Below are 248,455 nucleotides of genomic sequence, written 5' to 3' on the forward strand. Positions count from 1 at the left end.
AAAAAAAAACAATGTTTTCATTTAAGTCCCGGGCAGGCGCCCCTGCTGCCATGGTGCCCTGTGCGGCCGCACAGGTCGCACACCCCTAAGGCCGGCCCTGTGCATGCATCTATTAAAGAGCAAGTGTGAATACAAGAGGGTCCACCAAGCAATCCACCACCTGGTCATGGCACTCGAAAAGCCGATACTTTGTAACCCAACGATCACATCTTGTTTCTTCTTATTTTGAAACAAGGGCACGACGCGTCCTCACTGAAGTCGCTAGAATCTTCCAGAACAACGCATTTATTCAGGCCGGGAAAGGCTCTCTATGAAAACCCAAAGTTCTTGATAACTTGGCAAAATCTTTTCATTACGTCCTGCGCAGAGTTCGGAGATGCAAATGGAAGCAGTGATAAAAGAAACCATATTGTGACTTTTAAGCACAGTGCGATGTAACCTCGTCGCGCACCGCTCTGCATCGCTTGCAAAGAAAAACACAGATTCAGCAAAATCACTTCTGATAAATTTAATGTTAAAGAATATTCACTGATACAGCAAGATTTAACCCTATGGGGCCTATTCCTCAAAGGCTTCTCACGACAGCTGCCTTCACTGCAAATGAGCTGACGGTGCCATGAATGATTGACATCCTACACGGGACCTTTTAGCTATGACATCATATTCAGACAACCCGCTCGGTGCAGAGGAAAGAAGGATCGAGCGGCAGAACCATAGCTAGTCCGCCTAAATATACCACTGCCCCCCAACATTTTAAATGAGAGCGTTCACCATTTCTTTACTTCTAATATCAGATTAAAAATATGCTTTAAAAGATATTGTGTTGTTTCCTTTGCTAATACAGTTGTAGTTTTTGTCCTATAGTTTCATGTTTTCAGGCAGCTGCATATTAGCCGTTTGTATGATTCTCGCTCTGTTATCTGATCCCCGATCTACTAAACACCCCGACTCCTGGGGGTTATATTACTGTATACAGCACTGGGGGTTATATTACTGTATACAGCACTGGGGGTTATATTACTGTATACTGCACTGGGGGTTATATTACTGTATACAGCACTGGGGGTTATATTACTGTATACAGCGCTGGGGGGTTATATTACTGTATACAGCGCTGGGGGTTATATTACTGTATACAGCGCTGGGGGTTATATTACTGTATACAGCGCTGGGGGTTATATTACTGTATACAGCGCTGGGGGGTATATTACTGTATACAGCGCTGGGGGGTTATATTACTGTATACAGCGCTGGGGGTTATATTACTGTATACAGCGCTGGGGGTTATATTACTGTATACAGTGCTGGGGGTTATATTACTGTATACAGTGCTGGGGGTTATATTACTGTATACAGCGCTGGGGGGGTTATTACTGTATACAGCGCTGGGGGTTATATTACTGTATACAGCGCTGGGGGGGTTATATTACTGTATACAGCGCTGGGGGTTATATTACTGTATACAGCGCTGGGGGGTTATATTACTGTATACAGCGCTGGGGGTTATATTACTGTATACAGTGCTGGGGGTTATATTACTGTATGCAGCGCTGGGGGTTATTACTGTATACAGCGCTGGGGGGTTATATTACTGTATACAGCGCTGGGGGTTATATTACTGTATACAGCGCTGGGGGTTATATTACTGTATACAGCGCTGGGGGTTATATTACTGTATGCAGCGCTGGGGGTTATTACTGTATACAGCGCTGGGGGTTATTACTGTACACAGCGCTGGGGGGTATATTACTGTATACAGCGCTGGGGGTTATTACTGTACACAGCGCTGGGGGGTTATATTACTGTATACAGTGCTGGGGGGTTATATTACTGTATACAGTGCTGGGGGGTATATTACTGTATACAGCGCTGGGGGGTTATATTACTGTATACAGCGCTGGGGGTTATTACTGTATACAGCGCTGGGGGGTATATTACTGTATACAGCGCAGGGGGTTATTACTGTACACAGCGCTGGGGGGTATATTACTGTATACAGCGCTGGGGGTTATTACTGTATACAGCGCTGGGGGTATATTACTGTATACAGCGCTGGGGGTTATATTACTGTATACAGTGCTGGGGGGTTATATTACTGTATACAGCGCTGGGGGTTATTACTGTATACAGCGCTGGGGGGTATATTACTGTATACAGCGCTGGGGGTTATTACTGTATGCAGCGCTGGGGGTTATACTGAAAGAGAACATTCTTTTTTTCCGTGAGATGTATCTGCAGAAATGGATGGTATAAGTTTTAGAAATAGTCTAAATGTCCAAAGTACAGAAAGGCGACATTAAAAGAACCTGACAGTATATCTATAATCTTTGCTGACCCTGAAAAAGGCTGCCGAGGCATTTTGAGTTGGTAAGGATGTTATTTAAATATTCCCAATACGGATCGTTATGCCTGTAATGATCTCTCCATAATCAGCTTCCCTGTCAGCGAGCGCAGGCTGCACATCGGCTAAGCGTTTAGCTAAAAATCAAATCGAGATTATAGCATACATTTAAAATATATTTTATAAATTTAATGAGATGTAAAAAAAAAACCATTATTACTAATAACATTTATTTAATAACTTAAAGAGAAATATAATTTATTAAATAAATAACATTATTTAATAAATTAATGAGAACTAAAATTCCCCTCCGTTACGGTATTGATAAACGAGTGCACATAATGTTAAAAGATTTTATTTTTATATATATATTTATATTTTATTTATTGATATATATATATATATATATATATATATATATATATATATATATATATATATATAAATATATATATATAAGCTATAAGTCTGGCTAAAAGTAGAAGTTCTCCCCATCAGAGATAGAGGAATATTAAATAATTTTTGCCTTTTCTTTCTTTCTTAATAATTGAAAAAGACTGGAATCTATAAAAAAAAACCTTCCCACAATAATATAGGAGACATGGATTTAGCCACGTTAGCCGAAGAGAAAAGCCAATACAATTTATTCGGCCGACACAGAAAAATATGCAGTTACAGAAGATTCTGGCACCTCGGCTGTCTCTTCTGTTTAGTTTCCATTTGAAGAAGAGACCTCTGAGGTCCCAAAAGCTTAAGTAAGTGTATATATTTTTGTATGTTGGCCCAAAAAAGCGCTATTGGTAACTAAACTAAGGACTCCACGATAATATATAGAACAATGCTGATTGTGTTTGAAGGATACATGTATATTAGACATGTGCAAATGGGCCAAAAATAAGACACATTTTTCGGGTTGTTTTTGGACCATTTGTTTTCGGGCATCAAATCCCTGCCCATTCGTTTTGGTCGAAAATTCGGGTGCATTTTTAATTTGAGAATTAAATTTGTTGCCCGGTGCCCACATTCACTCTCCCTCATTCTCTCACACTTTTACTCATTCTCATTCATCACCTTCTCTCTTTTATCTTCTCTCTTCAATCTGCTATCTTCATCTGAATCTCTGCGGACGTAACCCGGTAGGAGCTTCTGCCAAACTGACGGCACGTCCAGTGACGTCCTCTCCCCAATCCTCCAATCGTGAGAAGGGACGTCAGCGGCAAACCCTAACATTTTCCAATCACGATTTGTTATCTTAACATAAGCAACATTGGAAAACACTCCACCTGTTTGTGTCTACAGTCCCCAGACGTCTAAAGTGTAAATTATGTCATCTAAAAGAGCTATTACACGGTGGAAAGACCTTCTGGCATCAATAGGCGTTCTGGGCAGGAAAAACCCCAAACCATTTTCATTAACCAAAAAGTGAATCAAAAACCCCAAAAAGTGAATCAAAAACCCAAAAAGTGAATCAAAAACCCCAAAAAAGTGAATCAAAAACCCAAAAAGTATGAGCTAAAGTTTTATTGAATTTGATTACAGTGAAAGTTTTTTAGGTTCTCCTTTCAGGAGTGGAGATCTAGGGTGGGACGTCGTGTATAATTATCTGCTATAAGACTCGCATTATTGGATTAATAATCAAGAGGTATTATTACTAACGTTATTTTTTTTCCCCGTCTGCTGCATCTACGACTCTTAATCCCTGTAATTATGGATTTTTGCACTACTATTACCTAGCCCAATCCTCTTCAACAAAACACATCGAAATAAAGAGAACTTTAACCCCTTAAGGACAATGGGCGGTCCCTAAACCCATTGAAAACAATGCATTTTGAGCCCGTACATGTACGGGCTTTGTCATTAAGGGGTTAATTTAGAAACGTATGCAGAATGATGACTTTATAAATAAGGAGGGCTTCCAATGTACAAATAATAAAATGATTACTTTTCAAAATTGCTTTCTGTAGTCATTTCTAACAAAGTTTTTCTGGCATATAAAATGAGCGACAAGATATGGAGTCAATAATTCAATATGAATATTGAGCAGGGTAATCTGAGGACAACTTTCACGCAATCGCCGGAATTTATTTAATGAAATAAGCATTTTCTCCGATTGACGTAGCATAAAACCGTTGAAACAATAACGAGAGTTATATAGAACGCCTCAAGCTGTTGGGTACGCCAATCCGTCAATTTTTTTTTATTATTTTTCTTATTTTTGCATTATCGGGATCGCACATTATGCTAATTTCCAACAACTGGAAATGAAATAGCGATGATCCACGTTTCACTTAATAATAATACGATAGAACCATAGGATGAGTTATAATAGGGAAAAAAAAACAATGGTGATCATCCAGTTCGGGTCTATGAATATCAGCAGGAGGTATATGATTAGGTTTTCCAAACAAAAACTTAATTTAAATTTATATGTATTTTTTTTCATGACCTTTTACATTTAATATTTATATATATATTTTTTATTTATTATTTTTTTTTTATTTATTTATTTTTAAATTTCGTAATGACCTTTTACATTTAATTCATATACCGGTATATGCGTATACAGTTTTATATATATATATATATATATATATATATATATATATATATAAATATATATATATATATTGTATACACACTTATCTTCCTATACTCAAGCATTTTTAATAAAGGCAACTCTGTTACATCAATAGTTTTATGTTTTTTTTTATATATTTTTTTTTCCGCTTTTATATATTGGTGGAGCCAATATTCTGCATTCACCCACTCATTTAAATCTTTCACTTTATATAAACTGTTAGAGTTAAATGTGTGTAATTTATCAAACATTTCAAAGGAGTTTAATATCAGACGAGCAGTATCCGTACAACGTTTTATTTTGAAGTACCGGTAATTTCACAGACTAATTTCCACATTCTAAACATCTCAGTTTGCCGATAATATCCTACAAAATTATTCTTAAGATTTGACGTTAAACCTTTTTAACTTTTCAACCAAACTGTAGATACTTTTCACGATCAGACAAAAGCCTTTAAAGCTGCAGCCCAATGAGCATGTTAAATGCAATACATTTTATTGTATGCAGAGAGTTCTCTCAGTTAGCTCCTCCCCCAGCTGCTTCTACAGAAAGCAGGAAGCATTCGTCAGTACACTTTTTTGCACATGCTCAGTAGCACCCTGTTTGAGACCAGTAATGACGAGGTGGCTCTTGCACTTTAAGGCCAGTGGTCACCTGATTATGTAAGTGCAGCCGACAGCTGGACATGCGCGGCCACACGTCATCTAGCATGCAGCCCGGCACATCCAGCCACCTGATGGAGCTGAAGTAGCAGATCGGGGGTATATGGGGACACTGATGGCCAGCAGCCAACCCGGGATTTGCCTGATGTGCCAGATTGCAGTCCGGGCCTGATAATGTGTACTGATATTTACCTGGGGGTACAGGGGGCCAGTTGGGCCACTTGACTTTGCCTGCCCCCGAGTCAGTTGGTGGCAAGCGTCCGTATGGACATAAATATATTCGATTTTGAAAGAAAAGCCACGACAGCAACACGACGTGCCGTTCTTTGATTTATATAATAAAGCATTTTCTTTTTTCAAAATGGGAACAAAAAAAAAATAACCCCACGATCTTGACTCTTATTTATTAAATGAAACATTTTCAACTACGCAGAAGAGAGATAAAACATCAAGATTCCGTCTATTGAAATATTCCTTAACCTCTCGTTAGGTTTGGCATTTTCTTTTGAGCGCAAATTGATGCATGTTTTATGTCCCATGGACCAGATAATAGACGCGGAATATAATTTACCAGCGATGTGAATATGTATATGAATGATGTGCGTTCAGCTGGAAATTATAAGATACAAAGAGTTTAACGCAGCCAATGGACTCAACAATAGTCAAGGGGAAGACCTTACGACGAAATAAAAAAAAAAGATACATTTTAGTCTTTGTGAATTTTGTACTAAAAATAGTAGCCTCTCCCCTGGCTTCCTCCGTCTCAACATTTTTAACATGCGGAGCAAGAACGTCGCGTCGAAAGACTCATTCATTTTTATGCGCTCGGCAGTAACAAATGATACAATGCAAAGGTGGGTTCGGTTCTTTGTTTTTCTTGCAAAGTGTTCTTTGTTATTTCTGTAGGAAGGGAGGCGTTGCTGGGCGAACAAGGATATTATTTCCAAAAACGCTCATATAGATTATTTCCAAATATATTTTGTAAAAGGAGACGTTAGAAGACCCGTTTATGGAAACAAAGTTATGGGTATTAGATCCAGTGGAGATTGTCCGCCCGATCAGAACAGCCTGGTGAATGGGTTCCTTCCTAGGGCGAGCTGTGCACATGGGTCACCAGTGAGCGTGAGGGTGACCTACACAACGCCAAGTGATCTCCAGAAAGGGAGGCCCGCTACGTTTCTTTGTGAAATAAGGAGAGTCTTGGTGAAGAACTTCTTGGCTGCACAGTGCTGGGTCCTGCATGCCATGAAGGTTGTGCCAAGTAGGCACAGTCATCGATGGGTTGAATGGGCTGGTTGAGGTGATCAGAGATCTTCCTTGTAACCGGCCAATAGAGCACAAGCTTCTGTGGCAGAAGGGCCACTGCTCCAAAGTTTTTGGACCCTAAACCCAGAGAGCCCTTATCTTCTACGGGAATGCCTTGTCCTTGGGGCACAGCTAGTTCTAGTTAGCCTTTAGCGGAAGGGAACTAGGGAGAACCTCAGTGAGGGGTAGGCAGAAATTGGATAGGGAGTGGGCACCAAACGCCACTACCCTGCATGGAGACTGAGAATTATGGCTACCTGCATACATGCGCAACAGCAGCTGCTAGGGGCCCCATATCCAAGAGGAGATGCTAAGCAGTTACTTAGTCTGCTTATTTTTTTTATTTTGTATCCCTATTGTTTTTTTCCATTATAACTCATTATATGGTTATATTGTATTCATTTTGCTTCTTTGGAAAGCACATGCCGTTCCCTCTGACCTCCCGCCCTTCGCGAAGGGGACCTATGATACAATACACCCCCTTATTTATTACTTGAATATAATTGTTTTGAAGATGGTAATAGAACGGACTATGACTGTTATGACCCAGAATAGAGAAAAGGCAGTGAATAACAATGTTAAATAAGGCAGTATTACATGGCTAATCGGGGTGGAAGGAAGGCATCCCCAAGAGCTCACTCAACAGTAGGGCCTTTTTACTTGATAATTGTTCTCGGGGGTGGGTGGGGGGCAATAAAATGAGCCTCTTCTTTGGAAGGGAGAGGGGATTGTAAGGACTACAAAGGATCAGCACATGGGGCTCAGAGAAAACGACTTTTTGGGACCAGTATACAGTTCTACTTGCTCTGCTGAATTTACAGAACTGGATAATCCCAAAGACCATTCCTAATGCTCTCAAATGGCCAAACCAGTCCTAGAGGTAACTTTTCAATCCGGCAAAATGTTGTCTTCATTTTGTTGTTCTTCCTTTTGCCCGTGGACACCAATTTATCACGTAATAAAAAATCACATACTTTAAAAAAAAAAACCTTCTGTGCTGTTTTTATGTGATTAAACCTCCAGAAGAAAGAAGAGAACCACAGGTATCCTTTATTGGCAACATATTAGCGAGCGCAATGGAACAGCATCTTTAATTAATTATCTTCAAACTATCTCGCCGTTTTTCCAAATCCACCAATTTTATGGATAACCCACGGAAGCGAAGTCTATGAAGTCTGCGCCGCGCTGTGCCATGTACTTTCTTCAAACGCCTGAAGCAAGTTCCACAAATAGATTGGATCTCGGGAGAAATCTCCGCGTATTTTTGTATTATTATAGCGTTTCTGAGTGATTTAATAGTTAAGAGAAATAACGAGGCGCCAGAACACTGCGCGTGGATGAATCCGTTCAGACTTTGACACGTTTTATTCGACATGATTCTCAGGGAAGAGCTTGTTAGAGCTGTTATGCGGGGGGAACGAGGCATTGTGATCCCCGAGGATCCCGGCTCGCTATCCCGCGAATGAGATCAGAGCAGATTTCACCGGCTGGCTGTTTGAAGAATCGCTTCTCTTCTATTAACCGAGACAACCTTCATAATTGCTGCATTATTGTCAGGAGCCGGCCGTCGGGACAAAAAAAGGAAACAAAGGGAGTTTTTAGAAATTGATTTATGGGATGGGAATTCGCCGTTTTTTTTTTTTTTTTCTTCTTTTCAATTTGTTTTGCTGAAATGCTTTTCAAAGTCTTAGCGCCATACTGACCAACTAAAACAAGACGGATTTACCAAATATTTGCCTGTTTCTGCTAATTATTAGAGTTGTCATTCCTTTAATGAAAATGACCTGTTTTGTGTGTTCGTAGGAACCAATGAAAGCAAGGGCGATCCCCGCCGAAACAAATTACAAAAGTGGGGAACATTCGCCGTGATTGGTCCATTCGTCGTCACCTTTTGGGACCCTCTGGAGCTGACAGACGGGGGTAATGGGTCTACCTGGCATGTGCAGCGGCAAGCAGGAGATATGCTCAGTCCGCACATCTCCCGCTAGGCACGCTCCAGCATGTGGGGGTTCTGTTGAATCCCCCCCAAGCATTTGCAAGGTTGGTAAATGATGACATAAAGGGGTCTTCAGCTATCATATGCATCATGAGAGGTGGCTTTGTCACTTTAACTCAATCATTAAATACAGTCTTACAGCTCCTCCTGTCTATATGCCCTCAAATCATCCCTGTTTCTGAATGCTGCTAACAGCATATAGTATAATATTCTAGACGTGACTATTTTCCACCAACAAAACCATTTACTTCATAAAGTTACTTTAGAGAGACCAGAAGAAGTGAGAATTTATTAAATGCTAAGGTGGGCGGATTATTACAGGGAAATCTGTACATTTTGTAATGCTTTATTTATGTTTCCAACCAGTTAATACTAACACCTTACACTAACATACACACATTGACACTAACACCTACACACATGCTAACACTGAATATTAACACACACTCATATACTGACACACAATCAAACTAACACCATAGGCTGAAACACGCATGTAAACTCCGTGCAGTAACACAAGCACTCTTCCACTATATACTTAAGCATACACACAGTCTCTAACACCATACAGTAACACACACTAACATTTTACCCATGCATACATAAATACACACATCACTCTCACTCTCTCCCATCATCAGTACAGCTTGCACAGCTCTCCCCTTCTTTGCTGATGTGAGCTGCCACGCTGCTGCCATGGGGTCACATAATGCGTAAAAAGGGCCATTGGAACACAGGAGTGATGGGAGTGATAAAGGGCCATTGGAACACAGGAGTGATGGGAGTGATAAAGGGCCATTGGAACACAGGAGTGATGGGAGTGATAAAGGGCCATTGGAAGACAGGAGTGATGGGAGTGATAAAGGGCCATTGGAACACAGGAGTGATGGGAGTGATAAAGGGCCATTGGAACCCAGGAGTGATGGGAGTGATAAAGGGCCATTGGAACCCAGGAGTGATGGGAGTGATAAAGGGCCATTGAAACACAGGAGTGATGGGAGTGATAAAGGGCCGTTGAAACACAGGAGTGATGGGAGTGATAAAGGGCCACTGGAACACAGGAGTGATGGGAGTGATAAAGGGCCATAGGAACACAGGAGTGATGGGAGTGATAAAGGGCCATTGGAACACAGGAGTGATGGGAGTGATAAAGGCCTCTGTACACCTATGAAGAGATTCCATTAAAAATCAGCCGTTTCCAGCTAGAAGACATTTACAAAATTATAACATTTCATGTTACTTTAATGGATAAAATGTGTTTTTCCTTCAAAAACAAAAACTAAGTGACCCCAAACTTTTGAGCAGTAGTGTATCTGCATGAAATACTTCTTCTGTGTCCAGTAAGTCAATGACATCACTCTCAGCCAATATTTCCTGTAGCCTAATGCCAGCGAGCCATGTGATGTAATGAGAAGCGACAGGCTGAGACAGAACACTGTATTATTTAGCAAAATAGCTTCATATTGCCGAGCTGCGATAGTGTAACATACGCGAAATGTAAAGATGTGATAGTATTTTGCTGCTCGGATAGACATCCTATTTATATTCTCGCATGCAAAAAAAAAAAATTATACATTTCATATTGACAAACTATTGGGCGCTTTTAGGAATATTCAATTACATACAATATCACAAGGGCAAATTATGATTTGGAATGTGACCAATTAACGTTGGGCATGTGGACCCCAACTCCTATCATGTTCTGGGGGGGGGGAAAGGCCATAGTTAAAGGGAATATATTTTAAAGCCGGCATATAGTATGGATCATAATTCCAATTACCCTCAGGTCGATGGAATAAGAAATGAATATGTTAGTGGATTGGGGTCTCGGGAACTTAACGTGTTACACTGAATACTTATGAACCCATGGGGCGAAGGAGAACAAGTTTACAATATGTGGGGCACAGCCACATCATAAAAGCGCGTTAAAGTCTATGGTGGCCAAAGTGTCCCATATTTGATATTTTAAAGAAAGTATCAAGTGCAGCTTAACAAATTCTCAAAACCAGTTTAACATTCCAACCAATTAATAAGATTGTTGTGTTCTACAATTTTATGGACTATGGTAGTATCCCAAATACACAAACTGTGCTCCAAGCTCATATGGACTCCTCCGACCAAGTCACCCCAAATCCCACCCCATGTGGTGCAGAAATTTTGGTGTAAAATCCTGCAAATATATATATTGTGTGTGTGTGTGTGCGATAATGATAATGTGTCTGTGTCTTGGATCCCTTTGTTATTCTGCGGTTGCCATGGTTTCAGCAAATGCTTTGTCTGGAGTTTGTCTTTAGCTCACGACTCATTGCATTCTACAAGAATTCAGGAACCAAAAATAAATGACACAAACATTTTCTAATATTTTGCTTCTTCAAGTCCAGATTTTCTTAAACCTGAGTTGGATGCACAAGCAAATATGCAAAAAAAAAAAATTAAATAAAATAATGGATGTACAAAAATCCCTCTAAAATAGAGAATTGATACACAAAGGATCACGTTGGACTAAAAATGAATGAAAGAGAAAAAAAATTATAGATCTTATAATTGTTCTTTCCAAATACCAAATCAATGTACTCCATGTATCAATGTTTTACCCCTTTGATCCCCTTGGGATGAACCAGTACTTCCTTAAAAGCTGTGCGAAGATACCCATTAAGAGATCTATTGGTACGTCCTGACGTCTATTGACAGGCTGGACTCTCCTCTATCAGCAGAATCCAGCAACATTGGCTTCCGGACGATCTACTGTGTGTAACGGCGCTCAGTGCAAGCACCTATACACCGTTATACAAGGAATGCCTGATCACGCGATCAGGCATTCCCTTTCCGGTAGGTGGCACTGCTGACACCCACAGATTCACTCCAGGACATGAGACTCCTATGGGGTGATCAGTGTGATCAGCACAGACAGATCAGGAGAGGGAAAACAATGTATGAGAGGTCCCCAAACGTATCTACCACCCTCTCTACCGCAGTTTATACTTATTGACAAATAAAAAGTCATGATATAAGCAGCATTTAAGGGTTATGCTAAAAATTCTAGCCACTCCGTTCAGCTGCTCTAATGTACAACAGTCCCTTAAAATTAACCAAAAATCTCCAAAATAATTAAATGGGTATTTTTAATAAATAGATTTAATGAGTCTAATCAGCAAAATACATTATATAAGAGGTTTTTGTTTTCAAAGCAAGATGAACAGTAAAGTGTTATTTCCCTGCCCACCTCTAAGGACCATCTGGTTATTACGTATACAGATTGAGGTTTGGAGAGAAGTTCCAGTAAAGGGGGAAAAAAAAAACCCACTGTTTTTCTAAAGGACTGGGGCAGCAGTAATTATACGAAACAGAACGTAGGCAGCACAGATTGCGTTACTTAATAAAGAGCAGCCAGGGAAACAATTTATATTGGGAACTTTTTCATAACAAATTAACAGCGACCCAAGCGGAAAGTATTGCCAGAGGACCTGCCAGCGTTTAAGCAATATTTCCACTGAAACGTGAGATTTCCCTTTTATTAAAATAAATAAATAAATAAAAAATGAATACAATTTAAAAAATGTAAAACGTTCTTGGCACTTTAAGGGTTAAGACAGCCTAATTTATATAATTAGAAACCCACTTTCCCCCTAATACGTTATCCCTCACTTAAGTTGCTGATTATTTTTGATGGGTGCAGGTAGCCCTTTGTAGGGGTGGAGTGGGCAGAATTTCAATAAAGGTAAATTGAGGACTATTTAGAAGTCAGATGGTCGGTATAGCCCAGGCCTACAAGTCAGAAAAATAAAAAAATTGACAGCAATTGCAATAAAAAAACTGACACAACGGGGGGGGGGTCCCTGATAATCCCCTTGGCAGTATAGCGCATGTCTGATGGAGGTAATAAAGGAGCCCACCCATGTGCCTTTACCTCCTATCACATGCCCAGTAGGATGAGGGTACCATATTATAAATAAACCTATGGTATATGATAGATGGTTTAAATAAATAATAATTAAATACCCCCAGGGCATAGAAACCACCTGTGTCCTCCAGTACCGGTCCACGGGGAAGGGGAGGATTAAATATAATCGGAACGTACAGAATATATACTCCCATACTTTGCCGTCCGTGGGTGGTAACGAGAACATTGCCGATAAAGTAAATTGTTGACTGTTTAGCGGCATTTAAATATTCCTATGCTTTTTTTTTTCTTTTCTCAGACTTCAGCTCCACTAACACGGAAATAAAAAATAAATAAAAATGATCACCCGCAGGCGGTACTTTTAGGCTTGTTTTGGTTTTTTTTTCTCATTTTGCCTGCATGTATTTTAGTACGACCTTGGGCTGCTGGAGGTCGTGTTGGGACACGGATACAATGTTTCACTTGTATTTGACCAGCCTTTAGTTAAATAACTTTTCGAGCACTGTTGTCTTATCGGTAATAGATTTGATTCTCCGTTCCTCTCGAGGCGTCCTGCTCCCTAACGGATCTGTCTGATACAGTTACTCGCTGTCAAGGGAAACTCACGTGCCTTCTACCGAAAAAAAACGATTATCCAATTATCAAAGAAACCACTGAGATCCCGCAGTCCCGGAAACGGGGGAAACGTCTGACGCTCTTTACGGCAAGGTCTGGCGCCTCCGTGAAATCTTTATTGCGTATTAGTCAAACCAAACCTATAACGCTCCTCCATCTCCATCTCACTCCTCTCAGAGCTCATTGCGCAATTATTGTGATGTTCTTCGCATGTACTTATAGATACGGCTACCAGTAACCGCAGTGTTACCCATTGGTTTCCCGATCTCTGATTCCGGCCATCATGCTTTGTCACCTGCCGTTAGGATCGCAGTTCACTTTCTATAAGGTTTCCTTTATATACTTTGACGCTCGGGCTCTGATATACACAGCGGCAGGTAAACACGCAGCCCCTCATATCCAGTCGTTGGCCGCACTTACGTAATTTGGCATCCGCCGGCCCCCAATGGACCGAGGCTGCCTCGTAATCCTTAGTCCGCTCTTGTGGATGTAAATACATTTTGTCCGATGCAGAGAATCACTACACCTACATACCTGCCAACAGTCCTGAATTTCCCGGGACAGTCCCGTCAAATTCAGGTCTGTCTCGGCATAAAAACATTACATCACACTGAGTACAGGCAGCATTGTGTTTTAACTGTCTAAGACACACACTTGGCCTAAACACTTTTAAATGAGCTTCAAACTACCCAGTACAGATACTAGAGCTCAATGTGGCAGAGTCGCACCGAGCGGATTTGCTATAAAAACCCCCCAAAACAGCCAATCACTGTCAAAAAAGTACCCCTATTTAAACCAATCAGATCACTTTATGAGCGGCGCATAGACGTTCTCTTTAGGCCCTTCGGAAATCTCAGCGCTGATGAGAGTATCCGTTAATGTACGCTGTTGAGAATACGATGTTCTGGAATGGACTATTCCTTAAATTATATTGGTTTTCTATGTGGCAACGTATACAAAGTGAACTGTATGTCCCAACATCCCTGATGTTATGGACAATGCCTGGCATGTTTACTGCCGACCAGGACTAAAAGAAATGAGGCGGACATTAAGAATAGATTTGGCTAGAAACTGTGCCGGCCAGGGCTCTGCATATCCAACGTGAGGCTGCGTATGGTGGAGTAATCCTGCTCGGTGATGGAGACGATCATTCCGCTTCCATCATTATTGTTATATTTTATTTATATGGCGCCGACAATTCCGACAGAGCTTCTTACAGTCCATACATTCAAAGGGTCCGACAGAACTAGAACTAAGAAGAACCGATAGTAAAGAGGACCTCGCACTCAACCTCAAGTCCATGGGGGAAAGAAGGATGGAGATTCATGCTCACATACATTTATATAGATAGACATTAATGCTCACATACATACATGCATACACACATACTCCCTCCCTGTAGAGTGGACGTATATAAAACACAGAATAACTGATAAATTAGTAAAAACACCTACATAAAATACGAGGCGCTGGCCCAAAATGATACAATTACCATAAAACCACTATATAAATTGATAAATTATTCGCAAATTAATAGCAGAAAAAACACGATTGCAAGAAAACCCAATAAATATGTGGAATAAATTATGGTTGATACATAACCTAAAACAGAAATAGTTCTGGACTCGGGTTCATCACTAGTTGGATCCATGAACAATAAATAAATATGGACAGAAATAATTATATGAAAAAATGAGTAGATATATCAATAATAAATATTATAGAAAAATTATAGAGCATAAATAATGGTGAAATTAAGAAAGAAGTTAAAAAAGGTGATAAGCGGATAAACACTCCTCCTGTAATGTTAGATGATAAATAGCTATACATTTTTGCTAATTTATCACCTATTTGGTGTTTTATTTGGATTTTATGAGTGAGAGTAGACTACACTCATAATTGTGAGTGCAGCGGCCAGTTTGTTTAGGTTCTTTCCCCCTTTTTCTCTTTCCTGTGTTCATTTGGAGCCCTAGGGGTTAACCCATTTACCTGTAGGGTACTCCACCTGGACTAATTTCATTACAGCGGGTGATCATTTTACTAGCGGATAGAACAGCGGAGAAGGTCCATAAACCATCCCACCCACCAGTCCATAAGAGGGGCTCGCCGACGGCGCGTCTCGCAGACCCCTAAGCACGCAGTCTACAGCTATGAGAAATGACCGCAATAGCAGAAGCTGAAATCTCAGCGCACGGTGCGGCTGGGTAATAAACGAAATAATAGCAGTCCGATGCGGCCACAAGATAAATGGAGAAGAAAGAAAAGAACAGATATAACGGGATTATGTGAACGGGACTTCTGCGGAGCAAAAAAAAAGATTTAATAAATTATGCATTTTAATTTAAATAAAAAAGATAAATATCTATCACGTAAAAGGTACAAAACGTATTTGAGCAAAATGAAATATCATGAAAAAAATGTATTTTTATTATTTTTGTTTAATATGTCTTTTCTGTAAAATGAATTCAGGTGCAGGAGCGGATGGTAGTTGGGTGAACAAAGCATTCATTGTTCAACCCTCGGGCTTTCACAAGGTTTAATAACATTAAAAGTTTTGTATTTTCTGTCCATTATTATTATTATTATTATTATTTTTATATATTTTTATATTTTTCTACTTATCTACCATCTAATCCTTTGACCCTCTAGTTTTGGATTATGACCTCTGGTTCCCTATCATGTTAAAATATTGATACTGGGTTCAGAGTAGAGCCCTGCGCGGGACTACTTTTTTAATCCCGCTCCCGTGGTTTTTAATCCCGCTCCCGCCACATTTGTGGCCAATCCCGCCCGCTCCCGCCACATTTGTGGTCAATCACGCCCGCCTCCTTACCTGATTTCCCGCGCAGTCCCGCGCGGCTGCCCTCGAGTTGTTCCCTCACGGCGTCTCTTCTCTTGCTCCGCCCAGGAACAAGGCGGAGTCACAGGAAGTGACGTCACATCACGTGACTCCGTTTTGTTCCTGGGCGGAGCAAGCTAGGAGACACTGTAAGGGAGCAGCAAGAAGGCAGCCTTGCGGGACAGCGCGGGATTACCGGGACCCGCAGGTACAGTGCCTGACCGCCCGCTCCCACCCGCAACCCCAGCAAGACCGCCCGCGCCCGCAAGTTTTTTGGCGGGTCCCACGGGACCCACGGGACCCGCCTCCCAGTGCAGTCCTCTAGTTCAGAGCACCCAAAGTGCCCTTTATTGCCCTTTATTGTATATGATCGAGATTCTTCTGTTTATAAGGGGCACCCAAAGACCGGATTGGGGAACCATTAACAAATTAGAAAAAAACAACAAAAATAGCAGTTTTATAAATGCCCCATAACAAACTATTGAATAAAATATGATTTCCGCTTTATATTATGATTTATGTGCATATTTTAAAGAAGAACAAATATTGGTGTATTTTTACCAGCATTTAAAAGTCTTTTGTTTTTCTGTCTCCCGCAGCCATTAACCTTTTTTTCTCCGCAGACTACCTGATATCCTAAAATAGTTCGGACTCTTAAAAGTGCTGATGAGACACCTAAAAAAAAGTGCTGTAAATTTATTTTTAAAAAAATATTAGCTATGAAAAAATAAAATGTTTTGTGTTCTGTGCCACTGGCATTTATTATTTTGGAACGCAAGCAGATGAAATATTCCAGCAGAAAATAGAGCTTTCAATGCAGATTACATGGCTAATTACATAATTAATTCATGAGGTCGTACTATTGATACGATCATGTGACTGCTACATCTGGCACGGCAAAGTAATAATATATCACTCAATTTCCATGCCGCGTCATGCATCGCGGAAATTTGCATGTATATGGGAATTTTATAAATCCGGACGCGGAACAAGCTGAAATCCTCGAAATTTAAAGAAAAAAGAAAATAAACTCTATTCCTGGGAGAGGACGGGATCACTGGCATATAGATGGCAAAAGTATTTCATTTTTTAGATTTGACTTTTTAATTATATAAAGAAAGGGGTAGGCAAGCAGGAGTGGGGAGGGGGCAACATCTGGAAATTTAATTATCCATGTTCCTTCTTCTGGATGAGCTTGGAGGAACCAAATACGTTCGGGGAGTGAGCACTTTGGCCACCTTTGCTTAAATGTGAAAGGTCAAGGAAGGTGTTTTTTTTTTATGAATTTTTGTAGAAAATAGGGATAGCCATATTGGTCCAAGAGAAGTCATCTAAGTTCATACCGTTTATGGGTTAAATAGATAAAAGATGTAGACTGTAGACTCACCTAAGCAATCGGGAGCTCAGAGGATTCTGCTTCACATAATCTTTCAGAACCTCAGAGGTATCTTCTTTTTTTGTGTTGGTCCAATAAAAATATCGTCTTGGACTACAGACGCCATCTTGGGATTTATGGAGAATTGGGAAGGAGGTGGTTAGTTTTGAGGGAAAAAAAATCTACTTCTTTAATATGTCGATAATTCTGCATGGGGACACAATGCTACAAGTATAAGGTTGGTTAAAATGTAACCATATAGTTACAATCAATAAGTGCAGAAATGCTTTAAGAAAAGTCCAGGACAGGAACCTAAATAAGCAGGGCTGGCAACAATCGGAGGATATGTCCAGACATGTGACCCCAAAAATAATATACCCCAAAACACGTTTAGTGGATAAGGTGCTAAATATTCACTATCCGGCCACGTTCAATGCAAAGAAAGGATCCACTCATCATGTAAATGCTGCCTAAAGCTTTTTGCAGTTTAGGCACCCTAGTGGCTACGTGTGGAACTGCAAGCGATAGAAAAGCTTCAGGTAGTGATCCCAAATTGGAAAATTCAGAACAGCCCAACAGCCCCCCTATGCCGTGCCAGACCTCTGCTTTAAAGCGAATGACCTACAGATACCCCGAGTAGCATTTTTGTTCTTAACCTAAATCCTCAGCATATGAAATTCCATAAGGGAAGAGCTGAGCTTTAGCTGTCTCCACATTAAACACAAAGCTTTCCTCTTTCACGGAAGTCGAATGTTTTGGAAAGGGGACTCTAGAGTGCCATGGTGGTCCAAGAGTTAAACCAAAAAATTGTTTTTTAAGATAAGTTTTTCAATATTTCTAAATCTGTCTTTTTAGCCATTTACCATCCTTTGTTGTTTTATTTAGCTGCTTGTTTCACAACTAAACTAATTTATTTAGTTTGTTTAGTTTATTATATTCTCCCCCCTTGCATATGCATGGAGGGATTATGTGTAATACCCCCCTCCCCTTCTTTTCCATGCCCCCACGTATTTCGCTTGCAGGAGATGTGTTCTGCCGAACATGATATTCTAACCTTTAAGCAGCCAATCAGTGGTGCCAAAATGGGACCGCAGAGGGGGCATTGCACTGCAGCTCTGAAGCTGAAGCTTCTCCTAAAGTCACTTAAATATGCATTCTTTGCTGATGAGGTTGCCTCCAGACTGTACCTTTAAGTATATAAATGTAATAGTGTTACACGGATCATGTACATTTGTATAAATTGTCTGAATGCACATTTTTAAATGGGAAAGATTCTGGATGAATATTCTAATTATATCTGCATCTGCATCTAGAAACCATCAGGCTTTGATGAGATCCTCGAAAGCGTAAGGATACTTCATCTTCATCTCCAAATATTTAACACCTGCTTCTTGGTGAATTCCGGGCTCATTAATAGTGCGACTGGAGAAAGGCGCATCTGTCAGAATGAGCGTTAGCTGCTTAGACAAGGGGCGCCCTCGGAAAGATACAGGACCGGAGCACAAGAGAAAGAAAACGCTTGAATAGGAGATTAAGGGGAAAGGCATGAGGAGAATGATCAAAAGAAAAAAAAGTGAGGAATGAGAGGGTGATAGAATGAGAGAGAAGAGGAAGAGAGAGTAAATGAGAATGTAATACTACGGGAAAAGAGGGGAGGGAAAGAGAGAGAAAAGTACAAGAGCAGCAGACTTATAACATACATAATATGCTGGCAGATCGGCCCCATTCGGCCCCCGTCTAGTTGCCCGTTTCTCCTGCTGTAAAGACTCAAACCTTAATCAGTCGTTGTTCTCGTATTAGATTCAGGAGCCGTATGTTTATCCGATGCATGTTTAAATTTCCTGTATTAACCTCTGACACTCCTGCTGGGAGGCTGTTCCCCCTATCCACCACCCTCTCAGTAAAGTAAAACTTCATTACTCTACACGGGCTAAGGAATAAAAGAATGAAAAAAGGAAAGGTGGAGGCAAAGTGAAAAGGAGGGAGGATGAGATGCATGGAAGGAAAAAACAGAAGTAAAGAAGGTAAACATCATGAACAGGGAAAGAAAAAAATCACTGAGAGAGAAAAGGCTAATGAATGAGAAAGGGGAGAGAATGAAAGTGTGAAGATCATGAGTGTAAAGTGTAAAATAACCACATGGATACTCCGGAGTGAAATCATGTATCCTCGACCAATTGCGTCGATCGCCTTGGATGTTTACATCACAAGACCCCCCACTCATGATGTCAGAGTGAGTGCAAAGTTACGGAAAGCGTCATGCGTGTCACGGCATTCCCGATGTGAAAACTGACTCTTGCTTCCTACAATTACACCAATCTTTACTCCTTAGGGGGGTTACAACAGAGGGGCAAATTCTGGAATGGGGGTCTCAGCTCCGAAGCGGCAAGTGAACCTCGAGAACTTTGACTCTCTAAATATTTCTCAGAATTTTACGATATGAACGTTCTTCTCCGGGGTATTCTTAGAATTCGCTCCTCACCACACAACGAGCAGCCGCTGACACTTCAAGAGACTCTGATCTCCTTTAAATCAGGTTCGGTGTCTGTAAGATAATTGCTTGAGATATTGGAAGAAGCCTCTAACGATCCCTTTCCGGGGGAATCCAACCGTTGTCTTCGGATTCCGTTCTCCATTCATCTTTAGCACAATTTGGTGATTCTCTTCTCGCTGTTTGGGAGAAATCGTACCGGACCTGAGAAAACGCATTAAAATTACTTACGGATTCCTTAAAGGACATTAAGAGCCAACATCAAAACATCAAAAGGCGAAGTGGTGACATCACGGATTATTTATTGTAATGGATGTAATAGCTGGGGAAGAAGTCTAAGTAATGGGGCGATTTCTAACTTTGAACTTATTGTTCTGCGCATCTGCTCCCGGCGTGTAAAGCGGTGAGAATGAGTTTTATGTTTGGGAATGGAACGGCAGAAGCGCAGCCCTTTTGTTCTTTCATTCGCCGAGCGGGGAGTTGCTGCGCGACTGCATTATTTAAGACGTTTCTTGCAGGATTAATGGGGATCTGTCACCTTAACAGCTTTGGGCATAACTACATTTACCCGCAGTATGTATGCAAAACACACGAGACGGGCCATAATGTTCTTTGTTATGTGTTTAATTCTGTCGAGACCGTCACACATACATAGATACATACATATATACGCACATATACACACACACATATATATATATACACACACACACACACACACACACATATATATACACATACATATACACACACACACACATACATATATACACATATATACACACACACACACGCAAACACAACACACACACATATATATATATATATATATACACACACACACACATATATATATATGCACACATACACATATACACACATACATATACACACACACACACACACACACATACATATATACACATATATACACACACACACACGCAAACACAACACACACACACACATATATACATACACACACATACATATACATATATATATATATATATAGTTTATGATGAATATAACATGTAATGTGAAATACGTGACTCCCAGTATGCCGTATGATTCTCCTAACACAGATAAGAGCTATTTGGTCCGTCTAGTCGTCTGTAAGATCTTCTATCTCACTTGGTATTTGGTCTTCTCTCACATTCAGGGTAGCTCTGAAATGACCTCTTTAGATTAACCTCTACCACTTCTGCTAGAAAGCTGTTCCACGTAACTACCACTTTCACTAGTCCATCACGTCCAAAAGCCAGGGACGTGAGGGTTTCTATTAAATATGAAGACATCAATTTTTTATTTGCTTCTACGTTTGCATGCCCTGGGCATACCTCCCCAATGTCCCTAAATAGTTTGACCAGTCCCCTCTTGTAAGACCCCCATCCAATAGCCCAAAAGGTCGTATTTATAAACCAATTGTCGGAATAGTAATTCTATACTGTAAACATCAACCAGGTCACAAAATGATGTGAATAGTCTGCTCCCCCTCCCTTCGAAATGTTGGGGCGTATATTCCTTGGTGGGGTGACCCCTAAAGGGGTAAAATTTACTAAGAAACCGTTCACTCGTCATGCTTCAATATCCGAGCTATCAAATACCGAGCAAGACGGAACAAATCTCTGGCGTCCAGGAGGAGCTACAATGACTCCATCGCTAGAATAAATGATGTACGGTAACCGAGCTCCCCGTTCCGTATCTGTCCCATCATCCGATAGATGGCGTCATCAGAAATGGGGGCATTAGATACGCCGTCCACATAAACCGTAGGATGCAGCTTCCATCAACCAGAAGAAATTACGCACAAGCCGGTTCTACAACCCCCCAAAAGGTAAGCTGGACTGGTGCTCTCCTACCTTAAAGAATACATTTGGGGTCAAGAGAGAGAGAGATGTGGAAGTTCGTACGGCTCGTGGGTTCATCTGGCTTTCAAAACCCTGTTGGCGTTCCCATCCATTTTAATGACTCTTAGGGGAAAACTCAGGAGAGTTAGCTGGAGAAGCTCCAATGGACTTAGTTTTGAGTTCGGCAAGATCTGACGTGCTGAGAATCCTTACTAAAATTTAAACTCAACGGGGCAGATCATTCCCAACGCAAGATGCAACCAAAGCTCTTGTCCATGGCCTTCGTTCTCAACCCGTCTGGACTACTGTAACTCTGTCTCAGTTGGTCTCCTTGATGCCCATCTATCCCCATTGCAATCCATTATAAACGCTCCTGACGGGCCTATCTTCTTCATCCCTCTCTCTAACACCTCTCTCCCCTCAGTCTCTTCACCGGTTCCCCATAATCCCCATAGGATTGAATTTAAAATCCTCTGTCTTACTTTCAAAGCTCTCCATAGCAGTTCCCCTATTTATTTAAGCGTAATCGTAAGCTCTTTTGAGCCGGGCCCTCCTTACCTTTTCTTTCTGTATGTGAAAAATGTAGAGTTATGTCCTGTTTACTCATTGTACGGCGCTGCGGAATATGATGGCGCCATATAAACCAATAAATAAATAACTAGCCGCAAATTGGGCCACCTAACATTTTAGTGAATTACCTCTTGACCGCGAAAATAGAAATGCAGACTCCGTTCTGACGGCTTCCTGAGACATTTCAAACATTTTAGTTTATAGGACTGAGAAAAATCTAGCTGAAGGCGTTATAACAACTGATCCATTAACGAGTATAATGAATCAACTCGCAGCATTATTTTGCAAGACAAAGACTCATTGCCACTATTACGATACTCAACGAAACAGCAACGTGCCAAGTATAGATTTCATCATCCCAGAGAAAGAACAGCGCGTTATACGCGAGGACGGACAGTATAATTTTCTCACTTGGCATATTCCATTAATCAGCGTAAGCAGGAAAGCACAACGCGGGTCCAAGGCGTCCGATACGCCATACATCAGTCACAAGTGACATTTTTCGCTATTTCCACCCAAATTTCACGGGTAGAGGGGAAGGATAATGTGTTACATGTTAGCAATGGCTCTCATCGATGTACTAGTATAGGTCCCAGGAGCCACTCCAACCCACCAAAAGGTCACTCCATAGAAGCTGCAATCTGTCAGTTTTAACCCTTAACCCTTACAAACCCTGCCTAAAGCAACTGATTAAATATATATGAGGTCCATAAAGACACGGCAGCATGAGTTTGGGGTGGAAGAACTTGGCCGGCCGCACAGAGCCCCGACCTCAACCCCATCCAACGCCTTTGGGATGAACTGGAACGGAGATTGTGAGCCGGGCGTCTCGTCCGACATCAGTGTCTGACCTCACAAACGCTCTACTGGATGAACGGGCAAAAATTCCACAGAAACCTCCAAAATCTTGTGGAAATCCTTCCCAGAAGAGCGGAAGCCGTTATATCTGCAAAGGGGGGGCCAACTTTATATTCATGTCCATATAATGTGTGTGTGTATATATATATATATATATATATATTGTATAAATCTATCACTTCGATCTGTCAACACCAATAAATAGTACGTTCCTATAAATGAACCTATTTGGAAACAAATTGACTTTAAGATTCCGAGGCAGTAAAGCATGCGGTGTTTCTCGGGATCCATATATCTGCATCGTTGAAGAAAACTTTGTATTTCGGAATTGATTTGCTGGAGATTGATGGAGCCGTAGATCAGCTTAATTAGTCACAAAATCAAAAAAACCACGTGAATGATTTACCCCCCCTGCCGCTGCAGCCGGTTACCGGTTTACTAAATGAAAACGATTCTGCTGTCACTTTGCGAATAACTACGCTCTGTAATGTAACTTTTCCACAGAGATAGAACTATTTCAAGAAAATAATAATGGTTTGGGTTTTGACTTGGATTCCAACGCTGGAACTTCTATGTATCGTTAGCCCTTCTAATGTCAAAAATTAACCGAAACTGAGATTGGCTGCCATCGGCAGGTTTGCTGGATTTACTGTCCAAAGATGTCACACAATATCAACGCATTCACCCGACTTGACAACCATTGACTGTTATCTGGACATGGGTCTTCTGAGGTTCAAGGATTGGGTGGCTCATGGAGTACGGGCTCTATCCCTTTCGATATGATATTGGATCCCAAACATCCCTGGCTTCTGTATGGATCCTGTTGACCCTAACATACATGAGTGAATTCTCAATATGTAACAATGTTTGTCAAGTGTATTTGATTTGTTGATTCTAAGTATGATCATCAAAACATCAGTAGATGGAGGAGCCTTCAGGATACTGTGATGACCCAAAGTTGGATTATCTTGTAGCCTTAGACAGTCAACCCTTACTCCAGCCCTTCTGCTGCTTTGAGGACTTCTGAGTGGAACGTGCCAATTACATTTATTTGGTAACAATTTAGAACTTTACATATTGGCTCCAATCTCTTAGAGGTTCTCCATAACCAAAACACAGCCGCCTGATGCTTATGTACAATGCTCCCTCCGAGTTCTCCTCTACCTGCTTTTATACAGTAGAAAAGTGGCAGGGAGCACTACTCTACCTCTGAGAGATGAAATAGTGACCCAAAGAGCTTGCCATCATCTTTTTCCCAAAGCCTTCATTTCTTGCTTAATCCGATTTTTAACTTAAAAATGAAACATTCAGCATCTGAGCATTCAAACCTCTGCATGCGTTGTGCTTACTAAAGGCTTTAAAACAAATGGTTAATTTATTTCACCCACGCTGCTGTGGATACATTGGACGTTTATTTAATTGTATTTCTCGTTACCTGTGCAAGTTGTAACAAACATAAAAAAAATAAAAAAATAGAAGCCATCAGCCAGTTAGCAAGGGAGGTCAAGTGCATGCTGGGAAAAAATGTGCAGGAGACAAGAATTATCTTTAAAACTGCTGACCCATTATAACGGAGTGTATACACATCCTCCTGCGCTTTGGAGATTAATGTAGACTGCTTTTCATGCGACAGGCATGCTTTATCATTACCCTGTCCTTGGTCCTGAATTTTGGCTTCCGCAAAGTCCTGTGTTGTCAGTATTGTCACATATCATGGAGAAAGGCTGTTTTTTTTCCCATTAACCCCTTAATGACAAAGCCCGTACATGTACGGGCTCAAAATGCATTGTTTTCAATGGGTTTAGGGGCCGCCCATTGCCCTTAAGGGGTTAAAAAAAAGACAAAACATTGCATTACAGTCTGTGCAGTTCACGTTCATACCCACTAGGGGGCACCATTATTCACATAGGCTATGCAGACCTTATTTAAGATAAAACACTCGCCAATTTTCTTTAAAATTTCCAAAAAAAAACACCTGCCCTTTTTTGCCAGACAACCTCTTTCAATATTTTATACTTTGTATAAAGTGCCAGAACCCACTGGATTTCCATGAGGCAACGACGCGAAGTCAACGGCATAACCACGCGCTTTTTTTCTTGCAGTTCGCGGGATTGGGTTTACTTGGTTTTCAAAAGGTTTGGAGAACATTTCTTCAGGTTCTTTTTGCCCTGATCAAAATATTGCTGAGTATACTGGCAGCGTCGAGGGAACAACCCTTGAAAGCAACCATTAAATATTAGTGTTACATTTCGGCATTCCGCCCCGGGACTTGGGCCTACCAAGCGTACTTTTGCTTAATTATAGATGAGTGCTCAAAGTTGCCTTCAGTCTTTAGTGTAGAGTCTGTAACCTCTGAATAGAATCTCACCTTTCATAAAGAATATTGAGGATTCATGGAGGTTCCTTCTCAACAATGGACAACCACGTAACTCTGAGGTCTATGAATGTTTTATGATTCAGCAAGTCTTTTTCATCCATCCTTCTGTGGACCGGCGAGACGTTTCATACAGAACCTCAAGGCACTTGCTTCCACTACAGACTTCATAAATGTTTGCCCATCGTAGTCCGGTCTGGTGTCCTGTAGAGCCAGCTCAGATCCATACAGCAACGGAATTCACGCAAGTGCAAATGTCAAACAATATATCGACCAAAATACATTATTTTGTATGATATATTTATATATAAGTTTTATTAAGTGTTATCGCCTTCTCAGTTCATATTATGGTCCGTCTTTGTCTTGGCTCGGCTCATCTTTGGCAATTAGTGACTTGCTCAACTCTAGTCACCACTCGCTTATTTTTTAAACGGGAAGCTGGAAGAACGGAGTCAAAGAAAATGAAAGCTTTTTTATTTAGTTGAGAATCGTTTGGGAGTGGGTATCTATTTAGTGGACTTTCTTCTTCATGCGGATAGTTAGTTAGTTACCGTTATTCTGCTATAGCCGGTTATGCGACCAAATACAATCGCTTGGAAAAGTTTACGTAGTTTACGTCCTCCAATGGACGACGGAGCGAAGTAAGCACCGGCGAGATTCCACCAGCCAGGGCTAATCAATAGCCGTCCTGTTTGGAACCCCAGAGCAATTTTCATGCAAAGTTCTAAGTGTGGAACGGTCAGCACGAAGATTCCATTTGTTGCGGTGACTTCTCATTATTAAAAACCTTGCATGAAAATCGCTCTTTATAGATCGGCTCCTAGACCCTAAAACAGATATTGGATCCTCAGCAGGTTTTATCGAGGAAGCCACCGGCCAGTTAACGCCATGAAGATAGAGCGTGTTACTCAAGGCCTGAATCAATTACACTGCCCTATGACGTAACAAGTTAGTGGTTTCCTATAACACAATTCTCTGTGTGAATACAAAGACGTCTGACATATTAAGAAGATTTAATTAGGCTTTTAACGGTGAAACCTTAATTACTTAACCCATCTTTAAATCAGTAGAGGTCTACCAAATATTACCATGTAATCTGTATCAATGAATTTTAAAGGTTATAAGCATGATTATTCTAGAAAATCCATCTGGTGCACCCACAGCTCATGTTTTATAAGGTTTTAGTCATTAATTTGGGGTGCGTTTGCTGATACAATGTCTGATCGCTGTATGTAAGCAGGGATCATACAGTTGTTCCTGTCTGCTCACAAGTGGAAACAATAATTGCCATAGCGGTTATCATATTCACTAATCTACCAGCTTCATGCGCTGATCCCTGCTCATAGGTAGGGTCAAACACTTCGAATTCAGATAGGGGTTTTTGTTCTTTGCAAAGTACAGGCAAGCAAAAGTGTGATAAACTTTAGACAGGGCCATCTTTAGGGTAAATCAATGTTTATTAAGCATTTTTTCGGAGAAATCCAACAAAGGAAGGGGGGGTACAGAAATAAGAAGAAGGGGGGGGCACGGATAAGGGTACAATCCAAATCCATCACAACATATGCAGTAAGAAGAAATATGCAGCATGGTGGGTATACATTCGGGAATAACACATCTGGGTCAGCAGAATGACAATGGAAGCATGATGGACCAATCAAAATGGTTTACCAGATAAGTTACACCGTCACGGCCCGTGACACAACAGGATGTAGTACACAGGGCCATCTTTAAACATAATGGGGATCATAGCAAGCTCCCTCTGACATATTCTCAGTGGAGGTTTGTGTAGACCTCATCACCGATGCTTCCTTCACGGTGTGTATGATGTCATGTTCCTGTTGCTGAGGACAGGGATATGACATCATACCCTTGCGCTCTCCCACAGCAAGTGATGCACGGGGTGAGTGGGAGGAAATATTAGGAGAGGTCTGTGGAGGTCACAGTTAGACTATGGTGGCTATTTTAGGGGCCCAATGGACAGCTGCCACGAGTAAGATATGTCTGGGATCTTGGCATCTGCCCCCCCACACACATTAAAGATGGCCCTGACCATAAGTCAAACATCAAGAAGTTACCGTTCTTGGCCCCTCTGGTCTCCTTTTTACTTGCATGTTCGGTTCCAACATCATTTCTTTTTTTGAGGTCTGAAAAAGTGTTCCTCAGTCTTAATGGAATATAAGCAGGTCTATGTTAAGTCCAACAGGATACAATAATAATATTAAAAAGTATGCCTGCAAGGTAAAGAGAATGTATCTTGTGTTTCGGGTTCAGCTCGAGTTGAAGTGATGGCAGTCATCGGTTCACTTACCTTATTATAAGTATTTAATTCATAGATCTCGCAGGGCTTTGCAATAAGGCTCGTAGAAAACAATGATTACCGGGTCACAAGCTGTTTTATGAAGAATTCGGCTAAGAAGCCGCCTACTTTACGTTAATCTGGAGTCCAGACTGGATCCGTACCGCGGCCACACTTTTGTTCTGTGCCTCTAAAGGGAGCGATCGATCTCATATCCGAAATAAAAAGATGAAATCGGAGCCTCGAGATCTGTCGTCAGCGGCATTTTAATAGAAAGAACATTTAACAGACTTTATACAGCAGGACAGGGCATCCGGTACACGTCATAGCATTTTAATGATCAACTTGTTTTAATCACACTATATCATACCTCCCAACAGTCATGATTTTCATGGGACAGTCCCCGTTTAAGGGCACCGTCCCGGGTAGCTGCCCCACTGTTCTGCTTTTGGGTGTAAAATTGAATATTTACCCTGAAAGGTGGGAGAAAAACATATTTATTGTGTTATATTGAAATAAATACGTCTCTAAGACATCCATTACTTAAACTACAAAAATGCCTCAATGAATCAAACGCAGGTTTTTATTCACTATTTCTTTTCATCTGGGAATTTTACGTTAAAGCGGTTATTTAATTTATTACCCTACTTTGTTTAGGTTTCCTATGGTTCCGTGTAAACGCTTTACCTGGTATTTCTACTTGAAAGAAGACAATTAATGTTCATAAAAAAAAACATATTACTAAGATTCATGGATTCTCTAATTTCCTCGCAATGAGCCAAGAGAATACATAAAACAATTCTACGGTAAGCAACGTTCCGCCACACGCAACAACGCGTCTCATAAATGGGGCTGTTTAAACGTAATAATTATGAATGAGATATCAAAGCTTTTAAAATATTTAAAAAATTCCATCCGCACGTTATGTGATTTTAGTGACAGAGCATAAAAAATACAAAAAGAAACAAAACACAAAAAATGTAAAAAAAACCAACAACAACAAAGAAGCCATTCATTCTTACAAGCTGTTCTGTGCCCGTCATGAACGGGTGAAAACGGTAAGGTTTTTTTGGCTCCCTGAATAAAACATTTTTAAGGATTTATATCTTGCCCAAGTAATAGATTCAGGTTTTCCCAAATGGACATCTCTCTCGTTGCCGGCTAAAATACAATGCAGGGATAGAGGACCAATGCCACCGGCTCCTTCTACCCCATGCGCCTCTTGTTGCCCCATGCCACGCTCAAAATAGGGCCAGACGCAAGCCCCAGAAAGGGGCCGCTTGGCCCCAAAGGGCCCAGGCATCAATAGCTTGAGGGCTCCTATGAGAGATCACGAAGGTCGGGCCACCCCTGCTTTCCTAGGCCCAATATACAGGTTGTACCCAAATGATGGTGGCCCTGGTGATACGTTATGATAACCTTGTGTGGCACATCCATAAGTCTCTATACTTCATTCGTTATTGGGCTGAGGTTGAGGTGAATGAGCAGAAGAAAGGGGGGACAAACCATGTCCAAAGTCCTTCACAGCACACAACGTTCCCCATGTGCAACCAGAAGTACTGCCATGGCCACCCGTCAGAGGGGGAGCTTCCGTCAACCAACTTTTCCAGGTCTGAGCTCATCCCACAGGATTTGGCTCCATCACCCATACTGACGTCCCAACACTTCCTATATGAACGCCCTTACGAAAAAATTACTGCAGTTTTTCTGAAGTAATACTGCAGTTTTTTGGACATGAAAAAGCTGCAATACTGCACTTTTACTGCAGTTTTACTGCACATTTACTGCATTTTTACTGCATTTGTACTTCACTGTACTGCAGTTTTACTGCACATTTACTGCACTTTTTTTTATATATTGCAAACCTACAGTTGTAATTCAATGTACTGCAGCTTTATTGCATTTGTACTTCCGTACAAAACTAACTGCAGTACAGTGAAGTACAACTGCAGTAAAAGTGCAGTATTGCAGTTTTTTCATGTCCAAAAAATAGCAGTATTACTTCAGAAAAACTGCAGTAATTTTTTCGTAAGGGCGTTCATAGAGGAATACAGAGCTTACTACACTCATCAAGACTATAGAACATCAGGTGCAAATGGAAAAATACGTTTGGAACCCTCTATTAAAGTGAATACGTGCGAACCATGTGGGCTCATGCAATTTATAAGGGGTTAAGGTAAGCTCGTCAACTAGATCTGTAACCCTACAAGTTCTAAAATGCTACTGGCGCGCTAAGATTTGTTTTTATATAATTATGTCAGTCATTTTTAATACACGCACCCAACTGAGCGCTAATTCTCCCTAAACCAACAAAATGAGAAAGCTTAAAAAAATAAATAAATAAAACAAAACAGGGAAACGTCTTATTTCAGATAATTCAATTCTGTCCTATTGAAGGTACTGACTATTTAAATTAAATTACACAACACTGCCAGAAAGTGCAGGTCTACGATGTATCTGCCCTCTGTCAGCTAAGGGCACGGCGCCGGGCACTTCAATGTCTTTCTGTGTAATGATAGACGAGTCGTGGCTGGAAAAACCCATCAACTGATATCGTTCGGCCAAAAAAAAACAAAAAAAAAGTTACTTTTAATGTCACTCTGACTTCAAGCAGACAGCGCATGTTCTAAATGTACTATAATTGCATTTCCTTAATATTCTAAATATTTAAAACTACAATATGGTAAAAATTAACCCATCTGGTAAAGTAACCTGTCTTCTCCTTTGTTTATTCTATATAACAAAGGTTGTGCGTTTTTGCTCCTTAAACATTAAATTTCTTACCTTTACACACACACACGGACTTTTTCGAAACAATGTAACAGCATCACAGTTCTTGTGTTACAAATTGTTCTTCAAGTCTCTTCAACTGTTCAAATATTTGGTCTTATCCATGTAAAGTTAATTACTGTAAATGTCGGTATATTCAGCGATTGAGTGAAATACATGGTATTCTAGATGTAGTGACTGTATGAAAAAAAATCAGTTAAAGCAGAAAAAAAATATAATATAATAAGTAAAAAAAATAAAATATATATATAATATATTTTACATATATATAATAAAAAAAATAATATAATAAAAATAATAAAAGTTTTCTTTATAATGTAGAATTATTGCATTGTCTTGCGTCAGAGACACCAATATCAACGGTCACTAAATGTGTGACGTAATATTCGGTGCAGAGGAGAATTTTAGATATTTAGATGCAGTTATCATCACAATGTATCCAGAAACTAGTCTAGACACGGATATCGACAAATATTTATGTATTTAATGTAGTTTCCTTTTTAGGTATTAATACATAGATATGGCCGATGACTTCGGAGCTTTGGAGACCAAATGTCCTCATTCTACTTCTTCTACATGATGATCTCGGTGAAGAGCCTTCACTTTGATTTTCGTGGATTATGGTGGGCAGCAGACTGAATGGATGGGGAGGTGGGAGAGATGCGTGGAATGGGATTAGAGGACATGGAGAAGGAGGTCATCTTTTTCTAGAGCAAATCCAAGTTCACATTTGGGGCATTTGTCACCCCAAAACTGTACTATACCAGGATTAATATACTTGCAAGTTTACTATAAAAGGGGAGCCTCTAAACCAGGGCTGTCCAACTAGAAGTCTTCCTGAAGGTTTTGGTGTCCAATATGAGGTTCCATTACTGTGTCTGCACAACCTACATGTAGCACAAAACTCCAAAACAAAGCAGAAATCAAGCAAAATTGAAAGAGTTTAAGTTAAGTAAGAACCCTCGGATATAAGGCGCCAAACGTAGAAGATAGAAACCAATTAATTCCAGTGGCAGAAATGCAAACAAACAAGTAGCACTTTGTGAATCAGAGTTAATTCCATGCATGCTGGGTCTGTGCCTCATTTGTGACATCATCACGTGTCCCCATTTGCAATTCAACCATTGCAGTAATTATTACCCCTCTGGTGTCTCACGGTGATGTCATAACTAGGCAGCATTGCAAACAATTTTAAAGCCTCTCTTTTCTTGATCTATACATTTGCTTTGCAAAGCTGGGAATTATAGAGCGCCTTATACGCCCCATAGCGACTATAAGTATTGTTTATACGACGGTCCCTTTAAAGGCCATTTGTTGAAGATAAGTGTAAAATGTACGAATTCGACAGTATTTTTTGTGTATTTCTGTAAAGCATTGTTATTTTTAATACCCTTTAAATCTTTCTTCACGATCCAGCACCGCCGATGAGCCTACAGCTCTGCAGGTTCTAATAAAGGCATCAAGTGCTCGTTTTGCACAGGATCATATCTTATTCAGCAGTTAATGTTCCATGTTTTATTCATTCTCTTAGCTCCGGGTCTGATGCGATATCTGCTTTTTCCCATTCACGATGTATCCGTCAACAGCTGCAAACTGCCTTTGCATACAAGTAAATATTTCTTTGTAAAATTATGGAAAGTAACATTCTTGCCGAACCTATACATTTCTTATCGTCAAAGATCATGATAATGTATCGTTTGGATTTATATCTTTGTGGGTTTTTGACATTAGAGACAATTACTCCAATTACCTTTCCTGTATTAGTTTAGCTTCAGAACTAGTAAGAAAATATCATGTGACCGTAAGCTTCGTGGTCCATAGGATTCATAACTCGTGTCATTAATGCCAGAGAACAATGAAATACTGAAAATGGCATCTTTTTACCATTTATAGACATCCGCATTCTATTTTTTGAGGAAGGTTCATGCAAAGTAACAGAATGTTGCAGAATCTTGTAATAACTGTTTAATGCACTAACGGTAATTTGTAATGAGAAGCTTTCAGGAGCCTTCCCTTTATTGAGTGAAAAGCCTTGACTTGAAGCGTCCTCTGTTGGGGTGGCTGATCGGGTTAGTGTGTGCTGCTGGCAGCCAGTGGCCCACCAGGCATTTGCCCGGAGTGAGTCAGATGGCCAACAGTCCTCCCACCACTTGTGTCTCTTCTACCCGTTATTACCTCTTCCCACTCACGTTATTTAGTTTTCCAAACTTCTCTACCCCGTTCTCTCAAACACTCACTAAAACCCATCCAACATTCTCATGTCCTCAACCAGCACCCTAAAAGAAGCTATCCACCAGGGCCACTCCATATCAACCTCGCTACAATGGACTCATCTTCACCCATGCGGTCCTCTCGCTACTGTCCCACTTCACCCATAACCCACCAAATAGATCGTAACCTCACGGGGGCTAAATACGTAATAAAGTACATGCAGTAGGGGGCGCCACAGACAGGTTATCTGGGGCACTTGGAACCCCAGTGGTCTGGCTCTGGAGCAGGAGGGTTAAAAAAAATTTAGACACCAATTCATTAGAAAGATTTGACTGATCTAAAAAAATTTACGAACAAGAACTATAAAAATCAATAAGGACAATATGGCATTTTAGCCATTTTATATATATTTTATTCAAGAAAGTAACCTTAATTCTTCATGCATTGAGAAAATAATGATTCCTGGCCTCAAAGTTTGTATTAAGTTGTTAATTATAAAAGAATAGTAAGGTTAATGTTAATAAGCCACACAATAAAACATGCCATCTCCTCCTGTTTTGATTCCCGTTCGAAACATTCTTTTAACCCCTTAAAGGACAATGGGCGGTCCCTAAAACCATTGAAAACGATGCATTTTGAGCCCGTACAGGCTTTGTCATGAAGGGGTTAAATCACAGACCATACAAATTCAGCGAGATTTTACTTACGATGCTTTTATGACATTGGGAATTAGACGTTGACTTGAAAGCGTATGAGTAATGAGATAATGCCAGTGTGAATAAAGTATGAAATTGATAAGAAAGCTAGGTTTTTCTCAGAATTCAGGTTCGGCCTTGGTGGAATTTTTTTTTTGTTATAGAAACCGCGTGGCTGACCTCCAGGTATTCGATAGAACGTCTATGAATCACGACCTTCTCTGCATTGTGATCTAAAGTCTGAGAATTCTTTGCCTAAACCCCCTCGGTCCGGCTTTGCCCCCTCGGGATGCCCCCCCCTTGTCTAGCGGCTCAGGATATTTGCAGAGTTTGAGGGTATTCTACAGCCCTAAAAGCCCCGATAATGTGTGTAGAAACAGCAGGGAACGGCTTAAATGATGTAAAATGACTATTCTTCCAAATGATTTATTCATTTACATAAATCACTATCGGTGTCACCCCCTTTCTCAGTAAATTAGACTCATTTTTAGCACGCTCTAGCCTTTCAAAGCCAAGTCGCAGCTGCAAAACCTTAAAAAAAAAACCCCACCGATGGGGAAAGGGGGTAGATTTTTGTCTTACTGCTTTCAGCATTTCTTTGGAAGATATTTTTCTTATTTTATAGCTAATATTCTGACAAGACGATTGCATTCCATCTAATGTTCCCATAACTAGGTCAAAAAGGAAGGATAAAAGGCATTAGGCCTCCATTCAAAACAGATGTCTCACGTTGATTTAATACAAGACCCGACAAGTTAAATGCTTTGCAGAGCTTAGCTTATCTAAAGCCGCGTTTCAGCCCCCCTTTTCTCAATGACCCCTGTTTTTACCCCAAAAAGAAAGAGCATAGAGATTGTGTCCGACATATCACGTAACACAAGAATGTCAAGTGATTGTCAAGTCTGTTTTCTTTTCTGTGGTCTCTTTTTGGTCCAGACAACTTTTATTAGATGGAAACTTTGTCTTAGTAATGGTTGCAAGCTGCCGTCCTAAGCTGCCTGCTCCATGGACAGGTCTCTGTCTAAAGCCAATGACGAAATATAACATTTACTTTCGCCTTTTAGCAGAAGCAGCCAATCAGTCGCGTGAACCGCAGCCTCTCTTCAATGTAAGGGGCAATCTACACATTTCGGACACATGAGGCTTGTGCTAAACATACCGGAGTTCTGCTAGGAGATGATGGCTACCTGTTGGCTCAGGATCCAGTCAGTTGCCTGTCTAAACTAGAATGGGTTTTCTTTTGGATGGTTGGCATCCTGGACTTTCTTCCAGCCACATAGGAGGATAATCATGGACCTGATATGTCATGTTATTGAGGTGGAGGAAAAAGGAACACTTTTTATAGCCATTACCTCCGTAAATTGCACTCATGCTGCCCCTGATTGTAGCCAATGTCCACTCACTCCACACTACTTCTCGGCAGGGACTTCTGTCCCTAATGTATTCATACATATTGTACCCTGTTTATAATGTCTGTATGACTGCTTTAAAGTATTAGCACCAAATAGTACATACACATACTTACAGCATGGCTTTTTTATTTTGTTTGTTTGTACATTACATCTGCCTATTACAATTACTCAATTAAAATCTAGAATTCGAGTAAATTTAAACCTAATACTGCCAATTGAACAGCCGCGCTGCTTAACCCCTCGTGTAGCCTTGTCATGTCATGCGTCACGGTACTGCAGTCATTCCAAATTGCATATGGTTAAACATCATTAAAAATCAAGCATCATCCCGCGTTGAAGTTACAGTAATGATGGGTTTCAGCTACAACACTTCTAGGACGGTGCTCGAATGTGTCCTCTGCACCCTGTGACGGGACGACCTCCCGATCTTGTCTATCAGGCTTAAAAAGGAGGATATTTGAAAAGATTAATCAGCGTCTAAACTTAACGTAGCTGCAGCAAATTAATTGAGTGTTGAGATGTTCTGGGTTTCGCATGATATAAAGATGACAGAAGGTTATGCTTTTCTTTTATGATATGCAGACAGAGAATCCAGTGTTTAATTGGCGCTCATGGGCTGTGCATTTTCCTACTGAAAGATGACAAATGGGTTTGTAAATTATAGTTTAGTAGCTGCAAGAACTGTTCTGTGCTCCTATCCTTCATGTGACAATCTTAACGCTCATCTCTCGGCAGGATATTCTGGGTAACTTAAAGCTGGGAAAAAGAAAAAGTGTCGGTGCGCTAAGCTAGTCACAGGCTCAAATAATACAAATGTGTAATACGAGGCCTACCAAACAGGTGTAAGCATGCTGCAAGAAACAGTGTGTTGGCTGTACAATGTATACAAGAAACAAAAACTGTCTGCGCTTCTTACCCTAATAAAGTTGGCAACAAATACGTAAACATAATATAAATGAGAGGTTTTGGTTATATGAATTGGCCAAAGCATAATTAAGCTCACCCGCCACGTCAAGGCAACTTAAAGCTGGCCAGCTTTTCTTTAAGAGTTCAAAGGTAGGGATTTAAAAAAGATGGAAGGTAAACCGAAAAAAAAGATAGGTAAAGACATTTGGGGTAGGAACCACATAGGACAAAGCGATGAAAAATGAGAACTGGTAGAGAGAGTGGGAAAAATGGTCAGGGTGACGAAGAAGATGGAATGAGAGGAAAGGAGGAAAGGAAATACAGGAAAGAAGTTTGAATAAATGAATAAAGAATCTAAAGAGGTGAATGTAGAGACTTGATGATAAAAAAGGTGAGGTTATGGTTACAATATAGAAGAAAAAACATTTTAATACATGCCATTTATTTGCTTTTCCGTTAACTCCAATCTATTTTTTGTGAAATCTAGTGCTCTAGAACCATACCGCTCAAATATCCTGGTTTCCAGAGGCAGTCCCTCATGGTGCCCCCACTGTGCTGCTTTTGGGGGCATAGGGATCTTGGGTGAGTTAGGAAGTTGGGATCTCCCCTGAGCGGCCCCAAAATCTGTAAAAATCAATAGAGTCCTATTCTCTTGCAGCACAGATCCTCCTAACGCAGCTCCCACGTGGCCAACACAGGGCGTTCTGAATGTATATTTAATATGCAACAAGGACTGGGGGCTCTGTTCTAAAACAGCCCGGGTTTCGTTAATACTAAAGTTACGATCTGCCATTTATATCTATAAATACCTCGGGGATTTATAAAAGCAATGGTGAGTCACTGAGAGGCGACATAGACAAAACAATAAAAGAAATATATAATGAATCGTTCCTTTCGTCTGCCGGCATCAATGCTTTGCCTGGGGGCTCAGAACAGTCAGGGCTAATTGCTTGGGAAATATACATAGCGATTAGCGAAAATAAACCATATACTTTGTAACAAGTTAATTGAATACGGTAATGAAAACAAATATACAAACCAATAATTACTACACGGGTTCAATCTATCCGGTTTATCAGCGATCGCAAGGAGCGGGTAATATCTGTTTTACATTGGTTTGGTATTTAATATTATATCGGAAACTATGTTGCAACTATTAAATGTATCGGTTCGGTTTGTGAATTCCTTAAAGGAACAGCCAAGGTTAATGGAGCGGACTGATTCGCCTACCAGCTGGGTGGGTAGCCTCTCCAGTATACAGTAGAGGAGGGCCATACTGTGGAGAGCTGTTAATGGGATGGTTGGGGAGACCAATGATAAAGCAATAAGTCCCCCCACTGGGTACTTGCCATATTTTCTGGCAGGGGCGATTGTTGGACCCGCGCATGTTGGCGTTGAACTTGCATGGTGAGCACCCATGAGGTTCTTTTCTACGTTAGGAGTCAGACACGCTGGAGGCCGTTTGCCCCGAATGCAAATAAATGACCTGCTTTGATCGAGAAGAGGATTATCTAGAAAAATAGTAAATTACCATTTGTGGTGATAACGCAATCCAGCCGAAGAAGCGTTAGTAAATACGTTACTCTGCGTGATCGCATCGGACGGGAAATCCATACATCTGCTCCAAGCTTCATTTAATACGCCCGATACATGTCAGATACATAAAATAATAATCATATCAAACGCTCTGCTTCACCGGCCGGGTTCTGCATAACGCTTTAAATCACACAGAGGAATGTCTGGTCGAGATTTTAACCCCTTAAAGACAAAGCCCATACATGTACGGGCTCAAAATGTATTGTTTCCAATGGGTTTAGGGACCGCCCATTGTCCTTAAGGGGTTAAAAACAGTATAATGTGTCAGGAGCGGCAAAGCCGAGTCCAGCCTTGGGAGACCACATGGGCCATGTTTTTCAGGACGCACAGTTTTTACATATTGTTGACCAGCCCAGATAAAATGCTGCCCTGCAGTATGGAGGACGTATAACTGACTCATTGGTTTCTTTCCAAAAGTCTATACATCCCCCATAACGCAGGGCAGCACTTTTATTTGGGCTGGTTAGCAATATGTAAAAATGTGTTCTAAAAAAGATGGCGGATGGGGTCACCGTAGCTCAACTCCATCTTTGCCTCTTAGCGGTAACGGGCCAAGCATGCGTTTGTAAACGTTTTAGGAACACTATGCTATGTGGGATGTTTTCCATATAGTGTCTTCTAGCTGTTCCGACCTGTTACACATATACTGTATAATGCCTGGTCAGACCAGGCCTATTTTTACACTGAGCAGACTATATAGTACTATATGTATATATATATATATATATGGTGCGGTTTAAGAATTCATGCCCAGTAAATACTGTATATGGCCAAATACTTAGCATGCCAGAACGCTTTAATTGCTTGAGAGTCTCGTTTGGGTTAAAAGGCAATGTAGCCCCACTGATTCATCTACTTGGTAAGCAATATAGCCATGAAAAATTTGCATACCTGGGAACTTTTGGGCTCCGGCCACCCAGAGCCTTCCCTTGCGGGACGCGGCCAGGACTGCACGCTGACGACGGTGGGCGGTCCCGCTGATGCCGGTGGGCGGTCCCGCTGACGACGGTGGGCGGTCCCGCTGACGGCAGCAGGAACCCCCATTTAAAGGAAAAAATGGGCGGGGCATGTCAAGACCCCGCGACCTGGAGGATTTGGGTCTTGAGTTCCCAGGTATGTAAATTAGATAGGACTCACCAAACATGGGGTACTTTGACGTAGTGGCGGGAGTGCGGGGTGCCTGAACATCATTCCCGTGACCTGGAGTTTTGTACAATCAACAAAATTTACTTTAACAGCATAAACGTACCTGATATAGTAGTGGGGTACAATAAAGTTCCCATTTAAAGATTTTCCTGTCTTGAGTTCGACAAACCATCCTACAAACCCCCATACTTTAAAAAAAACATCCGAATTTCACACCACCACTTTTATAAAACAGATAAATCATAGGCTCCTGAACAAGAGTTAAAAAGTTGCGCCTGCCAAACTATTTATCTAAAAATGGAAATTTTTGAATGAATAACCTCAGCAGATGGTAAGACGAGAGCCAGCATTTCATCTCTCCATTGGCGTCGCCGTATCACAGATTATTTTTATCGCAAGCTTCAGACAAATGCAATTTTGCGAAAAACTATTTTTATTGGAATTCTCAATGGAAATACTTAAAAAATTGGATTAGAATCCACCTGTTTTGCATTTATTCAGCATAAGCAAATTCATCTGTCAGGAACATTTTTTTTATCCCTTTTTACACTCTAGACCCACAATATTTTTATTTTTTATTTTTATTTTTTGGAATTTAAAATATAAAGGAAAACCTCACAAAGATAAATTCCTTACATAAATAAAAAACGAATAAAAATGTTGACACTTTACAAAAATAATTTTAAAGCAATTTTCAATAGATTTTGTGGACCCACCATGGAATTTCTCCTACTAGACCCATTAACCTATTTGTTCTTCTGTGATTATTTTTTTTTTAATTAACTTTCCTGTGATCCATTTTGGGCTTTTAATGCTAAAACACATTTTTGGCCATTATAACACAAATGAAAACTAATGTTAATTGCGGATATATACTTATAAGTAACCACTAAACGAACAGAGAAAGTCAAACGTAGTTTAGTAAACCTAAAAAAAAAAGAAATAAAATAAAATAATAATAATAAAAATGCTAAATCTCCAATGTTTAAAGTTTCACAATCTTTGAAAAGTAAAAAAAATATAAACCGATATTAAAATATGGAATTATATTGTGAATTATTGAGAAAGATTGCATTTTAAAAGGACTGGTTTGTGTCTTGCCTTCTTGTCCAATAGATTCATTTATATTCTATATACATTTTCTCCTGTTTATAGTTAGAAGGTAGATTAATTGTGTTTATATACACACCATAGACTGACTAAATTGGCTTTGCCAAGAAAACAATAGATATATAATGATGTCTGTCGTATATAATGAGCAGATGATGTATCCTCAAAATAATTTATGATTAACTCAATATACATCTTACTTTATATGTTTATATATATATATTTCTGGTAGGGTTAACAATGCACACAGTGTCTGAGGATATAACAGCATGTTGGCACTTACAAGTATAATGGGCAATTAAGAGCACCATACGTATATGTCATGACCTTGGAAATGAATATATTTTGTCATTTTTATCTATATAAAGTGAAGTGTTTATCTGTTTACCTAATAATTAATTTCATTGTACAATGGACAATGTAAAGTTCTGACCGTATGTCTTTGTTCAGCCTCATTAACAATGAAAAAAAAAATGTGCCTGCCTTACAATCCTAAAATGGCTAAAATCATCAACAAAATGGTATATACATGCAGGGCCTGAGGGGCCACCTGGTATACTCCATAATCTGTGATGCAGTATATGGCCGCCGGATGGATGTGCGCGTGAATGAATGAGAAACTAAAAAAGTGACATCTATGTGTCCACCGTAAGTGACATACATGCAGCGTTACCCTTAGTGTGGGGCAGAAGGGGCAGCTGCCATGGTATAGAGGTGGAGGACAGTGCAGCCGTCGGAACAGACCTTCCCACGGGTCACATTGTAACAGAACGGCAACAGGTGAAGCGCTGCTACATGTAACAGAGTCACAGCTCAACATACGATGTGTTACATTGAATGATAACGCTATCAGCAAACCATGATGGTAAATCCATAAGAAGATATGATAAACAGACGGACGGCCTAAAACTCAATATCTCCAAAACTGAACGTCTTATCTCCCCTGTCTCCAACGCTAACATTCTCTGCACAGTTTCTATCAATGTCAATGGGCCAATCATCTCCCTTTCCCCTCACACTCTCCTCTTCATTCCTTCACAAAATCACTCAATACCCACGTCTTTAAGGATGCCCACAAACGTAGGGGTAAGGACCATTTCTCCCATATTCCATTAGCTCACCTTTCCCATTCCCCCTCCTACAATATTAATGCGGCTGCTCCTTCCATAACACCACCATTTGTATAACACACCCTTACTCCCTCTAGATTGTAAGCTCTTTTGAGCAGGGTCCCTCCTTACCTCTTGTATCTGTAAGTTAAACGTATGTTTATAGAGTACTTATGTACTGTAAACCCATTTAAACAATAAATAAGAAATGTATGCTTATCAGAATCAGAAAAAAATCATGGTACCCAAAGGTGTCCCTTAATAAAGCATTGAGTCCCATCTTTAGCATAAAGAAATGTAAAGGAGATCTTCAGTCCTCAACTACCCTCATTTTTACCATCCCTCATGGTCCAGTAACAAAATTTGGAGTCCTATACCTTTGTAGAACCTTTATTAACTCTATAATATCTGCCTTCCTTCTTCCTCCAACACCCACAATAAATCTGTGGTCTCCTGATATAGGGACGCAGACCATGGATGATGGTCTCCATTCTCTGCAAATATCCAGTTTGACTTAAATTACGAGTCCTCTGAGGTTTACCCCTCCTTGACTCGCTCTTGAGTGAATAATACATAAGGAGAGAACGTTTCCCACTAGAATAACCATATTATGTGAATATTTTACAATGATTTATAAGGTGACAGTAAGCTTCTTTTTGGCGTTCTGCAGTTTGCATTGAGTTCTAGTTGACACTTCCTTGATCATGTGTCTCATTCATCTAAAACATTGATCATTTAGACATAAATAATGGTCCCACCATCAGCAACTCAGTCCTACTTGCAATAAGGGGCAAAACTATTAAGATCAACAGACTCAGACACTAACACAAACACACACACTGACACTGTCACGAACCGGGTAAACAGGTCTGGTAGGTGCCCAGGTGCAGGGGATACAGGGGGTTCCGTCTGTACCCCACGATGCATAATAATTAGAGGGATATAACAGGCGCAAAGAAAAATCCACAGGCAGAATACGTTGATATGATCTGTATTGCAGATGATGGTATGCACAACAAATACAGGTGGTAAGTCTCTTGGCTGGAAGCCCACTGGCAGGGCTTGAAGGCAGGGAGCCCACTGGCAGGGCGCTCGGCTTGGGAGCCCAGGAACAATTCAGGATGAGGTACACTGAAAGCCAACAACAAGTCAGGTCAGGAACACAGGGCCAGAGCAAAACGGTCCACTAACTTCAATGCAAAGGCCCTGACTGAAGAGCTGGGCAGGTTTATATAGGCAGGCTTGATCAGGTAACAAGGTGCAGCTGAACATGATAATTAGGTATGGGTGCTCCAGAGTGAGAAGGGCGGCCACAAGTGGTTGAGAAACAACATGAGCGTAAATAAACGGCGAACACTCCAGGCTGAGTAGGTTGAAACCTGACAAACACACACACACTAACACAAAAACACACACTAACACACCCTGCATGGAATCTGTCTTCAAAGATGCTAGCATGCCGCCAAGCTAATACTGTGAGCTCAATTAGTGTTGTGCTGTGTAACGCTAATAAGCTTCCTCCTCTGTGAATAGACAGGCCCAATTCAGATAAGCCATGTCTGAAGAATTTAGCCCATTCCTACTGTACAGAAATAAAAACCTTCACCACTAAATATAAAGCAATATGAATGTATTTCTAGACATTTTCTACACACAAAACAAAACTCTGCAACAAATGACGCATATTCGGTTCCTTCGGATATATAATTAATCTCGGCATTCATGAAGCAAACATTCTTACATTGAGACAGCTTTGTAAATAGTTCATTTTTTTATGGCTTCCTCCCCGAATTCATAATTCTATTCATCAGTAAGCTTATTAGCAGAAACCTTCTGCACCACATTGTATAATTTCAATAATACGTATCATGCGCGGAGCGCTGGGTTTAATTTATCAGTCACTGCTCATTACCAAAGAAATCAGATATGAAGCTTTCTCCACAGCGATGTAAATGCTTTATATTCGGGGCGACCTTTCTTCAGGTATTCACATTCCAGATGGCCAGCATGTACTTTAAGGGAGAGTCCATTGGAATAGAATGTTTCTTCTTAAACCCCAGCGCTGCATACAGTAATAACCAACCCCAGCGCTGCATACAGTAATAGCCCCCCCCAGTGGTACATACAGTAATGTCAGTTGGCATTGAAAGAAACCTGATCTAACTTTGTCCCCTTATGCGGGGAAATGGAGGCCGCCGTTGCTGTCAGTCATGTGATGTTTTGGGTGACTTTTCCGGCTCGAACACCCCACTGAGCTGATGCTTTACGGCAATGCTAATGAAGTCCGTTCATCTGTAGACCTTCATTAGTCAGTGTCTGAGTGATTAAGACTGAGTCATTCTATTGCTCCCCACAGGCAGTATGATAAGGAGTCGGGGTGTTTAGTAGATCGGGGATCAGATAACAGAGCGAGAATCATACAAATGGCTGATATGCAGCTGCCTGAAAACGTTATGCAAAACTAGATCCATTTAAAAACATTTAAAACCGTATTTTTATTCTGATGCTGGTAATAAAATGGTGAGAGTTCCTCAAACAGGAACCACTTTCAATGTTATCTTTACCTTTATAAAGGAGGAAGGAGACGTCTTACCCTGCAAGGAATAAATTATCTAGGATTACCAGATATTTCATTGAATCTGGAGAAATATATATACACTAACATACACTACCTAAATACCAACAGCTAGGCTTGGGCGCTGGCGGAAAGTTCTTGATCATTTTCGCATTCGTTCTCTGGGAAATATATTTTTTCGTATTCACAAAAAATCATCCGCCTCTGTCTTCTGTTTGGATGAAATTCGCCCGACATTTTTATTATCGGAAATCCCATTCGTCCGTCGGGTTGCCATGGAAACCCAAGAAATACACGCGTAGAAGAAGTTGAATTAAAATGGCGGGATTCTCCTCCTCTTATTGTAGTTAACATGGTGGCCGCAGCAACAAACGCAGGAGATTTCCGTATATCGCGCACATATCTCGTTTTCCGTACGATGTCGCGCTCGTTCATTATGCGGACGAATTGACGGAACGGTAAAATTTCAGCACAACAAACAAATTGGTAATAAAAAGTAATAGATTTATGGACAACCACATTCATTGGATACATTGAGGTGAGAGTTCTGAGTATCTTTTTTATTTTTTTAAGTTTTTTTTTAAGGTTGTCATTTAAATCTAACCCTAGAAAAATGATGAAAAAATTGGTCTCGCCACCTAGGGCACTCAAAGTCATGGAAATGGCTATCTATATCGCATGAGCTAATTTTCCTTCTAAACATTAACATTCCTTTTTTAGAACTCTTGAACGCATGTGAGGCATTTCTTGCTTGTTTCAGGGCACATTTGCATACCCCGGCATTATCGTGTAATTGGCGCGGCTCTGTCCTTTAGCATCAATAATGATCGCCCAGGAACAGTTCTTTCATCCCCAATTAAGCAAGCATTTATAATAAATTAGGACAGTGACACTGTATCTAGACGTTACAAAATACCAAGGTAACAGATGTGAAATGGATAAATATTTACATGCTTAAAGGGATGTTTTTTTCTAATTAGCCCTTTAGAGGCACACTTTTCCCCCCTGCCATATCTTGGGGCAATACTTGGGGTTTTGTTATAGTTGCACTTATGTGAAAATCCTATACATAGCAGACATGCGTTGCGTTTTCGTTGTTCAAACCAAATACAGAATAAAATAATATGGCGGCGGGTCAACGTACACGAAGACGAAGACGCACAACGCGAAGAATTGGTTGATGCTCTGCATCTTACGGCACTTTAACTCCTGGCGCCAAAGCAAATGGTCTCCCCAGGCCAAGTTTCTGCGTCAGGGGTTAAAGGTCTGTAAGAGCGACTCTATTGGTCGCCGGCAGGGAGCTCCTCCGGGACCAGCTGCCCTTCATTCTTTGATGCTAGAGGAGGCCCCTGCCAGAGACCAATAGAGGCATTCTTACGGACCTTTAACTCCTGGAGCCGGGAGACCAATGGTCTCCCCAGACCAAGTTTTCGGCATCAGGTGTTAAAGGTCAGTAAGAGCGACTCTTTTGGTCGCCGACAGAGAGCTCCTCTGGCATCAACCAATGAAGGGTAGCTGCAGTGGGTGGGGAGTGAGTGCGACCATACATTGCTTCCCTGCCTAAGAAAGAAGCAACTGACCCGAGACCTGGAGAAGAAGGTGACATTGTGTTAGGGGCCCATACACTTAACTCATATCATTACAGGGCCCATTACAGGGCCCGGGTTCTGCGACTATACATTTGCCTCTTTTGCATATTGTACAATGTATCAACACCATAATACGACATGATACGGACCATAGCCTGTGCGGTTATTCCATGATAAAGTAATTCCGTGATTTACACAGGCGTATCCAACTGGTTATCACTCCATCTTTTGAGGAACTACAACCCCCATAATGCATAGCTTGCCACTAATACACTAATCGCTTGTCCACAGTCATTTAACCCTTAAGAGTTAAACACAGGGCATTAAAAAAAAACAGGAATACTCCAATCCATGTAACACAAGGCTAGACAGCGCTTTGTACACAAATACCACAAAAGGCTCCTTTTTTGTTTTCCTCTGCTCGCTCAGCTCAGTGTTCAATGGGAACCATGAGACGGAAAGAAATGTCACCCAATTATCTCGCAGACTTCCCCTCTCGTCATTGTTCGGTAATTAGATCTGGCTAATTGACCACCAAATAACTATTGTTAAAATTAAGAGAAGCGTCAGGGCTGCGCCGTTCCTTTATTGCTGTCAGGTGAACAGTACGCGGCATTTGATATATCGATCGACGCGGAGAATTCTTCAAGTCCGTTGGTCCGAGTAGCCATATTTTAATGCTTAGCGCGAAAACAATCAGCAGGACGCTTTCTGGTCACTTTAATAGACTGACCAAACTATTTATTTCTTCAAATCATGCGCAACCAGCCCTCTTCATTATTTATTTCTGCTTTTTGCATATTTCCGTGTTTTTTTTACCTTTTTGTTATAATTTTCATTGAGAATTCCCACACAATTTGTCTTCTGGTTAATTCCGGTTTTGGGCACGTATTACGTTTTTTTTTGGCATTGGCAATAGCCAGGTGCAGAGGATGACTTTGATTCCAGAGTGCCAGAGAGAGGCAGCGACCGCTGAAAAAATGGTGGAAAAAAAAAAATTAAATAATAAAAGCAAAAGAAGAAGTAATCATCAGCCAAAATATTCAATTAAATGCTACATTAAAAAAAAAATCACCACAACTATATGGACATCTAGGAATCACTATATAACACACCTGACATTACTTGTTATTTTTTATTTCTTATTTCTTAAATAAACTACCATTTTCAGCTATTGCTTCCAGGGAATCCATCCAATTGGATGTCATAAGTAACGCATAATGATTCTAACCCGGTCTCCTAGCCCCTGTGGTCTCCTCTCTTGTCTAAGATGCTCTAAAACATTGGCCAACTCATCCTTTCCCATCACCCACATCATTTTGGAGTCTTCTAAAAATTGTAGCCATAGCCAGACAGCTCATACTTTTTTCTACATTGTCCTAAACTAAGTCACCATAGAAGTCAACCCACAACGCAACATTTTTTTTTGGCGAGCCATTAAACTTCGGCTTTAGCGTTGGCTTGGACAGGCTCATCGAAACAGGAATGTTCTTCTGCATATCAGCCTTCAAGATTGTGTAGCCATCTCTCAATTGTTCTTCAGACAATGCAGGTTCCAGCTAAGTCCCCTATTTCTCCCCCCCCCGGTCAGGACCTGTTTTAGATTTATTCGCCTTCTAGTTTTTTGGCATGTCAACGGTTGCTCCATCGTTGAGCAGCTGGGGAGAATTTCCTTGGCGTCCAGCTCATTCTGAACACCCTAAAGGTTATCGTAGGAATAATTCCCCTTCAGTCAAGCAGTGCAAGTGAAGATAAATTACTATATCGGAACTCCCAGAGGAGATGTCTCGGAATTCAGCTGTCAAAGCATCAGATCGGCGGTGCCCTGATTAAGAATGGTGTGACTCTTGGACGTTAACTCTCATTTTAACCTCAAAAGGCAGACCTGTTGTCTGTTTACAAGTTTCCATAAATCAAATCTGTTGTCTATACGTTGAGACAACGTCCTTATAATATTTTATGGGAAATTTACAGTTTTGTTACATTTTGATTGATTTCTGGTGCTTAGATCATTGATATCCAGTTGGCGGGTTGCTGGGATCTTGTCTAGTTGTTTGGTTGTATTACATCATACATTTAATTTTTTTGATAATAGCATTTATTTCTGGATTCTGAATTATATGGGTAGTAAGCACAGAACAGGAATGTGCCTAGAAACACAGAAACTTAACAACAGACAAGAGTTGTAAAAAAAAAAACAGACACTATTTGGCCCCTGGTATTGTCTTATATTGAGGATACTTTTATGCCTTTTGCATGTTTAAATTCCCTCACTGTTTTAAATTCTGCTCCTTCTGGTGGGAGGCTGTTCACGTTATCTACTACAATCTCAGTCAAGTATATTACGACCTATTGTTTTAATATCGCGGCTCCTTGGAAATATATTTCCTTCTTGTACTTTGTTAAATCCCATTATGTATTTAAATGTCTCTATTACATTACCTCTCTCTTCTCGTATGTTGAGATGGGGGTCTCCAGAAATATGATGCTCTAGATGAGGTCTGACCAGAGATCTGTAGAGTGCAGAACCTACTGCCTCTTCCTGCTACTAACCCCTCTCGCTATACAACCCAGCACCCTGCTTGTTTTTTTCTGACGCTTTGTTGGATTGATTGCCTACCTTTAAGACAGCAGAACCCCCCCCCCTCTGCTGCTGGGCACCAACACTGTATTTTAAGGCAATGCTCACCTTGTTGCATACCTTTGTATCAATGGGCATAGATAACTCCAACAGTGGGTGCCGATTTTGCAAGTTATTGGTGAGGACATGCACTTTCACATTGAAATACCCTTTCATGCCCTTGCCCGTAACTTGTAAAATTCGTAGACACTTGCTTACGCCCGCAAGCAACTCATAGATTAGTGAATCTGCAATTTGTTTTATAAGTGTTAGCATGTCAGGGCCTGCAACTGGTCTAACCCTTGGCTAAAATCTAAAAGCTTCGTTTAAATGGGGTGCAGCTCAACGTCTGTCTGTATATTAAATCACCATGATGATGATCACTGGAGCCCAAAGACTCCCTAACTCTGACACCTTAAACCAAGCCTCTATTTGTAACAAATAAATCTAGCACGGCCTCCTTATTTTGTTTGTGATTTAGTTGGTTACAGTTACCAAACATTACATTTGATTGTTCAGTAGACTCAATACAATCACATAATGGCGATTACAGATTAAAATAACCAATATACTGTAAGTATTAGAAACCTATCTTATGTATACCATGGGAACACCCATCTAAATGTTCTTTACTCAGGGTTTTCATTACTATCACCCCCCCCCCCAAATTTCTCTTTTGGTTAAAACTGATCGTCTCTTAAAGCCGTTGGAGGTACAATAAGGAGAAGAACGTAGAAGAGATATTAGTTATGATATTTTTCACCGAACTCAGCTTTGCTTTCCCTTTATCATTTTGCTGAATGCTTCTATATGCATTTGCCAAAAGAAAAAAAATAAATAATATTTATATTTACAAGAATAAAAAATATGGACTTAATTCTCATTAATGCCAACGGCGGAGTAAAAGTGAAATGATTCACACAAAATCAATATATATCACTGCGCATAAACAATTTTTAAGCAGTAATAATGCAATCAATCTCAGAAACATCAATATATGTATTTAACCTATTATAGACTTTTTTTTACCGGCAACCTAAAGCACCATTTCAGCTCTTTGAAAGGAAATTAAATTGAAAATGTATATATAGTCTAACATTAACTAAAAATGTATGTTTTGTATTTGGTTCCATTTGAGATGATGTTTTTGTTAACAATAAGTGGTGCTGATTATCTTTATGGTTATGGGCCGAGTCTGCCTATGGAATTTTGGGAGGCACTTGGGAGACATGCTTTTATATTCAGTAGAATATTTGTGAAGATCATAAACTATACTAAGCTATAAAATATATAAATATTATTATTATTTATTTAGTTTTTATATAGCGCCATCATATTCCGTAGCGCTGTACAATGGGTAGACAGGACATAACAAGCAGTATATAACATAACAATTTGACTTACAGAAACAACATGTGAGAAGGGCCCTGCTCAAAGGAGCTTACAATCTAGTGCAGGGGCGTCCAACCTGCGGCCCTCCAGCTGCTGCAGGACTACATCACCCATAATGCTCTTTCAGCTAAGGGGCTGGCTGAGGAGGATGGGAGCTGTAGTCCTGCAGCAGCTGGAGGGCCGCTGGTTGGACGCCCCTGATCTAGTGGATGTTGTCCTCTATGAGTTAATTTTAATTGCTTATCTAAGAATTCTCTCACACTCTCTCAGTCTCTCTCACATTCTTATACACTCTCTCATACTCCCGCTCACACACTATCTCACACACTTTCTCACATTCTCTCACACTCTCAAACCCTCTCACATTCTCATACACTCTCTCACACACTCTCACATTCTCATACACTTTCTCATGCTCTCTCTCACACACTCTCTCATACTCTCTCACAGTTGCTCTCTGTTAACGTCTCCCTTCGCCAACCAGTTCCGCGCCCTGTCTCCTTTTCCGCAACTCTGGCGGTTGTCTTGCCTCGTCTTGGTCTTCTGTATTCTTTCTCGGTCCTCTTCTCCCCGCTACCTGCTGCATTTGTCCAGGCCTCCCAGAGCTCTCCAGCAAAAGGGCGGAGCCTCTGCACACACCCTCTCCCCGATTGGAGGAATGGGGGAGAGGCTGTCCCACGTGGCACGCCGTGGCTCTGCCTGCCGAAGTACTCCAAGAGTCCAGAATAATATCAGATGGATTAACGGAGAAAGAGATCTACAGAAGGCATCCCTTTCTTCTGGGATCATAGACATATTGCTCCTGAATCCAAGATGAGACCAAGGACTGATTGGGGCCTGAGATTCTACCAGGAAAAAAGGGCCGACTAGACATGAGAATGGGTCTTACATGCTGGCAAATTCCATGTTTTATGGTAAAGAAAGCACTCCAAAAGTTTACTTATAATTATAAATATTTAATAAAATTTTTCACATGTTTAGGCTGTGATTCCTCTCTGCTTGAATAATGAATTCGTTGTCCATCATTATAGAAACCATATTCCCATTGTGCTAATTTACAATAAGCAGATGTTAACACTTTTTCTATAGCCCAAGCCACTTCCAAGAGACGGAGTACATTAGCCGAGCGCGTGAGTGGAGAGTCTTAAGGAAATAGAAATAAGCAGTTCATTTGAATATTAATTACCTGCAATTAACGTGTCCTTTCTAACGGCTTGAAAAGAGCCAAATTACTTGGAGGAAGACTAATTAAGATGATGTAATTCTGTCTATAGAGAATAATTCATTCACTGTCAGACAGATCATCTAATTAAAGGATCTCATTAATTAATGTCTCGTGAAATTGACTGATAAAATGCCTCGATGAATGCCAGCAGAAATCCGGAGGAAACTCGATGCTATGCCCTTCTCTCCCCACCCAACAATATCTTCGCGATAAGACGTACAAAGATTCATTTCAACACGAAACATCTGGTTTACGCGATTATTTGCTGGCGAAATAAATTGGGTTTTATACACAATGCTTGCGTCGGGGGGGAAAATGTTACACTCTCTACGTCACACAGTCCATGGAATGAATTGCTTGCCGGGAGATCGTTGGATGTCAGATGGCCAACGTGATGGATCTCAACCCTCGGAAAAGATGTTGCAGGCGACTTTTTTTTTTTTTTTTGCTTGGAAATACAGTAAGGTCAATTTCTTAACCCCTTAATGACAAAGCCCGTGCATGTACGGGCTCAAAATGCATTGTTTTCAATGGGTTTTGGGACCGCCCATTGTCCTTAAGGGGTTAAAGATTGATGCGACTGCCTAATATTATGGGTGGGTCAGCATTTCGCCTCATTAATTAAACAGCTAAGGTGGCAAAAGCCAATGTCAAATTGTTTAGCTATTACCAAGTTGCTCTGAATGTCATTGGAACTGAGCTGGGGGGGGTTTCTTCCACACGGGGGTGCTCTTCCAAAAATTGGATATCTAACTCAAACTGGCTTTGTCCTATTTTAGATATCTCGTGAGGTTGCATCTGTAGGCTTTGAACCGTTTTGCAATGGTGTCATTAAACCCTTAGTGTGCCGACCACATATGGGATACATGGCAGAGAATGTAGAAGCAGGTGAAAATGTTTTGCATGAACGTTCTACGTAAAAAAAAGCCTTGCTACGTGTCGGTCAGGCTGGGCAAGGGTAATAACAAAGTGTGCTATGATGGGACCAACACGCTCTGCTGCCGAGGTGTGTGGGGCGGCCGGGCTTGAGGAGCTGTTGGATAGCGTTGTGTGCAGGGGTGGTGGAAAAAAAAAAGAGTAGGAAAGAATAAAGAGATATAGAGAAGAAATGTATTTTGGTAGTTTTATAAAAATGGAAAGGAACCTTATCCACTCTGTCTGAACCTGAAAGGGTTCTATCTGTACCCCAAATTAAAAAAATATATAAATAATTCGGGTGATTAAAGTTTATAAATATGAATAAATATACCCTAAATTCTGTAAGTTTTTGTAGTCACGCTTATCGTCACTTTTAAAACTGGAATTGTCATTGTAGCAATATTAGCGTGTAAGAGAACCGCGAAGGCCCATTAAACTGTTTACAGTCGGCATATATTTTCCAATTTATTGTATCGTTTATGTTGAGTGTAACGCAGCCCCCCTATCGCCAATAACACAGTGGATTATATTTACGCTCATGCTGAAAAATCAATAAAGAAATGAAATATGATCCCCGTAAATGGCCTGGAGCTTGCATTCATTTTCAGAAACGGATGTAAGTAGGAGAACAATGGGGTTTTATGAGATCATCAGTGTTTTAGAGGCTTCTCGGTGGCGATATTCCACGCTTTTGCTTGTCATAACGCGCGATTCCAAATCTATTGTTCCAACGCGTTTAACTGAATGTATAATCTATTCCGTTTACTTGCTTGTGAACGTAAAAGGATTAAAAAAGAATTATGGAACCTGCTGGCGCTGTATAAATAAAACGTAACGTAAACCACACAAAAAAAGGAGAAGGGCGGCAACATCGAGCGTTGAACGAGCAAGCAGTTTGTATGTCGGCTGCCTGTACGTTGCCTGCGTTGCCGGCAAAAATAAAGAATAAGGCCACATTTTACAAGGTTAATTAATTATTTTTGGGAAAAAGGCTTGGGCATTCAACAATACAAGGTGTTATGTCTTTAATGCTGCGTTTAGGTCTGTTGGCAGCTATGCAGATATACAGTAGATATTTCAACATTTGTTTAGGGGTAATAATGTAAAAATAACAGTATGGAGCTTTAACTGCGTCCAGAAGGTTCTATGAAAATTGTCTTTCGGGACTTTTAAAGAGATACCACCTTCCAGCCTCCGGTGAGCAGATGGTCCGCATCATGGGGCTTCCACCCATTAAACTTCCCTGCTTCTGCCTCTTATCCGTATGCTAAGTTCCCAATTTGGGTCCTCTTCGTGTAAAGTTTCCGCAAAGGTCGCCGGCACATTCAACTGCCTGGTTATAGGAAATGACCCAGAAACCTCGGGAGAGTTGGCAGCTATGGAAAACTGAATATAGGAGCAGTTATATTATTTTCCGTTCCATTTCATACAGTTTCTCCAGAGTACATCAGCCGCATTAAATATATATATATTTTATTGCATATTTGTTTTAAAAATAAGAAATTTGTAGCTAAATAACGTTTTTTTTGTTTTTTTTTGGAAAAGATGGCGGCGGAGCCTGAATATTATTATTATTTTTATTATTAATATATATAATTTTCAGTGCAGGCAGTTAATGTAATGGGATCCAAAACGGTCCTTAATATAAGTTACTGAAAATTAATACACAGATGCGGAATAATTATTTTCTTGCCAGAAAATGTCAGTCGGTAAAACGCAGCGATCGCCATCAATAATTCATGAAAAGCAATCAGAGGTAAATGGCTGCAGAGCGGGAACGCCGAGGTGCGCTCCTACCCGAATTCTAACGCGCCCCCGTAGATAATAAAATGCAAGGAAGAATTCACAACGTTCTATACGAATATAACGCGGCGTTTGCTACGTGGATTCCTGACGGTATCAACTTCCAATAACTAGAGAATAATGCAGAAAATGTCCATTAGCGCATGTTCACGGTCAAGTGCCGTCAAGATGGAACATAAGAGCGGAATACGGAGAAGGTATTCGCTATAATAAGCAGGTCGTTACTTTTGGCGTCCTGTTCGATGAATCACAATAGGTAAGACCTTCCAGGCATACACTACTAATCAAAAAGAATTGTTTAGCCTATGGGGCACGCGATATATACGATCAATGTGTCTCCGTAAAAAATAGCGGGAGCTGCTGAAACTCCATGAATGATAAGGACGCCGCGCCTCGAGGGGGTAACTAAGTAACACTGTGGATTCGCATCGTCTTTGATTCCGTTTCCAGTGTAAACAGGGACTGCGCCCAAGAAAATGCATTTGGGGCGTCTATATTGGATAGAAATTGATTGGGGTTTGCGCGAGACATTAAAAGACGGTTTTGCTCTTTTAGACTATATGTGATATCAACACCGACAGGAACAGCGTAATAATTCCACTTGGGCTGCCGGCGAAGTCTTCGCGTTCGTCTTCGGGGAAAAAAAGAAAAATCTTCGTATTCTACAAATACTCGCCCGTTCCGGTGTTTCGGGGCGGATATTCGTATACGTTCTTCGTAACTAAGAAGTTAAAGGTTCGTAAGAGCAACTATTGGTTGCTGGCACTGGGCTCCTCTGGCATCAACCAATGGAGGGCAACAGCGCCAGTTTTTAACCCCTTAATGACAAAGCCCGTACATGTACGGGCTCAAAATGCATTGTTTTCAATGGGTTTAGGGAGCGCCTATTGTCCTTAAGGGGTTAAGTGTCCGTAAGAGTAGTTGCCCTTCATTGGTTGATGCCAGAGGAGCCCAGTGCCGGCAACCAACCAAGTTAAATGCTGTGGGGGCAACTAGGATTCCCTAATTTAGATGTTTTTGTGTACTAGACCCCAGGTTGTGAACTATGATGGTACTCCTACTTTCTAATTTACAATTCAGACTCCTACTTAAGTATCCATGGTGGCTACAAAGTACCTTAAGGGCTCCATTAACAGGGAAATGAGAGCTTCCAGAGTGAAGACCCCTGACTCTTACTTACTTATCTCTGGATAAAAGGGTCGCTGGTGGAAAGCTAGGTTTAGTTTGGAGTTCTCTCCTCACTGAGGGTCTACTCTGCGACAGCAAACCATTACACTTTGTAACTGGTGCGCGGAGCCTGGCCGCTGTACTGGGAATCTGGTCGGGTCGTCGTTATCTAAACTGGAGCTGCTGGGGGATTCATTCGATTCGGTTTTACCCCACGGCGCTGCCATCTTGATACAATGTGACTTTTTGTAAAAGTAACAAAAAAAGAAACAACACTGGAGAGGAAGAAATAAAAAAATAAAAACATTTCAGACATTTATTTCCATATAACCTCCATGGATTAAGTGTAAAAAAAAAAATAAAAAAAAATTCAGATGCATTTTTAACAAAATAAATAAAAGAATGCTATGTTTCAGGTCCTAGTTTAATTTTTTTAGGATTCTATAGTTTATTGGGATTCCATTATTCTTTAACTTATATTTTCCAGTTACGAACCGTCTCAGCATGTAATGGTCAGAGTTACATTTATTAGATCCAATTTTTTAAAAGTAGGGGCACATGGCGACGATCATATCCACCAAACCCCTCGGCTGGGTCATTTTCTTTTGTTCCTTATCAATCGTCTGTTCCATATTAGCTGCTTTTTAGCTTAACTTCAATAGCTTGACTTTTGTCCCTCGATTTAACCACTATTACGTGATATATACAGAATATATAAAAATAGGTAGACCTGGCAAGGTAACCATGGCAACTAAAATTTCAATGCTGGCACCCCATTTTTTTTTTGTCCCTGCTGTTTTCACATGGGATGTATCCCTCCCTGGCGGCGTAATATGATATTATTGCAGCTCCAGCAAATGTCTTTCTGGCACCCAAATGCTACATCGGTTCGCCCGATTTTTTTCAGTGTCACCACAGAACGGTTGTTTTATATAAATAAGTAAAAACAGCGAGTGAAATAGCTGGGATCGGTACGTTTCCACTGCGCTGCAGCCAAAGCATAATTAAGAGATATCATCTGTAATCGACAGCCCAGGAGCTGGAAGATCCAAAAACCGCCTCGCAAAGATGAGCTTTTAAACTGTATGACGGAGGTGATCAGGAAAACCCCCCGGATGTGTTTTTGTGCCCCCAATAGAGCAAAGGTCATTCTTCAAATCATGACTTAAAGAGGAATGGTTGCCATTACTAATTAACTTAATGTATTAAAACTACTCCTAGTTTGTGCTTTTTGTTTATTAGATTATGACTTGGAGATATTTGTCTTTACTCTTTCAACAGGGGGGCCCTAGGGTTAAGTATTAAGCCCCCATAACTAACAGACGCACAGACACTCACGCTAACATCATACACTAACACACACAATCATTCTAACACTAGAATCTTTCACACAGGTACACAAACTCCCTCTCCCCACTCGTCCCCTCTCCCAGTCACCACTAACCCTAGGCTCACCCTTGACACTCTAGCACCATGCACTCGCTCACAGACTCACACTAACACCAAATACTAACACACACTCATGCTAACACCATACACTAACTTACACACACTCAAACACCATACAGTAACACTCACACACATGCGAACAGCATAGATGCACACTCATGCTACCACCATGCACACACACACACACACACACACTCTAACACCATACAGGAACACAAACAAGCTAACGCCATACACTCACTCTCTCTCTCATCCTCCCCTTCTCTCCATCCCCTTTTCCTTCCTCTCAATTACAATGCAGATAGCAATACAGATAACTACTCCCAGAAAATACCTATTCAGTCTACAACACTCAGCATTAGAGTTTTAAAGCAATTCCGGTTAACGAGTGATTACATTTGGGATCACGGAACTGCACAGCGGCAGGGCTGCCTGATCAATAAACGGCTGAAAACGCGTACTATCTGATGGCAGATAAGCGCCATTTGTTTTACTTACAGATATGCGCCATCATTACTTATTATATTAGTTGTGATCATTTTAAAATTGTTGTTAATGGAACTCTGAGAATTTAAACAGAACTCACACAGACGCCACTTCTTTCACATGCAACGCAAAACACACAAGATAAAAGCAACTTAATGGGCGAGCGTGGGAAGGAACGGTGGGAAGTAAAGGGAAGTTCTTTCAGCGTATAACGTCGCCTCCTGGTAAGGGCACGTATGATCAGGGTCAGTCCACAAATACTCTAAATGAATATTGAATAAGCAGTCGTGCAAAATGTGTCAAGCGTTCTCTTTCCTTTGTTTTGTCCAAATAATTGTTGTAATAATAATTGTTATTTTGTTGCTTTTATCTATTTTGGATTACAACAAAAGATTGTTTTTACTTCATCACGATGCCACCTGCGGACCTTTGTTTTCCAATTATTGAGAGTTTGCTGACCTCACCTTCTGGATGACAATGAGATATGAGGTATTGTTCCTGTTTGGTGTAAGCACACAATGGCGGGGTCACCGAGGTAGTTTTAGATCTCCTCCTGGCCACAGGTGGGAACTTCTTGGGTTTGACCTACAGTCTCCGGACGAAGCTTGGCTTCCCTGGGTCTCTGGGTCATTTTCCTTTTTTCTCTAGGCAGAAGAGTGGCATTTAGCCACACCCCCTCCCTACCCACTTCTTGCCTGCCACCGCCCACTTCCGGTCTGCCAAAGGCTGTTTGGGACCAGTCCAGTCCATATGCGTGGCTTCCAGAAAGGGAAGGGTTTTGGGCGGCCCCAAGTATGTTCATAGGGCACAGCTAAGTGCTGGAGATGTGTTTGGCGCTGTCTCGGGGAACACTGCATTCATTTCAATGGATGCCTTTTTCTGTTACCGACTGACTGCTTCAAGCAGTGGCAAGAAATGTCATGGGGGAGGAGGGTGCTTTATTTGTGTTTTATTCTCCTTTTGGATGAATGCGTCTCCCCTTTCATTCAGTCACTGCTTCACCTCAAGTGGGAGATGATCTCCTCTGGCTTCATTTGTAGGTGGACAGGGAATTAACTCGTACTCTTGGTCTACCACCTTTTTCTTCCTTGAGGTACAAAGGTCATGTTGATAAAACAAAAACGCACAAGTTATAGCTTTTTCTAATAAATTAATTGAGTTATGAGTGATAGGTGAATGATAGGTGAGACGTGAATGAAGTATGAGTGCTAGTGGAAGAAGATCATCTGGTCGCAGCATACAATACAGATTGAACCATGCCTACTGTATTGAATTTATGAGCGTTGTCAGCCCGTTGAATGGACCTCAATATGAAGAGCTGTCTACTTTTTCTGGATGGGTCCTCTCAAAAGATCTATATTGCCTTCTCCACTTTGTCTCAGAATACAAGTACTTATACTTCTGAGGAGTGAGTGGTTCTGCCCTGGTGCTTCATAGGATCGGCCCCAAACCATCTGAGAAGGACATCGGCTAGACGGCCAGCTAAAGACCCCTCATACCTGAGACAATGTCCCGTTCGTTTTTGTTACATTGGAGAGTCAAACGCTCAGTACTTTTCTGGACAATCAGCACTATGAAAAAACAAAAAATGTCATCAAGATGGGAGCAGCTCTTCAGGGCAATAGCTAAAATGTCAAAATGCTAAAATGACATTTTTCCCCCCTATGACAATTTTCAATTCAGTGCTGTACCTGGGGTCAGCAGCCGACATCATGCCGTATACATACTGAGATCCAAATGGCAAGGGAGGCAGCCGCGTAGGTAGGCCTGACTTAATTTTTGGTCTATTCATTTTCGGACATTAAATCTCGGAAATTAAATCTCGTTTCCTGCCCTTTTCGGTTTGAATGAAATTCAGAGGGTTTTTTTCTTTCCATTCCACTAGGCTTCCAAGACTTCAACTCAAGTAAAATGGACTCAATATAACTTGCCTATATTCACCAGTACCGGAGTCTTAGCTGGGCTATTCGCTAACACTCAAATTGTCCTCGGACTGACGCAAGCGGCATTTAAAACTCCACACCTTGACGGTTTTCTGTCTGTGCGCTCTCTTGTGTGCCTGCATAAAATCCCCATTAGATTTACTTATTTATTCATAAATACCATATCTCCCAAAGAGTAATCATTTGGGGAATTGTTATGATAATAAATTCCTCTATTATAATATACGAAATGATCCTGGACATACTCGGAATATTAGATATCCTGCAGACAGCGATACTTTAATAGGAATATTATTTTTTTTTTAGTTAATATATTTATTACTTTATTTTCTCCATAGAACCTTTTTCCACCTGTTACGGTTGATTTGCATAAATCCATTTATTTCATTTTAATTCATATTTCCGCCGTGACAACAGCCAACCTTCTTACATTTTTTCCCATAAAAACGCTAGCTTCTGTTGCTGAGATTTTGGTATGCACCACGTATAATAAGCTCTCCAAATAACCGCGTTTACAAGGTAGCTTCCGGCAGACTGGATTTAAAAAAAAAAAAAAAATGATTATTATAAATTATATTTTTCCATAGAGCGGGCGAGCTTTTAATTAACCCTCGGAGTGCCGGGGAGAAGGCGAGAACACTGTACCCAAGTGTTTCATAAGCAAATGTTCATTATTGTATCGGCTCATTAGCCGAAGGTAATATTTTAGCAACTTTGTAATCCCCAGCAAACATTTTAATGATACATTTGTAAAAAAAAGAGAATGTTTTATACTTTCGGCTTATACCTGCTTGTAATTAGATAATAACAGTAGTAAATTATATTGTGACAGTCCGCAACTGTGCCTCGTGCATGATAATTATTCCACTTGTCTGAAAATATTTTTTTGATTTGAAACCGCCAATAGAGCAGAAATATACATATATATCTATATATATATATATATATATATATATATATATATATGTATATATATATATGTGTGTGTGCATGTATATATATAGATATATATATATGTGTGTGTATATAAATATGTGTGTGTGCATGTGTATATATATATATATATGTGTGTGTGTGTGTGTATATATATATATATATATATATATATATATATATATATTAAGCTTTATTTTTGTAAGAGTTTTAAAACAGGGTAACCTGAAAGAATTAATGCATTTGGGAATCTATAAAGGAGACTGCAGGCAGGTGAAATTAATGTTTTTGTCCTATATGGATTTTACATATGTGACAGCAGATAATAGAACACCTCGGTCTAAATGACTCGGAGGAACCTCCTGACTCATAGAAGTCTATGGAGGAAAGACTTTATTAAATTAGCAGGACTTCATTAGCATTGCTGTAAATAAGGTGACCACATGGATCATGTTTCCCATATAATTTTTACATATTGCTGACCAGCCCAGATAAAACTGCTGCCCTGCAGTATGAGGGATGTATAGACGCATGGAAGGGAACCAATGAGTCAGTTATACATCCTCCATACTGCAGGGCAGCAATATAGCCATATAACCTACAGGTCTGTCGATAAAACGAGATTTAAGACAAAATGATATAAAATCAATGTTTCTTCCGTGCTACAATGCATTATTCTATAAAAGACTGTATTTAACGTGTTATATACATGCTTAGGGGGCACAGTTGCCAATAAATTTTGTTTACATGAGCTGGCAACAGTTGTGTAAATCCCTTCGGCATTGAAAGGGATAATGGCAGCTGGTGTGTATTCATCAATGTGCCGGCACCGTAGGGACTTCCATTCCCTTCTGCTTTCTTATTAACAGTAGACAAAAGAAATTCAAATGGACTCATGTTATATACCGCAGCACGGACCGGGAAGCAAGAGATTTGATAAAATGCATTTTCCTGCTGTAAAGACTCAAATCTTTTAATCAGTCGTTGGTCTCGTCTTAGATTCAGGAGCCATATGCCGATCCCGCGCATGTTTACATCCCCTCACCACATTCCCTCAGCCACCTTCTTCCATCGCTCCGTGGTCCAGTTCTTATGCTCGCGTGCCCATGATCATGGCACCGGATATATTTGGTGGACTGTTAAGTATTAAGAATAATAAAACCAAATAAAGACAGACAAAGAAATGGATTTTGAAAGGCCACAGTTTTATTTAAGATCAAACACCGTGACACGTAAAACTTTATTAAAACGTACAAACATACATCTTATTGTGACTTTGTAACCTCCAAGCTTAACGTCACAACCGCTTACAACTCTTCACACCATGGAGGTTACAACCACAACCCCACGCGACAACCATATGACGTAACCAACGGTTCCACGTCACGCGGGAACTCACATGACCATGTTGCCGTATCCACCAACCGCGAGCCGTAACCCGCACTAGCACGTGGTGTGAGCACAACGGCCGCCTCATTCCCTTGAGACCGTGGGAAAAGGCCCGTCAAACTACACCATAACCACGGTTTCCATACCTTGGATGAGAAACCGCCACGAGTTCACCCATATACCATGAATAAACCAACCATAAAAACATGACCGGAACCTCCGTTCCCCGGCAACAACAAGGAGGGAGGGAAAATTCTCCTGTTACGCCTCTCTCTTGTGTCTTTGCACGACAAGGGAGAGGACCTAAACCAGGACCCTACTTAAGGGACCTTAACTAAACGTCACCCCCAACCCTGACCTATCCTAAGCGACCCATGAGGTGATCATGCGCCCCAACATGATCCCGGCCTGATCATGCGGCCCTCCTCTGACTTTGCCTGTCCGGGACCCACTTTGTAGACGCTTTCGGCAGGGTTGCTGTCTTGCTACGTTGCGTCTACCTTTGGAGGTTCCCATGCGCTTCTTATGTTATTGAGCTATGGTTCACATCCTTACAAAGCAAATTTAACCCCTTCATGACAAAGCCCGTACATGTACGGGCTCAAAACGCATTGTTTTTAATGGGTTTAGGGGGTTAATGTGGTTGTGAATTATTATTATTATTTATCCGTATTTTGCAGGGCTGTACAATGGGTGCAGTGCATGAGTTCATGGCTCGCTGTAATATCAAACAGACTCAATAGTTCAACAACAGCTTGAAAGTTACTATAACCGGTCTTAGCTCAACCCCATACCGGTACCATCTTGGAGGCAAGTGCATTGTATTCATAGATTCTTAATGTAAAATAAATGACTATAGAGCCAAACTTTGTATCCACTGTTACACGAAACGGGGCTTTGCTATAGAATTCTATCTTGCCGGTGCCTGACAATCCCTTTTTCTGCGACTCGATGCTTGAAATAGGCCAATAATCTATTATCGCTGTTGTGGCTGTGTCCGTGCGATACGGCGTCAAGCGTAGAAAACAAAAGAAATTGAATAAGGACGTGGAAGAACAGAAAACACTTTATGAAAAATTGCTACCTTAACAATATTGCCAACTTTTATTTCGCACGGTGTGAAAATAAATTAATTTATACGTTGAAAGTAAAGGTTCCCAATACACAAAAGGTCTCGAAACCCTTTGAGCGTCCGCGGGCATCTGATATCCCCCCCCCCCCCGACAAGCTTTTGTGGGATTTCTCCATTTCTTTTGGTTGATATACAATGGCCCACTCAAGTGAATAGACTCAACTGTAAAAGGAAGAGGTTGATCATCTTGAGCAAGCAAGGTTCTCGCCTTTATTTTCTTTGGAAAATTAATTGAAAAAGTTTGAAAAAAAGGGACAAGGAAAAAAAAAAAAAAAAACAGCACCATCTGCCGCAGGGTTTTAGAGAAATTTAAACCAAATGGAAAAATGGTGCCCTTGGTTCCATCTCAATGAAACTTCCGGCAAATCCGTCAGCAAAACATTAGGAAATCCTCGCTATGTAAACATAATATACGGCGATATGAGGTTTGCACAAATATTTCGTCTCTATTCTGGAAAGTAGAAAAGGTCTCCCAGCATGCGACATTTACAGTATCCCTCTTCCTGATTGGCTGTTTAGAACTTTGTTCATAATTGTTGAAGAAAGCAGCAAATAAGCGGAGGTTTAGATGAGTGTCCACAGCGCCCCACGAAAAAAACTTTTATTACAGATATCTGAAATATTTCCATATGATATGCTACATGATGATACATTATATTGGTAGTTTTATGATGAATTATTACATCAAAGGTTTTTTTTAGGTTTTTTTTTACTTTAATGTATAGTCATGAGTGATTTATCTGAGCTATATAATTTTTTTTGAGTCACAATAATGCCTTTACGGTGATAAATGTCCCCTAAAAAATATTTTTAAGGAAAGGTACCCTGAGATATCATTGTATAGATTTGAGACAACTCCATAACTTACTCAGCTAAAGCTCCAGTGCCCCGAACAGCTCTCCGATGAACAATGCTTTGTACTTCGTAACATAAATTTAACATACATGGAAAGGTGATACTCAGCCAGCACGCCCTTGCCTGCTAGCGCCTGGAAATGAATCACAACTAATCTACAAGTTGTTTGCGAGGGTGTGTGAGTGCGATGTGAACTTGCATGTCCTCCCCTGAAAGTCACAAAATTATAACCCTCTTACACATTGCATTAAAAGAAAACAAATAAATACATTTTTACCAATCATCCAAGAAGGGCCTAGGTTTGCACCCCTCTTCTTCCATCCATACACAGTGAAGTAATTAAAATATCTGTGGAGTATTTGGCCCTTTATTAAGTTAAATACAAATCCCCAAGATTACCGAATTAGCAAGTAGTCTGCTATTTCCCTGCATCAATGCATTTTTTTTTTGGGGACTGCTAATACACTCTTGACTTTAGTAAATCGTGGCCTTTTGCCAACTCGCACTTTAGTGAATAGACCTCTTTCTTTCTGCAAATGTTATATTCGCTCTTCTGTTTCAGAGAAAAAGTGTTTAAATTCTATAATAAAGTCATCATACTATGATGATGCAAAACATGTTTTTTTAAAAAAATGTGTAGTTTGTAAATGTACGTTTCTGCCCGTTTTATTGCCCAACATTTACTCTCCCTCATGTTGTCACGTTTCTAATGTATCGCACAAGTAACACAGTCATATCATCTCTTATCATTTAGAGAACAGAATTGTATCAACACAATGATTTTAGGTTCACAAACTTGTTTTGTTTTTAAGCCAAACCATTATTTCTGTGTTTCCCCACGAGGCACTCGACAGATAATAAAAAGCAATTAGTTAGGGACCCCCCGGGGGAATGGAGAACTTGCCACAGGATGATGATTAGAACAGCCATGTGTGACCGAGCTATCATCACTGTTACAATCGCACTACGGCACAAGCGATGTGCTTTTATTATGTACCTACGCCTCGTACACCCGATTGGTTACACGTTAAGCACTTTGCATTTTTGTTCCTTATTGTTACTTTCCAAAAGACTCCATTCTCTACAGCAAAGATGTTAACCCCTTAAGGACAATGGGCGGTCCCTAAACCCATTGAAAACAATGCATTTTGAGCTCGTACATGTACGGGCTTTGCCATTAAGGGGTTAAACTGAAGCCTTCTTGAATTATAACAAACGATGAAATCTGCCGATTTCATTCATTCTTTTACCGGTTCTGCTCATATTTTACCTTTAGCGTTCAGATCCAAATTGATGTTGCGGTGTTTAGTGTAGATCCATTCATATCATTTCGCATTTCATATCATACTTTTTCTCTAGAATTTATTGGCTTCACACCAAATATTGATTTCATTCACATTTATTCTTCTGTTCACTCACTTTGCAGCTTGTGAAATGATACAAAAATAAAATATTAACAGGATTTCTTCACATAAAACTTTTGCACAGTACTGTATATATATATATATATATATTTATATATATATTTATATATATATTTATTTATATATTTATAGATAGATAGATAGATAGATAGAGATAGATATATAGATATATATATATATATATATACACACTATATATATATAAATGGGCCTAAAATTATTCCGACAAATTCTTCAGTTTGTTTTTGGCCCATTCCTTTTCAGGCAACAAATTTAGTTGCAAAGTAAGTGGACTCCGGCGGACAGTCCGCTGAACACATTCAATAGAGAGATTGAAAAATCTAAATTTTCCCGAAAATAAGAAAACTCTGTATCTAAAAATCTGCTGAGCGTGTTATAAAGAGCAATAATAAATACTAATAAACACACTAAAAAATAAAAATCACAATAACAATAATGATCGGCTAAATAATGTATTAACCCCTTAATGGCAAAGCCCGTACATGTACGGGCTCAAAATGCATTATTTTCAATAGGATTAGGGACTGCCCATTGTCCTTAAGGGGTTAAAATGTATGTAGTGTATAATATAAACACTACAGATGCACTGAGTTCAAGTAATAAAGTGCAATAATGTGCACACTATAGGTAAACTTAAAAATACATTATTACGGTATTATAAAGTGTAACATGTGCAATACTATATGTGCGTAATAGGCAAAGATATATGTGCAAAACTACAGAATGATTTATAAAAATAAACCCACTAAATAAATGAATAAATAGATAAAAATGCAGTCAAAATTAGTATTCCTGAACAAGCATAATCATCGATCGAGGAAGAGCTGTTTATAGACGGTAAGAGCAGCGGAACTCTTTTGGTCACCATTAAAGAGTAACTTTGTATCTATGTAGTAGATGTTGCTCCAGAAGCTTCAATTGATAATAACTTCATCTGAGAATCTCCAATGTAGTAAATAATACTGAAAAAAGAAAAAGGACGGATCCGTCATCTGCATGCAGACGTCCGTGATCAGCTGATAAACAAAAAAAAAAGGTCTGGTGCACAAAGACTTTCCAGATCCCGAGGTTATAGTGGAAGCTACGGAAGCTCACGCAGTCCCAACTACAACCCAACGCGTTTCGTCGACATCGACCTCATCAGGGGAAATTTAGTTCCCTGTCTGTTGCGTTTGGCTGAAAATTCAGGAGCATTTTTAACTGGAGAATGAAATTTGTTGCCCACATTCACACTCACTCTCTCACACTCTCTCATACTCTCATTCACTCACTCTCACTAAATGTTTCCCTACCTCCTCTGCCAACTACTTCCATTTCTGCCGACAACTTTTACATCTTTTTTGGTCTTCTATCTTCGCCCCTTCTCTCTTCTACCTTCAATCTGCCATCTTCTATCTTTGTCTGCGGACAATAACCCAGGAACTTCCACCAAAATGGGGAGAGGACATAACGGCAAACGCCACCATTTAGGTGAAAGCTCCTGGCGGGTTATGTCCATGGAAATGCAGACAAAGACTGCAGATTCAAGATAGAAGACAGAAGGAAGAAGAGAGGAGAGAGAAGAGAATCTAGAAGATGAAAAAGATGCGGAAGGACATGAAGAAGTGTTCGGCAGAGAAGATCAGGAGCCTGAGAGAGAGTGAACGAGAATTAGTATGTGAAAGAGTGTGCGTGAAAGGGCTCACAAGCTTTTTGCTTGGTTTTCGTCCGATTCGTGGAGGGTCTGGCCTCATTTTTGGGGCTCCGTACGAAATGACAAATTTACCAAAATTCTGTAAACTTGCAATTCGTACGAATCTGAATGCACAAGTGTAATATATATACATATATATATAGATCTATCTATCTATCTATCTATCTATCTGTCTATCTATCTATCTATCTATCTATCTATCTATCTATCTATCTATCTGTCTATCTATCTGTCTATCTATCTATCTATCTGTCTGTCTATCTATCTATCTATCTGTCTGTCTGTCTATCTATCTATCTATCTATCTATCTATCTATATATCTATCTATCTATCTATCTATCTATCTATATATCTATCTATCTATCTGTCTATCATCTATCTATCTATCTATATCTATCTATCTATCTGTCTATCTATCTGTCTATCTATCTATCTATCTATCTATCTATCTATCTATGGACCAGATGAGGAAAACAGCTGAAGCTCCAGCTCCAATATTGTCGTATCTCTCATTAAAATTGTAATTAGAGATTTTCTTTTAATGGAAGATTCCAGAGGACTCTAATAGTAAGCAGAAAGTAACGGGTTGCGTAGCTGGGTTGACATTCAGATCTGAAAGTCAGATGATTTTGACGTATAGTTTCATTCTTCCACGGTGCCCACTGTGCCCTTTACAATCACTCATGAATGGGATGTGTGCTTTACTTTCTCACCTCTGTTCTGTCGCTCTCACAAATTCACAGAAAAGAGACATTTTTACGCGCGAGACATAATAACAGCAGAGATGCGCAGATCATTTACATTGTCTCATGATTAACGTTCCGACATCTGTGTTTAGAATGAGTATTTCTCCTACAAGACAGATGAGTTTGTTTTTTATTTTATTTTTGTGTCCGAGGTTCTTTTCACTCACAAAATATATTTCACCGAAAGCCTTTTTTTTTCTGATCGTTTCAGGTGTAAAAAAAAAAAAAAAAAAAAAAAAAAAAGAATTCCAGCAGAATAGCTAAATCCACAAAAGGAGAACAAACAATAAGTTTTAAATAAACTATGATTTCCTGAACCATTGAGAAGGTTGGTGACAAACGAGGAAACACAAAATAAATTGTAATGTATTCTGCCACAAGCTGTATTACACCCCCCGGCGGGACCCCGGGTGACAGCGCCGTCTCCATTCAGTCCAAGACGACAAATACGTCTTAGGCTTCGGTAATGAATGTTCTCCCTTTAAATCTCCGCGATGAAGAACGACACAATGGAGGCCTAGGGGTTCCCTCTGAGTTGCCTTTTGAAAACCGTCTTCTTATTGTTGGTCACTATAACTCATTTCAGACAGGGCAGCAGCCCTCCCCTCCTGGCGGGTCCATCTGCTTTGTCTGTCTGCTTTCTGGCTCCCCAGAACGAGCAGCTGGCTTGTGCCTTTAAGGTAATACACGTCACCTTCTGGAGTGGGACGTTATAGAAATGCGTGGGAAAAAAAGTTCTACAAAACACAGGAATCACCTGCCAGCCCGCGGTGGGAGTAAACAGGCCCTTTTTACGTTCAGGCCGTATTGTCGACGGTCTTTGTTGAAGTTGCGTTTGTGACACTCTTGTAAAAGTTATTGTGAGGCGGCATAATGGAGGCACAAAATCTCATATTTTAAAATGACCTCATACTATTCTGAACCCGGGATGAGAAAAGGGTTCTATCAAAGATCGGGGAAATAATGCCAGCGCGGGATGAAGTTTGCCATCAGACGGCAAGAGGAAAAAAAAAGCTAAAAAAAATTTCAGGGCTGCTACGAGATTTTATTTATGAAGCATGATGGGTATCGGTAATTCGGAAAAACTCCTTCGCTTCAGGTTCTTCGACAGGGGTGCACGGCGAACGCACTTGGGCAAGAGAAAATCGATTTTTTTTTACTGAAACGCATCAGATTTATGATAAAAAGAAATTATTTTTAGCAATATATATATATGTTTGTATATAGATATATGGAGTGATTTATGATGAAGTCAGAAGTCCAATTTTCTGTCAAATGGTCATGTGATCTAACAAGTCATGCAATGTAACAAACTTACCTGGGTTCATCAGCTCATTGGCGGATCCAGGGGGGCAACAGGGCAATAGCCCCCAAAATAGACTGAGGCATGCTCCGAGAGTAGAGATAAAAGGTTAGGTCCCAACACCTGGACTTTTATCTCCCTAGCTTGCTCACATCAAAGACGGGCTGAGGCTTTGCGGGGCGAATGAGCTGCGTGTATGTGTCTGTCTGTCTGTCTGGGTGTGTGTTTTAGTGTCTGTCTGGGTATATTAGTAAGTGTCTGTCTGGGTAAACATGTGTGTGTCTGCCTGGGTATGTTAGTGTGTGTGTGTGCATGTAAGTGTGTGTGTCAGAGTACATATGTTTGTGTCTGAGTAGGTATGTTAGTGTATGCATGTGTGTCTGTCTGGGTACGTTAGTATGTGAACATGTGTCTTTGGGTATGCCAAAATGGGTGTCTGGATATATTAGTATGTCAGTGAAAGCGTGTGTGTATGGTTAGTGTGTAAATATGTGTCTTAGTGTATGTTTGGGTATGTTAGTATGAACATATGTCTTTGTCTGAGTATGTTAGCCAGACTTTAGAATGTTTTGATGTTTTATGCACTGGAATATGGGCTTTTTGGTCTTTGATGACCATTCTCGGGAGTATTTCCTTTTCCAGATATGAAAATCAGATTGTCCGTCTTCTCATAAAAGAGAATGTCCTGGATTTCTACAAACAGGTTGCCTTTCTCAGAGTTGGTAATCCCTGTGGTGTGTGTTACATTTGTCACAAATAATTGCATATATTTGTTTGTCCCAGCTGAATACGCACCTCCTCGTGATCCTTCACGCTTTGAGAAGATCGTTCTTGTGACCTGGAAGTCTCTTGGAGATTGGAACTAAAGCATAATTATGTACATATCTATGTGTTCATTTATTTGTAGTAGCATTACTATACTATATGTAGTACTTCGGGCAAATGAGAAAATGTGTATTGAGTTCCTTAAATACCCCTTAAGGACAATGGGCGCTCCCTAAACCCATTGAAAACAATGCATTTTGAGTCCGTACATGTACGGGCTTTGTCATTAAGGGGTTAATGTGTGGAGAATGTTAATATGTGGCCAGATCGTCAGGGGCTCTTTTTTTATTTATGATAAATTCATTTCTTAAACATTTTGATCCAGAATCAATCAATGGCCTCATACCGCTAAACAAGATTTTAAATGATAGGTAAATAGGGCTACTAACGTTAAAAAAGGGGAATTATCACATATGAGACAAAAAAAAACAATTTAAAATCAAATCAGTGATTACAGCACATCAGAAGGTAAAAAAGCTATTTTTTATAAATGTTTTTAAAACATTAGTATTTTTTAGCGCTGTAAGAATTAGTTCTAGGATTTATTTGGAATATGTCGGTTCCTCTTAAAAAAAATATAAAATAAATGATAAATTCTAGATTTATAATACATAATTAGAATTACCATCGTGTTACTTTAAGCCTCGGAACTTGATTACATTTTTTTTTACTGAAAAGCAGCCATATTCCCAGGAATATTTCTCCATCTCAGATAAACTATTAAAATTCAAGGATTTCCAGAAAAATAAAAATGCCTTCTATTTATTCCCAGGTTATTCTAAACTTGTTTATTTTGTTCGCTCATAAAGTGTCATTCGCTGATTATTGTCGGGGGCCAAACCGCAGTTTACGCCAGCGTAACAAAATCGAGATAATCATTAAATATACGTCGCCTAATCTTATGAATACAAATGGATTCACGGTTTCACCGGAAAACGCCGTTAAGCCGAAGTAACAATTGCAATTTTTTTTTTTTTCTGAGAAAACTTGTTGATTTACATAAAACTGTTTTTTTTATTCAGTTCTTGGAGGATCATTATTTATTATTTGTATTTTTTTTTTTTTTTTTTTACCTAAAAATAAAAAAAAAAACATAGTTTGCATTTTCTAAAAGGGACCTTTTTACTCATTCTGCATCCGTTCTCATTCGTTACCAGTGATTAATCTGTAGATCCTGCTAATTGTGTGCAGATGTAAGACAGAACGGCCCAAACCGCTTCAAGGAAATTATTTATCAATGTCTACATTTAAAAAAAAAATAGAAAATCGTGCACCTGATGGAAATAAATATTAATGAAATAAACTTGGTTTTCTTAGTTACAATAATTTATTGCTGGGACCAATTTAGTAGAAAAACGACAGTGAAATATTATATATTATTAAATTATCAAACTTCTTGAGCAAACAAAGTTTGGAATGATTGTGTGGCGTTCCATATAGTGTAACAAATGGTTTAATTTATAATATTTGCATAAAAGTCTCTTTACCTTCCCAGCAGGAGCTTCTCATTGTTGGTTGGCATGTGATACTTGCGTGCCAACACCCTACTCATATGCCGCAACGTGTGGATTGCTTTATGGCAATAAGGCTTTCCGGTCCAACCACTGGATACGGCAAACGGACACCAACTAATTCGATGTTGAGCTATGTTGGGTGGCATCTAACAAGTATCGATCTGCGATTCACCGCTGCCAAGTTGGATTTGGCGGCCATTGCTAAGTTCTGCTACTTTACAGATCCCAAGTCAGACCTCACCTAGAGTATGGGGGGCAGTCCTGGAGACCCCCATCTTTAGAATGAAATTAACACGTTGGATAGAGTTCAGAGGGGGGCGACTATGATGGGGAACGGTTTGCAGATCTCGATATGTCCGGCTTCGGGGAGAGAAGAGAGAGGTGTCATAGAAACATTTAAATACATAGAGATTTAACCCTTTAATGACAAAGCCCGTACATGTACGGGCTCAAAATGCATTGTTTTAAATGGGTTTAGGGACCGCCCATTGTCCTTAAGGGGTTAAACAAGATACAGGAGGTTTATTTCAAAGGAAGAGACATATTAGAACTAAAACTAGAGGGTCAGAGGCTTAGATGAAATGGAAGGACGTTTTACTTTACTGAGAGGGTGGTAAATAAATAGAACAGCCTCCCATCAGAAGTGGTAGAGGCTTTAGCCAATGAGCTGATGTTTTAAAAATGATTGCCCACTAGCAAGCCAAAAGGTCAGGGCTACTGGAAATTCAGTGCCATGGGAAGGGTCAATGGAGGTCTAGTAAAAATCAAGATATTTCTAACCTTTAAAGAGGTTCATAAACGGTCCTCGGTGCCCTTGAGTCCTCATTTTCATCATAAAATAATAAATATTAGTTATTAAATATTAAATAATAATTCATTTATATAATAAAAGCACGCGCCAACTGCATGAAGTAGCTGATTTCTAAAGAAAGCAACTTAAATGCCAGTGGATTTTTTTTTCTGTTTTTCCTTTTATTTAATAAAAAAAAAAAACACTTTAGTAAAAAAAATACAAGTTCACTGAAAGCGGTAACGAGTTATGTCGACCTGTTTATGACATCGTTACATAGAATGCGAAATAGAATACATGGAAGCATTCCATTTGATCCGATACCGCAACATTCCATTGCAACAATAACCAGCATTATTCAGATCGAAATTGCCCCATCTGAATCTTCTTCTCCTGTCAGAACATTCTGACAATTTAAAGCACAATTCCAACCCATTTTAGATCAACGCTATAATCTAGTAACGGCCACGCATTAAACAGACAGCAAGCTATATAATTACATTTTCTGCTCAACCTATTTTTTTTTATCAACCTGTAATAACTTATTTGTTTGGCTCTATATCCATTTTCGGTCACGATTGTGACATAGGCTCTAGTGCTGAGCGTTTAAAGGGTCAAATGTGATTGAGTTTGATTCCCGAGATAGATAAAAATGTTGCTCATTGGCGTCTGCCTGTCTCTCAGTTGGTCCGCGCATGTTGGAAATGCCCTGCATAAAAATCTCATTTTTGCTGCATGTTTGTTCCTATTTTACACAAAAACTTCTTGGACACAATGTATCCATCCATATTCATGTGGTAGTAGATGAGTGGAAGAGCCTCCCAGAATTTAACCCCTTAAGGACAATAGGCGGTCCCTAAACCCATTGAAAACAATGCATTTTGAGCCCGTACATGTACGGGCTTTGTCATTAAGGGGTTAAACTAGAATGGGGTATGGATAAAGCAAGACCAACAACCGATTAAGGTTTTAATCTTTACAGCTGGAAAAATGAGCAAATGACATGGTCCGAGTGGTTCTTATGTCAACTTATCTGTTTCTAATTGTTTAAGCTTTTCTTTCTCTTCTTTCTTCCTGTTATCCATGTGGAATGTTATCAAGTTTAGACAACTAACGGTTGCTGCATGTGCCTTTAGGACAACTGCACCAGAACCCATACCTCGTGGCGCATGTGAGCAAGTAGCCTCTCTCGAAGCTCATGTTGGACACCTTCATAGATAAATCAACAGGTAGACAGAGAACCTTCAGAGAAGCTTGTTGTGGACAAAACAAATCTCAGTTCTGACATTTAGTCTTAAAGAAAGGAATCAGAAACAAGGCCGACAGGTATAACGTTGGCTAATAGCAGGAAATAGTGGCAGGAGGGGAAGCAAGATGGTGGCCGGTCCTGGGTTTGCCTTGATTTTGGCAAAGGAACAAATACAGAATAATAGGAGGTATAGAGAAGAGCTAGAACTTAGATAAAGCTCATGGGAAGAGCCTTCCAGAAATGACGTAGACTTGAATGTCAATCCAATATCCAAGTATGGGACCATTTGGGTCACAGGGATCACAACATGCTCTCCATTGAGACATATCTTGATAAACAATATTGTATGGGATCTGCAAAAACACCTAACTTGAGAAAGGCTAATTTTGTTTTCCTAAAATGCCTTAATAGGGGTCACATTTTATTTAGGCGGGAGCACAGAAGAACAATACTTTAAATATTGTTGGCTACCGTCTACTGGTGAGTATACACCTTTGGGAAATAAAGTCAACCGGAATAAAGCTAAACCGACGCAGTTTAATAAAGGAGAAGGTAATCTATTGAAAGACAAAAAGTTATCTTCTAAAGTTTTTAGGTCTGAAGGGACGCGGGAATCCTTTCATAGATATGAGGAATATATGAAAAATTGTAAAAAAAAAAAAAAAAAGCAATCAAGTTAGCTAAATTTGAGAAAACAATTGCAAAAGAAAGTAGAAAAACAATCATAAAAATATTTTCAAATATATTAGAGGCAAAAGAATAAAAACAGAAACACATTGAAAGAAAAAGTGCTTAAATAAAAGTGGACCAATCAGAAGGAACCAATAAGAGAGAACTCACAATAAATGAATTTTTTGTATCATTATTTACATGGTGAATTCTGGAGTGATTACATTCACTGAAGGTTAATAAAGCACCTGGACCAGATGGGACTCATCCTCGAGTACTTAATGAAGTGATAAGATTTAGTGGATATGGCCTATCTGAATTTTGAAAAGACTTTTGATACAGTGCCACAGAATATATTGGATTAGGAGAAAGTATGCGTACTTGGAGAGAGTGTTCGCTGAAAGACAGACTACACAGAGTTGCCGTTAGTGGAACGTTATCCAGTTGGACTAATGGTTCGATTGGAGTACCCCGAGGTTCTCTCACTGGTCCATGTCACTCAAAGGACTTACTGGCCGAAGACTGTCCTGTACTCTACTTTTAGTGGACAACTGTACTATGACTAAGAACCTTATGGGTACTTCAGCTCCTGATACCCCTTCCATATTCATTCCTGCAATGATTCCTTCCCCAATCTGTGCTGTGCTGTCTGTCTTGTTTCCTACCCATCGGCCCATCCCAAAGTATGCATCTCAAGTCTACCCTTGGCTTGGCTGACTCTAGTCCCTGAGTGAAGTCCAAAACCTCCCCGGTTTTGTGCCCCCTGGACTTGCCACTCTAGGCCTATGGCTACTCAACCTAAGCCAGAATACGTCACTGCCTCTTGGGGCAATATTGAATAAAAGTTTGTTTTGGGTTCTTTGCCTTCTTCGTTGATCAAAATATCAAGCGTATTTAGAAGAGCTGAACTTTTTTCAATCCATGTAACTATGACTTGTACTCCATCGCAGTGGACTGACCAAACGATAGCCTCCAACCTTTGCTCCCTAGGACATTTTTTAACACAACGTTTAATGCTGTGTTGGAATTGCGCAGAAGAACCCCTTGATACCAAAGAGCAGTTGATGGGAACACCAGCTCACAGATCTAACGAGTATCTCTCTTATGCACTGAGAATATATTTTATTTACAGTTTCAGGACGGAATAAAGGATAAAACAACTCTTCTGAGTGAGACATCAAAGACGGGATTGGACCACTCACAGGCACTACTCATCGTGTGTTCACTTCCACCGTTGGTATCTCTCTCCCAAATTCAGTCTACAAGAATTCCTTTCCATTAATGTCAATAAAAGTCAGAAGAACTTGAACAAAACTTCAAAATGACAAATTATTTCATGTATAGAGCGCTCCGAATCAGAGAGCACGACGAAGAACGCAGTAGGAGGACAACTGTCTCGGAGATGAGCTTTAATGACAACATTTTGGAATTCAGATAGAAACACAAATCTATGTCTGCAAAGTTTGTGAAGAATCCTTGAGTTCATCTCTGTTACATATTTTTAGAGACCCCCAAACTGTTCACTTTTGGGCTGCATTTTCTCTATAAAATAACATTTTTTTTTTTTTAGAAAATATTTCTAGCTGCCTTTTTTTTTTGCATGTAATAACATGTGGGTTCAATTTAAAATCTTTCCGGGTCTATTTTTAGAAAATATTTAAGCGGGCCCGTACTTATTTAAAGCCTATGGGTTTTTGAAATACAGTTGCAGCAGAACAAGTTCTAAAGAAACGCAGGGCGCGGCGAGGGTTAACGGGGCATTTTCTTATAATTATCACAAACACATTTCAAACGTATTCATGGATTTATTTTTTTATTTAAAATAGCTGGTTAAAAAAAGTGTATTTTTAGCTTTTAGAATATGCTAAAGCTCCCGCGTGTCCATGTTTTTTTTTCTATTATTTCATAGATTGAAGGTTTTATTTCACCCTGCTTCTCTAGACTGGGTTATTTAATCAATAAACCAGAATTGAACTATACATTACACAACGTATACAATAATATATACCTTGTCTGTTTTTTTAGACGGTTGCGTTTGGAAGATGAAGAATGAGGGAGAGCATATTTTATTTTATAAAATAAATTATATTTAATTCCCTTTAATGGCAGCCATAATAAACATTTAAAGAAAGAGCTCTTTATATCCGCATCCTAATGTATATGCATGTTTTATAAAATGATATGACAAAAATATGTTTCCATGTTTCTCTCTATCTTCTACTTCTTTCTCTCTCTGCCTCCTTCTGTTTTCTCTCTCTCCATCTCTCCTTCTTTTTCTCGCTCTTTCTTTCTCACTTCTCGCTGTACTACTCCAATCCTTTTTTCTACCTCATCTGCTCCTCCTTTTTCTCTCTATCTCTCCATCCTCGTTCCCTCTCTCTCTCTCTCTGTCTCTCTCTCTCCCCTTCTTGTCTCTCTCACTTCTCTCCTTCTCTCTCACTATTTTGTTCTAAACTCCTCACTTTCGCTTTCCTTCATCTTTATTCCCCCTCCTTCTTTCTCTCCATCCCCTACTTTTGTCACTTTCTTTCTCCCTTTCTCTCCTTAAACCTCTACTACTTTTTTATGCCTTTCCCTCCTTCTTCAGTTTTCTCTCTCCCTTCCCTTTTTCTTCTCTCCCTCTTACTTTCTCCTTCTCTCTCTGTCTATCCCCACCTGCTCACTTTATCACCACTTCTTATTTTTCTCTCTCCTAATCCCCTCTTTCTATCTTTCTTTCTCTTTCTTTCTTTCTTTCTTTCTTTCTTTCTTTCTTTCTTTCTTTCTTTCTTTCTTTCTTTCTTTCTTTCTTTCTCTCTCTCTCTCTCTCTCTCTCTCTCTCTCTCTCTATCCTCTCCTTCTCCCCTCTCTCCTTCCCCTCACTTCATCACCCCTTTCTTTCTTTCTTTCTTTCTTTCTTTCTTTCTTTCTTTCTTTCTTTCTTTCTTTCTTTTTTCTTTCTTTCTCTTAATCCCCTCCTTCTTTCCCTCTTTCTATCCCTCCCCTCTTCTCCTTCTATGTCTCCTTTATTCTTTCTCTCTGTGTCTCCCTCCCCTTTGTCTCTCTTTCTCTCTGTCCTTACCCACCATCCCTCTCTCTCTCCCTCCTTTCCTTCTTTCTACCCCTCCCTCACTTTATCCCTTCTCTCTTTATGTCTATTTCCTGCCCTCCTTCACTCTTTCTCTTCCTTCCCTCCTTCTTTCTCTCTGTCTCCTCACTTTCTCTCTTGATCCCTCCTCTCTTTCTATGTCTCTACCTTCTTCTCTCTTTTTCTTCCTCCCCTTGTTTTCTCTCCTCCCCCATTTTAAAATGTTGAATATTCCACTAACACATTTGTTATGAAAACTATTTTGAATTGAAATTAAACGATTTCGTCCCATTCTTGAAAATTCATAATATTGGATCAAAAATGAATTCTACAAAGTAGTAATAAAGTTTCAGATTTTTTCATCCAACATGAAAGTGAAACAAAATATGATATCCTCTCTATTGTCCAATCAGGGTGAAAGGAAAATGAATTACATGGTATAGTATTTTCTCATAAAATAACCATTGTAGCCAGTCTCTTTTAAGGAATTATTACAGATCTGTATATACGATTTTCCTGAGCTGTATATTACAATATATATATATATATATATACCTATACACAATGCATACAGACAAGGTCATCGGGAATGCTGCTTTGCTAATGCAAGACTGATACCATACGATAAATATTACGGGTTATGAATTAGTATTAAGTCATCTTTCTGCCTCTTTTCACGAGTTGTTGTACAATCAGCGTTACTGTGACAAATGTCTCTGCTCACTTAAACCTCCCTTAAGAATAATTTATTTTATGTATCCTCTCCTCCACATCATCTTCACGTCACAACGCGAAATGTTCATCTATCAAAAATGTGACACCGGGGGCAAAAGCACCTTGGGGTTTTCATGCTGCTGCCCCGTATATCTGCCCGCTCTGAAAAACAAGATATTGCAGGCCAATGCCTTCGAGGGTTTAAAGGTACGGCGTGACGTAACAAAGGTATTATTACCGATATAATACAAAGAGAATTACTCAAATATGTCAGAGGAAGCTTGGTTCCGAGATCCGAAATGGTATTCACAGAATTCTAGATTATCTGTTGTTGAGTTAGGTGCCATTAAATTAACCGTTGCCATTTCTTCAGTTGAGCAGACAGCCAAATAATTTTGCCACACGGAACCTGATGTTCAAGCAAATAATACCTAGTAATTAGTTACCCTTGGCATAGGTACAGGGGAACCAAGGAGACCCACCAGAGGACGGAGTGGGTGGCTGATCCTGACATGACAGTAGTCTAAACACCTCTTGCTATTGGCTGCCTGAAGCAACCAATCAGTGGCTGGAAAACGCTTCCATTGAAGTCAATGGCACTCGTCCTCCCCTTTTTCTATTCTTTAGAAGATGCAGACAGAGCAGGAGAAAACGTTAGACAAAAGAGAATATATGTACCAATTAAAATGCATTAAAATGCAAAATTCAATACAATATGTGTTTTATTTAAATATATGGCTGGAGTTTTCTTTAACTGTTATTCGATTAAGTGCTAATCCCAAAAGGTGGAACATACGCTAGTAGTGATTTATCTGATGCCTCATGGGAAAGGCCCAATGGCTCTCCGTACTGCGAAATAGTAATCAATTACTTCAATTAAATAACCCCAACAAGATTACATTCAGTTGCTAAGGAACCGGAGCACGATGACATAACTGTAAGACGGGCTGGTTAACATACAATAAAGGAAATTGGAGAGCATGGTGTGAAACTGTGCGTTATGTCCGGAAAATGTATAAAAAAATGCTACCAGGAAGTGGCTGCTGGTCGGGGGAAGAAAAACATCAAAAATGAATGTGCAATATTAAAAAAATAACATACATTTTGCTCCAATACATTACAAACTAGTTTTGGGTTACTTTGTTTTTGGAAGAAAAGCTAACTTTGTCCATTAAAATAAAATAGAATTAGAAATCCAACGCAGACGGGGTTAATGTTGTAATGGAATCTCTTCATAGGCGTACACTCCCGGGTTCCAATGGCCCTTCATCACTCCCATCACTCCTGTGTTCCAATGGCCCTTTATCAGGGGAGGGCTGGCAGCCTAAGGCCTGGGGGGCAAGTCTAGTCAACTGGCCCATTGCACCATCAAAGCGGCTGCGAGCGACATTGAAAGCGGCCGTCGTGCGGCAGTCAGTCCACCAGCGCCTAATGAAATTAAAGTGGCCAACGTGCACACATCGCATGCCTCAGCTCTTCATCACACCCCTTTTAAGACGTGGGAAGAGGAGCTGAGGCATGGCCATTGGGTCTGACAGCCGCATGATGCAGGGGCGTACCTAGAGTATTTGGCACCTGTGGCAGACCCTGTATGTGGCACCCCCCCACACACACACTTTAAAACTGCATAGTTTCTATGGTTAGGCAAACATTGACAGGGGTACAGCATAATTGTTATCATATACTTAGGGATTACGCAGCACCACCGTCAATGTGTGCCTATACATTGAGCCAGACACTGACAACCCCTATCACTATATACTAAGCCAAACATTGATGTGGTGTAGGCTTACCACTTTAGTGACTGGCATAGTATATAGTAGTGATGCACCAAAATGAAAATTCTGGACTGAAACTGAAAATTCAGCATTCACTTGGCCAAAACTGAAAAAAAATACAAAAAAACCTTTCAAATACTTTATTAAAAGTAACACCAAAATGAGACAAAAAAATCAATAACAATATTAAACACACATATATATAACAACAATCACAATCCTATCGTGCCCAGGTTCTAGCATGTGCTGTCTGACTTAGCATGATAGGAGTGTGATTGCTGTTTGCAATTATATATATCAATTTATATATATTAATACTGTCATTGAATTATTCTGTCCAATAAAAGTGTTAACACACCGAAGTTGGACCAAAAAATAATTTATAACAGCAATCACACTCCTATCATGCCTAGGCAGCCACTACATGCTGGAATCTGGGCATGAAAGGAATGTGATTACGGACTCCCTATGCCAAGCTATCCCCCAACACTTACACATCCATGCTATCTGAAACCCTCATTCACAAACATTAAGCATAACACCCATCACTCTCACACACTTACATTCAGCATAACACCCATCACTCTCACACACTTACATTCAGCATAACACCCATCACTCTCACACACTTACATTCAGCATAACACCCATCACTCTCACACACTTACATTCGGCATAACACCCATCACTCTCACACACTTACTAATCCACTCTCTCCTACCTTTTCTTCTTTCACTCTCACGTTTCCTCTTCCTCCTCTTCTTCTTCTTCTACTTCTTCTTCTTCCTGTCCTTCCGGTGCACTGAGCGCGGAAAATGTTGGGCGTGGCTTCAGTGTTGTTGCCGCGCGCACCGAAACGGGAGGGGGCGGTCCGCCCCGGCTGCCGCTCATCTGAGGGGTGCCACCATGCCGGCATGGTGGCACCCCTCAGATGAGCGGCAGCCGGGGCGGACCGCCCCCCTCCCTCCCCCGTCAGGTACGCATGACGGCCGCATTCAATCCTGCTCGCGGCCGCTTAGTTTTTAACTTTGTGGCCGCAGCAGCATTGAATGTCTGTCTGCCGGTCGTCCGTCCGGCCCACCGGCCCGGATTTAGGGCGGCCTGGGGGGCAATTGCCCCCCTGCCCCCCGGCCCAGCCCGCCCCTGCCCTTTATCACTCCCATCACTCCCAGGTTCCAATGGCCCTTTATCACTCCCATCACTCCTGTGTCCCAATGGCCCTTTATCACTCCCATCACTCCTGTGTTCCAATGGCCCTTTATCACTCCCATCACTCCCGTGTTCCAATGGCCCTTTATCACTCCCATCACTCCTGTGTTCCAATGGCATGTTGTGTTCATTGATCCAAGTTTAAGTTTAAAAGGCTAATTTATGGTTAGGAAACCCTTTTGTAATTATGTTACAGCCAGTAATTTCCTTGTTTTCCATGAAAACAGCTCAGTGACCCCAATATTTTGAGCGGTAGTATATATATATATATAACAAAGCAAGGAATCAGTGCTCCAGTCGCTCGTTGGTTTGACCCCACGGCCAGTCTTCCCACCTCACGTGCATCAATGAGCCTCGGCTGCGCATGACCCTGTCACCAGTTCACCGCTTTTCCTTCCTTGGACCACTTTTGATAGGCACTGACCACTGCAAATCATAAAAGTTACTAAAGCTAAATAATTTCAGCGCTGCCAACCCTATTAGTAAATGAAAGCAATGTACGTGGTCGTATGGTTGTATTTTATAAATGCAATTAATTGTCTCTAAACAACAATAACATGAAATCATACAGAAGGTCTCTCTTAATGTATATATATAACTATACTTCCCAAAGCTTGCTGGGCAGCGACGGAAACATTTATAGCATTACTCATTGTGGCTTTTATGGTACAGAAGGTTCGGGGTTTTCCTCATCCAGTTCTTTGTGATTAAAGAACAAACATTATGTGCTTCAAATTGTCAGTTGATGGTCCTGGATAATTAAGTGAAATGAATGTTGCGATGTGCATCGTTCATTTATTGCTTCCCTAATGGTAGAAGCGCAAACAGCTTTTATTTATCTCCTATATCATCCTATGGACTCACGAACGTAGAGTTTGATTGCCCCCTTGGAAATGAAAAAGAAAAATCAATTTATAACAGAAGAAGATCTCCATCCTAACAACTGACGCATTCTTACATTGTATCGAAAATTGGTTTAAATACCAATAAGAAAAAATTCTAAAGGATGCCAAAAAAAAAACCCCATCAGATGACACTTGGTACCGCCATAGAAATCCTCGGGAAGCTTAATTGATCAAGGGATTAACCCTTCATATTCCCCCAAGCAGTAGGGGCAAAAACAGAACTCTCTTTATTGAGGACATCACAGATATTTATGCACCAAACATGATAGGATTAAAGGTATAATCCCATCAACCACCAGACAGCCCGGCGCCGCCATACAGTTCTATCACCAGCAATGCCCATGCGACAAAGAGTCACTATTTCGGGGTGAACCCGAAGGAGCAGCGTCAATCCCGGGGTACCAACGTCAGAAACTTCCACGGGAATAGTCCTAAAGATTGGTAATAAAACCAGGGTTCCTCTCTCTGTAGCCATCACCGAGTGTTGCCCACCACAAGCTTAATGTACTCTCAAAAGAACGACATGGTGGGACAAAGGACGTCCGTAGCGACGCTGGTCCAATTGTCCACAGACATCATCGCGGTTCCTACGGATCCTTACAGTTCCATGAATCCGCGGCTGGATCCTGGTCAAGCATTAGGGGTATACGGGGTCCATGAGCCTTTAATGCTTGGGAAAACCACATGGATGGGGTGTAACACACCCGAAAACAGGTATGGGGCCAAAATAACATAGGGGATATACAGCTGGGCTGTCACAGTGCCCATTCTAAGTTTGTATTAATATGCTCTGGGGCAGTTTATGGCAGTTTCTGATCCTAAAAGCTCTTCCTATGGCTTCCATTTGTCAGATGGTCCCTCTAAGAGATCAAAATCCAGGCGTTCTATTTCCCTTATGGCCGTAACATAAGGACTGAACGTTTGTATCTAGAATGCTGAAGCACCGGAACAAAACACATATCCACTGGACAAAAAAAACGTATATTCACGAAAACGGCTTTTAAACAGAATCCAAGACATTTATTGTATAACGCTAGAATTAATATTGAACGATCCCCTTAAGAGGTGTAATTAGACATTTGTTCTGCCTCTGACAGTTATATATATAGTCGAAGCGACTACGATGTACTTCTCCAAAAGGCTGTGCGTTAGCGTGTATGTAGAGCTATTTTATTGAACCATTATATGTCCGGGATTAATTACACAGGCATGTCAGAAAGCTGTCCTGTGAACAAGAACATAGGTTTTTATGATTTATCGTCCTTCATTAAACTTTATGGCACATAAACACTATTATCGCTCACTGAAACAATTTCATTTCCATTTTAACTAGCATTGTGGTTCCGACGTGAGATGGGGAGGAATTAGAGAGATATTCCCATAGATCTCAACTCTCCCTACCTATACCAGCACTAAATCCAGTTCAGTATTAATCAAACGCGGACGATAATACAGAACAGATCTTTTATTTAATAGAATCATTATAAATTGTATATCCGTCTTATAGAAAAAATAATATAACAGGGGAAAAAAAACAATAAAATTCTGTGAACAGTAATCATTTTCCCTTCCATAGTAAAAAAACAAAACAACAACCAATCATAATGTTTTTTTGCAGATATTCTATACTAAGGCTTGTAGAATATTTTTGTAAACTAATAAAATGACTGATATGATGTCATATGATGACGTCATATCTCTGCACTCAACAACGAAGCCTTGTGCACCGCGACGGAGCAGTACAAGACTTACAAAGACAGAAAGGAGAGGGAGAAAGAGGAGAGAGAATGAAAAAGGGGAGAGATAAAGAGGAGAGGGGAGAGATAAAGAGGAGGGGGATAGATGAGATAAAGACAAAGAAGTGCGATGGGCAGAAAGAGGAAAGGTAAGGAGTAGAAATAATAATGAGAAAGGGGAATGATAAAAAAGAAAGAGATAATTAGAAGTGCAAATGAGATTGTTTCTATATATGTAAGGCCAAGTATAAGCCAGGATGTTTGTGTGTAAGGATAAATGTGAATGTGTCTATATGTGTATATGGCTAGGCATTTGTAAGGTCAGTGAATATGTGTTTTCGACAGTCTATCCATCACTATTACTGTTTTGTGCTTAAAGGGTAGAGAATGATTCATTCTAACACATTTTTTTTACTCAGGGGGACCATAGCATTACATTTAAAAAAATGATGGTGTCCTTAGCTGAGTTCAACAGCTGTGAAAATGTCGGCCATGAACAATGTCTGTGTCTATCCCTGTCCCGGAGTCTCTTGTTTGTTTGTTTGTTTTTTATTTATCTTTTATTGTTTTGTATTGTGGGTTTCAGGCAAGGACATGCAACTAATTGAACTTGCATGCACTCATCTGAAATTCACAAAATGAGGTTGCAAGCGCTTACAAACAGCTCACACTTTGGTGAATCTATGGATTGTTTTGCGAGTGTATGCGAGGGAATGTGACCTCAAAGTCTGGTTAGTCAAATCAACACTAAGACAGACTGACCACTCAATGATTTGAGTGGTCCAAAGTATACTGGATATTAGCAGGGGTCAAAAGTACCCTATTATTGTTTAAAGTTTCCTCACCTTGCAGTGTATGTGTGATAGAACCACGTTCTGCTTGATCTGCAGCTGTATAATGTAATGTAGGGAAATTCTACTATACTGAGGGTGGTAGATAATTAGAATAGCCTCTCAGCAGACATGGTAGTGGGATCATTAAAACGCATGGGTAGTCTGAATCTAGGATGAGGCCAAGGACTGACTGAGGTTTGACTCTTCAGGAAAAACAGAGGAAACTAGATGGGCCGAACGGGTCTGGTCTGCAGGCAGATTCTATGTTTCTATAATAAACTGGTGTATGGAAGTTAAGTGGCTTGGTGGAAGGGTTTAATGCCACTTAGGCTGACTTGAACTTGCTATGAAAGCATAAACACAAGTAGAATATCATAGTTACAAAATTGTCATGGGTACATGGGCCATGGGGACACATTCAAGATGGTGCACTGGGGTGGAACTGGCTGGTGTGAATTAAAATGAGTAGGCCGCTGTTAGACTTATACTTGGGTCACAGATGTTGCATGATCATAAAAGCCAATGTCGAGTCAAGGAACGACATAGGTAACGCTCAGCCCTGAGTCCCTTTAGTCAGGGCACGGGAACACAGATAGCGAAAGGACACCGGACCCCAGGATGTTAGAGGACAAGAGTATTAAAACACATGGAGCAAAGGGAGGCAGAGGACACTGGAACCCATGATGCTGGAGAAAAATGGTACTGGAACAGGAGCCCGGGGCACAGGGTCTCAAGAACATCACTGTCTCAGGTGTGCAAGATCGGTGCCAATGGGAGCCTAAAGATCTGTGACCAAGGATCTGTGAAAGGGCTGACCAAGATAATATAAGTTGCTTCTACATCTCTTAGGAAGGTGGCAAAAAATGTTGTTAGTATTCAGACAATTGTTCTGGCTATATGACTCCCCACCCCCGACGTATCCTGATGTTATTTCTATGGGACTTATCGTTTAGGTATGTGATGTAGGAGAATAACGACATCTATAAGCTTATGATATAGATCATGTGCCATGATCGGGACCCCAAAGCTCGAATGTCTTCCTTTGTCTCTCTTTGCAGGTCCGACCTTATCTGGTCACAGATCTCGTAGCAGCTCCTTCATTACAGAGGTCACTGCATAGGATAAGTCGTCTTCTTCACCCTAAGAGAATACAAATCCTCCTTCTGCCTAGTGCTCAGCCGGTTTATGTATTTTCACATAGATTTGGGTTCAAAGGTCTATCATCGTCCCCCTGAATAGTAGTCTCTGCTAATCGATCCCCCCAAATCTCGTTTGACAGCCCGGCTACGTTCTTCTATTTGTAGTTTTTTTATGTAAGGTGTAAGAACGACACAATGTAATTTATAAGCCTTTTCAGCCTTTTGTATAAATATTATTGTGATTTATTCAGAGCGGTAGAACATTGATGCACTCATACACTGCAAGCTATTTTTTCATTATTATCTGATTCTAATTGATACAATGCACAAAAAAAGCTAAAAATCTACTACTACCCACTAGAATAAAAGTAAAAAACTTTTTATTTCAGACTACGATTGTAAATCTAAAAAAAAATATATATAAATAAATAAAACAGACTTGCTTCCTGCCTTGAGTCAAAGTTTTTTAATTTATTAGAAAAAAATGTGCCTTCGGTCAAAAAATAGATACGACTGCTTGGGAATATCATGAAAAATCAGTTGGTCCTTTTCACTAAGAAGTCGAGCAGTCAATTCAAAAAAGCAACTTGCATATTAAATCGTATAATAAGAGTTGTTTGCACATTTATGTGACTTTACATTTTGCCTGCAATGCATCCTCCATCCACTTGGGGCCGCTGGTGCATTGGAATATATTTACTGTATATATTTTTTTCAAAAAAAGGAGAGAGCATTCCTGTCTTTTTTGCTTGTTTGTCATTGTACAGTGTATATATATATATATAAATATATATATATACATACAGTATACAGACTCTAGTGTATATATAAGTTTTTAAATTAAATGAAGGCAGCACATCACATACATTTTATAGCTGAAAAAAAAGTCATAAATCATCTCTTGCAAAGTCCACAAACAATTTAAACCGAGCTCTGTCTGTATAATAGACGTATTATAGAAATATCTCTTGATAACTTTAGAGTTCAGATGTATAGGCTTTTTACGCTAATATGTATAGCTGAGGCATTTATAGAACGAAGCTTGGAATTTGCTTCCCGTTTATCATTGATTTTTTTTTATGTAAGTATATGTATATTTACATTTTATCTTGTATATATAATAAAGCTTTTAGCCGTGCTTTCTCACTCAGTTCTGTTTCTCTGACATCTCGATCATTAAGCGGTAAGCGGCAAAGCCTCGCTGTATTCCGTGGATTGCTTGATCTAGTATGTTTTAGAGACATAATGTTACAAAGCCCCAAGGCTGACTATTAATTGATGTATGTTAGACTTGTTTTCAGAGTTTTTAGATCTGTTTTTATTCAGATTTGTTTGGATAATCAGTCTGACGGTGTGAGATATATGTTGTAGACAAAAGTGTAGTCCCTCTATGGCTTTTGCTGGGGTCATCTTTTTAAGACACCATGGAATTTGGCGATCACTGAGCTGAGCCAAAAAACAAAATTCTAGCTCTGTTGAGGGCTTATTATTGAGTTCACAAAATGGATGGTCAACAAGTGCCCCCTGGAGGGATCTTTGCGTGATGGGTTTATCATTTCATGGAAAACCACATTTCTACCCAAATCCGTGATCCCGCTCCCCATCCTTAACACGCTGACAACTGTTTTATTTGGAGGAAAGTGGCCACAAAATTTATTGACAAACAAGAAAAACCAAAGGTTTTCTCAGCCCGAGATTGTGAATCCTAACTTGTTGAAGCGCTCCAAAATCCCTTACGACCAGCCAGAAATCACCTGTACGGTGGGCCTGATCTGATAATACCACCAACAATCCCCCAACTACGCCTTACATGGGGAAACCTCATTATTTGAAAAAATCCATTGAGGTGACCAAAACGTCACCAAAATCTCCGAAGATGGGATTCCTAGGGACCTCCCAACACCGCTGTGACAAAAGCCTCATCTAACGAGGACTGATGGGTTGGAGATCTGACTCTTCCAAAGGTTATTGGTAAGAAAAGTGTTCCCCCTCTGTAAGTAGTCCTAAGACCCCCTTCCATTGGTTAAACTCCACTTACAATCTTCCCTGACCCTGTCATGCAGTCCCTTCACTTACGCCTTTCTCCAACTCTGAGAGTATCTTTAGATCTAAGCAAGACCATAAATTACAGTCATCCTCGTGCGGATCTGAAACACCCCAGAAAGCAATGTTTTTATTACCCCAAAATGAGACAATAAAAGCCTGGCAGGTATGTAAATGTGGTCATCATGATTGACAGCTATAGCAGACTGGTGTTTTTGGACATAATTACTTCTTTGGTATTTCAGTAAGACATGGACCACCCCAACGCGTCGCAGGGAAATAACCCCAAGTGATTTGCTGCTGCATAACAAATATCATTTATTCTTGGGGCTCACACGTGATTTGTAAACAGGTTGACTTAACGTACGTCCACATGTAGCCTTCTAGTACAATGTGAAGCCTGTCATCCATCATCTAAGTCCTCGGTGAACATACTCGTTGAGGCTGAGGGATAAAAGAACACTACGCTCCTTGAACTTAAATGTTTCTGGATATACGCTCTCACGTGCGTGTCCCACCATACATTTTCTATGAAACTCCCAGGTTTATAGGAAAAAGCCTGCTCTCTTTTTGGGGCGTTTTGTTCCTCTTGATAAAGAGCCACCACATTTTGGAACTTCTAGATAAGAGATACATTGTATCATTGTATTCATTTGGGTTTTTTTGTTTTTTTTACAAAACCGAAGTTCTGGAGCACATTTTTCATTCTTTCACCAATCCAAACAGGTCTTCCAGGACAGACACACCTGTCCATACAGCGCCTTTCAGATACAGCTGAACGTAACTCTACATTGTGCTTGGCCATGTTCGTCGATCTAGAACAAACACAAGGCACAAGCTAAATCGGAAACACAAAACCTTCTGGTGAAGGAAAAACATCTTTATAAATATAGAGTGATTATTAGATATCTCCAGACTAAGGTTTTTGGGGTTCCCTGATTTACTTTTATGGCAGAACCACCACTACGAGAGGTCTCCTAATTACTCAATCTTCCCAAATCCCTATTCTTAAAACTCGAGGAAGGCAGGCAATGTTTTGGGGTTTTATTTCATTTTCTTTTCTTTCAGAGTTCGTCAGAAGAGATCGAAACTTATGTTTGATTTTATGAAACACACCCCGGTGTTCCCATTGTGAACATTTTCCGTCGAGGCGTAGATGTCGATATTCTCTTTGTTAGAGAAAAAAAAAAATGTCTTCAACCTGCGAGCAATAAATTTCCAGCCACCTACAGACTAAAGTAATTAAATTAGCATAAAGTTAAAAAAGAAGAAGTAACAAAGACCAAAGTCTTTGTCTGTAACAAGGCAGTAACTCTGTCTAGTGGTTTCAATGAAATCATTTATGCGCGAGCGAAGTTCAAGTGGTCTAATGAACATCTCCTGAACCACGAGAAGCCGTTATTGGGCTCATTACGGGCAGCCAACCCTTTTGTGCTTCTTAATTGGCAAAATACAATAGCATAAAAAGGAAAGAACAATGGCGGCCGGCTTGGCGGGGCAGATCACCAATGCAACCGCGGGCTTCAGCACAAAGTCTTAATTTGCCGTGCGGAGTGACCAGAATACCAATTTTTATTTCAACGAGGAATAATGTGTACAAAATATCCATATTCCAGATACGCTTTGTACATCTCTAAGCTGGGGGGGGGGGTGGAACATTTTTATACCAAATAGCATGAAAAGCAATACATCTTCAATGCTGGATTCTATCTCCTGTTAGTAAATGTTCTGTTTTAATGCTCAGTCCTGCGCAAACCAACTGCTGAGAAAATGGTTTCTGCTGAAATGGTTAATTTTTTTTATTACTGTTTTTTTTCTGATGTTTTACAAATTATTTGTCTCAAAGATATGTTTTCTTCGATTTTTTTTCCAGAGAGGTCAGAATCACTAGAGGGTGAGAGGTTTTAGATAGAATGTAAAGAAGTTTTACTTTACTGAGATAGTGGTAGATAAGTGGAGCAGGATTCCAGCAGAAGTGGTAGTGAGAGAGACTATTAGAGTGAGGGAATTTGACTGCGCGTGGGGTAGGCATACGGCTCCTGATTGAGGTTTTACATCCAGAAAAAATAGACAGACTAGATGGGCTGAATGGGATTTATCTGCCCTCAAATTAAATTTTTTAGTGTATTTTGTCATTTTCGGAGAAATCACGATTTCCTACTTTTCTGAAAAACCTCTGGTTAAAGAGAATCTATCACTCAAAAGTTTTGAGGATTAATACATGAAATAAATCCAGGTATCAGTGTTTATAGAAGTAAAAATCGATATGTATTAATCCCCTCTTCTCTTTTTTCCGCCGCTGGGGGTCGGTGATTGTTTCAAAATAATTACTATAAGCATCGTAATTTGTTAAAGTTATAGTTAAAGGTGGAGTCATCAGTAGCAGGGGAAATAAAACCTAAATAAAATACATAAAAAAGTGGTAAATCGCATGAGCTTTTGGACATCAGAGCAGCGACATATTCTGTCATAGTCATAGAGCGCATAGGAATGATGTCATAACCTGGCGCTCCGCGGTAAGGTTGTCGGCTGTGAAGGCTGAGGCTGGCGGCGCTGCCGAGAGTAAGGGCCGAAGTATATAGGCCGCTGCCTTGGATCTATACCAAGCTTATGTGAATGTACATCTTTATATATATGTTGGCCCTGTAGAAAGTATCACCATTGAGTGAAGACCCTGTCTTCTCTTGGACCAATCTGGCGCTATCCATTTTCCTTACTAAAACCGATCCATTTCATGTTATTTTAATTGCCAAAATTTGTTTTCCCTTTACAAACAAGGACATTCCTAAGTGACCCCAAACTTTTGAACCGTAGTGTAGAACGTTGCAATACCTTCATACCCAGGAAACATTCTGAGCTCCTACGAAAGAAGGGCTTCGGGTGAAGAAAGATGGATTCGGGTCCAAAGAGAGACAGCCTTCACTAGAATGTGATATGGGAAATATGATAGATATATGATATATAAATATATATATATGTCCCTTTAAAGCTTTTTGAGGACCACACAGTAAGTATACCGTTCCTCATCCGCTGGCATTCAAAAGGTTAATGAAGGTGAACCCGGTAGACAGCCCTGTGAAAGTCGGATAAATGGGTTCCGTATTCCATGCCATTAATTACTAATCGCAAATTTCTGTAAATGGTGGAAACGCGATAAAATGCGGATAAAACGGGGAACAATGGGTTTTATGAGATTCACGGGGAAAGACTTTTGAAGTTTAATTCCTTTGCCGCGGCGGAGACCATTAGTGGAGTTCATTGTTATCGACGTCTCTTTCTTTTTCACAGCGAGGGACTCGATAATACGGATTAAAAGATACATTTCTAACTTCAATAAAAAGGGATTTATAAGATAGATTCCATTAATATCGCATTAGATGCATTACTAAGTGTAGTCAGGAATGACATGTTCTGGGTTGTGGTTATCTGCCCGATGGCGCCTCGCACATACCTTTATTGCCTCTGCCCTTAAAGTCTGTCCCTGGTTATATCTGACATCTTCCTGGTTTTATGGTTTAAGAAATACAGGGGCTTCCTTCTATGACATCATACACTTAAGTCTGAGAAGCACTTACTTTGTAGTCACACCTATTGTAATCAGAACTGCAAGGTTGCAGTTTCCTGCCGCTCGATCCCTGCACCGACGAGCAGAGAGATCAGAGGAACACAGAGTTTTTTTCATTCTACAATAATTAATGTTTTTAAGGAATTTGAAAGGCTAATTAAAAATAATTATTCATAGGGACCCCAGAAATGTCTCCATCATATGAGGTGTGCACTCTAGTTACAAGAGAGATACCTGTGATCTACAAGAACCCAAGGGGATCTATAAGTCATGTTGCGCTGCGCAAAGCTGAAAAAGAAATAGAAAATGAAAAAAAGGAAACAAAATATGTGAAAACAATCACCAAACAGTGTAAATGTAAATATATATATATATAGTTTTTTTAAAATCCACCCAATCCAATAGTCACAATGGCCACCATTGAGTAATTTGGCCCTCGCCATCACGAGAATGTGATATGGGAAAATATGATAGATAGATATATATTATATAATTATATATATATATATATATATATATATATAATATATATATATATATATATATAAATATATATATATTTATAAATATATATCTTTTCTTTTTTTTGTATAGATATATATATAAATATATATATAATATGAGAGGTCTATTACGTAGAATTAGAGGGGCTTGTAAAGTTCGGTCATCCTACAGACCCTGAGCTGGGATCTCAAACTTTTCGTATACATTGGAGGTTAAATAGAAGCCGGTGATCGCGGGTGGGTGTAAAGTGTCAGAAATATATTTTATATTGTCAGAATTGTGTAATTGTGTAAGAATTGTTCTTCTGTAGTTAAAAAGCACCTGTCATGAAAAGAAGACATGATTGCCCTGTAAAGAGACCAAAATCACTTTTGGATACAAATTACTGTCAAGAACATAAATAAATCGTTAAATAAAAGTTTCCAAGGTATTGAGTGTATTCTGATATAAAGTATGATACACAGTGCTGGGGACATCGAGTATATATATATATCGAGAAGCAACTTGACAAGCAGGGTGTACAGATCAAAAGTTTCCCCAATTAGCTGGTGGCGGATATATTCTGCCAGACATTCACCTGTGTGCATGCAGGTGCGCTGTGGTAGACCGTTCCCCTCCAATTTGTCCGGATCATCTTGGTTTTATGGAGGGTCTGCTGCTGAGAGCCTTGCCTGGTTTTTTTTATTAATGTTAGGATCCACTATAAGAAGGAGCTCTTAGTAAATGCCATGCTGCCTAATACCTCTCACTTAACCCCGTAGGAAGCCTGACCTTAATTCCCTGCTCCTGGCTTTGTTGTGGACTGGATGCCCATTCATGGCCTGGGACTGGACTGGGACTTCGCCTCTCAGCCTCCTGTCCTGAACTGACACCATCTAGTCCTACTATCCAGCCGCTGAAACCCAAGGGCTTAACCCTTGGGAACAGGTCAACGGGGCCACCTTCTGCCACCGAACCCCGAAACCAAACCCCTCTGCCCTGTGGGATCACCAAGCAAACCCCCTGCCAACATTTGTGGAAGGCAGGAATTCAATACGAAGACCCCCAAAGGTTCAATCACATCAGAGCACATTGTCCAGTGATACAAAATATCAAGTCCTCAACTCCAGAAGTGAAGTAGAAAATCCTCAGCCCTTCTGGACAGCCTCACTAACTTGTGATCCTGCATGGGCCAGACCCTTCATGGATCAGGCACATAAAATATCATTTTATGTGCCTGATCCATGAAGGGTCTGGCCCATAAAATTTTATTTTGTATCAGCATTAAAATCCAAGTGATTTTAAATGTCTCCCTCATTGACGGGGAGGATGAAGCTGGACCGAGCTGCGTCGTATTGATCTGGAAGGCTTTTCAATGAATTGCTGAGCGATACAATAAAAATCTTTCATCCTGCGCGGGGGGTGCACGGAGCAGCACTTTGTGTTTCAGCCGAGGTTCTCGGTTCCTACTTCGGAGAGAAAAAAAAATAGAAACCTGACTTTCTGCGTCTTTCCTGAACACGCTGTGCATGTCTGACGCTGAGCAGATGGTCTTTATCAACAATTTACCGGTGCAAATCAGGTTAAAGAATAATCTCGATAGAGCGATGAAGGCTCTTCACTTTGGTAAGTAAATTGGATGTTAGTGTGGGGGGGGGTGAATGAGAACACGGGGCTAATTTATTTAAAGGGCCTTGGAATTAAAACGAGGAACAAACAAAGCACCTCGGGCCCTGGAGCGATTACACAGGAAGGGCCCCTTTTTTATTTCTCCTTTTGTTCTTTCTGTCTCTGCAATCCTTTTTCCTTCTTTTCTATTCTTTCTTTTGCCCGTCTCTTCTTTTCCATCTTACTTGTTGACATTTTTTCTTCCCATTTTGTAATCCTCTTTCTTACATCTGTTCTACTGCCATAACATAACTGCAAAAGGGGTTTCTAACGATCGATTAGCCTTTTAAACTTTAACTTGGATCAGCGAGCACAACGTACCATTGGAACACAGGAGTGATGGGAGTGATAAAGGGCCATTGGAACACAGGGGTGATGGGAGTGATAAAGGGCCATTGGAACACAGGAGCGATGGGAGTGATAAAGGGCCATTGGAACACAGGAGTGATGGGAGTGATAAAGGGCTATTGGAAAACAGGAGTGGTGGGAGTGATAAAGGGCCATTGGAACACAGGAGTGATGGGAGTGATAAAGGGCCATTGGAACACAGGAGTGATGGGAGTGATAAAGAGCCATTAGAACACAGGAGTGATGGGAGTGATAAAGGGCCATTGGAACATAGGAGTGATGGGAGTGATAAAGGGCCATTGGAACACAGGAGTGATGGGAGTGATAAAGGGCCATTGGAACACAGGAGTGATGGGAGTGATAAAGAGCCATTGGAACACGGGAGTGATGGGAGTGATAAAGGGCCTCTGTACCCCTATGAAGAGATTCCATTAAAAATCAGCCATTTCCAGCTACAATAGTCATTTACAACATTAACCCCGTCTGGGACAGGTGAGGGGTATGAACATTTGCCATTAATCCAGTCCTGGTAACAGCGATGAAACAAGTCAAACTATACAAAGATACTCTGCGCCTCTGTCTCCCATCTTCTGTTTAGAATTCAGTTATGTTCTGTTTTCACTTAATAGCACAAGAATTGTTGACTCCTAGAGTACTATTTAATACCCCTGACACCCCCTACTATAGAAGAATGAATATTAATGTACAATTAATGTAACTGTCACTGATTGACAGTCAGTGGCCGGAAGGTGCATTTAGGGCGTTTAGCTTGGGGTGGGGAAAGGGGCAAATGCATTAAGGACCACATGACGATGTGAAGGGGCCAGAAACCTATTGTATGCATGAATGTGTAACTGAGCTTACCTTTAAAGAACTTAACATGGGGGGGGGGATAATATTTGGACAAGAAACAAGCACTGCGTAAATTCTCGGCCCTATATAAATAAAAGATAATAATAATAATAATAATAATTTGATATTCAAGCAAATAGTCTTGGAAAAATCTCGTATTACTCCTTATTATATGAGTAGATATGGGTAAAATTAGACTTGGGCGCCGGCGGAAAGTTCCTATTCGTTTTCGTGTTCATTTTTTTGGGGGGGGATTCTTCTTATTTGGCGAACTTTGCCCGTCATCATCTTTGTGTTCAACAAAACTCATCCAACATTTTCGTTTTCGGAAATCCCATTCGTTCTGGGTTGCCATGGAAACAAGAAATAGAAGTTGTTGAATTAAAATGGCAAGATTCTTCTCCTCTTTGTGTAGTTAAAATGGCGTCCGCAGCAACGAACGAGCGAACAAACGGGCGTAGATTTTCGCAAGGCGCACAATCATTTTATTTTTCTGTCATCCAATGTTGCGTTCGTTAAGGAACGAAAAGGCAAAATTGGGCACAAAAAACGCATTTGTATGAAAAGTCTATTAACATGCCTGAAAAATGTTTGAAAGCGGCCCTATTCCGTCCCGTGGAAAACCAAAAAAAAAGGTTTTTCTGCAGCCACAATCCCGTCATTTACAAAAATTAAAAAAATGCGGAAAAAAAAACAAATAAAAATGAGAGATTTTCCAGGAAACAAAATCACGAAGTTTCAAAGGTGACTTGTCCAGGAACAGATTCGTTTAGTGCACTTTAGTTGTGATATTTAGTGGTGATATTTAGTTGTGATTTTTGTCCCATTATCCAGCGCTGTCGACACAGACGGCCGGCTGAGAGTCATTGTTAGAATTTCACATCAGCAATGTCTTTCAGTTCGGGAACAGAAGATTATTAACAACAAATCATTTCACAGCCTGGTATTTGGAGATCGCAGACATTTTTTTCCTTACCACTTTCTTCAATTATTGTAAATTTTGGGGTATTTATTCCAGAATACATTGCCGGTGTCTTTTAAAATAGATACATAATAATACATAATAATAGGAGTAGATCTGTCCGCTCTATTCAAGGCCTCCATCAGATACACCCGTCAGGATTTGTCTCAGAGGATCTGGTATTTTGGTTTTTTTTATCGTTATAGCGATTTCCTGAGCATTTGGGGTAGTTTCCTATTATGTGGGCAAAGCTGACAAGTGATCGGTTAAATATCGAGCTCAAGAAAAACGAGAACTTTGGATCGTGTGTGGTGACGGCACCACGGGGTCGCTCTCTAGTGCTGTGTTTTGGGTGAACTATAAGAGGTAAAAATTGTGACAATAGATTTTTTTTTACCAAGTGGAGGGTAAAATGTAAAATATTTGTTACTTTTCTTTTTTATCCATTTTAAAAGACGCTGACGATGTATCCGTTCCGAAATAATGACTCATTTTTGACAGTAGTTGAAGCATATGGTAAGGAAAGAAAAAGCTGTGATCTCCTTCCAAAACCCAGGCAGTGAAACGATTTGATGCAATAATCTACTTTACTATCACAGAGAAGCAGGCGGTCCGTTCGTGAAATGATTCCCGATGAGGAGTTATGATCGAGACCCAAGAATCCTGAGCCTGGGGTCGGAATAAACAGGTGGGATATCGCATGCCAAGAGCCCCTAGACACACAAACTGGGACGTAGCGTAGACCTCCGCGACGTCCTCCTCCTAATGACCTCAGTAATTATTTGTTCGCAGTCATATTCAAGATGTTCTTTAACCTTAAGGATCACAGAGACACCGCAGCATAAAGAATCCAAATCCCAATACAGAATAAACGGGCAGAACTTTGCTAAATTACGTAATCAAACATATTTATTGATCGATATAATTCCATCATAATCCGCAGCGCTGACAGACATAGATTAGAGCTAGAGATTATTATTATACAGCCCTGGGGGTTATATTACTGTATACAGCGCTGGGGGGTTATATTACTGTATACAGCGCTGGGGGTTATATTATTGTATACAGCGCTGGGGGTTATATTACTGTATACAGCGCTGGGGGTTATATTACTGTATACAGCTCTGGGGGTTATATTACTGTATACAGCGCTGGGGGTTATATTACTGTATACAGCGCTGGGGGTTATATTACTGTATACAGCGCTGGGGGTTATATTACTGTATACAGCGCTGGGGGGGTTATTACTGTATACAGCACTGGGGGTTATATTACTGTATACAGCGCTGGGGGGTTGTTACTGTATACAGCGCTGGGGGGGTTATATTACTGTATACAGCCCTGGGGGGTTATTACTGTATACAGTGCTGGGGGGTTATATTACTGTATACAGCGCTGGGGGGTTATTACTGTATACAGTGCTGGAGGTTATATTACTGTATACAGCGCTGGGGGTTATATTACTGTATACAGCGCTGGGGGGTTATATAACTGTATATAGCGCTTGGGGGTTATTACTGTATACAGCGCTGGGGGGTTATTACTGTATACAGCGCTGGGGGTTATATTACTGTATACAGTGCTGGGGGTTATATTACTGTATACAGTGCTGGGGGTTATATTACTGTATACAGCGCTGGGGGTTATATTACTGTATACAGTGCTGGGGGTTATATTACTGTATACAGCGCTGGGGGTTATATTACTGTATACAGCTCTGGGGGTTATATTACTGTATACAGCGCTGGGGGTTATATTACTGTATACAGCGCTGGGGGTTATATTACTGTATACAGCGCTGGGGGTTATATTACTGTATACAGCGCTGGGGGGGTTATTACTGTATACAGCACTGGGGGTTATATTACTGTATACAGCGCTGGGGGTTATATTACTGTATACAGCGCTGGGGGGTTATATTACTGTATACAGCGCTGGGGGGTTGTTACTGTATACAGCGCTGGGGGTTATATTACTGTATACAGCGCTGGGGGTTATATTACTGTATACAGCGCTGGGGGTTATATTACTGTATACAGCGCTGGGGGGTTGTTACTGTACACAGCGCTGGGGGGTTATATTACTGTATACAGCGCTGGGGGGTTGTTACTGTATACAGCGCTGGGGGTTATATTACTGTATACAGCGCTGGGGTTATATTATTGTATACAGCGCTGGGGGGTTATATTACTTTATACAGCGCTGGGGGTTATATTACTGTATACAGCGCTGGGGGTTATATTACTGTATACAGCGCTGGGGGTTATATTACTGTATACAGCGCTGGGGGTTATATTACTGTATACAGCGCTGGGGGTTATATTACTGTATACAGCGCTGGGGGTTATATTACTGTATACAGCGCTGGGGGGTTGTTACTGTACACAGCGCTGGGGGGTTATATTACTGTATACAGCGCTGGGGGGTTGTTACTGTATACAGCGCTGGGGGTTATATTACTGTATACAGCGCTGGGGTTATATTATTGTATACAGCGCTGGGGGGTTATATTACTTTATACAGCGCTGGGGGTTATATTACTGTATACAGCGCTGGGGGTTATATTACTGTATACAGCGCTGGGGGTTATATTACTGTATACAGCGCTGGGGGTTATATTACTGTATACAGCGCTGGGGGTTATATTACTGTATACAGCGCTGGGGGTTATATTACTGTATACAGCGCTGGGGGTTATGCTCAAGGAGATTTTTTTTTCCATGAAACCTTGAGTTGGACGAAGCTTTTATAAATGTCTCAGTTACTCTCCCCTGATAAATCTGTTTTACTGTATTTTAAAACTTCAAAGGGAATTACAAATTGTCAGCTGTCAGATGCATTCTGATTCCTCGTGTGATTTTAGAGCTGATGTGTACGGTTTTAGTGAGTGGTTTTGACAGCGCCGTTAAAAGCTTCACCCAAAACACACTTTGCTTTTAAATAATTATAGACTTTCTTTGAGCTATTGTTCACACCAATTACGTTAAGCAAAAAATATCCCAACAACACAGGGACTCCATCACGGCTGGATAGGTCTTCCCGCCACACGAGGAAGACGAGAAATGGGTTTATTACAATGTAACGCAATGTATTATTTTAAAACAAGTTTGTAAATGTGAGCAGTTTGTGTTTAATTTAAAACATGGTTTGTGTTAGCGTTTGGCTCCAAATTAAAATCTAAATCTGTAATACTAGAGATCACAATAGATGTGACCAGACCTCGAGTCCAGGAGAACAGTCAGCTCTGTACCCCCCCCCCCCCGGGTTCAGCCGTGGAGCATGGAGATCTGCGCAATGTATCTACTTCTGGTCAGGGATGGGCAAAGTGGTCCGTACAAGGACACCAATAAACGTCCACCATGAGAAAAGTTGGTGCCTACTCCTGGTCAGGAACACAAAGTACATTAAACTCGATGTGACTGGGTTCTGAAGTCCTAACTCCCAACCAAGGTCCCAGAAGACAGGACGGACCTGGATAGTTCTTTACTTTCCTTCAAATTCTATTTTATGGGAACAGATGAGTGGGGAGAAGTAGTAGAGAGCTCTGCCTCCTCCCCATTTGGTGGACATGCATGAATTCCTTTGACGGCAGTAAATAACATTGTTGTACTGGTCTTACAGGCCATCTTGAGATCCGATACCTTTAGTTGACCAGCGGTCATAGCAGTTTCCTACGGGGTGTAAATCTCTGAGGTCTTGAAGGCTGATGTGACTGCATCTTACTTTATAAATGTTGGTCCACAACAGGTATCTCTGAGTTGGCTGAAGCTTATGGTGAAACTTAAGTCTATACATGATTACCCTGCGAGCTCCCGAATGTGTCCTTTATCTCACCGGTTGACAGGACTTCTACAAAGCTTATCAATGGCTGCTTGTGGTGGCTCGTTGCTTCCTGGGTGCTCACCTTGTCTACGGGCCACATGCTTCCCACAGTCTCTCTCCTATGGACTATTTGGAGATAGGGGGTTAGGGTGTGAGAGGGACTGAAATGGTGAAACATCTGCAACTTTGTCAGAGAGATAACCAAAAATCTACGTAAAGGTGTTTACCAGTCTGCCAGAGACTCAATAGAAACATTCAGAAATGTAACAATGGAGGAAGAATACAATGGAGGAAGAATACTGCCTGAGGATTATACGGATTGCAGCTGGTAGTCCATGCATTGTCAACACCTTTCTAGCAATGGGGTCAGCAAAGGAATCCCAATATAATTCTATCCTTATACTCAATCCTACGTTTTTGTCACTATCACATTACATGAATTTTATTTGAAGCATCTATTTGAAATATTCCCTTCCATTCATCGGAGCGTTCAGTGCACACAACGTCCTTAAATCCTGGTTTTTAGTTTGGATCGATACAGTTTACACCATTCTGCCCGTTTCTGCAGTTTTTTGCGATGTGTTATTAGCAGGATAAACTGCCCTTGACCCCCCCCCTCCCCATCTTTGTGGCGGTTGTTCTGCCACGCTGAGTGACCTGGCCTTTTGTGTGATTGATTGCTATGTTGATAACATCATAAAAAAAATATTTGCACCCTAGGGCAAGAACAAACATATCAGGAAAAAACTGCTATATTAACTTCACTGTTTTAAGGAGAAAAAAAAGAATTGTAAAGCTTCTTTTTTTCTTTTCAATTGTTCCGCTCCCTACGTCTCAATTGTGTGATTTTCATAAATTTTGAATTTTTTCATGTTTTCTGCATTATATATTTTCATTTAGAAACTTTACTAATAAAGTGTATTCTCTAATACAGTTTGTGTCATCTGGGATTTTATTTTTATTTTTTTTAAACTCCATAGAGCTAAAATCTCTGCCATGTATTTTGTTTCTCTATTCTGGGATCTGGAGCTGAAATTTACCTCCAACATGCAGAGTCTGTGATATAAAAGGCAGAGCAGAAGCTAAAAAAATAAAATCGGTAATTATGTACAACCCTTATTATTATTTGTTAGATAATGGGTTTTAGATAATGGTTATTTTTTATATGGTGCAGAAAATTCCACATGGTATCTAACAACAAAAATAAAGCTTACCCAGGTATATGTAATACAGCATCCACTTTAACCCTTTTAGCTTTGGGGAAGGGGCTAATTTTTTGTCCCCAGAGAGAGGTAGGGACAAAATGAGAAATATGAGAGGAAAAGCTATTCATATATACTTTATCCCATCATATGCTATAATCATTTAAAAAAAAAAAAAAATCACCCAAAAATTCCCCCATTATTTACTCGTAAATTCCAAACTCCCAGCACTCTTTGTAAATTTAGCCAATAGATGTTATTCTACATACATATAGATGCACACAGACGCGTATAAGGGGTTAAATCACGCAATTCTGCTAGAGAAACAAAGTGTACAAAAATATAATCTCCCCAAGTAATGCACATTTTATTTATTTTTTGCTCAGTGTAATGGGAGATGCAGTCAACAAATCACAAAAAATAAAAATCAATATATTTGTATAAATTCATGTGTCTTTGAGCCCTTATTTTTATTATGTTTTATGGGAGGGAGGTGAACTTTAAGATTGAGGGGGTTTATGTGATTTCACAAATATTAATTCCTGCACGCCAGCGGGCATCAGGGTTTTTTTGTTGCCAACGTACCAGCCGGCTGATCAGTTGGCCACATGCTGCACCTATTTCCTACATTAATTACCTAGGTAGCAGGAAGCTACATTAGGTTGCCTGCTCCGTGGATAAATCACTGCCTAAAGGAAGATATGTTTTTAAGTTACTTTTTTAATTTATCCTTAAGAAAACTGCTATTCCGTTTCAGATTGTTCAGCAGATTTCTCTTTAGTTGGAAGCCTCTGCAAATTTTCACCATCACTTTTTATGTGGATTGTAGGCCCTAAAGAGCCACCCCAAATGTAATTGTCATCCTGAGCTCATTTTGTTTACCGCTAATAAAAGTAGCCAAAGAAAGAAAACGTTTTCCAGAATTTATTCCAAATAAAAATAGGTTCAACGTGGTGTATCGCCTAAAGAAATACAAAATGTTTTATTTATAACCAATTTATTGCACAATTTTTCTAAAACAAATTCCTATTGGCCAAGAACAAGCTCTGAGATACAATAAAATGAGCTAGCAATGTATTTATTAATTTATAGTATATATACTTATTAAAGAACCAGTATTGGCATTTTCTTGCCCTCATGTATGGCATTTTTTTAATGTTTTTATTTTAAGAGGGTGATACAATGTTGTAGTGCAGATGGGTCCCAAAGTCTTGGCTTTTAGGGTTTTTAAGGTGGGTAGACTTGTTAATTACCATCTCAACTTGAAGAGGTCAGGGGTCTTCTTTCCTTGAAGAGGGACCCATAAGATGACCCTAGAAGACGAAGACTACTCACTGGGCATTCAAGTTCTTCATGGAGAGTCTGGCACAGGACCTTCCGCCATGTTTTAAACAGAATTGGAAGAAAAATGTGCTTACAGGAGTGGTCTGCAAGTATCTCGTGCCTCAACGCAGTTCCTGCAACCCGGAGATTGCAGTCACCTGGAGACCCAGAGAAGCGATGCCCCCCCCTGGAGTTTCTGGATGATACCTGGAGAGTTCCCAGTTCTGGGTATATTTACCATTCAATACATCTATGATTATAAGTAACATAAGCATGTTCTTCAAACGTTTAATAAAAACCGATTGTGATTATTAACAAACACTGATCAGTAAAACATGGGGGAATACACTCCAATGATTTGCATACTACAATGAATTACAAACAATGGAAATGATTTGATTAATTGTGATAAAGGTATCTTTGGACTTTGTTTATTAGAATTATTGTAAGGAATGGGAGACGGTGTCTGATGTTCCGCATGGTGTCTCAGTTCATGGAAATATTCTGGGATTCCAGGATCACTATAGATTCACACTCAGCATAACGCTTCAGTAAAGGCTGGTAGATCTAAGGAGGGGATAAAAGATCCGGTTAACAGATTGATGATACTGGAGAAGACCAACATATTACAGTTTAAAGTCTTTACAGAAAGTTATGAGCATATTTATTTTATTAAATAAAACTTAGCTTGAAAAGACTAAAAACTGAGAAAATTAATGATTCTCTGATAAATACACTGGACTTGTGCATTTGGATTCGTATGAAGTTTAATTGTAACAAAATTGTCCAATTCCGTCAATTCAAAGGAACGTCTGAAAACGAGGAGGGATCCCTACAAAACCAATAAAAAAAAACGAAGCAGAGAGCTCAGGATTTGTTTTTTTATTTTCATTGTTTTTTTCCACTCTCATTCACACTCTCTCTCTCGCAATATCTCCCTGCGGGAGAAGGGAAAAAGAGTGTGGAAGAGAGCATGAATGAGCGCGTGAGGGAATGTGAATTAGAGTGTGTGAGAAAGTGAATGAGGGTGAGTGACAATGAATTTCATTTCCAAATGGAAAAAGCCCTTTGAAACCTCTTTCTTGCCACCAGCCAGTCCACTACGTCTATTACTGCTCTACTTATATATATTTAACTAATTATCTCCCTTGGACCAAGTAAACCCCTCAGGAGAGTTTCTGCACCAAAAGGACTTTAAAAAAAAAAAAGAAACGTATGCCGGGCATTTCAATTAATTATGACACTATGCTGTGGAACCTTGTAAAAGAAGAAAGTAATGCACAGTTATTGTTTTGTATTATAATGTAATTATTATAATGTCAAACAAACATTATTTAACAGGTTTAATTAGCGCACTGAACTGTAAAATCTAGGATTTGGTAAAAGTGACAAATATACTTTAATAAATGTAATACATATATAATATAAAATGCATTTTACTCCCTGAACAAAAAGTGATGTCATCAGTTCAATATTCAGCCAACTGATGACATCACTGGGCTATTTTACCCTTTTGGGTGATCGATTGCCCATTTAACCAATAAAGCAACTATTAATAGGCTCAACGATCTCCCTTCCAACTGGTCCATCGCTCCTTTTAATCGAATCTGATATCATCTCTCGACGCTCCTTCCTGGAGAAGACCGGTGGCAGCAAAGCACGGATATCCTCAAGAAGACCCTGAAGAGGTAGATCCTGGGAGGCTGGGGGCAAAGCCGTAGGTCAACACAAAATGTGTTCTCACCCAGGACTCCTTGACATGCTGTCTCAGAGCTTCTTCTCCCAATTACCTCAATCAGGAGTTTTATATTTTAAGGTTTTCTACATCATAAAAAAATTATTTTATTTTAAATGAGCAATTTAACCCGAAATATCATAAATTTGCGATGTTCTTTGATGTAACCGATGCTGGCATCCCGCTTATCTTAGCTATCCCCCCCCCCGCCCCAAAGCCTCCTAATTCCTAACTCGGCCTCAGACTGGAGTAACCACTTTGAGCAAAAATGCCTTAGAAATGGAAATTACGATTTGATTTCCACATTCAAAGAGGTGCCTTCTGTCTCTCTTTGTTCGGTAACAAGCCAGACGCGGAGGAAGCCTATTTAATGGATTTCTAAATATTTGATCTTGATTTGCATTTTGCAATTTATACGCACCGTTCTAAAGGAGAAATGAGGCCGTGCTTTGTCTGCGTACTATTATTCTATTTAACACATACAGAAATCTATGGCTGTTACACCCTGTAACAAAACCTGATAAATTAACATTAAATTAAGAAAAAAATACTATGCCGAGGTGCTGGGGTGATGACTGCCTAGGTGGTTAAAAATGGATAAAAACATTTGGAAAACAATATTGATCAATAATACAGATTTCCAATAAAAATTAAAAAAAAAAACAATTTTTCCTTCCGTTTCTGTTTCCTTGCTATTTTGAGACTACATGGTTTTAGTGAATAAAGAGGAAAATATTGTCACCTGATCTGCTCCGGTTCTTGGGGTCACCACTAACGTATGTTCCTCCGCTAGCTTCACGACCTCCGCAAAGGTGGATCCTGATGTCTGCATCGCAAGAGCTGAAATATATTCAGAAAGTCTTGCTGTTTAAATTTAAAGTTTATTTAAAAATATTAGAAACGAGAATAATTTAATAGAAACGGTCTTTATGGTTACAAAGTAAAAAAGCTTAGATTGCGACAAAATTTTCATCCAACAATAGCTTAGCCGGTCACTGTCTGCATTTGGGGTTCTAGGTTTCACAAGTCGGGCAGAACATGTGAAAGATACCTCCACCTGTTCTCCCTTTCGACCCCTAGACTCCAAAGCACTACTACCGGGTAGAGGCGGGCGAAAACATTTTCCCAATTTTCTAAGAAAGATACCACTTTACGCCCAATAACACTTTTTGACATTTCTTCTTTACATCAGTGACATCACTAAGCAGCACACTTATGTCATTGTATATAAACAATGGCGTGTTCTGGTCTAGGCCAACTAGGGCAGCAGATCTAGGGAAGCAGAAGCCCCCCAGCTGCATAACATGGGGCAGATAATCCTATTGCATGATAAGGATCCCCAGGGCAACACTGCTCTAAAAGTCATTTGGGGAAACCAGAGATCTCCCTTGTGACCTTAGTATCGTTACCCAGCGCCACGAGTCCTTACGAGGTAGAGCTCCAGGCTATGATGTCATATCCCGTCACTCAGCATAGAGGTTGGCGTCCATGGAGTTAAGTTACAGGGGCATCTAAGGCCATGCTCTGGGCCAGGGCTAGGGCAACACTAGCCATAATCCATTGCCTATTGCCACATACATCGGCATCGAGGAAAAATTACAAGGAATTCACAACCAAAAAGGTATCCTTAACTTTTATTACTAGTTACTTTCAATGTGGTAGAATTTACTGCAAAACGAACCAAAATATCATTTGTTTTTTGACTGCCCTTCAGATCCATCTGTTTATTTTCCTTTTTCCAAAGTCAGTATATTTGGCAAAGAGATGGTCAGGAAGCCACAGTACCTGCTTCAAACTCATTGACCCCCAAACACAAATTATATCGACCCGGGCCAATGACACGGCTCGCAGCCCGCTATTCAATAATGTTTAATTACGCTCCGGATGGAAGTACAACGACTAAGTGCAGAACAATACTTATTCTTCAAGAATTGCACCTGCTTAAAAGAGTGAAGAATGAGAAGCATACAATGTCAAAGCTAATCGCTTCCAATAGATACAAAGTGCAACATGTTTACCAAGATCACACAAAGGATAAGTCCTTTATCACTTAGTCCCTTCTGTTAAATGTATCTGCTTTTTTCGTTATATTGGGACAAAGCTAGAAGGATAATACGGGAAGCAAGGTTACTAGGGAATCAGGATCATGGATATATATATATATATTATATTATATATATATATATATATATAAAGGATGATAACCATTCCACTTTTAACCTTCAACCTTACAATCCCTACAATCATTTCCAAGGGCTTTCCACCCGTTATCGCACGGCTTTATTTAATTAAACTATGTGTTAGACTCAAACTTCCTTCTACTCTGTCATACCGTAAGAACATGACAATTTATGTCACGGTTAAACCCAGTATGTATCTGCCTGTAAGCTAAAAAGGGGTGTTGTGCACCAAACAAGAGTGGCATGAGTACTAAGAACACGATCACTGGTGTTCTCACCAATGCCACTAGCCTAGATAAAGTAGAGAAACCTGGACTAGATTGAGAAAACTAGGAGCCGACGCAAAACATATGTCCAGTGGAGCGTGCCGAGCCACACAAGAACGGTGGAGGTGCTGTCAGCCATCGATGGAAGGGAACATGTCCTAAACGTGACACCGCAGCGCACCGGGTAACATAGTGTCCAGGAATGTTCTCGGGAGTTTTGTTTTTGAAGGTGAACTTCAGGATGATGTGGAATACGACGGAATGAACTTGGTAAATAATGATCTCCACTAACAGGACGGCTTAAAATAATGTTGATTAAAGTATTTTGTGTATTTTCTTTTAGAAACCACATAAGAGACATAAGAGATCAGGGCAACTGTCATAATCTAGATTCAAGAGCTCCTTAGAGTGCACATCTTTATATATATATATATAAATATATATTTATGATATCAGTTATAACTGGTTTAACAGGGTTAACAACCTTAACGGATATGGCGTAAGGTGTGTTATCCATCAAGGACAGAGATAATATGGGGCAGCTTGATTAGTTGGTTAGACAGAATTTTAAAAGAAGCTTAAAAAATCTTATTAATGCAAAAAAATATTTTAGAAATTCACTCAACAGGTTAATTCAGTTAATTTTAACGCCATCAAATCCCTCTCCTTTCTTTTTCTATAAAACCCAAGATGATTTTTTTTAATGATTTTTAAATCCTGAGGATTATTTTACAAATAAATGATTATGTCAAATCTATTCTTCTGCAGGGAAAAAAACATTTTTTTTTTTAAGTTGTAAAATATCCCGAAGCCAAACAATTCTGTTGGCAGATATTATTTTCGCCTTTTTTTTTTAGATTTTGTACATCAAAATATCAGGATCGCTTGTAACCAAACAATGGCGATTAATAAATATGAATAAATGTCTGGGTTTCCTAGCAACCCGTAGAGCGATTTGGAGGAGACGGCGTGTAGAAGCTCAGCTCTGTAGTGAGGCATCTCGGAAGGAGAAGCTGCGTTTAGAACATTCTTTACGGAACTCTCTGATTTCTGATAAGGTGTGTTCGGGTGACCCGGATTGTGTCGGGTGTCAGGTTGTGTTACTGTGTTCCTCCGCACCAGGCGCGTTAAACCTCGTCCCTGAACAGGTCGGTTATACATAAGAGACATCTTGGTAAAAGAGGAGGCATTATCCTGATGAATGCACCTCTGTTACATGTGACATCAGAATTTGTATTTACACATAAACTAGTGGTAAAAAAGTTGGGGTTTTTAAGAGAAAAAGCAAATTTTGTCCATTAAAATAACATGAAGTGGATCAGGAATTCAGCGTAGACAGAGTTAATGCTGTAAATGATTATTGTAGCTAGAAAGGGCTGATGTTTAATGGAATCTCTTCATAGGCGTACAGAGGCCCTTTATCACTCCCATCACTCCTGTGTTCCAATGGCCCTTTATCACTCCCATCACTCCTGTGTTCCAATGGCCCTTTATCACTCCCATCACTCCTGTGTTCCAATGGCCCTTTATCACTCCCATCACTAATGTGTTCCAATGGCCCTTTATCACTCCCATCACTCCTGTGTTCCAATGGCCCTTTATCACTCCCATCACTCCTGTGTTCCAATGACCCTGTATAAACAAACCTTTTAACAAGCATATTAATAAAAGTTATGAAAAGTTATGTTTTAGGGTGGGGTAATAATAAGGGTATTTTTGATCCCGGGAACGGGATTGGTTTGTTTTTAGTTGTAACTTACCCTTGTCCCCGCTGGGGCATTATTTTGGAATTGTGAATTACCCTGTATCACTCCCATCCCTCCTGTGTTCCAATGGCCCTTTATCACTCCCATCACTCCTGTGTTCCAATGGCCCTTCTTTATCACTCCCATCACTCCTGTGTTTCAATGGCCCTTTGTCACTCCCATCACTCCCGGGTTCCAATGGCCCTTTATCACTCCCATCACTCCTGTGTTCCAATGGCACGTTGTGTTCGCTGATCCAAATTTAAGTTATAAAGGCTAATTGATGATTAGAAAACCCTTTTGTAATTATGTTACAGCCAGAAATGTCTTTGTTTTCCATGAAAAAAGCTGAGTGACCCCAAACTTTTGAACTCTCATTATACCATGAGTTGGCCAGCCGGACAGAGGCGCGGGAGAACCTGGCTCACATATTCCTTGACAATTCGTTACCCCGTACATGAAGCAACGCCTCCGCTGACAGCACTGATTCTAATCCCAGCAGGTGGTTGGCCCGCAGGTAAGTCCCGATTGGCGAGGACACTTATGTCTGCTGTAGGGTCGGGGTATACGGACACCGGGGTAAGGGTAATACCTCAGGGACCCAGAGCCCCAAACACTACTGGGCAAGGCGTCAGCAAAAAGGTGCGCTTAGAAGTGCCACGTGGTCAGAGTACCGATGGCAGATGACGCGGATGGCATCAAACCATTTGCCTCCTTCATGAAACCTAAATAAGTGTCCTGCTTGCCGAGTGTCCGAAACAAAATCCCTGAACTACCTTCTGGCCTGTCCTTGGCTTCTGCATTGATTTTAGTGATCTAAATGTGTCTAATCCGTAAAAGAAGGGATGTGGACAGAAAAATAATGCAAATATCTCGAAACACACTATGGATTCGAGCGATTCTGGTGCCAAATTTAAAAAGTCTTATCACCATAGCAACCAATAAAATGTTTCTGCTGATTTCACCAGGCTTCTAGGGTGCTGGCTTCCTCAACATACCCTCACATTTACAGGCAAAAATTAGAGGTATAATGCCCCTGGTGTTTATCTAGAAGAGATTATATTCTATCTGTGGTTTTACTTTGCCAACTGCATACGGCTCCTGAATCTAAAGCCGAGACCAAGGACCGATCAAGCTTTGAGTCTTTACAGCAGGAAAAGTAGACGGGCCGACGGGGTCTTATTTGCCATCAAATTCTATGTTTTTCTTACAGATGGCTGACTTTGTGGTTCAGGCTTTTTAGCACTAACCATGTCCGTAACACACAAAGCAGGAACGGAAAGCTCTAAAACGGTTAACCCTGCTCAATCACTTTTTAAATATTGTTCCGATAGAAGATTGATTAACCGAGAGAAGCAAATATTGACAAAGCCAAGCCAAGGTCACCGCATTCCTCCAAGGACAATTAATCACAATTTTCCAATGGAATCCGATACACACATTGTTCAGCGCGTTTCAATCTCTATTTCATAAAATCGTTTTATTAGCGTTTAACAAAGACGATTGTTCGGAAGATATAGGATGGGAATACACGGTGAGAAGTCCTTGGGAACCTTAATAAAGATTCCACTGAAGATAAATTAATTAGCACGGACTGACATGTTGTGCCAGCTAATCCTTTGACTGTAGAAAAGAAAATCTCAGAGGTAGACTTCTCGTTCTGTAACACGTTGGGGCATCGGGACGTACTATTATGTCCTTAAAAAATCTATCCCTTGAGATTTTTGCATCTGCTGGGAGATTGTCCTGCTAGCACACAGTAGATCGGCGTACCCCCCAACAGTTCCGATGTTTGTAGGAGAGTCCTGATTTCTAAACACAGTCCTGGTTTGCTGCAGCGCTCTGTGCAAGGACTGCTTACACTTAACAGTGAGTGAATCCCTGAACCCTTGTTCAGGCTGCCTTATCACACACATACATTGGGATCAGGAATGCAGAACTGCAAACATTCATGATCTCCAAGAAAATCAATCTGAAGAAGACACTTCCTTCTTTTTAACCTCATTCTAAAATTGTGTGATGGAATACTCGTCAGGTGACACAAAAGCAAGTGCTGATAGGTTGTTGCCATAGAAACTGAAAAAAATCCTTAAACGTCTCTGTGTTCACAGGAAGGATCTACATGTCAGATGTTCTACGGTTTTTTGGCTACATACTGGAGACATCAATGAATGTTTTTGTCTACGTGGAACAGTATCTTTGATGTAAAGCTGGTTACAGATTAAAAAAACAGCAATATTTTCTAACGGAATCCTTCTCTATGTCATCTTAACTTATTGTTCTCAGGGTCCATGTGATTATTCCTCCCCATTAAATTATATTGTTAAGCTGCTGATTGTCTCTGATTGGTTCAAACAACCTTCCTCAGACTGGAGTGTGGAGTATGAAGGTAATTTAAGGACAGCAAGCTGATTAGACATGCAAGCTTCGCCACATTCTGCCACTGACCTCACCTTATAGTCATTAATAGAGTCTCCCCCTATAGCTGTAAAGGTTAGACTCTACCCTTTAAATACGATCTGTGTTTGTACATACATAATGCATGACGGTCTAATAAGGGCTACAGCTCCGCATCCTCGACTCACCCGTACCCCGCGTCATTTGTTTGGGGCTAATAACCTCGTTCTTGTGCTGCTGTCATCTATGGGAGATTGAAGATTTCCTGCAGCAACATAAATACCGCACGGTATGAACAAAGCGCTCAAGTCTCCCAGTGCGGCGGGTTTATCAAGTAATTTACACGCTGCAGGGGAAAGTGACAGCATGAAGACTTTTCCGTGATATTTCATAAAGTTCTTTACCGTGGGCCGCTCGATACGCGCTTCCTAAGCAGGCAGAGTTAGCCGTGGCGATTGTGTACACGGGAGCATTGAAGACATCCGACAATACCTGCAAGAGATAGCAGAAAATAAGTATCTTTCAAGGTATCCGCCATGTTTGAAGGGTTAATATACAGGGACATGTTACGGAAATAAATAATGGGCAATTATTCCTATTATTTATTCTTATGAGGTTTTTGCTTTACGGGAAAGAAGAGGAATTGCACCTCTTACTAGGTTTAAAACAAAGCAAGAATCCAGCGCATACCCAGCGAATACCATCCAAAAAACACCTGCGGCATAAATATCGGGGATTCCGTCACATTATACAGCCATATAAAAAAAAAATATGAAATTGTACAATATTAAGATGAAAACATTTACCTGCAAAATATGTTCATTGCATGAAGCACCTCCAGTAGCCAATATTCTTGTTTGTGGCACTAAAAACAAAGCGATTGAGATATTAAAATCTAGTCCCAAAATAGTTTGTTTTTTGGAGTGCATTTGGCGTGCATTCATTAGTCGCCGTGTTAGAAAACGAGTCTCATTTAATTACTTCCCGGCTGCAATAATAATAATAATACAAAAATATGTATATATTAACATACGTTTGAGATTGGCATCTCATTCTACTGGCATTGAAAGAATTTGGAAACCTGATCTTTCTCCCTAGGGGGACTGGGTATTATTCATGGTATTTCTTGGTAGTGAAGGGGTTAAAGGACAAACAGAAAAGTGCATATTAAAGCCTCCGGTTATTAGCTAATCCATAAAATTTATACATCCAGGCATCGCTGAGCTTCGCTTATTACACACAAAGCCAACCTAAAGCACTCAAGATTCGTTTAAATCCAATGAGTGTTTTTCTTTGGGTTTTCCGCCGGCCCCGAGAGCGCAGACGCGGACAGCGGGCTATTCGGCTGCGCTGAAAACAATTACATTGGAGGCTTCGGCACAAAGAAAAGATGTTTGCGGCAGGTTGTGCTATCCGGAAGTTTTCTTATTGACAAATGAATGGCTTCCAACAGTTCCAATGCTGGGCTTTGAAGTTAACTCTTTGCGTGCCAGAAGTGTATCCATACCAGGTGTCCTGTCCTGTTTTTGTGTGGAATGGGGCTCAAGGGCCGGTTGTGGAGATCCTCGTATCCCCCTTGGCCGGCCCAGGGAGCTGTAAAATCAGTGAAGGTCTGAGCAATCGCAGCAGAGAGCTCCACTGCAGCTCCCACGCTGCCACCCTCCGACACTCTGGAGCTGAGCACCGCAAGGTAGCTCTTTGGGTATGGTGGGTGGTTTGGTGGCCTGGGTGGCGTCCTCACGCCTCGCCTTAAATCCCACCCCTTCCTGCATCTAGCCACACCCCAATAAATAAAGGGGTCTTGATCCGGACACCTGGAATTTGGGGGGAAATACACAGTTCCCATTCGGTGGTTAGAGGTTATCCTGCAAACCAACAAAATCTTAGGGAGAGTGGAAAATAATTAAAGGGAACGCCTGGAATTAAAGGTGGAAAATGTACACTATGAAAATACAACACTTCAAAACAGGCAAACTTTATTGGGACAAGGGACTGAACGCAGCGGGCGGTGACCCACAGAGTAAGCATAGGGAGGAGCTTAGATGCTGGGAGGGGCTTTATTTATCACACATTTTATAATGAGCAATACCGCCAATCAGAACGACATGACTGTTCCTTTAAAATATGCAGATTCCATTTTTAATATGCGAAGCACTTCATTTTAAAGACTTGTCGCCTATTTTCCACCAGCCAAACACAACGAAACCGAGACCCGTCTGTATAAATGATATAATGAATCAATTCCTTAAATTAATCAACGCGGTACCAATTACAGCTGAACACACAGCGCTCTCCTTCAAAAGGTTTGTTAAAGTGGGCAGCGTACGCACTTTCAGATAAATGGCTAATTGCATTTCTAAGTCCGCGTTGTGTTATGCATTATCGTGTTTACACGGTGGGTGTTAAGCGTACTCGCTAGCATTAGATTATTATATCAACCAACACTCTCGATTAGCTCGCATTCCCTTTATTCTTTCGGGTGCCTTAGCTGCAAAGCACAGGTGTTTAAGGGGAGATGATGACTCCTTTAGGCTGGGGGAGCACTGGCCGTAGTTACCCTACCCAGGACAGGGCAGTGAGAATATACAACCCCGAGAATGACACTTTATGTGGCCCTGTTTAGTAGGGCCAGTCCCTCCCTTGGCACCAAATCCCGATGTCCCTCTTTCCTCCCCGATACCCCTCTTGTTCTAGGAGCTCGGAATGTTTGCTGGGTATCACAAGGTTCTACAGCCCTAAAAGCCCCAATAGTAAGAGAGAGAGAGGCACGTATGCCAGCATAATGTCTGTATGGGGGTCCACCACTTGCGCCAAGTCTGACCGCTATGTGCTGGAAACCAATCAAGTTATTGTTTCCCGCTATCTCCTGCCTTCATTGGGTGATATAAGAACCATTCGGCCCACCTAGTCTACCTCTTTAGCATATGCAAGAATATTCTATATAATATATATATATATGTGTGGGTGCACAGGGGATGGAGAACGCCTAGATGTTTCTCTAGGTATTACTAAACTACAACTCCTATGACAGTCAGCCTACTGCTTGTCATAGATCCTCCACGTAGACCTCAAGGCTTCAAGATCAGACGTTCACTCTTTGAACAGGAAATTATATTGTCACATTGTTTCTAAATCAGTCTCGCAGATAATGTCCCCCGCAAGACGAAATCCTGAAAGGAGGAAAAGTCGCAGAACAATTTCCAGCTCAGCTTATGAAATAATGTCTGGAAAATCCACAGAGCTAACGGCAAATCCCGCAGACCCGCGTGAGATCAGTAACTTTGAAGCTTTGTGATCCCTCATCTAATATCTTTCTTTATATGGTTTACAAATATCGTATTTCGGAAAGGAACAAAAGAACATCCTCTGCTAGAAAACTTTCCTTACTCTGTCTGTGTTTGGCTAATGCGCCTCCAGTACCCGATATATGACATCGACGAGTCGCATTATATTTCTGTTCTTTCATTCCAGATTAAAAAAAAAGAATAAATGCAGTCTAGCATGCTTCCACGAGACACAGGCACCTTGGGTATAAAACATTATCTGTAAATTGAATCAGAAGCACTGCAAACAAAGGTTTATATATTTGTTGGGCCAACCAAATCCTAAGTATAGTGTGTGTGCTTATATGTGTAAATATATATATATACCAAACAGCCATAGCATGATCACCTGCATAATATTGTGTCGGTCCCACCTTTGACCCATCGAGGCATGGACTCCACTAGACCTCTGAAGCTGCGTTGTGGTATCCGGCACCGAGACGTTAGCAGCAGATCCTTTAGGTTCTGTAAGTTGCGGCCGCCATGGATGTGTCCCGGTGCCGCTTGTTCTCCAGATAAGACACCTTCTCCCATTGCTCCGTGTTCTTACGCTCACGTGCTCATTTTGCAGCTCCTTGGCCCTATCTGGGGAGATCAGAGGATCTCCCCAAACAGGTCCATGATCCCTACTGTCCTGCTGAACAGCAGGGCAATGGCCAGAAATGTGGACTCCCCCCTCTAAAAACGTGACTGTTGGGAAGTATGAAACACTGCTTTTATAATCTTGTTTTGCTACGCGCAGAGCTTGTACTGAGCAGGGAAGTCACCTTTTAACATTTAAATGTTTGGTTAGTATTTAGAAAAAGCAACCATTTACTTTCAGTTTTATCCATTTTGTTTCACCTGCCGCTGCTGACCTGTTACCCAAATATATTCACTTCAGCCTGTGCTGGATCCATTTCATGCTTACTTTTTACCCTAGAAGTGGTGCTAAGGATCACTGACCAACCCCTTGCGTCCTTAAGGGCATTTCTGTCCCATAACAATGTTACAATGTTTGTAGATACATACATATGAGTACGTCTCCATAGCATGTATATGATATAATAATAATAATATGCACAGCATACAGTGATTTACAAGAAGATAAAAAAACAGCTGGGCTGAGAATTAGCAATAAAAAAATTCAATATTACATTTCAGAAAGTAAATTATAACAGAAAAAAAAGGAGACATAGGAGACCGTACAAAAATTAATGACCATGAAATTGAGGAAATGTACCCAGTACCGACTATTCAGAGAAGAGAACAGTAAATCTTTTTTCTATGACTGCCGGCTCCTACTCACAAATATTAGGTGCTTCCCGTGGAATATTATTCTCTTCTCCGTGGAGAAATGGTACCGTATGTCGAAAACCATAAAATTGCTTTGTTTATATACTGTGTTGTGTTAAAGACATGACAACCAAGATAAAACAGTACTACCCAGAGCTGGATTATCTACTGGGAAAATTAGGCAAATCCCTAGAGGCATCCCCTCATTGCTTTAGATATTACAGCTAACGAACCCCCTCAATGGTAAAAGTCCTCACTGAGCAGTGACACAAAGGTTTAGCGTCAGAGGGACTGCCGCCCCCTAGGACTAATCGACCTAGGGCAGAATGCATCTTCGCCACTGACCCATTTTAGCAGTGGCCACACTGTCCATTCTACCATATCCAGACGGGTGCTCACAGGGGTCTCGTAACATCATGACATGTAACCCTGCACTACTAGTGAGAAATTGGGGGAATTAAAATGTAACTACCTTTTAACTTATACATTTCCTTGCCAATTAAATAGCACAACCTATAGGTGAAAATTTAACCTACCCCCCACCCCCCAACAAAGTGGTTTACAGCACCATACTGCTTACTTACTAACCGCTGTTAGGCAGTCACCGACTGTTACTCGAAGCTGATGTAGTAAACAATTTGATTTTAACCATAGTTAAACATAGTTAGCAAAGTCACATGTATACCCCCCTGAATACTTAACAAAAATATATTGTCTTGATCTGAAAGTTGAGCAATTGTTGTTTAATAACATTCCCGCTTTCAATAAAATTCCCTGCACCCTAGAAGGAAATAACCTTTTTATTGCTAAGAGGGGAAGGCAATTCTTCAAGCCATGGTTTCCCATGGGTTTCCCCAAACAAAAAGTGTTTTTCCTCTTCTGGGCGCTAAAGAAACAATCCAGTGGTAGCTCCTTGTCCAGCTGAGTGTTACACCACAGCTTTAGGGTCCTTACTGTGAAAGACATTCTACTTTACGTATTTTAAAGCGTTGTATTTTACATTTTCCACATTTAATTCTAGTTCCCTTTAATTATTGTCCGCTCTCCCTAAGCTTGTGTTGCAGAGCATAACAAGGAGGCAGCATTGGAGCTCTGTGCTGTGATTGCTCAGACCTTCATTGATTTTTACAGCTCCCAGGGCCTGTCAAGGCAGATCAGAGGATCTCCACAACAGTCCCTTGATCCCCACTGCCCGCAAAAGTCAGAACTGTGACTCTGCTTATCATAATAAGTTGTCTCTTGCTCTGTGGAGTGAAGATTATCCTGTTGTATTTGTGCAAGGTGATATGGTATTCCCTTAGTTGGTTCTTTTCCAGAGTAAATAAATCCTATTTAGCTATTTGTGCATCATAGTTGAAATATCTGATCCCCCTTATAATATTGTTTTTGTAGTTTTTCTATGTACTTGTTTCAACTTAATCAGAAACCAGACCTTATAAAGATATCGATGCCCTTTCAAATGGATGCTAACCACCTGTCTGCTTTAGCAGCTGCTGCTTGACATTGTATATGGTTTCTGAGCCTGGGCTCGTACCCCCAATTTTTGAGGGTCATAATTCATAATAATTGCCCCAGTCTAACACCAATTAGTGCATAATGAATTAAAAAGTAAATACTCAGTAGATACACTGTGTTCTCAGAAAATAATGCTGGATTCTCATAACTGAAGTCTCTATAATTTTATATAGCTGCCCACTTTGAGACTAATTTGCAGATAAAAGGAAGAGTCTAAGGAAAATGTTTCCAAAATGTAGCAGTAATTATATTTTATATTATATTGATATTGGGGATATTACCAGCCAAGTCCGTCTAATCCATGCAGAGTGCAAAGAGCAGTCAGAAAGATTAAATGTCTATGTTTAAACCGCATATGGCAGGAAAAAGATGTGTATTTACCAGTTATATTGTTCTGGGTAAATTTAGTCTTTGAACCTGTGGAAATTCATTTCAGAAATCAAATTAATTTATACAGATGTGTCAGGAGCTGCAGATCTGTCCATATACCGCTAGATAATTCCTTCAACTCTCTAACCGCTGAGATTTAGTTTACACTAATTAGAAATACAGATTGAATATATGCCAACCTAAATCTAAAATCACGTAGCTTATATAACACACGTCAGATACAACCAACAAGCTTGCAAACCAATATTTTATTTTATAAATGTGCATTGGTTGCCTATTAAAGGGACACTCTAGACATCTTTAATGCGTATGATAACTGTGTGGTCTCTTTAATACCCCCCTATATGCATTTGCCCCGTCCACTGCCCGCCAACTACATGCCACGCAGGAGATGTGTGCTCCATGCATGTGATATACTCACTGGGGCTAGCCCTGCCCTGGTAGCAGCTAGAATTGAGTGGGCACTCACTCACTAAGCCACTCCTTCAGAAGGTTCTAGAATGCTTCTAGAGTGTAAGCTCTTTGAGCAAGGCCGTCCCCACCTTGTTTCTTTAAGTCCAATTGTTATGTTATATACTACTTGTCATGTCCTGTCTACCTATTGTACAGCGCTGCAGAAGATGATGGCGCTATATAAAACAATAAATGATCATAATAGAAGCTCCGGGAAGCCTACATCGGAAAGTTTCCAGGTATGTTTATCACCACAAAAAAATATATTGGCGTGATCCAATGAATCAGGTAAATTCCTGGTTGCTATAGTGACAAAACCATGTTTATATTTAACCCTCAATGTGTCTGTGGATGGTAACATAGTGGGGGGGGGGATGCTGGAGGTCATTATACTACTTCCAGATTCCACCAACATTGACACCTGATATATTTTTGCATTCCATTCCATTAAGGAACATTCCATTGGTTTCCATGGCGATAAGAACATTTTTCAAACTTTTTATTCATAGCCCCAAAGAACCTTTACTTACTAGACCCTAATCATCTACTGGCTCTTTAATCCAATAAAATCGGAATGTTTGTTGATTAAACACAATGTTTCCAAGAAGCAATATGGCTGCCCATTTGCCGAATTATAATAAAGCCAATTGTTTGCTGTAAATACCCATTAAATATTCAGCACCAGTCAGTGCAAACAGACACATTGCAGAAATCTTCTCTCCGCACATTGACTCGAATCGTTACCGAGCTCAATAGCGACTTCCAATCGTTCCTTAGGACCATCTTCAAACAGATCCGCATTGAATTCTTACGGCAGAACGGGTAGAATAAATTCTGGACATGCGTGTGCACGACGTGACTTATCAGCATACCTGGGAACTGTCTAAATGAGCTGGAATATTAACCCTTTGATAGCCCGTTGTGATCTGAGAATCTGCCCTGGGATTGGGGTAAAAACCCTGAGAGTTCCCAGGTATTAATAAAAGATTAGCATGTATATTTTCGATGCAAACTGTTCTTATACTGCATAAATGTGACATTTTTTAATCTTCCATTATCTCACGTTCTTAGCACCCTGACCAGAGATACCAGTTCTTTAAACACCCCACACCTAAGGGGTAAATGGGGGGGGTGGGCGGGCAGCAGTGGGGAGGGATGATATTTAGAAAATACCTTATTTTTACCATTTCTAGCACAGTGTGTTGTCTCAGCACTGGAAAGGTTAAAATATGATTTATATTCTTAAATAAAGCTATTATTGTGACATTGTCTTCTTTTATTGTTGGCATATTATAAAAGCCAGACAGTTCTGAAAAGGATTGTGTCTGTTAACGCTTATAAATATGCATTCAGAGCCGGCATTCTGCATTCCCAGCTTTCCTGCCCTGTACCAGGTTCAATGTAAATGGTATTACAATGGCTGACTATATTACAGCACTCCTATACGTGTAATGCTTTTAATTATTGATGTTTTTACACTTCATCTACAGATTATAATTTAATTACCGCATGCTTAAGCCTACACTTCATGCACGGTCAGAGATACTTTATTTTCTGAACTCATCTCTGCTACAATTTGGCTCTCGCGCAATACAATTCCATGGTTCATAAGAGCGCCAGCAGCATCCCTATGAAGCAGCAGACCACGTGTGGTCCACATTGGGACATCTGACCCACCCAGACTTACAAACAAAATATAAGATCAAGCATTAGCTCTGTCTTCCCACCCGGGACGTTAAACCCAGTCTGGCCAAACTGGGACGCTGGTGGCTTTACCATTAGCCTGCTGCCTTGTCTTGCGCTTCCCAACAGATTAAGGGCTATGAGGCTGCTGGACCCTTCTTCAGGCTCATTATGTGAAACCCATTGTGTCATAATCAGCCAGTTTACAACTTACTTAAACACACGACACTTCCTTGTATGTTCATTACCTGCTCTTGGACTATTCTGTCCGTTAAGAGTCTACCCCGACTGTCTTATTTGGTTTTCTAGTCCTATCCGTTGGCTTCTGGTTCGCCCACTAAATTAACAGAATGGCAGTGTAACTCCTTCTGATGCCTGCGATTGCCACCAGTTTTGGCTAATTGTTGGTAAGAAAGCACTCCTACCATATAAGACCCCCTCTAACCCGGTAGAAGCCCCCACACTGTATTTGTCTCCCCCAGATAAATTCGGTGCAGGAGATATGTTCAGCTGAACACATATCCTTGCAGGTGATAGCCTCACCTCCAGACGGCTCAAGCCCTGGCTCGGGCAACGCTGTGAGTGGGCGTCTGTTTAGACCCCCAAGCGCAGAAATCACTTCCCTCAATTTTAATGGATTGGCTGCCACTGATTGGCTGCTTCAAGCAGCTTTTTATCTGGTAAATCCTTCATTTTTTAAAATTTTCATTCTGACAGAATGCATATTTAAGTACTCCCAGGGAAACCCACACAGTAATTTAACCCCTTCACAACAAAGCCCGTACATGCATTAATTAATGGGTTTAAGGACCACCCGTTGTCTTTAAGGGATTAATATACAATCCCTTACAGTAGGGGGTGTCGGGGTGTCGGGGTGTCAGGGACATTAAAGTATCCCTTTTAACCACCTGATCAGTAGATTCCTCTGCTGCCCAGACGGGGTTAAACAGCATGCACACCAATAATATCTAAAATACTGTCAGCATATGATCCAACCATATATTCGATGAAGACGCAGATGCAGTTATTGGCCTTTAAATGTCTCCTCCAGCAGTTTTCTACTTAAGCTCTCTCTTGTAAAAATCAATGGTTTAGAAAAGTGATAAAACCTCCTAATCTTCTGCCTGGCTCCCTGTTAAATCCCGCCGCCGCTCCTGCGCTAGCACCCGCTATCTCCACGCGTTGGGAAGCTGCAGTACAATGGTCCAGATCTTCTATCTGCACCTTCCTTCGTATTCTCCCTGTTCCACTCTACTACCCTTAATTAATCTACAGTAACTAAAGAAACCCTTAATTCATCTCTATTCAGGTGTTAAGGAGCGGGCACGACCGTTTCGTATCGTATCCGGTTAACTCTTTAAATGCCAGCAGATTATCGCTATTTACCCCTACAAGGGCCATTTGCCTCTGTGACCCGCATAGACGATGAAATAGACCATCAAAAACCCCATCTAACAGAATTTCATTGATATCATACTCTCCGTACGTCAATTATAATTCTCTATTGTAACAGTTCATGCGCATTTGGCGCCCTATGATGCGTTACCAAGAGGGGCATGTTCAAAGTTAAAGCTTTCCTTCTTTTGACCCATACATTTGTGACGTGTAATCTTTCTAGGGGAGAATTCCGATCATTTCTGATGCCCGACGTTTCATACGCATTCACTCAACATGCAAACAACAACACTTATCTTCACGGGAAGCTGCTGCAAACTGGGGGGGCAGCAAAGCGCTCCAACTGAAATTAATGGGGGGCTTTCCCCACATGCTTACAGGGGTCTTAGTAGACATGCCTTCATCGATCCAATGTTGGAGCTGCCAGCCTTAAGTATATCGCATGCAAAGAGATAGCGTGCAAAACTTCAAACGCATATGGGGGGGGGGTCACAGAATTCAAAAGCCATTTTGCTAGCTTAATATTTTTCCTCCTATCAATTTACTTTAAAAAAAATAAAAAATGCGTAAAGATAAATGTATAACGAGAAAAAAAAAAGGAATAAAAAGAAATGCTGTGTTTGGTAAATCTAGGTCACGCTGTTTACATCTTGGGTACCAGTTTGGTCTTTTTTACATTAGAAACATTTCCATAACACCTTAGAAATATTGTATATATATATATTTATACGAAGCATCTCGATAACGCTCGGAAAGACTCCATTATGCATCTGGCGGATGCGGTGACCAGCTTTTAGGGGCCAGGGCTCGATCGAAATATATTGCTTCCATTTCAATATACATGTCGTAGGTATAAACACCGGTGATTTTATTGCAAAACAGACAGAACGGAGGATCGTTTTCCTGCACATATAATTCTGCTGATTATTATTTATAACTGGCATCCAGCGGCCTTTGGATTATCAGCACCAAGACCCACCGTTCGCAATCTAACCTTTTTTACATGCATTTCCATCTGTAACGTCTGCCTGCTTAAGGACATAATGTTCTTTTCTGTAAAGTGTGAATTGAACATTATATATATATACACACACAATGAGCAGATAATATACGTAACTATATAGAATTTTGTTCTTTCGCTGTTAGAATTGCTTCGTTCTCAGCGCAGGATGTACATTTTCCAGCAAACACACGGGACCCTCTTACATCTTGACAATTACACACTTTGTAACGCTTTGATAAACAGGAATAATTGAATGTTTCCGGGCGTACGGACCGCAGGTAAGTTGAATCAATCGCTGCTATTACTATTTCTGACGTTGTATTCTTAGGATCTGCACGATAGTGGAAAGCTGGATACACCTGGAGCTGAAGACGGAGGTCGTGACGAGTAACGTTTCCCTCTGTCTTCTGATTATAATTTATAGGGTGAGTTTTATTCATGCGCTGCTTAGGTTTTCAGGCTGGCTATAGGACGCTTTAAACACTCTCCACCCCCGCGGGGTACGCGCTAAGACATGGAGACAAAGAGATTGGGTGCCCAACAGGAAGCACATGGGTTTCTGGTTGCTCATTGGTTACCGCTTGGTAGCTGTCGAGAACCGACACACTCCACGATTGGATTAGAGGTGTGTTGTAAAAATGATGTCAAATGATGTCATTGCATCTACAGTCCCGGTTTTTGTGCACTGCCTGCTGTCCCATGTAGATTCCCCTTTAACCGGTAAGGTGGCTTCTGCCCACTTACGTCTTAATCCTGGCCCCCCAACCTAGGTGTCCTGTTTTGGGCACTTGAAGTGTTGGTGGGTATGCTTTAACCAAAAGTAGCTCTTGTTAAATATAAGATGTGCTCTGAACTCCTACAAAATCTGTGAGTCCTTAGCATGCTTGGTGTCAGAGTTGGTGTAAATCCTTTTTTTAGGGATACTCCAAGCCAATTTAAGTAAGCAGAATAAGTAGAGCTGGGTAAATATCTATGGGGTCTTCTACATAGAAACAGAATTTGCCAGCAGATAAGAACCCTTCGGCCCATCTAGTCTCCCCATTCTTCCTTCTTAATCAGTCGTTGGTCTCGTCTTAGATTCAGGAGCCGTATGTCTATCCCGCGCATGTTTAATACCCTCACTATATTACCCTCTACCACTTCTGCTGGGAGGCTGTTTATCTATCAACTACTCTCATAGTAACGCTAAAAACACCTAACTTGAACAAGCCAGTCCAACCAAAAAAAAACTCAAAAAAAAAAAAATAAAATAAACAATGACAAAAGGAGCCAGGTTTTTTTATCTCAACGAAATGAGATGAGATAAATAATTAAATATAACTAGTGTTTTACCCCTTAAGTTCCAATCTCTTGTCTCGAGAGATTAAATAATCGAAAGAAAAGAAGGGCCTTTGGAAAGTGTATTGATTTCTCTTATTTGCTTCCTTTATAAAATCTATTCTGTAAATAAAATAAAATTAGAGATGCGGTCAAAGGTCTGCGCTGAGTATAAGATAGTTAATATCAATTTATCGCCAATACTAATAACTTTCCAAGTGGGGAAAAATAGAAGACGCCAAGGTCACGCTTTAAGTGCTTCGGCGCATTGAGGGTTCTATTCCTAACACTTATCGTTAACAATAAAATAAGTAACCGTACAATCGCACTTCATGTACCGCTTTCCAATATCCGGCCTTGTGTGCTATTCAAAGGTTTTTAATGCGGCGAAGACATTGAATTATATTTGTCAGACGCACTTGATAACACCCACAAAACTTATCAGAAATATAATAATCTTATTTCTTATAAAATGTAACATAATGGCTATTAGGTTTATATTTGGAATATAACTTCTGCGAATTGTTAGATGCATTATTCTCTTGTAGTCCAGAAAATACAATATTTATATATATATATATATATATATATATATATATATATATATATATATATATATATATATAGTATATATACTGTGTGTGCATATAATATATAAATATATATATATATAGTATATATACTGTGTGTGCCTATAATACATATATGTATATATATATATATATATATTGTTTATTTAATATTATTGATAGAAGCAAATTTTTTATCACTCCCGTCTCCATGTTTTCCTAATTTCATATTACTAATTTAAAAAAAAAATTTATTTAAAAAAAAAAAATTGTGTGGCTCTTTCTGCATAGGTTTACAGGAGCTTGAACAGAACAGACCTTTTTGGGTGAAATCTCACTGTTTTTAGAAATGATTGCACGATAACTTTTGGACTTGAGCGTTTCATTGAGGTTTGCTAGAGCCCGGTTTTAATAGAGGAATTGGCTTGGATGGAATTGAAAGATTTTTACTAAATTCTCATGAAATATAACAATAAATCACTTCCTAGCAAGCAATTATTAGTAAAATGACTAAAATACTGTATTAGAAACCAGCTGTAAAGTCCGGAAAAGATCACGGCGTTGATTCCGGCTAAAGGCATATAAGCTGGGTATTGCGCCTTAAATCGGCTTGCTGATGATGACATATACTAGATGCTCCGGTGGTTTATTTAATAATAAATTGTAATTTTATATGCAATAAAAAGACCTAATGTGGCTCTTTAAACGCATTCACCCTCTTTAAAGTGTCACTCGAATGGTTAGTCTTTAAAGGGTGTCATAAACGCTCATCGTAATTCACGACCTCCACCTATCGCCAGGAAACTGTAAATATGTTTCTTGATACCGCTAAGTGTTTGAAATCACTACGAGGTTAATATATCGTCCGCAGAAACCGCTCTACGTATCTGGCAGCCATTTCTGTAAACACAATAATAAAAGGTGAGAGGTAAATCAGTCAGAATAATGGTGTCTGCCGACAGCTTGGCTGCACAAACTTTCTTATTGTTACGAGACGAGATTTATGTCTGGGAGAATAATATTGTTATACGCTCATGTATGCTTTTGTGAATTTCCTTGCATTCCTTACAAATATTATTATTATCCGCATTATACCCAGATATCAACAGTCGCAATAAAAAATGATAATCCCATGTTCTAGATTGTAAGCTTGTGAGCCGAGCCCCCTTTACTTAATGTCTTAGTCCGTCAGTCCTAGTTTTGTCGGACCCAATGAATGTACGGACTGTAAGAAACGCCTCGGAAATTGCTATAGAAATAAAAGATAATAATCCTTATCTCTCGTGAATATGTTTCTTGAAGAGCTGCTCATCCATACAATGGGAATCCAACCTCATCCAACCCAACGTTGCAGAAAACCCTTCTTATGGGTATATTCACTAAAAGCGGGAGTTTTTGGCTTAATCAGTGGAGACACTTAAGATATCTCACAGACTTCACTAGGCATTATACAGGACCTTCCTTTGCAGGAGAAGTTGACCTAAGGTTGGTCCACCACAAGACATAATGTTGGAGTTGGAACTACGACATGCCTGCAAACTCCTGCTTAAATCAGTAAACTCCTTGATCTCAAGACAAGGGGACATCGTTAATAAACTACAATTAATTAATTCGCTTCTAAATCACCCAACCTTATAGACCATTGATTTCAGACACAAACAAACATGGGCTTGCAGCAGATTTTCGCTAAGGTGGAACTTGATGAACTTCTGTCTAGTTTCAACCTAAATTGCGATATTACTAAGCTAACAAACACAACGTATTAAGCCAAACATTACAAATCATGCATGAGGACAAACTAGCCATAGGTTTCAAAGTTAAAGCAAGAGTGTTAAAAATGATGATATCATAAACACTGAGGATGCGCAATCGAGATGAACGATCTACATCATCTCATGAGTGTTTCAGACTCACGCTCACAGCTTTTAACACACATTAATGTAACCTTTTCTATATATATTGCGCTTCTCAATCCACGTAATTGAAATATTTAGCCTAGAAACATGGGTCAATTTGGAAGCTGAAACATGTGTCTTAATGTGACAGTCGTGTCGTTCTCTCCCTTCTCCTCTCCCAACCTTACAAAGGCTTCCTGAGCCAACGAGCAACAATCAGCAACTTAATAGGGGAAAGATAACTGAATGGGGGGGGGGGGGGTAATCATTCAGATTGTGAGACCTGAAAACTTAGATGGCTTTTTCCATGGTATATTATAAAGAAGGCTCCTGATACATCTATATATTGGTTAGAATATAATCATTTCATATGTAAACACCATTATCTTGGTTTATTCAGTCTGTATAATGTATGATCTAAGAAGGGACGACACATTGGATCATGGAAGCAGATCTATGTGGTTTCCTTTTATTACTATGCAAGGATTAATGCTCCTCAAGGTGCCGTCTGATAGATTAGGGAATATGTACACGACACCTCGATCCCGCGCTCAAAATAAAGAGAGGACATATATTACATCCCGGTGTTGACTCTCTATTCACCGCTAAGTCACATCGAACACTGAAGCTATTTCGGAGGATACACTAGAGACACAAAACCCTTGCAGGGAATTGTGGTAAAGAATGAATTAGAGTTCAACATTCTATGTACAGAATATGTGTCATTCTCAAGTCAACAATACATACATTGCATATTCATCTATGACACTGGTGTGAATAAACATAGGGAGCAACCTGTCTTCGCTCACTTCCCGTAACATTTTATTATGTTACATTGTCGTAGAATGATTCCATTGAAAAAAAAAAGGGGTTGACAGCTGTAATCGTGGGAGAAAATTCTTTAATATACGTAAGCAGATCCAGTGTTTCCCCCCAAATCGCATCGTTATGTATCATAAACGTTGCCTTTTTAACAAGGGGGTAATCTGGCAATTATTCCACCCCCTCTGGGGCTGTTCTTGCTCACACGAAGGTCACATTCGAGTTAAACGAGCAGATGAAAACATTCTTCATTTGTCATAAGTAATGAAACATGTCAGCTACAGGAGGCAGAACTTGGAATCCAGCAGGAACATCACGGCGCAGCGACATATTTAGTATGAAAGACAAGGTCAGGACATTCCTAGTCCCTTCTTCCGTTCTTTACGTATCTAGAAGTAAATGCTCAAGGTGGTGTGAATTCATTTGTAAAACTGCGGACAACTCTTCTAATGTGATTAGCTCCGGCGTTCTGAGCAAGAATATTCACGTACAGAAGTGGAGCTTTAACCGACGGCCGATGTATTAAAGTGGTTAAGGGAATTGTGGCCACCGATCTGGGATTGCAAATCAAAAGCCGACGATCTGTAAGTCAGTGAATATCAATTAATACGAATAACGGTAACAAGATAACATTAATATGAACGGACACGGACCCAAAGTAAAAAGTTTTAAAAAAACATAGCGTACAGCTGAGTAATTGGATTGTATTAAAAAACTGTTCCTTGAAGATTTACGTATAGGGACCTTACTATGTCAGCTCATCTGCTATCATACCTGGACACCCTGAGCATTTGCCCCTAAATTTAAGGGAGAATGGGCATATTCTTAGGGTCACACAGTGTGGCGCTGGCTCCTTCATAGTATGTTCTGATTTAATGATATGTGAAGGTCCTGACTGGTTCTTTTCTCCCTATATTTCACAACTGGAATCCCTGCTTAAATACAGGTGCCTTTCTTCAGATTATCTTTACTTCCGGACAACGGTTTTCACAGGGACAGTTATGAGAACCATTTGACTGCCACCCTTAGTAAGTCAATACAATAAAAACCTTGTGATGGTCTATTAAAGGATTAATGGCTAAACAACCTTAGGGCCGGACCATTGAGAAGGGTCCCAGAAATGTCCCTAAACCCCTGTTTTGTGAAATGCTGGTCATGTGTGTGTGTGTGTGCACAAGAAAGACATTAAGTGAACGGTTTGGAATTACCTGGATCTTCATCTAAATTACAATAATGAACACATCTGGTTAGGCTGTATTGTTCTTATCCATATTGAATAAATCATTCAAACATTTACAGTGGGGGTTGGGAAAAGTATGTGAACCCCTAGGCTAATCACTTCAACAAAAGCTAATTGGAGTCAGGAGTTAGCACCCCTGGAATACAAGCAATGAAACAGGCTTGGAGTGTTTAAGAGCTAAAAACACTCAAACATTTTGAGTTTGCTATTCTCAAGAAGCATCTACTGATGTGAACCATGTCTCACTAAAAAAGAAATCTCAGAAGACCTACTATCCACAATGGTTGATTGGCAGAAAGATGGAAAAGGTTACAAAGTAATCTCAAAGAGTTTAAATATTCATCAGTCCGCAGTTAGACAAATTGTTTATGAATGGAGACAATTTAGTACCGTGACACCTCTCCCTAGAAGTGGGCGCCCAGCCAAGACGACTCCAAGGACACAATGCAGAATGCTCAATGAGGTAAAAAAAAGAACCCTGGAGTAACAACTAAAGGCTTGAATGAATCATTGGATCAGGTTAACATCTCTGTTCATGAGTCTACCATATGCTAACATTGAACAGGCATGGAGTGCATGGCAGGACACCACGCAGGAAGCCGGACTGATGAAACGAAGGTCGAATTGTTCATACAGAATAATATTAAGGTGGTTCTCCGTCTGCTGAAGCTCAGTAGAAGTTGTTGTGTAATGCAGCAGGACAATGACCTTAAACATCAAAATAAATCTACTACAGAATGGTTTCAAAAAAGAAAATTCACCTTTTGGAGTGGCCCAGTTAGAGCCCAGACCTTAACCCTTTAGAGATGCTGTGGAATGACCTCGAAAGCCATTCACACCAGACATCGTAGGAACATAGCTGAGCTTAAGCTGTTCTGTAAGGACAAACGTTCTAAAATTCCTTCTGAAAGTTGTTCTGATCCGTAGCTACACAACATACATACATGTAAAACAAAGGCGACATTGGAAAGATACTGGAGGTATACCAACCCCTCTTAAAATATAAAGAGTGAGCATGCGCTGCCTGTACGTTAAGATGAAGACTTTTCCGAATCAGATCTATGAGTCAACTTTCAAGAACACGCATCTTGCTGTATTTCTAGGAAATACAGTACAGACGCTATTGAAGATGTGAAGGCAACGGCTTTATTATATGAATGGAAATGAGGGAAGAGGTTTAATTAAATGAAGTGGCACTTTGCATGGAAAACAGAATCTAGTCCGGCTTGCTTATGTATTTGAAGTTTCCATGGCAACATAAAATGTCCAGCAACAAGCCTGCGAGATGAGAACGACACTCAATGTAACCACTGTTTATAATCTGAAAGGGTCGGGGAGCAATTTACTCTGATCTCCAGGGGTAAACACACCCCTCAATGGGCATTACCCCCCATAAAGAGCCTCAGAACCCAATATACCATTCAGCAATGCCTTTTGAGCTCTGTAGTCATTTGGCATAGTGCTCAAGTGTCCATTTCCAGGGAGGCCAGACCCTTTTTGGATTCAAATCCCTTTACCCCTCTTTCCTCCCCTGAAGCCCCTCTTTTCTAGGAGCTCAGAATGTTTGCTGGGTATGAGGGTATCAGAGGGTTCTACAGCCATAAAAGCCCCAATAATGCCCAACTGTTGCTAATCATGAACAGTGTTTTACCCGCTCTGCTCTAGACTTGTGCGTTCTAGCAGTACCGATCAGGATGTGACCAATCACAAAGCTTGTCACTAAAGTCTCTTTTATATTTTTAAAAGCTGCTACATTATTTAATATGTATATTGCCTAAACCTGATAGTGAAGACAAAAATGCTGTACCCCCCAAGCCACCTGTGCTGAGTGGGCTCCGCGTTATGCATGTTAAGGACCAAAATGGTTAAGCATTAGAACACGAGCATGATGTGGATTATCCCTCCTTAGTTAAATAAGTGTGGTTATACACATGGTGTGACAATTAATACATGTAAGAATAAGTCCTGGGTGTATTTGGTTCAGCAGAAATATATATATATATATATATATATATAATTTATATGATATAATTTATATAACCTAAGTTTCGGTCAACCAACTCTAATGCAACTATAAAAAAAAAAGCACAAAAATTGCCCAAAATATAACCCCATTTTCACTTTCGGAGCGAAAAGATGGATTCATTTTACATAAAAAGTATTTTTTGTTTAATTATATTCAATCGTTGTGATCATTTCCCTTTAGAAGACGGAGGTTCCGAATCAGGGTAAAGCTGGAGTATTTAAAGTGACCGATCGCAGCTGATGGATTCCTTCCAACGTCTGTTAAATCACACAATGTATCAACCGCCGAACAAATGTATCGACTTGATGGCTTTACTTTCGTTTCCTTCGTGTTTAATGTCAATTTAAACCCCACAATAAAATACAGTGCAAAACAACATTAAATTACAGAAAGTGTCAATACCGACGCACCGCGGAATGTCGGCCTGACAGCCGGTTAAGTTACAACGGACTTTTATTGCCATAATAGTTGCAATTACAGACAATGTCTGAACGCTTCTGCGCCGATCGCACATTTATTTGACTTAAGCGGGTCACAAGATTTAGTCCTTCTTGTCTTCCCCAAGACCAGTGAACCATTGTCTCCAATAAGCTAATAACATATCCAGAAAGACCCTTTGATCCTCCATAATAAACTCCCGTTAAAATGATCTCCATAAAGGGCGTGAGGCACACAGCAGAATAGGGTGATATTAGCCGACAGGGGAGAACATAGGAGGGAACAGAGATCAAGTTAGGGTATAATTATTCCCAGTGTCCCTCACAATCTCGTCCCCGACCGTCACTGTGCACCACCCCACCATCGGCTACCACCATTATTGTATACCTACCAACAGTCTAGATTTTCCAGGACAGTTGTATGTGGCCATTGCCACTTCCCTGCCCATGTTCTGCCTACTCCTTGCCCACTTTGCCCTGCCCCCCACCCAGTTCCCTCCTACTAAAGGCTGTGTTTTGCTAGTTCCACCCCTACACAAAGCCATGGCATGGAGAAGAACTCTATACTGGTGGGACCGGTTCCCAAATTGTGGAAGTCCTAACAATCAATTCCTCTGCAACTTGACACTTAACATTTAAATCATTTTTCTTATGACATCATCGACAGCACAGTTACTGGTTTCACTGTTTCTCCTACGCATACTTTAACGGTGTCATAAAGACATGGATTAGAGCTATACAAACTCTTTTACATTAAAGTGTCTTCTTTAACCCCAGCGCCGTATTAAACCGGGTGATATACAATGCATTACGGATTTATGAATGAATGGGATTAGCATAGGCTGGATCAGCTCAACAATGTCCACAAGGAAATCATCCTCACATCCCAGCAGTATTATTCTTATTTATTTACACAGATTTTGCAGTGCTGATATAGTGCAGCTTTGTGAGCTTTGCCCAGCGCACTGCCTATGCCTCGGTGAAGTTACTTTCAATGGCAGTGTTTTAACTATGCATTTTACAGGGCTTACAGCTTTTCGTGCAGGAAAAGCTTGCTAGGGTTGGCCCTTCGTAATGCATACACCCTAATGTTTCAAGCGTCCAAAAACTGGGACGACGGTGTTGGAGGTAAGACTAGAGGAGGCGACAGGTCGGGGCTGGAGAGGCGTTCAGCAACACCAGGTTACTCGCTTTCTAAGCTCAGCTAACCCCATGATGTGGTGTTTCCATTACATCTCCACTTTCTCTTCTCTACCCCAAGTTCCCTTAGTCTTTATTGATATTTTTTTTGGGGGGGTAGTATGCCAAATGACTATAGACCCCAATGGCCATGGCAGGGTCCCCCTGGCTTACCCAGGTAATGGAGCCAGAGAGCACTAATAACTAAACAGTGAGCTCTAATCGCTTTATGGTAAGGCAAAGAAGTTCATCTCAATGCATTTATTCCACATTACGAGAAATCAAGTGCCTTTTTTATAATGCTGTACAATAAATTTCATTATAAAAAAGTCTTATCAACATAGCAACCAATGAAATGTTCCTGGGCCATCCTATTGGTTGCTATGGTGATAAGATCACTTTTTCAAACCACAATCACTTTTTATTTATAACCCCTTTAACACGTTTCATCTCGGCACAATTAACTATTCAGGGGACAAAGGGCAGATTCACTCGTAACGGCGTCTGCCTCCAGTCCAAAAAAAATATATAACTTCTATTAAATGTAAATATAAACACATTATTATTCCAAATCATGGTATTGGGGGCATTTGCTTATAACGGTGAAGTGTAAAAGAGAGGTAATTAACTAACGATGTACAAAGTGCAAATTGTGAAGAATGATTAATTATAGCCGGGAAGAATCAGAAAAATCAGTCCATCTATGTCTGATTCCGAAAGAAGGTGCTTCGGTGATCTTGATGGCTCCAAAGTAGCCAAGGAGAATCTGGTATTCGGAACAGGTAATGATGGCTCAGGTCCCATCTTTTCCTCTGCCTGCGCGTCCAGGGCTTCATACCCAAGGACCAGCGTCTCATCCCGATCCAATGAATTTGCAGCCAACGGTTTGTTTTCGGAAGGGGACCTTCTAATTCCGCACGATTTATCGGAGAAACCCTATTCCGGAGCAGGATGAGATAACGACCTCAGGAAGACATTACACATTTGGAGTCTGTTCTCCTTGCTCTGCAGGCAGTGCATCTGGGCCTCACCGTCTAGAATTTCTCCAACAGGGATTTGGTTGAGATATTTTTCCATCCACCTTAGAGGTACAGGTATCATCAGCCTTGTCTAAACTTTTAAATGAGAAGCTTGCCGTGCACTCTTTGATTATACGTGTGATCTAGAATCCGGCCAAGGAACATGCCCAAAGTTTCCCAATGGGACCTAAATCTGGTCCTCAAAGGCTTGAAGGTCTTTTGAACCCTTGCAGGAGACATCTGTCAGACTTCTTATTTTAAAAACTGCTTTCTAAACAGCCATTACATCGGCTAGAAGGATAAGTGATGAGCCGAGGAGGTCTCTTTATGTTTCCTCCAGAGTTTTTGCCCACGGTCACATCGCATTTCCATAAAAATTCACGTTCCTACATCGTGTCCAGGAATCCAGTGTCTGACACGGAGAAGAATCTTCATTTGCGAGATGTAACCGGGTGTCTTCTTCTGTTTCGCAGAGAATAGATTCTCGGCTTTTCACAGCCCCAAGGTATCTAGAGCTACGGAAGCTGTTGCGGAAGCTGATAAAGTAATGGGAAGAGATCTCTTCCGGGGGCCAATACCACGAGGTCAATGACAACATCTTTGACGGAAAGAGCAGAAGGATCTTCGCAGGATCGAATTTGCAAGGCAGCTACATGGAAGAACTTACCAAACATTACACGTTCTTTCATGCAGACTTTGGGAAGAAGTTTTTCAGACGACCTTTTGTTGGCGCCTCTCTTCATCTTTATCATTTCTTTATATTATGGCTGCCAGGGATGGCAAGAGAAGTGAGAATTCTCATAGAGAATTCCTTTCCCTTAAACTTATTTCTTTTTAATTACACATGGGGGGGTTATAGGGGAGGGGTAATTTATACGTTTGCTCATGCCCTACTTATTATGGATAACAGGAGATGAGCAAAGAAGAGGAAAGTAGAATTCTCTCTATCATTGATATTTAAATATTAGTATTCTCTGTACCTGATCCTTCCCCTCTCCTGCCCACCTAATAAAAGATGCTATTCTTGTTGATAAGAGGAGCGTGTAACACATCTTTTTAGCATTTTGCCCTTTTTTTTACATTAATATTTTTCATATGATTTCATATGTGAGATTATTAAAGGTGATGTTCCACCTAGGATGCTTCATCAAGTATCGCCAGATAAGTGCTGCATCAAGAAAAGTAAAAGAAGCCTGGCATATTATTTCTCTCCTCAATCCTCCCTTAAAAACTGCATTTGAAGTTTATCGAGATACAGGAGCTGCTTAGAAACAGAGGCCTCTTCCAAAGCCCTTCTCTCTCTCTCTTTCTTTCCCTATCTCTCTCTTTTCTTTTTTCTCTCTCTCTTTCTTTCCCTATCTCTCTCTTTTCTTTTTTCTCTCTCTTTCTTTCCCTATCTCTCTCTTTTCTTTTTTCTCTCTCTCTCTTTTTTTCCTCTCTCTCAGTCTTTTCTTTTTTTCTCTCTCTTTTTTCCTCTCTCTCTCTGTCTTTTTTTCTCTCTCTCTCTGTCTTTTTTTCTCTCTCTCTTTTATTTTCTCTTTTTCAGACATTGGTAGGCAGTTAGAGCAGTGCAGAGGGAACAAAGAAGAGGCCCACTGCTTTTCAACAGGAAACTACAGAAAAACGGTACATTAATTTAAAACAATAATTTTGTTTATTTAACGCATATAGAAGAGGAATACATAATAATGTAAGTATTCCGGAAAATTGGGGATGGGACCTTTTTTTTAAAAAGATGAATGTAGACGAGATATCAGTATCGATATACTGTTTTCTTGTATGGAAATGAAATGAAATCGTATTTGTGCAATCTCCGCATGCCCTTGACGCCGTCCTTCGCGTATTACTTTAATCAGACTTTGTAAGTATTTCAGCAGCAAAAAAGAAGCGGTTCAAGTATCACTCGCAGGGAAGCGATTATGGAGAGACGAGGATATTCTGTTTACCACGAGAACTGAAGAGTCTAAGCTCATCTAACGTAATGTTTCAGATCCGATGTTAAGTCAAGAATCAAAACGCAAGAGATATAATTGCAATTTGTTCTGCCCCACCAGACAACATCAAGGAAGGAATAAGATATTCAACATCAAGGTTGTGTTGTGCCACAATCTGCATCTCATTTAGCGGCTGGATAATTTAGCCACGACAATTAAACAACTCAAATAAATATCCTAATGAAACGAAATGAATCATTCCGGCTTCAGCGGAACTCCAATCTTAATTATTAAATACTCAATTAAACTCAACTTAATATTTTTAGTTACTCCTGTGTGTCCAGAATGAATGGATATAAAGTCTAGAATCCTGACTCCCCGTGCCATTGGCTAGGGCCTAGCGCCCAATTTCAAATTCAGTCGTTGGTCTCGTCTTAGATTCTGGGGCCGTATGCCTATCCCATACATGTTTAAATTCCCTCACTTCTACTGGGAGGCTGTTCCACTTATTCACCACTCTCCCAGTAAAGTAACAAGTTGTAAATTCAAATAACCATTTAAATCAGATCAAATTTCAAAAATGTTCAAATCAAAAATTGAATTGGTTTCTGGCTAGATTAATTTTAAAACATGTATGACAATTAATTGAGTCACCTGATTTCAAGCAGGCATATCAACCATGATATACTAGCAGCAAAAGCCCCAACTGGGAGTGTTAGACATGATCACAGCGGCGTAGAATAGGAAGGATCCAGACTGTGTGACCCTGAGATTCCAAGTATGCTAAATATAAAAATCAATAAACGTTTGTGTTTTTAGGGCTTGGTCTCAAGGCGTTGTTGACAGACCTTTCGTCTTTTTTTCAACCCTAAATCATTTTTATACACTAAATAAAGCTAACGTGGTGGTATTGACAGATTAAATTATAATGCACATCTAGTAGAAGCCATACATGCATTCTATGGGAACGTCCACTTTAACATCTCAAGATATACAGGATACTTAGATTGTAAGCTCCGCAGGGCAGGGACCTCCTTTCATAATTTATTCACACGTGCTCCCCTTCCCATTTAAATCATTCGTTGCTTTTCTTAAAACCCTGATTTAATTGAAATCCCCTACTAATCCATGTATCAAAAAAGTTTCCCATGGACAGACCACTCACCCTCTTTATTCCCAATACCCTGAGTTGGGGTGGGATAAGCACTTCGTTTTGGTGACCCCAAGGGCTGAGGCCAGCAATTTTATGGTACAAGGACAGCTAAGTTGATTGAATAGGTAGTGAGAACGGTAAGAACGGTGAGAATTACTATGCAAGTGCAGCTCAAGAAACTTCTTACGCGCACAGTTAAGCGGCTGAGCTGATGTCAAACCTTCTGTTGGGAGATAACACCAAGTAAACATTTTTTTGTTTCTGCTACAAAACAAATTCTGGTCAATTAACCGCGAATCGAGCACAATCAAACACTCATACCCAGAAAACATTACACACGCCAAGAAGAAAGGGAGGAAAGGGGGGAAGAAGGGTCTGGGTCCCAAAAAGGGACCTCCTGATGAAGTACATTTAGTAGGTACGGTATAACCAAGCAATACATATTATTTATTATTTTTTATCTATTTTTAATTCATTAGTGGGCCAGATGTAATATTTATTTTTAATTTAATGTTAATTCATGATATAACCAAGCTATGTGTAATATTTACTGTATTTAATTTTAATACATGGTATAACTGAGCAATATGTAGTATTTATTTTATTTCTTCATTTTAATACATGGTATAACTGAACAATATGTAGTATTTATTTCATTTTAATTCATGTTATAACCTAGAAATATGAAAGATTTATTCAAATTAATGGTATAACCAAGCAATATGTTAGATTTATTTTATTTGATTATAATTTGTGGTATAACCAAGCAATATATAGTATTTATTTCATTTTTATTCATGTTCTAACAAGCAATATGTAATAATTATTTTATTACATAAAATTTTAATTTACAGTATAACCAAGCAATATTTAATATTTCTTTTTTTATATTTAATTCATTTTCCTTAAACACGGCGCAAAACAGAAGCTTGATTCCTATGTGTGGTCCGGATGACAGCTTCAGCGAGAAAAGTACAACATAACTCCTTATTTATCTACTTGCAGGAAGATCTAAACCAAGACGTACACATGAAATATTTAACGGCAGGGGGGGTCTGGGAACCCTAGCGTCTACAAATCTGAAGTTGGGAAAACGTTATTTTTTTCCCTTAACAAATAAATTTTACAGTTCGGATTCGCAATATGAGATTTTCATAATGGAAGGAGACGTGTCTGAATAGGGAATACGCTCTTAAGGCAGATAATCTGATTAACGCAACCTATCCACACAGACCGACGAGTTATTCATTCAAGTCCTATAATTGTTTGAGTATTTTATTGATAACTTTTGTCGTAGCTTCTTCCTTTGTTATGTGGATGTTTCATTATTTAAAATGTTTGTTCAGACGGGTCTGAATATATTCAGGAAGGTTGGCTTCTCCTTGAAGTCAAAAGCATTTCCATAATAAATCTTATCTGAAAATTATTAAGAGCCTCGGGGACCCAACTGTAAGGGCTGCGGACTGAAGCGCAGGAAACCACTGAGTTTAATACAGCGACTTCAACCGTAACCGGTGCCTAAAAAGTTGAGGAATGCTATGGAGGTTTGATGGAGACTAGAGCTCCAACGTTCAATCTGTTCCCTTGCTGTAACGTAAACACTTGGCTATTTCCCATCTTTTGTAGTAATTCCCATGGAAGCACAGATGACTAGCGAGTTGAGTGCGTTATGGTATGACATAATAAACACAAAACTCATGGCATGAATGGCAACATTCCCTTTATCTCTTGATAAAGGGAGGTTGCTTCTATTGAACGCTTGTCCTTAAAATGGAGTGTTAGTCCTATAAAAGCTTTTTCCTTTTAGCAGCACCTGTCTTAATTCCTGTGGAAGCAGTAAGGGTGTACTTAGTTTTTTTTTTATACATGGCTTCTTCATTTTGGCTTTATTTTTGTTGAATAAATCATGACAGTGTATACACACACACACACACACACACACACAAGCAATACAAAATGTAACACAGGATTTCATGCCCACCTAACATGTTTCACCCCAGCAGGCATAATCACATACATGCTCATGATCACATTTAAAGCTACAACCCTCGGCGGGAGTGGAGAGCGGTTTTTACAATAGAACAGTCGGGGGGGGGGTTCACACTTTCTTTGTAACACGCTTACATACCGCATTTCTTCAATCCTAATGGCGCATCCTTACTGTCAGCCAACTTCACAAATCTTCCCGACCATCTGGAAAGTGTGGGTGTCAGCCAATTTTTGTTGTTAAGAAAATATCTCATAATCTTATGAGGATGGGATATAATCTTATAAAATATAAAGTTTAGGCCGCTGCATCATTAACCATTGCATTACAATTATATTAAAATAAGATTTCTTCATATAAGGTGGGTGTCTAATACATATTTTGCTTACTTTATTCTGTAAATACCATATATGGGTTTATCTAGAGTAATGCAAATTGTAGAATTTTGGAAACGCTTTGATGTCACCTCTGGATCGTACTCAGCATAGTAGGCAATTTAACAGGTTATTAGCCGTTAGGGAGCAGAAGCTTAAAAAAAATTCTTCTGTCCCTGATATATGTTTTTTGAAATTCACTGTTTAGTTAGAACGCCAGCAAAAACTGGATTTACATCCTATTGCACTCCCTGGGCAATGTGCAAAAAATATCTGCATTAATTAATATTGCATAAAAAAAAAAAAAAAAAATCAATAAAATAAAGGTAAGTACAAGCCCCAGATCCGACCAGTCAGGTCTATTCACTAATGTGCCAGAGTTTGCAAGAAAGGTTAATTAGAAATCAGAAGCAAACCTGCACGAGTCGGACAAAAGTCCAAAGTCCTTTCTAATACATTACATGTGTATATATATATATATATATATATATATATATATATATAGCGCCAGCAGATTCCGTAGCGCTTTACAATCAGTCGGTCGGATAAATTACACCCCTTAAGGACAATGGGTTGTCCTTAAACCCATTAAAAACAATGCATTGTCATGAAGGGGTTAAAATCACAAACAATAACAAACTGGTACAAAAGGAGAAGAGGGCGCTGCTCTTGGGAGCTTACAATCTAGTCGGTTAGGGGGGGAGTGAAATGTGGAGAGTTCGGCTTGGAAGGGGATGAGTTGGCTGAGTCCGGATCAGCTGTCGAGGTTGTTGGTTGTTCAGATGGCTTGATTAGTATGCCGGCTGAGAGTGTTAGGAGGAAAGGTTCTACGCTTCTCGAAAGAACTGGGTTCTCAGAGAGCTTTTGAAAGTCGCGTACGATGGAGAACTGGCGGAACAGGGAGGGGAATCCCAGAGAAGGAGTGCAGCGCCGGTGAAATCCAGGTGAATGAGAAGAGGTAATGATGATAGCCCTTTAGAGGAATGAAGACAGCGGTTGGGGGGGTATTTGGATAGGAGGGTAGAGAGATATGGGAGGGGGGGTTAAGGGCTCTGTAGGTCAGAAGTTTGAATTTGGTTCTGGAGGGTATGGAGAGTCAGTGGGGCGATTGGCACAGAGGAGCGGCAGGTGAGGAACGGTGACAGAGATTAGCTGCGGTGTTGAGGACGGATTGGAGTGATGATAGGCGGGAGACGAGTTAGTAGGGAGTTGCAATAATCCAGGCGGGATATCACCAGGGAGTGGATTAGTATTTCGGTAATCTCTTGTGTTAGGAATGAGCGAATTTGGTGTTATTCAGGTGAAGGCGGCAGGATTTGGGGAGGAATTGGGTGTGACGGAATCAACATTGGGGTGGAGGGGCAAAAATGTCCTTCAACGGGGGGATGGTTGGTTTAAAGGGGTCTGCCAACAGCCACACTTACGTCAATGGACCCCAATCCGGCCCTCTGGATATATATATAATGTTCTATAACTGGAATCAGGAGGCCTTATACACCTAGCGATCGAAGCAGGGATGAAACATTCTAAGAGCAGAGCGTTGGCTGCGTTATTCTACGGACGCATCATAGTCTGCATAATAAACCACTTTATATTCAAACTTTGCTGATTCTTAAAACTCCTTCTGAACAAAATCTTTCCTGATATTCCTGGTCTTGAGAGGCATTACATTTGGCTTTAGGATAACACTTAATAGCAATGAGGATTTTTTTAATGGATATGAGAAGTGGTTATTTTTTTCTTGACTTAAGGCAGTATATAGATGGACCTTTTCAATGAAAATAAGAGGCACTTTATAAACACTAATGAGCTTCTATTTACTTAAAAACAGTCCTCTTTAGCCATTATTAAGACTTACTCATAACCTGCATCCTCTTAGAGGTAATTCTGTCCATATACCCTGCCATGGGGACGCTAACATTTGTATTACGCAACTCTTAAGTGCAAGGTGCCTCGGTACGTTAAAGGTGAACTCCCACTAACTTTTATTTCTAGTATCAGATTAAAAGCATGTCCTACAAATATATTGCTGTTTTCTTTGTTACTTGTATTTGTTCTGACTGTCTTATCCGAGTTCAATCTAATAGACAAACACCCTGACTCCTTATCGTACTGCCTGTGGGAATCAATAGAACGGATCGGTCTTTATCCCCCGGTCAGATACTCTGACTAATGAAAATCTATGCAGAGACGGACTTCATTAGCATTACCATAAAGCATCAGCTCAGCGTGGTGTTTGAGCCGGGAAAGTCACCCAAAATATCACATGACTGACAGCAACGGCGGCTCCAGACAAAATGAGATCAAAACCAGGTGTTTGGCAACGCTGAGGTTATTCCTGTATACAGCGCTGGGGGTTATATTACTGTATACAGCGCTGGGGGTTATATTACTGTATACAGCGCTGGGGGTTATATTACTGTATACAGCGCTGGGGGTTATATTACTGTATACAGCGCTGGGGGTTATATTACTGTATACAGCGCTGGGGGTTATATTACTGTATACAGTGCTGGGGGGTTATATTACTGTATGCAGCGCTGGGGGTTATATTACTGTATACAGCGCTGAGGGTTATATTACTGCATACAGTGCTGGGGGTTATATTCCTGTATACAGCGCTGGGGGGTTATATTACTGTATACAGCGCTGGGGGGTTATATTACTGTATACAGCGCTGGGGGTTATATTACTGTATACAGCACTGGGGGGTTATATTACTGTATACAGCGCTGGGGGTTATATTACTGTATACAGCGCTGGGGGTTATATTACTGTATACAGTGCTGGGGGGTTATATTACTGTATACAGCGCTGGGGGTTATATTACTGTATACAGCGCTGAGGGTTATATTACTGCATACAGTGCTGGGGGTTATATTCCTGTATACAGCGCTGGGGGGTTATATTACTGTATACAGCGCTGGGGGGTTATATTACTGTATACAGCGCTGGGGGTTATATTACTGTATACAGCGCTGGGGGTTATATTACTGTATACAGCACTGGGGGGTTATATTACTGTATACAGCGCTGGGGGTTATATTACTGTATACAGCGCTGGGGGTTATATTACTGTATACAGTGCTGGGGGTTATATTACTGTATACAGCGCTGGGGGTTATATTACTGTATACAGTGCTGGGGGGTTATATTACTGTATACAGCGCTGGGGGGTATATTACTGTATACAGCGCTGGGGGTTATATTACTGTATACTGCGCTGGGGGGGTATATTACTGTATACAGTGCTGGGGGGTTATATTACTGTATACAGCGCTGGGGGTTATTACTGTATACAGCACTGGGGGTTATATTACTGTATACAGCGCTGGGGGTTATATTACTGTATACAGCTCTGGGGTGGTAGGTCACCCTGCAGATTAAACAATAATGTAATATACCCTATGGATAATGCTATATATATATATATAATCCAAAGTAACCCTGCACACAGTCTCAAGGTTACAGATTCACACCTAACTGCATCTTCGAACCAATGAAGGAGCCCACCAAGGATTTCTTCTGGAAACAGGAACCAATTTTTTTTCACATGTTGTGGGTATCACCATAGAAACTTGACGTTTCAGCCCCTTTCCCTTGATAAAAAGCCCCAGAAAGTGTCTGAAACGTCGAGATGAGAGTAAAGACTAATTAAGGTTTGAGTCATTACAGCCGGAACAACGTGCAGACGGGGGCCGAATGGGGCCGTTCTGTCGGCGGGTACCATGGTTCTATGTTTCATACAAGGGGTTATACAGACAATAACCAAGGCCAGATTAAAGAGCTTTGGGCCCTGGAGGGATGACACAGCAAGGGCCCCTTCTCTGGATTTCTCTTTTTTTTTTTTTTACAAGCACATCATATTCCGCAGCTCCGTACAATGAATATAAATATAAATTAATATGTTTGGGGTTTTTTTTAATTATAAAACGACATTTTGTAATATACGGCGGCCGCTCACTCATTTTCTACTCTTATCTGTTCAACGATAGCTTTGCTTGCAGCTCAACGCATTGTCCCGAACCATTCTTTAGGTGACGTGTTCCTTTAAGCGTGATGTTTATGATTAGGCGTGTATAATCAAAATGTCTTAAAAATGGCGGAAAGCTATTTAAGCAAAATTCTACATTTCCAACATAAAGAACATTTTTGGGAAAGGTTTCCCCTAAGCTTCTGCAGTAAATTAATGACACCCTACTGCCCTCTTCTGGCATCATGTGGCAACTGCAGTCCTTCCAATATCTCATCCGTAAAGGGATAGATTTGATAACAGAAACTTAGAATTTGCCGGCAGATCAGCCCCATTCGGACTCAATCCTTAAATCTTGTGCATGAATAAATTCCCTCAATGTGATAGCCTCTACCACTTGTGCCGGGAGGCTGTTCCACTTATCTACTACCCTCTCAGTAAAGTAAACTTCCTTGCATTACCCCTAAGCCTCTGAGTGAACGTTCTGCTCTGTTTTTAATATGATACTACATGATGCATGTAATTTGTCATGTGCAATAATAATCAATGTAAGCGAACTCCTTAGCATACCCTTTGTCTCATTAGAATCCATAACACAATAGATCTCACACATCATCAAGGATGCAGCTTCCTTCAGGCACTCAAATGGTTAATTCAAGATGGCGGTCACCGATGCCCCCGACTTTATTTAGTAGAGCTGTTTTAAAAGGACATTCTGCTACATATGACATGTGTGGTCCCTTAAAATTTTCTGTGGTGTCCCCTATGTAAGTCAGATCACATTCCGTGCACGTGCACAGGGGTCTGACTTGCTTGCTCTCCCATTGACTTCATTGTGCACTCGCAGAGTATGTTAATACGCTTTCTTCTTAAGTAGGGCTGCCAGTGACATTAAACTGTCTCTGTAATCGAAGACGCTCAGATGCAGACAAACCTGGCGTAAGATGTTTGATACGAGCGCCCCCCCCCCCCTCCCCCCTCAATCAAAACTTCGGCCCATTGTGTGAATTTCTGAGCAAAGACCGAAACGTTAAAATGATATTCTGATCTTCGGCTAGCGGAATCTAGACGTGGAATACGAGAGAAACGCAGCGATAGGAGCCCGAGGTTTGGGTCGCGCAGGCTTCCTGACGGCCCCTGATGTGTGACTCTCTGGGGTCTCTGGCTGGTTTGTAGGAACAGACAACGATACCACCCATGTCAGGGTGTCTCTAAAATACAATGGGTTGTCAGCCTGGGGCAAGAAAAACCCAACCAGCCCCTAGGAAGAGGCAAGTTAGGCTCCCGTCTTCACTCATACTCTCCAGGTTCGAGAAAAGCAGAGTGCACAGAAACACAGAATTTCGGATGTTAAGGCCCATTCGGCCCCCGTCTAGTCGCCCGTTTCTCCTGCTGTAAAGACTCAAACCTTAATCAGTCGTTGGTCTCGTCATAGATTCAGGAGCCGTATGTCTATCCCATGCATGTTTAAATCCCCTCACTGCATTACCCTCTACCTCTTCTGCTGGGAGGCTGTCACAATAAGTGAATATTTAAGGGTGTCACCCCCCAAACTATAAAAAAATAATTGTATGTGAAACAGATTAAAAAAAGAGACCTTTGAGGTCCCAAAAGCTCACGTTGGACCAATAAAAGGTTTGCATTTCTCACTACAACTCCACCTGCATGAAAAGTACACGGCACGGTGTGTTATCCGATAACTTTCCACAGCCATGTTCCCCTCAAACGGAGACCTTAAGAAGACAACGATCTGCATAGGGCTGCACAGGGCTCTGCAGGGGGTAGGAAGGCTCTGCAGGGGGTAGGAAGGCTCTGCAGGGGGTAGGAAGGCTCTGCAGGGGGGTAGGAAGGCTCTGCAGGGGGGTAGGAAGGCTCTGCAGGGGGGTAGGAAGGCTCTGCATTGGGGAAAGAAACCTCACAGACCTCTATGGAGCTGCACAATGCTCGAGAGAAACCTCACACTGTCTTTACGGCAAAGATTTTAGCGAAACGCTCTGCGGAGGATCGCCGTGAAACGATAGCGGGACGGATACCTCCTGATCCGAAGACCACAGAGCGGCGCTAAGGATTTCAGACCCATCGCCAGCAGATAACTGATCACAAGCGCTTCACATCGAGGGCCACACAACTCAAACACTTACTTATCTTGTACCCCAGTCTCTCTGCGTGGATCCTCTTTGCCATGAACTGCCCCTCGACGAGAGCGCGGACCTCAACGTCCATCGGAAATTCAGACACCTACAGAAAACGGAACACGTTACACGTTACTACGGGGTCCTACCGACACAGACATCTGATTAACTTTAAAGGGAAAATCACGCTTGGCTAGTAGAATATATCGCGGCGTATGAATATGAAATAGACAACATGTAACAGATTTTTTGTTAATACATTACTGTTCAAAAGGACATTTCTGGCTGTAATATAATTACAATAGAATTTCTAACCATCAATTATCCTTTTAAACTTAAACTTGGATCGGTGAACACAACGTGCCATTGGGACACAGGAGTGATGGGAGTGATAAAGGGCCATTGGGACATAGGAGTGATGGGAGTGATAAAGGGCCATTGGGACATAGGAGTGATGGGAGTGATAAAGGGCCATTGGGACACAGGAGTGATGGGAGTGATAAAGGGCCATTGGGACACAGGAGTGATGGGAGTGATAAAGGGCCATTGGAACACAGGAGTGATGGGAGTGATAAAGGGCCATTGGAACACAGGAGTGATGGGAGTGATAAAGGGCCATTGGGACACAGGAGTGATGGGAGTGATAAAGGGCCATTGGGACACAGGAGTGATGGGAGTGATAAAGGGCCATTGGAACACAGGAGTGATGGGAGTGATAAAGGGCCATTGGAACACAGGAGTGATGGGAGTGATAAATGGCCTCTGTACGTCTATGAAGATATTCCATGAAAAATCAGCCGTTTCCAGCTACAATAGTCATTTAAAACATTAACCCCGTCTGTGCTGGATTTCTGATCCATTTAATTTAGTGGACAATATTGCTTTTCTTTAAAAAACGAGGACATTTCTAAGTGACCCCAAACTTTTGAACAGTAGCGTCTGCAACAATCTGGAACCTAGCAGTCTCGCTCATAAAGCTTTTTCTTTGAGGTTCTCTTTGGCGTTTTTCGCGGCTCCCAAGACACGGCTTCACCCTTTCACCGGGGAGGACAAACTCGGTTCTAGATACCCGCCATCTTTGCCGGGTTTCAGGAGTTCTCTGACCCTCTGTCAATCAACAGTAGAGTTTAATGAAAAGCAGCCGAACGCCGAGCCGCTGGGTGTTAATGTATCGCAGGGTTCTATAGCATTAGACTGCAGTCTGCGCTGTTTGCAGGGCGCCCCCGACCCAAATATCTGGATCTGTCTTTTGGGGATTAATATCCCGTCAGAAAACCTCCTGTTATCAGGATCTGCATGATTATTCCGCCCCATTAGGTTATCACTTACCCATGAAGTTACTGATTGTAGTTGACTGGTTCAGGCAACCTTTACAAGGGTTGGGGGAGGAGAAGGTAGAGAGCTTGATAATGCTGCCTCTGCCACAGGCTGCCACCCATCTCGTCTTATGTTTGTAAAATGATCCCCCCCCCCCACATCTAAACCCCACGTCTCCAAAACAATCACAGCGATCGACAGAGAGACGGAAAGTTAAATGGTGAAATCAGGGGCAGCTGTCCATTGGTTGCTATGGTGATAAGACCACTTTTGTTTTCAAACCAAATGATACCGCGGACGTAGCGTTTTATCCCAGGACAGAGCGCTGCTGCCGCAAATTAATGCTTTCAAAGGAGGTAAACGATTTGAGGGCCGCGCATGCTGTGCTTTCCGGATTAAATTAATTAGCGCTGATAGATTAAAAGGATTTTTACAGGAGATCTCATTAAAATCGAGCCGGTCAGAAATCCTGCGTTCTGCAGTGCAGTTTACATCTTTATATATATATATATAATACACACTATATCAATAGACACACTATATATATATATCTATATCTATATATATAATACACTATATAATATAAAATATATATATACACACATAAATATTAGAAGCAGTCATCTTTTCAGTAACATTTATCACAAGTGTTCTCTTTGTTGAATAGATCAGAACATATATGATGACAGATCCTCTATAAACAAATTGATAATATATATTAAAGTTTCATAGAAACAAATATTTTCCCCCATTTCCATAACCACCCAGTGCTGTAGACAGTAATAACCCCCAGCGCTGTAGACAGTAATAACCCCCAGCGCTGTATACAGTAATATAACCCCCAGGGCTGTATACAGTAATATAACCCCCAGCGCTGTATACAGTAATAACCCCCAGCGCTGTATACAGTAATAACCCCCAGGGCTGTATACAGTAATATAACCCCCAGCGCTGTATACAGTAATATAACCCCCAGCGCTGTATACAGTAATATAACCCCCAGCGCTGTATACAGTAATATAACCCCCCCAGCGCTGTATACAGTAATATAACCCCCAGCGCTGTATACAGTAATATAACCCCAGCGCTGTATACAGTAATATAACCCCCAGCACTGTACACAGTAATATAACCCCCAGCACTGTATACAGTAATATAACCCCCCAGCGCTGTATACAGTAATATAACCCCCAGCGCTGTATACAGTAATATAACCCCCAGCGCTGTATACAGTAATATAACCCCCGGCGCTGTATACAGTAATATAACCCCCGGCGCTGTATACAGTAATATAACCCCAGCGCTGTATACAGTAATATAACCCCCAGCACTGTACACAGTAATATAACCCCCAGCACTGTATACAGTAATATAACCCCCCAGCGCTGTATACAGTAATATAACCCCCAGCGCTGTATACAGTAATATAACCCCCAGCACTGTATACAGTAATATAACCCCCGGCGCTGTATGCAGTAATATAACCCCCAGCACTGTATACAGTAATATAACCCCCAGCGCTGTATACAGTAATATAACCCCCAGCGCTGTATACAGTAATATAACCCCCAGCGCTGTATACAGTAATATAACCCCCAGCGCTGTATACAGTAATATAACCCCCAGCGCTGTATACAGTAATATAACCCCCAGCGCTGTATACAGTAATATAACCCCCAGCGCTGTATACAGTAACCCCCCAGCACTGTATACAGTAATATAACCCCCAGCGCTGTATACAGTAATATAACCCCCCAGCGCTGTATACAGTAATATAACCCCCAGAGCTGTATACAGTAACCCCCCAGCACTGTATACAGTAATATACCCCCAGCGCTGTATACAGTAATATAACCCCCCAGCGCTGTATACAGTAATATAACCCCCCAGCACTGTATACAGTAATAACCCCCAGTGCTGTATACAGTAATATAACCCCCCCAGCGCTGTATACAATAATATAACCCCCAGCGCTGTATACAGTAATAACCCCCAGTGCTGTATACAGTAATATAACCCCCCCAGCGCTGTATACAGTAATATAACCCCCAGCGCTGTATACAGTAATAACCCCCAGTGCTGTATACAGTAATATAACCCCCCCAGCGCTGTATACAGTAATATAACCGCCAGCGCTGTATACAGTAATAACCCCCAGCGCTGTATACAGTAATATAACACCCAGCGCTGTATACAGTAATAACCCCCTCGCTGTATACAGTAATAACCCCCAGTGCTGTATACAGTAATAACCCCCAGTGCTGTATACAGTAATATAACCCCCCAGCGCTGTATACAGTAATATAACCCCCAGCGCTGTATACAGTAATAACCACCAGCGCTGTATACAGTAATAACCCCCAGTGCTGTATACAGTAATATAACCCCCCAGTGCTGTATACAGTAATATAACCCCCCAGTGCTGTATACAGTAATATAACCCCCCAGTGCTGTATACAGTAACCCCCCAGCACTGTATACAGTAATAACCCCCCCCCAGCACTGTATACAGTAATAATATTTTGTATGACTTAAACCTTTACATTAAGGGATAAACAATTGTTTTAAAAATGTTGACAACTTTTCAATTTAAATCTGATATTAGTAATAAAATAAACATCGATGTTTTTCTTTTAGGTAATTTACCTTTTGTTTGTTAGCATTAAACCGATGGATCCCTATAGCATGCGGGGTGATTTCCATCACATCAAAATAAAAACCTAAAACAAAGAAAGAAGAACGTGTAAGCGGCCTCTATACAGGAGGCCAGGCAAATAAAAGTGTAAGAGCCCTTTACGTATATGCGTCAATCTAAGCCGATATAAACTACATATACATTTTTTCTTTACTTGGCCGCAGGCTGCATAAATTTAGATGTACAAAATAAATAAAGATAATAAGACCGTAGGGGTTATGGGGGACAAAAGGAAGTTAAAGAAATAGTCAAAAAACATGAAAGGAATGTTTTTTTGGTTCGGGTGGAACAATAGCATGCTGGCTGGCCGTCGGCACAGGTGAATGCTGGCAGGGGTTAATCCTGCGGTGCTGCCTGCCGGGAGCGGGTGACCGCTGCTTCTTTAAACAAAATGAGAAAAGGGGGTTATAGAGTAAAGGAAAGCGATGTAAGAGAGAGTTATGGAAGAGAGATAAAGCCAGAGAAAGGGGGAAAGAGTGTTGTAAACTATATCAGAAAAAAAGGAAATGTTCAAGACAGGGAAAGAGGGAAGAAAAAGGGAAAGAGATAGAGGAAAGGAGAAAAAGCAGGAAGGAAGGAGAGGAAAGGGGGACTGAATGTTAAAGATAAGAAAAAGGGGAAATTTGGTTTGGTGAGAGGAAAGGTGCAAGGATTGAAGAACAATACGATGCGAGTCAGGGGAAAAGTCAGATGAAAGAAAAGGAGACTGTATAATGGAGGACGTATGAAGGCAGGGGCCGGAGGGCTGGATATTAGATACAGTATCCCAGCTTTACCTTACAGAACATGAAGAAATATATGTTCAGACATTAAAGATCTATACCCCTCTTGTGATTACTCTCTGAGAAAGTGCCCAGCGCCCTCCTTTCCCCGACGCCTCTCCCTCCCCGCGTCCATTCCCGATATTGATGCCCCCACCTATGTTGCCATTGTTCCCGGGCGAAGTTGATTGCAGCACTTTAGAAAACTCTTCCCAGGAGCCCGACGGACAGCAGTCTCTAATTTTCTCTCTCATCAGGGAGCCATTTTTGTAACTAAAAAGAAACCAAGACCAACAAGTCAACTCCGCGCACAATTCTCACCCTGGGTAATAAAAAGGGTGACCTCCATCTGCCTCCCCAACAAAACCAGCTTCCAAAATTACATCGGACGCGCGGGGAGCAATAAATCCCCGCGCCGGAGCTCCGATATTGTCACCGCTACACATGAAGGGCAGGACCGCGCATGATGATCCGCACAGTAATCGTCTGACATTGAAACGAAGACGTGGAAGAGTCACCCGGCCGTCAGGAAGCCAGTGTTCCCGGAATTTATGGCTTTATTTACAGGTTGCTGTAAATCTTATTAAGTGGTCCGAACGTTCCCGAAGCGGTAGGAAAACCCTGACATTTTTTAGAACTGCGTAAATATATTTCACTATCGTTTCTAAATCAATTTAAAGAAGGCGCCTTAAACTGCGGCCCCTGAAAGCGGACGGCGCGCCGGAATCTCAAAGTATCGATGATTCGCTTTACGAAAGGCGGTCAGAGAACTCCTGAAACCTGGAAAAGATGGCGGATATCTAGAACCGAGTTTGTCCTCCCACCGGTGAAAGGGTGAAGCCACGAAAAACGCCAAAGAGAACCTCAAAGAAAAAGCTTTATGAGACTGCTAGGTTCTAGATTGTTGCAGACGCTACTGTTTAAAAGTTTGGGGTCACTTAGAAATGTCCTTGTTTTTGAAAGAAAAGCAAATTTTGTCCATTAAAATAACATAAAATGGATCAGAAATCCAGCGCAGACGGGGTTAATGCTGTAAATGACTTGTAGCTGGAAACGGCTGATTTTTCATGGAATCTCTTAATAGGTTACAGAGGCCCTTTATCACTCCCATCACTCCTGTGTTCCAATGGCCCTTTATCACTCCCATCACCCCCGTGTTCCAATGGCCCTTTATCACTCCCATCACCCCCGTGTTCCAATGGTCCTTTATCACTCCCATCACTCCTGTGTTCCAATGGCCCTTTATCACTCCCATCACTCCTGTGTTCCAATGGCCCTTTATCACTCCCATCACTCCTGTGTTCCAATGGCCCTTTATCACTCCCATCACTCCTGTGTTCCAATGGCCCTTTATCACTCCCATCACTCCTGTGTTCCAATGGCCCTTTATCACTCCCATCACCCCCGTGTTCCAATGGCCCTTTATCACTCCCATCACCCCCGTGTTCCAATGGTCCTTTATCACTCCCATCACTCCTGTGTTCCAATGGCCCTTTATCACTCCCATCACTCCTGTGTTCCAATGGCCCTTTATCACTCCCATCACTCCTGTGTTCCAATGGCCCTTTATCACTCCCATCACTCCTGTGTTCCAATGGCCCTTTATCACTCCCATCACTCCTGTGTTCCAATGGCCCTTTATCACTCCCATCACCCCCGTGTTCCAATGGCCCTTTATCACTCCCATCACTCCTGTGCTCCAATGGCCCTTTATCATTCCCATCACTCCTGTGTTCCAATGGCCCTTTATCACTCCCATCACCCCCGTGTTCCAATGGCCCTTTATCACTCCCATCACTCCTGTGCTCCAATGGCCCTTTATCATTCCCATCACTCCTGTGTTCCAATGGCCCTTTATCACTCCCATCACCCCCGTGTTCCAATGGCACGTTGTGTTCGCTGATCCAAGTTTGAGTTTAAAAGTCTACTTGATGGTTAGGAAACCCTTTTGTAATTATGTTACAGCCAGAAATACCCCATTTTTCAGTGAAAACTGCTCAGTGACCCCAAACTATTGAACGGTAATGTTCGGTAGTTTGTACCAAATTTGCACCCAGGGTTTTAGTCGAATAGTCATTAGAATGAACCCTTCGTGATGTACTCAAAAGATCAGGAGCATTTTAAAAGTATTATAATTCTTAAAACAATTAACCCATTATATACCAGCAATGCTGCATGTTGACTTCCACATTGGCTTTGCCACCTTCATTTAAAGAGCCACCATGATGGTTTGGAGTAGACTTGGTGGTCCCTGGTCCCTGGTTAGTCTCCCAGGCCACTAAAACATGTAATGTAATCTTTTCTTTTTAACCCCTTACCACAGAAGCGCCATATAGTCCTGAGCCTGAACTGGATTGCAGAATATGTGACCCTCCAAGGCAGGAGCGGGATCTTGGATCCAGAGGAACAACGTATCGCTGGTGCCAAGACTGATCTAGAGAACCAGACAGGAGACATAAACCATTAACCCATACGCTTCCGAGACTGAAACGCGCGTGGTTAGCGTTCCGTCAGACCCCGGCAGGCGCTTATTTCCACAAGGATCTAAATCGTGGGGTCTTAGAAAGAGACAATTTAGAAATATCATGTTTCCTCCCGTCGTTTGCATAAAGGTCATCCCTACACTGAAAGTCTGTAATATACCGGTAATTATACGATATAATATAATAACAAGCCTCGTTATAACGGGGTGAATATAACCTCCGTGACCTCATCCACCAATTTTTACTTTTCTATTAAAATAAAAAACAGCTTATAGGACTGTCAAAAAATATTTAAAAATAATAGTGGGGAAAAAATTCTAACGGTATAAAAATTACAGTTTCAGCGGACGTTTTGGGGAAAAGGGTCAGTCTGATCTGCATAAAATATTTAACTACCTCAACTGAAGTGAATACACGGCACTTGTTGATTTCCCCCACAAAAGAATCCAAAAACCACAGGAACTGGAGAAATGATTATAAACTTACCGCAATGTCACCTTCCTCTAGTCTCATTCCGGCTAAAGACGCTTTAAAAAAAGAAATCCGTGACAATATTAAACATTAAAAGCTAAACTCCCGGCTTATTCAAATAATGCAAGCGCCTGCGATCTGATAGAACTGTTTGATACGATCAACAGGAGCGTTTTCTTATCATATAACAGTATTATGCAAAGGTTTGGATCACAACGTGCCATTGGAACACAGGAGTGATGGGAGTGATAAAGGGCCATTGGAACACAGGAGTGATGGGAGTGGGAAAGGACCTTTGGAACACAGGAGTGATGGGAGTGATAAAGGGCCATTGGAACACAGGAGTGATGGGAGTGATAAAGGGCCATTGGAACACAGGAGTGATGGGAGTGGGAAAGGACCTTTGGAACACAGGAGTGATGGGAGTGATAAAGGGCCTTCGGAACACAGGAGTGATGGGAGTGATAAAGGGCCTTTGGAACACAGGAGTGATGGGAGTGATAAAGGGCCACTGGAACACAGGAGTGATGGGAGTGATAAAGGGCCATTGGAACACAGGCGTGATGGGAGTGATAAAGGGCCACTGGAACACAGGAGTGATGGGAGTGATAAAGGGCCACTGGAACACAAGAGTGATGGGAGTGATAAAGGGTCATTGGAGCACAGGAGTGATGGGAGTGATAAAGGGCCATTGGAACACAGGAGTGATGGGAGTGATAAAGGGCCTCTGCACGTCTATGAAGAGATTCCATTAAAAATCAGCCGTTTCCGGCTACAATAGTCATTTACCAAATTAACCCCGTCAGCGCTGGATTTCTGATCCATTTCATGTTATTTTAATGGACAAATTTTGCTTTTCTTTCAAGCACAAGAAAACAGCTAAGTGACCCCAAACTTTTGAAAGATAGTGTGTGTCCCCCAAAAAATGTGGCCCATATGGTAACCCGGCAGTATCAAAGTATCAAAGTCTGTTGACGGGAAAACTGCAAAGTTGCCGCGTGTTCCACAAAAAAGTATACATTCGGGTTCAAATAAGGATGCACCGAAACGTAATAGAATTTAGAGAAATGAAAGAAAATCACACATAAGTGGGAAATATGTAAATAGCAATTAGCTGCAAAATATCCCATTACTGAAGCGAATTGCACTCTAATTGAGCTGCCTTTGGTAAGACGCCGCGTTTCGCGGCGCGTTCTCTCACCTGGATTGTCCCCGGTGAAGGCGACAACGCGGCAGTCATCGCGAAATCCGTAGCGCTGGATGTAGTACGAGGACACGGACCCCTAGGGATTACACGGAACATACGCACAGCTGCAGTGATTAAACCCGCAAGATTAGCGCAATAAAATCTTATCCACAATCCGACATACAACGGGTTTAACCGTTTCAGCGCCACCGCAGCTTCCTGGTAGTCACAAGGGCCGCGTTTGGACGTGTCGCCCTCTCCAGCTGCTCACCTGGCTGGCTCGCTTTTCTCTCTCGTTCATTTATTCCGCCCCTGAGCCGGAAGTTGGCGCCCGTTCCCGGCAGCTCCATAGGGATGACTTAGAAGGGAGGTGATCTCGGGACGGGGCGAGAGAATAATTGTACGGCCTCCAAAAAACAGGGGGGGGCAAGGTGCAGCTCCGCGGGGGACGGCAGCGAATAACCGCTAATATCCACCAAACGCTTACATCTTAGGGAAAACAAAAGCGCCGAGTGCATCGTGTCTCCGACGGTACGTTTAATAAAATGGAAACATCAGGGAGACCGGAGTATTTGACTGGTTACATTTATAACAGGGAGACAAATCACGCAGATCTGAAGACTGGAACAAACGCACCTTCTACATTACCCGGAAACAGATTAAGTCCTAAACATGGCCCCTGCCTCAACCCCCCCATTATGTCTTAAAAGGGGCAATTCAGCCATCGCGTGCACTTTAATGTACACGATAGCTGGATGTCATTGCCTTACAGGAGACGTGCTCCATCATCGCATTCTGCGTGCATGCGCATTGGGGGCTTCCATTGACTTTCCAGACAGGGATTGGCTGCTTCTGGCACACAGCGAGATAAAAACCAAAGAGCTGCAAAAAGGCATTAAAAGCAAGAAGCGTATACACAGCCATTCAAAAGTTTGGGGTCACTGAGCTGTTTTCATGGAAAACAAGGAAATTTCTGGCTGTAACATAATTACAAAAAGGGTTTTCTGACCATCAATTATCCTTTTATACTTAAACCTGGATCAGCGAACACAACGTGCCATTGGAACACAGGAGTGATGGGAGTGATAAAGGGCCATTGGAACACAGGAGTGATGGGAGTGATAAAGGGCCATTGGAAGACAGGAGTGATGAGAGTGATAAAGGGCCATTGGAACACAGGAGTGATGGGAGTGATAAAGGACCATTGGAACACAGGAGTGATGGGAGTGATAAAGGGCCATTGGAACACAGGAGTGATGGGAGTGATAAAGGGCCATTGGAACACAGGAGTGATGGGAGTGATAAAGGGCCATTGGAAGACAGGAGTGATGAGAGTGATAAAGGGCCATTGGAACACAGGAGTGATGGGAGTGATAAAGGGCCATTGGAACACAGTAGTGATGGGAGTGATAAAGGGCCATTGGAACACAGGAGTGATGGGAGTGATAAAGGGCCACTGGAAGACAGAAGTGATGGGAGTGAAAAAGGGCCATTGGAAGACAGGAGTGATGAGAGTGATAAAGGGCCATTGGAACACAGGAGTGATGGGAGTGATAAAGGGCCATTGGAACACAGGAGTGATGGGAGTGATAAAGGGCCATTGGAACACAGGAGTGATGGGAGTGATAAAGGGCCATTGGAAGACAGAAGTGATGGGAGTGAAAAAGGGCCATTGGAAGACAGGAGTGATGAGAGTGATAAAGGGCCATTGGAACACAGGAGTGATGGGAGTGATAAAGGGCCATTGGAACACAGGAGTGATGGGAGTGATAAAGGGCCATTGGAACACAGGAGTGATGGGAGTGATAAAGGGCCATTGGAACACAGGAGTGATGGGAGTGATAAAGGGTCTCTGTTCTTCTATGAAGAGATTCCATTAAAAATCAGCCGTTTTCAACTACAATAGTCATTTACAGCATTAACCCCGTCTGCGCTGGATTTCTGATCCATTTCATGTTATTTTAGTGGACAAAATCTGCTTTTCTTTCCAAAACGAGAATATTTCTAAGTGACCCCGAACTTTTCAATGGTGGTTTACATGAGCAACACTTAACCGAGATAGGAGGTAAGAGAGGACATGGGGGTGAAAACTCACGGCTGGGGATACCAGCTCGGCTTTATGAAGAGCGGCATTAAGTAATAAACACAAAGACGCACAAAACGATTCACGCAGCAGCAGCAGGTAATCTCCCCGTGTGGATGACGCACCAGTATGGAGCTCGCCGCCTGTACACAGCCGAGTCTCCCGTTTAGATCCGGTGCACACGCATTCAGGCACTCCTCCGACCACATCTTCTTATAAATGTCCAGTAAATTCATCCCCGAACCTAAGAATGTCATAAAGAAAAGAGAGAGAGCCCAGGTGAGCCAAAAAAGATAAAATCGCTGTATTAGCCTCTACCGCTTCTGCTGGGTGGCTGTTCTGTTTCTCTGCCACTTTCTCAGCAAAGTAAAACTTCTTTACATGAAATCCACGCCCCTGACCTTCTAGTTTTAGACGATGACCTCTCGCCCCAGCATTTCATCTGCTTAAAGTATTCCGCTTGCGATAACCTGAACGGTATATCAAAGCCACGACTGCACGCAAAAGGCCGATAAATTATCCGGTGAAGGAAGGATTCATCAGCGTAATTCATTTCGGTCAACATGACGAACGTCGCGGGACTCGGGGCGGAAAAGTGTGAAGTTAACAAAACGAGGCTGAATTACGGCCGATCCGTCAACTAAAACTGCTGAACAAAATAAAAAATACACAGAGAACTGCATTCCTCTTACTTTTATTTTTATTTCATTTTTTTTTTTTTTTTAAAAGAACCATTTGTGGTACTTTTTTAAAATCTGAACTTGGTGATGGCAGCGGGTTAAGTTTTGGGGTCGTGGGGTGAGTAGGTTTGGGGGTTAGGGTGTAGTGGGTCTGGGCCCTGCGGGGGCAGGGATGAGTGAGCCTGCGGGCTGGTTTCCATTAACCCTTTCACGCTCCCCGGGCCGGCCAACAGCTCCGTTGGCTGTGACAAAAGCCGTGCGTCTCATAGCAATTATTATTAATCACATTATTTGACCGACGCTCTTTATTGAGTCGCTATTTTAGCCACAAGCCAGTTTTTATGAAGCATTTATAGTCGTTTCATGGCTGAGCAGGCACTTCGTGGTACATGCCCCATGACCTGGGAACTCTCAGGGTTTTTGCCCCAATCTCAGGGTCTCGGGGCAGATTATCGGGGGTCATATATAAGACTCCCAGTCAGTGAGTTTGCTTGCAGTATGTTATGCTTGATATCCCTGCTTGAATGCAGTTGACCCAGTTAAGTGTATCTTTAAATAATGACAAGTCAAGGTGTCCACGAGGGCCGATATTAGAGCCATTTGGGTAACGCATCCGGCGAGTCAATACGTAGAATCTTCACTATGGGATATCAAAGGGTTAATATTTCAAGAGTCTCAGTCAGAGTCAAGAGCTCAGAGGTCTCTTGTTTAAATTCTACTAATGTGAATGCAGGTCCACTTAAATGCATCATATAAACTTCTCTAGGATCCATACTATCCATTTTTATTGGCATCTGTATGACCCAAAGTGAAATCTGTGAGAGCTCAAACTATTCCGCTCACCATAGTGTATATTTTAATGAATAAACTCAAAGTTCCTTGACGCATTTCAATAAATAGGGATTTTAGGGAGGTTTAGATGGAATGTAAGGGAGTTTTAATTTACTGAGAGGGTAGCAGGTAGGTGGGACAGCCTCCCAGCAGAAGTGGTAGAGGTTAACACAATAAAGGAATAAAGGAATTGAATTCAATAAATATTTGTACAGAATCTCCTACCGTCGCTGCAATCGATTGGCGCGTAGTCTCCAAGGAAGAGGGAAGCTCCGAAACTGCTGACCAAGGAAATCCTCTGGAAAATTAGGTAAGCCGATGTCATGCACTCATTTTACAAAATTATAACCAAAACATGCTCTTTTTAACCCTGTGAGTGCCAGCGCAGGAATCCACTTCTCACAAGGCCAAGGATTCCGTACATAACAAAAACTATATAAAAACTAACTGCGTGTCTTCAACATTCTACCGGCATTGAATAGATATTTAAATGTTCCAGATACCCCCCCCCCCTTTTACAGAAATGTGTTAATTATTAATGATAACCCCCCCGAATATCACCCACCTCGGTCTGGGCGTACGCCGCCGCGCTCTGCTTGTAAATCTTTGCTATTTGATTTCCTGTAAAACGCTGCAAAAAAATGAAAGAAGAAAAACACACGTATATATAATAAATCCAGCAGTATATATCAGCATGACTCCGTGTTTATCTGCAAGATCATCAACATTCTATAACGATAAATAATGACATTGTGATTGTGGCCCGGGCAATGTGGACGCCTAGTCTGCCCGTTCCTCCTGCTGTAAAGACTCAAACCTTAATCAGTCGTTGGTCTCGCCTTAGATTCAGGAGCCGTATGCCAATCCCATGCATGTTTAATCCCCTCACTGTATTACCCTCTACCACTTCTGCTCATACAGCGTGAGCCCAATTTAGCTAATGAGTCCTGAGCATCAGCGTAAAAGGTCCTTTATGCAGCTAAATTGTATCCAGAGTCATTGCACAAGGAAAGCCTTGCACCCCCCCCCCCCCCCCAGGCTGCTTTAATTTTACCACAGTGTAGTAACAAATCAAAAGAGGAAACGTCTTCATGTGTTTAGGAAAGCATTTCTTTTCTGTAATATGTAAAAATACACTATTGCACCAAATATTACTTTAAAAGTCATGAATTAATAAATTAGGAATAGTAAATTTACCTGGAATGGCATGAATGGAATGTTTAGAACTTAACATTCTATACAGTATTGGAAATGACCACTAGATGGCGATCTTTATCCATAGAAGCCCAGAGATTGTTGAAAATCATTTTAAAATGTTGTTTTTTTTTCTCCAACATTTCTTCTTATTTAAGAGAAAAAAATTCCAGACTTGTATTTCTCATTTTCCTGTCTTAACTTTCATTGTAACAATAAGATCTCAGCATTACAGGAAAGGTAAGCGCACCTCATATGCCCGCGACCCCGTAATATCGGCTAACGCCTGTGCCCCTCCTGCAGCTTGCTCTAGATGCCGGCATTCTGCTGCTGTGCTGGAATCCATCCATATGGGGCTTTCCGTAATAGAAAAACACGACTAGAAACAGGAAAAAAATATATAAAATAGACATATGTTATACAGCCAGAAAAATGCAGAAAAATATACCAAAACTCCCCAAAAACTTACGTCCAGCTGACTGTGCAGAGGGAGATGGGCTGATAGAGTCTGAAGGACCTTCTGGGCGCCTTGTTTCCAGTACACGCTGCCATGCTGCTGTAAACGGTATAAAGAGACAGGAGTGAATCCTGGATTTCAAGTGCTGACCTATAACCTTCCACGAGAATGCCCAAGAATACCTGAACTCCTGAACATGAGCACACGTGCGCAGCACTCAAGGGGTTAAACGCAATAGTGCTAACGCTAAGGCGCAGTAGAAACAACGAAGCGTCACATGTATCATTGCGCAGAGACCGTTCAAGTGAACAACAAACTCATTTAATGAAAAGTGGGAAAGTAAAACGCTGGGCGAAGAAGTCTCAGGAGGCTTTAATTACGGAGAGAAAGGATGGCCACGGCTTGCAGGCAGGTAAGCGGTGATATAAGAGAAGGTATAAGTGGTAATAAAGTAAATTTAAATCTTGTTTGGAGGATGGTAAAATAGGTTGGATAAAAGGTCCATGAAGTCCAACCTCGCTGTTAGTCCAAAAGATGTCAAAAACGCCATATTGAAGCGATTGCCAATTGTGCCTCAAAAACTGGCAACATTTCTTATTGACTCCAAAACGGACTCTGATTTCTCACTTGTAGGTACAAGAATAATATGTAACACTTTAAAGATTTGGAATCTCTTCATAAGCGTACAGTGGCCCTTTATCACTCCCATCACTCCTGTGTTCCAACGGCCCTTTATCACTCCCATCACTCCTGTGTTCCAACGGCCCTTTATCACTCCCATCACTCCTGTGTTCCAACAGCCCTTTATCACTCCCATCAGTCCTGTGTTGCAACGGCCCTTTATCACTCCCATCAGTCCTGTGTTCCAATGGCCCTTTATCACTCCCATCAGTCCTGTGTTGCAACGGCCCTTTATCACTCCCATCAGTCCTGTGTTCCAACGGCCCTTTATCACTCCCATCACTCCTGAGTTCCAATGGCCCTTTATCACTCCCATCACTCCTGAGTTCCAATGGCCCTTTATTACTCCCATCACTCCTGTGTTCCAATGGCCCTATATCACTCCCATCACTCCTGTGTTTTAATGGCCCTTTATCACTCCCATCACTCCTGTGTTCCAATGGCCCTATATCACTCCCATCACTCCTGTCTTTTAATGGCCCTTTATCACTCCCATCACTCCTGTCTTTTAATGGCACGTTGTGTTCGCATATCCAATTTTAAGTTTAAAAGGCTAATTGATCATTAGAAACAAAGTGGTTCAGAAGATGAAAAGTTTATGGTCACAAAAGTTATTCGAGGGCAGGGCTCTGTGGCAGGGGGTATCAAGAGTCAAGATGGGAGTTAAGATTATCGTAGTAGAAGCAGATACCATCAATATTTCTTAGATATAAGCATGAGGGACGGGTTAAGGGACTTAACTGAAGCAAGTGGGCAATTTGTGTGTGGATTCTGAAAAGATAAGAAATCATAAGTAATTGTATAAATCCTGCGAGGGTTGGTGTGATTCTGGTGGAGAAAAAGAATGATGGATCTGACCCCAGCTGACCTGGTACAGACATCAGCCATCTGCATGCTGTAAGAAGCGCAGCGTAAACTGTTAGCCTATCTAAGAGATGATAATAATAATAAATAATAATGATCTTAACACAAAATCACTAAAATAACAGAATGTTACACTCACCTGGCCAGTTCCTGACAAAGCTTTGACCTGAGAGAAGTTGAACCCCGATGACTTCATTCTCTCCAAGATTATATCAAGTGCCTGCAATGAAGGATTCAGAAAAATGAACCATCTCATGTTTCAACTTTGGCTACTTCCACATAAAACTACTGTGTCAGTTTCAAAAGGCTAATGCCAAGAACGAGCAGATAACAAAGCCCTCCGAGGAAGCGGAAAGAGGACCTCTCTCTAACGCACTACTGGCTACCATAACGCACAACAACCAGAGCTGCTCAGCAGACACGGACAATGACAGCCGTTGATTAGCCCAACACACCCCGATGCCATCAACCTAATAAACTGAAGCAAACTAATAATGCTAATAACAAAGGCACACAGAATACCTTACAGGTGAAGCACGATGTAGACTGATCAATCAAATGAAAACTCCTTCAAAAACAAAATAACGTTATGGAATTACACAGGTTACAGGTGTGTCCAGGTACTGGGACCCAGGTGACTGGAGTTTGGGTTGGCCCATGGCAAAGTATGAGGTGTTCTATCCCATTCCCTACATATAGTTTTCCAATATCAAGCTCCTAGAATGCTCAAGCTACGCCGAGGCTGGTCATTACGGGTAATAAATAGATTGATTGAAGAAACAATGTTACCGTAAAAAGACAATGTACACCACTCTAATCTGAATAAAGAGAATTATTGTTCTTATTTCTTGTTTTATAATACATCTGTAGCTCTGGAATCCTAGTTATTGTAATAATCTCTAAACCTCATCAGCCCCATGTTCAGTGGAATAAATTCGTCCACCAGTCAAGAAACTTCCAACTTTGGGCAAGGTCCGTAAATGAAAAGTAAACCCCGAAAGGACCAACCAAGCCAAAAGCATGTGAATCCAAGACATAATACATAGACAGGTATCTCAGCTCATTCCTGATCTCGAAAAAACATTTTAAAACACGACGAGAAAATATTAGATCTGTGGCATATATATAGACAATATTACCTATTTAAAAATATTAGCAGGGAATGTATTACCTTAATCCACATTAGCACCGGAGATGTTACCGTCAGCTTGTCGCTGTGAATGCGAACCCCACCTTGTGTCCTGGATAAAGGAACAGAAGTAACGTTTTACATCAGTAAATTGATGTTGGATAGAACTTTAACCCCTTAAGGACAATGGGCGGTCCCTAAACACATTAAAAACAATGCATTTTGAGCCTGTACATGTATGGGCTTTGTCATTAAGGGGTTAAGAAACAATGACGGGTTACAAAGAAACGTATGTGTCTGATACGGAACTGTCCACTTCTAGAGATTAATGCATATCAGACAACCAAGAATTTTATCTCACCGACTATATAAAAACTAAGCTCAGCGACCATATGTAGGAGAACGTAGTTGGCCCCATATAGTCCTTCCCATGAAGGATAGCAACGCTATTGAAACAGTTAAATAGTTGTTGCTGCCTTTTGGGTGCCTCGAGACGTCATCTGAATCAAATAAAAAAAAAAAATCCCAAAAAGGCTTAAGATATATCGTTTCTCTTAAGAACAGCGAGAGAGACCATACGTAAAATTAAAAACCCTTTTACCTTTTATTTCTAATTCCAAATATAAAAGTAGTAAATTCTTAAATGACGCAGGACAAGAATAGAAGAAAAAAAGAAAACAAAAAACCTCAATAGAGTAGTGGTCACTGACGCGTTCCGTCCGTATTGCTGGACTTAGTTATAATCACCCAAAAGTCTTATTTTTATATTTGGAATTACAAATAAAAGGTAAAATAGTTTTTAATTTTACATATGGTCTCTCTCTGTTCTTATGAGCAATAATCTATCTTAAGCCTGTTTGGGATTTTTTTCTTCTTTTTTTGTCCCATATAATCCTCAAATTAACTAAAAATCAAGCAAAGCTTGTCCTTCACGCAGGAGAAACCCATGAGGGTTAACCCTTCATACTGCATGCGATGTCATGGAGATGAATGTACATCTCCAACCTTCAATGGTTCCAAAATACTCCACTCTCCAAAGAACTTTAAATCAACTTTATGGAACAGAAATATATATTTTTTAATTAATAAGGAATTTTTCAGACTTCATAAAAACATCAGGCCGGTTTTGCCATTTGTTTAAATTCTTCACGTACCCAAATTCTGGGAGGTCTTTGTCAAACTGAACATTGTCCTCGTACACAACCCGCAGGTGTTCATTAACAGCAATGACCTTTAGCTGCAAAGAGACGCACAATTTTGTGATCACTATTAGGATTATAAATAGTAAGCATAACAAGAGAGGATTTGTCGTTCCATTTATGTTCAAAGGAGAAGGTCTCACGGAAAAAAACATTTGTATTTGAGCATAAAATAAAGTGCTGTAAACAATGATGCGTATTAACTTTGAGGAAGACTTGGTTTTATCTCATTTTGCCCCAATAAACTCCCTTTATCCGCAGACCTGGAGCCGCCGTTGCTGTCAGTCATGTGATATTTTGGGTGACTTTCCCGGCTCAAACACCACACTGAGCTGATGCTTTATGGCAATAATAATGAAGTCCGTTCCTCCATAGCCTTTCGTTTATCAGAGAGTCCGGCTGGATGATTAAGACTGAGGCATTCTATTGTTTCCCACAGGCAGTATGATAAGGAGTCACGGTGTTTAGTAGATCGGGGATCAGATAACAGAACGAGAACTCATACACACGGCTGATATGCAGCTGCCTGAAAACATTATATTATTGGCCGAAAAACTACAACTGTTTATTTGTTTTAAAAAGAGAAAATATTACAACACTTTTGAAAACGTATTTTTAAAAACAGGAGGAAGTTACTATTACTGGTTGGACGCATTAGAAAGGTAATTACACCAAACAATGGGTAAATGGTATTGTCACGGCCTTAAGAGTTTCTTTACTACAATATGTGCTCAGAATCTACGTATAAATCCTACCACCAACTCCGCAACCTTCAAAAACGCCATTAAAGATATATATTTTGTTGTTTTTTATTTATTTTAAACGAACCGACTCTTCCGGAAGAATTTAAGTTATTTTTTAGATGCCGGAATACGTATTGAGATAAATATCTTGATTCATACATCTCGCTTTTATCTTTTCCTTTTTCACACTCGATGAAACAGTCGACATGGTTGCGATTTAATTTATTGATCTACATCAAACCCGAGTTGCTCCCAGTCTGACTTCTGATTGGCCGGCGGCGGCCGGATCGCTTTCCGCAGGCAGATATTTCTAGGCTCCTTGAGAAAGCAGCTTGGAACCTCTAGCGTACGAGCTGCTTTCACAGAACTCCATGGCATTGTAAGAATAACTGCTTTAACAGAATCCCAACGTATCTCAGCATTTTAAAGGCACGTTAACTCCGGGCCGCTATATTATCTTTGAGGACAACTTAATATTTTCTCAAATTAGCATCAGCGTAACCAGCCTGTTAGACGGACAGCAGGTAAAACCGCAGGTCTCAACGCAGCTATGAAACCAGTTATCGTGTAGTTATTATGGTTTTCTATTTAGATTATTCAGATTTACTTCATTCTGCACGGACGTTGCATCTGCTAAAGTTTCATTTTCCACGACCCCTCGGTAGAAATTGCAGTGGAATCCGACCATCATCAGAAGCAGCAAGTTGCCTTCTGTACTTGCGCCATTTTATCGGGAATTTTTACTTCCTTGTGGTCCGTCCCCTCGCACAACGCGATTGGTGTTGCTTTTTAGTACCATGTTTCATGTCAATGCACGATAGATAGTCTCAGGCGTACCGATCACCTGATCAATTGGTCCTCCATAAAGCAATTCTCATGACTCTCTTAAGGGGGAAAACTGATTTTTTAACCATGTGATTTCCATAAACAGGGTAAACCTCAGTTTTCGGTTTTGTGACTTCTGTTTATACATTTTATCAGGAGGGTTGGTTCAATGATAGATCAGTTATCGGGTTATAAAGAGTATTCGCTGAAACATTCACAATTGATTGTCCCTGGGAGCTAGCCAAATAATAATGCATGTTAAAGAACTGAAAGCATCTTAGGCAGTAGCTGCAGCTCCCTGAATCCTCTATAGACAATGATTTTCAATGTTATTTGGCTGAATCTGACTGGTGACAAGTATATCATGTGCCAGCAGATGTGGGGGTGGGGAAAGGGGGGCAAACGCATATGGGGGGCACCATATAACCCGAAGGAGATCTCTTAGGTATCATGTATTAAAATGCATTTGATGGCTAGTTTATCACGTTAAAGAGTATTTGATAATTTTAAACGTTTCACTGAATTTTAAAAAAATTCACTGCTCTCCCTAAACAAATTAGTGTGACTGTAGGAGCCTGTGAGGATCAGGGGAGGAAAAAGGCACACAGTAATTTAGTCCTGTTTCTCCTAAAAGGGGATACTTACCATATATGTTTTATTATTATTCCATACTTGTATTTTAGGTTCTGAAATCATTTGGCCGGTACATTTATGCCACTTTTCTATAATAACCAAGGAATGCTTGGGTAGGTCTGGTCACATGTAGGTAAAATTTATTAATTAGTTTTGTTCTATTAGCAGCCAGTAAAAGAAGCAGAGATAACCACAAGAAGCCTCCCCAGAAGTAAAACTTTAGTAGCCACTTGGCTTCTGTGCGCTTTGCCGGGAGTAACAGTGCCATCTAGTGGCGAGAGGGTGCGTTGCATGAAATAAGGTACAGAAAGCGTTGTTTATCCTATATAAAGATATAGCATATTGTGATGCATTTACAGCCTGTTTTGATTAACCCATGCATGTCCAGTGTGCAGAAGGAGGGAGAGGAGAGTGCCCATGAGGCATACCTGCTGTGTGCTGAAGTCAAAGCCCAGGTAATGTGCAGCCATGGGGCCGGATCCCTGCAGCCAGCTCTCCCCGTGTGTCTGACACTGGGCTGCTCTCTGCTTGCACACTGATCAATCAATAACCAGATTAGTTAAACTACCACAGAAAGCAGAGTGACAACATTACACCGCACACAGACCGAATCCCCAGCCTCATCCTCCTCCCTACTTCCCACAGCGTCACGCGGCTTCCTTCCCGCTTTCTTGCCGCTTCTTATATATGTAGCTGTAATATGACTCCCCCTGCCACAAGGTCACGTAACTATAGTTCCTGCTGCTGGATGCGTCAGAAACATAACTGTTTCCCCTCCCTGATATACAGAATATCATGTATTTTGTTTAGGTTTTATTATGAAAGGCAGTACAGATAATGAAAGGAATTATATTGGTTTTTAATTCTTTTCACAATACATTGTAGTAAAATATTATTTTTAAGAGTTTTTTTTGTCACTTGAGCAAGAGTTAATCTATTGTGAGATCCACTGGAAGTTTTGTGACTTCATCGGTGTCCCCCATTTAAAACCCCAGCATTTGTAACCCCCATGATAATATTTCCACTGTTCGCACACCGTGAGGTATTGAGAAAGAAAAGTAGATGGAGCGCTGTGATACAATTGTAACAGAATATAACAAAATATTGTGCAAGTATCTTATCACAAAAGAAAAAAAAATGATACTTAAGTAAACTGTTAGAGGGTCCTGAAAAGCTTCATTTGAGAATACAATTTATCTTCCCCTTCTTTTTCCTTTTTTCTCTAGTATCAGGATAGTGTATACCGTATCAAATTATATAAAGCATAAGGGAAATATGATATAGTGTAATCCGTATTTTAATCATATAAAGTTGAAAAAGATTAAAAAGGCTTACTCTTAGCCGTGGTGACTACTCTCACGAGAGTCACTAACATCGCATATAATTAAACGATTCTCAGGAGTCCTAGATATTTTTCTTCGCGGGTAATTCACGCGTAGGTACCTCTGGATGATGTCACATGATGTGTGTGTCTGGGAGTGAGGTGTAGGTGAGAGTGATGTGTAATAGGTGTGAGGGAGTGAGGTGTTATGTGTTGTGATGTGTGATAGGTGTGAGGGAGCAATGTGTGATAAATGTGAAGAGAGTGAGGTGTGATGGTAGAGTGATGATGTTTTAGTGAGTCTGTTGTGGTGAGTGTTTTAGGGGGGCATAAGGGACTGGAGTGCCTTCAGCTTTAACTGAACCCCCCCCCCCCCCCGGGGTTAGAAGGTGCCATTAGTCCCCTGCCTTTGGTATCTATAAATAGCTTAACCTGTCCTGAATAATATATATATATATATATATATATATATATATATATATATATAGGCTTCCCTAGGTTGTCATCTAGAATCTAATTATAGCAAAACTATAAAAATTGGCCCGTTCTCCCAAGAGGAAAAATGTGCCCTAACCGCTGGCACTCAAAGGTTAAAACTCGTGATGTACAAAATTAACAATAACATTAAAGCGCATCAAATCATTCCAAGGGAGAGAGGACCAGGTTCGTGAGAGATTACAATTTATTAGGTCAGGTAACGGTCAATGAGCAGCGAGGAGTCTGATTCACAAAGCAAAGGTCAAATATGCTGATCAAACAACAATAAGAATCAGCAGATCTCCCTTGGCAGGAATCCTTGGGCGATGTCTGAATCAGAAAACCAAATGCTTAAAGTCTGGACATCCAACTTATGTGATTTATGAGCATGTATGGTAACTTCCAGCGCGATCCTCATACCAACCAAGTGTTCCTGTTCGGGAGAGAAGGTCCCTCTTTCCTTCCCAATTTCCCTTTTTTAGGCGCTCAGAATGTCCGTTTGAAGTGTTGGAAGGAATGCATATTTGGCCACTAATATTGTAATCATGGCCATGCGAGTGAAGATCACCTGCTTGGCTCTTGTAGTGGCAACAGGAAGTTTAAAGGTCTTTTTAAAAGAAGTGAAAGCAGGGGAGTGGGCAGGGGCATGGTACCGAGGCACCCAGCGGAGTAAAGTACCACGCGTCACTTGGCCCCGCAGTAATAGTACGGCAGCATGCATGGAAAGCGCAAGCTGCATTGAAGACAGGAATACCCGTCAGGTAAGAGGGGAGGAAAGACGAGCAACGTAGGGTGAGAGATAGTGTGTCTGTATGTGTGTGGCGTTAGAGTGAGTGTATGTGTTAGTGTATGGTATTGAGAGTGTGTTATTGTATGACAGAATGTGTGCGTGTTAGTGTATGGTTTTAACATGTGTGTGTGTATGGTGTTAGCGCTTGTGTTATGTATTACTGTATTGTGTTAGAGCATGCGTCTGTGTTGGTGTATGGTGTTACCATGAGTGTGTGTTTCAGCGTGTGTATGTTAGTGTATGGTGTTAGCGCTTGTGTTATGTATTATTGTATTGTGTTAGAGCATACATGTGTGTTAGTGTATGGTGTTAGCATGAGTATGTGTGTCAGGGTGAGCCTAGAGTAGGAGGAAAGGAGGAGACATAGAGTGTATGTTTGCGTTTACGGCATGCAAGCACCATTAACTCTAGCCTTTCCCTCTAGCCTTGCAACAACCCTAATTGGAAAATTAGGAGCTGTCCGGGCAGCCATTGCCACCTGCCACCGGGGCCAGCACCCCCCTAGTAGCATGGCTACTGATCCCACTAAGACTGTGTATTAGAGAGTGTTGAACCTCTTGTACCAAGACCCTTTACATGGCTTTGTGATCTATTAAAAGATAATTATATAGTTTATATATCTCTGTTTCTATACACATTATTGGGGTTTTTAGGGCTGTAGAACACTGTTATACCCTCATACCCAGCAAACATTCTGAGCTCCTAGAAAAGATGGGCATCATTGGAGAAAAGACAGACCATACCTCCCAAGAGTCCAACACAGCTGTCCCGATTTGGACTCCTTAAATTTTGTCCGACCAACAGATGGACACTCGGTTATTATTGTGTTTTTGTTTTGTTTTTTAGAATATTCTTTTTTTTGCCTCCAGTGAAGTCACTAAAAGTTGAACTTGTTATTGTAGCTCCCCGTGTCTGGCGGATCAGATTACAGTTTGTTCCGGCTGCATCGTGTTATTAAACTTTAGAAATGTTGCCGTAACCTTAGCCTGAAGATCCGGCCCTTACACAAGATCAGTAAAAAAAAATAAAAATCCATACAGTGTTATCAGATACAGGTCACTTTTGCCTGTTCCTGGTCATGTAAGGGTTAATGCCAAAAAAAAAAACATATATGGGATATGGAAAATATATAAAGGGACATTTAACTGAGTTTGTTTGCTAACATGCAGGGATTGGACACTGTGAAGTTGCAGGTCTCCCACAAAACTAAATAAAAGAATAAAAGAAACACACATATTAATTAATAAATATATTTATATATACACAATCGTTTTATGGAAAACAAGGACATTTCTGTCAGTAACATAATTGCAAAAGAGTTTCTAACGATCAGCAATTAGCCTTTTAAACTTAAACTTGGATCAACGAACACAACGTGCCATTGGAACACAGGAGTGATGGGAGTGATAAAGGGCCATTGGAACACAGGAGTGATGGGAGTGATAAAGGGCCATTGGAACACAAGAGTGATGGGAGTGATAAAGGGCCATTGGAGCACAGGAGTGATGGGAGTGATAAAGGGCCATTGGAGCACAGGAGTGATGGGAGTGATAAAGGGCCTCTGTACGCCTATGAAGAGATTTCATTAAAAATTTCATGAGTTTTTAAGCGTTTCATGCCACAATAAAAAAAGGAAGAAATGAAAAATCGAGGAAAAAAACAAAAAGTAAGATTATTTGCGAGGGTCACGGTCTAGCAGCCGTTCAGATATCCAGCAATTATTTAAGGATTATTCAGACGTATAATTAAAGAGCTTAGAAAACGCTACGAAGCCGACTGCACGGATCTAACAGGCATCAGTGAGAAAGGATTAGAAGGCGCGCGTAATCTGGGTGTCACTCGTTAGTCACATAAAGGACTGTGCTGATTGGCTAACGCTAAACTGAGTGTTTTTAATAATTATTGAGAATTAACATTTCTGATTCGTGATCATTACCGAAATATGCGGAAAGTTCTAACCACTTGCTCTTTAATCCCAGATCCTAGGATTCTCAACTTGCCTTCCTTTATAGGCTTGTGCTTTGGGGACCCGAGTGCTTTAGTGGATGAGCCATGTGAGCAACAACATACATGGAGGGAAAGAGGCGGATGTATGGTGTGTCTCTGACCTAAAAAGCAGGACAGAGGTAGAGCTCAGTGGGACAGCGGGATTGAGTGGCAAAATTGGGACTGTCCTACATAAAGCAGGACAGTTGGGAGGCATGGGTGTGGCTTGATATGCAAATGAACTGGTAAGGATATGTAAAATCAAAATAAGATTGTGAATACCGCCGTTTGAGTGAGAGTTCGAAAAAACGATCGATCTAATGTGATCTAACGAATATCTACCAAAATAAAATAAAAAAATTCAGTTGAGGGGGGCCAACCCCGTACGGCCTCCTGCGTGATAGATCTAACGGAAAAAACAGTCGATCACGGGTGTAACTGTAGCGACCCCGGCGACCTCTTCTTCCTTTCTTCTCGTACCGGTTCAATATAGTTTAGAAAGGGCCCCCTCGAAATCATTTTGAACCGGTATGGGGAGACCGGAGCGTATCGGGGTCACGTGACGTGAAATCGAGGAAGCGCAAGAGCGGTGAGAGGTAAGTGAGGGTGGGATATATGTATATATGTTTGTATATATGTGTGAACATGGATGTGTACTTGTGTATGTGTGTCTGTGTTAGTGTGTGTGAGCATGGATGTGTATGTGTATATGTGTGTGTGCGAGCATGGATGTGTACTTGTGTATGTGTGTTAGTGTGTGTGAGCATGGATGTGTAGGTATTTGTGAGCATGGATGTGTAAGTGAGGTGAGATGGAGTGTGTGTTAGTGAGTATGAGTGTGTTTAATTTGTGTTTAACACAGATGAGTTGTGTGGGGGCAATTGTGGCACAGACTACCTGTTGAAGTCGGGGGGCCCAGGGCCATTTTCGCACCAGGGCCCCGTGGTTTCTAGTTACGCCCCTGCAGTTGATCTAACTGTTAATATGGGGGGCTAACCCGGGGGTGGTCGCATTTAGCAGCATATAGGAGAGGTACAGAATCACTTAAAGAGTCAGTAATGTTAGAAAATGAATGAGTAGGTGGAACAGCAGCTTAAAAGCTTGCAGTGTTTAACCTTTAAGGGAAAAAGAACCTGATAGATCCGCTAAGGTTGAATGGGTATCGCGCTAAAGAGATCCACTAATGTTTCATTTAAGTGGAACGGCACCTTTAATAACCCTGCGGTGTGTGCAGACGTGCCGATCGCAGATCACCGAGATGCAATAACCTGCAGCGCTTAAATATTTATATAAATAAAGTCTAAATTGGCAAAGAAATCAAAACAATTCTTATCCTGGCGTTTGAACAAAGAAACGCGTGACGGCTGCAGCCCATTTCATAAAGCGTTTAAATATCATATTATTCAGCAGAGCCCGGGGGGTACGATCTGTGAATCTGGCCCAAGAGCCAAGGGGGGGGGGGTGGCAGAGGATGATGGGAATTTTAGTCCACTTGCCATCTGGAACATAGAAAATGCCTGCAGATCGGCCCCCTTCGGCCCCCATCTAGTCAGCCGTTTTTTCCCGTCAAACCTTAATCAGTCGTTGGCCTCGTCTTAGATTCAGGAGCCGTATGCTTATCTCATGCGTGTTTTAAATCCCCCTCACTGCATTAGCCTCTACCACTTCTGCTCGAAGGCTGTTCTATGTATGTACCACCCGCAGTTCCTTTACACGTCTGTAATACCCAACAAAATATTGACCAAGCCTATTTTATTAAACTTATGATCAAGTTTGACTTTTTGGAAACCGGCCAACCTGGCACGAGACGCTTTTGCCCTTGGGAAGAACGCAGTAGAAGAAGTATTTTGGAATGAACGCTGTTTGAACGAAGGTGAACCCTTCCCTTTCCACCCTGGTGGGGAGTCCTAGAGTAACGGGGGCCCAGCTACTGCCCCTTTGGATCCGGCAGAAGGTGCTTTCTGGGGGCCACAATTTGTTTAATATTCTTTGGGGTGGGACAGTATCGGGAGCAAAGTGTTCCGCTGAAGGGGTTAAATTATTTTCATTGTGGGTCCCTTGGCTTGTCTTTTGGGGTTACCATGTGACCCCCTCAACATTTCAGGGGGTGTGGTAATAGGCAAGGGGGTGGAGCTGTGTGAGAAGTGGGTGGCACCGGCCCTAGAAGTGGGCATGTCTGTATCCACCCACCCAGGTTACCCCGAGGAAGCCGCGTGAGCAGTGGCGTACCTACCGGGGTCGCATGGGTCGCGACTGCGACCGGGCCCCGGCGGCAGGGGGGCCCAAGCCAAGGGGCCGCACGAAATCGGGCCCCGGCAGCAGGGGGGCCCAAGCCAAGGGGCCGCCCGAAATCGGGACCCGGTGGAAGGGGGGCCCAAGCCAAGGGGCCGCCCGAAACCTTTTTACGTTTTTTTTGTTTTTTTTTTTTTAATAAGGCAAGCCGTGCCACGGAGCTGGCAACGGCCACCTAGTGATTAGAGCAGTGTGAGGGGTGAAAGCTCCGCCCCCTCATGCTCAGACTGCAGGAGCACCGTAATGAGAGCAGCATGAGGGGTGAAAGCTCCGCCCCCTCACACAGACTGCTAGAGCTGGAGCACCAGATGTTGTCACTCACTGACATTCTGTTTAAAAATAATACAGCAGTCTGCATCTATCAGGGCCCCAAAGTAGAAGTAGGTAGGTCAGTAAAATAATGTATTTAAAAAAAAATAAAAAATTGTATGTGTGTATATGTCATTAAATTATTATTCAATTATTAATTAAATTATAAATATAAAAAGAAATCTATCTGTGTGTCTGTGGAGGGGGACAAACTGCATAAAGTTTTTTTTTAATTATTTTAAAAAATGGAGATTACTAGACTTCTTTTTATATAGATATATTTGTCTAGACACATATATAAACACTTATATATAGACACACGAGTTCAGCTCCCCAGTGTCACCTTTGTCCCCATCCAGCCAGGCACAGGATGGGCTGTTTGGGGACAAAGATGGCAAACCCTACGTGTGTTATCTGGGTGCTGGTCAGGTTCTATGTGGGCAGTGTGGACGCCAGGGCTGGTTTTGGGGTGTGCAGCCTGTGATCTATGCCTGTAATTTAGGGGGGTTTATCTATACCTTTTAATGCCGTGTTTTTATGTGAATTCTAATTAATCTATACCTGCAATGCTGGGTTTGTGTGTTATTCTGTTGATCTATATCCGCTATGCTATGCTTCCATACATTATTTATGTATTCAAAGAAAAAGAGGCGCATGTACAAAAGGGGCCCTATGTATATGCGTCCCTTTTTCTTTGATTACGCCCTATGTACATGCGCCCCTTTTTCTTTGATTATGCCCTATGTACATGCGCTCCTTTTTCTTTGATTATGCCCTATGTATATGCGTCCCTTTTTCTTTGATTACGTCTGGTCTTGAACATCCTGAGGAGTGTTTTGTCGGGTTGCTGCAGTGCATTGCTAGGGGAGTCTTGTTTATTATTTTTAATTTTCACTTTTTAATTTGAACACATATCACGTGATAGGGTGATCTATATTTGTTTTTAAGCCTTATTTATGTATACCTGTAAATACAGGGTTTTTATGTCTTATTCAGTTGATCTATACATGAACGTACTGTTTACATGTGTTGTTTATTTGATCTATACACGAACTACAGGGAGTAAGAGGTATGGTTTAGTGAATGAGGGACAAGGGGACTCTGGGGATGATTAAGGGGGAGAGTACCATGGTCAGGGTCAGAAGGAGGAAAGACTGCACCCTAATGTTAGGCAATTTTTTTTACCCAGAGATAAAACGCCCTTTCTGAATTTGTAGTCACTTCAGTGGACAAAATATTCAATCTGCATATTTTATTAAAAATGATTAGTGGCACTAAATTGTGGCTTCAGATGTGACATGACTTTTTTAGTGTATCGATGTACTTCCAATCCCATCACAAAAGATTCTATCTCATACACCTGCCGAGCTCTGATGTAATCTTTATCTAGCATACATGGATGGTGAGGAGTTAATATTCTGTCCATTCCCTGCTACTTATTTTGGCCTTTTAACACTTTTGGTTCCTGGGATTGTAATGTGGTATTCTGTTATTGTAAAAAGTTGAAAAATTTGACAAATATGATTCAATATGTAATTTGTTGGAAAAAAAATTGTTGTGTAAAAATCATGTTTTTTGGGGGGTGGGGGGGGGGCCCATAACAGATTCTCGCACCCGGGCCCTGAGGCTTCTAGTTACGCCCCTGCGCGTGAGAGTTACGTTAGGACCCCCACTGATCTCGCAGCTCGCTCGGCTAATCAAGTGGGATCGGAGGATCTCCCTAACTGGCCCGTGACCGCCAATGCCTGCAAAAGAGGGGCCAGCGGGGCAACTACCTGGGACGGTGCCCGAAAATCAGGACTGTTCTGAGAAAACCGAGACTGCCGGGAGGTATGGGTTATGCAAATTGCAAAGCAATTCAGTAAATATGTAATTATGTTTTTTCTTTTTTTTTTTTCTGGATAATTAGGGCTTCAAGGTCACTCGTGTTACGCCTCTTCGGCACGGATTTTAGCGAACATAGCCCTAGATTTCTAGGTCAACACGAAAACTGAAACCGAAGTTTGGCTCCCTCCCCGCCGGCTCGGATCCCAGCGCTTTTACTTGGCTATGAAGCCTGTTCTACCTTAAGTCAATAATAATCTCCGTGTTCTGCTGTACTTATCATTTACTTCGAGACTTCGAGGACAAGCGGCAGCGAATCTCTACATCGCTCAAGACTTTCAGGCAGAGAGCAAACTTTTTTTTGTTTTTTGGGGTTTTTCCTCCCCGATCGGTGCAAAGCTAATTCCGCCCTGGTGGGGAGTTTTGCTCTTAATTTGCCGTTTTGCTCGGCCATTGTCAGAAATGGCCGGGTGCTGCAGCTGCTGGGAGAACGTTCCGGTGTGGAAGCAGGCAGTGAAGGCGTATAAATATATGAGTGCGATCTTATCGGTGACTCACACTTCCACGGATCCTGCTGACGACACCAGGAAGCCGAGTAAAATGGACATCCACCAGCTCGAGGAGCAGTATTTCTGCATCAAGCGGAAGCGCAGGGAGCAGCCGCACATGATCGTCTTCAAAGCAGGTGCGTGGAATTCGGCTTTTTCAACTTTTTTCAAGTAAACGGGGAAGAATCCTCTCATCCAGAGTATGTGACGGCAGACCAGCAGAGGCGGCAGGGAAAGAAACTTTTCAGCGTAGAGCTCTGAGGGGGGGGGGCACTTTGGGTGTAGTGGATAAGGGACTACAATTCCCAGCATCCTCAGCCAAAATTCCGATTAGCTCCGAAAAGTTTAAGGGCTTGTGGTTCGGTTTGTCGGGATGGAATGTGTGGATGCACGTGGTTAACTCTTTGTTGGCCATCCATTGGCATACCTGGGAACTTTCAAAATGAGCTGACTCCCGAGACTCTGGAGGTATTAACCCTTTAATAGCGGCCGTGATGGTAGCGAGCCGCCAAATGTGTTAACCAAATGGCTCTAATACTGGCCCTCGGTGAAACTTTGACTTGCCGTTATTGGAAGATACATTTATTTGAGTCACCTGCATTCAAGCAGGGATATTATCAACCATACTGAGAGCAAAAGCACCAGCTGGGAGTCTTATATAGGATCATGGTGGGGGGGGGTAGGAAAGAGTCAGCTCCAGGCGGTGTGACCCCGAGAATCTGCCCCCTTCACCCTGAGATTGGCGCGAAAACCCTGAGACTCGGGGTCAAACCATGAAAGTTCCAAGTTATGATCATGGAGCAAAACAGGATCTCTTTGTTCTCTGCTTACCAGGTAGGACTTTCCAGGGCTGTCCAGATGGGGCAGGGTGGGGGTTTCGGTCCATACACCAGCACCTGCGCGGGGCCATCCAAGCCGGGACACACATAAAGCACGCAAAATATATCAGGATCCTGCATAAAATAACGGGAATAAGTTATAGACGTGAATAAGAATGACACTTTATTTACATTTACTAAGAGGATACCATTTAACCCTTTATGGGGGGACACAGTTGGTACATTTAAGTGTAGAATTTATTCCAAGTTGCCTCTTGTGGCTTCCCTATAACTGGATTTTAGGGCTCATTGACCAAACGGCCCCGAATGGGAACAGAACTGGTCCCGCGGAGCTTCCCCAGTCCTTTGTAGGTGGGAGGGGGTGGGGCGAAGGCGAGGTTTGGCTTGTGCAGGGGTGGGACTATGCCAATACACAGGGAATGTGGCAGGGAATGGGTGGAGCTGGAAGATTGAGTGGTTGGAGACAAACACCAATCAGAGGTGATGCTGCCAAACAGGCATCTGCTTATGGCCCCTAATGGTCTAAGGGGCCCTCGCAGAGGATGCAGAAGATTTAAGATAGCACCCCTACATGTTTTGGTTTAGGGACCCTAAAACCTAGAGCCATCCCTGACCCCAGGTTGCTAGGGTTGGCTACCTGAAGTTCCCCCCCCCCTCTGAACGGGGTATGTCTTTCCCATTTAGGCTTTAAAGGGGCATAAAGTTGACAGAGGCTGGACAGAAAGTTAAAGGAGGCTGGGCAGGAAGTTTACACAGACAGAGCAGGATGTTGACAGAGGCTGGGCAGGAAGTTGACGAAGGCAGAGCAGGATGTTGACAGAGGCTGGGCAGGAAGTTGATGGAGGCAGAGCAGGATGTTGACAGAGGCTGGGCAGGAAGTTGACAGAGGCTGGGCGGGAGAGGCCTTGGCTGGAAGTGGGAGTTACTAAACATTGCGCCCCTACCCCAAGATTGTAGATACTGACCCAGAACCATATTCCATATAAAGGGCAAAACCAGACTGGGGTGGCGGGGCAAATCATGACAGTTTCCGGGTATGTTTATGCCCTAACCTCCCCTAAAGCTGCTGAACTGCAACTCCCATGACTGTGCTGGTCGGAAGGTTTCTGTGAATAATAGGAGGTTAAGTCCAGGTGACCAAATGTCGAGTTCCCTCATACTGTTATGTATCCAGAATATAAGCACGTCAGAGACATGAAAAGGAGTTTAAGGCTGTTTAACGTCCGTTCCGATCGGAAGGTCACCAGAAATATTATTAGTTATGATGATCTAATAAACTGCAGTTCGGCTCAAATAAAGGATTCACGGCTCTCCGGGGCCTGTAGTGAAACAATAATAGAAGCATGAAGTGCAATTAATTAATAACAACGTTTAATTATCTTCCACCAGTATTTTCACTTTGTTTATGTCTTAGCCATCGTACAACTGGCTCATATATATATAGATATATAGATATATATATATATATATATATATATATATATATATATATATATGTTAAAATAAATGTTGCCAGATGTTGCTTGTCCTACGGGATGTGATTTGAGGTGTAGACAGGGGGAATCACTGATACTTTCTATATGACTTTATAGACTGCACCGCATTTTAAACCACAGAGATTCTCACGAGAGTCTCTATACACTGTTAATGTGGCGGAAGGGCCGCAACCCTAAGCTTTGGTCAGAACCTGCAACTATACAAAAAATATACAAAAATAGAGGAGTGCAGGAAAAAGGGGACACAGGGATTTCTGTCCCAAGGCGAGACTGTCCCTCCTAAATAGGGACACTTGGCAGGTATGGTTATTCTGCCAAGAATGCAATGTTTTGCCGAATGAAGAAAAGCTTTCTTTCCAGCACTCTAAAAAAAGAGGAATTTAAAGCCGTCCCGTATATATTGCCTCCGGAGCGTTAGCTGTTAACAGAGCTGCACGTTTCTAATGCGCCTCTATGTAATAGTTGGATTCCGGCCTGGACGGCAAACAAGATATGAAATCACAGAACAAAAAGCCCTACATCTACTGGGTCAATACTAAACCCATCAGGGCTTTTCTCATTTATCTCGCGCATTAAAGAAACAGATTTGTCAGATGCAGATAGTCCGATACTAATGGGTACACAGAATAAAAAGGAACAAACATCCCTCTACAAGATTATACCGGCGTCCGGTCACAGATGGGTTCGTGGCGATATTTGTAGAAGGCACTTGACTTTTTTTTCTATTATTATTCCATGTGAAGAAGAGACCTCTGAGGCCCCAAAAAGCTCATGTGATTCTGCATCTTTGTCTAGACTGGCCCAATAAAAGGTTATCACCTTTGATTAAAGACCCCATCTTCTCTTTGGACAAGTACATCTATATTTTCTGTATTATATATATTTTCCATATCATGGTTGTTCACCCCGCTGCATATCTTCTTCCAATGCCGGAGCAAGGCTGGGGGGAGGGGGGCAATCATATGCAGAGCTGTATTGGGTAAAGCACATGCATAACAGTAATATGTGGAATATATATTCGGAAATGTCCTATGCTCAATGACATCATGTGATATCAGATATCATCCGCTTGTTGTAAATGGACCCATGCATGACTTCATCGGCATTTGGGGAGTCCTGGCGTCTGGAGTCAGGGTGCTGATTGGTAGGACTGACCCAGAGCGTAGCCAACAAGCTAGTTACTGAGCATCCAAATGGCTTGGGTGCGGGGAAACGGTGCAGTGAGGACATATTAGTGGGTCACACCGGCCCCTTTGGACGGCTTGAGCAGATGTAGTAGAGGTAAGATTGCTGGAACCCGGGGTTTCGTTGTATAGGCGCAGCCATGTGTGATCTGCGGCTGACAATAAAACGGTTAAATAGACAGAGGCACCGTATGGCGTGGATTATAATAATCCTGGCATCATTCACCGCCACGTATACAAAGTTCCTTAATAATACTCTGTACGAGCCAAGGCGACTCGGTAAACAAGATGAAATTAACCCTCCGGTATAACCGTGATAAGCAAAGTATGTAAGATCACCACGGGCTACAGTGTTTCACATTTATGTTTGTCCCATACATTAGTTTCATTGTAAGCACTACAGAACTTCACTTTAGGTGCACCTCTTCTAAATAGCACTTACCTCCTCCCCCTGATTGTATCGGTATTTCTACCCAGTCCCAACTACTACTTCGACTGTAAGCTCTACGGGGCAGGCCCATCACCCAGTCCGTGGTCCCGTGTTTGTGCCACTTGTGGTTGTTTGAAACCAATGGGCGATCATTCTACACATGTATTGGGGGTCTAATTAGACCCCTTGGAGCTCTTGCATGAGCCAGCGCTGGTGTTGGCTGGTGGTGAGTATGCTGTGCAATATCTTTGCACATATTGTCTGTTATATATTTTATATATAATAATCCCAGCATTTTCCCAATATTGAGCATTGACAAGGTTAAAATAGCTGCCAACAGTCCTGAGTTTCCCAGAGGAGTCCTGTCATGATTGTCAAACAAATGTCCAGCCCATTAAAAGGCAGACATGTGCGCGGAGTATCGTTTATCTTCCTACCATCTGATTCTCTTTTTTTTTTGTGTGTACGCAGGAGAAAATGAATTGGTGTCGGGAGAACCTTTGGTCAACACTGTTCCTGTCAACGGACCGATCAAGAAACCAAAGCCATTTAATGAAGAGATGCCAGCCGCAGACGTCACCCTGGAGTCACAGAACAAAAATTACACGACCAGCGGTAACGAATCGTGGCACACGCACCTCAACATGCACCGCATGGTGCAACTGGAAGGTCACTTCGCCCTGGAGAACGGTCCCAAAGAAAAGGAGAAGAAAATGAACTTTGATGACAAAAGCGTACAATTCAACAGGTTACTTAGTTTCGAAAAGTTTCCGAGCGACAAAGGACTCCATAACACGGAAAGAAGGAGCAGCGGATCTTCTCGGGAGAACAATGACTTGTACAGGAAATCCTCCTTGAAACACCCTATCCCTGCGCACTATCACTTCCCTGCCTTGAAGGGGACATCTCATGGAGATAAAGACTTCTACTACCCCTTCCCTCAGAGGAAGAACCCTCGGATATCTGAAACCGCACGAAAACTGGGTTTATACGTAACGCATTAAAGCAAATATTTGGGAGACGCCATCCGACCTCTTAACCCCCGGATCTCTACTTTATTTTGTTATTAATTATCGTGCTTGATGGACTTGTTGGACTTTAGACTGGTGGCTTCCCGCTGACACCTCCCGATGGAAGGATCTCGCTTTTCAACTGACTCCAGAAACCGTCTTCTTCTTCCTTTCGTGATCCTCATTACTTCTCATAAATGTATCAAGATTGTTTTTGTTCCTGTAAACATTTATTTTATTGTTAACGCTGAAAATACAATAAAAACCCTTAAAAATTTTCCATTTTGCTTTGTAGATCAGTATTTTTGTTGTGCTAATTCTGTTTTGAATTTGAACACTTCTCTTGAGGAGGGGTTATATGTAGGACCTGTTGTAGGTTTCTCAGTGTTGGCATTGGCTGATGTCGGGCGGGGGAGGGGTTATATGTAGGACCTGTTGTAGGCTTCCTCCTGTTGGCATTGGCTGATGTCGGGCGGGGAGGGTTATATGTAGGACCTGTTGTAGGCTTCTTCCTGTTGGCATTGGCTGATGTCGGGCGGGGGAGGGTTATATGTAGGACCTGTTGTAGGCTTCTTCCTGTTGGCATTGGCTGATGTCGGGCGGGGGAGGGTTATATGTAGGACCTGTTGTAGGCTTCTTCCTGTTGGCATTGGCTGATGTCGGGCGGGGGAGGGGTTATATGTAGGACCTGTTGTAGGCTTCTTCCTGTTGGCATTGGCTGATGTTGGGCGGGGGAGGGTTATATGTAGGACCTGTTGTAGTTTCTTGCTGTTGGCATTGGCCGATGTCGGGCGGGGGAGGGGTTATATGTAGGACCTGTTGTAGGTTTCTCGGTGTTGGCATTGGCTGATGTCGGGCGGGGGAGGGGTTATATGTAGGACCTGTTGTAGTTTCTTGCTGTTGGCATTGGCCGATGTCGGGCGGGGGAGGGGTTATATGTAGGACCTGTTGTAGGTTTCTCGGTGTTGGCAGGAAACGATGAACTTTAATGCGTATTAAAGTGTTTTTTTTTTACTCTACAAGTCCGAGCTATTTTCATGTTTCTGTTGAACCGTAATTTCCCTCTTTCTCGGTTAGTTTACCTGGTTAGGACTTTCTTTTGAAACCTTATACATAAGACATTATTCTGTATAAATAAAATTACCGGTATATAGAATGTTACAAAAATGTATTTGTTTATAAATTGTAAACAGCTAGAACCAATAGGAAAAAATACCCATTAATTAACTGACTGAAAACCCACCCTGTATGTTCAGAATGTTCATATATTTTGGTCATTATAGGGCAAATATCGCAAGTTGCGCATTACCTTTTCCAAACCCCTTTCCCCCCCCCGGAAATTTAGCAGGTTATATGACCCCATAGCAATAGGGCAGTGAACAGAGGGCTCTGTCACAAGGCACAGACAAGCTGTTTGGGGACAAAGATGGTTCAGACAAACTGTTTGGGGGCTGAGATGGCACTATGGCGCTGATAAGCTGTTTGGGGGGGCAAAAGCTGGCACTGTGGGACATGAGTGCCAGGTCTGAGTCCCAGGGCAATTTTCACACCATGGACTTGTGGTTTATGCCCCTGGAGGGAGATTGTGTGTGAGTGTGTGGTGTTAGATCGAGTGAGCGTTAGAGCACATTTGCGTGTTAGTATGTGCGGATATTTTAGTTATGGGGGGCACCGAACATATAATGTGCCACTAACCCTAGGATCACCCCTGTTGCTTAGGGTTCTTATCTTAGGGCACTCTAGGGCCAGGGCTGTAGTCAAGGGACTGTCCCATGAAAATGGGGACATCGGTCAGCTTAAAATAGATGGAACTGTATTGGCTAACCCCTAAATGTTTGTAATGTACCCACCTGTGTAAAAGCAGGAATCCCTTTGAAACTATTTGGGTTACAAACCAAGCAGTTAGGTCCATAATTATAGCAAAACGATGTCGTTTTAATAACCCAGTAATGACGTTCCAGACTTTTTTATTTTTTTTTAGGAATTTTAACTTCAACTTTGCCACGTCTGCTGATGTAGAGCTCTTAAAGTTGACTGAGGGTGATGAGAGTTCACTGTAGCTTGAATGGCAGGAGCTGTCTGTCTCTTTGTACGAATTCCCTTTGATTTTCGAACAGATTTTGTGCCTGCACACCAAGCAGCAGGCACTCAGGTTGTCATCGCGTGCGCAGGTCTTTTGGACCCTGGCGGTACCCGTAGACTGAGAAACGCATGCGGAAGTTGTTGTTGTTTCCAGTCAGCAGACGGGACGGAGTGTGAGTGGTCGTCAGGGGAGACATTGAGAGTGAGAGTGAGAGTGAGAGTGAGAAGGAGACGGCTGCGTGAAATCCTCCGTGCTATGGGGAGTGGATAGTAGGGAGAGATGACTGCCAAGCAACCCGAGCTGCCTGGGGGCAGCAGTCCCAGCGTCAGGTGAGAAGGAGCCCCCTGTGGTCAGAGAAGCCCCCTGTGGTCAGAGAAGCCCCCTGTGGTCAGAGAAGCCCCCTGTGGTCAGAGAAGCCCCCTGTGGTCAGAGAAACTGCACGGGTCTGTCGGAGAAAGGGCACTCTATAGGACAGTGCTGTATGTATGTATGTATGTATGTATGTATGTATGTATGTATGTATGTATATATATATATATGTATGTATGTATGTATGTATGTATGTATGTATTGGATAGGCCAGTGCTATGTGGGATTATACCAGACAGGGCAGTGCTGTATGAAGCTGTGCCAGGGAGGACGACGGTGCTGTGTGGGGCTATACCGGGGAGGACGACGGGGCTGTGTGGGGCTATACCGGGAAGGACGACGGGGCTGTGTGGGGCTATGCCGGGGAGGACGACGGGGCTGTGTGGGGCTATGCCGGGGAGGACGACGGGGCTGTGTGGGGCTATGCCGGGGAGGACGACGGGGCTGTGTGGGGCTATGCCGGGGAGGACGACGGTGCTGTGTGGGGCTATACTGTGTAGGATGACGGTGCTGTGTGGGGCTTTGCCGGGGAGGACGACGGTGCTGTGTGGGGCTATACCGGGGAGGACGACGGTGCTGTGTGAGGCTATGCCGGGGAGGACGATGGTACCGTGTGGGGCTGTGCCAGGGGAGGGCGACGGTACCGTGTGGGGATGTGCCAGGGGAGGGCGACGGTACTGTGTGGGGATGTGCCAGGGGAGGGCGACGGTACTGTGTGGGGATGTGCCAGGGGAGGGCGATGGTACCGTGTGGGGATGTGCCAGGGGAGGGCGATGGTACCGTGTGGGGATGTGCCAGGGGAGGGCGACGGTACCGTGTGGGGATGTGCCAGGGGAGGGCGACGGTACCGTGTGGGGATGTGCCAAGGGGGTCAGTATTATAAGGCACTATAGCAGGGAGGACTGCATTATGTAGGAGAAAGCAGATATCGCTGCCACAAATAAGTGTTAGACTAACATTTTGTAAAATATGAACTATAGAAAACAATCAAATGAAAGTTAGGCTTCTGGAAGGATGTTTCCACATAACATTCATAATAATGCTGCATGTATTTTCTTTCTACGTGTCAGGATGGCAGAGAAGAAGTTTCTGATAGCCCAGCTAACAAATTATTTAAGAGAGGATCATATTCAGCTGTGGAAAGCCCCGTACACCACTGAAAATCAGCAGCCAGGCCCTGACTTAAGAGTGAGTTACAAACATTCCCTTTCATTCTTTTTTGTTTTTGTTTAGCTTGAAATCCCTACAGACGGTAGATAGTACGGATTGTTTTGAAACAATTACATTTGACAATTAAATTAAGTTTTTCAAGCAATTTAATTGGAGGAAGGTGGTAGGAAGTTGAGAGTTTTTTTTCTTCTTCTACTTCATCCAATTCTATACATTTTTGTCAGATTTAGGAAACCTGCTACCCTTCTTCTGTTACTAGTCTAGAAGTCCAGCACCATACATACCAAGGATGATGGGATTTGAAGTCCAGCAATGACCATACCTAGGAACTTTCTAAATGAGCTGACTTGAAATTTTTACAATAACCCATTGTGAAGATTCTATGTAGTCACTCAACTCTAATACCAGTCTTCATGGAAACCTTGTCATTGTTTAGATACTTAATTCCGTCACCTGCGTTGAAGCAGGGATATAAACCATAACGTACTGATAGCAAAAGCGCCAATTGGGAGTCGTAAATAGGATCACAGAGGTGTGGAACAGAAAGTAGTCAGTTCCATACTGTGTGACCCTGAGAATCTGCCCCTTCGCAATGAGGTTGGGGCAAAAAACCCTGAGAGTTTCTAGGTGTGGTAATCACCAAGTGGTTGAAAGCACGAGTATCACTGTTACATTTCAGTTGGGTGTTCTTTGCAGTGCAACAATTAAGGCTGTTTGTTTAAAGTTTTATACTCAACCGTGTAATAAGAAAAAGATCTCACCAGGTTTTTTATTTACCAAGTATACCTGTATTTAATTACTGTAACGTTACTACTTTCCTGTAAGACAGGTGTAACGAACAGGTGTGACTGCGGCGCAGGATCGCGCCTCCTGTGATGATAGCTGCCAAGAGCTTAACTGTTTATCATGACTCCATAAAATATCATGAAGAGCTGTGACGGCTATTTGCTGAATCTCCAATGTGCCTCTTCTAATTTTAACCCTATTTTATAGGTGCTGGCTCAGAGATATTCTAACGGGCTGAAGTACAGCGTGGACGACGTATCAAGTGCCCTGGAAGAAATCCGATGTTTAGCGATACAGCGGGGTGCTGGGAACCAGGCTTTTAAAACAAAGGGCTTGGCCTCCCTCCATGTCTCCTTGCCACGTAAAATGAACAAGGTAAGAATTAATCAAAGAACGCAAGTCTCAGAATCTATTCATTAAAGCAGAAGTTTGAAGTCAGCAACTTCACTGTGCTTTATAAGGCTCTAACCCCAGTGAGCTTGCCCTGTATAATGCATACTTCATGTTAAAAGTTGTCTCACTAATTGACACGCTTCTTTAAGTTCGTGTGCACAAGGGTTACAACTTTGAATGCATTTTGCTATGGAACAAGTTCTTACAGTATTTGATACCCCTCTTGTAATTGTCAATTTAAAGTAAATGCAGTAAAATTCCATTAAAAAGATGGATTAAAAATACTTTCCTGATTTACAGCAATTTAGGTTAAAATAACCATAGGTCAGCCATATGTGTCTGCCGTGTTATCCAAGCCCAGTCTACCAGACAAGCATCCTTGCTCTTTATTTACCATTGCTATTGAAATATTATGCAGGAGAGGATGTTAATAGACTTTGTAAGCATTGCCATAAAGCATCAGCCCAGTGTGGTGTTTGAGCCGGGAAAATCACCCAAAATATCACATGACTGACAATATGACATAAAACCAGGTTTTCCTAAATGCATGCACCCATTACTTTAAAGAGCGTTGGGGGTTATTACTTTATACTGCATTATATTTAATGCTGAAAGTAAAATATACCGGTATATTTTTTTATTTTAACTTTGTGCTTAAAACAATCCGTATGCATCTGTTTTTGTCAAAAAAAATAATGTTTTATATTTTGTGCGCTTCATTCAATTTTGTTTTACACAAAGCAGAAAACAGTCTTTTCAGTCTTATATATAATCCTTTCAGTGAATAAAGAGCTACTTGGGCTGATCTGTGTTGAATGGGGTATCTGGTTATTTAGCATGATAATACTTTGACTTTTTCCCTCACTTTATAGGGACACAAGAACTTTATGGAGACACCATTAAATATCACTGGCAAGGAATTAAAGTGTCAGTAAGTACATCTTCCAACTTCATTTTTGGGATATTTTTATTATATTTCCAAATTTACCAGAGAAATCACATTAATTTTGAAATCACTTTCTTCAACCATTTCATGCTTTCTTATATTGATCTCAATGTATACATCCCATCTCAGACCCTACTTCTTAAACTTGCCTGGGTTGTCTTTAACACGCATGCTGTAAATCCATAAACATTTTAGTTTAATAATTGTTAAGAAAGAAAAGCATATTTTGTCCATAAACGAACATGCAGAAATCCAGCACAGACGGGGTTAATGTTGTAAATGACTACTGGAAACGGCTGATTCTATCACTCCCATCACTCCTGTGTTCCAATGGCCCTCTATCACTCCCATCACTCCTGTGTTCCAATGGCCCTTTATCACTCCCATCACTCCTCTGTTCCAATGGCCCTTTATCACTCCCATCACTCCTGTGTTCCAATGGCCCTTTATCACTCCCATCACTCCTCTGTTCCAATGGCACGTTGTGTTCGCTGAGCCAAGTTTAAGTTTAAAAGGCTAATTGATCGTTAGAAACCCTTTTGCAATTATGTTACAGCCATAAATGTCCTTGTTTTCCATGACCCCAAACTTTTGAACAAGTGTGTAATTATATATATATATAATTGGAACACAGGAGTGATGGGAGTGATAGAGGGCCATTGGAACACAGGAATGATCAGAGTGACATTAACATTAACCCCGTCTGTGCTGGATTTCTGCATGTTCTTTTATGGACAAAATATGCTTTTCTTTCAAAACCAAGGTGATTTCTAAGTGACCTCAAACTTTTGAACAGTAGTATATATACATACAAACATTATTATTTATTATGTATTAGTTTGAGTCTGGTGTTTTCAGAGATTTTTTTACAAATATTTTTCGATTTTCCACAGGATAGCACAAACATATGATCTTCAGGAAAGTTACATCAAAGTAATTATTAACAAGAAACAACTTGAAAGCGGTAAGGGGGAACTTGTTTCACTTCCTTGTTTTTTTTTAAGTTCATTTATATTGCAGTGTAAAATATTAATACTATTATTAAAGCGGAATCAGTGAAATAAAAATAATGAGAGAGTAAGATAAGAGAGAATAATAAGAAACAGAATGTGTTATTGACCCTCACTTAAAGGAACTCATTTCAGTGTTAAGAAGTATTATGCACAGAGAGAGACAGTAGAGAGAGAAAAATGTGCGAAAGCCCAAAATCACTTTTTATATATCGGTGTACTCTATCTACACCCTTCAGCCATAACATTATGAGCACTGACAGGTGAAGGTAACACGGTCAGTGAGGAGATATTTTAGGCAGCGAGTGAACGCTTTCTTGTCAAATTTGATGTTAGAAGCAGGAAATATGGGCAGCGTAAGGATCTGAGCGACTCTGACGAGGGCCAAATTGTGACGGCGAGACAACTGGGTCAGAGCATCTCCACAACTGCAGCTCTTGTGGGGGTTCCCGGTCTGCAGCAGTCAGTATCTATCAAAAGAAATCCAAGGAAGGAAAAACGGTGACCGGTGACAGGGGCATGTGCGGCTGAGACTCATTGATACATGTGGGGGGGGCCGTGGGGTGAAATCCAACAGACGAGTGACTGGAGCTCAAATTGCTGAAAAAGTTATTGCTGCTTCTGATAGAAAGGAGTCAGAACACGCAGAGCGTCGCAGAGCAGTCAGGGTGCCCCCTGTCCGCTGCAAAAAGCATCTACAATGGGCTTGTGAGCAGAAGAACCGGAGCGATGGAAGAGGGCGGCCGATCTGATGAATCACGTTTTCTTTTACATCACGTGGATGGAGAACACGCGGCACCCGGACCCGTACATGGGGGCTGCACCTCACAAACTAACAGGATCTGATGCCTTGGTGCCGGATACCACAGCGTAGCTTCAGCGGTCTAGTGGAGTCCGTGACTCGATGGTTCAGGGCTGTTTTGGCTCCAAAAGGAGGACCTACGCAATATTAGGCAGGTGGTCATAATGTTATGGCTGATTGGCATTCCTACTATATAGGCTTATTTACTGTATAACCTTATTCCTGTAACAGGGACAATACCCTAAAGTAGTCTTGCAGTCTGGCATTAATGTGGATTGCATTTCCAAAAACATAGATCAGATGACACCATTCGGGTGCTGAAACCACTGGGGATATTATTTATTGACTTACATAGCATTATATTTGGCAGCGCTGTGTAATCAATCACACAGGGTTTCTTAATAGCGGTGTTTCCTTTTATTTAAAGGGTCTGACTTGTCACTTTAAGCAAGATGAATTCTTAGCATGAGCCCCTGCAGGGTTGACCTGTCCTTTCACAATGTTTAGTGCTATATGATTTAATGCCATCTCACTAAATTAACATTATACAGGGCCGGCTCAGCGCTTCTTGCAGTGTCGGCTCGCTGGAGTCGATCCTTTATAAATGTAGAGTGAAAATGGAGTTGGAATGTTTGTTTTACTTGAAAACACAAATACTCCGTTTTGTATACAAATAGTATATATGAAAACTGTCTTCATCCACCAGGTGGCTCCACTGCGTCACATAAAATATTTATGATCGTATAATAATAAATATAAAGTTGTGTTTTTTTTCATATTTTCCTCCTATTATAAGATTGTTTGGTGCCTTTGATACAGAGGTATAAAAACCAATACAATTTTACCTACAATTCCAAATGATGAATGCATGTTATAATTCATATTTTACAGAACCCACTTATGTCCAGACAATCGACTTTGCCCTTACGCCCGTAACGGCTTTGAGAGAAATAACTGCTTTTATTGCCCTATGCTCACCCACGTTGCCTACACATTATTTTTATTATGGTAGCTGAGATATGAAATACTCCAGCAAAAAGGGGGAAAAACATGATTTTATAGAGGAAATTGGTAGCAAGATTATTGTAACTAAACGCCGATAGAATGTTGATGGAAATGTCAGTGAAAACGGTCGGCTGTAAGTGTACTTGCGTGTTCTTTCGGTGCTTGTAGTGTTTGCTATGAATGGGTCAATTACTGATATACATGGTTTCCCTGTCAATCAGCGCTAAAGCCTCGGAATATCAGATATAACGTGTGGAACTAATTAAACCGTTTCCTGGAACGCAGTACAAAATCCGCGCGAGATTTCCTTTTACTCCGTTCCAATGAGGAATAAAATGATACAGTCGCAGGCTTTAAAACCACACGCTGAAGGATAAAGATCGTTCAGAAGCATTTGGGGGGCCGGGAGCTATTTCATCAAGTATCTCAAATACTAAGAGTCAAGTTTATTGCGCAATTGGCAGCGGTCCCGATAATTGGGACAAAAACTGCCATATTAGCCTATTTGTCGGGTCTGTCCAGGCAAATTTGAGACTGTTGGCAGCAACGGCTAGAAACCCCATATGGAAAATCATCAGTAGTCAACTTTGTTACGTTCAGACCTCTCCCTGATGGTCCGCATAGGACACGGCACAGGCAAGGCATCCGGTGGCCGAAACCCTTTAACCCTTTGATTTGCTGTGTGTTGTTAGCCCTCTCTGACACGAAAAAGGGCTAAGAGGCATCAATAGATCTGTGTCCTTCATGCCATGCACTAGTGGGACATGGAGAGTTAGGGACAGTCTTAACATAGTTAAGATTAACCTTAGTAGTTCTTTGTGTGATGCAAAGACTATTATTACATGTCTTTGTTTATCTATTTTACTTAAATACTTTTTGCTGTTTTCATCAAAAGTAACCTTTAGCACCAGTGAACTTAAAAGTCGTTCACATTTGATAGAGAGAGAAAGCAGAAAGAAAGGAGCGTTTAATCTCTGGAATACATTGTGAGAGATGAGAATATGGCGATCATCTGCCAGACTCGCGGAAATTATAGCAGCGATGTTATAACTGCGATCATTAACGAAGATTAAGTCTTTTAAAGATGTCTCCAGGGAGCGTCCTCCCACATCACTCAAACTATCTGGGCATGAGAGCGCTGTGTATGGCGATCCATGGAATCCTTTACGTTTAGGAGTGATTGCAGCCTTTGTTTTAAAAAAAAAAAGAAATATTTTTCTGCATAACTCCCCCACCATTGTATACAGTAATACCCCCCCCAGCGCAGTATACAGTAATGTCGGTTGGTGACAAAAACCTGATTTTATCTCATTTTGTTCCAATAAACTCCCTTTATCTGCAGACCTGGAGCTGCCGTTGTTGTCAGTCATGTGACTCAAACACCACACTGAGCTGATGCTTTATGGCAATGCTAATGAAGTCCGTCCCTCCATAGACTTTCATTAGTGTCCTGGTGGGTGATTAAGACTGAGCCTTTCTATTGTTTCCCACTAGCAGTGTGATATGTCGGGGGTTTGCCTAGTAGATTGGGGCTCCGATTACAGAGCGAGAACTCAAATAGCCGAAAGCCTGAAAAAAATATATTATGCAGAATCTACAACCAGTTTAAAATATAAAAGAAAGCAGCAGAATATTTTTTTTCTGATACTAGTGATAAATATAATGGAATTCCCATTTTAAAGGCTAATTCTGTAAATAAGTGTAATATTAGCGGAGTATTGTTTTTTTAAAAGGGTGCTCTACCCCCTCCTGTGTCACTTTTTACACGTAATGCGGTAAAACTGGAATTGCTACGTGTTATAAGGTTTGGAGCGGGGGGGCGCGTTCTCCCCTCTTCGCAGCGCGTTCCGGCTGATCTGTCTCTGATTATTAATCTCGCACACATCTCGTTACTCCTGTCAAACAAAGCACAGCCGGCTTCGCACACAGAGCTCCGAGCCACAAACATTTTCCTTCGGTGAGAATTAATATCTTGCAGATGTATAAAGGAACCGGCATGGCAGCCGATCCAAGGGGCCGCTTCTTACATTTTTTTTTTTCCAGTTAAAAACGCGACTGTTTGTTTTGTTAAGTTTAATGGGACGGTTGTGTATATATAACTACAAGGAGCACTACGTGATATTAAGGTAAACAATAAAAAAACAAACAGATGGGTTTATTCACTAAAGTAGGATTTGTGGTTTCAAAAAAATACTGAGCTGGCCCTTCATAATGTATAGTTCAATCATTAAGTTGACTTTCAAGACCTCTCACAAATTTAAACATGCCTTGCGCGGGGCCATCGGGGCTGAGGGCTCGTAATGTGGAGCCCTATCCTCCCTGCTTTTGACCCAAAAGAAGGCAAAACCCCCCAAAGAAGCGATTACATTTATTTTTTTTTCTCTGTTAGGGTTCTAGGATTACGTTGTCGGCCTACGTAGTACATGATAATTTATTTCTCGGACTCTACATGCGTTGTTTAGTATGAACCTGCTGGAGATCGTTACTGTGATGGAATTATCATTGATTTATTTATACATGATACAGGGTCAGCCGGACTTCCTGCAGCAGAATCTTTTTCCGTTCCTTAAATATTGTTTGCGATCCTTAAAAGAAAAAAGAAAAAAATTCCTGCCAAAAACAGTTGGATAAATAATTTTTTTTTTTTAAATGGTCTAACGTCGATTCTCTCTTCCTCCAGACAAAACCCTTGAAGAACAGGGCATCGGTCACAACGTTAGAGTCCTAGTCCTCGAGCTGAGCTACACAGAGGAGGAAGCCAAGAAAAGGACGCAAGAAGAAGAGAAAGAGAGAGATAAAGAAGTAAAGAGCGAGGAGGCTGCTAAAAAGACGCTGATGCGTACAAAGAAGGGTCTGGAAATTCTCGCTGAGAGAGGTGATAGCATCTTTATTTTTAGGTCGATCGTTGCCTCAAAATATATTAATTAGAGTCCCGGAGCCCAAAGCTCGTGCTTCTCAGAAGTGATTCGCGCTGCCGGGTGAAAGCAGACATCGGAGAGAGAAACACCCGTGAAATTAGATTCCGTTCTACCCAGAAAGCGGGAGATGATTTTGTTTATTGCCGTCGAGTGAATATTAATATTTACAAATTAAAAAGATGTCCTTCCGTCACACGCTGTTTTATCGCAGACTCGTTTTTATATGTTTTAATCAACAAAACCTCTTTAATTAACTAAAAAAAAAAAGGGGGTGTCCGGGACAGCGTTATAACTCTAACCGTAACACGGTTGTAGGTTATGCTTGAATTTATTGACCCGTTAACTCATTTTACTAGTTAAGCGTTACAGGATTTGCTGGCACTCTGTATACAAAAAGAAATGTCGAGAGGTTCCCTGCGCTCTTACACACCGGGGCATCTTGTAAAGCTTAAGACGCGGTTACCAAGACCCTTTGAAATGTGCTTTCACTCCTCCCGGCATATTACACATAAACGGTTATTTCACGCTGTGTAATATAACCCACGACTGCCTCCGTCCATTAAATCATTCCTTTTCCACAGAAGACTCAATGTTTCCGTGTTAATCTCTGTAATTGTTAGTAAGTGGATTCATGGAATAATGGGGTGAGCCTTAGGCCTTTACAAAACAGAAACATCACTGTAAAAATAATTTCTATGAAATAAACTGCTATATACTGTATATATAGACATTACCATTCAAAAGTTTGGGGTCACTTAGCTGTTTTCATAGAAAACAAGGACATTTCTGTCTGTAACATAATTGTAAAAGGATTTTCTAACCATCAATTAGCCTTTTATACTTAAACTTGGATCAGTGAACACAACGTGCCATTGGAACACAGGAGTGATGGGAGTGAAAACAGGTCTTTGTATGCTTATGAAGAGATTCCATTAAAAGTCCCTTTTTTTTCCATAATTTCAATATTTAATGAAATGTAGTTACCGTACTGGCTCGAATATAGGCCGCACTTTTTTCCCCCACTTTAAGTTTTTAAAGTGGGGGTGCGGCCTATATTCGGGGTCTAGCGCCCGACGCCCGGGACATGCAGTCCCGGGCGCCGGGCAGGCAGCGGGGTTAAGATACAGATCCCCCGCAGCGGTGCAGGGGACCTGCATCCTTCTCCCCGATACGCTCAGACAGCCTCCCCTGCCAGCACTTCCCACGGGGGGGGGGGGTGCCGGCACGGGAGGTTATCTAAGCGTTTTACCTCTGCCCACCCCCGACTTACCGGAGCAGACTCCCGGGTGTCTTGCGGGGCCGGCGGGAGACATTTACGCAATACGCAAATGCAACTTCCGGTAACGGTACCGGAAGTTGCATACGCGTATTGCGTAGATGTCCCTCGCCGGCCCTGAAGACACCCGGGAGTCTGCTCCGGTAAGTCGAGGAGGGGGGGCAGAGGAGGACAGCGGCAGCATATCGCGGGGAGGGAGGACAGCGGCAGCGTATCGCGGGGAGGGAGGACAGCGGCAGCGTATCGCGGGGAGGGAGGACAGCGGCAGCGTATCGCGGGGAGGGAGGGCAGCGTATCGCGGGGAGGGAGGGCAGCGTATCGCGGGGAGGGAGGGCAGCGTATCGCGGGGAGGGAGGGCAGCGTATCGCGGGGAGGGAGGGCAGCGGATCTCGGGGAGGGAGGGCAGCGGATCTCGGGGAGGGAGGGCAGCGGATCGCGGGGAGGGAGGGCAGCGGATCGCGGGGAGGGAGGGCAGCGGATCGCGGGGAGGGAGGGGAGCGCAGCGGATCGCGGGGAGGGAGGGGAGCGCAGCGGATCGCGGGGAGGGAGGACAGCGGCAGCGGATCGCGGGGAGGGAGGACAGCGGCAGCGGATCGCGGGGAGGGAGGACAGCGGCAGCGTATCGCGGGGAGGGAGGACAGCGGCAGCGTATCGCGGGGAGGGAGGACAGCGGCAGCGTATCGCGGGGAGGGAGGACAGCGGCAGCGTATCGCGGGGAGGGAGGACAGCGGCAGCGTATCGCGGGGAGGGAGGACAGCGGCAGCGTATCGCGGGGAGGGAGGACAGCGGCAGCGTATCGCGGGGAGGGAGGACAGCGGCAGCGTATCGCGGGGAGGGAGGACAGTGGCAGCGTATCTCGGGGAGGGAGGACAGTGGCAGTATATCTCGGGGGGGAGGACAGTGGTAGCATATCTCGGGGAGGGAGGACAGTGGCAGCATATCTCGGGGGGGAGGACAGTGGCAGCATGTTTTTTTTGGTGCTTTTTTAAAGAAAAAAAACTTTTTCTTTAAAAAAGCACCAAACTTTTAGGGTGCGGCCTATATACGGGGGCGGCCTATATCCGAGCCAATACGGTATTTTTAACTAGGTCTTAATGTGGAAGTCTTGTCTGGAATATATGGAGACTTTGAATTCCTGTTGGATTATTCTCGGCTCATTAAAATGTTGCTTTATTTTTTTTATATGTAATGTATGGATTGATAAAAATGTAAACCGTGTAATGCCGTTTATGGCATATTTCCTGAAACAGTGACTTTGTGAATAGCCATCATCTTATTCTGGTCTTATATTCTGGTCTTTGGCAGGCGAGGCGTATGACACGGATACCGCTCCATACTTGGAAATTGCAAATCAGACCGGGAGGCCTATCCAGATCCCAAAAGAATCAAAAAAGGTAAAGTTACCTAAACAACCACCAAATGTGAACAGAAACCTAGACAATATGTGTGTGTGTGCATATGATATATAATGATTTATATATATATATATATATATATATATATATATATATATATATATATATATATAAATACCGTTTAAAAAGGAGCTGTCCCTTTGACATTAATGGTTTATATCTTCTCACAGCTGTGTGTATCAGAATTCTGAATGCCTGTTACTTCAACAAATGTATTAATAATCCTCGTTACATCGCTGTGTCAAATTAACTACACGCTTATCGCAAAACTGACATGTTGATAGTCTCTGTTCAGAGAAATTATCGTGTAAAGTGTTAATTTCTGAGCAGGACCCTTCTGCTGGTTCCCAGAGTGACTGCCCTGTATTTAGTACATGCGTAAAGCTCATTATATCTGTCGGTTATGTACACAGACGTAGCGTGGTCTTACCCTCGGTGTGATATCAATCATAGTGCGTAGGGATATTTCATTTCATCGCTAACATTGTGGAACAAGAGCAGGGTAGGGAAGAGGACTTTAATGGTTTAAGCCGGGTGTTGGCCCCATTTAAAGAGCCCCCTTTCAGGCCGTAGCGCACCAAAATCCCACGTGCATCAGAATTCCTGTGCAGACCAGCCCTTACTCACAGAAGTCCGGAGCCAGTCGCCACTCAAGCTTCAGTCCCCCTGTGATTCTACAAGACGTCCGCGACCTCGCTCCTCAGCAGTGGATTATTATACAGGATCTCCTATTGTCCAGGAATAGGTAGGAAGTTTTATCTCCTGGGCGGGCGTTCGCCGCCTTACTTTGTTTCCTCCATCGTTTTCTCCCATCTTTATCCAACCTAAAAAAAGAAAAATGTTTTTAATGTTTAGGTCAGCACACAATGTCATAGCGCCGTTCCAGATATAACGGGGCTGTGTACAACCGGACAGCGATCGATCTCTCTCTGCTCTACCGGCGTGACGTTATTACTATAACTATCAACCACAATCTCCCAGCCTGTTGCAAATATCCAGGTTGTAACTGGCGCCGTGTATAGTTGTTTTAACAAGCAGCCGTGTTCTCTGTTCTTGGATCGAATACACTACATTCTGGCTGTAAACGGTCGTCCTGCGTTCAAAGCCAAGACCTGTCTGCATTTCATTGCAAAAACCACGTTGTGGGCTTGGGCTGTTAGCACAATGACGTTCTTTGCTTCAAACGAATGCTTTGATTTTGTGTTAGAAAATCACGATTCGGTATCAACAAGAGTATGAATAATTAGTCATATTGTGTCAGTGATCCAGCGTGGCCAGTTATCAAAATACATCCGCTTGGGGGGGATTGAAAGACCCCCCAGTTACACAAGGTCTTTTCAAATCTGAAATCAATACCTTGGGGGGGGGGGGGTTTGTTTGTTTTTTCCCCCCTGTGTCTTGCGCAATCTCCTTGCTACATTGTTGCTCGTGTATCCACAAATCATTCTGACCTGTTGCTTCCCTTCCGTGTCCCCAGGCTTTAATGCTTGCCATGGGCTATCACGAACGAGGAAGAGCATTCCTAAAGAGAACGGAGTATGCTTTGGCACTGCCATTCCTGCTGGATGCTGACAAACACTTCTGGTAAGATTCTTTTGAGGCCATATCTCTGCTTTTTGAAAGTTACTTTTTTATTATTATTGATTTATGATCCTTTCTGGGCTCACCTATGACAAGACCCCCAAAAGACTCCAATGAGCTCTCTCTCGGTCACCAGTGTTTACACTTGGATAGCGTTTTTTATCATCCACAAGATTGGGTTTCATTGGGTTCCGGAGTACAAGCCAAGTATGTGCAAACTGCGGCCCCCTGCTGCTGCTGGACTGCAGCCAGCGCTATCCTTAGAAGTCCTGGTCTGTCTGGGAGTAATGGAGGTTGCAGTAAACAGCTGGGGGATGTAAGGGGAGGGGACTGACTTCTGGTGGGGGCACCAGATGTCTTTGCACCTAGGGGTACACAGGTAGATAAATCTGCCCCTGGGTGACCATGCTTATTCAGGATAATACAAGAATGTTCATTGTATTTTCATTTATAACCGTTTTAATTGATTTAAAATGTAACAAGGCATTTTGGTTGGCTTGTAAGGATTACCCTAAAACCTCTCTCTATACCAAATATAAGTTAGTTAAACCCCCCAAACCCACTGTTACTAAGGAATCTGATTCTTTAAGCAACACCCCAGGGGCATCCACAGAACAGACAAACATTGAAGTCAGAGATATTCTTTCCTGTTTTCCCAGCGAATGCGGCACGGAGCTGCTGAACATGGTTGATAATTATGCCGTCCTTCAGCTCGATATAGTTTGGTGCTACTTTCGCTTGGAGCAGCTGGACTGCTTGGATGACGCCGAGTCGAAGCTGAACCTGTCCCAGAAATGCTTCAATAAATGCTACGGAGAGAATCAGGAGCGGCTGCTGAATATAAAGGTACGCGCTGCGTCCCCGTACGGCGTCCGGTGATGGGGTCTTAGAATACACAGTGATGGGCTGCATTGCTGTTAATGTATATATTCTGTGAATGCGTGATTGCAGGGGAGATCTTGTCATACGGTTCTCAAGTCGTCTCTTAAACATCTTATCAGCAGAATTAGAGTTTGTTTTGAGTTGTAGGTTTTGTTAAAAGGGAAAAATATCCTAAAAAGGACAATTAATTGCTTTAAGAATGTATGGAGTCCTTTGGTAACCCTTGTTAAGATGTGGGATGTTTTCCAATTCGTAGAGGAATAAATCTGGTTAAATAAGGTTATACAGGCTGCCAGGAGGGACAATATACTGGTACTTATATCGCTCTAGCTATAATGTATATGCTATAATGTGTCCTGCCAAGCCAAACGCACTATTAATCTGCTTCGTTACTTTAACCCTTTGGGTTTCTCGGTGGTAGAATTGCTTTTTCTCCTATACTTTCTATGCCATAAAAATGATATTTGGTTCCCTTGATAAAAAAAAAAAACTGCTGATAAAAAACCAAATCTCTGGTTTTCAAGCAAAAACATTTTTTAGTGGGGTGGCATGATATTAATACACTGAAGCCTCCTGCTGAGTGAAACGGGTACTTGTGCTGCCAAATTGGTCCTGATGACACCGTGACAGAAGCCGCTGTCTCACGTGAACAGCAGCGAGCACACTGAAACTCCACTTTCTGTTCTCTGAAGCGTGATCTAGACGATAATACGTGCGTCTAAATATACAGGATTCGTGCAAAGTGCCAAGACCTTTGTAATATTTATATTTTCTTTTTTCACACAGGGCAGTTACGGCAGAGAGAAGGTGCTTTTTCTGAGACTGTATCTGCTGCAGGGAATAGTGAGCTATCACAGCGGCAAAGCCAGCGAGGCGGCCGAAAAACTCACAAAGGTAAACCTGCCGGTTCCCGATTATGATCTGCAGACGCTAGTCCTCTTCGGTCAGGTGAAGTCACCCTGCAGCTCATCAGCTGCTCTTAATCCAAAACTCATAGCTGCTCTTAAGCCAAAACTATATATCTGGTTTATGTGGCATAGAATTTGCTGTTGGCTGCCAGATAGTCCTGGAGAGTGCCATGCGGTGCATAGCATTACATTTATAGAGCGCCAGCAGATTCTGTATCGGTACCAGTAAGACATCACAAAGACCCTACACCAGGGCTGTCCAACCTGCGGCCCTCCAGCTGCTGCAGGACTACATTTCCCATACTCTTCAGCTAGTCTCTCTGCTTCTGTTTCTTTAATTTTTATCCATTGACTTTCTGGCCGTCGTGTGCCCATTCAAACTGTTATATATTATAATAGAGCTATAGGTTATACAGTTTGTTGAGTGCATTCTTAATGTTGTCCATAACTGTTAATTAGACTTCTTTGCGTGTCCCTTTACATTCAGGCAAACCGCCTGTACGGTGAAATGTCCGTGGACCCCACCAAGGTAGAGAGCCTGTTACTGATGGGATGCTCTGCGCAGGACGCACGTCTGGCCCTACGAGCCTGCGATGGAAACGTCGAACACGCAGCAAACCACATCGCATGCAATAGAGAGGTACGCAAATCTTTTAGAAGCAGCATACTGTAGAACTGAGAGGAATAACAAAGTCTGGCTTAATGTGTAAGCATTGCTTTAGCTGATACTCACAAGGAAAGTAAGAGTCTATGGGGTTTACTTATGAACCAGTAGAAAACATTGAAGTGGCAGACTTTTTCAAAATGCGATAGTGGCACCAAAAAGGAGGTCTGCAAACACATAAGGGACTTATAAATATACATCATACACTATATACTAGTCAGCTCTAAAAATTCATAAGAGATGCAATGTCCGTGTGTAATCCAAGAGAGGTGGTAGATAAGTGGAACAGCCTCCCTGCTAATGTATGGATGGATGGGATAGGCACATGGCTATAATAAATTGAGGACGAGACCAAGGACTGATTAAGGTTTGAGTCTACAGCTGGAAAAACGGAAGACTAGACGGACCGGATGGATCTGATCTGCCGGCAAATTTTATGCCACGTAAACCAAATATATTGTTTTCGATTAACAGGAAAAAGAAAAGATTAAAAGAGAAGAACGTGAAAAGAGGCGGAAGAAGCTGGACAAGATTAATACTCTAAGGGGTATGGGGTATTCAGAGCGAGCCGCCGCTAAAGCTCTTCGTCAGAGCGGGGGAAACGTTGAACGCGCAGTCCAGGTATGTTACATAGTAAGGAGACTAGAATCTGCTTACCTCGCACCCTTAATATACAAACCGGTTAACGTTTATTAAAACAAAAATTTACTCGGCGTTTCCCGTCATGGCCGATTAGATCTTTCCCGGGACTCCAAGTACACTAAGTGGTTTCCAAAATGTGTTTTTGGCAGAATTTGAGCAGCAAAAAGGTCCGAAAAGCCAGAAATCACTTTGGACCTTTGTATCCGTTTGGAATAATAGCTAATTTAGTTATTAGAACCAAATATTCTCGATGCACACATGTACGTTTTTCAGATCAAGCTTTGCTTTTGTATTTAAAATATATTTTCCGCTCCTTTAAGTATGTTGATAATACTAGTTAAGTGTATCTCTGTCAGACGTGTCCTTAACATGATACACGGAAGGACAGAAGGAACTCTAGCAGAGCCCAAAACTTAATAGCGAAGTCAAGGAGCGTAAACCACAACTCTTTCTTTAGTGAATAGACCCCGTTGTCCCCTGAACATCTTTCGGCTGATACCTGTATGTAATTGTATTACCGTTTCTATACCCCAGTGTGCTGCGGCATGTGGTAGGTTCTATTATATTGGGTTTTGTTACTGATTTTATACTAAGCACGCGGGCACCGAAAACATCATCCGAAAAGCACAATGGTTTTCTTTTTCCTAGCGATGTTTATTTATTGTTTGAGTTGTTTGAGACGTTAATGTTGGTAACATTTATTTACGTTTTTGTTTTGTTTTTGACAGCTTCTCCTCGATCATCCGGAAATGTTAATTTCACATGACGACAACCCAGTTAATCCCGAATCCTTTAAACCTTCCCAAGAGAACATTGACCAGGTAAGAACTGTGTTTGGTCTTTTACCTGGTTCTATACTAGTGATAAAAGCAATTCTGGGTCGTGCATTTTTACCAGTCTTAGAACCAGACCATTCTTCGGGCTTAATGGCCATTTTTCCTTCCTTTTTTCTCATTGGTCAGAAAGTTAGCAGAAAGCCATCTTAAATCATTCTCCGTTGTCACTTCAGTAAACAAAAACTCACCCAGCAGTTCCTGATGACTTTCTATGTGGCTTTAATGATTCTTAGTAGGGAGGTCATTGTGTTGGTCAGCAGTCAAGACGCCAAGTCGTCGGGCGCTCCGTGACAGCTCTGCAGACAGTCTAAATTGAGACTGCGGTTCCCCGGTTGCCATTCGAATTAAGTCTTAGACTACAGCCTGGCGGCTTATACTTTGCCAAAGGTGCCAGGAACACTTGTGTTATCGCTACCTGAACAGATTAATCCATTCATTCTACCTGTCTTCATGTGAAAACATTTTTTTTTTGAGTTAAAGGTATTGACCCTTTGGTACTAAATCTGTTTTTGAATCCTTCCCAAGTTCCATGCATTATCTGGCAACGAATGAATGCGGCCTTTCATGATCCAAGAGACAGGAGATTTAACGTTGCTAGACAACCAGCCGGCCTTTACTAGGAAGAACGTAATCCTTCAACATGCGCGTCTCCCCGTAACCCGGGAAGTGTCGGGTTCCAGAACACTTAATAAAATACTGAGTTTGCACAATATAAGATAAAGAACTGATAAGTAAGGAGGCAATAAAGGCAGGGGCTTCATTCACGCTAAGATTCTTAGTTTTATCCAAAGGATTTATCATCTAAGTGTTAATTTTCTCTTTTTTGAATGTTTTTGTCCAGATGTAAATACTTTTTTCCAGCTCACCCCCTGGGCTGTTTTATGTACTTCCTGTTTACATTTCACGACATTTTTTCTTTATGTAACGTGCGTGTCATAACCCTTAACCCTTTGAATGCTGGAGTCATGCACTAAAGTTTAAAAACAAAAAGTAACAGCAAGGGAAAAACCCAGACTGGAAACATAGACACGGAGTTGACACAGTTGGTTAATGTTTATATATATATATATTTTTTTTTTTTTTCTTTAAAAGACACAGTTTCATGTTTTAATGGAGTTCAGATGTTTCTTACTAACCTGGATATGAAGCTGTCAGCCCGGATTGGGGGCATCAAAAGCCAGACTGAGCGTCTTCCTGCAGTCCCACATAAAATAAAGATTTTGGTTGTAAATGTTGAAAAATGTTTGGAACCGCATCCTGTCTCAAAAACTACGGGTTGTAAAATCTGAGTGTCTGCTCTCCGTGGACATGGAAGTGTGGAAGACATGTATTTACCCCGTTGTTTCCCCCGTTCCAGCCTTTTACCCCAGAGTCCACAACTACAATCCTTTGACTCGGGTGCCCCCCGCCAACCCTCTGCGCTTACCGGCTCTGTGTACAGTGATAGCCCCCCCCCGGCGCTGTGTACAGTGATAGCCCCCCCCCCGGCGCTGTGTACAGTTATAGCCCCCCCCCCCCCCGGCGCTGTGTACAGTAATGTTGGTCGGCATTGCTTCCCTTTACCTGCAAACCAGGAGCCACCGTTGCCGTCAGTCATGTGATATTTTGGGTGACTTTTCCCGGCTCAAACACCACACTGAGCTGATGCTTTATGGCAATGCTAATGAAGTCAGTTCCTCTATAGACTTTCATTAGTCTCTGGCTAGGTAACTTAGACTGAGACATTCTACTTTTTCCCACAGGCAGTAGATTAGGGCTCAGATAACAGAGCGAGAAATGGCTGATATGCAGCTGCCTGAAAACATTATATTACGGGGCAAAAACTATAACTGATTTAAAAAAGCGCAATATGTTTTCAAGTGTATTTTTAATCTAATACTAGTAATAAAAAAATAATCTTCGTTGCACGCACTACAAGGATTGTGCGAACTAGACTGTAAACCTCAGCCTGTGAAATGAAATGTTTCTCTTCACATCTGACACTCATCACATCTTTCCCCCCGTGTAGCTGGTGTATATCGGTTTCACCGCAGAAGCGGCTGAGGCGGCACTTAGAATTTTCCAGGGTAACATCGAGTTGGCTTCCCAGATCTTGGCTCACCATCAAGGAAACATCCCTCCTCAGCTTTTACACGAGCTGGAGAAAGCTCCGTCTGCCAAAGGGACCCCCCCATCGTCTTCGCAGGCTCCAGGTACGGTGTGTCTCTTAAACATGCGCTAACAAGGTTAAAAGCCTTCCGAGTCGCCTGTCCATCAGTTATGAACGAGATGGGCACACGAACTTCCAGACAGCCTATGCGCTCGTTGTAATTGGACGACAGTCATCCAATGGCGTTGGTTAATGGCTAATGTCAGACACCTAAATGCAGCTTGGGTCTAACGCCATAGTTTGTAATAAATCAAAATATATCCGTGCAACATCAGGTAAACCAAAAAATAAAAAAACCTTTTAACTCTTTCTTGTGGACCAGCCACCTTAGAGGGAACACTGCTCGGCGAAGCAAGGAGTCGGCTTCCAACACGCCAGCTTGCTCTGTAATAAAAGCAATGTTTAAAGAGACTGTGGGGTAAGTGTCTTTTGTGGCTCCAGCCGTGGACGTGGGTAGAATGTAAAATGTAATTGGAACAAAGCCAGACAGGATTGGCTCGATGTCCAGATGTTTCAGCTGATAGGAGCGCTGTGCTCGGTGGTTTAGAATATGAGAATAAACCCCTTGTTTTCTTCTCCTATGGAAAGTATACCCCTACATCCGTGTTTTCCCAATGAAGGTATAGATTGCTATCATAATAATTAAGAATTACGGATATGTCAGCTATTTAACCGAATGTTGCGGGGAAACATTGTTATCGTCTTCATTCTTTGGAATGTTATATTTTCGCATGCAAAGTTCAGTAATAATGGTAGTCATGGAAACCATCTGTTAAGAGGGTATTCATCTGCTCACCCTTGGTGGTCTGCGCTCTAAAGTCCCTAGAGTAGAGCAAGGGAACGCATGTTATTAATAACCAGATTATCTTAGAGAACGCATGCCGAAGCTCAAGTCATGAATGTGGCGCTAGAACGGCTGCTCTGTGCGCTGTTTTCTTTTTTAAGACAGTTGGGGTTTTTCCCCAATATGTTTTCAGGCAGTTGCATATCAGCCATTTGTAGGAGTTCTTGCTCTGTTATCTGATCCCCGATCTACTAAACAAACACCCCGACTCCTTATCATACTCTCTGTGGGAAACAATAGAATGGCTTAGTCTTAATCACCAGCCTGACATTCTAGGTAAAGAACGTTTATGGTGGAACAGACTTCATTAGCATTGCCATAAAGCATCAGCTCAGTGCGGTGTTTGAGCCGGGAAAGTCACCCAAAATATCACATGACTGACAGCAACGGCGGCTCCGGGTCTGCAGATAAAGGGAGTTTTTATCACGACCAACATTACTGTATACAGCGCTGGTGGTTATATTACTGTATACAGCGCTGGGGGGTTATATTACTGTATACAGCGCTGGGGGTTATATTACTGTATACAGCGCTGGGGGTTATATTACTGTATACAGCGCTGGTGGTTATATTACTGTATACAGCACTGGGGGTTATATTACTGTATACAGCGCTGGGGGGTTATATTACTGTATACAGCACTGGGGGTTATATTACTGTATACAGCGCTGGGGGTTATATTACTGTATACAGCGCTGGGGGGTTATATTACTGTATACAGCGCTGGGGGTTATATTACTGTATACAGCGCTGGGGGGTTATATTACTGTATACAGCGCTGGGGGGTTATATTACTGTATACAGCGCTGGGGGTTATATTACTGTATACAGCGCTGGGGGTTATATTACTGTATACAGCGCTGGGGGTTATATTACTGTATACAGCGCTGGGGGTTATATTACTGTATACAGCGCTGGGGGTTATATAACTGTATACAGCGCTGGGGGTTATATTACTGTATACAGTGCTGGGGGTTATATTACGGTATACATTGCTGGGGGGTTATATTACTGTATACAGCGCTGGGGGTTATATTACTGTATACAGCGCTGCGGGTTATATTACTGTATACAGTGCTGGGGGGTTATATAACTGTATACAGCGCTGGGGGTTATATTACTGTATACAGCGCTGGGGGTTATATTACTGTATACAGCGCTGGGGGGTTATATTACTGTATACAGCGCTGGGGGTTATATTACTGTATACAGCGCTGGGGGGTTATATTACTGTATACAGCGCTGGGGGGTTATATTACTGTATACAGCGCTGGGGGGTTATATTACTGTATACAGCGCTGGGGGTTATATTACTGTATACAGCGCTGGGGGGTTATATTACTGTATACAGCGCTGGGGGTTATATTACTGTATACAGCGCTGGGGGTTATATTACTGTATACAGCGCTGGGGGGTTATATAACTGTATACAGCGCTGGGGGTTATATTACTGTATACAGTGCTGGGGGTTATATTACGGTATACATTGCTGGGGGGTTATATTACTGTATACAGCGCTGGGGGTTATATTACTGTATACAGTGCTGGGGGTTATATTACTGTATACAGTGCTGGGGGGTTATATAACTGTATACAGCGCTGGGGGTTATATTACTGTATACAGCGCTGGGGGTTATATTACTGTATACAGCGCTGGGGGTTATATTTCTGTATACAGCGCTGGGGTTATATTACTGTATACAGCGCTGGGGGGGTTATATTACTGTATACAGCGCTGGGGGGGGGCGTGTTTCATGGTCCGTCCTCTATGTACTGAATAGATTGTTAGTCCCGGAACCGTCCCTTTAAGGTTTTTGTTCTTGCGTTTCAGGGACGAGCACCTCCAGCCCCGACGAGTACGACGTTGATCCAGTGAAAGAGATTCTGGACGATATCCCGGAGCACGAAGAGGATTATCTGGATTTGACTTTGGAGGAAGAAGGAAACGTCCTCGTGGAATATCTTTCCTACTTACACAAGATGTAAAGTGCGAGGAGATCCCGGAGGACAGGGGTTCTTTGCCGGGATTAGTCGATAAGCGCAGCCTCTTCTTTATATAAAGTAGGATCAGCTTGTTTTATAGGAGGATTTCTTAAATATTTTGGAATTAAATGACTATTTTTTCCATCTGTATTTGTAGATTTGTTGGGTTTCGAGGGGGGCCGGTTAATTTGCCGTATGTTTTTAAAACTTTTTTCCCAAAAGTTTTTTAAGAGTTTTGTGAAGTGCTGTTCATCGTGAATCACAGTTGGGTAATTTATGACTGACTGTCCCTTTAAAGCCTCATTGGGAAGAACTCTCTTATGCCACGCCCAGCACTGCTGATGTCACCGGGCCAGCTCCATGACTTCATTTGGCTCACTTAAAGTAACAGACACCAAAAACCATATGTGGGCCATTGAAAAAAAATATTAGAGGTGAAAATGCACATTGCTATTAGCTGTGGGAAATCTGTTAAAAATATATATATTTTTTTTAATAACACCGTTTCTAGACCGTTTTTTTTCTCAGGCTCACTGTTTATATCCCACAGGTGGAATAAGTATTTTTTTTTCATGTTTCCTAAAAGTGCCTTATGGGGTGGATCTTTTTAGGGGATGTTTGCATGAAATTAGGGTTTTTTGGAGTAGTAGTAATTCGCGTGTTAAAATTTCCGTTTCTAAAATAATGTTATGCAGAGATTTGTGAAGCTCCGTGCTGCGCGATTAGTCTCAACAGAAACACAACTGGAGTATTTAAAGGATAGTTTAGTGTCCCGTGCAGCCTCACCAGCAAATGGTTGTACCTGTAAGGGAAAAAAAATAAAGCCTCTTACCTTACAGAGAAGCTGCAGCCTCAGAGCTGCAACCCACCGATCCCTTCACTTTCAAAGTTTAACACCACTGTTTAAAGCAGCCAATCAGTGGCAGGGACGCTCTTCCATTGAAATCTCTGGCGGTGCTTTCTAGACCCCCCTGGAACTGTAGGGCGAGCCTGCGCTGGAGCTGGATAGTGGTGAAGATAGCGCGCATGTGCAATACTAAGCATGAGATGCGTTAGACCAAACAAGCGCCAGCAGCCCAGGGAGCAGAGGGACGGGGCAAAAGGCTGACGGAGGTATTCTGCCGAATCCCTACATGGATTTGCAAGGGCATGCTATGGTCGGGGTGTTCAAGTCTTATTTTTGGTTAAATAGTCTTCAGTATGACCATCTGATGACCGGGAATAAAGCCAAGGTCGCAAATAATAGTTTCAGGGTCCACAAGGGCCGTATAATAATGAACTAGCGAGGAGAAGAGCACAAATATAGGCTGTTTGTGGGCTTTGTTTTTAAGTAATAGGCATAACAGCTAAAAATGCACCTTTTTAATAATAATGGCTCTGAGGCATTTAAAAAAGTCTTTAAAGCAAATTTATTGTCTGTTTTTCCAGTTCTCTGGTTTGTTTGATCGCTGATTAAAGCATACTGTTTAAACTAAACCAATAAAACTGCTGAAGGATCAGAATTTGTTATTAAAACATCTGTTAGTATATTTTTCCATGTAAAAATAATAAATAAAAAATTCTTAGATTTAGATGCTTTTACTGTGATTTAATACTGAATCGGTCACTGCTTTCAGGTGTAAAAAGCATCATTTCCAATCGATCCAGCATAATAATGATAATAATAATAATTGCAAAACAAAATCTTTTTTTAAGAGAATATATATTTTTTAAGCCGAGTGGGGCAAACTTTCTTGAAAATCCTAAATCGTGCAAAAATGACAACATTGCGAAAGTTTCCTAGTGGAAAAGGTGGGAATAATTTTAAGTTAAGAGCTGATACATTTAATTTTATAATTTTTTGTTTAATTCACTTTTATCCAAATGATTAAAAAAAAAATCCAACGAAATTATATTTTAACCCAAAGTATTTTGGGGTGTTTTAACGCATGTATTTGCAGACTTCAGCTTTACGGAAGAGGTTAACCGGAGGGATTTTGTCTTTTTTTTTTCCAGCTTCTGTTTATCGATATGGTTCTGGAAGTTTATTTCTAAAAGCATTAATAAAATTTGATGCATTTTATTTCCATGCCTCGGAATGTCCTGTTTTCTTGTGTCTGTCAAACCCAACATTCGCTCCACCAAATTAGATCTTCCGCCTCATTTTAGAAATGCTCCGGACCCACGCTGGCAAAACATACCCACCTTTATGGGTCCGCTGGATTCTTTCCAAGAATTCCGCGGCCTTCTAGTAACCCCTGACAGTGGCTATCCACGTATTGATGTCCACTGTAGATTCAAGTTGTCTAAGAAAGTCACATGATTCCGTTTGGAAAATTGTATCAGTATCTTGTTTGTAAAGTTGGAAAAAACAATTATTATTAAAAAAAAAAAAATTGAATGTATATACTTATGGATGAGCATTTTACGGATTTTGGGCTTTAAAATACACCTGAAAAATTGGGTTCAGCTTATCCGCGCGTGCCATACTGGACTTGGGGGGTTGACTGTAGGGGTAAGACAAAGGTATACTATCCAAGGAGGAGGCAGTGTTCAGCTTCAGAGGGTATGTAAGTAGTGTGTGTTTGTGTGTCTGGGTATGTTGGGGTGGGCGGGTGTGTGAGTGTCTGTGTGTTTGTTTAAATTTACATATTCAGCTTATCCACTGTATTTTGGTTAAAATTTCGGCTTATCCCGGAGTATAAACGATACTCTAATAATAAAACCTGAATTTCTTAAGCGTTAGCGCGTTCTTTTCATATTCTGTCGTATATATGAAGAAAAGCGCACAGAAAGTTTCTATGCCTGTAATGTTTTTATGATAATAAGGCCTCTTGAGGCTTCTGTCACCAAACCTGAGTCTAGAAAACCCCAACGCTTCTAGACAATTGTCTGGTTTCTTGGTGGAAGACGCCATATTATGTCCGAGCTGGAAAAAGTTATTTTGACGCTTAAATTATGTCTTTGTGTCATACGATACTCATGATTTACCTCCATACACTCAACAAAGCTCACATTTAATCTTTATTATGGACATAAATGAAACAATGCAATATTAAGTCAAATCTAGGAATAAAGGTTCTCTCCTGGAATGTTCTAGATCCGCTTGGCATATTAGTCCTTTTAAAGCTTCTGGGTGTGAATCTTGAAATAACAGAAAAGGAAACCTTGTTCTCTCTCTCTCTCTACATTAATCTGCATTGAGTACCAGACCACATTTTCAAGTGTTCCCTGAAGAGGGGAAAGAGGTCTGTTTAGCTATTAAATTAAAATATATATATCGATAAAAGTTTTAACACTTTCAGTATGTTGAAACGTGCAGCTACTGGATCCGGCTGAATACCTGCGTTTCCGCTTCCATAGGAGCTTGGCGGAATTTATCAGGGTCTTTGCGTAACGCAGCATTTAGTCAATTGACCCGGACCTTACGTGATCCGGTCGCTGGCCAGCTTCCCGCAGAATTTCCATATCCTTTCAAATTTTCTGTTGACCGCCAAAGAACTGGACGCGTCTACGTTAAACAGAAATCCATTGTCGTCGTAATCTAACGCAGCCCTAAAAACAGCATCCTGAATTAATTTCAGAACTATGGCGGCTCCGATCGGTGTCACCTGTCAAGTCTTGGTAACGGCTCTAAAGTGGAAACCAGATTGTGTCTCCTCCGGTAGAAATAAAGTAGTTGCCATTTAAAAAAATAAAAAAAGAATATTCTAAGGCAGATCTGAGATCTAATTCACGAACGTCTCACTAAGCCTCTGTATTGGCCATCAGGTGTGAGCCGCTAGCAAATGCCGCTTATTGGCATGTACTGTCGGAACAACTGTGTAATAGTAGCATCTCACTAGTTGTGTTTCACGACGTTCCAGCCATCTGCGGTCCGTACATTCTTTGGTTCAAATGTCAAGATTTTAGTAAAAAGTGGACACAAGGCTTCTGAGAAGCCTTCTCAGAACATCTCCATTAAAATTAGCAGTTGTCCAGGCACCGGTGTGAGGTTTTTCTGTGACTTCGGACCAACTCTTTAGGGTCACGGCTCCCGTTATCGTGTTCCGGCTTCCAGGTTGTGGCCTCACACGATCTCAATAGGGTCACAACCCCCGTTTAGGTCCATTACGCAGCCGACTTTGTTGTGGAAGATGTGGGACAGGCTTCCTTTCTGAGAGTTGCTGCTGCGAATGGACTGCTTCTTCTTGTGGACCTTGTGATGTTCGCAGCTGCCTCGGATGTCCCACACTCTGAGCGTTCCGTCGTGAGAAGCGGTGTAGAGGAAATTGTTGTCTACCTGAAAATAAAAACAGAAATATCAGAGGGACACGAAAAATATTTATATTAGCCGAGATACTTGGCTATTACAAGCAACTCGGGAAGGAGAAGCCACGTGTGACGGAATGCAGAGATGGTCAATTAGCTAAGTGGTATGGATCTGGAATGAACCCTGACGCTATCCGTCAGCTCCAGCATGTTCTGTTTGTATGCCTTTGGTTATCATGAACCTCAATGGAAGGAACTTCAGGAATTCTGACCCAACTCAATGCCCCCAGCAAACTATATGTCGCAGGGCAGCTGCCATATGCATTGCTTTGATAACAGACCTGGATAGAGTTGACGATGAAGGTATGTCCTTGGAAAACTCTTTGAAGGGTTCCGGACCTTGTGTTAAATGCTCGGGCGCACGCGTCGCCGCTTCCAGTGAATACTACAAGAAAAAGAGCAATATGAATGAAAAAATAATGCAGCTGTGGGGGCACCGACGCATGAGGAGCGCACATCTGGGGTCCCCACGCGCTCCTCACTCACTGGGATCAGAAAGCTCTTCTTTCACTAAGGCACCGACAGGGCTTTATTTCACTGGTTATTGGGGGGGGGCCTGGCATTCCCATCCCTTGAAGCTGTCGGGTACTAAAGGGAATCGGGGTCAAACTCCAGACTTTGAGGGTCGCACGCAAACCTCTGTGATTTTTGGTAAGCCCTTGACGCTAACAGATTTAACTTTTAATGGGGGTCCCACCTCGGAGGGTGACCCCTTTATCCCGGAAGATTACACAGAACTTCGAGCCTATAGTTAGTCATATTGGATACTAACGAAGCTGAAGACACATCCCCATTAAAAACCACAAGCTTGTGAATGATGAGCTGCTTTGGACGTTAAGGGTTAAGCCATGAAACATGGAGTAACTAAAACGTATTCAGGGTACCAAGAAAGACGCTTCGATGCTTTGATTTCAACTAACGGGCTTCAAAACCGGCGAGGGATTAAACATTGGTTGCTAAAACAAAAGGGAATCAGTGACCTGCGTCCGTCTGTCTTTATATCGTGTTTATTAATTGGGTCCAGCCGTGCATAAAACTGTGGTTGGGGTACAGCAGCTGTTCTTAGTTGCCCTGGAATCAGGCATTTAAACAAATATATGTTATAAGAGAACAGAGTCGCTAAATTATGTTTCCGTCATTATTTTTAATCCATGTGCATTGTTCATTTTTGATTATGAGAGTATATTATTATTGTTATTATTATTATTATTAATAACACTGCTTAGTTTCTGGATACTAATGTTTTATCACAATGGGAATTCCAGAAACTCATCAGGATTCGCCAGTAAGTTCAGTGTTTACACGAGTGGATTGTTGCTGGGAATAAAACATATTTTTCTTCCTTTTATTTTTGTACAGTATATATTTTTGGGCGGTATTAATACATTACATTACGCTTCGTTATATAGTTACAGTGGAATCATTTAAAATCACACGCAATACCAAACTGGTACAAAAGTAATATTCCTATTGGGGTTAAACATCCCCCCAGTTGTGTTTTAACTTATTTCCAAAACCTAGATGACCCTGCGGCTATTAAAATATTATTTCATCAATCAACACATTTGATGGTTCAAATAATGCTCCTTATAAAAACCACGACTTTTCAGGAGGTAAAGATATTCTGAATGAAGTCACCTGTGTTCAAGCAGAGATTCCCACTCTGATATAGTACTATAGAGCACTAATTGGGATGTGCAGATATCATTAAATCAGAGTGAAAATCTGCTCATTCACTCACCCAGACCCTGGGAGTGGGGTAAAAACCCTGTGAGTTCCCAGGTAGGTTTATTTCTGATAAAACATCTCAAATACAACTGAAATGTATTATTATTATTATTATTAGTATTATTATTGTTTATTATTATTATCATTATTATTAGTATTATTGTTTATTATTATTATTAGTATTATTGATTATTATTATTATTATTATTATTTATGTATTACTGTTTATTATTATTATTATTAATGTATTACTGTTTATTATTATTATTTATTGTTTATTATTATTATTTATTATTGTTTATTATTATTGTTTATGTATTACTGTTTATTATTATTATTTATTGTTTATTATTATTATTTATTATTGTTTATTATTATTGTTTATTATTATTTTTTTATAAACGGGAGATATATGATACCTGGGGCATTTGTTTCAGAATCAATAGCAATTACATGGGTAACCATAAACACCCTAAAAAATAAAGATTGGGGGGGCATATACTGTATGATCTATATGAGAATAACCAAGTTGGGTGGGTAAAAAAAGCTGAATAATCACAGAAGTGGGTGTGAGCGGTGCCCACTCGTGGATCGTTAGGAATCCTGCCACGTGAACACTTGTTTTTGAGATTAAACCATAAATTAAATATTTATCCTCATGTCTGGCTTGAGTTTATAGTCCAGCAAACTGAAAGAAACCAGTCCTTAGGCGAGTTTAACACATTTCTTCCGGGACACGGATAAAATGCCTTTTGCTTACTAACATTTATTGTTACAGAAGACAGAAGCTTCCCGATGATTAAAACCAGCGACATTCCAACCCACGTCTCAGGAACCCAAACCGCTAAACATGAGAAGCTAATTACACGATGCGCCCTGACTCACAAACCGCTACAACGTCTGCAAAAAACTTTTATCCCTTATTAGAGAGCGACGCATGCTTTAATATTATTATTATTATTTATTGTTTTATATAGCGCCATCAAATTCCGTAGCGCTGATTTATTACACTCATAGCGGGTTACATATGGAGAACAATGAGCAGAATATCGTATGGAGTATTATAATACAAAATGTAGCAACATCTATCTGTTCTGTTGATACAAAATATGTATATGTAATATAGTGTGTGTAGATATATATGTAACATATATATATATATATATATATATATATATATATATATATATATATATATTATATATATATATATTGTATATTTACTTTACTGCTTGCCTAAAACTTGTTGGAATCATTAAAATTTAACATTTTTTATGTATCTGAATTTCTTTTGAATTCTCTGGTTAAGCCGACATTAATAATCAGAGGGTAAAAAAAACCCCAAACTTACAGATTCCCCCGTAATATTTCAAGGTGCTGACGGTGTGCTTATGGGTCTTGTACGTGCGCATGCATTCTCCGGTATCTGCTAACCAACTCTTCACCGTCCTGTCCGCACTTCCTGAATACAAGTGTCGCCCAACCATCTGCGAGAGAAAAACAGACTTTACATATTATTCTCATTTTTTACTATAAGAAACATTTTTTAACATTTATCAAACCAACTGGTTTTGATGACAAAAAAAAGAACCATTTTATGAAAATAATAGACATTTTACGCAGGTTAGGATTTATGGCGAGGTGACGGCCAGCAGCCTTCTGTGCATGTGCCCGGTGTGCCAGGTCAACAGGCCAAAGGGTCACATAAAGACGCTATACAAAAGAGCCCTGCCCCTAGCCACGCCTCTAACCACACCCCCTTAAATAAAAATGACCCCGTTTGGTCACACATTCCCACCGTTGACACAATTTTTAATCTGGAAAAAGAAACCAGAAGCATAAAAGTTATTACCAGCGAGTCGCGTTGAAAAGACCGGTTATCCAGAATGTATTATACATTCTAAACACGACCGCCGGTTACATACACACAAACGATTTCAAAAGTCTGAGTTTTCATATTCTAAATATTATCCTAAATTCTAAAAGGTTTATTTAACCTGCGGTAAGAGCGGCTTAGTCATACGGCTGAGATTCGGAAATTACGTTCTGGAATGTCCCCAAAATTTTGTCTCTTTCTTCAACCCTTTTATTTATTCTGGATTTTTTTTTTACGATATTTGGTTTATTTTATACTCTATACAGCCTTCTTTATACCTAAAGGGCTAACCTCGCTGCCTGCAGGGGCTGTTTTGATTCAACAGAAAATGAATGCCTGAACTTCATTTCAGACATTTAAACCGTGTCATTGTAAAGACGTTTGTGCTAAGCACCGTTACTCATTTTAACTCATGACATACCAGGTACTCCACTAGTCCTCAATAAAAGAGATTTCGAGGCAGAAAATGTACCAAGCATGCGCATTACATGGATGTAACATGATTATGTGTGGTTACATATGGACATATGTCGACCATGAGTTTGTGGGGCTATTATTACCAACCCAACCCGGAGTACTCGATGTTCCATACCGTACAATTACCCCAGTTGTTTACTGGAAAATAGGCATGTGTATGACGGTAAATTGCAAGATTGCTAATGAGACCCCTCCATTCACACACACACGTGTTGAGCATAGTCCTCCGTGTCCTCGCCAGTGGGCCAACGATCAAACTAATGATTTCACAAAGAAGATGCAGACCAAGATAAACAGTTCTGTTCTTTGAAACCCCGCGCATGTTTTGTTTCCCTTTCAAATGTTTGCAGTCAGCTGAAACCCAATTACACGCGGTCTGTGTAAATACTCAAGCCGCGTACATGTCAATATTATCCAATGAACCTCTGCTGTCATCTGCACCGTTTGCTGAACGCATTTCTCCAAGACAAAGACTTTCCCGGCTCTCATACCAGCTGTGTTTAGGAAAAAAGAGACTTCTAGGAAATGGTCGCAGGGGAGAGGACCCTGGAAGGACTGCCAGATAATTATTATTTTTCTTTTTCTTTTGTTTAAAACGATCTACAGATAGGATTACCGATACTAATCCGGCAGAGCGTACTGGAGAGCGAGTCCCTCTGTGTTTTCTTTGGCTCGGGAGCTTAGCTTATATTATAAGAAACCCGTCAGAGTCAGTGAGACGAGGCTTTCAAATAGAAGATTTATGGCTAGAAGACCCACGCCAGATTTAAAAAAATATATATATACTACCCTTTTTAATTTAACCAGATTAGAATACACTAAATGACCAAAAGTATGTGGATTCCTGACTATCACACCTATATGAGCTTCTTGGACTTCCGATTCCAAAACCCTGGTCAATAATATGAAGTCGGCCCCCCTTTGCAGATATAACAGCTTCCGCTCTTCTGGGAAGGATTTCCACAAGATTTTGGGGAGGTTTCTGTGGGATTTTTGCCCGTTCATCCAGTAGAGCGTTTGTGAGGTCAGCCGCTGATGTCGGACGAGACGCCCGGCTTGCAATCTCCATTCCGGTTCATCCTAAAGGTGTTCTATGAGGTTGAGGACGGGGCTCTGTGCGGCCGGTCAAGTTCATCCATCCCAAATTCACCCCACCGTGTCTTTATGGAGCTTGCTTTCTACACAGGGGGGCAGTCTATTTTCTTTGTACTATATTTTATTATGATTTTTCATGTTTTTGGTAGAAACTCTCTCACTCTGATCTCTCTGCAGATTCTACGGAGATCAGGGAGAAAAGTTCTGCAGCCCTGCTTTCCTGGTCACATGCGATCCGCAACACAGAGGGTCGTCAGAGAACCCAGCAGGGTCTTCATGCTGATCGTTCTTTGAAACTTCAAAATTCTACAAATATCTTTACTGCTGAAGTTCTCACTAATATAATATAATATAATAATAATCTGCAGACCTGGAGCCGCCGTTGCTGTCAGTCATGAGATATTTTGGGTGATTTTTCCCGGCTCAAACACCACACTGAGCTGATGCTTTATGGCAATGCTAATGAAGTCCGTCCCCCCATAGACTTTCATTAGTCAGAGAGTCCGACTGGTTCATTAAGACTATAACAGAGAGAGGACATGCAGCCGCCCGTGGATAATCTATCGGTAGCTATTTGTGTAACTGCGTGAGATAATGTAGGATAAGACCTGTAATAAATGTGTCTTTATGGAAAAAGTCGATTTGCAGAACATCCACACACATAATACGGTCTTCTAATAACAATGGTGACGATCCAGATCACGTCATCACCATGAAATGTGGATTCTGTGTCTATTTCACAAGCTCATAATAAATAAAATATTCCTAAACTGACGAATGGAGCTAAATAGATGTAAAATTGGGTTTCTAGCAGAATCTCACCCCTAATAAATGTTTTAATAGCAATACATGGCAATTAGTGGCCTAATCACCAAAGCAACTAAAGCTTCATTCAGCGGGAACATTTAGTTGACTGCTCTGGTGATTAGATCACCTCATTTATATTATATTTCCTCTGTATATGAAATAATACGCCGCAGAGAGAGGTTTCGCCTGGCCCTGCAGACTTAAGTTAGGTGGATCAGGTGCTTACGACAAAGCAGGTGGAACGCAGCTCTTATTATTCGGGACATTTACTGTCGCGAGGACCGGACCATCAAGGGGAGCCGAGAGGGCTACTTCTGGTGGACTTGCCCTTCGAGTAGACAGGGCCCCGAGTACCTATGACATCATGGAACGGCACTTGGCGAGTTGGCCACAAGATAGAGAATATCTTGTTGCCACTGAAGATTCACTTCTCTAGTGTTCGTAGGACACTTTCCAGGCCTCAGCGAAGTTTTTCCCCCCCCGGCGTCTGTTTCCAATCGCTTAGCATTAGTGGTCATGACTTCATGCTCCCAAGGAACGTTTGCAAGTAACGGTCCGTTCCAGAGACATGTCAGGACAAGTTCCATACCCCACCACGTTCAATTAGCGGGAAGCGTAGTGTAGGTAATGACTACGTGTTGGAAGCAGGTCGTGCCCACCAGAGGGGAAAATGAGGCCAGTTCTGACCTCCCCGCACAGAATGTTATTTTGGTTGAGTACAGATGGACTTCTGTGGTCTCTCTTCCCCGAGAACGTATCCCGTTACCAACTGCTTGATGAAGGTTTGTAACGCCTGTCAGCACATTGATTTCAGCCGTACCGGTGTGCAGAGATCGAAACACTCATATTATACATAATATATACGCTGATACAGTATATGTTTATATTTAAGTGGGTCCAAGAACCTTTCTAGACTCCTGATGATGTCATGGTGACATCACTAAGCTTTGTATAATTACTTTTTGTTTTAGCGCTAACAGTACTTAGTGCCTTACAGTTTACAACATAATAAGGGGCGGTACGATAAGTGCAGTATTTAGAAATTCTAATTAATTTTATATATTTTGTGACATTTTTGTTTTATTATTATTTTTTTTTTAAAGAGGAATAAACACTATTTCCCCGTCTTCTCACTGTTATCTCATTGCACAGCGATCATGAAGCAGGCCTCCGCTGCCCTGCATACCTGATCGCAGTAAGTGTGATCAGCCAGCAGGGGGGGCATCAGCGACACCAGCATGGTCTGTACAGACTCCCCAGGGTCTCTATGGCAACTAATGAACGTCTGTGCATTAAAAACACTTTTAGAGTATTGGCACTGGCATACATTTCCATAAAACTTATACAGTGATGCTGGCTTCTGCTGACAAGGAAGACTCCAGGCTGATGTCGGATAACCTGATCTCCTGTGCATTGTGGGAAAATCTCCCTGCAGGCCTAAAAACTCCAGTACATTCTATTATGTTCTAGTGGTTGTTTGGGGCATTTTTTAATAGTGTCCTAAAGTTGTTAAGGTCTTCTGCATTGCATTATGTTACAGCGTCATATCTGCAGCACCTCCATTAATCAAATCATACTTAAGTACACTTCCTGTTCTGGCAGAAGCCGACAGTGGGAGGAGGAAAAGGAAACAGAAGTCTCATTTTCAAACTCAAATAACAAAAGACAGCATGCACGGATTTTCATGCGGTAAAATGCGTTGGTCCCCGTGAAAAATGCCCACTAATATGCATTGTAAAAATGCAGGGAAAAGATTTGTTCTGGGAAATTTGGCAAACTAATTCCGACCCTTGTATCGGTTTATTTTTACATTGAATCTGTGATTTGTGTTTGTAGTCTGCCGACGTAAGATACGGGGAGTCTGATTTAGTCCTTTCCGTGAATCATTCCAGAAGAAACAAAGGAGGACGATTATTATTACCCCACCCTATAAACACTGATTCAATCTGACATGCACAGAACCAAATAATTCCTTACAAAGAAAATAAAGCCGGTGATTATTTCCATTTGGAAAGAAGATAATAAGTCATCTTCCTGGACGGAATACAAAAAAGAAACCCCCCCCCCCAAAAAAAAAATCATTTCAAGTTTTGAAAGGAAAGGAAACTTCTGATTACAGGTCAGAGACTTTCTCTAAGCACTTCAAAGGATGAATAGTGGTGAACTCAAGCAACAAGCGGACACTCGGTCAAGGCTGGCTACAAAAAATACGATTAATCAGGCTGCCTGGAACTCACTGAACGGAATGAAATGCGTCTATTCCGCTCGCCTTCTCGGAAATTTCCCCTTCACCGACCACCAAGGTGTCCCTTTCTAGGAGAGCCAGTCTCACTTTTAGACCCAAATCCCTCTGTTTTATCTGGTTGTATCGCAGTGCTTTATCAAATGCATTTTAGGATGTTTTACTCCACTCAGAGGATGGTAGATACATGGAATGGCCTCCCAGTGCAGGCGGTAGAGGGTAAAACTTAATTTAAAAATGGGATAGGCATATAACTCCTGAATCTAAGACGAGACCAACGGCTGATTAAGGTTTGAGTCTCTACAGCAGGAGAAATGGGCAGTAGACGGGGGCCGGATGGGGCCGGTCTGCCGGCAAAGTCTATGTTTCTATTTTCACTGCTGCCATTCCGAATCGGATTTTAAAAAGTTACAGATGTTTGTTTTTTCAAACTGCGCAGGGGGTAAAATTCCTTTTTTTTTTTAACTGTCCCACAATATTCCCCTAGGATTCGGCTACAGCCTTTCCCCAAATTGTTGCAAAACACTGATAGATCATGACGGGCACAATACCATACCGCATACGAGCGTACATTTATTTAATGCTTCATATTTACACGATGTAAATGTAATGTATAGCTTCACGTAATGATAACTTACTAAGCACACAACACTAGACAACGTACCTTTACCACCCCCTAAAAACAAGGCAAAACAGCGGGCGGCCCGCTTTAAATTATTAATATAAAAAAAGGAGCAAACGGCAAGATAGGACATGTCCTCCTAAGCGTTGTGTCTCCTGATGCCCACTCCCAGCTCCAGGGATACGAATACGAGCAAAACAAATTCCCGGTGTGCGCCCAGGTGATGCGTTACCGATTGCGCAATACGGGGGGCTCCATTCAGTGACCCGTCTAGTCCTAGAATTAGCGTTAACGGTGTTTGAAACGCTTCGTTTGGGATTTAACTCCCTGTCTAAACTTAAACTCTCTGTGCCAGATTGTAGACCTGGCGGCCATTTAATTTAATTGAAATTATTGAATGGGCTGAGTGGGCAACGAGAACAACCCAAATATATGTACAAGTTAACACGTACGTTCCAGAATACCGGAACCTTCTTCAAAGAAGCCCTTTCTGTTTTGGCGTAGCTGCTATTTCTGGTGCTCCCAATTTTGAAGATGTGATTTATATCATAATTATCTAAAAAATATCAGACTTAACCGCCCCCCCCCTTCTTTCATACTCCTTACCTCCAGGCATATAATAGATCCTTGATGTCCTTTGTACACTTTTAATTGGTGGCCGGTTGCCATGTTCCACCTCCGAATGGTATGGTCCATGCTTCCAGAGAACAGCTCACTGTTTGGGGTATCCAGCACGATGCACATTATGGCTCCTGAATGTCCCCGTAACGTCTGATAACAACACCCACTGGACGCTTCCCAGATTTTAACCGTACAGTCCGTGCTCCCCGTCACGATAAATTCTTTCACCTCGTTGCCTTCCATGTCCGACTCGTCCAAGATGTCATCGGATGAAAAATGCGCCAGGCTCAGGATGCAGTTGCGATGGCCTTGGAACACCTGTAACTGCCTGGCGGTCTCTATGTCCCAGCAGCGAGCTGTCCGGTCATAAGATCCGCTGAATACATAGTCTTTGACGACCAGGATCCTGGAGAAGTAATAATAATACCGAAATGTCATGTATCAACGCCTCGTGCGTAGATGGTTTAACCCTCTCTCTGAGATGTTCGTGAATAAACTGCCCTTCTAGACAATCGGCTCTCACAAATATAACATGATGCAATTCTGGAGGCTGTGAAGCAGTAGTATCCACTGGACAGGGGTCACATTGCTCTTCATGGGCTAGAAGAAGACCATGTTCTTCACCCAAGAGCAAGCCTGGACTGACCACTGGCACACCGGACAAAAGACTATTGGACCGGTAGCCGATAGCACCACAAACTCACCCGATCTGTGGCTGAGTACGCTAAGTGAGCATAAAAACATAAAGTGCCAGGGCCACCTCGACATCACCTTTCCGTCTCTGCCCAAGAGGACCTTGATCTACAACCAAAGCAGATTGGCCACTAATCTCGAAAATTCTCTGTATTTCCCCCAAAAGTTTGACCGACAACGTTCCTGTTCGCGCCACCAATTGTATCATCATCCAGCACATGGCGTATAGTCACAACTCTTCAACGTTTCACCTAAAGTGATATTATCTTTTATTTATATATTCCTGCAGTGCTTCTTACAGTCCCTACATTCTGACAAAACTAGAACCGACAGACCAAGGCGAAGCGATGTGCGAGGGAAAGGGGGGCTCCGCTCGCAAAAATAATAATGAATTAAAAAAGCGATAGTTTACATTTTTTTTAAACAATCTCGCGGTGATTGACACTCGTCACCGTCACTCGTCACCGTTCTCAGGAAATGCCGATGTATTTAAAACGAAAAAGGTTGTGACGCTGCACAGCGGGGGGGCTACTTGTCTTTATTCCAGAATTTAAATAGAACTGGAAAGTGATCAGTATAATAAGAAGGAAAAATAACTGGGGGAAAAATCGGCATTTCATTTGGGAGTTAATTGAGAGATGCAGTAAAATATATAGGAAACTGGTAATTTTATTATTATTATTATTTATTGTTTTATATTATTATTCCGTAGCGCTGTACAATTTTAGGCTTTTATATTCCGGAAGTCAGATTTAGGCTTATTTTATAGCTACATTTTATGAAGTTTTCAGTTTAGCAGCAGCCCAACTAGATAGGTAAGGTAAATGGAACAGCCTCCCAGCAGAAGTGGTAGAGGGTAATGCAGTGAGGGTATTTAACATGCATGGGATAGGCATACGGCTCCTGAATCTAAGACGAGACCAATGACTGATTAAGGTTTGAGTCTTTACAGCAGGAGGGCCGGATGGGGCCGATCTGCGAGAAGATGCTCACCTGTTGACGATTGACGTGTGTCCGGTATAAACAGCCAGACACAGGCCTGTGGATACCTCCCACTTCCTCACCGTGTGATCAGCGCTGCAGGTAAACGCCGTCTCGTTCTCCAGGTGACAGAACGTTATGTAGCTGCCGTGTCCTGAAACCAGGTGTGAAAGAAAAGGTGAGAACAGGTGACGGGTAATTAGCCCTCGCATACGTGTGACATCATACAAGAGAGACAATGGGGGTTAAACAGAAAAGGTGGCTTTGGATACCATAGCAACCGACGGAAAGTTTCTTTTGCCAGGACCATTCTATCGGTTACCATATAGATAGATAGATATACACAGCCACTCAAATGTTTGGGGTCACTCAGCTGTTTTCATGGAAAACAAGGATATTTCTGGCTGTAACATAATTACAAAAAGGGTTTCTAACGATAAATTAGCCTTTTAAACTTAAACTTGGATCAGCAAACACAACGTGCCATTGGAGTGATGGGAGTGATAGGGGGCCGTTGGAACACAGGAGTGATGGGAGTGATAAAGGGCCATTGGATCACAGGAGTGATGGGAGTGATAAAGGGCCATTGGAACACAGGAGTGATGGGAGTGATAAAGGGCCCTTGGAACACAGGAGTGATGGGAGTGATAAAGGGCCATTGGAACCCAGGAGTGATGGGAGTGATAAAGGGCCCTTGGAACACAGGAGTGATGGGAGTGATAAAGGGCCATTGGAACACAGGAGTGATGGGAGTGATAAAGGGCCATTGGCACACAGGAGTGATGGGAGTGATAAAGGGCCATTGGAACACAGGAGTGATGGGAGTGATAAAGGGCCTCTGTACGCCTATGAAGAGATTCCATTAAAAATCAGCAGTTTCCAGCTACAATAGTCATTTACAACATTAACCCCGTCTGCGCTGGATTTCTGATCCATTTCATGTTATTCTAATTGACAGAATGTGTTTTTCTTTCAAAAACACTTAAAATTGTAAGTGACCCCAAACCTTTGAACAGTAGTATATGTATATAATATATACGTTAATATTTTAGCTAACTCATATATCAACAATATTACTGGTATGTATTATATTAAAGTATATATCAATAATATATACATTAATTACATCCATCTGCTTACATCATTTTATATACGTTATATGCATATTGTTCCAATTCTAAGCTAAACCCACGTGGAAAAAATAGTAATTCCATCCAGGCACAGCTCTAGTTGCGGCACCTAATTTAATGTAAAATTATCTCACTAAGACAAGCATTTTTCCAGAAATATTTTAAATATTCTAGAAAACCCTATATTGGTTATGTTTTTATTTTTACCATTTACTTTTTAGAAAAAAAAAAGATTCCTCCCCAATTAAGTATATTTTGCTTTCTTGCGATATATTTATAAGTTTATTTATTTGAAGTCTGACGTGTTCTCCACATCATATAATAAAAAATTTTTTAATTAACATGACTTATTTTTACGGCAAAGCTGCCCTTTACAGTAAAATGTAAAGATGGCCCTGATTATTATTGTGGTCTTATCACCATAGCAACCAATGGAAACGTTCTTGCCGATTGGACCATTCCATTGGTTGCCAAGGTGATCAATCCGATTTTGAAACGTTGCACCGGACTCTTTTTATACGCATCCTTCCGCAAGTAGTGCCGCTTCACACGGCAAGAAGCTGAGCTCCTATTGGTGGATGAATGATTATTTTAATAAAATGAAAACTAGGCAATATTTATAGCGGCAATTAAAATATTTTTTGATCATTCCATCATAATTACGCCCTCGTCGGCCGCTGAAGAGGTTGTCGGCTTCCAGCTACAAGTTAGTGGAAATAAACCGCGCTTTGTTTGGCTGGAAGGCTGTAAAGACATTTGTTCTAATCAACGTCTCTTGGATCTTTCTAGAACGTTTCTGTTTGTTTTCTGTTCCTTGAAGATTTATCCAAGAAGCGAACTCGCTCTGTCGCTGTTACTCGAGACGTTGTAGCTAAACATGTATTTTACCTTCTCAGAACTTTCCAAAACTCCAGGAATTCACACAAGTGAAAGGATACATTGTGTTTAGAACGCTGCCGGACTTCTACTAAACATGCAGAACGTTGGTCTCCTAACCCAGTTTTATGTTAGTGTGAGAATGGTAGATAAGTGGAACAGCCTCTCAGTAGAGGTGGTAGACTCATAGTGTCAGGACCCACCTTGCAGCAGCCTACAGCACTGATGGTCCGATGTTCTCCAAACTCGAGCGGTGCAGTCCTCGCTCGCGGTCAGCAGGTGGCGCCCATCGGGGCTCAAACTCAACCAATTAATTCCCCCCTTGTGATCGGCGCATACTTTGACCAAAGAGGTGGGCGAGCTACACGTGGAGCCCGTGCTCCCCATTCTCCGGAGCCCAGCATGGGCGATGGCAGCAGGGGGTGGACTCATGGGGTTTCCCGCTCAGCAGCCAGAGAAACCTCTTCTTCCTCGCCCTTCTACATCGCGCTTGCGTTCAAAAAATGGGCTATAGAACCTAAAAAGTCAAAATAGAATAAATTCATAAAACGGCATCAGAAAAAACGCAAGATTATAAAAACATAAAATATGGCTTTCCATAAACGTACAATCATTTCTCCCGGAAAACAAAAAGAATGTCCCATCGAAAACAAGTATTATAAACCCCAGCGCTGTATACAGTAATATAACCCCCAGCGCTGTATACAGTAATATAACCCCCAGCGCTGTATACAGTAATATAACCCCCAGTGCTGTATACAGTAATATAACCCCCAGTGCTGTATACAGTAATATAACCCCCCAGCGCTGTATACAGTAATATAACCCCCAGCTCTGTATACAGTAATATAACCCCCAGCTCTGTATACAGTAATATAACCCCCAGCGCTGTATACAGTAATATAACCCCCAGCGCTGTATACGGTAATAACCCCCACCGCTGTATACAGTAATAACCCCCACCGCTGTATACAGTAATATAACCCCCAGCGCTGTATACAGTAATATAACCCCCAGCGCTGTATACAGTAATATAATCCCCAGCGCTGTATACAGTAATATAACCCCCAGCGCTGTATACAGTAATATAACCCCCAGCGCTGTATACAGTAATATAACCCCCAGCGCTGTATACAGTAATATAACCCCCAGCGCTGTATACAGTAATATAACCCCCCAGCGCTGTATGCAGTAATATAACCCCCAGCGCTGTATACAGTAATATAACCCCCAGCACTGTATACAGTAATATAACCCCCCAGCACTGTATACAGTAATATAACCCCCCAGCACTGTATACAGTAATATAACCCTCCAGCGCTGTATACAGTAATATAACCCCCAGCGCTGTATACAGTAATATAACCCCCCAGCGCTGTATAAAGTAATATAATCCCCAGCGCTGTATACAGTAATATAACCCCCAGCACTGTATACAGTAATATAACCCCCAGCACTGTATACAGTAATATAACCCCCCCAGCGCTGTATACAGTAATATAACCCCCAGCACTGTATACAGTAATATAACCCCCCCAGCGCTGTATACAGTAATATAACCCCCAGCACTGTATACAGTAATATAACCCCCCCAGCGCTGTATACAGTAATATAACCCCCAGCGCTGTATACAGTAATATAACCCCCCAGCGCTGTATGCAGTAATATAACCCCCAGCGCTCTATACAGTAATATAACCCCCAGCGCTGTATACAGTAATATAACCCCCAGCACTGTATACAGTAATATAATCCCCAGCGCTGTATACAGTAATATTACCCCCAGCGCTGTATACAGTAATATAATCCCCAGCGCTGTATACAGTAATATAACCCCCAGCGCTGTATACAGTAATATAACCCCCAGCGCTGTATACAGTAATAACCCCCAGCGCTGTATACAGTAATATAACCCCCAGCGCTATATACAGTAATAACCCCCAGCGCTGTATACAGTAATATAACCCCCCAGCACTGTATACAGTAATATAACCCCCAGTGCTGTATACAGTAATAACCCCCCAGCACTGTATACAGTAATAACCCCCCAGCGCTGTATACAGTAATATAACCCCCAGCGCTGTATACAGTAATAACCCCCCCAGCCCTGTATACAGTAATATAACCCCAGTGCTGTATATAGTAATATAACCCCCAGCGCTGTATACAGTAATATAACCCCCAGCGCTGTATACAGTAATATAACCCCCAGCGCTGTATACAGTAATATAACCCCCAGCGCTGTATACAGTAATATAACCCCCAGCGCTGTATACAGTAATATAACCCCCCAGCGCTGTATACAGTAATATAACCCCCAGCGCTGTATACAGTAATATAACCCCCAGCGCTGTATACAGTAATATAACCCCCCAGCGCTGTATACAGTAATATAACCCCAAGCGCTGTATACAGTAATATACCCCCCAGCGCTGTATACAGTAATATAACCCCCCAGCGCTGTATACAGTAATATAACCCCTCAGCGCTGTATACAGTAATATAACCCCCAGCGCTGTATACAGTAATATAACCCCCAGCGCTGTATACAGTAATATAGAAGTCTGATCTTCTAATAACGAGCACAATGAGAGTCATTACTGGTGCAAAGTTTGAGCGTTGTCTTATCACCATGGTAACCAATGAAACATTGGTTGCTAAGGCGATAAAAACACTTTTCCAAAGTTTGCACCAGAATTATTTTTATGCCTATTGAGTTTGCCCATAAAGCAGATCTGGGGGATTAAGTGAAAAAATAATAATAATAATAATAACAAGTATTACTTTACCTTTAAAAAGACAGCGAAAAAATATAAATCCAAAAAAATGTGGTTTATATGAAAAGTGAGAAACTATACTTTTTCATGACAGAATCGGGTTACTTGTAACGTCTTACTTAACTCGGAGTGTAGTGTATAAGAGGAATGGCTTCCCAGCAGAAGTGGTAGTTGTTAATACAGTGAGGGAATTTAAGCATACAGCTAGCTGAGGCTCACTAAAACTCAGCGCTGACGTATAATAGATTGCAAGCTTTTGGGACTATCAAGGTCTCTCCTTCAGGATAATATGTCTCTACCTGGAAACTATTACGCTTCAGTTAACCAATAAAGGTATCTACCCATTGTACAGCGCTGCGGAATATGACGGCGCTATATATTTAAATCAATAAATAATAATAATTATATAAATCGATGAATAATAAGAATTGCTTTCTGTGGCTAGCGCGGTACAATCTTTGGCTACATCTTGGAATTCCTGAAATGCAGTCCCCGAGGTCCTTCAGAGTCTTGACCCGGAGTGAACTCCGCCATATATATTCTATAGAATTACTCAGAATAAATTCCTCCCAACATTTCACGCGTCTAAAACGAGACAGCCGAGAGGGGCAGGAGCCGAGAGGGGCAGGAGCCGAGAGGGGCAGGAGCCGAGAGGGGCAGGAGCCGAGAGGGGCAAGGGCCGAGGGGGGCAGGAGCCGAGGGGGGCAGGAGCCGAGGGGGGCAGGAGCCTAGAGGTGCAGGAGCCGAGGGGGGCAAGGGCCGAGGGGGGCAAGGGCCGAGAGGGGCAGGAGCCGAGAGGGGCAGGAGCCGAGGGGGGGCAGGAGCCGAGAGGGGCAGGAGCCGAGAGGGGCAGGAGCCGAGGGGGGCAAGAGCCGAGAGGGGCAGGGGTTACGAGGTACAGGAGCTGAGAGCTCGGTAGACCCTTTACCTCTCCCCACTTACCTTAAGGCAGAGGACGGAGCGCTGGCCGGCTGTCTTCTCTCGTAGAGAAGTCTCTCGCACCCCCTATATATATCTATACGGTGAAACCTCCGGATCTGTGAGAACCTCCTCCCGACACCCTCACCCGACACCTTCTCACCTCCAGCCGCGGGAACACGAGCACCTACTCTGCAGGGCCACCTCTGCCGGGGGGCTCATCCTACCGCTTACCAACTTACCCAACAAACATGCGATGGTTTCTAAATGTCTATTATTCCTAAAAAATAACCGGCACGCGGCTGCCCTCGTTACCTGGTTTTACTTTTATTTATATAGCGCCGGCAGATCCCGTAGCGATGTACAACACGGGATAGTGACAATATTTAGTATTTAGTGAGACGATAAACAGCTGTTTAAACACTGATTGAGAAGGAAAAGAGGGTCCTGTTCTTATGAGCTTGCAATCTATCGGCCTCTTAAGAAGTATAAGCGAGCCAAAAAGTCCTCAATAATATTAATCTAGAAAAATACAGTTTACACAGAAAAAAACTTAGAATCAGACCCATTCGGCCCCCGTCTAGTCTGATGTAAAGACTCAGACCTTAATCAGTCGTTGGTCTCGTCTTAGATTCAGGAGCCGTATGTCTATCCCATGTGTGTTTAAATCTCCTCACTGAATTACCCTCTACCACTTCTGCTGCGAGGCTGTTCCACTTATCTACCACCTTCTCAGTAAAGTAAAACTTCCTTATATTCCATCTAAGTTTCTGACACCACAGTGTTAGATTCTGGTCTCTTGTTCTATCATTTCTCCTCTTTTCAGATAAACTTCCCTCCTGTACTTTGTTAAATCCCTTTATGCATTAGAATGTTTCTATCACATCCCCCCCTCTCTCTTCTCTCCCCCGTCTTTCTCTTCTCTCCCTCATTTCTCTCTCTCTCTCTCTCTGAGCCCTCTCTCTCTCTTCTCTCCCCCATCTCTCTCTTCGCTCCCCGTCTCTCTCCTCTACCCCTGTCTCTCTCTTCTGTCCCCGTCTCTCCCCCACCGTCTCTCTTCTCTCCCTCATCTCTCTCTCTCTCAGCCCTCTCTCTTCTCCCCCCCCCGTCTCTCTCTTCTCTCCCCGTCTCTCTCCTCCCTCCCCCCAATCTGTACATACTGAGGAACCTGTCGTTAAATATAGTCTTCCATTTAGAGCGATAAATCCTCGATATATCATCAGATGTAAAAAACAGAACATAAATGTTTGCCCTCATTGTTACAGTTAACCCTTCAAGTTCCAATTAAATGGCTTGATTTAACAGACTGGTGCTTACAGGGTTAAAAGAGTGGACCTTAATCCGCCAGCCAGCATTCACTTGTACTCAGACCCGAAAAACCCCTTTCTGCACTAAAAAAAATATTAACGCTGTAACGACTGAGGTCAAACGAGGACACTCGATTATAACCGCCGGCCCGACCCGAAAGAATAAAATCCAGTGGCGGGTAAAACGTTTGCTGATGTCTGTAAATTGATGGGCCGGTCAGCGCTCCCCGCTCTCTCCGTATCATGTGAGCGACACGGTGCAGCACATCGCGGGGTTAAAACAATGCTCTGCGAGGGGCCTGCGGGGAGCGATCTGCAGACTCAGCCCTTTCCCCACCAATTTAAATAGTTTAAACCCCACAGCTCCGCTCCTGTGTGATGAGAGCGGATCGGGGTCCGCGCCGTCCACCCCACCAGCAGGACTTAACGCTTTCAGTGCCAGGCCAGGCCCTTTTTACATGCATCCCGGCACTGAAAGGGTTACTTAGATTTATTGTTAATAGATTGTCAGCTCACGCGAGCCGTCTTCTCCTTCTGTACCAGCGTGCCTTAACCTGTGTTAAAGGTATTATGAAATTGTATATTGTCGCTGTAACACCGCTACGGAATCTGAACGGTTTGCAAATGGTTAAAATATTCCTGGTATAAATAAGTTGTTGGGGTGTTTATCAAATATATATCTTTTCGTATTAAGCCCGATCTTACTTTTTAAGCCCTAAAAGTAGAAGTGCGCAGATGCCACGGCCACCCTTTAACCCCTTATTATTTGCCCATGCCAGACGCTCCTGCCCAGCACTGCAACCTCACTGCCCAGGGTGGCACATTTCTGCCGTGTGCTGTATGTGTACCCCCCGTGTACTGTATGTTACCCGCCGTGTGCTGTATGTTACCTGCCGTGTTCTGTATGTTACCCCCCGTGTACTGTATGTTACCCGCCGTGTGCTGTATGTTACCTGCCGTGTTCTGTATGTTACCCCCCGTGTACTGTATGTTACCCACCGTGTGCTGTATGTTACCCCCCGTGTACTGTATGTTACCCCCGTGTACTGTATGTTACCCCCCGTGTGCTGTATGTTACCCCCCGTGTGCTGTATGTTATCCACCGTGTGCTGTGTTACCTGCCGTGTGCTGTATGTTACCCCCGTGTACTGTATGTTACCCCCCGTGTGCTGTATGTTACCCCCCGTGTGCTGTATGTTATCCGCCGTGTGCTGTATGTTACTCCCCGTGTGCTGTATGTTATCCGCCGTGTGCTGTATGTTATCCGCCGTGTGCTGTATGTTACCCCCCGTGTGCTGTATGTTACCCCCCGTGTGCTGTATGTTACCCGCCGTGTGCTGTATGTTACCCCCCGTGTACTGTATGTTACCCCCCGTGTACTGTATGTTACCCCCCGTGTACTGTATGGTAACTGCCCAGTATTGTACATTAACTGCCCTGCGCTGTATATTACCTGATAAGCATTGTATAGAATCTGCCCCGCGCTGCATAGTAATTGCCCTGTAGTGTATAATAACTGCCCTGCGCTGTATGTTACCCGCCGGCCTTTGCCTCCCTATTACCCCAGGAGCTGCCCTCTCCTGCCCGGTCTGCAGGCATCTGGTCCCCAGCAGGGATTTTCACAAAGTATCTACTTTATTAACCCCTCAAGAGACAGAGAGTACTGGCAGCGATCACACATACACCCAAATCCCCCCTGCCCCCCATAGGGGTAAATGCAGACCCCAGACCCCTCTCCCTGCATTCTGCAGATATTTACCTTCACAGACAGGGTCTGCTTCATCTTCTTGCCCCTTCTCCCCCCTCCATAGAAGAAGGCAGATTGGGGGTCCCCCTGTCCTGGTATTAGGGGGTATCAGACCCCAGGTCCCTGTTGGCTCTTCTCCTCTCCATTGCAGCTCAGCCACCAAAATCTGTCTTCAGTAGTCCTGCTGGGCTTCCCTGCAGCTGGTCCTGGCTGGTTAATGAGTCCCGGCCCTCCCGGCCCTCCCAGCGGCACACAGGATGTGGCCCCTGATCCCTGGATCCCGGCTGAGGGTGAGTGCAGCTCACACCAAGGGCAGGAGTAACTGGGAGCTTTACTGGGCTGATCACGTCCATGTATCCAGAGGGAGGAGTGAGAGTACCCCTGACACACGCCGGCATAACTCCAAAGTGTCCTGCTTTCAGAGGAACAGTCCCTCTGTGGGACCCAAATCCCTCTTTCCTCCCCCTGATGCCCCCTGGGTATGAGAGTATCGCAGGGTTCTACTGCCCTCAAAGCCCCGATAATGTGTATAACAATAAAATGTTAACATTCTGAATTCTTGCTCAGTTACTTAAAGATCTCTCATGTCACAAAGTCACGTAAAGTCTCAGTAAAGCCGCTGATATATCTGCAATGCTTCAACGAAGATGCCCCTCCCAGCCCTTTAAAATATGAAGAAGTACCCCGGGGGTAAAACAAAATCATTAAAAAGACACAAACACACAGAAACACACAATGCCGTACATATATCACACACGCTCAGTACAAACACGCTGTAAGTATTAAAGCAGTTGGGTATAATGTTTTCAGGGAACTGCATTTCATCTATTTATATGTGAGAGGGTGGCAGCAGCCTCCCAGCAGAAGTGGTAGAGGTTAATACAGTGAGGGAGTTCATTCATATGTGAGATGCGTGCAAATCTATCCTGACTTGAAGTGCCGAACGGGTCTGCTCTGTTATCTGAGCACAATCTACTACTCAACCCCCCGACTCCATATCATACCCCCCATGGAAAGCAATAGAAGGTCTCAATAGTCTTAATCTCTTAGTTGGTCACTCTGATTAATGCAAGTCTATAGAGGAACGGACTTCATTATTATTGCCACAAAGCATCAGCTCAGTGCGGTGTTTGAGCCGGGAAAGTCACCCAAAATATCACATGACTGACAGCAACGGCGGCTCCAGGTCTGCAGATAAAGGGGGTTTATTGGGACAAAATTAGATAAAACCGGGTTTTAGTCACCGACATTACTGTATACAGCGCTGGGGGTTATATTACTTTATACAGCGCTGGGGGTTATATTACTGTATACAGTGCTGGGGGTTATATTACTGTATACAGCGCTGGGGGTTATATTACTGTATACAGCGCTGGGGGTTATATTACTGTATACAGCGCTGGGGGTTATATTACTGTATACAGTGTTGGGGGTTATATTACTGTATACAGTGTTGGGGGTATATTACTGTATACAGTGCTGGGGGTTATATTACTGTATACAGCGCTGGGGTTCTATTACTGTATACAGTGCTGGGGGTTATATTACTGTATACAGCGCTGGGGGGGTTATTACTGTATACAGCGCTGGGGGTTATATTACTGTATACAGCGCTGGGGGTTATATTACTGTATACAGCGCTGGGGTTATATTACTGTATACAGTGCTGGGGTTATATTACTGTATACAGCGCTGGGGGTTATATTACTGTATACAGCGCTGGGAGGTTATATTACTGTATACAGCGCTGGGGGTTATATTACTGTATACAGCGCTGGGGGTATATTACTGTATACAGCGATGGGGGTTATATTACTGTATACAGCGCTGGGGGGTTATATTACTGTATACAGCACTGGGGGGATATATTACTGTATACAGCGCTGGGGGGTTATATTACTGTATACAGTGCTGGGGGTTATATTACTGTATACAGCGCTGGGGGTTATATTACTGTATACAGCGCTGGGGGTTATATTACTGTATACAGCGCTGGGGGTTATATTACTGTATACAGCGCTGGGGGGTTATATTACTGTATACAGCACTGGGGTTATATTACTCTATACAGCGCTGGGGGTTATATTACTGTATACAGCGCTGGGGGGGTTATATTACTGTATACAGCGCTGGGGGGTTATATTACTGTATACAGCGCTGGGGGTTATATTACTGTATACAGCGCTGGGGGGTTATATCATTGTATACAGCGCTGGGGGGTTATATTACTGTATACAGCGCTGGGGGTTATATTACTGTATACAACGCTGGGGGTTATAATACTGTATACAGCGCTGGGGGTTATATTACTGTATACAGCGCTGGGGGGTTATATCATTGTATACAGCGCTGGGGGGTTATATTACTGTATACAGGGCTGGGGGTTATATTACTGTATACAGTGCTGGGGGTATATTACTGTATACAGCGCTGGGGGTTATATTACTGTATACAACGCTGGGGGTTATAATACTGTATACAGCGCTGGGGGTTATATTACTGTATACAGTGCTGGGGGTTATATTACTGTATACAGCGCTGGGGGTTATATTAGTGTATACAGCGGTGGGGGTTATATTACTGCATACAGCGCTGGGGGTTATATTACTGTATACAGCGCTGTTGGGTTATTACTGGATTGCAAGCTTTGGGGTCCAGCAGGTATATTATACAATGAGGTACTAGTCCTAATGGAAAAAAAAATAATAATCATAAATATATATATAATCAAACATATGTATTGAGTATTCTGTACTTTTGTCCTGATGAAGACCCCTACAGAAAAGTGGAAACGTTGTTTTTTATTAATATGGGTTTTTTTCACGAGTGAGGGATGATATTTCCCGCACTCTCTGTGTTTCTAGCGCAGACAGAGAAGTAGAGTTTGTGTTAGAAGTCACCGGGTCTGATCGGCTCCCAGGCCATTCTCATCGCTCCCATATGAAAATAATTTCCAGAATGTATGTTATGGTTGGTATCCCTGCTTGAATGCAGGTGACTCCATTAAATGTATCTTTAAATAGTAACAAGCCAAGTGACTACGGCCCAGGGCAATGCTAAAGATCAATAAATATCACCAGTATTTTGGGAGCGGCAGCTGTTTTTTACGTGGAATGGCCCCAAGATGGCAGCCGGTGGTGACGGAGTTAATTTTTTTATTAATAGGAAAAAGGTGATAAATAAGTTGCGTATCGGTGACAGAAACAGGACTGGCGGGGATCAGAAATGCGACAGTTCCCTTGCTAGTGACGAAGGATCATGGGAGTTGTAGTCTGTCTCTGGTTGCCCGTAAATATAATGTGTGACGCGTCATGACGCGGCCGACAGATCGCTCGGCCGGCCGGCCCCAGGGCTGGAAGCCAATCCGCCCGCCGTCAGGGCTTGTAAGTACGTGGAATAATAAACATGTATGTGTAGCGGCCGGAGAAGGGGCCGGGCGGACGGCGAGCTCTGTCTGTTTACGCGCAGCTAAAACATCTTGTAAAAGTCGACACTTTACAAACATTTGAGAGCCGGAGCGCCGCGGGAATAACCGCAGGAAAAACAAACACCGCATCGCCGACGGAGGGGGGCAAATTCACCCCGCGGACCACCCGCTCCATCTTACACTGATACTTTGGGGCAGGCCCGGACCGGGGAGGACTTAGTGGCCGTGGCCCTTTAAGGCCAGCAGCCCCCGAATGATCTATGCAGTTTGCCTGCTGTGCCAGACGGACAGCCCCGGGCCCACTTTGGGGGGTTGTGTATAAAAATGGCTTGAAAAGTGGAATATAACACAACTTTTATCACAATGATGTATAATTCATATATAGATATATTGTATGGGGTTATAATTAATGTCAAATAATTCATTATGTATAATAATAAAAATAATAATAACTATTGTTATTATTAAATGCCTAGCTCACCCGTTTTAGAAAATAGTTTTAGTGGAGCATAGCGTCCAACAGTCCTCGAGTCAGCAGGACTGTCCCACTTTCAGCACTCCGGCTATGCCAGTGCCCTGCTTAGATCAGTAGTTTTTTTAGCCAAAGCACGCCTTTTTCTCAGTGCTGCCATCTATATGTCATACAGTTACATATCCTGATCCTTTCTGTGCTCCTTTTATGGATTTTCGTTGCAGCCCCCATCCGGCGATGGTGTGATGGAAAGCGAGTCAGTAAATGTGTTTAGCGGTTGGGGGGTAATTGGCCCATCCGGGGCAGCTGTACCCCCCCCCGGGCTGAAAGTCGCCAGTCCTCCCCATCCGGGAAAATCCCGCCATGACTAACGGGCGACGCCGAATGCACAGAACGAGCAGGGAGCGTTACAAAGGATTTCATCATCACCCCCAGGGAGCGGGGAAAAAGCTCATTTCATGCATTTTTACTCAAACTGCAGCCAGAATCCCCTTTTGCTGAGAATGAAGCGAGAGGGACGCCGAGCGGGAACCGGATCTGTGAAATAAAAACCGCGAGGATTGGGGGTAACAAATGTAAAAGCATCGCCCCCGTCCTGCAAACAACACGCGCCCCGAACCCAAGCGTGGATACCTCACAAACTCACCGCAGGGGGGCAATTAGCCGGTCACAGAATATAAAACAAAGCAAGGATTCAGCGCATGCCCAGCGAATACCACCCGAAAAATATTGGGGATTCCCTCGCAGGATGCGGCCAAAGTACCCCAAAGTTTGGGGAGTCCTGTGGAGCTGAATCAGTGGGACTGCACCGCGAGAGACTCTCAAGCTATTTAAAGCCCCCTCTGGACACCGTTAATGAGGGTCCCGCATAACAGGAGGGGACGCTCAACCCTAAGGTTTGGTCAGATAACTAGAGCGCACAACCTAAAAATACAGATTCCTGGGTTGCTGCTGGAATAATAATGAGGAATAAATGAGCAAAATAAGGCAAGAATTCAGCGCATGCCCAGCGAATAAATTCAACCCCCCCAATCAAAGAGAAGACTCGCCAATCTCGGGGTACATTGACGCAGCGCCGGGCGAGGCGCTATACGAACCCCCAATATTTATGCCCTGGATTGTTCAGTGTTTTGTTCCAACTGTCTTAATGGCCATTTGTCCACAAGAATTATGAAATCACCGGCGGCCATTTTTTTTACTCGCCGTTATCCTTTCTGTGCTCCCTCTACCGATCAAGATGGAAGCTGCCGGCCTGCGGCTGGAGAACATCGATATCCCTGCCAACGGTGATGAATGCGGAGAGATTGCACAATATTTCACCCGCAGACCCCTACTCGCACGCTGCCAGATGTGCTGAAGGACGGATGCTGCGGTTCCAGAGACTACTCCGCTTATTTTTATTTTTGGAGCCAAATCACGAGCTGCAAATAGTTTTTATTCCGGGTGAAAAAGTTCCGACTCCCTGAAACATTCATCACAAAACGCCCCAGACCTGGAAAACAAATAGTTAAGTAAAAAAAATGAAATGAAATAACTGTACAAATAAAATGCGCAAATAAAGTTTATATTTTTTAAGACCTAAAAATAAATCTTTTAAAACCACTGGAAATAGTAAGATCGCAATAAAAAAAAAATCTTATTAGTTTCTTATGAAATATGAAAAGTTTGCCCCACCAATCCCTGGAAAACTGTATAACATCCCCCTTTAACCCTTTAAATGACTAAGGGTATGGTTTGTTTGTTTTTACACAAAAGGATTAAATTGGTTTTAGTATTTTTTTTAGAATCCATATGTATTTAGACAATCACTTAGTATGAAAAAAAGTTTGTTTTTTTAAAAAAATTGAATATTTTTTTTGCGAGTTTACCTATAAAAAAAAAAATATACACACACACCCACACACACACACACACACACACACACACACACATATATATATATATACAAACACACACACACACATATATATATACACACACAAATATATATATACACACACACACACATATATATATATACACACACACATATATATATATATACACACACACACACATATACATATATACACACACACACATATATATACACACACAAATATATATATATATACACACACACACACACATATATATACATATATATATATATACACACACACACACATATATATATATATATACACACACACACATATATACATATATATACGGTACACACAAACACATATATATATATATATATATACAAACACACACACACATATACATATATACACACACACATATATATACATACACACACATATATATATACACACACACATATACATGTATACACACACACACACATATATATATATAGACACACACACACACACACGCACATATATATATATACACACACACATATATATATATATACACACACACACATATATATATATATACACTACATATATAAATAATCCGGACCTGTAATGGAATAATGCACTTTATTAATTTCCATTGAAACAAAGTAAATTGTATAAAAATGTATTTTAGAAGAATAGTGAAACATTTGTTGCCGTAATAAATGTCATTTTGAAATTAGTCCTAGGATTACATGAAACTCGCTATATTATATTTATCTTCCGCTATGTGGCGCGTGAGATCTCCCCGGCGGGGTCAGCGTTTTATTGAGATGGGTTTTACAAACATTTAAAGAAGTGAATAAGAAGCATGGGCCAGAATTTTTTTTTATGCATTTAACATTGATTTTTATAAATGCATTGTCATGGCAACGATTTCATCCGTGCGGACGCCAAATACGCTTGCAAAGTATAATTCTTAATCCTGATTTAATACCCTAAAAAAAACAACTGTAAAACAGCCTACAGTGAAGCAGTGTTTTCTCATTAATAATAATAATAATAATACTAATAATTTAACAAAAATGATAGGTTTAACCAAAAACAGATCTGGAAACTGAGGTTTACCAGAAAAAAAAACAGAGGAAATTGCGCATGGGGGTGAATCACTGAAAATAGGAAATGCTCGTATTTTCGAATGGGTACTAAATGCTTTCAGTGGTAACTAATAAATTTTTTTGTGTGTTTTTTATATGTTTTTTTTCCTGTTTTTTTTATGCATAGACATACCAGAGAGCTTTTGGGTTGTGTTGCAAAAGAGGCTGAACGGGGTCTGGCTTTAGTCACAGTCATCCAAGCCAAGCCACTGGGAGATAATTTACATTAAGGGATAGAAGAGGTCGGGGTTAAGTCTGTCTAACGCATACCAGGGAACTTATCTGGCGTGGCTGATCCTGACTCATCAACGCTTGCCAGAGCCAAACTATCCCCTTCGAAAAACATTCTCTTCCTATTCATTTGGGACGATCTCTTGTATTTGGCCTACAAGTTTTGAGTAGAAGGGAAAGTCGTTGGGTGACGAGGTGCGATTTTACGCTAAGAGCACCTCGAACCCCACCTGGGATCCAGGATGTTCACCATCGATGGTCCAAAGCGGCCATGAGGAGTCTTTGTCATGTTAAATACCCGGGGGCCAGTCTGGCTCTGGTCTGATGGAGTTCGGAACGGGAAGATATACATCGGAGTACATTTACTAAGAAAATATAAAATTAACACCAAAATTATTAATTCATTGCTTTCCATTAAAAATATAATTATGGCTTTATCTCATATGTGACAAACTCTAAAACTAAAACACTTAAATATTGGGGTTCGGTCACGCTATATAGCAAAGGCTTAGTCTGCCGCTCTGCCGAATGACCAAACCTGAGATGCTTGAAATATTAACCCTTTAACAGACCATCATGAAGATTCTATGTACTGGCTCGCCAAATGTGTAACCGAAATGGCCCTAATACGGGCCCTCGTGGACACCCTGACTTGTCATTATTTAGAGACACACTTAATTGAGTCACCTGCATTCAAGCAGGGACATCAAGCATAACATACTGGGAGCCAAAGCACCAACTGGGAGTCTTATGCATGATCACAGCGGGGGGGGGGGATACTAAGGAGTCAGATCCAGACTGTGAGACCCCAATAATGAGCCCCTTTCCCATGAGATTGGGGTTAACCCATGAGTTACCAGGTATCCCCCACTATCCCTTAAAATTTTAAGAGCATGTTTTTAGTGTTTTTAAAAAATGCGTTATCTCCCTTTTGTATAGTTCCTCGGGACACATGGGCACTATGAAAGGAAATAATATTAACAATATACGCCATATACTGAAAATTCCATTAGTCAACCGCTAACAATTCACAAGAGAAAAGATAATAAAATATAAAACAGCGATTTCTGGAGAAATCTGCAAATTAAACAGATGTGAAGATCCCTGAGGAATTACAGCGATTGCAAAAAAAACCATAAAAAAAACATAAAACAAGCAAACATGTTTGACAAAGTGTGATAAATAACTCATTTCAAGTAAATAGATTTGAAGAGCTCTTAGGGAATCAGCGGCTTGTCTGATGGAGCTGCAGTAACCGCGGCGGGATGGAGTTATTTCCTTAACTTTTCTTAATTCAGATTGCAGATTTCGGGATTTCTGATCAAACTGTGACAGACCCAGGGCCGTCTTCATATTGATTGGACCCTGGGCATCCCCTCCTTATGATCCTAGTGGGACTCCGCGTGAGACGCCCTGGTGCCGCATGCGCAGCTCAGTACGATGCTGATTGCAAGTGCGGGTCCAGTGAGTGACCCAAAACAGAGGTGCGAATCACAATCAGGTCCAGCCTAAGGTGTTCAGGTGCCCCTATGCGGGTCACCCCGTGATGCCCCCCACTCATCATCACCCCCAGAGTTCCTTTGTCCCCTCCTTCACTGTACTGCACAACTCATCAAATACCGTATTTGCTCGATTATAAGACGAGGTTTTTTTCAGAGCAAATGCTCTGAAAAATACCCCTCGTCTTATAATCGGGGTCGTCTTCTAATCAGACCTCAAATAGAGGTCTGATTAGGAGACTAAGATCCAGATCCCCCGCACCGCTGCAGGGGACCTGGATCCTCCTGTCGTCGCCCCCCCCCACACACACACTTACCGGTGCTTCCGGAGGTGAAGTTGGCAGCGGGGGTTTGTATGCGTCCGTCGCAAATACCTTCCCCGACTGTCAGAGATCATTGTTCCAGAGTTCCTGATCTCTGACAGCCGGGGAAGGTATTTGCGACGGACGCATACAAACCCCCGCTGCCAACTCCACCTCCTTCCGGCTGCCGCGGAATGAGACGTCAACCCGCTGCCCCGGCAATACACCAGGAAATTGGAAGCACCGGTAAGTAAGTAAGTGTGTGTGTGTGTGTGTGTGTGTGTGTGTGTGTGTGTGTGGGTGTGTGTAGGGCATTTCTGGAATGCCTTACACCCCTATATGCCACTCTGGCACTTAGGGGGTTAAAAGGCATATTATGGGGCAGAGTGGCATATAGGGAGGTATAAGGCATTTCAGGAGGCAGAGTGGCGTTAAGGGGGCATTTAATAGTGCACTCTGCCTCCTGAAATGCCTTATACCTCCCTATATGCCACTCTGCCCCATAATATGCCTTTTAACCCCCTAAATGCCAGAGTGGCATATAGGGGTATAAGGCATTTCTGGAGGCAGAGTGCTCTATATAATGCCTTTTAACTCCCTTAATGCCACTCTGCCTCCTGGAATGCCTTATACCTCCCTATATGCCACTCTGCCCCATAATATGCATTTTAACCCCCTAAATGCCAGAATGGGATATAGGGGTATAAGGCATTTCTGGAGGCAGAGTGGCACATAGGGGGTCAAAAGGCATACCATGGGGCACAGTGGCATATAGAGGGTTAAAAGGCATATCATGGGCCACAGTGCCATATTGGTGTGGCAAGCCTGGGGGGCAGATGTGCGTAACTGGGGGACAGGTTGGAAAATACAAGAAATAAAAACAAAAAAAAATATTTTTCTCAATCATAGCTTTTATTAAAAAAAATAGTTTACATGAATTAACATTTACTGGTAAAACTTTTTTCCTTTAGGGTCGTCTTATATTCAGGCTTTTTCTTTTTTTCCTAAGTTAATATTCAGATTTTGGGGGGTCGTCTTATAATCAGGGTCGTCTTATAATCGAGCAAATACGGTAATACATGAAAAATCGTAGGCATAGATCACAGGCTGCCCACCCCTAGGCCGGCCCTGGCACCCAGATTGCACACATAGGACTTGCCCCAGCAAGTAAAGTCCAAAAAAACCCTGCCCCCCCTCACATACGCACTGGCACACATATGTATACACACTTACACAAACTTACACACACTCACAAACTTACACTAACATACACGTACTCCTACCCAACACACACTCTTTCACACATACACACATTCATGCTCACACACAAGCACTCCGGAGGCAGGCCAAAGTCAGGAACCGATCACACGACAAATATACACGGGTCGCAAAACACAATTCAAGAGTCAAGCAAATATAAGCAAAAACGCGAGTGAATTACAGAGGCACTATCACATTGTTCTCATGAACATGCATATTATTAGCCGTCACGGCCGTGCTCTGATTCTCTGTCGGCCGCCGAGCAGCGGACAAAAAACGAAGGCAGAAGAGAAGAAGCGGAGCTGCGTGACAAGGACACGGACATAGTCGGCGGAGAAAGTAGGATGACGTTGTGAGAGAGTGTGAATGAGTGTGAGAGAGTGTGAATGAGTGTGAGAGTACAAGAGAGTGAATTTAATAATCATGATATAGCATAATATATGTGGGTGTGGATTTAGTATGCATGTTTTTTGGGGGGGGGCAGCCATTCATCCTTGGACCCAGGCTACACAACGCGTTGGGCCGGTTCTGATCGGACCAACCTCAGGGGTGAGGAGCATTGAGGTGACAGATGTCATTAGAAATATATCCTAAATGAAGTATTACGCATTGTTACTTATTTTTGTTAACTAATTTAAAGTCGAAGATGTTTTTTTCTAACAATTTTTCAGTAATCAGAGGGAAAACCTTAAGATTTAACACATTTTACACAAGAAAAAAAACCATTTTTGAATAATTACTAAGCAGGAAATTCTAAGGTTTAAAGCGACGTTACAGAAACATTCTAAATGTTTTTTGCACCAGTTACTGAAACGATAATAAAGTCGAGCCGGTGAAGCATTCGGTGCGAGTGCCGTTTATTATTCTCCAGATGTATTCTATCAGCGATCGACAATAGATCACTTTTATTTTTAATCCTATGTTTTCTTAGAGAGATTTTTTTTTAAAAAAAAAATGAAATCTCTCGGGGATAATTTAGGCTTCTTGCCAATAAAACAGGTAATTACCGCAAACTTCCAGCTGGGATGTGTTCAGGACCAGATAAAACGCGTCGCGCATGCACAGTGTCCGTCAGATGACTTTAAAGGAATGGATAATCCTACCGGGGGACAGGCAAGTGAGGATGAAGGCGGTAATGCCCCAAGGGTATTTTGGAGATGCCCCAGGTGGCCAGGGTAGCATAAAATGTAGCCAGGTTTTCATACAACATTTAGTTTAAAATTGGATCCTTGTTATGATCCTTCCACGTGCTGTTAATCCAGCTAATTAATTGATTGCTACAAACCAGTTCTGTTATTCTATGGAATCTATTAACACTTTCAGCAGGACAGATCATATCCTGCCGTCTTTTACTGCTTAGTAGATCTTCCCCTTATCATTTGTGTGTTGATTGGGTTTGATTTGTACACACGAGAACATATTTCAGTTTATTAATGATTATTATTTTTGTAATGCGATATAATCGACAGCCAGGAAACGCAGTTTAAGAATTTATTGGGCATTTTTTTCAGCCAGAAGAGGTAAAAGGTTTGTTTTTTTGTGCATCTGAGTGTCTCTGAGCTAAAAGGCTCCCTCTGTTAGAAGTAGTTGACGACCCGTCGGATGGACTGGATGTTGGCGCTCTGAGCCTGCCATTCGTTGAAGCTGCGATAATCCCCTCTCTCTACGACGTACATGCGCCCCCTGTAGTTGGGCTCCTCGTACAGCACCCACCTGAAACGACAGACGACGAGAGAAAAAAAAAGCACAATATTTCATGTAATTAATAAAAATATTATTGGGATTTATCTTTTCCAGCCATTATCCACAAAAAGCACGTGCGGGGCGGATCATGCTAATTTTTCTTTCTTTCCCATGATCCTTTAGTGCAGACTGGATTGGAATCCTATCGCCAACACCAAGCAGGAAGTTGTAACCCACTTCCTGGACTCCATTTTGTTTTTGAGAAAGTGTTTTTTTTTTTTAGTACTTAGTATATATAAAATAAATGTATAATAACGACATCGATGACATTCCATTTACATGTTTTTTTTTATACAAATAGGGTAATAAAGCTCATGAGTTTGACTTAAAATGACCTTAAATCCCATTTCTAATGAAGCGCGTTACTTACGCTCCATCGCCGTAGACCTTGATGGCGTTCACGCAGTTCTTGTTCCAGCCTCGTCCTTGCAGGAAGGGACAGTCCTCGCAGAACTCCATGCACTGGCCCGTGAAATTGCATCCTTCGAACAGCTCCAGCCGGTAATGCTCCCCGTGCTGGAGAGGAAAACCAAGAGTAACCACGGCGATTAGAAAGCGTTGTAAAACGCGTGGGATTTTAGTCAACTCATTTCAGGGTCAGTTATGAGGGTCTCATTACTGAAATCCATTCATATATCTGGAAAGCGTCTGACCGCATGGAACACATTTTTTTTCAAATTTTTCCTTTATTCAGTAGAATTTTAAATTTTAGAAGTGTAGATTTTTTTATTGATGTCATAATAGACATTTTAAAAAAAATATATAAATATATATTCTTGGAGTATCAGTTTTTTATTCCAGTGCAGGCGTGGTCCTACATAATGGGTTAAGGTGGTCGCCCCCCCCCCCAGGTCTACAAATAGAAGATTAAGAATCCATTTTTATTAAAAAATAATAATCTATAAACACAGAAATGTATTAAATAAACTGAATTATGAAAGTTGGGGTTTTGAAAAGCGAGGGGTCCACTTAACGAAAAGCCTCTGAATTGATAACGTGAAGCCAAAGAGAAACGTTCCACCAACCATTCTAACGGGTCTACTGGATCCCATGTGGTCGTTGTGGCCGTTCCAGCGGTGGAAGTCCGGGTACTCCCCCCTCTCCAGGATATACTGCTGTCCTTTAAAGTCGGGGTGATCATAACAGATCCAGGCTCCGCTCTCCACCCGGATGGAGTTCACTCGGTTCATGAACCCCTTGTCCTGGAAGTTATCGCAGTCCCCGAAGACCTCGAGTTTCCTTCCCGTGAAGCATTTTCCTTCATAGAAAATGATCTAAAAACCAACAAAGAGACATTATCCCACTTTGTGGGTAATAAAATAATGACCCTGAGATCCTACTAACGTAACCCCATTATGGAGACAGCAGGGGCAACGGAACGCGGAACTCTATGATGAGAACGTTACGTAATAACTCACCACAAGGTCAGTTCTCAGAGGAATTATTCCAAATCTTTTATATGATGGCCCCGAGGTCGGCCCTACAATATTAGTGACCTAGATGCCGTGATGTATTTATTAGGGCCACTGCCCAGAGAAGCACCTTAACCTGGTTCTCAAGTGGGCTCCAGGAGATGACATCATAACCTGGTTCTCCGCCATGTAAATGGTTACAAGCGAGATCTGTCTCCTCAACTGGCCCATGGACCTGTGTCCCATCAGGGATCCCGATCATCCAATAGGCTGAACAGCTGCCTAGATGGCCTACAGCAGAATATGCCACCGGCCCAGAGCACCCGTCCGTGGGGGCTCTGCCACCCGGTCCTTTTCTACATCAGCAAGGAAGCGTATGCAGGAAAGAGGAAAATCACCAAAAACATCGCCCCTCGCCCGACATTTTCAAGCAAACAGCAGGTAGCGCGAGTTCCTCTACGGGTGCAACCGGGGTGACATTTTTTATCTTTTTTTTTTGTTTAGTTTTTTTGGAAACGCTGTAAAACTCCGCATGTATAACGCGAATCTGAGAACCGTCCAAGGACTGATTAAGCCTCGCGTCCGTTACGCTTAACATAAAAAGTAAATTGTTTTTCTAACTATTATACGGGGCATTTCCACCGAAGACACGCAGTCATTTATAGTCTCCATGAAATTGACTTTGACTCGGCTGTTAAACGTTTTACTGATTGGTTTATGTGGATACTTGGCAGGAAAATGTTTTGGCAGAGTTGTCTCTGGACACGTGCAGATCACGCTAAGACGGAATGTGAAGAAAATACCGTGACTTTTTAAACAAATCCATATGATGGAATCAGTGAATGTCCCATTATTATTATTACTACTATTATTATTTTTATTATTTTTATTATTATTATTACTACTGCTACTATTATTATTATTTTTTTTTTTTTTTTTTTTTTTTACTATTATTATTATTATTACTATTATTATTACTATTATCATTTTTACTATTATTACTATAATTAATAATATTATTATTATTACTATTATTATTTTTACTATTATTATTATTATTACTATTATTATTTTTACTATTATTATTATTATTATTATTATTATTATTATTTATTTTTACTATTATTATTATTATTATTATTTATTTTTAAAGCACCAACCATTTAAAGATATTTTCCATGTGCAAATAATTTCTTTCACATTAAATAAAAATAAAATAAATCTTCCCAACCAAATTATTTATTTTTTTTTTATGTTATAGTTAAAAGAAAAAATAAAGCATCACTTTTGTCTGGGTGCAAAAATGTCTTTACTTGGCAATCGTAATAAGTTTATTTGCTATTTTAAAACTACGTATTATGTTTAAAAAATGTCATGAATGCATTGCATGATCCTCCAGCAGAGACGGTAGGAGGTAAAGCAGTGGAAGAATTGCAAAAAAATAAATAAAACATTGAATTAAAATAAAGGTTGTGTAGAGAACGGGCAGACTCGAACGTCAACTTCTGCCATAAAAAATCCTTTTCCTCTATGTTTATAATAAAAAATAAAAGTTTTTTGGGGGAAAAATACTAATAATGATACTTACTTTTCCAGAGTACTGAGACATCTCTCCGCTGGATGCTGTCCAAGCCAACGCAGCAGCCAACAAGTCTGACGGGCACAAAAATTGGACACCTCAATATATACGGGCGTTCAGACGGGGGCCGGTGCCGCGCGGCTCGTGTAACAATGATGCGGCTATAGAAGGTTTAACGTTTCTGCTTCGTAGACAGAATCCCCCCGGCGCTGGCTGCTGAGCCCAGACTTTTAACGGGCCGGCGGCGCTCTCACAATAGATCTGCTTGGCAGGGATTTCTGCTGCGGAGCATTGTACAGGCGGACAACACGGAGCGAATACATGTTCGGGGGCTTTGAATGGGTATTTAGGGGGGCTTCGCGTTAATAATGTACGCGCTGGTCGGCTCGTGGAAACCTTGACATGGCCCTCTTCTGAAATGGACCGCGGGCGCACTGACCTCCGGAAAGCCGGAGCTTCTTCTATAAGGCTTGGGGTTCGAGGAAGGGGTTAAAATAGGTCCGTGGTGCCCCTCAGTTGGATTGCATGGGATAGAACCTCATGGCGGCGCCTACTACCAGCTCACCGACAGTGTGCCAAATCTGCCGAGCACATCTATCATTGATATATATATAGTAACCAATTCATAGACTGCATACACACTATACTCCTCTCTGCGCATAATGCAGGCCTCCCAACTGTCCCACTTTGCGCAGGGCAGTCCTGACGTTGCCTCTCTAACCCGCTGTCCCTCTGGGCTCTCCCCCAGTCCTGGTTTTGCTGGCGGTCGGCTGGCGTTATTGGGCGCCACGGAATAGAAAGAGCGCGGCGGGGAACACAGACTCGCGTGGCAGCCACCAAATGCACCAACCATACGAGGAATGAAGAGAGCGCAAAACGAGAAGAGCTGTCGGGGGAACACAACGGCCCAAAAGAGATATTTCCCCGGCATCACGGACGTTCCGAGCAGCGGTGTCTGCGGTCATCGGTCACGGACATGGAAACCGTCAGTATGGAGACCAGATGTCCTGCGAACGGAGGAACGGGGACAGAAACCGCTTTATCGGTAACAATTCCAGACATATTTCTGAGGGAGGTGAACCCTTCGGAGGAGCTGAGTGTTAAGAATGTCGGAGCAGAAATCGTAAGATGTTTCCTGTTAACCGCAGCCGCTGGAGTAAATAAATCTTTATTAAAGGGACCTCCACGGCCTCTTTCTTTGTTATTTTTAGGGATCCCAGGGCAGCTTCCATGGCCGTCGGCGACACACACTAACACTCAAGCGGGAGAGCGGGTCCTTCACGCATATCCAGCCTAAACAGACCTGTGTAATTGGTTTATACAGAATAAAATAAGCAATATATATAAATTAATAACCCGCCGTATCCGTATAACATGGGGATAGGTATTCTAATGCCTGCGTGATTCTTCCTCCCCATTACGTTATCTCTCCCTTCTTCTATCGATGATGTCGGTGGATTTCACGTGCACCTGGATCCTGATGAAGACCTGAATTTTGAGGCGTAATAATAACGCGTATAAACAGAATTCCCAGCCCTTATACATCTGTCTGTTGCCTCTTCATCCTCGGATCTACTTTTGAGTAACATGCTGGAAAATTTGGTCAGAAACCACAATTTTGCCTGCCCCTCCCCCCGTAAAAACACATTAAAAAACATCACCTATAAACGCTTCCTATTGTGGATCTTTTCAAATCATTTTTTGCACTTTTGGGTAAATTGTATGTGGTTGTAGAAGTTAATGAAGCCTTTTAGCTCTTTGTGACCTTTTTTTGAGGACCCCCAGCTTAATGAAGGTACTTTTTAGCTTTAAGCATACTGCTTGTATAAATCACTCGACTGCAGAAAGTATTATTAACAAGTTTATAATCAACCCCAAATGTTATGTTTCCTGAACGCCAGGATCAGGTCAGGTAATTTGATTAATTACAAAGAATTTCCCAATTTGTAACAATGTCTGCGTCTTTTGTTCACTCATTCGCAAAAGGAACAAATGAAGGGGTTTGAAAAGGTCAGTGGGATCCCGTTAAGAGAGTTAATGAGGTCACTAAGCTCACTTTGTATTTAATTACTTTGTTTCTTTAAACAGCGCTATGGAATTTGATGGCGCCATATAAAACAATAAATAATAATAACAATAAACCTCAAAATATAATAAAAAAAAAACTTCCCTTGCACTCTGCTGCCATCTGCAGGTCATCACAGGAATTAATAAATTCATTTTTATTTTTTTTAATAAGCTTGCTTACAAGAGTTTTCTTATACAGCACAAGCGGATCCCATGGCGCTATTACAATACGGGAGAGTGAAAATTAACAAGAAGATAAACAAGCGTTAAGGTATAGTGGAAAACATGGGAAGATCCAGGATCCGGCTACCCGGTGCTCTCCCTCCCTCCACCAGGATGCTGGTGAGTGGGGCGGGGCCACTGAAGTCATGATATATGATGTCATGATATATTAAGTCTCTTGTTTGCACCTGAAGTAAAAAGATCCAATCTACGTTTTGTAAATGGCTATAACCAGAATTATTTTATAAAAACATGATTTAATTAAGTTTAATTAAGTTTTTTTTAAAGTTTATTTAAGCCTATATAGATTAAAATATACATTTCTAAATTTCATTTAAAAGCTACTGTCATAACAGTAAAAAAAAAAAAAAGCCATAAAACGAAGTAATAAAACTGTATATATAAATATATATTGCTCCCTTGATTAGTCGTATTTATAGATTTTAAGCCACAACCTGAAGTTTGCAGTGTAGACATTTGAACCCTGACTGGATCCTTTGTTTTGTCTGTTTGGGGGTTTTCTGTAGCATCCATTGAGCAAATTCAGGACAATAAGGTTTGTGTATTCAAATAAGAATTTTTTTCTTTTTTTTTATCTTTTTGATGCGTGTCCTGGGTGCCAAAGTGGTGGCCGATGGATCGGGGGTCTGTTTATGGTACTGGACCTGGGAATTTTCACCCCAACGTTTAGTGGTTGTGGCGATGGATATTATTATTATTATAATTATTATTATTTATTGTTTTATATAGCGCCATCAAATTCCGTAGCGCTGTACAATGGGGTATCAGACAGCCTCCTGCCACGTAAAATGGAATTTAGCCCCGGCCTCTAACTGGTTAAATTCTAAGCCCTGGTGGGGGTCCTGAGAACTTCCATTGGTTTATTTATTTATTTATTCGTCATTTTATATTATATATATTGCTGTCGTTACTATGTATCCTGAGAAGGGGTATTTGGAGAAAGAATTATAGAAAAATCACCCGGGGGGGAAAAAAGCCCCCCCCCCCCGAATGATAAACTCTGCTTAGCTTCACGAGCATATGTTCCAGAGAATGTATGGCATTAAAACCAGGACAGATGTGCCGGAAGGGGCCGGAGCCAAATCGCAGGTTGAGTATCGCTGGAAGCAGGTGTAGCCGGGACACCGAGAGGCATTGTACATAACAACCAGGAAACGTTCAGCAGCCCAGGTCGATGGGATTATTAACGGCGCGGAGACATCGATCCGACATCTGCTGGATTTCCTGCCACGTCCGGATTATTAAATCCCTTCATTTCTTATAAAAAAAATAAATAATAAAACATGGCTTCGTATTCATTAAATGGATAAAATATAAACATTACATAAAAATACTAATTTCTCTAAATGTTTTTTTATTCTCACTGGAAATTAAAATACATTTTTTGTTCATAATATTAGTGTTTTTTTCTCGTTAGATCAAGGATTTTTTTAATGCGAAGCAAAGTGCTGCTCCCCGTGACCTAAGCTTTCCATAGTGGCCATCGGCAGCTGTCCTTTGGGCCCATCGACGTAGCCTCGCTTTGGTTGGCTAGATCTACGATGGCAAAACATGAGGGGGAGGTAGCCCCTCTGCTGTATTATGACGGCTAGATTGCCCCATTGGGGCACCCTCAGTTAGGTGGTTAGGGTAACTCGCACTACAGAGGTCTGTGCCTGGCCAGCAGAGAGATGTTGTAGCTCTGGTTCTTCGGGGGCGGGGAGATGTGACATCATGTCCTGGGGCCTAAGTTGGGACCAGGGGGGCAACCAAGGAAGCTTTTAAGTGTCAGATCTAGGGGAGCCCCCTTAAATATATGTGCGTAACCAGCACAGCCTCCATAGTGACTTCACGCAGCATGCTGGGTATGACATCATACCCTAGCGCTCAGCACAGCAGCCTTGGAGGTTAGTGGTAGGGAGGCATCTGAGGAGCTGCCCTCCGTCCGGCCCAGGGCCGCTCACTCCCAGCCTATATAGTCTCTGGTATCCTCATATCATAACTATAGTAACAAATGACTTTCATTCGGGACTTGGTAACGGTAATTAAACCTCCCCACAGACCCTCGGTGAGATCGGAACTCGAACGCACGCGTCATAAAAATGGTAATTATAACCCTGGAAAGGCTTCAGAAACAAGCAGGGAAATTAATTGAGGGGCCGGGAGATTTGAGATCATTTATTTTAAAATAAAAATATGTCGTTTTAGTCCTGGCCGCCGTCGGCTACATGGGAGCCACTCGCTGCCTGCAGATATATTCAACATCAATTTCTACAGAACCTTTAATACTGAAAGAAAAAAAAAATATATATATATATAAAGGGGGGGCACATGGGAACATTAGGGTTTCAAGTTTAATGAGATGGGGCGGTCTGTGACGGCAGGATGCTGTAGATGCCCACCATACCTGGGAACTTTCTGGCTTCAGCTACCGAGAGCCCCTCTTGCAGGATGCGGGTAGAAGGTCCCGCTGATGTCGGTGGGCGGTCCTGCGATGTTACTGGTGGTCCCGCTGATGTCGGTGGGCGGTCCTGCGATGTTACTGGGTGTCCCGCTGATGTCGGTGGGCGGTCCTGCGGTGTTACTGGGGGTCCCGCCAATGTTACTGGGGGTCCCGCCGATGTTACTGGTGGTCCCGCCGATGTTACTGGGGGTTCCGCCGATGTTACTGGGTGTCCCGCCGATGTTACTGGGGGTCCCGCCGATGTTACTGGGGGTCCCGCCGATGTTACTGGGGGTCCCTCGATGTTACTGGGTGTCCCGCCGATGTTACTGGGGGTCCCGCCAATGTTACTGGGGGTCCCGCCGATGTTACTGGTGGTCCCGCCGATGTTACTGGGGGTCCCTCGATGTTACTGGGTGTCCCGCCGATGTTACTGGGGGTCCCGCCGATGTTACTGGTGGTCCCGCCAATGTTACTGGGGGTCCCGCCGATGTTACTGGGGGTCCCGCCGATGTTACTGGGGGTCCCGCCGATGTTACTGGGGGTCTCGCCGATGTTACTGGTGGTCCCGCCGATGTTACTGGTGGTCCCCCCGATGTTACTGAGGGTCCCGCTGATGTTGAGGGACACACGCCGTTTTTGGAGGGGAAGTGGCCGGGGGGCGGGGATGAGACCCGGAGTTTCCCCGCAGCGACCCGGAGCAGCGGCACTTCACCCAGAGTCTCCGAGCGAAGCCCGCAGAGTTCCCGGGTACGATGCCCACCAACGTGTCATCACGTGTTGACTTTTCTTGTGCCTTCTCCAGGGCTGGGCTGGGGATAGCGAGGAGGCCCCGGCTGGATATGAGTGGCCACATTATGCAATGTAACCATAACTAATGGGGAGGAATAATCACTTTGCTAGGTGTTCTAGTTGGCCGGTCCGGGCCTTGTCCACCAGTTTACTTTTACATTTTCTGATAAACTTTCTCCTTTCAAAGACCTTCGTGAAAAATTCCTGAGCGAACAACTTGATCTTCTTAATTCTGAGACGGCAAAATTGTTCCCTCTAGCGAATCATCCTTCCTCCCCGTCTTCAGAATCGTTTCCCAATTACTCGCTCCATTTATTCCTTCCCAGTTCATTCACAAACTGGTCTTCGCATCATGTAAGAAACATAGAAGGTAACACTGTATTAGCCTCTACCACTTCTGCTGGAAACGACGAAAGGTCCAGAAAATATTATTCCTGGAACCGGGTCGTCGGGCAAGAAAAAGACGCCAAGTGCCGCGCTCAGCACCGTGTCTGTCCTCGGACCCCCGCGCCAGATACCTAACGCACCATAGATGGGTTCAAAGGGGGCGACGGTTACCTGACCGATTCCGGGGGTCCCGACCCATTCGATGTATCGGGATGAGTGACCCCTCTCTGTGACACATTCCAACATGGGGTACATACAGCCCTAATACCCCCCATAAGCTGTGTGGACCTGGGGCAGATCACGGGGGGTATTTTATTAGTGTATTCCCACTAATTCTAGAATGTAACATTTATTATTCGGGCCGCCGGCTGATTCTGAAGCGATAGAGAAACACGAGGGTCGCTGACAGTCCGCGGCCCACAATCAGATTTCCTTCCCTCCAGCAGGATTTTTCTTCTTACTTTTGAGGAAGAAACATTTTTTTGTGCGGCTGCCGGGCTGAGTCAGTGTTTTCTCCCATCTGCTGAGGAATTCTTCCACGCATGTTATGACAGCCCTGCTGAGATGGCTTCGGAAATGCAAGCCAGAGGGGGGGGGGGGGATCTGATTGTCTTCTGCTCCATCTGTAATAAAATACACTTTTATATTGAAAAAAAAAAAAATAGAATCTGCCAGCAGATCGGCCCCCATCCGGCCCCCGTCTAGTCGCCCGTTTCTCCTGCTGTAAAGACTCAGACCTTAATCAGTCATTGGTTTCGTCTTAGATTCAGGAGCCGTATGTCTATCTCGCGCATGTTTAATCCCCTCGGGATCGTCTATGGTTACATTTTAGGTCCCTTTTTCTGCCCGCATCACCCGATTCTCATAGTTTGGTGTTTAAACGTAAATCAGATTTGAAATCGCCGACACGGAGCTGCATTCTCCCTGATCCTCTGTGTTTGAGTCAGAAGTCAGATCTTTAAGATGTCATTTCCCTGTCTATTTAAGTCTAGTGTGTATTATATACAGTATAGATATATTTATATACTCACAGTCACAAGCGTGGGGTCATGGAAAACAAGGACATTTCTGTGGAAATGTGCCCTTTATCACTCCCATTGGAACCCAGGAGTGATGGGAGTGATAAAGGGCCATTGGAACCCAGGAGTGATGGGAGTGATGGGAGTGATAAAGGGCCATTAGAACACAGGAGTGATGGGAGTGATAAAGGTCCATTGGAACACAGGAGTGATGGGAGTGATAAAGGCCTCTGTGCGCCTATGAAGAGATTCCAGTAAAAAAAAAAAAAAACAACCGTTTCCAGCCAACAGTCATTTACAACATTAACCCCGTCAGCGCTGGATTTCTGATCCATTTCTAAAACAAAATAATTTTAAGTGTCCCAAAATTTTTGAACAGGTTTTGCATCTTTGACACTTTTTTTTAATCCTCATTTATCTGTAAGTCTCGCAGGGTCTTGGAACCGGAGGGGTTTGTGAATAGAATGGATTTAGCCGATTAGTTAAAACCCCTTATCCTCCCAAACAGTTTTACATTCAAGTTTTAAGGAAATCGGCTTTAAATAGCAACAAACAAGGCTCTGGAACCCGGGGAATGCGCTGCGTAACGTCTCCGCTCCACATACGATAAAAGCCCAAAACTTTTACCCCTCACCCACATTTTTGTGACTTTAATCATCCCAGCCAGAGCCTAAAATGTAACAAAATATCAGCCTGTTGTGGCTATCGCTGTATCTTATTGTTATGTTACACACTGCTTGTTATGTCTCCTTTACCCATTGTACAGCGCTATGGAATATGAAGGCGCTATATAAAACAAATACATAATATATTAGATAAAAATGTGCAATAACACGGCTGGATCATCGTCGTTCCTTTCTAAAATAAAATCGCAATTTCTACCTCAATTTAACCCCCCCCCACCAACTTTATTTACGGTCTCCGAGTACAGAGGCTGAAATACTTATACATCTACCCCAACATCCGCAGAAATATACGTATTTGCCCCATAACCGAGCTGCGACATTTAAGATAAAACACTAGCCGTATCAAGGAATGGGGGGATATTACAAGGCATTACCTATTCACTGTTCCACTTTTATGCAATTCTCATGTTTTCTACCCAAAACCATTTCCTACCAAGCAGAAAGCCCGCGAGTGTGAGATTCGGAGCTGCGTATTAAGTCGGGTAGATCAGCCTTTTTATATATTTATCCGCAGTCACA

The 248,455-nt window shown here is 41.7% G+C and overlaps 5 protein-coding genes across 5 annotated transcripts; 2 read left to right on the forward strand and 3 right to left on the reverse strand.

The window, feature by feature from the left end:
* Positions 1–100,220: 100,220 nt before the first annotated feature.
* On the reverse strand, positions 100,221–162,654 carry XYLB (xylulokinase). Its single transcript, XM_053466006.1, has 19 exons — positions 162,463–162,654; positions 159,789–159,871; positions 158,677–158,746; positions 157,645–157,725; positions 155,973–156,059; positions 155,754–155,882; positions 154,875–154,940; positions 154,535–154,607; positions 152,924–153,042; positions 150,731–150,812; positions 149,545–149,585; positions 148,894–149,009; positions 146,733–146,848; positions 145,766–145,839; positions 141,812–141,908; positions 109,515–109,573; positions 109,113–109,200; positions 102,863–102,960; positions 100,221–100,952 (listed from the first exon to the last, which is right to left on the reverse strand). The coding sequence occupies exons 1-19, from the start codon at positions 162,502–162,504 to the stop codon at positions 100,872–100,874; spliced, it is 1,602 nt and encodes a 533-aa protein (XP_053321981.1). The 5' UTR covers positions 162,505–162,654; the 3' UTR covers positions 100,221–100,871.
* An 8,764-nt stretch (positions 162,655–171,418) lies between these two features.
* Positions 171,419–176,818, forward strand: LOC128496398 (uncharacterized protein C9orf152-like). The gene is made up of 2 exons (XM_053466007.1): positions 171,419–171,718; positions 176,002–176,818. The coding sequence occupies exons 1-2, from the start codon at positions 171,496–171,498 to the stop codon at positions 176,532–176,534; spliced, it is 756 nt and encodes a 251-aa protein (XP_053321982.1). The 5' UTR covers positions 171,419–171,495; the 3' UTR covers positions 176,535–176,818.
* A 2,001-nt stretch (positions 176,819–178,819) lies between these two features.
* Positions 178,820–201,603, forward strand: NUB1 (negative regulator of ubiquitin like proteins 1). The gene is made up of 15 exons (XM_053466005.1): positions 178,820–178,952; positions 180,063–180,180; positions 181,156–181,323; positions 182,214–182,272; positions 183,181–183,251; positions 187,785–187,979; positions 190,604–190,692; positions 192,191–192,297; positions 192,954–193,140; positions 193,963–194,070; positions 194,572–194,724; positions 195,223–195,369; positions 196,119–196,211; positions 198,235–198,418; positions 201,051–201,603. Exons 1-15 carry the CDS (start codon positions 178,903–178,905, stop codon positions 201,203–201,205), a joined length of 1,884 nt encoding a protein of 627 aa, XP_053321980.1. The 5' UTR covers positions 178,820–178,902; the 3' UTR covers positions 201,206–201,603.
* A 3,527-nt stretch (positions 201,604–205,130) lies between these two features.
* On the reverse strand, positions 205,131–225,683 carry WDR86 (WD repeat domain 86). Its single transcript, XM_053467079.1, has 7 exons — positions 225,401–225,683; positions 218,844–219,157; positions 216,647–216,788; positions 214,946–215,366; positions 208,572–208,707; positions 205,774–205,877; positions 205,131–205,463 (listed from the first exon to the last, which is right to left on the reverse strand). The coding sequence occupies exons 2-7, from the start codon at positions 219,070–219,072 to the stop codon at positions 205,251–205,253; spliced, it is 1,245 nt and encodes a 414-aa protein (XP_053323054.1). The 5' UTR covers positions 219,073–219,157; positions 225,401–225,683; the 3' UTR covers positions 205,131–205,250.
* Positions 225,684–237,012: 11,329 nt separating this feature from the next.
* CRYGN (crystallin gamma N) lies at positions 237,013–240,447 on the reverse strand. Its single transcript, XM_053468312.1, has 4 exons — positions 240,330–240,447; positions 238,355–238,603; positions 237,700–237,845; positions 237,013–237,299 (listed from the first exon to the last, which is right to left on the reverse strand). Exons 1-4 carry the CDS (start codon positions 240,348–240,350, stop codon positions 237,164–237,166), a joined length of 552 nt encoding a protein of 183 aa, XP_053324287.1. The 5' UTR covers positions 240,351–240,447; the 3' UTR covers positions 237,013–237,163.
* Positions 240,448–248,455: the final 8,008 nt, after the last annotated feature.

Source organism: Spea bombifrons, chromosome 5 (genome assembly GCF_027358695.1).
Source record: "Spea bombifrons isolate aSpeBom1 chromosome 5, aSpeBom1.2.pri, whole genome shotgun sequence".
NCBI lineage: Eukaryota > Metazoa > Chordata > Amphibia > Anura > Pelobatidae > Spea > Spea bombifrons.

Excerpts from the sequence above, each read along its gene's own strand:
- XYLB (XM_053466006.1), bottom strand. The coding sequence starts at position 162,504 with ATGGCTGCACATTACCTGGGCTTTGACTTCAGCACACAGCAG. Across the intron at positions 157,726-158,676 it reads CGGTGCTAATGTGGATTAAG|GCACTTGATATAATCTTGGA; the intron begins GTAATACATTCC and ends CCTTCATTGCAG. Across the intron at positions 150,813-152,923 it reads AGGCGGCGAGCTCCATACTG|GGGTCCGTGTCCTCGTACTA; the intron begins GTGCGTCATCCA and ends TGTAATCCCTAG.
- LOC128496398 (XM_053466007.1), top strand. The coding sequence starts at position 171,496 with ATGGCCGGGTGCTGCAGCTGCTGGGAGAACGTTCCGGTGTGGAAGCAG. Across the intron at positions 171,719-176,001 it reads CATGATCGTCTTCAAAGCAG|GAGAAAATGAATTGGTGTCG; the intron begins GTGCGTGGAATT and ends GTGTGTACGCAG.
- NUB1 (XM_053466005.1), top strand. The coding sequence starts at position 178,903 with ATGACTGCCAAGCAACCCGAGCTGCCTGGGGGCAGCAGTCCCAGCGTC. Across the intron at positions 180,181-181,155 it reads AGCCAGGCCCTGACTTAAGA|GTGCTGGCTCAGAGATATTC; the intron begins GTGAGTTACAAA and ends CCTATTTTATAG. Across the intron at positions 190,693-192,190 it reads TCCCAAAAGAATCAAAAAAG|GCTTTAATGCTTGCCATGGG; the intron begins GTAAAGTTACCT and ends CCGTGTCCCCAG.
- WDR86 (XM_053467079.1), bottom strand. The coding sequence starts at position 219,072 with ATGAGTCCACCCCCTGCTGCCATCGCCCATGCTGGGCTCCGGAGAATG. Across the intron at positions 215,367-216,646 it reads CACACGTCAATCGTCAACAG|GATCCTGGTCGTCAAAGACT; the intron begins GTGAGCATCTTC and ends TTACTTCTCCAG. Across the intron at positions 208,708-214,945 it reads GATCTATTATATGCCTGGAG|ATGGTTGGGCGACACTTGTA; the intron begins GTAAGGAGTATG and ends TTTCTCTCGCAG.
- CRYGN (XM_053468312.1), bottom strand. The coding sequence starts at position 240,350 with ATGTCTCAGTACTCTGGAAAA. Across the intron at positions 238,604-240,329 it reads TGTCTCAGTACTCTGGAAAA|ATCATTTTCTATGAAGGAAA; the intron begins GTAAGTATCATT and ends GTTGGTTTTTAG. Across the intron at positions 237,846-238,354 it reads CCAGTAGACCCGTTAGAATG|CACGGGGAGCATTACCGGCT; the intron begins GTTGGTGGAACG and ends TTTCCTCTCCAG.